The sequence below is a fragment of the Neofelis nebulosa genome, chromosome 17 (genome assembly GCF_028018385.1).
Source record: "Neofelis nebulosa isolate mNeoNeb1 chromosome 17, mNeoNeb1.pri, whole genome shotgun sequence".
Lineage (NCBI taxonomy): Eukaryota > Metazoa > Chordata > Mammalia > Carnivora > Felidae > Neofelis > Neofelis nebulosa.
The window spans coordinates 12,148,926-12,434,879 of record NC_080798.1 but is presented as its reverse complement, the minus strand read 5'-3'; the positions used below and the strand labels follow the sequence as shown (position 1 = coordinate 12,434,879).

General features: G+C 47.0%; 8 protein-coding genes and 4 long non-coding RNA genes across 28 annotated transcripts; 4 read left to right on the top strand and 8 right to left on the bottom strand.

Moving 5' to 3' along the window:
- Positions 1 to 101: 101 nt before the first annotated feature.
- On the bottom strand, positions 102 to 33,604 carry ZNF112 (zinc finger protein 112). Of its 4 annotated transcripts, XM_058709058.1 has the most exons (5): positions 33,531 to 33,604; positions 18,607 to 18,654; positions 15,323 to 15,449; positions 10,233 to 10,328; positions 102 to 3,512 (listed from the first exon to the last, which is right to left on the bottom strand). In XM_058709058.1, the coding sequence occupies exons 2-5, from the start codon at positions 18,619 to 18,621 to the stop codon at positions 1,012 to 1,014; spliced, it is 2,739 nt and encodes a 912-aa protein (XP_058565041.1). In that variant the 5' UTR covers positions 18,622 to 18,654; positions 33,531 to 33,604; the 3' UTR covers positions 102 to 1,011. The 4 variants fall into 4 exon arrangements, with proteins under 4 accessions (XP_058565041.1, XP_058565042.1, XP_058565043.1 ...); XM_058709059.1 differs by lacking the exons at positions 18,607 to 18,654; positions 33,531 to 33,604 and adding an exon at positions 18,485 to 18,600; XM_058709060.1 differs by lacking the exons at positions 18,607 to 18,654; positions 33,531 to 33,604 and adding an exon at positions 18,485 to 18,600 and having other exon boundaries at positions 15,327 to 15,449.
- Positions 33,605 to 33,727: 123 nt separating this feature from the next.
- On the top strand, positions 33,728 to 34,850 carry LOC131499788 (uncharacterized). The gene is made up of 2 exons (XR_009256062.1): positions 33,728 to 33,835; positions 34,369 to 34,850. It is a non-coding gene; the product is annotated as an uncharacterized LOC131499788 (long non-coding RNA).
- Positions 34,522 to 45,568, bottom strand: LOC131499786 (uncharacterized). The gene is made up of 2 exons (XR_009256060.1): positions 45,314 to 45,568; positions 34,522 to 34,770 (listed from the first exon to the last, which is right to left on the bottom strand). It is a non-coding gene; the product is annotated as an uncharacterized LOC131499786 (long non-coding RNA).
- A 1,369-nt stretch (positions 45,569 to 46,937) lies between these two features.
- Positions 46,938 to 58,298, top strand: LOC131499787 (uncharacterized). Its single transcript, XR_009256061.1, has 3 exons — positions 46,938 to 47,113; positions 54,799 to 54,852; positions 56,027 to 58,298. It is a non-coding gene; the product is annotated as an uncharacterized LOC131499787 (long non-coding RNA).
- A 6,252-nt stretch (positions 58,299 to 64,550) lies between these two features.
- ZNF285 (zinc finger protein 285) lies at positions 64,551 to 66,664 on the bottom strand. The gene is made up of 2 exons (XM_058708936.1): positions 66,425 to 66,664; positions 64,551 to 66,372 (listed from the first exon to the last, which is right to left on the bottom strand). Exons 1-2 carry the CDS (start codon positions 66,662 to 66,664, stop codon positions 65,341 to 65,343), a joined length of 1,272 nt encoding a protein of 423 aa, XP_058564919.1. The 3' UTR covers positions 64,551 to 65,340.
- Positions 66,665 to 66,877: 213 nt separating this feature from the next.
- On the bottom strand, positions 66,878 to 89,946 carry LOC131499785 (zinc finger protein 806-like). Of its 4 annotated transcripts, none has more exons than XR_009256058.1 (3): positions 87,960 to 89,946; positions 76,620 to 76,677; positions 66,878 to 66,990 (listed from the first exon to the last, which is right to left on the bottom strand). XR_009256058.1 is itself a non-coding variant. In XM_058708136.1 (3 exons), exons 1-3 carry the CDS (start codon positions 88,112 to 88,114, stop codon positions 69,138 to 69,140), a joined length of 363 nt encoding a protein of 120 aa, XP_058564119.1. In that variant the 5' UTR covers positions 88,115 to 89,946; the 3' UTR covers positions 69,021 to 69,137. The 4 variants fall into 4 exon arrangements, 2 of the variants coding, with proteins under 2 accessions (XP_058564119.1, XP_058564120.1); XR_009256059.1 differs by lacking the exons at positions 66,878 to 66,990; positions 87,960 to 89,946 and adding exons at positions 69,021 to 69,287; positions 77,231 to 79,079; XM_058708136.1 differs by lacking the exon at positions 66,878 to 66,990 and adding an exon at positions 69,021 to 69,287.
- A 2,514-nt stretch (positions 89,947 to 92,460) lies between these two features.
- ZNF229 (zinc finger protein 229) lies at positions 92,461 to 115,847 on the bottom strand. Of its 4 annotated transcripts, none has more exons than XM_058708125.1 (4): positions 115,488 to 115,847; positions 112,296 to 112,560; positions 96,894 to 97,020; positions 92,461 to 95,454 (listed from the first exon to the last, which is right to left on the bottom strand). In XM_058708125.1, the coding sequence occupies exons 2-4, from the start codon at positions 112,296 to 112,298 to the stop codon at positions 93,182 to 93,184; spliced, it is 2,403 nt and encodes an 800-aa protein (XP_058564108.1). In that variant the 5' UTR covers positions 112,299 to 112,560; positions 115,488 to 115,847; the 3' UTR covers positions 92,461 to 93,181. The 4 variants fall into 4 exon arrangements, with proteins under 4 accessions (XP_058564108.1, XP_058564109.1, XP_058564107.1 ...); XM_058708126.1 differs by lacking the exons at positions 112,296 to 112,560; positions 115,488 to 115,847 and adding exons at positions 102,938 to 103,954; positions 104,636 to 104,692; XM_058708124.1 differs by lacking the exons at positions 112,296 to 112,560; positions 115,488 to 115,847 and adding an exon at positions 104,636 to 104,892.
- A 7,893-nt stretch (positions 115,848 to 123,740) lies between these two features.
- On the bottom strand, positions 123,741 to 169,768 carry ZNF180 (zinc finger protein 180). 7 transcript variants are annotated; one of them, XM_058708129.1, is made up of 5 exons: positions 169,464 to 169,548; positions 166,466 to 166,555; positions 158,965 to 159,039; positions 154,283 to 154,409; positions 150,683 to 152,942 (listed from the first exon to the last, which is right to left on the bottom strand). In XM_058708129.1, the coding sequence occupies exons 1-5, from the start codon at positions 169,494 to 169,496 to the stop codon at positions 151,207 to 151,209; spliced, it is 2,061 nt and encodes a 686-aa protein (XP_058564112.1). In that variant the 5' UTR covers positions 169,497 to 169,548; the 3' UTR covers positions 150,683 to 151,206. The 7 variants fall into 7 exon arrangements, with proteins under 7 accessions (XP_058564118.1, XP_058564112.1, XP_058564113.1 ...); XM_058708130.1 differs by having other exon boundaries at positions 169,281 to 169,538; XM_058708131.1 differs by lacking the exon at positions 169,464 to 169,548 and adding an exon at positions 169,058 to 169,220.
- A 6,144-nt stretch (positions 169,769 to 175,912) lies between these two features.
- CEACAM20 (CEA cell adhesion molecule 20) lies at positions 175,913 to 195,325 on the bottom strand. The gene is given in 13 exon segments (XM_058706363.1): positions 175,913 to 176,034; positions 183,202 to 183,324; positions 183,825 to 183,860; positions 184,224 to 184,285; positions 185,020 to 185,105; positions 185,314 to 185,428; positions 190,295 to 190,368; positions 190,370 to 190,562; positions 191,425 to 191,628; positions 191,631 to 191,705; positions 192,145 to 192,423; positions 193,029 to 193,106; positions 195,136 to 195,325. Coding segments are annotated over 13 exon segments (1,431 nt in total). The 5' UTR covers positions 195,188 to 195,325; the 3' UTR covers positions 175,913 to 175,980.
- Positions 195,326 to 248,350: 53,025 nt separating this feature from the next.
- On the top strand, positions 248,351 to 259,017 carry IGSF23 (immunoglobulin superfamily member 23; the record flags this gene model as incomplete). The annotated part of the gene is made up of 6 exons (XM_058706362.1): positions 248,351 to 248,481; positions 248,583 to 248,704; positions 252,495 to 252,824; positions 254,312 to 254,584; positions 256,676 to 256,829; positions 258,663 to 259,017. Coding segments are annotated over 6 exons (1,044 nt in total), but the record flags the coding sequence as incomplete, so codon positions are not given.
- A 3,798-nt stretch (positions 259,018 to 262,815) lies between these two features.
- Positions 262,816 to 265,695, bottom strand: LOC131499543 (uncharacterized). Its single transcript, XR_009255944.1, has 2 exons — positions 265,244 to 265,695; positions 262,816 to 264,419 (listed from the first exon to the last, which is right to left on the bottom strand). It is a non-coding gene; the product is annotated as an uncharacterized LOC131499543 (long non-coding RNA).
- A 3,259-nt stretch (positions 265,696 to 268,954) lies between these two features.
- PVR (PVR cell adhesion molecule) lies at positions 268,955 to 285,151 on the top strand. Of its 2 annotated transcripts, none has more exons than XM_058706949.1 (8): positions 268,955 to 269,197; positions 272,373 to 272,732; positions 274,869 to 275,171; positions 276,203 to 276,320; positions 280,073 to 280,221; positions 281,119 to 281,235; positions 283,961 to 283,992; positions 284,484 to 285,151. In XM_058706949.1, the coding sequence occupies exons 1-8, from the start codon at positions 269,134 to 269,136 to the stop codon at positions 284,553 to 284,555; spliced, it is 1,215 nt and encodes a 404-aa protein (XP_058562932.1). In that variant the 5' UTR covers positions 268,955 to 269,133; the 3' UTR covers positions 284,556 to 285,151. The 2 variants fall into 2 exon arrangements, with proteins under 2 accessions (XP_058562932.1, XP_058562931.1); XM_058706948.1 differs by having other exon boundaries at positions 281,116 to 281,235.
- Positions 285,152 to 285,954: the final 803 nt, after the last annotated feature.

Genomic DNA, 285,954 nt, shown 5'->3' with positions numbered 1-285,954 from the left:
TTTAAATTAAAAAAAAAAAAGTTTCCAATAAAAATTTTGACTAAAAACAAAAATCAAATCAAAAGAACTTTGACAGAAACGTGAAGACTAAAAAAGCGAAGTATTGTAATTTTGACATTTATTAAGAAAGTACTTTTCATTAGCAACCATTTCTGACACTTTGCAAATATTACAGGAAAACTCTGCCTTAACACACACGGCAGGAGTAAAAAGTCAATTATGTAAAATGCAGTGCAACCAGAAACATTGTTTATCAATTTGTACTGTCATTTAAAGTGCACATATGGGTACACACACACACACACACACACACAGCGCTAAACTTAAACTGATGGAATACTGTATAGAAAGAGACCAAATGATAAGAATTCAGCTCATCCCTGTTTAAGACAAGACAAAGGATGGGAACCAATCCCAACAGGGTTACAACCCAATTCGTGTAATTTCAGATGACAATATTGCTTGATATTCTACATTTCAAATATTTTCCCACTTGAAGTGCTTATGTTAAGGTTACTTGCAGGATTCCTCCTCCAAATACATTTTTAAATGATCTTTTTGGGGTACATAAGCTTAATAAAATTTTCAAACATGATACTTTTATACATTTTTAGCCATTTAGTAAAAAGTACTGAGCACCTACACTGAGTTATGCAATGTCATGGTTTTAAAAACTCAGTAAATGAGTGAAGCCCCTTTTCTCATTAAGCTTACATTAGAGTAAACATAGATTTAGGCACGCTCTTCACTGTACTTTCGTTCCTCTGGTCTTTTATAAGCCCTAGTACAATGATAGTTAAAGTCACGTGCAATGAATCTTAAAATTGTGAGAAAACCCCTTACGGAGACTCTCTTGTTAGATGTCTCCATAGTGTGGTCTCCTGACTATCGTGAATGTTGAGGCTGGGCAGAAACATTATTTTCATGAAAGGAATTTTGTCTACTATAAGAACTCTAGGGAGTGGAAAATTTCAGTTCCCATTTGAGGACTTCAAAACAAATATAACGGTTTTATAGATCTTCACTTCTGTATGGATTCTCTGATGAAGGATAATCCTTACCATACTCTTCGCTTTTATAGAATTTGTCACCACTATGGACTCTCTGATGAATAAGTAGACCTGAGCTCCAACGGAAACCCTTACCACACGCATCACATTTGTATGGTTTCTCTCCTGTGTGGACTCTCTGATGAGCCTGAAGGTTTGATCTCTGACTGAAGCCCTTTCCACACACCTCACATTTGTATGGTTTTTCCCCAGTGTGGACTCTGTGATGAGCTTGAAGACTTGAAAACCCACTGAAACCTTTACCACACTGTTCACATTTATAGGGCCTCCCTTCTGTGTGGACCCTCTGATGCGCTTGAAGACGTGAACTCTCACTGAAGCCCTTTGTGCATACCTCACATTTGTATGGTTTCCCTCCTGTGTGGACCCTCCGATGTGCTTCAAGACGTGAACTCTGACTAAAACCCTTCCCACACATCTCACATTTATATGGTTTCACTCTAGTGTGAACTCTTTGATGACCTTGAAGATATGCTCTCTGACTGAAGCCCTTCCCACATACCTCACATATATATGGTCTCTCTCCAGTGTGGACACTCTGATGGCTTTGAAGATAAGATCTCTGACTGAAGCTCTTACCACACTCATCACATTGGTATGGCTTCTCTCCTGTGTGGACTCTCTGGTGGGCCAGGAGGGTTGAGGCCTTACTGAAGCCCTTACCACATTCTCCACATTTATAGGGTTTCTCTCCTGTATGAACCCTCTGATGAATTTGAAGATTAAAGCTCCAACTGAATCCCTTCCCACACTCCTCACATTTGAATGGTTTTTCTCCAGTGTGAACTCTCTGGTGGCCTTGAAGGTGTGAACTCCGACTGAAGCCCTTCCCACACTCCTCGCACTTGTATGGTTTTTCTCCAGTGTGAACTCTCTGGTGGCCTTGAAGGTATGAATTGCGACTGAAGCCCTTCCCACACTCTTCACATTTGTATGGTTTTTCTCCAGTGTGGACTCTCTGATGGGCTTGAAGGTATGAACTCCGACTGAATCCCTTATCACACTCCTCACATTTATAAGGTTTCTCTCCTGTGTGGACTCTCTGGTGAACATTAAGAACTGATCTATGACTGAAGCCTTTACCACATGCATTGCATTTGTACGGTTTCTCTCCAGTGTGGACTCTCTGATGATCTTTAAGTTTTGAACTCCAACTGAAGCCATTCCCACAGTCCTTGTAAGCTTTCTCTCCGATGTGAATTTTCTGATGGCCTTGAAGATATGAATTTTGGCTGAAGCTGTTACCACATGCATAATGTTTATATGGTTGTTCCCTAGTATGGACTATCTGAAGGTCCTGCAAATGTGAGTCCAGACTGAAGTTATTACCACATTCCTCAGAACTATAAGGAATCTCTTCCATGTGAACTCTATGCTGAATGTTAAGATTTGAGCTACAAAGAAAACCCTTCTCATATTCTACATCTGTGTATAGTTTCTCTCCAGTGTGGATTTTCTGGTAGACTTGGAGACAAGAACTCTGATTAAAGACATCCCCATTCTCCTCATATTCATGGGGTTTCTCCTTAGTATGGATCCTAAAAATACTATTAAGGTCTAAGCTATGATTGAAGGCTTTCTCATAAATATTGCATCTATAGGACGTCTGTCCCGTGTGAATAAGTCCACAAGTGTTGAGAGAGGAGGGCTGACTGAAGTTCTCACCATATCCACATTTATATGGCTTCTCTTCTGTATGTACTCTCTGATGGGATTGCAGAGGTGAACTCTCAAAAACACAATCATCTCTTCTATGAACACTTGGATGAATATGAAGAACTGAACTATAACTACAGCCCTTTCCACATGGACTGTAGGTATGGGTTTTCCCTTCTAAGTGTAACTGCTGATAAACTTCAGAGTTGGAGTCGTCACTGAAGGCTTTTCTGTACTCATTACAGGAGTAGGGCTTTTGCCCCATTTTGATTAAGTCTTGATTAAGCAGTGAAACCTTCATGAGGTTTTCTCCACAGTCATGGCAGCTGTAAACTTTTTCTGATCTGTGTACTCCCAGATTATCATTGTGTGGCGTGATCCAACTGGTGCTGTCACACTTACGGAAATTATTTTTCATCAAAATTTGCTGACACCTACACTGATAATTATGTGACTCTGCCAGATACATTTTCCTCCAAGAATGCTGGGCTCTCCAAGATGGAAATTCTTGACTTTTTACGCAACTGGAAACATCCTCTATATGAGTCAATATATAGTTCTCATCTTCGGGAACATGAACTGGCACTCCTGCCCAAACCTGGCAGGGGAAATCACCTCGGTTTTGCAACTGAGAAATATTCCTTTGAAAATTTTTCATGGCATCTTGACACCTGGTTAACCCGCCTGTACTCTGTTGCCAGGTCTTCCGGGAAGAAGGCTCTTTGGGGGAAATGTAGCCTAATCCCACTGCTTGACTACTCTCCATATTATGTTGACTCTTGGCTCCTATAATGATAAAGAGAATTTAGATATGTGCAGAAGTGGAAGTTTTTATTCAGAGACTTTAAGATTTTGCACTTAGATCACGACATGAAATTACAGGAAAATTCATGTTACTATGTCTAAGAATACTTAGAAAATGGCTCTGGTTCTTCTTCAGTTGTATCAGGAATATAAGTAAGGCCCACATAATTCAAGCTATCTGTATGCCTCAAAATCAGGGATTTGCAACGCAACCTGGAAATATCAAACACGGTGGCCCTGTTCAAGAGGTCTAGTAAAACCATATACATATTATTTATGGGTTTATCATGGATTGCCTGGAGATCCCAAGAAGGGGGAATTCTCAAATTGGGAAGAATGGAGACTCAAGTGGACAAAAACCTTTTTTTCTCTCTGGCATGTGGGTATGGCAATGTTTTCGTCTGTATGTGTGTCAGGAGACAGTGTTAAATACCGTGCAAAGGTAAACACAGACCTTTATGCATGAGGCATCATATGGCCCCTATAAACTCTTTATCTTCATGAGAATAATAAATTCTTCTAAGTCACTGTAAGCCATATCACTTTCACCTCTTTTCAAAAGATATTTCACAATCAGCAAGGGCCATCATATAGGTCAGAATGTGAAACACTGTGACAGAATTCAACTCCAAAGACATCAGGGGAAAAAAGGAGGTTGAGGGAGGCGAGCACAGCCAAGTTCCCTGGCACCTGGAGGTGTACTTTGAGGCAAATCACCAAAAACCAAAAGCTCAATGAACACTGAGTTTGGCTTGTGTCCTTTTAGTGGAAAAATACTTTAATGTTCAGAAAATTTGAAGCACCAGAAGAGTTGAAGACAGGGACATTTGAGTATAAATGGTTTGTCGCTTAGTTATTAACACTCAGCTTCCTAGCAGACAGCGGATCCTCAAATCCAAGAGTACCTCCCTACTGACACCGGATTCAGCAGGGCTGACATCATAACATGTACCTTCCTAACACCCGGCAGCACATTAATTCTCTATAGCATCCAGAAAAGAAAGCAGTAAAACAGAACTAAGAGGGCATGAAGATGTGTTGTTTTTCATGGGAAGGTGGTGATGGCAATTTTGCTACAAGGCTGAAAAGCTGTATGAGAGGCAGGGCTACACTTAGGGTAGCACCTGCTGATGAGAAAAGCAAAGGTCGCAGGAATCTCTTCTGGATTGAGTCTTTTTAACTTTTAAACTAACTCAAAACAGTGTATTTCTTCTTGTATAAAATCTTACCAGTAAACCCATACTATCTCCAACTTTATTTTTTTTAGTTCTGCATTTTATTTTTTTTTCCAATTAAAATTTTTATTTTACTGCAAATGTTTTATTAAGGTTAATTTTCTTCCATAAATATTTTTTTTAATTTAAATTCAAATTAGTTAACATAGCGTGTAGTCTTGGCTTTAGGAGCAGAACCCAGTGATTCATCTCTTACGTATGACAACCTAGGGCTCATCCCGAAAAGTGCCCTGCTTAATGCCCATCACCCATTTAACTCAGCCCCCCACCCACTTTGTCTACTATCCCCAACTTTAAAAAAGAAAAGAAAAGAAAGAAAAGAAGAGAATAGAAGAGAAGAGAAAATAAAAGATAAGAAAAGAAAAGAAACAAAATGCCACACTGATGACTAGGGTGGCACTAGGCTGTGGGACACTGCGGTAACTGCAGGGTAATACTTTATGGCACATCCATACATAATGCCTCTCAATACTTCAAAAAAGCCAAACACTTAGTGATGTCTCTGGCTTCTCAAAAGCAAAGTTTCCAGTTATTACACTAATATTTTATCACTTAAACATGAAACGAAGGGACATCCTACGGGAGGCAGACAAAGTTAATAGCTTATATGTGAGAAGTTTGGTGTCCAGCTGGAGTTCATCATAATCCTTATAGTTTTGCTTGGTATCATCAAAAACACTCAGTATACACCCATAAAGATACAGTTTAAATACTTTATATCTTTTGGGACTGACATGGTGGCTTGAGGACATGAAAAGAGGCTTGCCGGTCAAAACCCAGTTTTTTACAAAGCAGCTCTTTCAACAGAAATTTGTACATAATTTTTGATATGACTGTCTCAAATATTTCAGAGATTAAAGTTTCGTCTTGACCAATGGCTTCACAATGTGAAAGCGTTACAGGAAGGGGAAAAAAGGTCATTTTACTTAGTTTCAGGCTCTATGGAAAAGATCACACATTTAATGACATTAATTTCCTTTAGCCAGTGGGGTGTACCAAAACACCTTGTCATTTCCTTTCCCTCTCTCAACATTTAGGTTCTCTCTTAGTATCAATGGCAGGGTGCTGATAAGAAATTGTGTTAAATCAAATTCATAAATGAACTGAATAAATGAATTTGATGGAGAAAATATGCACTGCAAAAGAAACACTAAAAGGTCTTGTTAAGGTGCACCTGGGTGGCTCAGTAGGTTGAGCATCTGACTCTTGATTTTGGCTCAGGTTATGATCCCAGTCAGGTTATGATCCCAGGATTGTGGGATCGATCCCTGCATCAGGCTCTGTGCTGTGGAGCCTGCTTAAGATTCTCTCTCTCCCTCCCCCCCTCCCAAGCTCGCTCTCTCTCTCTCTCACTGTCTCTCTCAAAAAAAAATCTCATTTGAAGAAAGCTGAGAATTTATTTCATCTTCTTAGTAGTCCTTTAGCTTTAGAGGTTGAGAAAGTCAATCATCCCAACATCCTCTATGAACGAATTAAATAACAAAAATTTTATATGTGTTGTAAATACCAAATAATCCCTTTAAACAGTTAGCTATAATGAATTAAGAAAAAAAAAATCTCAGTTTAGATTTTCTTTTTCTCTTCTCCTTTAATATAAATTAGTCAAGAATATCAACTCAGGCAATCCAGGCTGAGATGAGCCTGCATTCTTACTGAGCTTTTTATTTTTAAAAAAAAATTTTTTTTAACGTTTTTATTCATTTTTGAGACAGAGAGAGACAGAGCATGAATGGGGGAGGGTCAGAGAGAGGGAGACACAGAATCTGAAACAGGCTCCGGGCTCTGAGCTGTCAGCACAGGGGCCCGATGCGGGGCTCGAACTCACGGACCGCGAGATCGTGACCTGAGCTGAAGTCGGCCGCTTAACCGACTGAGCCACCCAGGCGCCCCTGAGCTTTTTAAATAGTAAGAGAAACCAAGGCATTTTGCAGGCAGTAGAGGATAAAGTAACAATAATGTTTTGATTACAAATATTTACAAAGCTGGCTACTCTCCTAACCACATCTGAGACTTAGCTCTATCAGAGTATATTTAACCTTTGAGGATTTCTTGTCTGTCTCCACTGCTTTACCCCACGATTAAATGAGTTCTTTGTTTTTGGAAGGTTCTTAATTATCATTTCTTCAACAGATACAGGCTTATTCAGATCGTCTATTTCTTCTTGCGTAAGTTTTGGCAAATTACGTCTTTCAAAGAATTGGTCCATTTCATCGAGGCTATCATATTTGCATAGAGTTTGTCCACAGTATTCCTTTATTATTCTTTTAATGCCCACAAGACCTGGGTGATGTCCCCTCCTTCATGTCTGATATTAGTAATTTGTATCCTCTCTCTTTTTTTCTTAGTTTGCCTGGCTAGAAGCTTACTGGTTTTAATGATTTTTCAAAGAGCCAGTCTTTGTTTTCATTTTTTTCTCCACTGGATTCCTGTTTTCTACTTGATTTCTGCTCTAATTCTTATTATTTCTTCTCTTCTGCTTATTTGGGATTTAATTTGCTCTCCTTTTTCTAGTTTACTACAGTAGGACCTTAGACAATTGATTTTAGATCTTCTCTTCCAACATATGCCTTCAGGGCTTTAAGTGTCCCTCCTAGTACTGCTTCCACTGCGTCCTACAAATTTTTATGAGCTGTGTTTTCATTTTCATTTAGCTCAAAACATTTTTAAATTTCTCTTGAGATTCTACTTTGACCCATGTATTATTTACAAGTGTGCTGTTGAGTCTCTATGCATTTCGGGATTTTCCAGTTACTTAGTTTATTGATTTCTAGTATAATTCAATTGTGATCTGAGAGCACAATTGTATGATTTCTATTTTTTAAATTTGTTAAGATGTGTCTTATGGCCCAGAATGTGGTCTATCTTGGTGGATGTCCCACATGAGCTTGAGAAGAATTCTCTCTCTAGTCATCCATGTGAAAAGTGGCTCCAGCACCCAACTTGCCACAAAGCTATAATTTTAGAATCGCAGTTTTAATTCAGTCCACAGGGGAAGCATATAATGTATGAAAACAAGAACAGTTTATGTAGAGTGGGAGCAGAGGGGGTGAGATGCAGAAAACAAAGACTGCCCTTTATATTAGAGCATAAAATTGGCCAGCCTATCACAGTGTGAGATCTGATATCAGAACCACTATTAATGATCAAAAGTTACTAAGCATATGTGTAACTTAAAACATGGATTTGTTGGGGCGCCTGGGTGGCACAGTCGGTTAAGCGTCCGACTTCAGCCAGGTCACGATCTCGCGGTCCGTGAGTTCGAGCCCCGCGTCAGGCTCTGGGCTGATGGCTCAGAGCCTGGAGCCTGTTTCCGATTCTGTGTCTCCCTCTCTCTCTGCCCCTCCCCCGTTCATGCTCTGTCTCTCTCTGTCCCAAAAATAAATAAAAAACGTTGAAAAAAAATTAAAAAAAAAATAAAATAAAACATGGATTTGTCTTCTTTTATTAGCAACGTGCCTTTTTACCCACATTTTCTTTATGTCTGAAGTTAGTTCAGGCAAATGTGGTAAGTTTTCTATTAAAAAGTAAGTTGTGGCAAGGAATTGTAATTCTGGATAAACATGTCTGGCACATGTAAGACATCACCAAATATTTATGAAAGGTTGTGTTAAAACTTAAGGTGTAGTTAAGGTTAAGTTGACATATAAAGTTAAGTCACAATTGCAGCAATTACTAACACAGTGACGTCTGGTATCCCAATGAAGCCATAACAGAATTAAAATTATCGAAGGAAACAGAGAGACCAGCTGTCTGAGACCCACGGATAGGCATGGGAAGTTTCTCTGTTCAGTGCCAGATAAATACATAACATATGCAATAAATTTACATAATAAAATATATAAAAAATAAAATGGAATATGATTCAGCCATAAAGAAGAAAAGCATCTTGCCATTTGTGACAACATGGATGGACCTTGAGGCATTATGCTGGATGAAGTAAGTCAGACAGAGAAAGACAAACACCATAGGATCTCTCTTATATGAAGAATTTTAAAAACAACAACAACAAAACACCAAGCTTGCAGATATAGAGAAGAGATGGTGGTTTTGAGAGGGCAGGGATAGGGGTGGGAGAAATAGGTGAACTGATGGTTTTGTGGGCTTAAGTTTAAACAAATTGAATACGAATTTTAAGGGGCGTCTGGATGGCTTAGTTGGTTAAGCATCCAACTTCGGCTCAGGTTATGATCTCACGGTTCATGGGTTCGAGCCCCACATGGGCTCTGTGCTGACAGCTCAGAGCCTGGAGCCCGCTTCAGATTCTGTGTGTGTCTCTCTCTCTCACAAAAATAAATATTCATTTAAAAAATTAAAAAAAAAAAAAGAATTTTAAGATAACTGGGGCACCTGGGTGGCTCAGCTGGTTAAGCGGCCAACTCTTGAGCCGGCTAAGGCCATGATCTCACAGTTTGTGGGATGGAGCCCCATGTCCACGCTATCAGTGTGGAGACTGCTTCGGATTCTCTCTCTCCTCTCCCCTGCTGACACACTCTCTCTCTCTCTCTCTCTCAAAATAAATACAGTTTAAAAAATTAAAAAAGAAAACAAAAAACAAAAAACAACGGGGCGCCTGGGTGGCGCAGTCGGTTAAGCGTCCGACTTCAGCCAGGTCACGATCTCGCGGTCCGTGAGTTCGAGCCCCGCGTCAGGCTCTGGGCTGATGGCTCAGAGCCTGGAGCCTGTTTCCGATTCTGTGTCTCCCTCTCTCTCTGCCCCTCCCCCGTTCATGCTCTGTCTCTCTCTGTCCCAAAAATAAATAAAAAACGTTGAAAAAAAAATTTAAAAAATAAAAAAATAAATAAATAAAAAAGAATCTTAAGAAAACTGTAGCTAGGTCAAGAGACTGTTCAGATGCTAGAGGACGAAAAGAGAGGACAGAACAGAAAGATAAAGAGCTGGGCATTTGAATAGGAAGTAAGTGCAAGAGTGTCTCAGTTGAAACCGCTGCGTGGGAAGAATCAGCTGTGATGTTGGCATCGATCACTTTTGATCCTGACTTTGGTTGACTGGCTAGCCTCAATCTTCTAAGAATAATGGCTACGTGTCTATAGATACTCAAGGACACCTAAATGATTAGAATCAGGACAGGCATTCATCAGAAAACAAACAACGCTCTGGAGTATCCCTCGATTGTGTGGATTTATTTTACGCCTACCAGCTGTCTCAAGGGGGCACTGAAGACAGCGAGGACCATGCCTCTATTAACCAAGCCTGGAGCCTGCCTCAGATTCTTCAAGGCGAAGAGAAAAGCAAGTCAAGTGAGCTGAAGCAGAAGTGTGACCATGACGGGTCTCCTGGGCAGCAGTGGGGCAGTGCGGAACAGAATGAGTGAGCGGAAATAAACACAGGGAAATATGTGAAAAGCCAGAGGAAGCTGAGGGGACAGACGCCTTAGGGCCTGACCTGTTCTGACTCATGTCTTAGGAGAGGCTCTCTAGCTGCTGTGTTACTGCAGGGCGGCTCTTACCTAAACACCCATCTCTCTGGGTTTCTGTCTCCATCATCAACAGCTTTTCTTCTCTCTCCAACTGGGATATAAGCTCCGGTTTGAAGGGCTGATTCCCTGTAGAAAGGCAAGGACAGCAGAAGTTTTAAGTTTTGACAAAATCCAAGTGATTTTTTTTTTTTTTTTTTTTTTTTCTGAATCATGCTTTTGGTGTCTAAGAACTCCCTGCCTAATGCAAGGTCATGAAGAATTTCTCCTGCGCTTCCTTCTAGAAGTTTCACACTTTTACATTTTCCATTCAGTCTCTTAACCATTTTGAGTTAATTTTTTGGTGAGGTGCGAGGCATGGATATAGGCGCATACAGAAGTCCAAATGTTTCAGCACCCTCTGTTGAGAAGACTATACTTTCGAGGCGCCTGGGTGGCTCAGTCGGTTAAGAGTCCAACTTCGGCTCAAGTCATGATCTCGCAGTTTGTGAGTTCGAGCCCTGGATCGGGTTCTGTGCTGACAGCTCGGAGCCTGGAGCCTGCTTCAGATTCTGTGTCTCCCTCTCTCTCTGCCCCTCTCCTGCTCATGCTCTGTCTCTCAAAAATAAATATACATTAAAAAAGTAAAAAAAAAAAAATTTTTTTTAAAGACTATACATTCTCCATTAAATTGCTGTGGCACCTGTAATGCATCTAAAATAGTTTCAGAGGGGCGCCTGGGTGGCTCAGTCGGTTAAGCATCGGACTTCAGCTCAGGTGCGTGATCTCGTGGTCTGTGGGTTCAAGCCCCGCGTCGGGCTCTGTGCTGACAGCCCAGAGCCTGGAGCCTGTTTCAGATTCTGTGTCTCCGTCTCTCTGACCCTCCCCCGTTCATGCTCTGTCTCTGTCTATCTCAAAAATAAATAAAGGTTAAAAAAAAAAAGTTTCAGAATGGCTTGTTCTGTATCACTACAATAAGCAAATCCACTAAAAATTGTTCAGGATCCTGGTTTCATTCCTCTACCCCCCCCCCCCCATTGTACCTAATGCTAAGGTGATATGATATAGTTACGTGCTATGTTCCTTAGCTATTTCCATAAGTTCTTTTCTCTCTTCTCTCTTCAGTGGCTATGGTATTAGTTTCAAATATAATTTAACTTTTCTTTCAGCTTTAGACTGTCCCGCCTTCGCATTCTTCATTTTTTACTGTTTTTTTCTTATTTAACTTTTATCATGTGGTGAACTAGCATATTTTCAAGAGTCCAGACCAGACAGAAAGGCACACTCAAATGAATGTGACACACCTCTTCCACACTCTTACCTCCCACCCACCGTAAGAGACTAACTTCACGATTTTCTGATTAATCCTTCTTGGGTTTCTTCTTATAAAGACAAGCAGATATACATAGATTTCCTTATTTCCCCTTCGTTCTTACACGAGTTGTGGTATACTATTAATGCTCTTTTGCACTTTACTATCTTTATGTTTATTTACTTACTTACTTATTTGTTCATTTTGAGGGAGAGCAAGCCAGGGAGGGGCAGAGAGAGAAGGAGAGAGAAATCCCCAACAGGCTCTGTGTTGTCAGTGCAGAGCCTGACGCGGGGCTCGAACTCATGAACTGTGAGATCATGACCTGAGCCAAAACCGAGAGTCAGATGCTTAACTGACTGAGCCACCCGGGCACCACTGCACTTTGCTATCTTTAGGGAAAATTTCTAGAAGCGAATTGCTGGGACCATTGCTGAATAACTGTCATCTTGCGTTCCTACTTTCTTTTTTTTTTTAATTTTTTTTTCAACGTTTTTTATTTATTTTTGGGACAGAGAGAGACAGAGCATGAACGGGGGAGGGGCAGAGAGAGAGGGAGACACAGAATCGGAAACAGGCTCCAGGCTCCGAGCCATCAGCCCAGAGCCTGACGCGGGGCTCGAACTCACGGACCGCGAGATCGTGACCTGGGTGAAGTCGGACGCTTAACCGACTGCGCCACCCAGGCGCCCCGCGTTCCTACTTTCAATGCATGAGAGTGCTCTATGTCCCGCCACTTTGCCCAAAAAAGTATAGTGTTTGAATTTTTGCTAATCTCATGGGTGAGAAATGGTATTTCAGTATAATTTTATGTAACATTTCTCTTATTTTTAATGAAAGTGAAATATCTACTCCTATGTATGCATGTACTTACATGTATGTGAGTGAATGTATGCGTGTGTGCGTGTGTGCGCACACACACACACACACACACACACTCCTACCTGCTAGTTCTATCCCCTGAGGCCAAGAAACAAACCCACCACAGTGTCAGTGACACTGGATGCTAGGTATCCAGACCTTGTTGTTAAATATCACGCTCCAAGAAATGGATGATTCCAGAGCTAGGGTAAAGTAAAAGAGGGACAAAGAACAGCATGCTATGCCATCAAGTAAAGAAGTGCTCAAAACAAGGATGGGGGGATACTACAAAAGTCCAAATCTGGAGCAATTTTAGCACCCAAATAATTACAGTAATATTACAATCCATTAAAAAAAAAAAAAGTCGCAAGTCCCTACAAATAAACAAATGGTTAAGGCGTAGGGGGCTCTTGCTTACTGTAGAATGCCAAGGGCTGACTGCTAACTGTGAAGGAGGTACTAAGGCAGAAAATCATTTTGTGGGCGCCTGGGTGGCGCAGTCGGTTAAGCGTCCGACTTCAGCCAGGTCACGATCTCACGGTCCGTGAGTTCGAGCCCCGCGTCGGGCTCTGGGCTGATGGCTCGGAGCCTGGAGCCTGTTTCCGATTCTGTGTCTCCCTCTCTCTCTGCCCCTCCCCCGTTCATGCTCTGTCTCTCTCTGTCCCAAAAATAAATAAAAAATAAAAAAAAAATAAAAAAAAAAAAAAAACGTTGAAAAAAAAAAAGAAAATCATTTTGTAATGACCATGGTAAGGACTGGAAAAGGCAAGAATCATCACTGGATGCTAAATCTATAGGGAAATATTTGTGTAGTCTTAAAAAGTGTCGCCCTATGATTGCAAGAGAAACAAAGCAGTGATTTTATAGTGGAGAAACGGAATACCTTGACTGGGTGGTCAAAATTAGCACAACCGGGGCGCCTGGGTGGCTCAGGCAGTTGAGCGTCCGACTTCGGCTCAGGTCATGATCTCACGGTTCATGGGTTCAAGCCCTGCGTCAGGCTTTGTGCTGACAGCTGGGAATCTGGAGCCTGTTTTGGATTCTGTGTCTCCCTCTCTCTCTCTGCCCCTCCCCTGCTCACGTTCTGTTTCTCTCTCTCTCAAAAATAAATAAACATTTTTAAAAAAATTAACACCACCCATGGGGGACAGACTGTGTGCCTCTATATGTGATATTCTCAAAAGGACTACCAATATAGGGTTCCAGCCAGAATGGATCATCTGAACCTAATTACAAGGGAAGTCTCGGGAATATTATATGCAAAATGGGGGAAAGGGAATTATAGCGTTCTTCCAAAATGTCACGGTCATGAAAGACAAAGAAACTGTGTGGAAATGTTCCAAATTAAAGAAGATTAAAGAGACATGGCAGCTAGACTAGACTCAAGACTAGGCCTTGCTCTGGGGAGAGAAAAATCGGCTTTAAGGAATGTAAGTTGCTCTACTGTTACAATCAGAGCACAAATGAAAGATGATGTAAAAGTATTATACCTGCACGGGGAATACGTAAGAGAATATTGCTATTTCTACAAAATGGACCGTTTCGTGAAGAATTAACCATGCCCAAAGAGACACCCGGTCTCTGTCCTCAGCTCTTGGGAAGTGATCTCTAAGTCCTGGGGATTTCCTGTCTGGTGCGAGTGTCTTTCTCACCTGGAGGCCCTGGGCTACAATGTGACTTCTGGTGGGGCCTGTGGCCCACCTGCCATCGGCTTGATTTCCAGAGGGGCTGGAAACAAAGGTCAGCCTCACAGGTGTCCAACCACATGGCCAAACGGCAATAAAAGCTCTGGGCACCTTGGCTTGTGTGAGCCTCCCTGGCTGGCGACACTCCACGTGCAGGATGATCCGCCACCGCCGGGCACAGTTAGTGCTGCGCACGACCCCTCTGGGAGAGACCGCTAGGAGCTGGTGCCCGACACCCCCTGGGTTCTGCCCCAGGTGCCTCTTCCCGTGGCTGATTTTAACCTGTATCCTTTCCAGGTAATAGAGCGGAACCGTGGGGATAACAGCTTTCAGTGCATTCTGAGAGTCCCTCTACCGAATTATTGAGGCCGAGGGTTATCTGAGGGACCCCTGAGCTTGCGACCGGTGTCAGACTGAGAGTAGCCTTGGGGACTCCCAAACTCTGCATACACACTGAAGTATTCAGAGATAAAGGGCCATGTCATATGCAATTTACCCTCCAGTAGCTCAGAAAAAATTATCATACATATACATATGTTTTCATATATACACACAAATATATTTGGAGAGAGAAAAAATATTTTATTTTACAAAAATAAATAGGGTATAATGTTACTATAGGTGAATCTAGGTAGAAGCTATAGGGGTGTTCTTGTTCTTTACTTTTACTTTACCTTGGCAAATGTTCTGTACATTTGAAGTTATTTACAAAAACATTTTTTAAAAATTTTGTTAATGTTTATTTATTTTTGAGATAGGGCAAGCAGGGGAGTGGCAGAGAGAGAGAGAGAGAGACACAGAATCCGAAGCGGGCTCCAGGCCATGAGCACACAGAGCCAGATGCAGGGCTCAAACCCACCAAACTGTGAGATCATGATCCGAACCAAAGTCATATACTTAACCGACTGAGCCACGCAGGCACCCCTACAAATACATTGTTAAAGCAAAAAACAAAAACCAAAAAATAAAAAACCTCTGAAACATCAAGTTAATAAACAGTTACCATTACTGGCACCCTGGGGGGGGGGGAGGGGAGCTGAGCAACTCACTAAATTGATTTCACAACAAACCATGTTGCAGAACCATAATTTGCCCATTTACATAGTTGGAAGGACGGATTTTTGCCTAGACAGAGACATCTTGTCTGTGTTGTACAGGGATTATTAGGACTCTTATTTGGCCAAGCTCAGAGGATGGTTTCAAGAGTCCCAGAGCTTGAAACACCTGAGCACATTTAAAGACACCCCAAGGCGGCTGGCATTCAGTCACCGCATGCCTGTCCTCACCCACAGAGACCAGGTTCCGGAAGTTCTCCAGCATCACGTCTCGGTACAGCTTCCTCTGGGTGGGGCCCAGCAGCCCCAGCTCCTCCTCACTGAAGACCACGGCCACATCCTTGAACATCACCGGCTCCTACAAACACCAAGCACACGCAGACCATGCTTATGGAAGGGGGCAGCATGAAGTGTGTGTCAAGGATGGGGAGCTGTTCTAGAATCTGGGGACCCAATCGAAGTAGCTGCCTTCTGTTTGCCTTCTACACCACTCATTCCAGCCACCAAAAGGGCTCCAAGAAAAGAACTCCTTGCACACCAAGCTGCTGCCACACAAACAAATAAATTGCTCCCTTTTGTTGGCACTCTTACAGGTAAGTCCCTGGAACTGTGGCATCATGGGCTACCGATATTTTAAAGTCACCCTTACTGTTGAAGCGTCTAGTTCGTCCTCTGTACCCCCTCTGGAGTGTGCAGCGTTTATAATGTTGTGATGTGGGCAAGGCTTCACGCGGGAAGGCTCTGCCTCATGCTAGCTATGTGACCTTGGAAAAGTTCTTGATTCTCTCACCTGCATGCTGATACGCGCAGCATGGGGTACTGATAATAAAACGAGTGACCTAAGTACCCGATAGATGTTAACTGTTATCATAATCACTCTTACGACCAGCTTTCGTCCCATTGCGGGGCTATATAGTAAGTCGAGGAATTGATGGCCTAGGATACAATGCACTGATCCAAACGATGCATGCTGGCTTAGTTTCAGCTTATCTATTATAAACAAGGCTGAAAAAAAAAAAATTCCTTTCACAGAGACCCTGGCTCATCCCCTTAAAATAAATTCTGAAAAGTAGAAATGGTAATGCTGAAGGCCAGCTTTTAGTGTTTTGAGCTCTTAACGACAGGTGTTTCCTCCAAAAAGATTTTTCTTGCTTCTTCTTCTTCCAAGTATAAATTCTTAAACCTCTATACCCTGGCCAACACTAGACATGAATAGCTAAAAAAAAAAACAAAAACAAAACCTCTGATAATCTCAGAAGTAGACATGGAAAGTAAACACCAGCTATTTAGCAAAATGTTTACAAATGTCCTAGCAATGAAAACCATTCCCTTTTCACTTATTATTTCTTGTTGCATTCCAAATATTCGTTTGGGGGACATTCAGTCCTTTTCTTCCAAATACGCTGTAAATACTTCGCATTCTACTTTGCTGTTTGTCTTCTAACTTTTTACTGCAGGGGGTTTAAATCTTTTGTATGAAGACCGGGTCAACACTGCATTTGTTCTGGCTGGAGCTCTAAATATCACGACCCGAGGCCTTCAGTCTCTGCGTGAGAACACTGCTTTGGTTTTGGATTTTGTTTTGTTTTGTTTTGTTTTGCCTCTCTTTCCTCCCAAACGATGCGCCTGATACTCTTGATCCAGGAGGGAAAGGCTTTGGAGTTGGCCAGACACTGGTCTGCTGTAGGAACTTGAGCAGGACTTGAACCTCCAGGGCCGTCTTACCTTCATGTTAATGCTGCAGATTATTCTAAATTCCCCTCGGGGCAGTGAATAAAGTAACAGGTGCAAAGTGCCTGCCTGTCCTATAGTCTGACTAAAATTTTTTTTAATGAAGTCTATCGGTCTAACAAAATGAGTTAATATACAAGGAGTGAAACACAAGGACACATCCACAGACACACACAAAGAAAGTTTCAGGTCTTGGGAAGAAAAACAAAATCTAGCTCTTTTTGTCTGAAAACATCTCACACAATTTTTTTCTGCGTTCAGCTTCAGTAGGATTTGGTTAGACAGAACCACCTTTTAGGTATTCTTTTTATAAAGTAGCCAAGGCATTAGGAAAAAAAAAAATTTTTTTTTTTAGTTTTGAGTCCCTACAACAGAAGGATAAATTGTATCAGAATTCTCTCAGAATTGCTTTTTTTTGGAAAGATTGTTGGTAGTAAAACCGATACTGTTGCCTTAAACTGCGAGAATTCCCAAGAACTTAACTTGTGAATGGGGCATAGTTGAAAAGGGGGCAGGGACGGCAGTTCATTGAAATTAATAAAAGATGACACATGTTAGGTGAAATAATTTTAAGTGAAAAAAATTCAAAATTATAGCTATTATTGCATATCATAATGCATATGAAGTGACTGTGGAAAAAGGTAATTTATAAGCAGAATAATGTGTGGCCTTTTCATTTTAAAACTTTTTGTTTTGTTTTGTTTTGTTTTGTTTTGTTTTGTTTTGGCAGGGGCACCTGGGTGGCTCAGTCAGTTAAGTGTCTGACTCGATTTCAGCTCAGGTCATGATCTCATAGTCATGACATTGAGCCCCACATCGAATTGGGTGCCATGCCCAGCATGGAGCCTGCTTAAGATTCTCTCTCCCTGTTTCTCTGCCCCTCCCCTGCTCACACACTCTCTCTTTCTCTCAAATAAATAAAGTTTTTTTTTAAATTATTTTTTGGGGCGCCTGGGTGGCTCAGTCGATTAAGCGTCCGACTTCAGCTCAGGTCACGATCTCCAGGTCCGTGAGTTCAAGCCCTGCGTCGGGCTCTGGGCTGACGGCTCAGAGCCTGGAGCCTGCTTCCGATTCTGTGTCTCCCTCTCTCTCTGCCCCTCCCCCGTTCATGCTCTGTCTCTCTCTGTCTCAAAAATAAATAAACACTAAAAAAAAAATTTTTTTTTTAAATTTTTTTAAAGATTTTATTTTTTAGTAATCTCTATACCCGATGTGGGGCTCAAACCCACAACCCTGAGATCAAGAGTCACACACTCCTTGGGGCGCCTGGGTGGCGCAGTCGGTTAAGCGTCCGACTTCAGCCAGGTCACGATCTCGCGGTCCGTGAGTTCGAGCCCCGCGTCAGGCTCTGGGCTGATGGCTCGGAGCCTGGAGCCTGTTTCCGATTCTGTGTCTCCCTCTCTCTCTGCCCCTCCCCCGTTCATGCTCTGTCTCTCTCTGTCCCAAAAATAAAAAATAAAAATAAAAAATAAAAAGTTGAAAAAAAAAATTTAAAAAAAAAAAAAAAAAAAAAAGAGTCACACACTCCACCGACTGAGCCGGTCAGGTGCCTCCCATTTTTTAAAATGTCTATTTCTCTTGCACACTATTGTTTGTGCAATAAGAAGAACATAAAACAGAAACTGAAAGGAAAACGTGTTTTAAAAAGAAACTGCGTGGCACCTAGATGGTCTTAAACATCTGCTGTAGTTCTTCCTTCTTGGCAAGGAAGAGAAAAGAGCGTGTCCTCCTCAGTGAGAAGTGAAATAATGTGCTCAGTGACGGAAGTGAAAACCCCAGCTCACCTGGAACTTGATCATTTTCTCCTCCTTTTCCCAGGCAAAGGCGGATACCTGAGAAGGCAAAACAAGGCACTGAGAAAGGAACCAGGCAAGGGAGGGAAACGCAGCTTGGTGCGAAAGAGAAAAAGGCGGCCCAGTGTCGGCCGGATTCCAGCCGCCGGTGAGGTTTCTCCTGGCAGGACGCCCGCAAGCACGGGACAGGCTGCACAGTGACCCTCAGCCCTCCCTCCTCACGTTGCCTTTCTGCTCCTAAGGAACTCGCCCCGATCCCGAGACACGTGGGCAAGGAGAGGCCCTGGGATGTACTGGTTAGAAGCGGACTCGGGCACAAAATTCTGTTTCAAAACCTGGCACCGTTGTGTGTTTGCTGTATATCTGCTGTATGTTGGCAATGCCACAGCATACGCATGCATAATATAGAACATATAACATAATATGTATCGTAAATATTATATACAATATATGACGTATGACAATATATAACACATGTATTATACACAATATATAACATATATATTATATACAATATGTAACAATATATAACATATTGTATACAATAAATAATACATAATGTAATATATATTATAGTGCCTATAATATACGATATATGCATCCATTTAACCACGGTTAATTAATAACCTCTCCATGTTTCATTTCTGTAACCTAAAGCAGGAGGATCATAATGGAACCGACATTATCCGATTGCTATTAGGATTACGCGTGAATAGCAGAAAACTATTGCAATTATACCAGTTTCTATTATGAGAAAACCAGATACTAATCTTCATCATAAAACCATCCTTGTAAACGTGTCTTGTAAGGCACGTTTGGGTGGCAAAGAGGACTTGCTTCATACTTACACACTGAGACCACCTTTCTGAAAAGTTTAATGATGGATGGGTATTTTAAAACTTAGAAATCTTATTTCATTATTCATCTTTAAAATTAAAAGAAAACTTTTTTTAACATTCATTTATTTTTGAGAGAAAGACACAGAGCATGAGGGGGAGAGGGACAGAGAGAGAGGCAGACACAGAATCGGAAGCAGGCTCCAGGCTCTGAGCTGTCAGCACAGAGCCTGACACAGGCTGGAACCCACAAACCGTGAGATCGTGACCTGAGCTGAAGTCAGACGCTTAACCAACTGAGCCACCCAGGCGCCCCTGGCTTTTACCATTCTTAGTGATGGACTCACACTGATTTTTTTAATGGTTGAAAAAAAAAATTTTAAAGACGATTATCTTATGACATATGAAAAAATCAGATTTCATAGATACTAATTCACAAATTCTATAAGGCATTGCTAGAACAGAGCCATGCTCACGGTTTAAGTATTGTTTCTGGCTGCTTTCATACCACAGTAGAATCGTGTAGTTGCAACAACTGCATTGTATATGTGCAATTTACTACGTTGCACTGTTACAAAGCACAATCCAAATCACCGTGGCTCGGTTATAAATCACAAGCATTTCGTGTAGCACATGCATTGCTATACCACAACGTTTTAACTTGTATTACAGGTACATCCTAATTACATCAAAACAAGAAGATAAAAATAGACTTTCAAAGTCTTACTTTTAAGGCACAATGGAGTGAAGTATTTTGTTAGTGAATTAGAAGGCAAAGATATATATATATATATATATATATATATATATATATATATACACACACACACACATATACACATATATATATACATATACACACACATATATATCTATATCTATCTATCTATCTATATATATACACACACACACATCAATACATATATATACACACACATCAACATTATCAGACCAAGCCCTCATCACAAATATCCTCAATTCACAGTAAAGGAGTGGTCAGAAAAATTAGAAAACAAATTCCAAAGGTTGTCTTTTAGTCTTGTTGACTGTTTCCTTCGCTGTGCAGAAGCTTCTTATTTTGATGAAGTCCCAACAGTGCATGTTTGCTTTTATTGCCCTTGCCTCAGGAGAGATATTTAGTAAGTTGCTACAGCCAATGTCAAAGAGATTCCTGCCTGTAACCCTCTAGGATTTTGATGGTTTTCTGTCTCACATTTAGGGAGAACGTATTTGCAAATGACATAGCTGATAAAGGGTTAGTATCCACCATCTATAAAGAACTTATCAAACTCAACACCCAAAAAAGAAGTAATCCAGTGAAGAAATGGGCAGAAGACATGAATGGACATTTCCCCCAAAACATACAGATGACCGACAGACACAGGAAAAGATGGTCAAACTCACTCCTCAGCAGGGAAATACAAATCAAAACTACGAGGGATCACCTCACACCTGTCAGAAGAGCTAACATTAACCACACAGGAAACAACAGATGTTGGCGAGGATGTCGAGAAAAGTCAGAATGCAAACTAGTGCAGCCACTCTGGAAAACAGTATGCAGGGTCTTCAAAAAGTAAAAAATGGAACTATCCTACAATCCAACAATTTGCACTAGATATCTACCCAAAGGATACAAAAATACTGATTCAAAGGGATACATGCACCCCAATGTTTATAGTAGCATTACCAACAATAGCCAAATTATGGAAATAGCTCAAATGTCCACTGACTGATGAATGGATGAAGAAGTTGTGGCCTGGAATATTACTCGGACATCAAAAAGAATGAAATCTTGCCATTTGCAACAACATGGATGGAGTTAGAGTGTACTATGCTAAGCGAAAAAAGTCCATCAAAGACAGACAAATACTATATGATTTCACACCTATGTGGAATTTAAGAAATGAAACAGATGAGCATAGGAGGAAAAATGAGAGAGGCAAATCATAAAACAGATTCTTAACTATAGAGAACAAACTGAGGGTTGCTGGAGGGGAGGGGAGGGGAGGGGAGGGGAGCTGGGGGGATGGGTTAAATGGATGATCGGTACTAAGGAGGGCACATGTGATGAGCACTGGGTTTTATACGTAAATAATGAATCACTAAATTCTGCTCCTGAAACGAATATTACAATATATGTTAACTAACTGGAATTTAAATCAAAACTTGAAACTACCAAAAAAAAAAAAAAAAAAAAAAAAAAAAAAAAAAGAAAGAAAGAAAGAAAAATTCAAAAATTTAAAATGAAATGTCTCATTGGGGCGCCTGGATGGCTCAGTTGGTTAAGCATCCGACTCTTGATTTTGGCTCAGGTCATGATCTCGTGGTTCATGGAATGAAGCCCCACATCGGGTTCTGTGCTGACAGCACTGAGTCTGCTTGGGATCCTCTTTCTCTCCCTCTCCCTCTGCCCCTCCTCAGCTCATGCTTGCCCTCTCTCTCTCTCTCTTTCTCTAAAAATGAGTAAACTTTAAAGACAAAATGAAGCGTCTCATTAGAGCAGAATTTCTTCACCAAAACATAAACGCTTCAGCCAAGAAGATACGAGGATGGGAAATAAGCGCAAGACGTATCTGCTGAACATCACTAGTCACTAGGGAAATGTAAGTTAAAGTCACAATGAGATTGTAATGCACGTTCATTAGAATGGCTAAAATTAAAAATAAAATACAGACAATGCTAAATGACGAGCAAGGTGGGGATGCAGGATGGCAGACAGCCCAGAGAACAGTTTGGTAGTTTCTTATAATGTTAAACATACAATCCCCATAGGACCCAACATTCCTATTCCTGGCTATATACACTAGAGAAATAGGCACACAAATCTGTACACAAATGTTTATAGCAGCTTATTCATAACAGCCAAGAACCGGAAACAACCCAAATACCCTTCAGTGGATGGATGAGCGGATAAACTATAATATATATTATATTATTACATATATTTTATTAATTAATGGAGTATTAACCAGCAATAATGGCTAATACTTAGCCAGATGAAGCCGTGATACTTACAGTGTGGATGAATGCCAAAAGCATTATGCTGAGTGAAAGAAGCCAGCCTCAAAAGTTTACATATGGTATGAGTTCATTTATATGACACTCTCAAAAAGACAAGCCTATAGGGGTCTAGTGGTTGCCGGTAGTTACAGATGTGGTGAAGGATGATTATGAAGAGAAAACAGGAGGGGAATTTGGGGAGCTGATGGGACTGCTCTGCATCGGATGATGGTGGTGATTATATACATTTATACCTGCATTAAAATGAATAAAACTGTACCCCCAAAAGAAAAAGATAGTGAACTTTACAAGAATTGTTTTTTAAAAGTCCATTTCCTTATCTGTAATATAAGGGTATTAGGTTTGTTATGAGAAATAAGGTTTTTTCCTTCATTTATTTTATTTTTTGGAGAGAGAAAGCATGTATGTGAGCTGGGGAGGGGCAGAGGAAGAGGGAGAGAATATTAAGCAGGCTCCATGCAGCGCATGACCTCACGACTGTGAAATCATGACCTCAGCCAAAACCAAGAGTCGGACACTTCACAGACTGAGCCACCCAGATGCCCTGAGAAAGAAGTCGATCTATGTAAACTATTGGAAACACTGCCTCCTCGTCATAACAGTCTGCAAATATTTGCTATTATGATTTCTACCAATGTATTTCTTAGGAAAAAATATAGTTGATTCTTAGGAAATATGTTTTAGATCATCAAAAGAATTTCCCATCCACTTTTCAACACTCTGAAATAGTTGGCGGATTATGTAGCTCACTAATATTAACTGAGATTAAGGAATATCGCCATCGACCATTTTGCTACCTCATTCCAATTTCAGAAATTCTGCCCTGCCAACGTTTCATGCCAGCTGTCTGTTGAGTAGTTATTCTAACCAGAAACCCTGGCCCATCTTATACTGAGTGCTGAACACACAGAGAAAAATATGACATGGTCCCAGCAACACAAGAACTGCAGGTGTATGGAAAGAGAGGGATAAGAAACAAAAAAACCAGACGCAGGTAAGCCAAATTCTATATACGGAAACAAAATCCATCACCATCCCTCTCCAAAGTGCCATGTTCTTGTGGAGCCTTCTCAACTAACATTCTCCAAGCATCAAAGATGCTTGAAGTGAAAACCTTAGAGTAGCTGCTAACATCTCCCTTTCTTGGTCTTGGATATAAAAAATAAATGATAATCAATTTCTGGCAATTATGACAACCAACGAACCACTATCATGCTGACTCAATGTTGCGGATTTGCTTTAAGAGGCCGAAACAAAAAGACTGGGGGCGGTGGGGGTACAAGGCTGACAAATGGTAACAAGGATTAAATACGGGTGATGGTTCCACTGGGGCTCATTATGGTTACTCTTATTACATTTGGCTATATTTATACATTTCCACAGTAAAAACTTATGGGAGAAATAAAACCTATATCTACTTTGTAAATCTTTAGTAAAAAAAGCCAAAACTATATATATGGACCAGGAAAACATTAAAATATTAATATTGTTATCTCTACAACCTGTGGTTACTGGCAATTAAACTTTTCTCTTGTGGAACCTGGGTGGCTCGGTCGGTTGAGCGTCCAACGTCAGCTCAGGTCATGATCTCATGGTTGAGCGTCCAACTTCAGCTCAGGTCATGATCTCATGGTTTGTGAGTTTGAGCCTCATATCGAGCTCGCTGCTATTAGCCCACTTCTGATCCTCTGTCCCCCTCCGTGTCCCTTCCTCACTGGTGCTCTCTCTCTCAAAAATAAATAAACCTTAAAAAAAAAAAAAAAAAAAGGAAAAATCCCTTTAATAGAGAACAGAACCTTAAAAAAAAAAACAACTTTTCTCCTTATACCTCAGGTATTTTCTTAATTCTCTACAATATGCCATCGTTATTTCTATAATCAGAATATGAACTATAAATTTCTAGGATTGAAGTTTTAAATATTTATTTATTTATTTATTTATTTATTTTGAGAGAGAGAGAGAGAGTGAGCAGGGGAGCAGCAGAGAGGGAGAGAGAATCCCAAGCAGGCTCCACGCTGTCAGCACGAGTCTGATGTGGGACTCGATCTCCTGAACTGTAAGCTCATGACCTGAGCCGAAATCAAGAGTTGGATGCTTGACCAACTGAGCCACTCAGGCACCCCCCCTAAGATTTAGTCTTTTTAAATTAAAGTATAGTTGACATATTATGTTTCAGGTATACAACACAATGATTTGATAATTCTACACATTATGCAATGCTCCCCACAATAAGTGTAATTATCATTTGTTACCATACAAAATTAATACAGTATTATGGACTCTATTCTGTACTTTTTATCCTTGTGACTTATTCTATAACTGGAAGTTTGTACCTCTTAACTCTCTTCACCTATCTCACCCATCACCCCCAGCCCTCTCTCCTTTGGCCACCACCAGTTTGTTCTATTTATCGGTCTGTTAGTGTCGTGTTTGGTTTTTAGATTCTAATATAAGTGAAATCATATGATATTTGTCTCTCTCTGGCTTATTTCATTTAGAAGTACAAATATTATTTCAAATAAAATGCCATTAAATTACAGATGACTGAAAATATCTTGTCAAAAACTCAAAGTTCATTGACATAGCTTTCGTGGCCCTCTACAAAAATCCAAAACATGCCTTCTCAACATGATACTAAGCATAGTAAGAACTAAGGCAACAGGTTGAAACCTAACTCAAATCTCAGCTCAGCCTTCCTCGGTGTGTGACCTAGGACAAACAACTTACGCTCTCTGTGTCTCCCTTTTCTCATCTATAACATGGGAATAACAGTATCCATGGGACCCCATAGGGCTCTTGTTGGGATTGCATATGTTAATTCACATACAATTTCTAGGATGATGTTTAACCTTAAGTGTTTAAGTAGAATCGTTAGGAGACAGGAAGATGGTGGCAGAGCAGGAGGACACTAGGCTTGCCTGGTCCCACAAATGCAACTAGGTAACTATTAGATCAAGCTAAATACCCTGGAAATCAACCTGAAGACTGACGGAACTAACTCTACAACTAAACAGAGAGAAGGGGCTACATCCAAGAAGGTCAGAAATGCAGAGATGTAGTTCAGGGGAGAAACAGATCCTGGCTGCTGTCGAGGGAAGGGTGCCGCGATCATGGAGAAGGGAGCGAGAAAGAGAGGAGCACACCAGGGACACCCGAGGAGAACGTTTCTCCATTGTCAATGGCTTGGAAAGTGAGAGGGGCTGAATTTTGTGCATTCTTACAATTGTGCGGGGCTTAAAGCCTAGAGGTTTTTTGGGGTTTTTTTGCTTTTTGTTTTTTGGGTTTTTTCCCTGCATGGCATTTTTTAATTGCGCAGCCAGTTTTAAATAAATGGAGAAAGCACCTCCCAAAAATTACACTAGCAAGGAAATATTCTGTCAAGCATTTACATAGTAAATTTCCACAGTTTTACATAAGATTCTTGATATCTACTTTCACTGTACACGAGGGAAAGGAGCCCCCTCAGGTAGGTGTTCTCTCTGCTTTCAGAAACAAACTAAAGGACCTGAAATTGGAGGCAAGCCTGGGATGCCAAGAAGGGGGAAAAGAAATGATAATGGGCCGTTCATAAATTCCATGTCCAAGCCACTTGTTCAATGGCCCTTACATAATTTTAGGGCAAACTACTGCCCTTATGATAAAGTTGCGATCTGAAAAGCTGTAATTCTGGATTGTAGTGATATATCTCAGTACCTTGCTAGATGATAAAGACAATACTTAGGCTCACCTATAAGGTTTGAATAGACAAATACTTTAGAGGAATTCCCTAGGACTTTACAGTCTCTACTTTGAAAGCCTGGAGCTTTAAAAGTCAGTGGGCTTGGCTGAGATAGAGCCCAGAAGGCTCTTGAAGAGAAGCTGTTCTTGAAGAGAAAGACAGGCAAACAACCGAGGGGAATGCAGCACGAAAACAGCAATCTGAAGAGCAGCTGGGGCACACAGTTGGGAGATTATATGCTGTTCTCAGAGCATGTCCCTGAGAGGCAGCATCCACAGAGACACCTCCCCAGGATAAAGGAGGTGGCCCGGCACCATTTCCCTCTCCCATCCCTCAGCATAAGCACAGAGCCACCTGCAGAAAGCAGTACAGCACAGATACTGGCTGCCTAACCTGCTTGCACCAAGCCCCACCCTGCTGTGCTCCAGTGGAACTGCCTTTTCAGTCTCGGTACAGTGGGCCCCTCCCCCAGAAGACCAACACAACCCCCTGCCCTCACCATGTCTCCAGACCAGAGAGTTTTGCAGGGCCTCAGTTCCAGTGGAGATGGTGAAGAGACTCATTTCACAAGCAGACCAGAGCACACCTATTTAAAACTCACCAAATTTAGGCCAGGGACCAATCACTGCCCACAGTAGGCAAAGAGAGCCTCTGCAGGCAAGGAGAACCTCTGCAGACAACTGGCCTGAAGGACAGAGCAACCAGAACACAACAGCAGAGTGCATGCAGCACACACTGTAGACACCCTGAAGTGCCAGGCCCTGGGAAATACATGGCTTCTTTTTCACAAGGTCATTACTTTCAAGAGCAAAGACACAACTAGCTGTTCTAACACAGAGAGGCAGGCAGAGACTTAGACAAAATGAGAAGACAGAAGAATGTATCCCAAATGAAAGAAGAGACAAGTTCACGGCTAGAGATCTAAGTGAAACAGGTATCACTAACATACCTGATAGAGAATTTAAAGCAACAATCATAAGGATGCTCAGCGGACTAGAGAAAGAATGGAGAGGTTAGTGGAACCCTTAACACAGTGATAAAAGAGTTAAAAAAGAGATGAAGAGTGCAATAAATAAGATTAGAAACACGCTTGATGCAATGACCAACAGGCTGGAAGAAGTATAAGAACAAATTAATAACCCAGAAGACAAAGTAATGGAAAACAATAAAGCTATATAAAACAGAGAAAGAATTATGCAAAAGAAAACTTAGGGAACTCAGTGATTCTATCAAACGTAAGATTTGTATCACTGGAGTCCCAGAAGAAGAAGATAGTGAAGGGAGCAGAAAACTTATTTGAAGAAATAATAGCTGGAACTTCCCAAATCTGGGAAAGGAAACAGACATCCAGATCCAGGAGGCACAAGAACCCCCAACAAAATCAACAAAAGCAGGCCAACACCAAGACATATTGTAGTTAAATTTATAAAATGCAGTGACAAAGAAAAAAATCTTAAAACAGCAACACAAAAGAAGTCAGTAACTTACAAGGGAAAACCCATAAGGCTAGCAGGAGATTTCTCAATAGAAACTACAGGCCAGAGGGGGTGGCATGATATTTTCAAAATGCTCAATTCAAAAATTCTGCTGCCAAATATACTCTATCTAGCAAGGCTATCATTCAGAATAGAATGAGAAAGAAAGAGTTTCCCAGACAAACCAAAGGAGTTCACGAGGACTAAACCAATCCTGCAAGAAATATTAAAGGGGACTCTGAATGGAAAGCAGAGACCAAAAGTGAAAGTATGAGGGCAAGAAAAACAAAAGCAGTAAAAATGAATATTTATGTAAAAACTCAGTCAAGGAACTCTCTCTCTCTTTCACACACACACAAATATAAAAATGTGGGGAGGAAAGGAGAAAATAGGTTCAAACTTAAACGACCATCAAGTTAATATAGATTGCTATATGCAGAAGAGGTTATATACCAACCTAATAGTGACCATATTATCAAAAGCCACTGATAAACATGCAAAGAATACAGAGAAAGAAATCCAAATATATCACTACGGAAAATAAGCAAAACATGAAAGAGAAAAAGACAAGAAAGTATCAGAGAAAACATAAAACAAGTAATAAAATGGGAATAAATACATATCTATTGTAATTACTTTGAATGAATGGACTAAACGCTCCAATCAAAAAACACAGGGTGTCAGAATAGGGGGGAAAAGAAGACCCCCTACACATGCTGCCTACAAGAGATTCATTTTAGACCTAACGACACCTGTAGATTGAAAGTGAGGGGACGGAGAAACATTTACCATGCAAATAGATGTCAAAAGAAAGCCAAAGTAGCAATACGTACATCAGACAAACTGACTTTAAAACAAAGACTGTAACAAGAGACAAAGAAGGGCCCTATAATAAAGGGGATAATCCAGTAAGAAGATATAACAATTGTAAATATTTATGCCCCAACATGGAAGCTCCCAAATATATAAACCAATTAATAACAAACATAAAGGAATTAATTGATAATAATACAATAGTTGGGGACTTTAACAGCCCACTTACATCAATGCACAGATCATCTAAGCAAAAATCAACAAGGAAACAATGGCTTTGAATGACACACTGGACCAGATGGGCTTAACGGATATTTTCCAAACATTCCATCCTAAAACAGCAGAATACACATTCTTTACAAGTGCACACAGAATGTTCTCCTGACTAGATCACATATTAGGTCACAAATCAGCCCTCAACAAATATAAAAAGACTGAGATCATACCACGCATATTTTCTGACACAACACTATGAAACTTGAAGTCAATCACAAGAAAAAAATCTGGAAAGACCACAAGTACATATAGGTTAAATAACATGCTACTTAACAATGAAAGGGTCAAAAAGGAAATGAAGAAGTTAAAAAAAAAAAATCCACGGAAACAAATGAAAATGAAAACACGACAGTTCAAAACCTCTGGGATGCAACAAAAGTGGTCGTAAGGGGGAAGTATATAGCAATAGAGGCCTACATCAAGAAGAAAGGAAAAAAAAAAAGAGAAAAATCTCAAATAAACAATCTAACCTTACATCTAAAGGAGCTAGAAAAAGAACAACAAACGAAGCCTAAAGCTAGCAGAAAGAACAAAGATTAAAGCAGAAATAAATGATATAGAAACTAAAAACTAAAAGCAAAACAAAACAAAAAAATCAATAGAACAAATCAATGAAACCAGGAGCTAGTTCTTTGAAAAAATAAAATTGAATAAACCTCCAGCCAGACTTATCAAAAAGGAAAGGGAAAGGACCCAAATAAATAAAATCACAAATGAGAGAGGAGAAATATCAACCAATACCACAGAAATACAAACAATTATAAGAGAATATTATGACAAAGTATATGCCAAAAAACTGGACAATCGGGAAGAAATGGATAAATTCCTAGAAACATATAAACTACCAAAACTGAAACAGGAAGAAATAGAAACTTGAACACACGAATAACCAGCAAAGAAATTAAATCAGCAATCAAAAATCTCCCCACAAACAAAAGTCCAGGGCCAGATGGCTTCACAGGGGAATCCTACCATACATTTAAAGAAGAGGTAATATCTATTCTTCTCAAACTATTTCAAAAAATTAAAAAGGAAGGAAAACTTCCAAATTCATTCTATGAGGACAGCATTACCCTCATACCAAAACCAGACAAAAGACTCCACTAAAAAAGAAAACTATACCCCTGATGAACATGGATGTGAAAATTCTCAATAAAACACTAGCAAATCGGATCCAATAGTACATTAAAAGAATCATTCACCATAATCAAGTGGAATTTATTCCTGGGCTCCAAGCGTGATTCAATAGTCACAGATCAATGTGATATACCGCATTAATACAAGAAAAGATAAGAACCATACAACCCTTTCAATAGATGCAGAAAAAGCATTTGACAAAGTACAATATCCATTCTTAATTAAAAAAAAAAACCTGAAAAAAATAGGTTTAGAGGGAACACCTCAATATAATAAAGGGCATATACAAAAAACCCACAGCTAATATCATCCTCAATGAGGAAAAGTTGAGAGCTTTCCCCCTATGGTCAGGAACAAGACAGGGATGTCCACTCTCACCATTGTTATTTAACATAGTACTGGAAGTCCTAACCTCAACAATCAGACAACAAAAAGAAATAAAAGGCATCCAAATCAGCAAGGAAGAAGTCAAACTTTCACTATTTGCAGATGACATGATACTCTATATAGGAAATCCAAAAAAAAAAATCCACCAAAAAACTGCTACAACTGATAAACAAATTCAGTAAAGTCACCAGATTCAAAAAAACAGAATCTGCTGCATTCTATACGCCAATAATGAAGCAGCGGGAATCAATCTCATTTACAAGTGCACCAAAAATAATAAGATACCTAGGGATAAACATAACCAAAGAGGTGAAAGACCTGTACTCTGAAAACTAGAAAACACTGATGAAAGAAATTGATGAGGACACAAAGAAATGGAAAGACTTTCCATGCTCATAGGTTGGAAAAACAAATACTGTTAAAATGTCAATACTACCCAAAGCAATCTACACATTTAATGCAATCCCTAGTAAAACACCACCAACATTTTTCACAGAGCTAGAGAAAACAATCCTAAAATGTATATGAAACCACAAAAGACGCTGAGTAGACAAAGCAACCTTGAAAAAGAAAAGCAAAGATGGAAGCATCAAAATTCCAGACTTCAAGTTAAATTACAAAGCTGCAGTAATCAAAACAGTATGGTACTGGCACAAAAACAGACACCAAGATCAATGGAACAGAACAGAAAACCCAAAAATGGACCCACAATTATAGGGTCAATTAACCTTAGGCAAAGCAGGAAAGCATATCCAATGGGAAAAAGACGATCTTTTCAACAAATCGCGTTGGGAAAACTGGACAGCAACATGCAAAAGAATGAAACTGAACCACTTTCTTACATCATACACAAAAACAAATCCAAAATGGATGAAAGACCTAAATGGGAGAGAGGAAAGCATCAAAATCCTAGAGGAGAACACAGGCAGTAACCTCTTTGACAGTGGCTGTAGCGACTTCTTTCTAGACACATCTCCTAAGGTAAAGGAAACAAAAGCAAAAAATAAACTACTGGGATTACATCAAAATAAAAAGCTCTGAGCAGCAAAGAAAACAATCAACAAAACTAAAAGGCAACCTATAGAATGGTAGAAGATATTTGCAAATTACATATCTGATAAAGGGTTAATATCCAAAATAAATGAAGAACTTCTACAAATCAACACCCAACAACAAAGAATGCAGTTAAGAGATGGGTAGAAGACATGAGCATACAAGTCACCAAATAAGGCAGTCAGATGGCCAACAGACACACGGAAAGAGGCTCAACAACACTTATCATCAGGGAAATGCAAATCAAAACCACAATGAGATACCACCTCCCATCTATCAAAATGGCTAAAATCAACAGCAGAAGCAACAATTGTTGGCGAAGATACGAAGAAAAGGGAATCCCCCTTACACTGTTGGCGGGAATACAGACTGGTGCATCCAAGGTACAAAATGAAAGGAGGTTCCTCAGAAAGTTCTAAATAGAACTACCCCACGGTCCAGCAATTGCGCTTCTACGTATTTACCCAGAGGATATAAAAATACTGATTCGAAGGGATACATGCACCCCGATGTTTACAGTACCATTATCTACAACAACCAAATCATGGAAACCCCTCGACTGATGAATGGATAAGGAAGATGCAGTATATGTATACATGATGGAATATTACTCAACCATAAAAAAGGAATAAAATCTTGCCATTTGCAACGACATGAGTGCAGTTAGAGTCTTACGCTAAGTGAAGCAAGTTAGTCACAGAAAGGCAAATACCATGTTATTGCACTCCTGTGTGGAGTTTAAGACACAAGCAAAGGAAAAGAGAGAGGCAAACCAAGAAACAGACTCTCAACTATAGAGAACAAACTGATGGTTACTAGAATGGAGGTAGTGGAGGGATGGGTAATAAGAGGTGGGGATTAAGGAGGGCACTTGTATTTTTTTAACCCTTCCTTCCTTCCTTCCTTTTTTTTTTTTTTTTTTTTTTTTTGGTGGTGGGGGGGAGCAGAGAGACAGAGAGAGAGAGACAGAGAGACAGAGAGAGTGAGAATCTCAAGCAGGCTCCAAGCACAGCTCAGAGCCCGAGACAGGCTGGATCCCACCACCCTGGGATCAGGACCTGAGCGGCAACCAAGAGTCAGATGCTCAACGGACAGAACCACCAAGCCGCCCCCAAGGAGGGCACTTGTGATGACCATCAGGTGTTGGATGTCAAATCACTATACTGTACATCTGAAACTAGTATTACACTGTATGTTAACGAACTGGAATATAAATAAAAACTTTTTAAAAAGTAAGTGCAATCCTTATGACTCGTGCCCAAGTACTCCCCCATCCCTTCCTGTATTTAAACAAAAGTCAGGGCGTGTTCCTGGTAGAATTTGCAGATGCGTAAAGGAAGTATCTTCTCCCCTGAGAGGAGATAACCTAAGAGGAAGAAAGATGCTAAGTCCTACTCAGGTGAGGCTCTTCTTCCAGGAGGCAAAGCGTCATTTCCCCCCTCCCAGCAGCCTTTTTCAACGATGTCCAGGCTGCGGAAGGAAAGGAGGCTCAGAGAAATCACAACTTCATCATAACTCCCATGTACATTACAGTGGACAGTGCAGACAACATCCGGGAATAACCCCTACAAAAACCTACATTTAGATTGAAAAAACAACAACAACAACAACAACAATTAGGAATCTGGGTGCAGCTTCGCTTTCTTCAGGGATCTGAGAAAGGCCAGGAGCCAGAGCTCTGACCCCATCCCAGGTTCACAGAAGCTTTCAGGGGACTGAGAAATTAAAAGGTACTGCTAACAGGGGACTTTTTTTTTTTTTTTTTTTTTAAACCCCAAGCCAGGCTCTAAGTCCTTCACTTCTCCGTCCTCCCTTAACTCGCAAAATAACTCTATTAGGTAGACGCTAATATCCACTTAAAGAAGAGGAAAGAGAGGCAGAGACGCACAGAAATTCTCCGAATATTCCACCGCGGGGATGCGGCAGCATTGGCTGGTGGTCGGGGAAAGGGCGGGGAGGCGCAGAGCCAGGAGGAGACCCTCACCCCCGGCGAGGTGGGAGCCTGGCCCGGCCCCGAGCCGGGGATGCGCCCACCGCCCCGCAGTCCACAGAGCTCATTCAAAGGCAACACCAACCCCGCCCTTGGCCGCAGGCGGCTTCTCTTCCCCAGCGTCCAGAGCCTGGTCACCGTGGGCCAAGGCAATGGGAAGCCAGGTCAGTGCGGCCGCGGGGAGGGCCCCCGAGGAGGCAGGGGCTCACCTTTCGCGGAGGAACGAAGGCCGCGGCCTCGCGTACCTGGAGCGGAAGCGACTCTGCCTACAGAACCCCCCCCCACCCTGGACTACGCTTCCCAGAATTCCCGGCGGGAGCAGGGACGCCGCCTTGGCCGCCTGCGGCGGAAGTTATCCAGCCTCACTGAGTTCCGGGACTACACTTCCCAGAATTCCCAGGCCACCTCGTCGCCTTCCTAGGGTGGAAGTATCGGCTGTCCCAGCGAGAGGCTGGATTGTATTTCGGAGCCTGCGGGTCGGAGCGAACGCCGTAACCCCGAAATGCTGCCACAGGTACAGAACTCCTTGATGTACTTCTGTATTATCTCCAGCCAACCATGCAAGCGAGGCGTCTTTCGGGAGCGTAATACGTCTGGCCTTGTGCATCGGTGGACTGCAAATCCCGGAACCTCCTGCGGAGTGGCCTTTCCTCAAGGCTCTCCTCTCTCTTTGGGATAGTCAGTATTTGGACAGGCGGTATTCTCTTTTGGGTAGTCAGTACGAATTAATTCTATACCGTTAGTGGAGCTTGGCCACCCCCTCCCCCGTCGTTTTCTTGAAAAATTTTTTTTCTTCCAAACTAAGTGACAAAAACTAAGAAAAAACTCAACCAAAGCAAACTATAGAGCTATTCTAAGAAGCTACCTCCTAGAGACCAGTGAACTGGAGAAAGAGTAGAGGGGAGGGGATTATGGAAAGGAAGGGATGGCGGGGTGGGGGTGGGGAGCGGAATGCAGATACTAAAAGGACATTGTGCTGACCTATACAGAGTATTGAATTTGACAAATAGAGTCTCAACCTTACTTTGACTGGATTGCCTTTTTTAGTCTATATGGGCGTGCATGCGTCTAGAACCGACAGTACTACCTACCCTGAAGTGTTCATCGCAAGATCCACAAGAATGGACGTGGATGCCAAGAATCCACAAGAAGCAGATGCAACCATTGATTGATCAGGCCTTAAAGCAGAAGCAACAAATGTTTTCCACATTTCCTTGGCTTTAATTGCTGATTATGAAACGTGAGTCATAAGGCAAATGGGAGGAGCTATACTGACAGAGACAAACGTTGGAAACCTTTATAAAATCTTGAAGTATTTTTCTTCTTTAAGCTTCTGGCATCACATCACTGATCTTCTCCCTGCTCTAGACATAAAAACTTTCAAGTTGTCTTATGGAGGACGTGATTCAGGGAGGACAGGAGATGAAATAATGGCTTAATCCAGAAAATCTGCAAAGAGAGAAAAGAGAAGAAAAAGTTTAGTTGCTCAGGTTTCTCCTGGGGAATAAATATATTATCGTTTTCCTTTATGCTGGAATATTAATTGTATTCAATGCTATGTCACTTGAGCCTCTTATAATCTAGAACAGCTCCCCTTCTTTTTTGTGTGCCCTTGACCTGCTGAAATAGTAACTCGGTTGGCATGTAGGATTGCTCACATTCTGGATTTGTCTAATGACTCTTCTGGCATGTGTTGTCCTGATGCCAACGTTTTCTGTAAAGTATAAGTTAAGGCCTAGATTTTTGGCAATAATAAGTACAGTGTGGTGCTGAAAAACAGCTGAATGAGGTCAAATACAATGTCCACCTGAAACTATCTCAAATGTTGGGCGAGTACTGTCACTGAGGAGTGAAGGAAAAATGACAGGACAGGTGTAAATACCAAATGAAGACACCTTTTACAATCTGTATAAGCAAGAAAGAGAGTTTTGTTTAAGCCCAAGTTAGGACAGCTGCCCGGGAAACACTCTTCACAGGGAAGAATGTGTTCTGGAGAATGAACAGTTTTCAAAGGAGTGTATACCTTTTTTTACATCTTATAAAAGCTCAACAGGTTATAGATTAACATGTATGCAGGAGTCACAAGTCTTAACATCAAGGATTGCAGGGAGAAGGAGCACTGCTGGCTATCTTAAGGACAAGATGGTTTTCTGTTAGGCTACTCATTTACAGAGCAGGTGCACAATGTATGCTTGGTGGGCCATAAATCAGGCTTTTGGTTTAGACAAAGTTTATGTACGATCAGGCTGGCTTAGATAGAAATCTAAAATGGCTTCCCTTATATCTCAGGCCTTTAGAGAGTTGTTTTTTTTTTTTTCTCTCATCACATCCGTTATGTGAAAATGGTCCGTGGTTCAAAAGGACCAGAATCGATGTAAGAAATCATGCGGGGTACCGAACTAACAACACAGGAAACAACAGGTGTTGGTGAGGATGCGGAGAGAGGAACCCTCTTACAATGTGGGTGGGAATATAAACTGGTGCAGCCACTCTGGAAAACAGTATGGAGGTTCCTAAAAAAAAGTTAGAAATAGAACTACCCTGTAATCCAGCAATTGCCCTACTAGGTGTTTACCCAAAGGATACAAAAATACCGATTCAAAGGAAATGCGTACACCCCAATATTTATAGCAGCACTATCAACAACAGACAAATTATGCAAAGAGCTCAAATGTCCATCAGCTGTTGAGTGGATAAAGAAGTTGTGGCATATACATACGATGGAATATAACTCAGCCATCAAAAAGAATGAAATCTTGCCATTTGTAATGGCGTGGAGCTAGAGTGTATTATGCTAAGCGAAATAAGCCAGTCAGAGAAAGACAGATACTATATGGTTTCACTCATACGTGGAATTTAAGAAACAGAACAGATGAACATGGGAAAGAGAAAGGCAAACCATAAAACAGATTCTTAACCATAGACAACAAACTGATGGCTACTAAAGGGGAGGTAGGTGGGGGATGGGTTAAATGGGTGATGGGTATTAAGGAGGGCACTTGTGATGAGCACTGGGTGTTGTATGTAAGTGATTAATCACTAAATCCTATACCTGAAGCTAATATTACACTGTATGTTAACTAACTGGTGTTTTGTTTTTTTTTTAAACATTTATTTTTGAGACAGAGAGAGACAGAGCATGAATGGGGGAGGGTCAGAGAGGGAGACACAGAATCTGAAACAGGCTCCAGGCTCCGAGCTGTCAGGACAGAGCCTGACGCGGGGCTCAAACTCACAGACCGCGAGATCATGACCTGAGCCAAAGTCAGACACTTAACCGACTGAGCCACCCAGGCGCCCCAACTAACTGGCGTTTAAATAAAAACTTGGAAGATTAAAAAAAGAAATAATACCATGTAATTCCTAATTTAACAACCCCTCCCAAAAGACAATGTTTTAAAAAATACCTAATAGTTTGTATATTAAGGAGGATCAATCTGATAATAGGTGAATTTTCTGGATAAAATGACAAGGAAATTTTAAAATGCAATGGATAAATTTTTAATATACTTCCACCCCCTGTAATAATAAAACAGGTCATTTGAATAAACTTCTGGCAGATGATGGGTAGATAACACTTTTTTATTGAAATTTTTTTAACGTTTATTTATTATTGAGAGACAGACACAGAGCGTGAGCAGGGGAGGGGCAGAGAGAGGGGGAGACAGACTCTGGAGCAGGGTCCAGGCTCTCTGAGCTGTCAGCACAGAGCCCAACGTGGGGCTCGAACCCACGGACCGTGAGATCATGACCCGAGCTGAAGTCGGGCACTCAACCGACTGAGCCACCCAGGTGCCCCTAGATACATTTTTAAAGCTGTCAAGAGGCATCGAAAGACAAGATGATGGAGAATTTGTGGGCTAAAATTCAGAGAAAGTGAGGGAGTCATGCGCTTGTGGTGACTTTTCTCGTGGGGTGATAGCTGAAAAGCCTGGAAGGTCCGCAGCATTTTTGACACCCATTTGAGGGTAAGGGGAACAAAAGGTTCTGGCAAACACTCCGAAATACACATCTTTTCAGGCACACATAAAATATTTACAAAAAGGGATCACATGACGGGCCCTAAAGGAATAGCAACAAATTTCACAATGCTGAGATAATACCGGATGTGCTTTCTGAATGTAATGAATTTCAGCCAGAACTCAATAACAAAAAAAGATGATTTTAAAACTCCCGTGTGTGTTCTAATACAGTACTGTCCCTCAGCTCCCAAACCACCCTTCTTTACCCTGTTTTATGGCGCTGGGATGGAGGCTTTGCAGCCTATCCTTCTGCTTTGACATCTGATTCCGTGTTAGTCTCTGCCGACAGAAGGAGACTGCAAGGCTGGAGAAGGAACAGACTTGCTACTTCCTCTCGGCTTCCAGGAACAGCACTGCCTTCTAGCAGCAGCTGCTCACTCTAATTTGCACCTTTCCCAACACCTGACAACCAGTTTCATGGCTCCTCGCAGACACTATCAAACAGCCTCTCACATCCTGCTCCTCAGATGTCTAAGTCCTAGAACTGCAGCACTCTTCCTCTGACTGAGCTCGGGAACCAGGGCCAGCTGAACACTCCTCCCACCTTGGCGGTTTGAGTTTCAAGATATCAGGACCTTCCTCCAAGCTTGTCAGTTTTAATAATCCCTGTCTCTTCACTTTGTTACCCCAGACCTGGGGGTCGTTGCTGATTGTTGTGCTTGTTACCCGCACCACGCCTTAGAATCCTCTGTTCTTGGGGCGCCCGGGTGGCGCAGTCGGTTGAGCGTCCGACTTTGGCTCAGGTCATGATCTCGCGGTCCGTGAGTTCGAGCCCTGCGTCGGGCTCTATGCTGACAGCTCAGAGCCTGGAGCCTGTTTCGGATTCTGTGTCTCCCTCTCTCTCTGACCCTCCCCCGTTCATGCTCTCTCTGTCTCAAAAGTAAATAAACTTTTTTTTTTTTAAATTTTTTTTTAACGTTTATTTAATTTTGAGACAGAGAGAGACAGAGCATGAACGGGGGAGGGGCAGAGAGAGAGGGAGACACAGAATCGGAAACAGGCTCCAGGCTCTGAGCCATCAACCCAGAGCCTGACGCGGGGCTCGAACTCACGGACCGCGAGATCGTGACCTGAGCCGAAGTCGGACGCTTAACCGACTGAGCCACCCAGGCGCCCCGTAAATAAACTTTTTAAAAAAATCCTCTGTTCTCCCTTTCAGTAATCTAGTCATCAACTCCCTACATATACCAATTCTCTCTTTTCAAATAACTGGTGTGGTCTGTCTTTTCAGTGGACTCTAAGTTATATACCATGTTTGGAAATAAACCAAATCCATATAAATCAAAGAAATACTGCGTACAAAACTAAAATGTATTTTAACTGAGTGATAATAAAAATACTTCCTATCAAAGCACATAGGATGCACCCAATACATCAAATTAAAGGAAAGCTTTAAGTATAGGCATAAAGGAAGTAAAAAAAAAAAAAAGGATGGAAATTAAGAAATGAAACATCCATCTCAGTAAGTTAGAAAAAGAGCAAATTGGGGCGCCTGGGTGGCGCAGTCGGTTAAGCGTCCGACTTCAGCCAGGTCACGATCTCGCGGTCCGTGAGTTCAAGCCCCGCGTCAGGCTCTGGGCTGATGGCTCGGAGCCTGGAGCCTGTTTCCGATTCTGTGTCTCCCTCTCTCTCTGCCCCTCCCCCGTTCATGCTCTGTCTCTCTCTGTCCCAAAAATAAATTAAAAACGTTGAAAAAAAATATTAAAAAAAAGAAAAAGAAAAAGAGCAAATTACTTCTCCCAATGTACAGGTACAATAAAAATGAGAACAGATGGGGCACCTGGGTGGCTCAGTCAGTTGAGCGTCCAACTTCGGCTCAGGTCATGACCTCACGGTCTGTGGGTTAAAGCCCTGTGTTGGGCTCTGTGCTGACAGCTCGGAGCCTGGAACCTGCTTCAGATTCTGTGTCTCCCTCTCTCTCTGCCCCTAACCCACTTGCATTCTGTCTCTGCCTCTCTCAAAAATAAACATCTAAAAAAATTTTTTTAAATGAGAACAGATACATAAAATAGAAGACAAACATAGTACAAGAGGACTAAAAAGGTTATTCTTTGAAATGAGAACAAAAACATTGACAAATCCATGTGAAGACTTATTATTAAAACAGTTAGAAATCACAAATTACCAAGGAAATGAATGAAAAAGGAAACATCACTATACATTCTTATGGACATGAAGGGATACTCTGGGGAACTTAATGCCAATGAAACTGAGAACTTAAGTGAATAAATTTCTAGAGAATTTAAAACACACACCAAAACAGACACAAGAAGTTATCACAACTCTGAATAGAACTAGTACTTGAAATGGAATTTATTAAAAATCCACAAAGGAATTCTCTAGTCTGAGACAGTGTCATCAGTGAACTCTATCAAACATTTAAGGAAGAACCCATGCTTATCTTAGAATACAATGGAATATTACTCAGCAATCAAAAAGAATGAAATCTTTTTTTTTTTTTTTGCAACAATGTGGATGGAATTTTGCCATTTGCAACAATGTGGACGGAACTAGACTGTATTATGCTCAGTGAAATAAGTCAATCGGAGAAAGACAAATATCATATGATTTCATTCATATGTGGAATTTAAGAAGCAAAACAGATGAACATAGGGAAAGAGAAGGAAAAATAAGATGAAAACAGAGAGGGCGGCAAAGCACAAGAGACTCATATATAGACAACAAACTGAGGGTTAATGGAGGGGTGGGATGGGCTAAATGGGTGATGGGCATTAAGGAAGGCACTTGGGATGAGCACTGGGTGTTACATGTAAGTGATGAATCACTAATTTCTACTTCTGAAACCAATACTACACTGTATGTTAACGAACTTGGGTCTAAATTTAAAAAGAAAAAAGAAAAAAAAAGAATTCTTCCTGAGAGTAACAAAATAGGAAACACTTTCAACTAATTTCCAACCAACACTGATCAAAATCTGTTGCAGTCTTTATTAGAATGGAAAACGGTAGGCCTATCTCATTGGAAACACACATGTAAAAATTCTATGCCATAACTTATTCAACAGTTTATAAAAAGATAACACATCATGCCTAGCAGACTTACCAGGAATGCAAAAAACAGAGAGGTTGATAAATTAATCCTCCATTCATGATGAGAAAATTTAGGAAACTGGCAATAAATTACAGCGAACATGGAAAGCAATGTGAAGAGTTGAAAACATTTGCTATGAGACTGGCAATAAGATAATGATTCTTACCCTAACCACTTCTACTAAATGTTGCTTTTGCCCCTTTATTCTTCAATCTTGCCAGCTTGTCTGATTAACTTTGATAATTTATACTAGATCCCTTGGATTTTCTAGGCACAAGAGCACATGTTGACTTCAGGCTTGCAACAAAGGTGGCACTGCAGAGCTGGGGTAATGAGGAAGGTATTCCATACATGGTGCTGAGTTAAACTGGGTGGTGTCGAGGGGGGAATAATGATCTCTACCTCAAGCAATAAGCAAAAAATCTCATGCTGGTGGACTATAGAGCCAAATTTGAAGTATTTCTTATGAAACTTCCAATCTACTCAAGATATATACCCATAAGTACTGTGTGTGTGTGTTTACCAAAAAGACATGTATACGAATTTTCATTGCAGTATCATCCATAATAGGGATGTGCTAGAAATACTCCAAATGTTTATCCATGATGGAATGAATAAATTTTTTCACAACGGAGCCGGACACAGGAAGGATATTGAACAAACTTTAGCTATATGCGACACCATGGGTGAATCTCATAAATATGATGTTGAACAAAAAGAGCTAGGCAGAAAACAGGAGGTGTGGTATGATTCCGTTTATACAAAATTCATAAGACAGTCAAAATTGAACTGTACTATTCAGGGTGGACACTTTTGTAGTAAAAACATAAAGAAAATCAAAGGAGTCTATAAAAATTAGGGTAATTGGTTACTTATGATAGAGAAGGAAGCATCACGGTGCTGTGGGTAAGAGTGGAGCTTCTTCTGGGGTGCTTCATTTCTTGGTGTGAGTGGTGATTATGTAGCTGTCCATTTTCTGTTGATACTTTCACATGCATATTTATGATTGGGGCATTATTCTGAATATGAGTGATTTTTTGCATGCATAAAAATTAATGATATACGGATGTATGGTACATCCGTACAATGGAGCATTATTCAGCAATAAAAAAATTAACTATCAAGTTATAAAAAGACATGGGATAACATTAAATGCACATTGCTAAGTGAAAGAAGCCAGTTTGAAAGAACTATATACCATAGAATTCCAACTGTATAGACAGTAAAAATACCAGTAGTTGCCAGGGGCTTAGGGTAAGGGAGGGCTAATCGGTTGAACAGAGTGCTATTTTTGAGGCAATGAAACTATTCTGTATGATACTGTATGGTGGACACAGGACATAATGCATTTTAAAAAAATTTTTTAAACACGTATTTATTTTTGAGAGACAGCGAGACGGAGCATGAGCGGGAGAAGGGCAGAGAGAGAGGGAGACACGGAATCCAAAGCAGGCTCAAAGCTCTGAGCTGTCGGCACAGAGCCCAAGGTGGGGCTCGAATTCACAAACCGTGAGATCATGACCTGAGACGAAGTTGGACGCTTCACCAACTGAGCTACCCAGGCGCCTCTGACATTATGCAATTTTCAAACCCACAGAACTGTACAACACGAAGAGTGAACTCTAAAGTAAACCGCGAACTTTAGTTAATAATAATATATCAATATTGGCTCATCAACTGTAACAAACATGCCACACTAATGCAAGATGTCAATAATAGGAAAAGCTGTGTTTGAGGGGGGAGGGAGGTATATGGTAAATCTCTGTACTTTCTCCAAAATTTTTCTGTAAACCTAAAATTGCTCTAAAAAATAAAGTATTTTTTTAATCAGATCGGCTTCAAAGGAAAATGAATATATGGCAGAAAAGAACGTTTCATAAACTTGTTTTCAGAACTCAAAGGAAAAGCCTGAAGATAATGAGAATGTCTATAATGAATACAAACACATCAGTTAGGTGTATCTTAGAAACTAATTAGAAAAAAAGAGGATTACAGAAGGAAGCAGATTGTAGTAAGTAAACAATCAAGAGAGGATGAACAAAATTTCTCAATGTGAGCAATATTAAATAGTGTAACGAACAGAAATAGGAGAAGGGGAGGAGGGAGAGGAAGAGGGAGAAGAGGGGGAGGGGAGTGTGGAGAAGCGCTTGTCAACATTTGAGATATTTTTGAAATACAAGGTAAAGCTAAAAATCAAGTCAGTTTCAAAGGAATGAAACATAAGCCATGCATTTGAATTCTTTTCTGCAACATTAAAAGCACTCAGAAAATATAATGATATCTACAGGATTTTGACATGAAAAGATTGTGTTCTTTCTATGGTCAGAAAATGTACTGTCCATGTGCAATATACTTGGTACACAAAATTCAGGTGTGATTCACTTCCAGACTCTGCCTGGAAAATTATAGGTCTCTGGCAACAATGTGGACAGAATTTCCACAGACCCTATTCCTATTCTAATTACATAGAAATGCTGAACAAAATGTAAAACTAAAAATAACATTTACTTATTCAATTATATCCCCTACCACTCACATTCTCATTCTCTCCTGCCCCACAGGTAGTCATGCTGTGATCAATGTGCTCCTTTTATGTGTATGTGTTTCTGTCAAATTGTGTGGGATTGTGTGTGTGTGTGTGTGTGTGTGTGAGTGTATATATATATATGTGTGTGTGTGTGTGTGTGTGTGTGTGTGTGTTATATATATAAAACAAAAATTACTCATAACTTTTCTTTCAAAAAAATTGTTTTAATGTTTATTTTTGAGAGAGAGAGAGAGAGACAGAGACAGAGCATGAGCAGGGGAAGGGCAGAGAGAGAGAGGGAGACACAGAATCTGAAGCAGGCTCCAGGCTCTGAGCTGTCAGCACAGAGCCCGCTGCGAGGCTTGAACTCACAAACTGCGAGGTCATGACCTGAACCCAAGTTGGACACTTAACCAACTGAGCCACCCAGGCGCCCCATACTCATAACTTTTCAAAGCTATGTTCCCCCAATATTTTTACATGAAAAAAATTTTTAATGTTTATGCATTTTGAGAGAGAGAGAGAGAGAGAAAGAGAGAGAGCAGGGGAGGGGCACAGAGAAAGGGAGAGAAAGAATGCCAAGCAGGTTCCTCGCTGTCAGTGTAGAGCACAACACAGGGCTCTAACTCACCAGCTGTGAGCTGAGATCAAGAGTCAGATGCTTAACCAACTGAGCCACCCTGGTGCCCCTTTAATGTGGAGATGAGTTGGAAGAATTATAGTGTTCGCCCATATACTCACAGCCTAGGTTCTAAAATCAGCAATATTTATTTCTTAGCTCTCCACCCAGATATCCTACCTATCACTTATGTATCCAATTCAGAGTCCTATTAAGATACAAGACATTAACATCACCCCAGAAAATTCCCTCGAGAGACTTCCCAGTCAATGTCTACCCCTTTCCCCAGTAGCAACCACTGTTTTGATATTTTTTTCACCGTAGATTCATTTTAGAATGTCAATTATACGGAATCATACGGTAGTACTCTTTTGCATTACAGTTATTTGAGCATGGTGTTTTTCAAATCCATTCGTGGTGATGCACGTATCAGTCATTCGATCCTTTTATTAGAGTGATGTTCTATTGCATGAATACATCACAGTGGGTGGATATCTGTTAATATTTTTTTTTAGCTATTATGAATAAGGCTTTCACAGTTTCTCTCCGTTATAAGATACTCCTGAAACTCAAGATAAACAAAAATCCAGGAGTGCCTGGGTAGTGTTTGAGTTCAGCTCAGGTCATGATCTCCCAGTTTCCGGGTTTGAGCCCTTTGTTGGGCTCTGTGTTGACAGCTCAGAGCCTGAAGCCTGCTTTGGAGTCTGTGTTTCCCTCTCTCTCTCTCTCTCTCTCTCTCTCTGCCCCTCCCTGATCATGCTCTCTCTCTCTCTCTCTCTCTCAAAAATAAATAAACATTAAAAAAAGATTTAAAAGAGAAAAAAATCCAGAGAACGATTTGTAAATGTCTCTGCAAGCACACTTAGCCAGGGAAAGGGCAGTTTAGACTTACCAGATTAGTTTTTTAAAACAACAAAGTCCATTGTAATATCTCCTTCCCCCCTGGAGATTTCTGAATTCAAATGATAATCAAATCTGTGTCAATTAGGTGTTTAACAATGGTGATCATAAAGATCATCCAAACATTTCAGGTATATAAAAGAACTAAATTTTAAAAAAGAAAAGTAGGGGGTGGGGAGGAAGCGAGTACTTTAAGATCACAATTCACATACTTGGTCTCAGAATCACCCAAAGAGCTAAGAAAGAAGAGAGGTCCAGTCTCCTGAAACTATTACAGGGTTTGGATTTTTTTTTTCTACTTCTACCAAATTTCCCAGGTAATTCTAACACCTAATTTTGAGAACTACTGCCTTAAAAATATTATGATATTCTCTAGTTTCCTAATATAACTGATTGAATTTCCCACACACTACAATTATACTGTACTCTGTAACATAGAAGGCACATAGGGTGTGCTAGGAACGATTCCAAGCACTTTTCATATAATCTCATTTAAGCCTCATGACCGCTTAATGTGATATGGAAGCAGAGTATCGCCCAAGATCATAAGGAATCATGGAATCGTGCTTCGGAGGTTTAACCCTGGCCCAGCCACTTATTGGCCTATTATCACCCATCTGTAAAATGAGGATAATCATAGGGTTGTTCTGAGAAAGAAGTAAGTTAACACAAGAAAATTGGAAATACTGTCTGAGTCCTCAGGGACTCTCCATAAATATTGGCTGTTATCAGCCCCAACATCATCACGGTGGGATAAATAGAGAACTCAAGGAGGTGGCAGAGTTGCAGAGAAAACAGAATACAGGAGATCCGCTACTCGCTGAGCAATCTCTATAAACCTGGAAAGCTCACTCAAATGGGGGCCAAACCCACCTTCTGCTTACTGCCTACAGATTTCTCTTCCAGAAGGGCAAAGACGTGTTTGTCGCAGCTGACCTCCGGCCAAGAGAAAAGGCATCGCCGCCAATGCGGGCTCAGCTCCCTCAGAGGAGACCTTACCAGAGCCGCACTTCCCTGGAACGGAAGCGACTGCCCACAGCGCTCCCAGAATTCCCAAGGAGACTCTGGTTACAGCCACGCCCTTCTGTAAACGGAAGTTCCCGACTGCCTCGCGCTCTTAACACTGGCCTTTCCAGAACCGTGGGAAGAACTTTGGCTTCCTGGGGAGGAAGGTTGGCCACGTCTTAGAACGTGGCTTATGTTTCACATGATTCCGGAGCAGTATGCGAGCTTCTTAGTCCTGTCCTTGAACAAAATGCCTTTTATAATGAATTTGGAAGAGTTCCCTTATCTTCTATTTCTTTTTGTGCAAGTCTGAGTAGGATAAGTATGAATGCTTTAAATATTTGGTATACTTCACCAGTGAAGCCATCTACTCCTGGATTTTTGTTTGCTGGGAGAGTTTTGATTCCCAATTCAATCTCCTTTACTAGCAATTGGGCTGTTCATATTTTCTATTTCCTCATGATTTAGTCTTGGTAGGTTATGTGTTTCTAGAGATTTATCTATTTCTTCTAAGTTGTCAAATTTGTTGGCATATAATTGTTCATAGTAGTTTCTTATGATCCTTCATATGTCTGTGGTATCAGTTATAACCTCTCCTCTTTCATTTCTGATTTTATTTCAGTCCTCCCTCTTTCTTTCTTGGTGAATCTAGCTAAAGGTTTGTTGGTTTTGTTTATCCCTTTCCAAAGAACCAGCTCTTAGTTTCATTGATTTTCCCCCCATGTGTCTTTTTAGTATCCATTTCATTTATTTCTGCTCTGATGTTTGTTATTTCCTTCCTGTTACTAACTTTGGGCTTTGTCCTTCTTTTTACAGTTCCTTGAGGTGTAAAATTAGGTTATTTATTTGAGATTTTTCTTGTCTCTTGATGTGGGCACTTACTGCTATGAAATTCCCTTTTAGAACTTCCTTTGCTGTGTCCCATAAGTTTTGGTATGTTGTACTCCCATTTTGACTTTTCTCAAGGTATTTTTTAAATTTTATTTTCTAAATTTACATCCAAATTAGTTGGCATATAGTGCAACAATGATTTCAGGAGTAGATTCCTTAATGCCCCTTACCCATTTAGCCCATCCCTTCTTCCACAACCCTTCCAGTAACCCTCTGTTTTTTCTCCATATTTAAGAGTCTCTTATGTTTTGTCCTTCTCCCTGTTTTTATATTATTTTTGCTTCCATTCCCTTATGTTCATCTGTTCTGTGTCTTAAAGTCATCATATGAGTGAAGTCACATGATATTTGTCTTTCTCTGACTAATTTCGCTTAGCATAATATCCTCTAGTTCCATCCATGAAGTTGCAAATGGCAAGATTTCATTCTTTCTGATTGCCAAGTAATACTCCACTGTATATATAGACCACATCTTCTTTATCCATTCATCCATCAATGGACATTGGGCTCTTTCCATACTTTGGCTATTGTTGATAGTGCAGCTATAAACATTGGGTTGTGTGTGCCCCTTCAAAACAGCATACCTTTATCCGTTGGATAAATACCTAGTAGTGCAATTGCGGGGTCATAGGGTAGTTCTATTTTTAATTTTTTGAGGAACCCCCATACTGTTTTCCAGAGTGGCTGCACCAGTTTGCATTCCCACCAGCAATGAAAAAGAGATCCTCTTTCTCCACATCCTCGCCAACATCCGTTGTTGCCTGAGTTGTTAATCAAGGTATTTCCTTATTTCTTCTTTGAGCCATTGGTTCAACATTTTACACCTTTTAAACATATAAGATCTGTACATTTCAGTCCTTTACTAACAAACACATATATCCTTCAATACCAAAGTAAGAAGTAGCCATTTTACCTCATGCCCAAACTTTGAGGAATTCTAATTTGTGTGCCACTGGCCTTAAGAACAATTACATTTTTTCATGTAATAAACAAATGTTATTAGAAGAATACAAGCATTTTACAAAATCCAAGAAACTAAATCAACAAACATACTTTAAAGGCAAAGAAATGAGAGATGGTCAGGAAAACATAACAGGCGGTCTGTTAGATACATTATCTGCAAATACATACATACGTACATACATACATGGACTTAAGGAGACTTAGCAGAAAATCACTCAGTTCCATGGTTTATTTTCAAAATCCAAAATTAGTAGGACAAAAACTGTGAGTGGCTCAACCAGGGTAAGGTGAAAAGTACGAAACCAAGTAGCTATGGGCCAGAGGACTCAGTCACAAACACAAGATCTCAGAAAACAAGTGCCTGCCAGACAGACCAATCAGCCTGAAACTACTACCTTCTACCCTGTAGTATGCAAATACTATAGTACATATGTTTTGACATATCGTCATAGGTAAAATTTCAGAATCCTTATGTAACCACAAATGCACATACTGTACACAAAGTAAACAACCCAAAATCCAAGCCAAAACCAGTCCCGAAACCAGTCCCCAAAGAACAAATTCCTTCATATCAATAAATTACTGATGTCATAGGGCTGTTTGTCGAGTTAAAATCAACCAGGTGAAATTAATGTCTCCTATAAAACTGCTGTGATTCTTTGAGATTCAGAAACCTATAGACTAAAGGTTAAACAGTGCAAATATAAAACATTATATGCAAATTAAAGAATCAAGAAAAATCCATTTCCCTATTAGAAACATTCTTCACTTTGAGTTTTAAAATCTAAAAGCATATGAGGACAGTAATCTCAGAATAGAGAACTTCCTCAGCTTGAAAGAGTATCTACAAAAAACCCTACAGCTAACATCATACTTCATGTGGAGAATCTAGAAATTTTCTCACTAAGATCAGGAACGGGGCAAAGGTGTTACCATTCAACACTCTTTTCAACATCATACTAGAAGTTCTAGTTAATGCGTTAAGATAAGAAAAGGAAATTAAAGGTATACAGATTGGGAAGGAAGAAATAAAACTGTCATTTTTCACAGATGACATGATCATCTATGTAGAAAGTCAAAAAGAATGGACAAAAACATTCCCAGAACTAATAAGTCACTATTGCAACGTTGCAGGATACAAAGTTAATACAAAGGTCAATCACTTTCCTATATACTAACAATGAAGAAGTAGAATTTGAAATTAAAACATAATACCATTAGCAATCCCCAAGGTGAAATACATAGTTATAAATCTTAGTTATAACTACAGTTATAACAAAATGTTTATAAGATCTATATGAAGAAAACTACTCTGATGAACGAAATTAAATAATAACTAAATGAACGGAAAGATATTCCATGTTCATCGATAGGAAGACTCAATATTGTCAAGATGTCAGTTACTCCCTATTTCATCTATAGATACAATGCAGTCACAATAAAACTCCCAGCAAGTTATTTTGTGAATGTTGAAAAACTGATTGTAAAGTTTATATGGAGAGGAATAGACCCAGAATAGCCAACACAATACTGAAGAATAAAAAAGTTGTAGTATTGACACCATTTGACTTCAAGACTTACTATGCCACAGTATAGTTACAGTGATAAAGACAGTGGAGGTGTTGATGAAAGAATAGACAAACAGATCAATATAACAGGAGAGAGAGCCAGAAATACACTAAAATAAAAACAACCAACTGACCTTTGACAGAGAAGCAAAGGCATAACAGTGCATCAGAGATAGGCTTTTCAACAGATGGTTCTGGAACTAGATGTCCTACTGCAAAAGAACGAGAAGGAGAAGGAGGAAGAGGAGGAGGGGGAGGGGATGCAGGGGAGGAGGAGGAGGAGGAGGAGGAGGAGGAGGAGAAAACAAAAAGAAAAAGGAGTCTAGATCCAGACCTTAGATCCTTCATATAAATTAACTCAAAATGTATCAAAGACTTAAGTGTAAAATTCAAATGTAAAACTCCTAGAAAATAATATAGAGGAAAATCTAGATGATCTTGAAGATGGCTGTGGCTTTGTAGATCAACATGAAAGAAATAGTTGATAAACTGGACTTTGTTAAAATTAAAAACTTCTGCTTTGTGAAAGACAATCTCAAGACAATGGGAAGATAAGCCACAGACTGGGAGAAAATATTTGCAAAAGACAGATAAAGGACCTTTATCCAAAATACACAAAGAACTCTCAACACTCAACAAGAAAACAAACAATCCAATTTAAAAATAGGTCAAAGACTTTGACACCTCACCAAAGAAGATATACAGATGGCAAATAAGCATATGAATAGATACTCTACATAATATCTCACCAGGGGAATTTAAAGCAAAAGATTATCTTCTCGTTTTTCCTAATCAAAATCCCATCAATAACTTTAAAAAAACAAAAAACAAAAAAACTGTGGTATATCCACAGTACTAGTCAACATTAAAAAGAAATAAACTAGAAGAAATTACTAGATGTATGCAATAAGGATTAATTTCACAAGTATTATGCTAAGTGTAAGAATTAAGACAAAAATATACATTTTATGATTATACTTATATGGCATACTGCAAAAGAAAAAAAAAACTATAGGGAAAAAAATTGGATCTATGGTTGCCAAGGGCTGGGGGTGGGTTAAGTGGACTGATGATATTGTGGCACCAGGGGTCTGTTTCTGTTGGACAAAGGTTGTCTTTCTAAATAGGACAATTAACTGTCTGGATTTGAATTTGTCTTATCAGTCCACTGTGCTTACTCCAATTATACGATATATAGACTACTGACTGCTGCCAGGCAGTCCATCTAATAACTCATACTTGGGTTGTCCTTGCATTTTTTATTCATATGCAAATCTATTGTACTGCTTCTTAATAAACTTGAGAAAAGAAAATGTGTTCAGTGAACCCTAATGAGATCCAGGGATTTTCCCAGTCTCCCCGTCATTCAGACACAGGGATCTTAAAGAAAGCTGAAAAGGCCTGTTGTAGATTCCACTCTAGTATCAGCTTGGAGACCACAGGTTGTGCAGTCAATGTGTTGAACTACAAGTTGTGAAAGATGGTTTAAGCCAGGAAAAAAAGTATCTATTCTTCTCCTCTAGGGCCCTGAATAGATGAATCTGGGAATTTTGGGTTAGAGATAAGCATGGAACCTCCCATGCTTACAGATGAGTGCTCCTCATTCATGTGTTTTTATTAAAAGATTTTATTATTTAGAACAACAAAATTAAGGAACATATAGGCATTTATCACATAGCCCCTATCCCAACACGTGCATAGCCTCTGTCATTATCAACATTCCACACCAAAGTGGTACATTTATAACAACTGATGAACCTACACTGACACATAATCACCCAAAGGCCATAGTTTACAATAGGGTTTACCCTTGGTGCTGCATATTCTATAGGTTTGGACAAATGTATAAAAACATGTATCTATCATTACAGTATCACACAGAGTATTTTCACTGCCCTAAATCCTCTGTGTTCTGCCAATTCATCCCTCCCCTCACCGACCCCTGGCAACCACAGAACTTACTACTGTGTCCATGGTTAGGCCTTTTCCAGAATGTACAATTGGAATCATAGTATACTGTAGCCTTTTCAGCTTGGCTTCTTTCACTTAGTTTTTAAGTTTCCTTAGCATTTAAGTTTCCTCTATGTATTTTCATGACTTTACAGCTCATTTCTTTTTATTGCTGAATCATACCCCATCATCTAGATGCATCACAGTTTATTTATCCATTTACCTACTAAAAAACATCTTGGTTGCTTCCAAGCTTTGGCTATTATGAATAAAACTGCTACAACCATCTGTGTGCAGGTTTTTATGTGGATATAAGTTCAACCCATTGAGTAAATATCAAGGAACACAACTGCTAGATCATTTGGTAAAAGTATATTTGATTTTGTAAGAAACTACCAAACTGTCTTCCAAGGTAGCTGTATGGTTTTGCATTCCCCCCAGCAATGAATGAGAGTTGCTGTTGCTCTATATCCTCCCTAGCATCTGGTGTTGTCCTTGTAGATTTTGGCCATTCTAATAGGTGAGTAGTAGCATTTCATTGTTTTAATTTTCATTTTTCTGATCACAATGATCTGGAGCCTATTTTCATATACACATACATTCAAAATACATTTGTCCAAAAACGCATAGCATGTATAATACCAAGAGTAAACTCTATTGTAAATTATGGACTTTAGGTGATTATGATGTGTCAGTGTAGTTCATTTAGGTCAGTGGTCCATCTTCAGTTAATTTTTGTGAAGGGCATAGAAACTAACCTTTTAAAAGAGACACAGAGTTTGGGGAAAGGGAAAAAAGACATAATGCAAATTCTTTAAGCTACCCATGAGAAGGGGGAGGTATATTCTGCCTTTAAAAATTCTCCTCCCAGGTAGTTTTACCTTAATCTTTCACATCTCTCAGGGCTCTGCTCAAATGTCACCTCATCAGTGACAGCATACCACTCAATATAATTTAGCAAATCTCTTCCAGCCCACCCTCAACCCTGGCAATCTTCATCCCCTTACCTTGATTAGTTTTTCTACATAGGCTTTACTACTACCTGACTTACTATATGTACATATATACATATACATGTATATATACATATGTTTTTAATCTTTATTTATTTTGAGATAGAGCATGAGTGGGGGAGGGGCACAGAATCCAAAACAGGCTCCAGACTCTGAACTGTCAGCACAGAGCCTGACACGGGGCTCAAACCCATGAGCCATGAGATCATGACCTGAGCCAAAGTTGAATGCTTAACTGACTGAGTCACCCAGGCACCCCTACATTTTTGTTTTCATAGGTCTTTTCCAACTGAAATGGAATATTCCTAAGTACAAGTACTCATATTCCCTTTTCCCAGAAAAGCACTTGTCAGATAGCAGGTGCTTTGTAATGAGGTGTTAAATAAATGTGTCCACTTATTTTTTCTGTGAGAACTTGGACTAAGTCACAGAAATCAAAAAGATCTTTTCAAGTAATGTATTCATAAAAGGAAAAATTTCATGTCAGTTCTTCTAGAGTTAAAGGCTATCAGGCAAAGCTACACTAAGGTGGAATGTGGTAATGAAAAATAAAAGCTGAGGTAAAAAGAAGGTATAAGACACAAGTTCAGCAGTGGCACTGATAGGTTGGTTCTTTCTGTAGTTCTTTTTTTTTTTTTAATTTTTTTTCAACGTTTTTTATTTATTTTTGGGACAGAGAGAGACAGAGCATGAACGGGGGAGGGGCAGAGAGAGAGGGAGACACAGAATCGGAAACAGGCTCCAGGCTCCGAGCCATCAGCCCAGAGCCCGACGCGGGGCTCGAACTCACGGACCGCGAGATCGTGACCTGGCTGAAGTCGGACGCTTAACCAACGGCGCCACCCAGGCACCCCATCTGTAGTTCTTATACAGCCTCCCTGGATGTATTAAAATATTCATTTTCCAAGAAGCTCATTTGAGCCCCAGTGTCTAGAGTTTTTATTGGAGTTTCATTTTGTGGGCATGACTCATCAAATCATTAGCCATGTGATGGGGCTGGTATCACCTGCTTCTAAACCCCAACCGTCGAATGGTTAGTTTTTCTGGTGACCAGCCCCCATCCTGATTCATCTCGTTAGAATAAACTCGGGTGTGATCCAACTGGCTCACCCTGAGTAACAGGATACTCCTATCAGTTGGGAAAATCCAAGAATTTAGAAATTACCCCTCCGGAATCCAGAAAAAACACCAGACAAATTATTTACAGATAGGCATTCATCAGAAGATTAAAAAAAAAAAAACCCTACCACAATTCTACAACATACATCAAAACGGTTTTCTGAAAGGGCCAGATAGTATTTCAGACTTGAAGACTATATAAAACTACTCTGTTCTGCCACCACCGTGCAAAAATAAATAATATGTAAACAGATGGGTGTGGCTGTGTTACAACAACAGATAATATGTAAACAGATGGGTGTGGCTATGTTACAACAACAGAAATTTATTTACAAAAAACAGGACCATAGTTTGCCAACACTGGTAGAATATCTATTAATCACATTGGCTTATTCATAATCTCAAAGTCTAAGGGATGCCTATCCACTACTTTATTCACACTCAACAATCATTGGCTGAACACTTCCATGTGCCAGGCCTGTCCTAGTCACCAGAGATACAGTAATAAACAAGACACAAACTTCCTCCTCACATGAAAATTACATTAAAGCAGAGAGAGAGGTGATAAAACAAATTTATGGTCATGGTTTTGAATACTCAACAGTGGTAGGATACTCATATTCCCCAAAATGATCTACAGGTTCAATGCAATCCCAATCAAAGTCCTAATAGGCTTTTTCATAAAAATTAACAAGCTAATTCTAAAATTCACAATCTTAAAAAAATAAAATCCACAATCTTAAAAAGAACCAACTTGGGATACTTATATGATCTGATCTCAAGATTTACTATTAAACTACAATAATCATGAGAATGTGGAATTGACAAAGGATAGATATAGGCCAAAGGAGTAAAACAGTCCATGTATGTATGTCAACTAAGGTTTTTCTGCAAATGTGCTAAGGTAATTCAATTGGGAAAGGATAGTCTTCAGCAAAAGGAATTTGAACAGCTGGATATCCAGGTGGGAACAAAAGAAGAAACTTGATCCTTAGTGCAAGCTATATACAAAAATTAACTCAAAATATATCATAGACTCAAACTTAAAAAGCTGAAATTACATAACTTCTAGAGGAAAACACAGGAGAAAATTTTGTGATGTTAGGATGGGCCAAGATTCTTAGGTAACATACAAAAAGCATGAGCCATAAATTAAAATATTGATATATTGGATTTCTTCAAAATTAAAATATTCTTCCCTCCAAAAGAAATCCTTAAGAATGTAAGAAAAAAAAAGCCACACACACACACACACACACACACACACACACGAGGAAATATTTAAATACATAGATATGATAAAGGACTTGTATTCATAATACTTGAACTACAACTCAGTAATAAGAAATCCAACAACAAAAAGGGCAAAAAACTCTAAAGATACTTAAAAATGGAAGATACATAAATTGCCAATGAGTACATAAAAACTGTTCAACATCATTTGTCTTCAGGAAAATGCAAATTAACAGTACAAATGCATTTTGATTGATATTGCCAAGTGCCCCATAAAAGTTCTTATTAATTTCATCCCAAAAGTGTTTGGTAATTGTCACTCCTGTATTGCACATGCTAACTCTGGATAATATACCTTTTTTTTTTTTTTTTAAATTTTTTTTTTCAACATTTTTAATTTATTTTGGGACAGAGAGAGACAGAGCATGAACGGGGGAGGGGCAGAGAGAGAGGGAGACACAGAATCGGAAACAGGCTCCAGGCTCCGAGCCATCGGCCCAGAGCCTGACGCGGGGCTCGAACTCACGGACCGTGAGATCGTGACCTGGCTGAAGTCGGACGCTTAACCGACTGCGCCACCCAGGCGCCCCGATAATATACCTTTTTTATTGCAACAGGCCATCAGTCATTCTTTAAGGACAGTCATGAAGTTTGTTCTCTGTGTTCTCAAGGTACATGGCACATTCATCTACTCTGCTTCAAGATTAAGAGCATGGTCTCTGGAACCAGACAGCCTCATTAGAATCCTAAGTTTGTATATCTTATTAGCTTATTAGCTTGCTCAGACAAATTCCTTCACCATTCAATATTCAATCTCCTCATCTGTAAATGGTCCCTATATCATAGTTACAGAAGGAATCTTCAAAAAAGATACATGATAAGAATTCAAAACAGGGTCTGGAACCTACTGTGTGCTTAGTAAATGTTAGCTTTTATTATTATTTTCATCATCAATTTTATTCCATTCCATGGCTCATGGTAGTCCATGGAATTAATAATTAAAATATAGGTAATGCGCGCACACACACACACACACACACACTCCAAGTAATGCACAATGAACTTTAGATTCTTTCCTATTAAAAATGCTACAAAAAACTTCTCTTTCCTAGATCTTAGCCTACTTGTCCAATTGCTTCTCTTGGATGAATTTCAGAAAATGAAAACTGAAACACCAAAGTATATACATTTAAAATTTTTGATAGTGAAGTAGCATATTTTCTTACCAAAAGTTTTTCCTATGTTTCCCTTCTCCCAAGAAAGTATAAGTATCCCTGATTCTCCATACCATGATTAATATTAGGTATCACCAATTTTTAAAAACCTTGAGTGAGGGCTGCCTGGGTGGCTCAGTCGGTTAAGCGGCTGACTTCGGCTCAGGTCATGATCTCGCGGTCTGTGAGTTCGAGCCGCGCCGCGCGTTCGAGCCGCGCGTCGGGCTCTGTGCTGACAGCTCAGAGCCTGGAGCCTGTTTCAGATTCTGTGTCTCCCTCTCTCTGACCCTCTCCCGTTCATGCTCTGTCTCTCTCTGTCTCAAAAATAAATAAATGTTAAAACAAACAAACAAAAAAAAAACCTTGAGTGACATAATCAGTGGAAAACAACATTAAGAATGTTTATTTACGAATAATATTCTCATATCTTTACTTGCTATATCTATTCCTTCTTCCTAAAATTTGTCTATTCACATTTTTGTATTCATATCCATTATTTCTATCGGGGTTTCACTACCTTATGAATCTCTAAGATTATTAAGCCACTTTCTAGCATATATGTTGTTGACATTTTCAGCTCAGTTTACCGTACATCTTCTACACATGTATGTATGGTGCCTTTTTCACACAGGGAAATCTAAAATTTTCATACAGACTTGCTCATTGTTATATTTACTTTGGCTAGAGCCCTGCGCACCCGTAACCAGAAGCAACCTTTTGTGTGTGTCAACACCGTTCTGCAGCGTTTTAGAAGTATTAACCCCATTTAACTCTCACAAGCTCATTGGGTAAGTACTATAATTACACCTCGGAAACTCATTCACGGAGAGCAACTTGCCCAATGTGATGGCGCTAGGAAGCGGCACGGCTGATTGGCGAGTCAAGGAAAGGGCTGCGGGAAGTGGTAATGCTGAGTGTGGAGTCCAAGAGAGGGCTGGGGGCGCTCAGTACCTAGGAAACTGTCAATCCCGGATGAGCGACCGTAGCCCGCCTCCAAGCTGGGACTCGCGATCCGCCCCCAAACGCCAGGAAGCTCTGCCCAGCCAGAGGGAAACGCAAATGCCTCTACCCCTTGTCCTCCATCCACCATCACTTTTCGCCCTTCACACATAGGGCTGGGACACCACTGGTCCCTCGCCTAGGCTAAGGAGGCCTAGAGTCGCTGCCAGAACTCAAGTCTCACCACTATCTGGGGAATAATGGCCGCAACCTCCCCTGGAGCGGAAGTTCCTGCGACTCACTTCCCAGAACCCAGAACCACACGTGAGACACACCACCCGCACTGCTGAAGAGGAAGTGTTGTCCACGGCACGGAACTTCTGGACTACACTTCCCAGAATGCCAAAGCGGTCTAGGGCTACAGCCCCACCTGCCTGGAGTGGAAGTGCTTCCGACTACACCTCCCAGAATCCTCTGCGGGATCATGCTTCCTCCCTACCCTCTCTATTTCTTTTGGTTAATTAAATATTACCTGAGACACTTTTCCAGCGCTATTAGCGTTTGGCTTTTTTATATTTGTAAAAAAAAAAATTTTTTTTTTTTTGTCAAGAAAGCTCTAGTACCTGGGGGGAAAAAAAAACACAAGCAAAGCTTTCCATACGAAAAGAAATTTAACATGTTTTTTAGCAGAAAGAGAAGATTTTACAAGGGACTTGGTCTGGGCTGCATTGTACATCAGACTTAAGGAAGATGGGATGCCAGACTTGGTTTGACTTGATTGCCTCTTTACTTGTGCCTGTATTCATCTATCTCTGACTGCTATCTGGCACGAAGTATTTATTTCAAGATGCCAAGAATCCATAAGAAATTCCAAGCACAAATCAGGCCGTAAAACAGAAACAGCAGTGTTATTCCTGACAAATGAAAGGAACTGCACTGGCAAGGAGTTGGAGAAAAGATTGTAATAGGGAAAATGGCTCTTTCCTTTAAAAAATTTTTTTAAGGTTTATTTATTTTTAGAGAGAGAGAGCGGGACAGGCACAGAGAGAGGGAGACAGAGAATCTCAAGCAGGCTCCACACTGTCAGTGCAGAGCCCAATATGGGGCTCAAATTCAGGAACTGCAAGATTATGACCTGAGCTGAAGTTGGAAACAACCGACTGAGCCATCCAGGCACCCCTTTCCTTTAAATTTTTTAGTGCAAACTCAGGCTTCCTTTTGACTACTCCTGTGTTGGTCTTCAATATTATATATTTGCTGAGTATTTCTTTTATTCAGGAGGGGAGGTAGGTTGAGGTAGGAGATGGAATGCAGGTAACCATGACCAGTGAAACCATAGGAAGTGGTACTTACCGCTTTACTTCTGGGCAGAAAAAAATTTTTTTAATGAAACAATAATGCCAAAGTATTGAGAATAGTACATGAAACACCAAATGCATATACCTTAAATTCCACGCTTAAAAATTTTTTTGCCACACTGGCTTCATTTACCATTTTCTGAAATATTGTATAGCTACTTCTTGATATTGTTATTTCCTTCCAAATACTACCTATATCACTTAAAAAATAACGATATTATATATCCACAAAATCATTACCTTATGGGACAAAATTAATAATTCTTAGTATTATCTAATTTGTATCCCAGTATGAGTTCCTGTTTATTGAAAAATACTTTTTTTTTGAAAAATACTTTTTACAACTAGTTTATTCCAATCAGTATCCAAACGGATTAACCATATTTGATCATCTCATCTGAAGTTCATTTATTCTGAAACTACCCTCCCCAACACACATCATCACCATCATTTTTCATTTCTTCAAATGTTGTAGAATCGAGATGTCAAATTACGTATCCAAATCTGCATTTTCTATTGGCCTCCTCATACTTTTTCCTGCAAATTTCTAAATTTTCTGTAAAGTAGAATTTTGATTTAAAGGCTAGGTAGGATACAGGGTCATGGGGGGGGGCAAGAATACTTCATAGAAGGGACTGGGAATATTTGAATAAGAAACCATATTCCCTTAAACCAATTCAAGTCCTAGAAACACCTGGGTGGCTCATTCGGTTAAGCAGCCGACTTCAGCTCAGGTCATGAGCTCATGGTTCATAAGTTTGAGCCCTGCATTGGGCTCTGTGCTGACAGCTCAGAGCCTGGAGCCTGCTTCAGATTCTGTGTTTCTGTTTCTCTCTCTGCCCCTCCCCTGCTCATGCGCTCTCTCTTTGTCAAAAATAAATTTTAAAAAAATATTAAAAAATGAAAAACATTGTCAGGTCTATTGTAGCTACAATAGAGCAAAACCTCATTAATTCAAACTACTCTGATGCACAATTGGGATAATTATATATAATTAATATTGAGTTAAAAGTTCAAATATTTCAACATAATTTAAGACTTTTTGATTTAGGTTTTGATGATCTATTGCCTATAAATTGCATTTGCATGTTGAATAAAACTGGCAAAACAACATAATGTATAGAACATTTTGAAAAGTGCCATAGAAATAAAACTACTGTAATTCACCATCTTTCATGCTTTTTTTTTTCAGATTTAAAAATTGAGATGTAATTGACATAAAATTATATTAATTTCAGGCGCACAACATAACGGTTCAATATATGTACATATTGTTAAAGTATTACCATAATAAATCAGTTAAAATCCATTACCACACATAGTTACACTTTTTTTCTGGCGATTGGAACTGTTAAGATCTACTCTCTTAGCACGTTTCAAATATACAATTCAGTATTATTAACTATAGTCACCATGCCGTACATTACATCCCCAGGACTCAATTTATAACTTGATGCTTTAATTTTGCACTACTCCACCCATTTCAACCATTCCTCATCCCTTGCCTCTGGCGACAAGTCTTTCCTTTGTGTCTATGAGTTGGTTTTTTGTTTTGGATTCCACATATAAGTGAGAGCATATGATCTATTTCACCTCAGGCTGGATAATTTCAAATGACTAGTCTTCAGGTTCACAGGTTCTTTGCTCTGCTTGATCAAGTCCATTTGATGTTCTCTATTGTGTTTTTCCCCCATCTCATCCATTGTATTCTTGAGCTCCAGACTGTGTTCAAATCTTTTGTGATTTCTTTTTTAACGTTGATTTATTTTTGAGACAGAGAGAGACAGAACACGAACGGGGGAGGGTCAGAGAGAGAGGGAGACTCAGAATCCAAAGCAGGCTCCAGGTTCTGAGCTGTCAGCACAGAGCCTGATGACCCTGGGGGAGGAGTGTTGTGGGTAAAGTGAAACTGTCCTTACCCTCTTCAATGTGTCTATTTTTTGCCCCAAAGTTGTGCTGGAACTTTGCTGGACTCCTGGACTTCCAGAAGGGTACTCTTGTTCATGGGTGGTTGTCAAAATCAATGTTCTTTGGGGGGAATGAATGTAGAAAACTCCTGTTCTACTATGTTGCTGATGTTGCTCTCTTTCAGAATTTTATTTACAAAGCTAAATGTAAAAATGGCAGGATCTTCTTCTTTTCAAGGCTGAATAATATTCCAGTGTATGTATATGCCATATTTTCTTTATCCATGTATCTGTTGAGAGACATTTGAGTTGTTTCTTAACTTGGCTATTGGGAATAGTGCTGCAATAAACATGGGACTGCAGATATCTCATCCTGTTTTCAATTGTTTGGTGGTATATATCCATAAATGGGATCATATTGTAGTTACATTTTTAATTTTGGGGAGGGGGGAATTTCCACTGCTATTTCCCATATAGGCTGCACCATTTTAATTCCCACAAACAGTGCAGAAGAGTTCAATTTCTCCAAATGTTCAACACTTGTTATCTATTTTTTTTTTTTAATAATAGCCATCCTACTGGTGTGAGTTGATATCTTATTGTGGTTTTGATTTGCATTTCACTGATTAGTGATGTTGAGCATATTTTCATATACCTTTTGGACACTTGTACATCTTCTTTGAGAAGGGTCTATTCAAGTCTTATATCCATTTTAAAATCCGGTTATGTTCGTTTTTGCTATTGAATTGTAGGAGTTCATTTTATATTTTATACATTAACCCCTTATCAGATATGTGCTTTGCATGTATTTTCTCCCATTCCATAGATTGCCTTTTCATTCTTTTGTTTCCTTTGCTATGCAGAAGGTTTTTAGTTTGATGTAGTCCCACTTGTCTACTTTCACTTTTGTTAATTGTGCTTTTGGTGTCATATCCAAGAAATCACTGCCAAGACCAACGGGAAGAAGTTTTTCCCTTATGTTTTCTTCTAGGAGTTTTATGGTTTCAGGTTTTATATTTAAGTCTTGAATCCATTTGTATTTATTTTTGTGAATGGTGTAAGACAGCATCCAATTTCATTCTTTAGCATGCTCAGGACTTTATGCTTAGTGAAATCAGCGAGTCACAGGTCAGAAGTGGCATGATTCTACTTAAATGAGGTTCCTAACTAGTCAAATTCACAGAAGCAGAGATTAGAATGGTGATTACCAGGGGCCAGGGGAAGGGGTAAATGGAGAGTTGTTCAATGGGGCTACAGTTTCATTTATGCAAGGTAAATTAGTCCTAGAGATCTGCTGTACAGCATAGTGCCTAAAATCAACAATACCGTATTATATACCTAAAAGTTTGCTAAGAGGGTAGATCTCATGATACCACACGCACGTGAGTGCACGCACGCGCGCGCGCGCACACACACACACACACACACACACAAATCATAATAAAATAAACAAGAGAGAAGGAAACTTTTGGAGGTGGCAGATATCATGCCTCCCAGTTTGCCAACAGATGTCAAGGCCAGTCTTCCAAACCCTTTATGTTTGCAACTCTCAAGGCTGACAGTCAAAGAGTATATTTCATATATTTTCTCCCTCACCACTGTTGAATTACCCCAAACTCACTGTACTCTTTGGCCTTAAAACTCCCATTGAAACAGAAATTACACTTGTCACCTGATCAGTCTGGGTCCAATAAGGAGACAGAAACCACACGGTGCTTTCAATGGACATTTAATTTACAAATGATTAAACTTTAAAAAAAGTAACTATACAATATTTTTAAACTTTATGTGGTACAATACTGAGGGTATCGAAGGAAAAACAAACTTCAGCAAACCTCAGACTTTGTGAAGAAAAAAGGTAACTGTAGCCCACTGGGTGGCAGAGAATTTTCTGTTTTGCCTGGGTCAGTGGTGCTCCCTGGTTGCTGGTCAAGTTGGAAGCAACATTCTAGGGTGTGGGTGGTTTGTGGGCGAGTCGCAACTGGTGGTTGAGTGCATGGGCGTGCAGAATGAGGAAGGGTACAGATGGCATCCATTTGGGGAACAGATGAGTCATAGCCAGTGGCCACGTTCATGGATGGACATAGGGAGTGGGTGTGCCTGTTTCGGTAGAAGGCCTGGAATGTGCAGGGTCCACATCCGGAGGTCCACGGGAATGTGATCAATGGCCTAGAGTTGCAAGATCAGCAAGGGACTGTACCTTCTGAGTGTGTGGACAGTGCAGAGTACGAGCAGATGTCCTCACACCCACACTGCTGACTGACCATGCAGCTGCTACAAAAGCAGAAGACCCCTTCCTCCTGCAGTCTCCTTCCAACGCCCTCTGCGGAGAACACTTAACATTGTGTTCACTGCAAAGGAGAGATGCTCAAAGAAATTTCTTTCATTATCACAGAGGGTGTGTTAAAGGGTGAGTTTGGAGCTGAAAGTCAATAAACTGGCACAGTGTCCCTAGACTGAACTGCAATCATTGCCCTTTCAAAGTCCCAGCTACTGGTCTGTAAGTGTTGGGTTACATGGGAAGACATACAGGATAAGGGTCAGGAAATCAAGGATTGGCCTAAAACAGCACAGAGACACAAAGGAAGACCACACAGTGGGAAGACAGCTGGCTTTCCTACTGGTCCATTTGCAGTAATTACTAATTCAAGGAGCGATATACTACAGCAACCACCTAGCGATAGGTCAAGTCCATCGCCTTCCGTCTCTGGCAGCATCTTTCTTTCTTTTTTTTAAAAAAAAAAAAATTTTTTTTAACATTTATTTATTTTTGAGACAGAGAGAGACAGAGCATGAACGGGGGAGGGGCAGAGAGAGAGGGAGACACAGAATCGGAAGCAGGCTCCAGGCTCTGAGCCATCAGCCCAGAGCCCGACGCGGGGCTTGAACTCACGGACCACGAGATCGTGACCTGAGTTGAAGTCGGACGCTTAACCGACTGAGCCACCCAGGCGCCCCAACTGGCAGCATCTTTCTAAAGCAAATGTCACAACCTTTCATCAGACTCACTTTCTCCAAACAGAGCATTTCCTATGTTATACATACACCCACCTGGGCTAAACAGTCCAAACAACCCTTGAAACAACACTGAAAAGTGAAGTGTAGAGTAGTGGAGGGGACTACTCCCAGTGCTACTCACGCTCTCAAACTTGTCAGTCAAGGGTCATCCTGTAATGGTCTCTAACAACTTGATTTTTTTTTCTTCAAAAAGTATGTGGAAATTTTTATAGATCTATATCATTTTTAATGGTGATATTTTGTTTCATTTTTTGGGGTACCATAATTTACTCAATCTCTTATTCGTGTATCTTCGGGTTGTTTACAATTTTTTTTTTATTATTGTAAATATTCTGGGAACATGTTCCCTTCTGAAATCATCTTTTCCCTCTTGTACAATTACACCCTAAAGATAAATTTTGTGAGGTGGAATTATTAGCTCAAGACAATGTACATTATACCCTTTGATACATGTAGATAAAACCCTCTCCAGAAATGTTGCACCTGTATTTTTTCCCCGCTAATTGCTAGTTTTTCCACTCCATTATTGGCATTGAGTTATATTGATCTTTCACTGTTGCTTGCCTGAATTGGTAAGAAAGCAACCCTTCAGGAATGGTTTTATTTGCATTTGAATGGCTGTTCCATGTACAAACCATAACTAGTAGGAAATTCTAATGTAAGAAAAAGTAGAAATAAAACACGGTACAAATAAGTTTCCATTATTTCTTATGGGGAAATTCGCTTTGATATACAAGTGCTTTGGAACACAAACCTGTTTCCAGAACAAATTATGCTCACAAACCAAGGTTTTACTGTATCCCTCCTCCTCCCAAACCCATCTATAGTCCCAAACTAAACCACAATTGTGGAAGGGACTTGACCAAACTAGCACCTTCTAAAACCCCATTATTAAACAAGACTATTGAGAAGTGCTGGGGCCAGCTTCTGACAATAAACAGCCTTGCCCTTCTGTAAGTTGTTAGTCACGTCAGTAAATATTAGTTTTACTGAATTAACTTTATTAAGACTATTTGTAGGACACCTGGTCTATTTCTTACTGCACTTAAGTGGTAAGCTGACAAACTTTTCTCATCGTTACACATTACAGAGTTTCCCTACTGCACGGGATTTCTGATGTCTATAGATTGCACTTTTGGAAGGCTTTACCACATGCATGTTATCTGGGCCACTTCTTTTTTTCTATTTAAAAAATTTTTTTAATGTTTATTTATTCTTGAGAGAGAGAGAGGGTGGGGGAGGGGCAGAGAGTGAGGGAGACACAGAACCGAAGCAGGCTCCAGACTCTGAGCTGTCAGCACAGAGCCTGATGCGAGGCTCAAACCCATGAACCATGAGATCATGACCTGAGCCCAAGATGGACGCTCAACTGACTGAGCCACCGAGGCACCCCTGGAACATTTCTTTTTTACGTACGTACCAATGAATGAAGATTCTCACTGAAGCCCTATCCACACCATTTTAGATGGCTGCACTGCCACATATGGCCATAAAGATTTAAAAGTTTCAAACTCTAAATTATGAAGTTGCTTTCTTACGCGAACTCCAATGACTATAAAATATGTTGCTGTTAAATCTCCCTGTCATAGTCAGTATAGCCTGGGCAAAACTAGCAACAAAGAAACTGTCAAAATGTCAGTACTATAACACAATGAATGTCTATTTATGGGGCGCCTGGGTGGCTCAGTAGGTTAAGCGTCTGACTTCGGCTTAGGTCACGATCTTGCAGTCTGTGAGCACGAGCCCCACGTCAGGCTCTGTGCTGACAGCTCGGAGCCTGGAGCCTGCTTCGGATTCTGTGTCTCCCTCTCTCTCTGCCCCTCCCCCACTCACGCTCTGTCTGTCTATCTCTCTCTCAAAAATAATCATTAAAAAATTTTAAATAAAAGAAAAATGTCTATTTATTTAAAAAAAAAAAAAAAAAAAGGTCTAACACAGATCAGATAGCCACCTTCCACCAATCCAGCCTGGAACAGCCTCTAGGAAACATTTCTAGGAAAGATGCCTGGAGGACATCACAAGATGTCTGTAAGGGTCAGGCCTGGAAGTAGCTTACATCACTTTTGCTCGTACTCTGTTGCTTGGAACTGTATCACATGGACGAGCTCTCAACTGCAAGGGTTTCTGGGAAATGAAGTCTCTTTACGTGACCAAGAAATGGAGCCAGCAAGGTGAACACACAGCCATGCCCATAAAATATCACTTCTAGAGAGCCCCTCTCTGTGTAGAAAACCTTATGGGTTTGGAAACCTGAGAATATGGACTAATATTCTCACCACACGAATAACAATAACATGGGTTTCATTTCTGAGCACTCATTTTGAGTATCTTTCTAGCAGGTACACTCTTTAAAAAAATCTACAGATTTTGGCTGGCCTGAAAGCCGCAGTGTACTCATCTCAATTGTAATTTCCTTCCTGGGCATATCCACTCGTGGAAATCTGATCTCTAATTATTGTCATTGCCACAAACCGTCCGTCTGTCAGTTATCACTTACTTTGCCACTGCAGCGTGCGACAGTTGATGGGAGTCTTGCAGACATTGTTGAGATCCAGAGTAGTTCTCTGGAATGCTCTTGTGAACCCCTGCTTCCGTGCCTCAGAACGACATCATGGGTGACAGTGTCCTTGCCCTTTGCTGCCCCAGCGCTCCCAATGGCCGAGTGAGCCTCTATCACCTTCAGTGCATGGACTTTCTTGGTTTCCTGATTGAACCCTGACTAACTACGTTGAGAATGTTTCCGTCCTCTTGTGCAGTCTTTGATGAGTAAGAAGGTCCAAGCTGTAACGAAAGCCCTGGCCATCCTCACGATACACACAGTGTATCTCATCCGTATGCAGTCTCTGGTGAGCAAGAAGGTATGAGTTACGACTGAAGCCCTTACCACATTCCTTACACTTATAGGGCCTCTCTCCTGTGTGGACTCTGAGATGCACTTGAAGATCTGAATTCCGACTGAAGCCCTTACCACACTCATCACATCTATACGGTTTCTCTCTGGTATGATCTCTTTGATGTAAGTGAAAATATGAGCTGTAACTGAAGCCCTTACCGCACACGTCACATGTATAAGGCTTTTCTCCTGTGTGAACTCTCTGATGAGTGTGAAGAACTAAACTGTAGGCAAAAGCCTTTCTGCACACGCTGCATGTGTAGGGCTTCTCCCCTGTGTGGACTCTCTGGTGAATGTGAAGGTGTGTGCTTTGGCTGAAGCCCTTTCCACACTCGCCACACCGGTAAGGCTTCCCCCCCGTGTGCAGCCTCCGGTGGACTTGAAGAACAGAGCTTGAACTGAAGCATTTGCCACACTCACTGCATTTGTAGGGCTTCTCGCCAGTGTGGACCCTCTGGTGGACAAGAAGATTGGAGCTCTGATCAAAGCCCTTCCCACACTCCTCACATTTGTAGGGCTTTTCCCCTGTGTGCACTCCCTGATGAATACAAAGAAGGGACCTAAATCCGAACCCCTTCCCACACACATCACATCTGTAGGGCATCTCCCCCGTGTGGACTCGGTGATGGTTGAGAAGAGAGGAGTTGCGCCTGAACACCTTGCCGCATTCGGGACATTTATAGGGTTTGTCTCCCGAGGGGCCCTTCTGGTATCTGGGAGGGTCTGCACTCTGCTTGCAGCCCTCAGCCCACTTTTGATATTCATAAGCTTTGTCCTCTGAATGAGTTTTATAATGAACAGTAAGATCTGAGCTCTGACTGAAGTCCTTTTCCACACTGGTCCCATCTACAAGACTGTTCTCCTACGTGAGTGCTGGGATGGACAAGAGGGTCTGCAACATCTATGTGTCCCACCTCATAGTGATTACATTCGACAGGTTGGGGTACCACAGGGACTACATTATGGACTGTTGGCTTCACTGCCAAGTGCTTCCCACAGTCAGTGTATCTACAGGGATCTTCTTTACATTCCTGGGAATCACCATGACCCCGTGATGTCTGACTGATGTGGTCATCACCCTGAGGGCATCCATACAGTTTCCGTTCCACGTGAATTCTCTCATATTGTCCTTGAGAATTCTGGCGCTCAGTCATGCGGGCTTCCTTCCAAGACTTGGGTGTAAGGACTTGTGTCAGGCTTTTCCACACTGTGCCATCTTGATTTTCTAAATTAATGGCCTTTATTACATAGTTCTCACTTCCAGAAATCTGAAGAGACACTCCCGCCCATTCTTCAGAGAGGAAAACATCTCCTTCTAAATACTGGGGACAATTTCCTTGAACAGTCATGATACACTCCTGACTCCCAGTTAATTCACTGATCCTTTGTTTCCAAATCGGCCAGCGGTAGAGCCCTTCTGGCGAGAGATAACTCAACCCTTTTCTCTGAAGATGTGAAATGTTGTCTCTAATCCTGTCTCCTATGAGGAGAAAAGAGAATTTGGTGAAGAGAACAAGTAAGTCATCCCTCCAGAGGTTTTCAGAAATGAAGTAGGATGGGGTGGGAAGTTGTCACTGGATTCTATTCATAGAGGAAACAGAACCACAGTAAGTCTAATCTGTGAACTGCCAGTTAAAAATCAGATGTTGCAGGGAAACCAAAAGAAATCTTGGGAACAATTTATAGAGAAAGAAATTCACCTCCCTGCTATAAGAGCAGCTGATAAGACACCTTTAATCACTTGGCTACAAAAGGTACGGGGGAGTCTCCCCATATGATTCATGTTCTTTGTGTGTGTATGCGTGTACGTCATAATAATGGAGTGCTACACATGGTGACAGACATAAACGATCACAAAGACCTTCCAAGATACTATATAAAGTTGAAGAAACAAACAAGTCCTGTCTCCTGCTAATGTCCCCTCCTTCACATCATTGTCACAGGAGGTGGGATTATCATGTATGTTTCTATACCACCTGCACAACTGTATGTGGTGGATTTAAAACAGCAATAGGGATTGAGATGGGGATAATATTATGAAATAAAGTTCTTGGGGGAGGTGGGGGAGGTACATGTACACCTTTGAGGCAGGCTTAAAGAGACAACAGTTTCTCTGAGATTCTCTAGATTCCATGAAGAGATAAAGTCCACCAAGATCCTATAATCCAGCCAGTGATATATTTTTTCTTTTCTTTTCTTTTTCTTCTCTTTTCTCTTCTCTTCTCTTCTCTTCTCTTCTCTTCTCTTCTCTTCTCTTCTCTTCTTTTCTTTTCTGGTAACTAATCTCTATTCCCAATGTGGGGCTTGAATTTATGACCTTGAGATCAAGAGTCACATGCTCTAAGATCCTGTCATCCACTTCCTTAATATCTCCTCTTTACATTATCTAAACTGCAGAAAATCAAATAGCCATCACTATGAGAATGGACAATTGGAACTGTCAATGGTCTGGCCCCCAGGGAAGCAAGATTGTACTAAAGGGCCATACAACGAAGGGAGATGAGGTAGAAAAGGGTGGTCATACCCTTGGCACCCTAAAATGGGCTTCAGAATGGCATGAACACCATGATCAAGACCATCTGGACACTGCTTCTGGTTCGATGTCATTTCTGAGTCATTTTACTGAGTGACTTTAATTTGGAAGGTGGTGTCAGAGAAAGGGGGACTTTGAGCTGCCCACCACAAGCTTACAGCAGCAGTCTGCCAGTTTTGACTGTATCCACATTAAGAAACGCATTTACACTGCGACCTAGTACACACAAATAGACACAGACCGTTAACTAAAACAGCTTTATCACCTGATACGTACCTCACTAGGTGCAATGTACTCTGATAAATTCTGTTGTGTTCTAGTCCATTAATCTGTCTTGCTTTTTAAAAACTGCTGATTATGATAGAGTAACTTGATGTCAGACTTACCGACAGTGCTGAATCCTGCACATTGGGCCTACGTCTATAATCTACAGACACAGTGGTACCTCGTTTCATGTGGTTATTAAAAACACAGGGTCTAAAACCAGATTAGGAGGGTTCAAATCATAGCTCTTACAAACTGTGTGATCATGGGCAAGTTATTTAACTACTCCATGCCTCAGTTGTTGCTTTGGTAAAAGGAGGCAAGAACAGCAACTATCTCATAAACTAAACCAAGGTAATATGTGAGCCTCTGAGAAATTAAAAGTAGATATTCATCAACAAGAAAGCAAATAAGCTGACCCTTATATCGCACTCACTACATACCAGATCCTGGTTTAGTTCCTTTCACACTCCTTTGCCCAAAATACTGCAAGGGACCGAGGCCCGTGGTAGTGTGTGAACTTCATCAACCTCACTTTAAGAAACAGGAGAAAAGAATGACAGCCTCCAACGAGTGGAGGTCAGGGTGGGCTCGCTAACTGTATAGGATGCCCACGGGCCAGCGGGTGCAGGCCTTGAGAGCTTCCTCACCAACACTTCCACAAGGGGCCACCCACTCACATCTATCTGCTAACACTCAGGTGTCTTGTCTGCACATCCCTCAGGTTTTCTCTCCAGTGGCCAAAGCTTCCCTTTATGCTCCAACTGGAATATTCTCTCTGCTGCAAAGCTGATTATTTGAGGAAACAGGACCAGTGGTTTGCTGCTTGGTTACAGAGGGTTGTTGTCCTCACCCACTGAGACAATGTTCCTAAAGTTCTCCAGCGTCACGTCCTGGTACAGGTGTATCTGTGCCTTGTCCAATAGCACCAACTCTTCCTCAGTGAAGACCACAGCCACATCCTTGAAGGTCACAGTTTCCTAAAACATCAAGCACACACCATATTGATGATCCACAAATGACCACTGGCAGAAGAGCACAACCGGAAGCTGTGCCAGTCCTTAGGTTATTGTCTTTCTGCTCCAAACTCTGGTGTTGAAACCACACACTTTGTAATGCTGGAGCTGAGATTCTGCAAATCACACTTTGAATTTGGCAAGTGGCTCCATGTGAGGCTCAGACACTAGGGGGCGCAAGAGGGATTTTGTAAGGCTCAGAGAGAAAGGGACTTCACTTGCTCCTGCCTGTTTGCTTCCTGTTCCGGTATCACCTCTCTCACGCTCCTCCGTTCTGCTGGTGACAGCAGTTCCTTTCCGCAGGGATGGCTGAAGCCACTTTGCAGTTTTCCCAACACTTACAGAACCAGTTTCATTGTTCCCCACGTCACAGACACCAGTCCAGCCAGCCGGTGTCCCCTCATCAGAAATCTGGGTCCGTGACCGGTGGGCTTCTTCTCTGAGCTCAGAGATACCAGCCAGTCAGCACCGCCTCCTCACAATTTTGTGTTTCAGTGCCACAAGGCCCCTCCTCCGAGTTTCTAAATTCCAATAATTCAATCTCTCCCTTGCGTCCCCTCAGCCTGGTTGGCAGTTTTTATGTAGCTGTTACTTCTGTGATACTGTAGAGTTCTCTCTTCACCCCTTCAGTTACCTGGTTAACAACTCCCATACCTAGTGAACAATTCTTTCTATTAAATTCTTCCTGTTCCAATAGCTAGTGTCCCTGAACAGGCCCCTCCTAGTACAAAAGAAATGAGAAACACAGAAGAAATTCAAAGTTTTAGGTAGGCCAAGTGTCGCTTCCATCCTCCACATTGCCTGTGTCCCCCTGTTACCCATCCAGGGTCACACAAAGAATGTTAAACATCCACGAACATCTGTCTTTGAGTGCTTATACGAGCGTTTCTATAACAAATTCCTAGACAAGAGACCACTGAATTACTTGGGCAAGCATACTTTACAGTTTGATATTATCCAAAATGTCCTCCAAAAAGGTTGTGCTGATACACTGGCCTAGCAGTATCTAGGTGTTCATTCCCCCTCATAAACCAAGACTTGGCATTTTATTTTTTCTGCCATGGCAGATAAATCTATTTCGAATGGACTAAGCAGACAAGGCAACCAAAAGCATTGGCTGCCAGATTAAGGGGGAAAAAAAAAACATAAAAAGGAAATTATTGGGACAATTGGGAGCATTTGGGTATCAGCTAACTACTAAAAAATAATAGAATCAGTAATGGAATTACTGGATCATATGGTGGTTCTATTTTTAATTTTATGAGGAAACTCCATAATGTTTTCCACAGTGGATGCACCATTTTTCATTCCCACCAACGGTACGCAAGGGTTCCTTTTTCTCCACATCCTGGTCAACACTTGTAATTTCTTGTTTTTTATTTTAGCCATTCTGACACGTGTGGGGTGATATCTCATCGTAGTTTTGATTTGCATTTCCCTGATGATGAACGGTGCTGAGCATCTTTTCACATGTCTGTTCGCCGCCTGTATATCTTCTTTGGAAAAACGTCTATTCCTAGGGTGCCTGGTTGGCTCGGTTGGTCAGGTGTCCAACTTCAGCTCAGGTCATGATCTCACTGTTTATGAGCCTGAGCCCCACATTGGACTCGGTGCCAACATTGCAGAGCCTGGAGCCTACTTCAGATTCTGTGTGTGTCTCTCCCTGCCTCTCCCTGCTCTCTCTCTCTCTCAAAAATAATAAATAAACATTTTTTAAAAATGTCTATTCCTATCTGCTACCAATTTTTCAATTGGATTATTTGGGTCTTTTTGATCTTTTTGGTCTAAGTTCTTTATATATTTCGGATATTAACCGCTTATCAGATATATCATTTGCAAATATCTTTTCCCATTCATTAGGTTGCCTTTTTTATTTTGTTGATGGTTTCCTTCTCTGTGCGAAAGATTTTTATTTTGGTGTAGTCCAAACAGTTTAATTTTGCTTTTGTTTTCCTTCCCAGAGGAGACATATCCAGAAAAATGTTTCTATGGCCAATGTCAAAGAAATCACTGCTTATGTTTTCTTCTAAGAATTTTATGGCTTCAGGTCTCACATTTAGGTCTTTAATCCATTTTGAGTTTATTTTTATGCACAGTATTTACCCAAAGGAAACAAAAACACTAATTCAAAAAGACATACACACTCCTATGTTCATTGCAATATTATCTGCAACAGCCAAGATAAGGAAGCAGCCCAAGTGCCCATCAATAGATGAATGGATAAAGATGTGGTATACACACACAGAGATACACACACACACACTGCACAATGGTATATTACTCAGCCATAAAAAGGATTGAACTCTTGATCTCTGTAACAACATGGATGGGCCTAGAGGGTATAATGCTAACTAAAATAAGTCAATCAGAGAAAGACAAATACCACATGATATCACTCACATGTGGAATTTAAGAAACAAAACAAATGATTAGAGGGGGGAAAAAAGAGGATCGCCTGAGTGGCTCAGTCGGTTGGGCGTCCGACTTCAGCTCAGGTCACGATCTCGCGGTCCGTGAGTTCGAGCCCCGTGTCGGGCTCTGGGCTGATGGCTCAGAGCCTGGAGCCTGCTTCCGATTCTGTGTCTCCCTCTCTCTCTGCCCCTCCCCCGTTCATGCTCTGTCTCTCTCTGTCTCAAAAATAAATAAACGTTAAAAAAAATTTTTTTTTAAAAAGGGAAAAAAAGAAAAAACAGATTCTTAAATACAGAGAACTGGTGGTCGCCAGAGAGGAGGTGAGTGGGGGGGTGGGGGAAACAGAGGGGATTAAAGAGTACATTTATCAGGAAACCTGGGTTGCTCATTGGTTGCACATGTGACACTTGATTTCAGCTCTGGTCATGATCCCAGGGTCATGGGATCGAGCCCCACATTGGGCTCCATGCTCAGCTTAAGGTTCTCTCTTTCCCTCTACCCCTCTCCCTCACTCACGTGCTCTCTCTTTAAAATAAATAAAATGGGGGGCGCCTGGGTGGCTCAGTTGGTTAAGCGTCCGACTTCAGCCCAGGTCACGATCTCGCGGTCCGTGAGTTCGAGCCCCGCGTCGGGCTCTGCGCTGATGGCTCAGAGCCTGGAGCCTGCTTCCGATTCTGTCTCCCTCTCTCTCTGCCCCTCCCCGGTTCATGCTCTGTCTCTCTCTGTCTCAAAAATAAATAAACGTTAAAAAAAATTTTTTTTTAATAAAATAAAATAAATAAAATGGAAGAAATTTACAAAAAAAAGAGGACACTTATCATGATGAGCACTGAGAAATATATAGAATTATTGAATCATCATGTTGTACACCTGAAACTATATAACACTGTATGTTAATTATACTTGAATAAAAAAATAAATTTCCTTAAAAAAATTTTTTTAACATTTATTCATTTTTGAGAGGCAGAGCACAAGCCGGGGAGGGGCAGAGAGAGAGGGAGACACAGAATCCGAAGCAGGCTCCAGGCTTTGAGCTGTCAGCACAGAGCCTGACGTGGCACTTGAACCCACAAACCGTGAGATCACGGCCTAAGTGGAAGCAGGTCATTCAACTGACCGAGCCACCCAGGTGCCCCCAAAAATAAATTTCTTGAGTGTGATGACAGTAATGTGGAGATGTAGGAAAACGACCTTATTCTTAGGAGATACATGCTGAAGCATCTAGGGATGAATAATGATGCCTGCAATTCGTTCTCGACTGGGTCAGCAAAATGAAATATAGATAGGGGCTCCTGGGTGGCTCAGTTGGTTAAGCGTCTGACTTTGGCTCAGGTCATGATCTCACAGTTAGTGAGTTTGAGCCCTGCATCGGGCTCTGTGCTGACCCCTCAGAGTCTGGAGCCTGCTTCAGATTCTGTGTCTCCCTCTCTCTCTCTGCCCCTCCCATGCTCACACACTCTCTCTCTCTCTCTCTCAAAAATAAATAAACATTAAAAAAAGTTTTAAGGAAGATGAAATATAGATAAGTATGTGTGTATATATGCGTATTATATATATGTGTACAAGTTAACAACTATGAATCTAGTTAAAGATCATATACTATACTGTTTTTTCCACTTTTCCATGAATTAAAAAATTTGAAAATAAAAAGTTGAGGGGAAAAATAATCTAGTATTAATAGCCATCCCCTGAGCAAGAAAACAAATGTTTAAATAAAATGTTATCATTGCAGGGCCGCCTGGGTGGCTCAGTCGGTTAAATGTCTGACTTCGGCTCAGGTCATGATCTCACAGTTCGTGGGTTCGAGCCCTGTTGGGCTCTGTGCTGACAGCTTGGAGCCTGGAGCCTGCTTTGGATTCTGTGTCTCCTCTCTCTCCTCCTACCCCACTCGTGCTCTGTCTCACTCTGTCTCTCAAAAATAAATAAATGTAATTTTTAAAGATGTTTCATAAAAATAAAATAAAATAAAATAAAATAAAATAAAATAAAATAAAATAAAATAAAATAAAATGTTATCAGTGTACTTATCACACTGCTCAACCACGTGGTCACAGACATGTGACTCTCATTAGACTCTGCACCTCAAAAATGCTTCCAACCAAAGCTGTGAGAAGTTAAAATGTATTCCATGGAGCATTTGTGCAATTAGCATTCAGCATTTAGCAACTGTTCAATTCACCAACACATGGCCATTATTAAAAACAAAAAGTAGGTGGAGAGGCATTATGGACTGGATGTTTGTCTCCCACCCCCCCCCCAAATTCACATATTGAAATCTTAATCCCCCAAGGTGATGGTCTTAAAAGGTGAAACCTTCTGGAGGTAATTAGGTCATCAGAGTAGGGCCTCATGAATAGGACTGATGCCCTTCTAAAAGATCTCCCAGAGAGCTCACCCTTTCTGCCATATGAGGACTCAGCAAGAAGATGGCCGTCCATTGATGACAAAGCGGGCCCTCACCAAACACCAAATCTGCCAGCTACCTGATTTGGGACTTCTTAGTCTCCAGAGCTGTGCAAATAAGTTTCAGCTCATTAACCACCCAGGATATCTTAGCAGCACTTCTCTCCTCGGTAGGAGGCAACAAAAAGGAGTTGGAGCGAGCAGGCCAGGAACCAGAGATACTGGACAGCCCAGTGGGATAACTCTAGGGAGAAGGGGTTAGGAATGCAGGCTCACCCAGCCTAACCCCCTTCTCCCTTCTTCGTCTCAACACTCTGGGAAAACAAAACACCCAATCCCCACCACCCTTCGCAGCCGAGTGGATTCTTTGCTGGGATCCTATGCAGAGACTGCCATATAATGCCGGTACAAGGACTGTCCAAAAATATTAATGACCCAAATTTATAAACCAATACAGATACAGTCAATGACTTAAAAAGTCTTTTTCTCAGCACACAGCACCATTTATGAAGTACTCTTGTAAAACCTGGGACCTGAATTTATTCAAGTGTTTCGTGCTTCCATTTATAGGAAAGATTATAGCTGGAGGAACCCACTGAATGACAGCAAACAGAAGCATTTTTGAGATAATCGGGGAAAATTGATTATTGCCTGGGTATTCGATGATACCAAAGAACAACTTGATAGTCTCAGTCATTTTTTTTTCTAGCGTCAGTAGAAATACATACTGAAGTATATAGAGGAGAATGGTAACTTAGATTGCTATTTAACAAAATTCTCTCACACTCCCCAATGCCACTACAAGACCAGAGTGCATTTCATTGCCCCGTGACTTTGGATTTGGCTCCACGACTTGTTCCAGCTCTGAGCCTAGGCCTTTAAGAGGTCTCGAATGTTTCCACTTGCTTCCTTACTCCTCTGCCACCACCCAACACATCCAAGCTAACCGATAAAACTGCTACCACAAGCAGAACGCTACCAAATAAATATCTCTGGCACTGACTTTGGGACCGGGCAGTACTGGTTGAGGAAACTGTTAGCAGAGGCTGGAAAAATGGTCGCCTGGGTGACACAGTGTGAAACACTTGGCAAAACAGTTGCCGGCAATAATTTAGAAGCTAGAAAATGTCCCTAAGGAGAAGGGGTGGGCTCAGGCAAGATGGTGTCCAGGCAGAGGAAAGGAGCGGGAGCGCATTTATGTTAGCTCGCACCCGAGCTGCTCTAAGAAAGTAATGGGCTCAGAACAAAACCAGTATAAAACAAAATAACGTGCTATAGGGATCTTCTTTTAAAATGCTTTGGGAAAGAAAAAAGGCAAGTGAAAACGAGATTGATGAAGCAGATGTGGCAAGACGTTGAGCCTGCGCTCTACATCGGCATTCATAGTACTCTTTTCCCTTTTTGTATACTTTCATAATTAAAACATTTTTCATGATTTAAAAAAAAATCACGGCTGCACCCTCTGATGGCCTTTTTGATGCATCAACTTGGCTAGACTACGGTCCCATTATTGAAGCAAAAATTAATCTAGGTGTTGCTGTGAAGATGTTTTGTAGAGGTGATTAAAGTCCTTAATCAGATGACTTTGAAGGAGATTATTTTAAATAATCTGGGTGGGCCTGACTCAATCAGTTGAAGGGCCTTCAGACCAGAACTGAGGCTTCCCTAAGAGAAAAAATTCTACCTGTAGACAGCAGTCCCAGTCTGTATCTAAGAGTTCCAGCCCGCCCTGGGATTTCCAATTTGCCCTGCACCCCGCCCCCACCCCCAGTCACATAAAAGAAATCTCATCCAAATCTCTTCTTACTATATATCTCATGTTGTTCCTACTTCATTGGTTGAACCCTGATGGACATATACCCATTCAAATCTTGCTACTTATGTGGACTGGACCCCGCACTACTCAGAGTGTGGTCATGTATGTACTGACCACGCACTCGAATGTTGTGGCAATGCTGCATTGCTATAGAAGTTTCTGGGGCGCCTGGGTGGCTCAGTCGGTTAAGCGTCTGACTTCGGTTCAGGTCACGATCTCACGGTCCATGAGTTGGAGCCCTGCATTGGGCTCTGCACTGACAGCTCAGAGCCTGGAGCCTGCTTCCGATTCTGTGTCTCCCTCTCTCTCTCTGCCCCTCCCCGGCTCGTGCTCGCTCTCTCTCTCTCTCTCAAAAACAAACATTAAAAGCTTCTGGATTCTTCCTTTTGATTGCTGTATTGATCTCTCTGTGACAAGGAGCTCATGGACTGGCACTTGTGTGAGAGCCACACTTGGAATAGCCTGAACTAGGCATCCTGACATCTCTGAGCCTGTTCCTTCCTTTCTGCAAAGGGCGTTAACACCACCTCTCTCACACAGCTGTTAGGAGCAAGGTGAAGTGTCTAAGACACAGCCGCCACTCAAAACTTGGCCATTTCCTTTCAGAAAATAGCTCCCCAGAAGGGACGTGGTATTTAAGAGAGAGAAAGGAAACCTTGACTTACCCGGAACTTAACCATACTGTCTTCCTCTTGGAAAGAGTGGGATCCTGAGAACGCAGAACTGCAAAGAAAGAATCCATGAGAGTGTGGGTTTAACAAATTCCGAGTAAATCCTGGTTTCTTCTTTTTTTTTTTTTAAACTTTTTTTTAAATGTTTATTTATTTTTGAGAGAGAGAGAGAAAGAGAGAGAGAGAGAGACAGAGAGAGAGATACAGAGAGTGTGAGCAGGGGAGGGGCAGAGAGAGACAGAGACACAGAATCTGAAGCAGGCTCCAGGCTCTGAGCTGTCAGCACAGGGCCCAACGTGGGGCTCGAACTCACATGCAGTGAGTTCATGACCTGAGCCAAAGTCTGACATTTAACCAACTGAGCCACCCAGGTGCCCCTGTCCTGGTTTCTTCTTATCTGTGCAATTTTTTCACACATTCTTCCCTCCCAAGGTATCTTTACCTCTCTTCTCATTCGCAACGGACTGAATCTCACCTCCTCAAGCCTTCTCCCCTGCCCGCATTCCGCCCAGGCTCTCCTGTCACTCCTGTCTTGCTCCTCAAACTTTTCAGTCAAAACTGCCATGCTTTTCCTTTTCTCAGACTTGCCAATGTGTTGACGTCACCTGCATCCCAGTCATTCCGGAAAACAGGCTCCAGAATTTCTGACTTGGAGGGTGATCTCAGCATGACGGGGGAACCTTCTTTTGCTCCCACTTTCACATGCAAGTTACTCCTGTGTAACCAGGACCTGGAAGCTGAAGAACTTTCAGTTAGCTAAGATCTTACAAAACAACCTCTCTCCAGCACCCATTCTACGCTCTGGGACCCTGTGACTTTTGCAAATACTGATGACACAGCTACAACATGGAAGGCACACTCTGCTCTGGAAAAGCTCACAGGATGGAGCGAGGAACTCTCTAGATCTGCTGGTGGACAGAAGCAGGTAGAAGGAGGCCCTGGGAACTTGGCACTCTACATCCACTCAACTCCTTTCCCTGTCCTGCCTGTAGCAGGAGACCCCCTTGCCCTCCAGCTTCCAGTTGAACTTAGCCAATAGGGCAAGTCAGCAGGAGATCCAGCGAAAGGACATAAGTGAAGTGAGAGTACTTCCCCAGCTCTTTCCTGGAGTTGCTTTGGACTGGCTGTTTCATACCCCTTGACCAAAGCTCACAGCACCTATCAGTGGCCCTCCTCTCAGATCTCTTTCCCCAGGTCTGGTAACTGGCTCCTCCCTCAGCCCTTCCACCCTAGGGACGACAGTCAGTTACCCTGCTATGAGCAGATCTGGGATATTGCAAGATCCTTTCTTGATTACCACACCCTGCCCACACTTTAGTAAACTGCCCCTTTATTTTAAGCTCGTCTCAACTTATCATTCTGACTCTGGTGTTTATTTCCTATCTGAAAAACTCTGTAAACATCTGTAAAAACTCTGTAGCCTCTGGCCTTCCAGGAGAAACTGAGTGTGTAAAATTTCTGCTTTAGGTACTGTGGGAACCCCAAAGATTAAAGGATAAAAAACAAAGACCATGTCTCTGTCTTCTCAGATAGTGCTTCTCAAAACTACCTGGGGGCGCCTGGGGGGCTCAGTCAGTTAAGAGTCCGACTTCAGCTCAGGTCATGATCTCATGGTTTATGGGTTCGAGCCCCATGTCGGGCTGTGTGCTGACAGCTCAGAGCCTGGAGCCTGCTTCAGATTCTTTGTCTCCCCCACCGCCTCTCTCTCTGCCCCTCCCTGGCTCTCATTGTCTCTCTCTCAAAAATAAATAAACATTAAAAAAAAATTTTTTTTAAACTACCTGTTGTGAGAGGTGTGTGGGTAGCTCAGTTGGTTAAGCATACAACTCCTGATTTCAGCTCATGTCAGCATCTCAGTTTGTGAGATTGAGCCCCGCATCAGGCTCTGTGCTAAGCATGGAGCCTGCTTGTGATTCTCTCTCTCTCCCTCTCTCTCTCTGCCTTTCCCCTGCTCACACTTGCTCTCTCTCTCTTTCAAAATAAATAAATAAACATTAAAAAAAAAAAAACTACCTGTGGTGAAGGACCAGTTTCATGTTATTTTCACTGTTATTTTCATCTGTCACTGACCAATATTTTGGTAAAATACAGTTAAAAAGAAATTTCTAACTGGACAGTAACATGCAGAAAAATTAAACTGGACCACTTTCTTACACCATACACAAAAATAAAATCAAAATGGATATAAGACCTAAATGTGAGACAAGAAACCATCAAAACCCTAGAGGGGTAAACGGGCAACAACCTCTTTGACCTTGGCTGCAACAACTTCTTATTCGACATGTCTCTGAAGGCAAGGGAGATAAAAGCCAAAATGAACTACTAGGACCTCATCAAGATAAAAAGCTTCTGCACTGCAAAGGAAACAATCAACAAAACTAAAAGGCGACTGACAGAATGGGAGAAGATATTTGCAAATGACATATCAGATAAAGGGTTAGTATCCAAACGATATACAGACCTTACCGAACTCAACACCTGAAAAAAAAATAATCCAATGAAGAAATGGGCAGAAGACATGAACTGACACTTTTACAAAGAAGACATCCAGATGGCCTACTGGCCACACTGACACATGAAAAGATTCTCAGCGTCACTCATCATCAGGGAAATACAAATCAAAGCCACATTGAGATACCACCTCACACCTGTCAGAATGGCTAACATTAACAATTCAGGAAACAATAGATGTTGGCGAGGATGTGGAGAAAGGGGAACCCTCTTGCACTGTTGGTGGGAATGCAAACTGGCGCATCCACTCTGAAAAACAGCATGGAGGTTCCTTGAAAAATTAAAAATAGAGCTACCCTGTGACCCAGAAATAGCACTGCTAGGAATTTACCCAAGGGATACAGGAGTGCTGATGCATAGGGGCACATGTACCCCCAATGTTCATAGCAGCGCTTTCAACAATAGCCAAACTATGGAAAGAGCCCAAATGCCCATCAACTGACGAATGGATAAAGAAGATGTGGTTTATATATACAATGGAACACTACTTGGCAACGAGAAAGAATGAAAGCCTGCCATTTGCAGCCATGTGGATGGAACTGGAGGATATTATGTTAAGTGAAATAAGTCAGGGAGAGAAAGACAGATATTATGTTTTCACTCATATGTGGAACTTGAGAAACTTAACAGAAGACCATGGGGGAAGGGAAGGGGAAAAAGTGGTTTCGGAGAGGGAGGAAAACCCATAAGAGGCTCTTAAATACAGAGAACAAACTGAGGGTTGATGGAGGGGGAGCGGGGGGAGAGGGAAAAATGGGTGATGGGCATTGAGGAGGGCACTTGTTGGATGAGCAACGGGTGTTGTATGTAAGCAATGAATCACGGGAATCTACCCACAAAACCAAGAGCACACTGTATACACTGTATGATAGCTAACTTGACAATAAATTATATTTAAAAATAAATAAATAAAATAAAAATACGGAAAAAAGTAAAAAGAAATTTCTAGAAAAAGTACATACTTAGGCATACAAATTACAAGCCCATTTTTAAATCATCAGATTGATCAGTTATCATACAATTGCTAGAACTGATACACAAATTTTTCAAGGTTTACACTCAATTTCTGAAATTATCTGGTCACAGACCAATAACATTTAGCTCTCCGACTGGCCCCAGTCTGCTGGCCACCCCGCGAGCAGCTTGCAGGGTTACAGGGTCAGGTTAATAGAATACAAAATGACTTTTTGGCAAATCTTCACCCTTTCCCCCCACTCCTTTACTACCTCTTGTAGAAAGCATGAATCACCTTATTCCGGGCTCCCACAAAGATTTGTTAAACCCCTAAGTACAGTGCTAATCGCATTCTGATCTGAGTCCTGAAGCAGGACAGAGACCAGGTCCCCACGGCAACCTCTGGAGGGGAAGAGGAGCTGCAGGGAAAGCAACAATTGAATCTGGAACTTCAGGTGCCAAGAAACACAATCAGAAAGAGAAGCCCCGGGGCTCCTGGGTGGCTCAGTCAGTTGAGCACCTGACTTCAGCTCAGGTCACATGATCTCACAGTTTGTGAGTTTGAGCCCACATGGGCTCTCTGTGGTCAGCACAGAGCCCGCTTCAGATCCTCTGTCCCTCCCTCCCTCTGCCCCTACCCCTTGTTCTCTCTCTTTCTCTCTAAAAAATAAACATTAAAAAAAAAAAGAAATATAAGCCCCGAGTTTTCCCCAAAACCCTGCTTCCAGATTCCTGACTCTTCTTAGAAGTTCCAGAGGATTCAAAACTGAGAGAGATGTGCCTAGCAATCCTGTGTAATCATCTCAGGAACGGGACAAAGACCATTGCTTCTGTGTGCATGAGGGTGAATGTCATGTGATAATGCCAAAGTGGTTCGTCTGTAATCTGTAAGTATCTGAGCCGGAGGGCTCTACGAGAGCTGGCTTCAGCCCTCAGCCCTCAGGGCTTGTGGCAGGATGGCAGGCAGGGCTGTCTCTAGCCCATGCCAATATGCCTTTGAGCATATTAGAAAATGTATCCCTTCTTCAAGATACTTTTCTTCCACCTGTTGGAAAATTCTTATCACATACTGAGTTTTGTTGGAATAAAGCAATGGAGTACTTTTATTGTTACTTGCTGAAAATTGCACGTGTGTCCTATGTGAATAGTATGGCTTTGATGTGGTCTCCTTGTGCAGTACGCAGCCTGCACAGATGTGCATAGCCGCCCTACCCCCAGAAAGCCTGTCCAAAAACTTAAAGGCTAGTGAGACATGGCTGTGTGCACATGACAAAGCCTGTCACTGGCCAGTTCAAGTGACTATGAAGTATAGGACTATGGGAGGGCTTTTCTAGTGACCTTCCCGTATCCCCTGCCCATGGGGATCAGTCTTCTATGGTCAGACCACAGGATCTGGTACTGACGTCCACTACAACACTTTTCATATCCTACTTCAATTTTCCTGGTTACTTTTTGCTTTCTCTCCTGTAACATGTGCTCCTAATGACTAGAAGTTGTATCATTTGTGTACATATGGCAAGTTTAGCATGCAGTAGGTGCCAAATGAATGAATGAATGAATGAATGAATGGAGAAGTCTGGGCCTTTGCCTGACTCAATTCTCAGACTGAAAAGATCAGATCCTGAGATCAAAGGTGCAAGGAAAACCCATGCATTGGGTATATGACCCATGCAGTGAACACTGACTAGGAGAAAACGCAGTAGAGCCTGGCTGTTTAAAAAAAAAAAAAAAAAAAAAATTAGGGGCGCCTGGGTGGCTCGGTCGGTTAAGCGTCCGACTTCCGCTCAGGTCACGATCTCACGGTCCGTGAGTTCGAGCCCCATGTCGGGCTCTGGGCTGACAGCTCAGAGCCTGGAGCCTGTTTCCGATTCTGTGTCTCCCTCTCTCTCTGTCCCTCCCCTGTTCATGCTCTGTCTCTCTCTGTCTCAAAAATAAATAAACGTTAAAAAAAAAAAAATTAAAAAAAAAATTAAGACTCTGAAACCAGACTCCCTGGGTTCAAGGCGTGGCTTTGTCATCCACTGGCTGTGTGCCCTTGGTCGAACCAGCTCCTGGTGCCTTGGTTCCTTCCTCTGTACAAGACAGGATATCGAGAGAACCTATTTCTAAGTGTCATTGTGGGAACTCAGTAAGTTATGACGTGCAAGGTGCTCAGAGTGGCGCCTAGCACACAATAAGGAGTAAGTGTTGTGTACTGGGCTGTATGCTAAGTGCTCCCGATAAAAATGTAAGATTCAGTCCCTGATCAGGGTGCCTGGGTGACTCAGCCCGTTAAGCCTCTGATTTCGGCTCAGGTCATGATCTCGCGGTTTCTGAGTTCAAGCTCCTCATCGGGCTCTGTGCCAATAGCTCGGAGCCTGGAGCCTGCTTGGGATTCTGTGTCTCCCTCTCTCTCTCTGCTCCTCCCCTGCTCACTCTGTCTCTCTCACTCTCAAAAATAAACATACATTTAAAAAAAAACCCTAAAATTAAATAAATAAATAAAAATAAAAGACATCCCTTTGGGGCACCTGGGTGGCTCAGTTGGTTGGTGTCCAATTGGCTCAGGTCATGATCTTCTCGCGGTTTGTGGCTTTGATCCTCATGTCTGGTTCTGTGCTGACAGCTCAGAACCTGGAGCCTGCTTGGGATTCTGTGTCCCCCTCTCTCTCTGCCCCTCCCCAGCTCGCGCTCTGTGTCTCTGGCTCTGAAAAATAAACATTAAAAAAAAAAAAAATCAGTCCCTGATCTAAAGGAGAGGCAAACTAGGGGGCAGAGAGGTGAGCCAGTAAATTCACTGGAACGTGAGAGGGGCTGCAGCAGATGTGGCTGCACAAAACCGAACAAAGACACAGGGAACAGAAACCCGACACAGCCCAAGAGGGCTCCAGGCTGTCAGGGAAGGCTTTCGACAGATGATAATTGAACTGTAGCTGATGCCCAAAGAAACAGAAGGCATTTGCCCAACTGACAAGGAAGGAGAAGGCTAATGAACAAGTGGCAATGTGGGCGAAAACACACACGCGGGCAATGCTGCGGTCCCACCAAAGGCCAGGAAGCACACGGGTATAGACTAGAACAGAGAGTCACAGGGCCAAGTCCGCCTAAGACAATGCCGGAGACATTACCGGGGGCCGATCCTGAAGAATCCTGAAGAGTTTCAACACTGTGTTACTATTATTATCATTATTATTATTATTATTATTATTATTATTATTATTATTATTAACCTTCAAGTACCAGTTTGGGTGTTACTCCCACAGGAAGCCCTCCTTGATTATCTCCACCTTATCACGTACCGTCTTCATCCGTTCAAGCCCCTATAACAAAACTACCACATACCGCGTAGTTTATAAAGAACAGAAATTTATTTGTCACAGTTCTGGAGGCCAGAAGCCCAAGATCACCATTAGGTGAGGGCCCTCTTCTGGATCACAGACTTCCACCTCTCCTCACAGGGTGGACCAGGCAAGGGAGCCCTCTAGGCCCTCCTTTATAAGGGCATTGATCTCACTCACGAGGGCTCTGCCCTCAGGCCATAACCACCTTCAAAGCCCTGCCTCTTTTTTTTGTTTTTTTTAACATTTATTTATTTTTGAGACAGAGAGAGACAGAGCATGAACGGGGGAGGGTCACAGAGAGAGGGAGACACAGAATCGGAAACAGGCTCCAGGCTCTGAGCTGTCGGCACAGAGCCCGACGCGGGGCTCGAACCCACGGACCGTGAGATCGTGACCTGAACCGAAGTCGGACGCTTAACCGACCGAGCCACCCAGGCACCCCAAAGCCCTGCCTCTTAATACCATCACGCTGGGCCTTGGGATTTCAAACATGTGAATTTCAGGGGATCCAAACATTCGCACCACGGCAGAGGCCGACTGTGGCTGGCATTTCTCCTATCGTAGCACTATACTGTGGTTGTTTCATTATCTTCCACCCTTGGCCATAAGCTCAGAGAGAGCAAGGGTGGCATTGCCTCGTCCAACACATATTTATTAAGTGCCTACTGTATGCCAGGCAGGGATCTAGAAACTGAAGATATAGGGGCACCTGGGTGGCTCAGTCGGTTGGGTGTCCGACTTCGGCTCAGGTCACGATCTCGCGGTCCGTGAGTTCGAGCCCCGCGTCGGGCTCTGGGCAGATGGCTCAGAGCCTGGAGCCTGTTTCCGATTCTGTGTCTCCCTCTCTCTCTGCCCCTCCCCCGTTCATGCTCTGTCTCTCTCTGTCTCAAAAATAAATAAACGTTAAAAAAAAAAAAAAAAAAAAAAGAAACTGAAGATATAGCAATAAGGGTTATGGAGGGAAAAAAAAAATGGGGCAGGGGGATAGGGAATGAAATGGGGTGGTCAGGAGAAGCCTCACGGGGGTGATCTGTGAGTAAAGACCTAACTGAGTAAAGGAGTGACCAACACAAATATCTGTACAGAGAACATTCTAGACAGAGCGTACAGCAAGGGTCAACACCCAGAGGTGGCAGCATGCACGGCATGTGGCTAAAGTGGAGCGAGTGAGGGAAAGAATAATCAGAGACGAAAGAAAGGTAAACGCGAGCCAGATGCCATGCGGACTTCTAGGCCGTTTTAAGGCTTTTGGCTGTTATCCTCATTAGGTGGGAATAAAGGCAGGGCTTTTGAACAGAGGAGTGACATGATCCAACTTAGGTTATCAACAGGGTTATTCTGGCTGCTGTTAAGAATGGACTAACAGGGGCGCCTGGGTGGCGCAGTCGGTTAAGCGTCCGACTTCAGCCAGGTCACGATCTCGCGGTCCGTGAGTTCGAGCCCCGCGTCAGGCTCTGGGCTGATGGCTCGGAGCCTGGAGCCTGTTTCCGATTCTGTGTCTCCCTCTCTCTCTGCCCCTCCCCCGTTCATGCTCTGTCTCTCTCTGTCCCAAAAATAAATAAAAAACGTTGAAAAAAAATTAAAAAAAAAAAAAAAAAAGAATGGACTAACAGTGGCAAGATGGGAAGCAGAAGACCAGATGGTCGGTTATCACGACAATCCCAGCAAGGGATGATGGCGTCTTGGGTCAGGGACGCGGAGGTGGAGGCAGTGAGAAGTTGCTGGGGTCTGCGTTTATAATGAAGACACGGTCACTAGGCTCCGTTGATGGCTTCCATCCAGGGTGGAAGGCAGGGGGTGGAGGCTTTGGCCTTGTTCACTGGAAGGATGGAGAAGGTTTTGGAGAGCCAGGTTTTGCAGCCGATTAGGAGCTCAGTTTTGGAAATAGTGGGTTTGAGGTGTTGAAAAACACACCCATAGCATGAGAAGTAAGGCAGAGGATTCATTTTCAGAAATACGAAACAAAAGCTGGGCAGTCTAGTTAACAGTAGGTTTACAAAGTACTGGAAATATGTATAAAACCCCACCCTGCCCGGACCCACAGCGGAGTCCCAAACCCTTAGAAACTTCACTTCCTGGTCCTCCTTCCCCTCTCTGTTTCGCAGGCTTATTTTCACGGGCTTATTTTCGTGGACTTTGCAATGAGCATGTGCCAAGGAATAAAGGGAGGAGGGACTGAAAGTCTCTGGTCATCTCAGGGAATGTACATTTGTTCTAATCAGACTGCTTTATGGCATAGGCATATGGGCATAGGCAACGCCTGGGTAAGGCTGTGACCTCTGTAGTGCTCAGCCAATGAGGAATCAGGGGAGGGGCTTCACACTAGGAGATAAATTGTCTGCTGTAACTGTCCCTCAGACACCAGCTCTTGCAAGAACGTTGATTAAAGCCTCACTTCACTGTGTTCCCAGTCTCCTTGTCCCTCCTTTGATTGGGTCGGTGGGCTGATTTCTCACTCATATTTACAGAGATAGAAGAAAAAAATTATCCCCTTCACAAGAGGCCAAAGACATAAAATGCCTATGAATCAATTTCATTAAGAATACGGGGGCCTGGGTGGCTCAATCGGTTAAGTGGCCCACTTTGGCTCAGGTCATGATCTCGTGAGTTTCAGCCCCGCATCAGGCTCTGTGCTGACAGCTCAGGGCCTGGAGCCTGCTTCGGATTCTGTGTCTCCCTCCTTCTCTGCCCCTCCCTCTCTCTCTCTCTCTCTCTCTCTCTCTCTCTCTCTCTCTCCCCCTCAAAAATAAATAAACATTAAAAAAATGTTTTTAAAGAACAGACGAAAACCTCAGAATTTTATTGAGACGCTGGAAGCTCTGACCACACCTCTGAGCTCACAGTGGCTCACGGGGCCCAAGGGTCTGGTCTGAGAGGGAATTTGCGATGTCTGGCTCCCACATACTATATGCGGCTAGGAGCAAAATTCAACCTTTCTATGCTTCCTCAGAGCACTTCCTAGCTAGTTCATTGTAAAGCTGTTTCAAAACCGTTTTATTATAAACATTTCAAACACATGCAGAGGGAGACAGACTAGCAGAATGAACCCCCGGGTACCAATCATGCAGCTGAAGCAATTATCAACGCGTGGCCACTCTTATTTCAACCATACGGCTCCCTAGTCCCAACGTACGCACTTAGTATTTCGAAACATTCCCCTGACACCATATTCATCATATTGTCTAATCCAAACATACGTCATCACGATGTGAAAGAGTTTTAAAAGTGCTAACATTACACCTCAAATAGCTAACAGCAATTCTCTAATTTTATCAAACGGAGAGGCAGTTTGACTGCAACCGAACAATTTGCCATTTGCTCTTTATGTCTAATCAGCCTCAAAGTTTGCATTCGCTGCCTCTCGGCGTGCAAGGTGAGGATGGGGCTAATAATTTGGGGCAGTTCTTTTCAAACTGTATTCAGAGACTACTCTAGATGTCTAACTAGAGGGAGGAGAAAAGCCAAGAGGTAAGCAGAGTTAGGGCTCCCCGGAAAAAGACAGAAGAGACATGGCTGGGTTTTTTTGTTTTGTTTGTTTGGTTGGTTTTGGTGGTGGGGGGTGGTTGACATAGCTTCTCGACATAAGAAAAGTCATTTTTATGTCCTGGCCCTCTCATGATCTAAGCCTGACTGGCACCTGACACTACTTGCCGGAAGCACTTTTCTTGCAGAACTCCCTGCGATATGTTGAAATTGCAGAATAGACCTCGGTAGTTAACGGTTTTAAGGGAACAAAAAAGAATGTAAGAATACACAGCCACTTTCAGGCCACGAGATAGCCTAATCATATTTGGGACAATAAACCGATGGTAAAACTCCCAGGGCTGACCCCAAAGTGAAGCGTGGCCTGAAGCACATTCTTGAGTAATCTTTGCAGGATCTAAACCCCTTTGAGCACCCAGATCCCAGACCAAGTGAGGCCAAGAGAATTGATGATGCTGACCCTTGCCGGACCTCATGACTTCAACCAACGAAGACCCGGACTCGCCCACTTTAAGATGACTTTTGCCCCACTGCGCAAGACCCTTCATGAATATGTATGCACCCTTAGCTTAAAACTTCCCCAGTTTTATTGTTCCAGGAGACACTGCTTTGGGAAATATCCCGGGTGTTCCCCTTTACTCGTTGCAAGTAAAATCCTTCCTTTTCCTTTTCTTTTTTTTTTTTTTTTTTTTTTTGGCTTGGTTGTGTCCTTTAGCTCAACACTTACCAAGAGGTGAACCCAGTTTGGGGTAACAAGATACCCCCCTGGAGACAGAGCTACCAGATGCCAAGCCCAGCATTCAGAAGCCAAGATTCCAGAAACCTTGGGGTGCTGAGCTCGAACCGCCCCCCTGCCAACCCCAGGGATGAACAGACCAAGCCGTCCCCCATACTCGGAGATGAACTACTGGGCCCGTCCCTCTCCCCAGTCGGGGACACCTGGCCCCGACCATTATCCCCCAAACATGAGCCAACGCCCTCCGGCCCCCCCCCCACCCCGCCTGGATGTGGAGATGAACATTCCAAGACTGACACCAATCCCGACGCGGGGATGCACAGCTCCTACCTCCAAAACCTGCAGAGGCACTGCCGCAGTCCCCCCAAATCCAGCTCAAGCTCGCCCACCTCTTCCCAAGGAATGCAGGGCCAGCACCTCAACACTCCGCCCCGCCAAGAAGGCTCTTTCATTGGCCACCAGTCCCCGCTTCCAACTCCTCCCATCTAGCAACAGGGCGCGATCACGACTATACACCCTCCACCCCTAGCGCTTCCGACCGGGGCGCAGTCCGGGCTGGACTCACCTCAGCGCCCCAGACAAGGTCGCCCACGGCGCCCGCCGGAGCCCATAACACATGCGCAGGAAAGTCTGCGGACTACAATCCTCAGAAGCCCCTGCGCCGCAGCAGCCAGGAGGCCCGTGCCCCTGCTGGGGTCACCCGCACGCCAGTCATTTACCTAAAACGAAAATAACAACAATCGCAAGAGTGGTAAAATAACAGTGAAATGCTAGCAATAATGAAAACAAATCATTCTCCCCCCGTGATAATAAAGGAGAGGCAAGATTCTCTTACCACCTGGAAATGAGCACTTGTTCCCATTTTAGTGAAAATCCTTTACAGGTTCTTAACTCTGCAGACATACCCTTTGATTTTATAAACACGCAATTTTTCAATTAAAATGTATTTAAATACCCCTTTCAAGGCTTGTTTCCATTGAAGGGGGACTCTGGAAGATCTTCCACACTTCAGAGCTGACATAGTCCTGTAATAGGTTTCCCCTTCTCTGAAGCAGAAAGAATTAACAACCAGTGCCTTCTGTTTTTAATCAGGGGATAGCAGGAGTCTGGGTGGGTGGTGGGTGAAGGTCTTATAAGAGGCCTATTTCTACAAATCACAAAGACACGGGAAGTTTTCAGATTCCCTTTGAGAAGTCTCCGCTCTTGGGACTTACTTTTTGCATTTTAAGATTCCTGTTAGAGAAAGTGTCTTTCTTTTTGTGCCATCATGGGGTAAGAAAATAGTAGGATTTCCCTAGAGGCCCACAATTCTCGCCTGGAGGAAAGCACCAAAACAAAACAAAACAAAACAAACAAAAACAAACCCCAAAACAAAACACAAAAACAAAAAACGGGTGAGAACATATTCTCTCTTTGCTAGCTCTGGTCCTAGACATGGGAGATAATTGAAGACCCCCATCGCCATGCCTTGGCAGGAGCTGGAGAAATAATATCCAACTATCAACTGGCATTGCAACTTAGGCACATGAAGAGAACAGCAAAATTCTTTTGGCCTATCCCTGTCTATTGATATCTTGACATTAGTTTCCTCATGATGGGAAAAAAAAAAAAAAGTGCAATCTTCCAGGGCTGGGAGTCATCCTTAATTTTGGCAGATACTAAGTCTTTTTACTAGATAGAGGGGGATGTTTTCTTTAACGTGCTTCAGTAATATCTGCCATAAATACGTCAATTCTCCACGTTTGCATTAATTTATTCTGTAGCCTCTTTTTCTTTTAACATATATATTTTAACATTTATTTATTTTTGGGAGACAGAGAGTGAGAGGGGAAGGGGCAGAGAGAGAGGGAGACACAGAATCGGAAGCAGGCTCCAGGCTCTGAGCTGTCAGCAGAGAGCCCAACGCGGGGCTGGAACTCACGGACCGCGAGATCGTGACCAGAGCTGAAGTCGGACGCTCAACCGACTGAGCCACCCAGGCGCCCCTTAGCCTCTCCTTTTTGACCTCTCTCCTGTTACTTTCTCGCTTGCCCACTCTGCTCCAACCACAGCGGGCTTAATGGTTGTATCCCCAGTGCTTAGACCCACAGTGCCTGACACGCAGTACCTCTCGATTCATCAAATTTCAGTCAGAAGTAACAATGCAAGAGATAAAGATGCTATGCATGTACTCCTGATGGCCAGATTGCATGACACCGTGTTACACCGGGACCCTGGGGTCCAAGGCGACAACAGGCTTATTAGGTGTTTTCAGTGCTGTGAGCAACACAGCTGGATGCAGATCTCCCAAGTGTGTGAATAACTCCACTTTAATCTCTGACCTAGTGGGTGCTGGTAGATTACCTCACCAAACTGGCACGCTTTCTTCTCCATCTGGTGATGGAATAACACTAGGCTGGGTTTTATACCTGAAATATTTACATTCAGGCTAACGACTGTTCTGAGGAACAGTTACGCCTCGTCCGGACCCACAAAAGCTGCTTGCAGACGGGTAGCTTAAATCTCTGGCTCTACCTTATAAAATGACCACATGTCAACCTTTTGCTAGGACACAGCCTTACTGCCACAATACACTTTATACCAGACTCGTCTCCCCAACCAACCCACTTCCGTTAGAGCCAACTCGTTCAACATCATTCTTGGTATGCTACCGATCATTCCATCGCTGACTCCGCTCTGCAGATGGTGTTCTTACAACTCTCCAAACGCCCTGAAACTCGTATGAACCTTTCTACCATATGACATGCAAAGAATGACAACAGAGTAACACCTCACTTCACTTGCTGCTGCTGATTTTGCACGGGAAGCACCGCGCATTTACACCCAACGCAAACCGATCCATAGCGGTTACGGCACTGCCCTTGACTCTCTTGTAGCCCTTGCTGCCACTGAAATACTAGCAGCCGACTGGCAGCTGGGTCAGCTGTAGGCAACCCAGGGGCACGTCAAGGCCAGCCTCCAGCAGGTAGAATGATCAGGGCACATCTACAAAAGTTGACTGTTGCCACAACCATTCCAACCGTGTGATTCTCCCACGCTTGTTAGTAGGTATGGAGTTTTAAGACACATCCACGAATTCTCTGGTCCTCCTTCCAGGAGGCCTACTGCCCCTTCCCATAAACTAGTGGCTCCGACGGAACAGAAGCAAGCAGAAGTGATGGCGATTTCAGGGTCAAAAAAGGCACTGTGGCTTCTTGCTGGCTCTCTCCCCTCTGCTCACTTGCTCTGAGGGAAGTCAGTTGCCCTGTCATGAAGGCTCTCGGGCAGTCCTGTACAGAAGCCCACGTGGTGAGGATCTTAGACCTTTTTCAACAGCCACTGAGGAACTGAGGCCTCCTGTTCAAGGCTCTTTTGTGCCCAGAGCCATCTTGGAAGCAGATCCTTTAAGCCCTGGTCAGGCATTCAGAAGACTGTAGCTGCAGGCAGCATCTGACAGCCAGTTCCAGAACACTGGGGATGTGCTGCCCAATTTTAAGAATCTGAGGTCCTCCTTTGGAAAGCCAGTAAGCGAGTTGAACTTTCCGACCACAAACCTTGAAGGTCTGAGGTGTAGGAATGGCGTCTACACTGGCTCTTTGGCTCTAAAACCCACCCCACGATTGGAAGGAATCACCCTGCTGCTGTTCCATAAAATACTGGAGATTTTCTTCAAGCCCCCTTCCGAAAGCTAACCATCGCACTCTGCTCGACTCCCAGACATGCTAACTATTCGCTTAGATAGAAGGTGCCCCTTGCCCACCTCCCTGACGTTCTTTGTCTAGTAGCCCAGGCAGCAGAGAGGAGCTCAGCCTGGACTGTGCCCCAGGTCTCGAGCCTCCCGGATGAAGAAGTCAGACTACTGGGAATGCCCTCTGTGAAGCCAGGCTTGGGGGCTCACTGGTCCCAGAGGGTCAGGATGCAGACTGGAGCACCACAGCTCCTCCCGGTTCTCCAGATCACCTCGTTTCTGCCCAAGCCAAAAAAAAAAATTATGCAGCCTCTGAAAGTATCTGAATCACAAATTTCTCAGTTCATTTGTATACCTTATATTTGGTACTAGGTGCTAAGTAAACAGTAGAAAAAGCCAAAAAAAAAAGGAAAAAAAAGTACAGAGGTTGTAACAGGGATCTTTGACCATAAGGCACTGTTCCACCAGACTCATTTTTTTAAAAAATAGCTTTACTATCGTTATAAAACTGATATATACTCTTCGTGAAAAAGTAAAATGCATAAAAGTACATGAATGTATTACATGCCCCGCATCCCACTTGCTAGAGATATGCAGTTATCATACTAACCTTTCACACTTTTTTTTTTCTTTTCTCTCTCTCTAAACATACACACACAAAAACATACCAACAAAATGGAGTCATACTAAAATTGTTCCACAACTCTCCTGACTCACAAAATAATTTGTGGGCAACCTTCAATGCCACTGTAGGCACTGAATATTTTTAGTGGTTTTCGCTCATTTACATGTGCCTTTATTTGTTACACTTGGGAGGTTTTTTTTGTTTTTGTTTTTTTTTTGCTATAGTAAGAAAACTCTAAGAAACTCAGCTGGAGGCATACATCTTCTTCCACATGTGCAACTATCTCCCAACTATCAATGACTACACACTCATTGCCACTTCAAACGTTATACAAATCGGACTCGATACACTGACAAATTCTTTCCAAAAAAAGACTACTTCTTTTCACTCCTACCAGTATATTCACGAGTGCCTATTTCCACAGGTCCACCGATGGTGGCTTTGGTGACTGTATGTTCTGTTCTGACAAGTTAAAGGGGTAATTCTGGGTTTTTTAAATGCTCTAATATGTATCTTTAAAAACACGAGGAAATGAAACGAACGGGGCAGAAATATTCATGATAGCAATAAATTAACCAATAAATTCAATGCAGTGCCAGTCGGACTGTGTTTTTAAAACTTGATAAAATGCGATGGTCCTGCCATACAGCACAGCCTGTCTAGAAGAGCGGTGTATCTCTAGGAGATAAAACACATTCACCGCAGCATGATAAAAACATGATGGCGATACATCACGTGGAGATACACCTGCCAAGAGGCGGACTCTCCAACTGTTCCCAGCCTTCTGAAAGTGACTTGCCCTAACCAATGTGCGCATCATCTCTCCATTTTTGTAGAAACCATCTTCTAAAAGGTACGCACGATGTTGGTTTTAGTAAGGTGACGACTTTTTCCTACATTTGTCCCATGTGTAGGTATTCCCCACCTCTCCCCCCCCCACCCCCCCCCAGCAAGGAATCCACGTTCACAGTCTGCTCCTCGGACACACTCCTATGTCATTCGTAAGAAGCTCCCTCCTGGGCCGACTCTGATGAGAGCGGCGATTTTTACCGAGGCCCCGCCGTACTTCAAGGACGGCCCTCTGGGGGACAGACCCTTGGAGAGCAAAGTTTGCGACGCAAGTGCTTTTCTCATCTATCAACCTTCCGGATCGTCCCTTCCTGGGCAGGCCAACTGCTGTGACGGGTCACCCTCCACCGGAGCCCTCCCTGCGCATCCCGTTGGCAAAGCCTTCCTCCTGCGTCGGCGCTCAGACGGGCGTCAAGTTCTGAGTTCTGCCTCGGCGCGTGTCTGCTTCTCCGGTTTCTCGCCAGCGTGCGCTCGCTGATGATTCCGCAGCCCTGAGCTGTAACTGAAGCCCTTCCCGCACTCCCCGCACTTGTAGGGCTTCTCGCCGGTGTGGACCCTCTGGTGGACGTGAAGACAGGAGCTTCGCCCAAAGCCCTTCCCGCACTCCTCGCACCTGTAGGGCTTCTCGCCAGTGTGGACCCTCTGGTGGCCTTGAAGATGTGAGCTCTGACTGTAGCCCTTCCCACACACGTCGCATCTGTAGGGCTTCTCTCCCGTGTGCACCCTCTTGTGACTGAGGAGACCAGAGCCGTACCTGAAGCCCTTGCCACATTCGTAACACGTGTAGGGTTTCTCCCCCGTGTGCAGTCTCTGGTGGGTGCGAAGATTTGAGCCGTAACTGAAGCCCTTGCCACACTCCTCACACGTGTACGGCTTCTTCCCCGTGTGGATCCGCTGATGTTTGTAGAGGCTCGACGTGCACCGGAAACCCTTCCCGCACGCTTCGCACTTGTAGGGCTTCTCGCCGGTGTGGACCCTCTGGTGGATGAGGAGCCCCGAGCTGTAACTGAAGCCTTTGCCGCACTCGGCACACTTGTAGGGCTTCTCGCCGGTGTGGGTCCTCTGGTGGATGAGGAGGTCGGAGCTGTAAATGAAGCCCTTCCCACACGCGTCGCACACGAACGGCCTCTCCCCCGTGTGGACCCTCTGGTGACTGTGGAGGTCCGAATTGCGCCGGAAGCCCTTCCCGCACTCGCCGCACCTGTAGGGCTTCTCCCCGGTGTGGACCCTCTGGTGGACGTGGAGGTCCGAGCTTCGGCCGAAGCCCTTCCCGCACTCGCACTTGTAGGGCTTCTCCCCCGTGTGCAGCCTCTGGTGCCGGAGCAGCCCCGAGCTGTAGCTGAAGCTCTTCCCGCACACGTCGCAGTCGAAGAGGCGCTGCCCCGTGTGAACCCGCTGGTGGGCCCGGAGGTACGAGTTGTAGCTGAAACCCTTGTCGCACTGGTCGCACCGGTAGGGCTTCTGCCCCACGTGCGCCTTCTGGCGGCTGCTCGGGTGGGAGCCGCACGAGAGGCCCTTCCCGCACTCGGCGGCGCCGCAGCCCAAGGGCTTCTCCCCCGGGTGCACGTGCCGGTGCTTGTGGAGCGCGGACTTGGCGTAGAAGCCCTTGCCACACTCGCCGCACGCGTAGGGCTTCTCGCCCGTGTGCAGCCGCCGGTGCACCTGCAGCACCGAGCTGTAGCTGAAGCCCTTCCCGCACTCGCCGCACTTGTAGGGCTTCTCCCCGGTGTGGACCCGCTGGTGGACGAGCAGGTTGGAGCTTCGACCGAAGGCCTTCCCACACTCCTCACACGCGTAGGGCTTCTTTCCCGTGTGCACGCCCTGGTGGATGAGCAGAATCGACTGATACCGGAAGCCCTTCCCGCACACGTCGCATCGGTAGGGCATCTCCCCGGCGGGGGCCCGGGGCCGGCTGGGACCACGCGCGTTCTGCCGGAGGCCCCGGGCGCGCCCGTTACCCTTGGAGGGTTTCTCGTCCGTGGGGGCCCTCTGGGGCCCCTCCAGGTGGGCGGTCTGCCTCAAGCCCGTACCACCCTCGGGATATCTACGGGCTTTCTCTTTCCAGGGCGCTCTGGGCTGGGCGGGAAGGTGCGAGGCGCCCCTGAGGCCATCTCCGCGTTCGCTGCTTCTCAGGTCATCCTCTTCCGGGGCAGGGTGACAGAGGGTTGACTTTTTCAGGCGGTCTCTTCCACAGCGCTCGTGATCACACGGTCTCTCTCTTTCGGGTAACCTGTGGTCATCGTGACAACGTGACACCCAGCGGAAGCTGAAACCGTCCCACTCAGGTTTATCCGTTGTACCCTGCGTGTCAAGTTTTTTACACCTTTCCAGAACATTCCACGACTCGTTCACAAAGGCTTTCATCCAAGATTCTTGAACGGATACCGGTCTTACAGCTTTCCAGGGTGGAAACGCTTGATTTTCCGAACTGATGGGTCCTTGAAGACCGCCGGCCAAATTGCCAATTTGCGAACCCCGAGGAGATGCTCCTTCCCACCCCTGGCAGGGAGAAGCGTCCTCCGAGAACTGGAAATCCTTCCCTTGAAGATTCACTTTACAGTCTTGACTCCCAGTTAATTCACCAGCCGCCTGTTCCCCGATTTTCCAGTAGGACAGCTCTCTGTAGGAAAGGCACTTAAGTTCCCTTTCTTGAATATACTCCAGATCCTTTTCATTCTTGTCTCCTGTGGGGTGAAAGACAGTTCAGAGATGAGAACAAGTACAAGAATGGCTCAGGGATCTCAAGTCAAGTCAGGCTTTCAGGCCCGGACCAGTAACGGCCTGGAGCAAAATCCACCCGTGTGTATCATAACTACCAAGGCACTTCTTTTATATCTGGAAAAGAAAAAAAAAAAAAAAGAAGAGGTTCCTATTAATAAGCTTCGTAGCCAGACATTAAATGACCCTACCAGTAATGAACTGCATCTCATCTAGTTGCCCAAGCGAGAAAGAAATTCCAAACAGATTCCTACAGAGAAGATTCACTTCTCCGCTTAATGTTGTTGTTCATAACAATAATATCCAACATTATTATGATGCTTCCTACGGTGCTGACGATATACACCGATTAACTCACTTAACCCTCAGAGTAACACTGAGGTGGGAACCCTTACCATTTTTGTTTAACAGATGAGGGATCCAGGGCACAGAGAGGGTGAGTGACCCAGTGAAGTCACTCCACCATGCGGTGCCGAAGGGGTGGGCAGGGAGTCAATCAGGGAAGTCCGGTTTCAGAGCCATACTGAGCACTGCCTCCCAGAGTGAATCTGTGAGCACGTGTGAGCTGAACTTGGGCGAGAAACAAAGCACCAAATCCTCCAAAGTGCACCAGCTGTGTCCCGGCTTCCAGAAGCGTATCGAATAGGAATCCACATGATACTGACAGGGCACAGAGGCATAAACATGTTCAGCTTCTCTCTGTCACTAACTGCAAGCCATCAAACCATCAAGTTTACCACGTAGTTCAAGGTTAAAGAAATCTGCCCATGCTTTCTGATATTCCTTATTGGCGATTCTTATCATCATGGGCCAGAATAACACAAATCTGTTCATACCCGAGGACTTGTAGGATATTGGAGACAAATGAGAAATCCATCAGTGGACTCTCAATATGCTGGAAGAGTCTCTCTGCCACTGGCTTATCTTAATGCTGACCGGCTGTTTCTAGCAAAGGGAGGAAAGTCCAGGGACCCCTCAGTCACTCTGGATACGTTACTCTCTGAAAAGCATGAAGAATCCATGTGAAGGTGGGGACCGAGGAGCGGAAATGAGGTCGGAGAACAATCACCTACCATAGTACAAGTGTCCACAGGCAAGATCAAGGTCAGAAGGGGCCTCTGCATGACAAGTTCACCCCACCCCTGCCTGCGTCAGACCCCAGGCTGCATGGTTCTTGCCCGGGCGTGCATCTCTCGGGAGTTTCTCTGTTACCCAAGTCTCTCTACCTTGTTCCATGGAGGTGCCTTATCAGGTTTGAAGGGTTGTTGCCCTGAAAATCCAAGGCTTAGGCTCATTTGTGAGGTGCAAAAAATGATCAAAAAATGTAGTCCTGATCTTTCAAGTTCCCCGGGAACAAGAACATTCCAATCAAGGTAAGTGTGGATTACCCAGACATTCCCCTTACCCAGAGACAGCAGGTTCTGGAAGTTCTCCAGCATCACATCTCGGTACAGCTTCCTCTGGGTGGGGTCTAGAAGCCTCAGCTCCTCCTCGGTGAAGACCACAGCCACGTCCTTGAAGGTCAATGGCTCCTAAAATGTGAAACACCATTAACACAAACACGTACCAGATGAAAGGCAAACTTGGCGTCACTAAGAAGGGTAGACAAGCACACAGGCAGTTGCTCAGTCTGACGAGTCAAATCAAGTTTTGTTAATGTCTGATGCCAACAATGTCGGTTCTTACCAACTGATCTTCCGTGGTTATCCACAGAGCAAAGCAACAAACATTCTTCGCTCAGTGTGAGCACTTCAGAGGGCAATTCCATAGAGCTACAATGCTTCCATCGTGCAGTCTGTCCATTTTACAATTTTTTAATAAGTTTTTAAAAAAAATTTTTTAACATTTATTTCTGAGAGAGAGAGAGAGAGAGAGAGAGAGAAAGACACAGCACAAGTAGAGGAAGGGCAGAAAGACAGGGAGACACAGACTCTGAAGCAGACTCGAGGCTCTGAGCTGTCAGCACAGAGCCCAACGTGGGGCTCGAACCCGCAAACTGCGAGATCATGACGTGAGCCGAAGTTGGGACGCCCAACTGACTGAGCCACCCAGGTGCCCCTCAAGTTTTTTTTTTTAAGTGTATTTATTCATTTTGAGAGAGACGGAGACAGCACAAGTGGGGGAGGGGCAGAGCGCGAGGGAGAGAGAGAATCCCAAGCGGGTTCCATGCTGCTGGCGCAGAGCCTAACGAGGGGCTTGAACTCATGAAACCGTGAGACCCCGACCGGAGCCGAAACCAAGAGCTGGATGCTTAACTGACTGAGACACCCAGGGGTGCCTTGACTCTCACTTACAGAATACCAACTTTTCCTCCAAAATGACTATTTCAGCAGTGCCTGATGTTAAGAGTGCCCACGTCCACACACACCTCCAGATCACCTCCTCGATTCTTCACCAACCAGCCCCTCGCCCCTCCATCAGCAGTGGGGCAAATCCTGCTCTTTGCCGCCCCTGCCCCCCACCCCCTCCACACACACACGCCTTTTACGGGTTTCCATGTCAGCACCTGTCAGAAGCAACCAACGGGTGTTTATGCGACCATGTCCCCAGCCAGAGGAGGCCTCTGAAGCAGCAGTGGAGTTTCACGTCATGCTGTGTCATCCTCAGTTATGAACTGTGGCCCACGGCCTTCAAGCAAATTGCTCTAGTCCACGGAGGAAGACAGCGGCAGTTGTAAACACAGTGAAACACAGCGATCAACTGTATCGTGACACTGGCCGTCCTTCTCGACAGGGAGACAATTGCGTATGAGGGACTTCAAATTCCACTTGGCCTGCAGCCTGTCCCAGGAATACCTGTAACAAGGTCTTACGAAGTACAACTTGAGCTGTGATTCTATACATAATTTAAAAAAGAAATTTTTTTTTACTATTTTTGAGAGACAGACAGACAGACAGAGTGCAAGTGGGGGAGAGCAGAGAGAGAGGGAGACACAGAATCCGAGGCAGGCTCCGATTTCTGAGCTGTCAGCACAGAGCCCAATGTGGGGCTTGAACTCACGAACTGTGAGATCATGACCTGAGCCAAAGTCAGAGGCTTAATTGACTCAGCCAGGCACCCAGGTGCCCGTATACATATTTAACTTAAAAAAAAAAAAAATCCATGGGTACGTTTTTAAGAAGGAAGGCAAAGTAGCTTTAGTAGTAAGGTTTCCTTTTTTTTTTTTTTTTTTTAAGTTTATTAATTTATTTTGAGAAAAAGAGAAAGAGAGAGAACAGGGGAAGGGCAGAGAGAGGTGGGGCGGGGGGAAAGAGAATCCCAAGCAGGTTCCATGCCATCAGTATGGAGCCCGATGGGGGCTCGAACCCACGAAACCATGACATCATGACCTGAGCCGAAGTCAGACACTTAAGTGAGCCATCCAGGTGCCCCCATAGTAAGGTTTAATGCATGCATGTCTATATATGACTCATTCCATAAATGTTCAGTACCTATAAAACAGTATTAGACACAGGAATTCCAGAGATAACGAAGAAAATAACAGCCCTGCCCCTGTGGGGCTTGTGCCCACAGTCCCCGAGATCCCTTCCAAGTTCTATGATTCGCTAGAAGGACTCACAAGACTCAGTACATAGTCATACTCACAGCTTGCACTTAGTATGGTTAAAAAACAAAGCAAGGGGCGCCTGGGTGGCTCAGTCGGTTGAGTGCCGACTTCGGCTCAGGTCACGATCTCGCGGTCCGTGAGTTCGAGCCCCGCATCGGGCCCCTGTGCTGACAGCTCAGAGCCTGGAGCCTGTTTCAGTTCTGTGTCTCCCTCTCTCTGACCCTCCCCCATTCATGCTCTGTCTCTCTCTGTCTCAAAAATAAATAAACGTTAAAAAAAAAAATTAAAAAAAAAAACAAAAAACAAAGCAAAATCATGGGGCACGTGGGTGGCTCAGTGGGCTAAGCATCCAGCTCGGCTCAGGTCACGATCTCACAGTCTGTGGGTTCGAGCCCCATGCCGGGCTCTGTGCTGATGGCTCAGAGCCCGGAGCTGGCTTCAGATTCTTGTCTTCTTCTCTCTTTGCCCCTGCCCCCACTTGTTCGTTTTCTTTCTCTCTCTCTCTCTCTCTCTCTCTCTCTCTCTCTCTCTCTCAAAAATAAATAAATAAATAAATAAATAAATAAATCACTTAAAAAAAAATCAGCTGAGGGAAAGGGCATGTGGGGTGAAGTTTGGAGGAAGCAGGGTGCAAACGGGTGTGTTTCTGTGACAAATCTCAGCCATGCCTAGAACTACACACTGGACCCCATGGGTCCTGGCAGATCTCTGAACATGGGTGTGGTCTCGGGGAGCCCTGAACCAGGCGGTGAAGGAACTTGGCCATGGTTACACAGCCAGTAAGAGACAGGGTTCGAGTTCAAACTACAACATGAGCACACAGAGTCTAGTTCCAGAGCCACTGTACTTTAACAACTGTCCTATACGGGCCAACCTGTGTTACCAGGGGGCCAGAAATGCATGTATAAAGCAGATAATTTGCAGAAAAATCACTCTAAGGCAGGCTCTAGCCTACGTATCTTTACGTGGTTTATCTCACTGAACCCTCACAAAACTCACAGAAAGCGAGAACTTTCTGGAGCACCAGGAATGCTCTCTTGTCTGCTCTCTTAATGGTAACTTCTCACAAGGTAGTTATTGTTGCTATCTCCATTTGACCGACGAGAAAACGGGTCTCAGAAAGCGAATGCTACGTGTCGAACAACATAACGCTTCGGAAGCCTGAGTCGGGACTGGACTCGGGCAGCCCGAGTAACGACGCTGAAACCACCCAGCCCTACCGCGGCCCAAATGAGATTGGAGGCGCCAGACCAGAGGAACCCACCTCCCCACTCGGGAGGGCGAGCGCCACCAACACAGCACATTTCCGAGCAGAATCCCAGATCGATCCCAAGACCAGAGGCAGCGTCACAGGGGAGAAACGTCGGGCCAGAGGCAGCCGATGTGACAATTACACAGTTGTGGCCCTGCCGCTAACTCCCGGATCTTTACAACCAGCCCTGCCTTCTGCACTGAGCCCTGCCTACTCCGCCTGCCGCCTGGACGTCTAAAAGGTATCGCGAAGCAAAAACAGCCCAACCGGAAGGGTGTCTTTCCTCCCAAATAGTTCCCTTCTCATCCCTCTGACGTGGGCAAACGCCAAGTACCATCTGCCTTAAAGGCATCGCCTGGATTCTTTCCTTTTCTTCATTTCTTACATCTAATTCATTAAAAAAAAAAAAAAACTCATGGGGCGCCTGGGTGGCTCAGTCAGTTAAGTGTCTGACTCTTGATTTCAGCTCAGGTCACAACAGCACGGTTCGTGAGTCCGAGCCCCGCGTCAGCTTCTGTGCTGGCGACGCGAAGCCGGCTTGGGATTCTCTCTCTCTCTCCTCTCTTTCTCTCTCAAAATAAATAAAAATAAACTTAAAAAAAAATTCTGCCACTTATTATTCCAAAGTGCACTTCAAGCTTCTCCCTGTAACTACTTCTACCTCTCTAATGTGACTCGTCATCGTCCTCCGCTTGGATGATCGCACAGACCTCCTCCCAGTTCATCCTGCCTGCGTCCCTGTGTTTAACCCGTTACTACCGGTCTCCGCCTTCTAGAAGGCCAGCCCCATGAAGGCAGGGGTGTCATCTGGTTTGCTCTCTGATGTATCACCAGGGCTTAGAATAATGTTTGGCCCATAGTAGCTGTGCAACAAACGTTTGCTGAGAGAAGAGAGAAAGACTAACTTTTGAACCTCAGAGGTACATGCTCAATATAAATAGTAAAACAACACAGGGACATACAACTCAGTAGACCAGAGTACAGTATACAGGAATGGTCACGTCCTATGAAAGCTAAGTCAACTGTCATTTTTCTTTCTCCACATATATAAAGCACACACCTATTTTTTTTTTTTAACTTTTTTACTGTTTATTTATTTTGAGAGAGAGAGAAAGCACACGAGCAGGGGAGAAAGAGAGAGCACACAAGCAGGCAGAGAGAAAGGGAGAGAGAAAGAATCTGAAGCAGGGCAGAGCCTGACATGGGGTTCAAACTCACAAACTGTGAGATAATGACCTCAACGGAAATCAAGAGTCAGACGCTTAACCAACTGAGCCACCCAGGCATCCCCATACACACCTATCAAATATATACATGTTTATATACATATATACATATACGTATACGTAAACATATACAAAAATACATAAATGATTAAGTCAGCATTTCAGTTGGCCTACAGATGAATGATTAATAAATGGCACTGTCCTGACTGGCTATCCATCTGGAAGAAAATGACATTAAATGTCAACCTTAGGCCACTTACAAAAACCAGTTATAATCATTTTAGAGATTAAAACGTTTTTAATCTAAATAAAAACCCATTTAGGTGCCTTTTTTTTTTTTAATTAAAAAAATTGTTTTCTTAATGTTTAATTTTGAGAGAGAGAGACAGGGTGTGAGCTGGGGAAGCGGCAGAGAGAGGGAGACACAGAATCTAGAGCAGGCTCCAGGCTCCGAGCTGCCAGCACAGAGCCTGACATGGGGTTCGAACCTACAAGCCACAAGATCATGACCTTAGCTGAAGTCAGACGCTTAACCAACTGAGCCACCCAGACGCCCCCATTTAGGTGCCTTTCTGATTAAGCTTAGAATGGGTAAGGCCTTTTGCAGCTAGGTATGGAGCCATATTTTCAAAAGGGAACTAACAAATCCTTTAACTGTGTACAAATTTTACACTTCTTTATGGTCAACTCACCATTCAGAAAGTAAAAATTGAGAGAAAGTAACTTTAACACTTTTGATGGGCATGAGTTAACAACCCTACTCTTGAAAGAGCTCCTGTCATTAATGAAAAATGGACAAAAGCGTTTCATAAGCAATTTATAGGTGAGAAAATATAACAGCAAATATATATATGAAAGATGCTTATCATGCACCTACTGTGTGAGGAACTACAAAATACATAGGTCTTGGCCACATACCCTCCTCCACCAGATTAGCAAAAATGTTTAGTACTGATATATAGCCTGGGGGGGAGAACTTGCCAAAAAGAAAATTAATCAGAATTTTTAGAAGCGTGACCAAAAAAACCCACTCCTACGATTCGGGGAAAATAAAACCTCAAGAGACGAGCCAACCAGCAGAATGAACATCACTGAAGCACAAGCCGGTGAACTGGAAAACAGAGCAGCCTCCTGGAAGGTGACAGAAAATTCCGAAGAAGAGAAGTTTAAGAACAGGGAAGATAGATCTGGAAGTTACACCTTCAATAATGGGAGTTCCGGCAGGACCACATGAATAAAATGATAGTAACGGCAGACAGACATCCAGGCAGAAAGAGAATTAACGCCACAAGATCGCAGAGCAAAGGCAATAAACGTGTGATCCTTGAAAATGACGCTCAGCCAAGATGCCATGTATAAACACAACAGACCTTTCTGAGAAAAAGTGCTAAGCTAACTAATAAATAAGCATAAGCTTTGCTCACCAGAAGGTGAATGGAGAAGGGAGAGAAAGACCAGCATGAGACTTAATGCCAGTTCCGAAAGTATGAATGAAGACTCTTCAGCTTCGGCAATGTGCCATCCGCAAATTCCGTTCGCCTAAAGGCACAGACATTGTTCAGCACAGAAACGGTCAGCGGAGACAGCATCCGCAAGTCTTCTTTGGGAAAAGCAAATCGTGGAATGACGCTGAGCCAGCCAACAGGCAAGTCAGTGAAGCCAGGACTACAGAAACCAGAGACGGGTGGCGGACAAGGACCACTACGGAGAGAACTGACACAAGCTCACTGTGGGAATCGGTGGTGACAACCGTCAGAAGGTGATGACGGTAACGACAGTATCATACCAGGAACTGGTGGGAAGTAGAACCGTGTTAATTTCTTCAGCCCTCGTGGCAGGAAGTTCCCCAATAACATTTACAATTAAGGCGTACAGTAAGGAAGTAACTCAAACCTTCTGAATTTTTCCATAACGTCTTTTCGTAAAAAAAGGAAGCTTTGTAAAATAATTTTGCACGCGCCGAAAAGAGCACGTACTTAAAATTTTGCAAACTGCTTTGATTTCTTTTTCTTGCAACCTAAAGGAAAAATGAGTTAACACGTATGCACAGATCTACGGTGTGTGTGTATGTGAGAGAGAGAGCGAGCGCATCTTTTCATGTCCTGATATTTTCATCCGCTTGTGACCACATTTGACAGCGGCACAGGACCTGGACGTGAGAAGAAACAAAATGATAACAGTCCATCAATCCAACATCAATCCAATGGACGGACATGGAGTCCACCCCACGGTTTTTTCTTTTTTTTTGCTGTTACGAACAACGTTGCAATGATCAGTCTTTGAATACTCGCTCTGATTTGGAATGAATTCTTAAGAGTAGGAAATATTGGAGCAGACGTGTGCAGAACTTCCAAGAAGACTAAAAATGCCCCTTTCAATGGTGTGAACGCACCATCTCTCCATCTGGCTAACAGTGAGAGCTGACCTTTCAAATCTTTGATCTGCTAGAAAAGAAAAAAAAATCAGTATCTCATTTCAACCTGTATCACTTTATTTTTTTTGTTAATGTTTTGATTTATTTTTGAGAGACAGAGCATGAGTGGGGGAGGGGCAGAGAGAGAGAGAGAGAGAGAGAGAGAATTTGAAGCAGGCTCCAGGTTTTGAGCCATCAGCACAGAGTCGGATGTGGGGCTCGAACTCATGAACCGTGAGATCATGACCTGAGCCAAAGTCAGACACTCAACTGACGAAGCCACCCAGGCACCCCTGTATTACTTTAATAGAAGCTGATCGGACTTTTCATATAATTGTTGGCCATTTGTACTTCAGCTTTTCTCCCTTCCTGAGCAAGAATGCTTGGGTCTTTGAACCCCTCTGTCAAAAATAAAGACATTAGAATTTATAATTTTGTCGTAGACGAAATGTTTTTTCCCCTAATATGCTCTTTTAGCCTTGTTCACGGGGTACTTTTTGTAGGGTGTATTCACCTGGACAAAAGGACACCTGGAAAGGAATCAGAGAAATGTCCCACGGAGGAGATAAACTCGGGCAGAGAAGGATTCATTTGTAATTATTCACCCAATACACTGTTTCCTCGACTCCCTTTTACCAAGGGAGGGAGACATTTTTACACTCCGATGCCTGATGTGTGATTTCTGGAAAGAAAAGCGATCTCAACCCACCTGAAACTGTCCTGTCCTCCCCATCCTGGGAAAGGGCTGAGGCTTGAGAATGGAGAGCTGCGGGAGGAGAAGGAAGGCCATGAGAAGATGTGGCTCCTGCCTGTAGACTCTCTACCTGGACCTCAGCAACGTCTGCTGCGTCACAAACTGGTTTCTTCCCTCTCCACACCCGGCTCGATTCTCCCCCACCGCACCCCCTCCATGAACTCTCAACCTCTCTCCCTAGGCCTTGAGGTCAAAGTCTCCATGGTTACCTCTCCCAGGTTTTCCCAGAGCAGCAGCAACTTTATGTATCCTCTGATCTTCTTTTTTTTTAATTTATTTTTGGGACAGAGACAGAGCATGAACGGGGGAGGGGCAGAGAGAGAGGGAGACACAGAATCGGAAACAGGCTCCAGGCTCCGAGCCATCAGCCCAGAGCCTGACGCGGGGCTCGAACTCACGGACCGCGAGATCGTGACCTGGCTGAAGTTGGACGCTTAACCGACCGCGCCACCCAGGCGCCCCTATCCTCTGATCTTCTGAAGCCAGAGAAGCAGAAGATCTGGGCTTTCTTCATTCTTGAGGTTCTCCAAGCTCTGACAAGGAATGTCAGATGGCTACCTGGGCTCAGAAGGACCTGCCTTCCCCTGCATGCTCCCCAGCCTGGGTGGTTCCCTCACTCCGGGGACCCGTGAGCTCAAGAGGGAACTTGACTTTATGGAGTCCTTTCTTCTGGGCCCCAAAGCTCTGGGTCTCCAGAACGGTTCACACCCTGTAGACATCATTCATTCAGCGGACACTGACTGAGTCACTGTATGCATAGTCCCTGCTCTGGAGAGACTCACCGTCCACAGAGCCAAGGATGCTGCAGGTGGCTGGGGACAATCTGAGAGGTTTCTGTGGGGAGGGCTGAGCAGAAGTGTCACAGGGAGACACAGGGCCCTACAGAAGGGTGCAAACGCCACAAACACAGGACACCTGTGTTCTGTGAAAGAAAATCTGGAGTGTGAAAGCTTTACTGATGCAACACTGTAGGCCACACAGAAGAAATGATGAAAAATCCCTGTCGTCGGGGCGCCTGGCTGGCTCAGTCGAAGAGCATGAGACTCTTGATCTCAGGGTTGTGAGTTTGAGCCCCACACTAGGTGGAGAGATGACAAAAAAAAAAGAAAGAAAGAAAGAAAAGAAAAAAAGAAAAAGAAAAAGAAGAAGAAAAAATCCCTGTCCTCGAGGGTCCTATCACTCAAGATACAGGTTAGCAAAGATCTTCTAAATCAGAGTTTGTAACCTTTTCTGTTCAATGGCCTCCTGTGTCAGTCTGGTGATACTTATGGGTTCTTACTCAGAATGATGTTGTGAAAGCATAAAATAAAACACACAGGGTTACTTTAAAGGCTAATTATACCGGAATACAATGTTCAAAAATAATAAAACACCAAGGATGTGCTTCTTTTTACACATTAAATATCCAGAATGAATCAACTACTGGAATTTCCAAAAAGTAATGAGCGTAAGTGATATTCTGAAACATCTACACCAACTACAATATAAAAACATCTATGATTTACCTGAATAACAGAGTCACGGGTTCTGATGATACTACTGTGTGTGGTCTGTCACCTGCATTCATAATCAAAGGAAATACTAATTTCCAGTATGACTGGTGCACATTTTTTTTTCCCCACTCGGGTTCATGATCACCCTGCATTACGCCCACGGACTTCCGTTCAAGAACCCCTTCCGTAAGGGAGTCCTTCTGCCGCCACCAGATTGAATCAGTCACCCCGGGACCCCAGAACCATTTTGTAGAAACTGCTGGCTTGCCACCTTTCACACAGCCGCCCTGTTGAGATCTCTAAGTCATCAAGAGAATGGGGTCCTCTACCTTCATTCGTGGTCTCCATTTTGCACGGGGTTGGCACACTGGACACGCTTAGCAAATTTCATCAGTGGGGTGTGGAGCACAGAGATGAACAGAACTCTCGGCACAGGCCCGGAGCTAGTCAGTAGGCAGCAGAAACACACTGACCATAAGCTCCTTCCTTTTGCCTCTTTGCCTGATCTTTCTCCTGAGACTCGAGCCACAGGGCAGGTTCATAGGAACGTACACACCCTTAGGGTGCCTGCTCTAAGATACTCCCTGTACTGTACTGAGTCGGGAGCTCATGTCTCCACCTTGCCTCTAGCCATCGGTCCCAGGCCTCTGCACAGCCCGCTCTGGCAAGCGCCTCCCTGTCTCCCACCGTTTGTGCACTGCCCTGCCCCAGGGATTGTCCTCTAAAGCAAGTGTGGAGAGGTGCCTGGGTGGCTCGGTCGGTTAAGCGTCAGACTTCAGCTCAGGTCATGATCTCACGGTTCATGGGTTCGAGTCCCACGTCGGGCTCTGTGCTGACAGCTCAGAGCCTGGGGCCTGCTTCAGATTCTGTGTCTCCCTCTCTCTCTGCCCCTCCTCCACTCATACTCTGTCTCTCTCGCTCCCCAAAACAATAAAATACCAATACAAATACAAATAAAGTTAGGTCACTCCTCCGGCCAAGAACTTCACCTCACTCAAAACCTCCGCCAAAGGCCTTTCAAAAGGCTTAAAGACCCTACGCTATCTGACCTCCCAATACCCAATTTCCTACCGATCCTTCCTCTTTCTCACTCTGCTCACCCTCTCTGGCCTCCACACTTCTTCAAATGGACCCTGCCTTCAATGCTGTTCCCTTTCCCCAGCGTCCACAGGCCTCTCTCTTCCTTTGGATCCCTACTCACCTACTCACCACCTTGTCAGTGAAATCATCCCTAGTTATCCTACACAATTGCAAGTCCCTCTGCCAGTCCTCCCAAAGCATCTTCCCTGCTTCATTGTCCTCCATGAAGCTTAGCTAACCTACCATCTATTTTTCTTGTTTACTATCTTCCTGTACCCATGAGACTATGAACTCTGTGAGGGCTGGGATTTTAGTCAGCTCCAAGAAACAGGGTAAGCACTCAACACATATTTAAATGGGAGAATGGGGGGTGGGGGGAGCCTGGGTGGCTCAGCCGGTTAAGCGTCAGATGTCAGCTCAGGTCATGATATCACGGTTTGAGTTCGAGCCCCGTGTTGGGCTCTGTGCTGACAGCTCAGAGCCTGGAGCCTGCTTCGGATTCTGTGTCTCCCTCTCTCTCTGCCCCTCCCCTGCCCACGCTCTGTCTCTCTCTCTCTCTCTCTCGCTCTCTCAAAAATAAACAAACATTAAAAAAATTTTTTTTTAAATGAAATCAATGGGAGAATGGGACTAATGTGAACTCAACCTGCTGATACTTAGATCCTGGGTCTTTTGAGACCAGCTACAGAGCGGGATGGTTTTGTTCTGCAGTTTGTTCGCTTAATCAATTACATGCAAAGGACCATGCAGGGCATGCTGGGACACGATGGTGATCAGGGCAGGCAAGGACTCTGCGCGCGAACAGCTAACATTCTAGCCGGGAAGACAGCACACATTCACTGGAGTTCTACTTTTATGTCAGGTGCTTAGGTTTAAGGAAAGATACACTCCTTTACCATATGGAGCTCACACTGGACAAAGAGGACGACCAGTACAACTGACACCAAAGGCACTGGGATCAAGGGGTAATGGGACTAAGGGATACCGCAAAGGTAGAAAGGACAGGACTAGACGAATAATTACACGTGAGGGTGAAAAGGAGAAGTCAAATACGAGTCTGGAGTTGAAGTTTAAAGAAAACAGGTAAATTATGGTGTTTTAATCCAGCCAGCAAGATGAGAGGCAGGGGTGGGAAGTTGCTGGTCTTGACTCTTAACACCGAGGTTGTCACACGGCCTGGGTCTAAGTTCTGGCTCAGCCATTCTGTAGCTGCGTTAACACCAGAAGAGAGAGAAATCTCTGAATGAACCTGTTCTTTCTGCTGTTAAGTGAAGACAGTACTTCTCACTCACAGAGTTGACAGAATTAAGTCTCTCTCTGTGACACACGTACACGGGCATACCTATTTGAATGAAGTTCAGAGTCTAGTATGTGGTACACGGAAAATCCTCAGCCAACTACTGTCACTGCTGTCATTCGCTCACCCCACCACCAACCCGGGAATACAGGCACCCATTCGTTTAACAAAGACACGTTCAGTGTCCCACTCTGTCTCCGACGCTGTAACAAACCCTGGGGACACAGGACCAAGTAAGATGGGCAAGGTGCTCGTTCTTACGGTGCTTGCATTCTGGCGGGTCAACAGGTCTTACAGATAAGGTGACCTCTGATTACAAAAGGGGCAAGGACGAAAATAAGTTGAACGTGACAGATTCTCGTTCTGGGTCAGAACACAGGGGGCAGGTGTGGGAGACGCAACATGAATCAGGTTGTCGTGGACAGTCTCCAAGACCTGCATGAAAATAAATCAGCCACGCAAAGATCTGGGATGGGAAGAGAACGGAGGGACACGCATAGGGCAAAGGCCCTGACTTCTGGTTGTAACACCTCAGCGTTCTTATCTGTGACACGGGACTAACGATAAGTTACTGAGAAAATTAACTATCAATTCTTACTGACAGGCTAGTACACGCCAGGCACTGTCCCAGGTATCAGGGATACTCAACCAAAGCTGTCCGCATCACTGGCATGTAATAAGCACTTAATAAATGCAAACCATTACAGTCACTGTAATTATTTCTTCCCTGTAGGTAGCACAGCCCTGAAGCAGTGTAAGCCTAAGTGATTTACCGGCTACACGAACCAATACTACAGGCCAGGGAGAGAATACACTAAATAGAGTCGCTGGGAAATTCCCCCACCCTTAGGAAAAAAACATCTCTGGGGGAAAGCAGCCACGGCTGAGGGGCCGGAATGGGCATTTGTCAACACCGTGGTATGACGAGTAAGGAAGATCAGGAAAGCAGGCCTTTGGGAAGGGAGCTGGCATTGCCATAAAACAAGAAACCAAACTTTTATTCACCTGGAGCTCTGACGTCAAGAGACCAGGGGTTACTCCTTTCTCTTCTACACAGATCTCTCTGAGAAAGGCACAGTCCCAAGAAGGCAAGGCCATGAAATAAAAACGAGCCAGGAGATGACATGATTGTATCACAATTCCCAGCTACACAACAAGGAGAAAGTTCTGAGCACCAGCTGAATGTAATCTAGCCTTCCTGGAATCTACTCCTACCCCCAGGAAAGAGACCTCCCTCCCTGTACAGGGCTCAGAGGGTCCACACCATTCTTACTGTGGGCCTTGTCTACAAGCCTGCATTCACTGTAGCTCCTAGGAGACCATCAGATGGCCAACAGATACCTGAAACGATGCTCAACATCACAAAACATCAGGAAAACGCACATCAAGATGGAGAGACCACCTTACCCTTGTCAGAAGGGCTAGAATCAAAAAGACAAGAAATAACAAGTGTTGGTGAAGACGTGAAGAAAAAGGAACCTTGGGACACCGTTGGTGGGAATGCAAACTGGTTCAGCCACTGCGAAAACAGCATGGAGGTTCCTCAAAAAATTAAAATTAGAAATGCCATATGATCCAGTAATTATCCAGTAAAATATCCAGTAATACTACTGGGTATTTACTCCAATAAAACAAAAACACTAATTTGAAAAGATCTACGCACCCCTGTGTTTACTGCAGCCAAATTATGGAAGCCACCCAAGTGTCCATCAAGAGATGAATGAATAAAGAAGATGTGATACATATATATACAATGGAGTATTACTCAGCCATAAAAAAGGATGGTATGTTGCCATGTGCAACAACACAGATGGACCTAGAGGGTGTGAAATGAATCAGAGAAAGACAAATACCATACGATTTCCCTCAGATGTGGAATGAAAGGGGGGGAAAATGAACAGAGAAAAAAAGAGACCAAAAACCAGACTCAAACACAGAGAACAAACTGGTGGTTGCCAGAGAGAAGGTGGGTGGGATAAGAGTTCTCTTATCATTTTCTTAAATGCTTATTTATTTATTTTGAGAGACAGTGCGTGAGAGGAGGGGCAGAGAGACAGACAGAGAGAGAATCCCAGGCAGGCTCCACGCTGTCAGCGCAGAGCTCAATGCAGGGCCCCACCCCATGAACGGTGAGATCACGACCTGAGCCAAAACCAAGAGTCAGACGCTTAGCCACCAAGGCACCCCAAGACCACTCTTGTCTCGATGAGCACTGAGCAATGTACAGTATTGTTGAATCATTACATTATCTACCTGAAACTAACATAGCACTGTATGTAAAAAAATATTTTTAGGGGGGCACCTGGGTGGCTCAGTCGGTTAGGCGTCCGACTTCGGCTCAGGTCATGATCTCACGGTCCGTGAGTTTGAGCCCCGCGTCGGGCTCTGTGCTGACAGCTCAGAGCCTGGAGCCCGTTTCAGATTCTGTGTCTCCCTCTCTCTCTGCCCCTCCCCTGTTCATGCTCTGTCTCTCTCTGTCTCAAAAATAAATAAACGTTAAAAAAAATTTAAAAAAATATTTTTAGGGGCGCCTGGGTGGCTCTGTCGGTTAAGCATCCGACTTCGGCTCGGCTCATGATCTCGTGGTTTGTGAGTTCAAGCCCTGCATCGGGCTCTGTGATGGAAGCTGGGAGCCTGGAGCCTGCTTTGGATTCTGTGTCTCCCTCTCTGCCCCTCCCCCGCTCACACTCTGTCTCTCTCTCTCTCTCTCTCTCTCAAAAATAAACAAACATTAAAAAAAAATTAAAAAAATATTTTTAAATGCCTAAAGATATACCATGTTCATGCAATTAAAGACTTAAGGTTGCCTGTTCTCTCCAATGCAATTTCAATCAAAATCTCAACAGACTTCTTGCAAGATTTGACACCCTGATTCTAAAATATGCGTTGTAATGAAGAAAATCTAGAATAGCCAAAAAAAGAATCCTACCAAAGAAGGAAAAATTGGGACTCATTCTTTCTGACTTCAAGATTTATTCTAAAGCCACAGTAATCAAGAAACAGTGATACTGACTTAACGAACACACAGATCAATGAGAAGAGTCCTTTCAATGTATGGAGTTGGAACAACTGGAGTCTTATGTACCCCTCCTTAAATCATACACAAAAATTAATGCAATATGGATTAAAAGTCGACTATTAAAAGCAAAAGGTTTGAAATAAGAGCTGCGACTCTCATACGCTGTGTGACAGAACAGAATTCAAACCATGTGGCTCGGACGCTGCAAAAAAACAGAGCTAGCATCACTACACCAGCAAAATGATTTCTTAAAGCTTGTACGGCGCTTAATAATTCTCAAAGGAATACATACAGACCGTGAAGAATCAACTTCTGCAGCTCTTTATAGAAATGACTTCACAGAAAAGTCAAATTCACACAGAAGTAGGTGTGCGGCTACCGTGAAAGAATTCCAGATATCACCAATCCAAAACTACTTGGATTGGAGTCTCCCAAACCGAGAGATGCCCGTCTCAAAACCATAGCTGCCGACTTCCAACTGCTCCTTCCAAGCCTGGGGGCGCCCAGCGCTGCCGGCCCGAGCCCGGCCCCCCATCCCAACCCGGGATGCTCTCTCTGTGCGTCCGCCTCCTCAAACCTCTCCTTCGCCAGGCGGAGCTGCCGAAATCTCCCGGCTCTGACCCCCCGCCACACGCCCCCTCCCCCCAAATCCTAGAGCCCAGGCCCCTTGTCCCTGCGGCGGGAACGAAGACCTCCAAAAAGCCCCACGTCCCGTAACCTACTCACCATCGCAGAAGAAATTATGGCAGTGCTGCGGTGACCGGAAGCGGAAGTGGGCGCCTCGGCAGGGCCCGGACTACACTTCCCAGGACCCCCTGCGGTGCGCGTTCTTACTTAAGGGAGCCGGCGGTGTCGTAAAGAAGCGTACACCTGGAGCCCCGCCCAAGGCCAGGTGGAAGGCGGAGTGCCCCGCGGGGCTACTCTGGTTGGTGAGACGACACACGCTGTTCCGGCGCTGAGCTTTGGAGCTCCGCGACAGCTTTTTTCTTTCCTTAAAAAAAAGGTTATTACTCGGTACTAACACGTTCACGTTGTAGAAAATCTGACAATACTCTCAAACAAAAAATCCATAATCCCATCACCAGGGAATATAAAGCATTGATGTTTTTGATTACACACACACACACACACACACACACATATAATTTACACCATACATATATAATTTACACCATATATGTATATAATTTACACTATATATTTATTTATGTATTTTTTTTTTACAAAAGCAGTGCATGATCAATGTTAAAGGACAAAAGTAAAAACAATGTTAAGAAAAGTAAGGGAAAAAAGTAAGAGAAAGAACGAAAGCCCCCCATAATCCTAGCACCCAGAAACAAGTATCATTAAGATCTTGGCCTATGTATTTCCGGATTTCCTCTTTGAGTAAATATATACTTAAAATTTTTTGTCCCTACAGAATTTGCATCATAATATCTTAGAGCCGATTTTTTTCTCTCGCCTCATGCATGTCACTAAATAATAAATTCATTTAAAGTGGTTGTTTAGGATTCTTTAGTTTTAGGTCCGTTACCACCTTATCCACTAAAGAAGTTAGACTTCCAATCTCATGCGTCAAGAGTAGGAATAATCGTTTTCTTTAATTTCTTCCAATTTGATAGCCCAAATATGCTGTCTCCTTATTGACTGCGTTTCTTTATTCATGGAGATGTGGAATAAATGTCGATATGTCAGCGGTGGGTAAATTGCCTGTTTATATCCTTTGCCCATTTTTATCTTTTGCTGATTGATTTATAAATTCTCTTTGTATACAAATGGTATTGACGCTGTCCTGTATGATGATTTTTCCCCCCAGTTTGGACTTTTATAAGGCAGTATTTAAAAACCACCGACCTTTATTTGATCAAATTGATCAGTCCTTTCATTTTGGATTCTGTATTTTTCCACACAATTATAAAGACTTCCTTCCTCTGATATCCAATAAGGACATCTATATTCACTTCTGTTCTAAAATTGTACCTGAGATTTGTCTTAATCGGGTATGGTAAGACACACAAATACAGAAATGGTAGTCATGAGGAAAGAAGTTTATACTCACAGATTTCTAGAAACAAAGTGTGTGGCATGCCACACAGGGCTTCACAGGGAAGGACCAGGGCTGGTCAGGAGGCCGTAGAGAGGACACGGTCCAAAGCCTTTATTGGGTTTTGATGGGAAGGGATGAGTGAATCAAGGTAAATAAGATGAATAAGTTTAGGATAATATTTTGGTGGGCTCTGGGTGGTCCCTTGGTGTCCAGTGCCTAGTCCTGGGTTGATTCAGGGCAGGGGAATATTGCCTTGGTGTATGAGTTCGATAAAGGACACAGTTGGGTGTCTGGGCTCTGGATCGGTTTATTTGTATATCAAAGGCAGCTAACAGGGAAGTAATTTGCTATCTAGGAATTCAGGTAGCCTTGGGAGGGGCGTCTCTCTGGGATCAAGGCCTCAAATGCCAGATCATAAAAATAAATAAATAAAAATAAAACACAGGGGGAAAAAAAAAAAGAAGATATAGTCAATTCAACTTTTCATGGTTTTATTGGTCTGTTTTATTCTGTGTCACTTATTTTAGTATATGGTGTGAAGACAGATCTACTTTTCTTTTTCACCAAATGCTTGAGTATTCACAACAAAATTTCCTGAAAAATTCATCGTTTATCTACTGATATAAAATATCATCCCTACTCATTTACTAGGTTATTGTACATACTTGTATATTTTCTGGGATACAACTGTTCCAATGACAGAGATGTTTTTTTCTGTGCTAAAAGATCTCAATTAGAGTTATCACTGTTGTATAATATATATATTTCTCTCTCCCTCCCTATTCTGTTTTTTTTTTTTTATTTCATCCTATAAATTCTGGCACTCTTTTCCAGATGAACTGTTGAATTGTTTTGACAAATTCTCAAGACTTGTCAAGGGTTTCTGTTGATTAGAAAAATAACCCAATCACAGCAGTTTCAGTTCCCAGCCAAAGTCCTGCCATTTTGACCACTCTGTCTGCTATTGTTGATCCCTCTTAAAATGCCTATCTCGGGGCGCCTGGGTGGCGCAGTCGGTTAAGCGTCCGACTTCAGCCAGGTCACGATCTCGCGGTCTGTGAGTTCGAGCCCCGCGTCAGGCTCTGGGTTGATGGCTCGGAGCCTGGAGCCTGTTTCCGATTCTGTGTCTCCCTCTCTCTGCCCCTCCCCCGTTCATGCTCTGTCTCTCTCTGTCCCAAAAATAAATAAAAAACGTTGAAAAAAAAATTAAAAAAAAATAAAATAAAATGCCTATCTCCTTGTTCACTTTTGAAACATTACCCAATTTTTTTTAAAGTAGGCTCCATGCCCAAGCCCAATGTATGGCTTGAACTCACAACTGAGCCTAAGAACTCAGCTGAGATCAAGAGTGGGACTCATGATCAACTGAGCCACTCAGGTGCCCCAACCTTACCCGATTTTTAAGACTTAAATTGAAGACCACTCCATGGAAACTGTATGAGTGCTATCACAAATGAACAGAGCAGCCTCTGGTTCAGGAGAGTTCCATGTGAATATAGTTAATGTGATCTCATTTTTGGAACATTCTCATTTCCCCAGGAAATCAATAAATTGGGGTGTTTTTACCTGCAGAACTGAGGAAGAACTCCTAGATGTGGGCAGATGAATCTCTCCCAAGGCTCTAGGAGTTATATGCTAATTATATGTTAAAATGAAAGATGATGAAAAACATTTGTTTATGTTAAAGCAAAAAAAAAGTATTTATCAAAAGGTGCATAGTGCTTACTAATCTCCAGCTACCTAAATGTTTTACAAAATGAATGTTTTCTAAATGTTTTACAAAAATGAACTCACTAGGAACTGTTAATGGCCCTTTTGTTATCATTTCCCTTTGATAAGGAAACTGAGGCACAGAAGACATAATCACTTACCCAAGGTCTCAGGTACTGTGTGTCAAGATCCAATGGGCACCTGGTTGCAGGATCTCTACTCCCTCTGCACTGTGGTGCTTCCCATAACATATATGTAGACATGCTCACGGGTGCACAGAAACTTAGGGAAGGTCACACGGAGACTGGGGATGATGGTTTGGTGGGGAGATCTTCCCTAAGGAAGGACATGGGTTAAGAAGGAGGAAATGAATCTTGCTTCTAATTTTATTTCTCTCTGTGGAAAATTTAGATTACATCCATGGTCTGTCTTAGTATATTTGTGAAAAAAACAACAATCGTAAATAAAATATCTAATGTAAGTGTAAAAATTCATGAATAAAGTAAATTATAAATAAAACAAAGTATTAATAATGATAAAAATCGCCAGTCTACGAGAACACGTAGTGACCGTAAATATGTGCGTACCAAACAAAACATGTAAACCCAAAACTGACAGCGCTGAAAGAAGAAATCGACGTGCAGTTATAGTTGGGGACTTCAGCACCCCACTTCCTGCAGCTGATATAATTACCAGACAGAAAATTAGCAAAAATATAAACTAAGTGAACAACACCATTAATGAAGACAATCTAATTGATGCTTATAGAATGCTCCACAGGAGAATACGCATTTGTTTCAAATGTCCCTGGAACACTCACCAAGACAGACCATATCATGAGTCATTTTTCAGTCACCTATGTAATCAAGACAGTGGTATTGGTGGAGGGATGGACACGTAGGTCAATGGAACACAGTTAAAGAACCCAGAAATATGCCTACACAAATATGTTCAACTAATTTTTGACGAAGGTGCAAAAGACATTCTATAGAGATACTGCCTTTTTGACAAATGGTACCGTAACACTGGAAATCCATAGGCACAAAAAAGTGGGCATTGGCATAAACTACAAGCCTTATGCAAAAAAAAATGAGTTCAAAATGGACAGTTGGATTAAATACAAAACAAAGAACTATAAAACGTTCAGGGAAAAGGCAAAGAAACTCTCGAGAATCTAGGGCAAAGCTGAGTTTTTATTATTATTTTTATTTATTTTTTTTCTTTAATATAATTTATCATCAAATTGGTTTCCATACAACACCCAGTGTTCATCCCAACAAGTGCCCTCCTCCCTGCCCATCACCCACTTTCCCTCTCCCCAACCCCCCCCATCTACTCTTAGTTTGTTCTCAGTCCCTAAGAGTCTCTTATGGTATGCCTCCCTCCCTCTCTGTAACTTCCCCCCCCTTCCCCTCCCCCATGGTCTTCTGTTATGTTTCTCAAGATCATATGAGTGAAAGCATATGGTATCTGTCTTTCTCTGCCTGGCTTATCTCACTTAGCATAATACCCCCCAGTTCCATCCATGTTGCTGCGAATGGCCAGATTTCATTCTTTAAAGCTGAGTTTTTAGACTCGACACCAGTAACAGGAACAAAAGAGGAAAAATTGATAAACTGGACTTCATCAAAATTCAAATCTTTTGCTCTGAGAAAAACCCTGTTAAGTGGGTAAAAAACAAGCTAAAGACTGGGAATAAATATTTGCAAACCACAGGTTGGTTCGCACCCCTCTTGGTAGCCTCCCTGGCGTAATCTGAAGTCAGCCCCAGTACTCAGAGGGCAGGGAGAGACTGAAGAATGAGGCAGGCCACTCCAGGTTGGCAGGCAGCAGTTTCAATAAGCAAAGGAAACTTACATATGAGGCGTGTCTTGGGCGCCAGCAAGGTGAATGAATCCCCGTACCTGCTCTCCAAATGTTAAGCCCTAACTGGGCAGTCATGTATACCGTTCTCAACACCACCTCATTATTTCAGGACGGTGTCCTTGGAGCAGCCTGGGGGAGCAGGAAAGGCAAGCAGAACCCACATTTCCAGGACAGGGAAGGGGTGAGGAGATTCCGAGTGCCCCTATCCAGCTCGTGGGTCAACTGGAAATCATGTACTTTTGTGTTCCCCAACACTTCAACCCTCGTGATCAGCTTAGAATCTCATCTTCCCCCTCTTCCATAATAAGCCCTGAGTGGTCAACAAGGGGTTTCATTAGTGTGGAGGTGGCTCTTTTGGTGGCTATCTGGCCACATTGGAGGCAGATTAAGACTATAATATCCAAACTCAGTGACGTTTCTATCGAGAGCCCCAGGATCCAAACCATTGATTTATTAAATCCCCTAGAATGGGGGTTGTATCACTCAGGGCGATTACTTGTGTCCCTGTGTCATTTGGTAAAGATAATACATTAGCAGACTTATCAGATAGGAACACATGTATTCTGTTTGGATAATGGCACAGGTGTCTCTTTGCAAGGCAGAAATAATGTCCAAGGCCATCCTATCTGGGAGGACAACTTTTCTATTAGAGTCATTCAGTGCTCAGTAATGGTAGGTTTCACTGGCTATCATTCAGGGCTTGCTGAGTGAACTTAGTAAAGGCTTCTGTGTGTGCTATAACACCTTCCAGGCCTATGGAAGGAACAAAGACAAGAACCAGATGATCCTACCAGTGCAAAATACAAGGTGTCTCCCTGGCCTGAAGGAGATTGGCAGCCATTGTTACCAAAGGCTGGATTTTCCCCTTTGCCTAGGGAAAGCCCAGGGCATAATGGCCCAAACATCCAGGTGGAAGCTGTGGCCAAAGATCTGTGTCATATAACCCATATAACCATTGTGTTTTATTTGGTGCTACCCAACAAATACTGGACATTGCAACCAATCAGTGCCAAACCCATCACTACCCCTTAATATGACAGAATGACTACACAGCTCTCCTGGTATCCATCCAATGTATCTAATATGATTGGGTTGATTTTGTTTAGAGTGATTTTTTTTTTTTTGCTCCCAACACAGGGGTGCCCGGGTGTTCAAATGCCCATAATCTGGAGTAAAACATATAAACCCATCCCAAATGTGAGCATAACCATCCATTGCTCTGATGGTAGTATTTCCAAGACCTTTTTGGTAAGCAATTTGACTCTTACAGTTTGCTTTCCAGAAGAATACCCACATCCAGGGTCATTAGTGTGTGTCACGCCATGTTTCTGGGTTAGTATTGGTAATACCAGATGGACTAAGAATACTAGCCTTAGATTGTTGTTGTTGTTGCTTTATTGCTTTAGGGCTTACTGATCACATCCCTGAAGGAGTGATATGCATTTTGGCAATTCTGACAAGCTAGAGAGGGGCAACCGCCCACATATTCAATAATTGGATTGATTTCTTTGTCAGGCACACAAGTGGGCCCCTAGTAGAAAGATATGTTTATCAGGTGCCCCTCCTGTGACTAGACGCCACAGGAGCATGTCTAAAGGCCAAAAAGATATTTTGTGAAAAATTGTATGGCGACGTCTCCCCCTTCACAAGAATTACATCTGTGGCCCGATCCTTAGATGGTCATGCAGACTTAGGAATTTGACCTGCTGTGCATACCCAACATGTTGGTCAGGGCAGACAGCATAAGGAGGTGGGGTGGGGGCAGGATATGCCAGACCAGGACCCCCACCTTCTCCTGTTTTCAATACTGCGTGTTCCCTTCCATGTAGATGTGTTCCCACAGGTTCAGCAGCTCATAGCAGGACGATGGGATCCCAGTGGGGACTGAGAAGTTCCCCTTCACCCAAAGGTTCAAAGTAACTCACTCATCCCAGCAGCGCATCCCATTGCAAATTCTGGTAAATAATTCCTCTTCCAGATGTGAGGGGGACTGCTGTTCTCAGCAGCAAAGCACGGAACTGATCTGCTGTGAGGATGGAAGCAGTGGCTGTTTCCTGCCACTTCCGCACCCCTACAGTACCAGGTGCCTTGGCAGGGGTCCCCAGTCTGGCATATGGGGCAATAGGTTCTACTGGTTGATCATTCAAAGGTATTAAAGCCTGGGACAATACTTTGGTCCATCCAGCCAAGATGGTTTAACCTATTAACAAGTTAATCTGTCGCTTTAATATTCCATTTTTTTCCTTTCTATTAACCCTGCTACTCATGGGTTATAAGGGAGATGAAGCTTCTTTTTAGTGGCATGTTTTTTGCCCAGTCTGGGATATCATGACTTTTGAAATGGGATGCCCAATTACCATCTATTCAATGAGGGTATCCATATCAAGGAGGATATAAGCAATTTGCCAATCCCTTGCCTGTTGGGAACTCCAGTGAATGGTTCCAGACTCTTTTGGCAGTTGCTTTGGGTGTTGTTTAGAACATACAGGACAGGTTGTTGCTTCATTAACCAAGTCACCGTATTTCAAGGGCAATCCAGCACCCCTGGCAATAGGCCATCCCACCCAGGCATTGTTAAGGTCACTCTATGCACCGGATCTGCTGTACCTAGTGGAGGGTCAGTAGCTAAAACTTGTACCTGAGGGGCACCTGGGTGGCTCAGTTGGTTAAGTGTCTGACTTCAGCTCAGGTCACGATCTTGTGGTTTGTCAGTTTGAGCCCAGCGTCGGGCTCTGTGCTGACAGCTTGGAGTCTGGAGCCTGCTTTGGATTCTGTGTCTCCCCCTCTCTGCCACCCCCCGCCCATTCACATTCTGTCTTTCTCTCTCTCTCTCTCTCTCTCTCTCAAAAATAAACATTAAAAAAAATAAAACTTGTGCCTGAGCTAGGACATCAGCTTTCTGTTTGCAAGGGGATGTCAGTGCCTTGTGAGACAGGACGTGAAAAACAGTGAGGGCCACCTTAGGCGCTTGTAGATGGACCCAAAAGTCTTTCCATGTATCTTGACCCCACTAGGGTTTATTCATACTCCATCCACCCCTCAGCTTCCCATTGTCGGAACCATAGGGCTTATCCCTTCAGAACAGCCCAGCTGTTAGTGCAGAGAGTTAATGGCCAGGACTCAGGACCATCACCAGCCAGACTACTCTGAGCTCAGCCCACTGGCCACTAAGGTTTGTTTCTGTTTCCATCCAGATGGTGTCCGTGTTGGGCTGAATAGCAACTACAGTCCATGTGGGCGGGGTTCGCCTAGACTAGACCGATCTGTATAGGCAGCATCAGCGGGAATCTCCCCTGCCCCCCTCTTTACAGGGATACCATAGGAATAGGGGTGGGAGCATCTGGAGGATGTATATATACTCCATGGGGCCTAGCAGCCCTAGAGACAGTGAACTTGTGCATAGGGCCGTCCTCTACTGTAAATAGACCTGCCACTTAGTCAAAATGCGGGTTTGAGTCATAGCAAAGGTGGGTTGACGGAACATATACTTAACTCACCCCTTGACTGGGAAGTTCTCATGACAATGTGTTGTTCCTTAGAGGCTCCACCTGGAAGAGTACTGTGTGCTCCATGGGGGTGTATCAGCTTTCTGTCTCCTTCATTTAGACCAAAGTCTTGGCGGTATTGTCTCCTTCTCTTGTTTTTGTCGCAGTGCCCAATCGACACCGTCTGGAGTCACGGACACATTTAACTCAAATGGGACCCCTGCTTGATATATGCCAAGGGCTTTAGTCTGCTTTGTGAGCATTTTTGCCTTCCCAAAGGCAGCCTGCTGCTCTCATCCCCGGTCCCACACCTACCCTTTCATTATCAGGTAATATAAGGGACAGAGGCACTGTGCCATGTGGGGAATAAAAGTCCTCTGGAGACCTTAACATTCTTACAAAGGCCTGCACCTCTTTCATATTCTTGGGGGTTGGGCAAGCTTGCATCTATCTTATCAATCACAGCTTCAGGGACAACATGGGTCTAACCCAACAAGACAACTCCCAGAAACTTCACAGCGGTGTCTGGGCCTTGAATTTTCTGTCGGTCCGTTGCCTACCCTCTCCCTCACAGATGCTCCAGCAAAGCCTGCAAGATGTCCTGGCAGGAGAGGCAGATCTTCCTATGTTAATATTACAACATCAATATCATGGGCCCATCTCATTGATGTGGGGAAGGACAACAAGGACAGGTCTCGGGCTTCCATCCCATGACACACAGTGGGGCTATGCAGGTAACCTTGGAGGAGCGCTTCGAAGGTCTATTGTTGCCCCTCTTATGTGACAGTAAATTGATCTTGTGACTCAGGGGCCAGGGGTATACTGAAAAAGGTATTTGCTAAGTCTAGCACAGCACGATACCTTCCTAGGACTGTGGCTAAGGTGTTTAAGATGATGGCAATGTTGGGCACTATCTTATTTAGTTTCCAGTCGTCCATCATCAACTGCCATGAGCCATCTGGCTTTTTTACTGGTCATACAGGGCTGTTGAAACTACTATGGGCAGTAGTGTAGCTCTAGATGGTTTCCCTATAATCCCAGGAAATTTATATTTATGTTTGACATTTACCATCCTATGTGAGGACAGCAGGCTTACTGGTTCCCAGTTGGTGCTTCTCCTCAGCATGGGTTTGATTCCTCTAACCTGGAGGTATCAGAGGTTTGCAGTCTGATCTTGTAGGATGGATATCAATGCCCAATATGTTCTCTGGTATTGGAGAGATAAAAACCCCCATAGTCACAGGGAGGGCAGAGAAGATGTCCAAGAGGACCTTTCTGACCATAACTGTCTGTCCTCCATGACTACTGATGGCACTGAAAGGGGCAGAAAACCTCTGAGAGTTACCATATATTAGAGTACATTTAGCTTCAGTATCCACCCGTGCTGTCGCCTTTTATGGATTTCTGGAAGACCAATGAACATAGGGCCTCTGATCACCTCCAGTGGCCCTCACCTGGAGGCAATCTTGGCCTGCATCTTATACCCAGGGTGAGGGACACATCCATCCCAAACAGGCATGTATCCCTGAGGCCTCTGGTGGAACAGGGGGTACATCAGGGATGACAGGAGTGGATGAGACAGATCTAAACTGTTACTCAGGTTCTAAGGCTTTCCATAGGCCAACCCAGTCTATCTGTTTAGGCAGGGTCCCCACAGCAATGAGGTCACACTATATTTGCTTCCAGGTTATTCTGACTGGATCCTTGAGAGCAGGTTGGGATAGCCTTTTAGCTTTCCTGGCTCCCCTCTATCTCTAGCCCATGTCTGTTCCCAGGATCTGTCAGTTTCCTCCAGTTGAACAATGGATTGCCCAACATGGTAAACATCTCATACATGGGCTCGGCATGGATATCAGTGTTGGGGACAGACTGGAGAATCTTGGCTTTGGTCCATGCAGTGAACGTGGTCTGAAAAGGGCCTGAAAAGACAGAAGCATTGATCACCTGTCTCATTCCCAGATTCCTGAAAATTTGCTGTACCTCCTCTATCGATTTCCAGATTCCTACATGCCCAGGGAGATACCCCTAATCGGGCCAAGCCTCCTCTACAGGATAAAATAATCCAATCTATAAGGAAGTGAGTACTTTGCATCTCTTGGGCACCATACAGGTGCTGCCAGAGGGCAAGGTGTGTGGTGATGTTGCTCATTTTCTCTGCCTCCTGCTGGGTCAGAGAAACACCACCACCCCTGTATCCTATATCCACACTAACCATGCCAGGATATCTTCCCTGGCCTTTTGCTGAAACTGACATCTATATCAATAAGCACAGTTGGAGTGTATTCTCTCATCATCAATGTTTCCTGAACTGGGGGCTGTCCCGCTGCTTAGGGTTGCTGTTGCTGTGCTTTTGTTTTTTGTTGTGTTAGGGGTGCAACAGCATGGGGCATTCCATCCACTTCCCTGTCAATCACCACAATCTCTTCCTCCTCATTCCCATCATTCTCCCAGGGATTGAATGTCTTAGCTTGCCAATTGGATTTAGTCACAAGCACTGCCTTTGTCTGAAGCTCCTTGCACCCTCCCAGCTTTGCAAAAGGGCATGAGAAGGTCTCTAACTTATTGTCCTTCAACTCCCATCATGTCTGCCAGCCCCAGAGCCATCAGCCTAGTGGACATTCTCATGTCCTTTTCTAATCTTAGCTTGTCTTCTAACTTCCTGACATGAGCCTCAGCCTCCAGTTGGGCATCGATGGCCAGTCGAACTGCCCATTAGTATAGGCCAGCCCACTGCGGCCACCACATGCCTCACTTCCTTGCTGCAGAGCACAACGCACAATTACTCCAACAAGCACACCAGCCGGCATTTTCAGGGCATCCCTGCACTCAGAGGATGGTCCACAAGTATCTAAAATACAGACCACTCCTCCCCACAAAGAGGTCGATGGCCAACACTGGATTTCCCCCATGGATGCTTCTTTTCCAAGGCCCATCTCTTCTGTCTTCTGGCTCTCTTGCCAATTGGTTCGCAACCCTCCTGGGAGCTTCCCTGGTGTGATCTAAAATCATCTACAGTACTTGGAGGGCAGGGAGAGACCAAAGAAAAAGATAGGCCACTCCTGGTTAGTGGGTTGCAATTTTATGAAGCAAAGGGAACTTACAAATGAGGCTTGTCGTGGGCAACTGAAAGATGAGTGGATCCCCAGACTCACCCTCCAAATCTTCAGTTTATAAAGAGGACTTAACTGTGCTTAGTCACATATAGCATGCAGGTGTTTTCAAACACCACATCACCATTTCAAGACTACATCCTTGGAGCAGCCTCTGGGAAGAGGAAAGGCAAGCAGAACCTACATTCCGAGGACAGGGGAGGGGGTGAGGAGCCTCCAAGTGTCTGTGTCCAGGTCGCGGGTCAATCAGCAATCATGTCTTTTTGATGATGTTCCCCAATACCACATATCTGACAAAAGATTAGTGTACGGAATATGTAAAGAAACTCAATAGTATAAAACTAAACAATATAATAAGTAATTAGAAAAATGGGCAAGAGGGGTGCCTGGGTGGTTCAGTCAGTTGAGTATCCAACTCTTGATTTTGGCTCAAGTCATGATCTCATGGTTCATGGGATCAAGCCCTCCATCGAGCTCTGCGCTGACACCATGGAGCCTGATTGGGATTCTCTTTCCCTCTCTCACTGCCCCTCCCTCCCTCAAAATAAGTAAACAAAGATTTTTTTCAAAAAGAAAATGGGCAAGAGATGAACAGGCATTTCTCCAAAGTATACACAATGGCAAATAAGCACATATAAACACGTTCAACTTCATTAATCATTAGTGGAATGCAAATTAAAAGCACAATGAGATATCCCTCTGTATCTATCAGAATTGACAAAGTAAAAAAAGTAAAAAATAGTGACTCCACCAAGTGCTGGCAAGGATGGAGAGAAATGGGATCACATCCCTCATGATGCTATGACTACTTTGTAACAGTTTGGAAGTTACTCTAAAACTAAGTATGAAACCACCTTACACAACTACACTCTTGGGACTTATCCCAAAACAATGGAACCTTTTGTTCATACAAACACTTGTACACAAGTGTTCATAGTAGCTTTTTTTTTTATTTGAGAGAGAGAGAGAGAGAGAGAGAGCAAGCAGGGAAGGGAAAGAGAGAGGGGACAGAATCCCAAGCAGGCTCCACAGTGTAAGCACAGAGCCCAATGTGGGTCCTGAACCCACAAACCGTGAGATCATGACCTGAGCTGAACTCAAGAGTCAGACGCTTAACTGACTGAGCCACCCAGGCACCCCATTTTTTTTAAATAGCTAAAAACTAAAAATAACCCAGATGTCCTTCAATGGGTGAACAGTTAAACAAACTGTGGTATGTCCAAATCATAGGACACCACTTAGCAATAAAAATAAATGATACAAGAAACAAGTTGGATGAATCTCCAGAGAATTATTCTGAGAGAAAAGAAGCCAATCCCAAAAGACTACATACCTTTTGTATTCCATTTATAAAAATTCTTGAAATGCTAAAATTATAGAAGTGGAGAAGAGTTTAGGGGTTGCCAAGGTGCTAACTGGGGGAGAGGGTGTGGCCGTAAAAGGGTATTTTGGTGGAGATAGAACTAGTCTGTATCTTGAGTGTGGTGATGGTGGACACGTGAGCCTAGAAGGTGATAAAATTGCATAGAACTAAACACACACAGCCAAGCACAAATGATTACAAGTGAAATTGGGGATTCTGCACATGATCACAGGATTCTATCAACGTCTATAGACACTGACTGTGATTCTGTATTGTAGTTCTGCAAGATGCTAAGTGAGAAAAACTGGGTAAAGGGTCCAGGAGATGTCTCTATTGTTTCTTACAGCTACATGTGAATCTCCAAGTATCTCAAGATAAAGTTTTGTTTGTTTCTTTTTTTAATGTTTATTTATTTTTGAAAGAGAGACAGAGTACGAGCAGGGAAGGGGCAGAGAGAGAGGGAGACACAGAATCCAAAGCAGGCTCCAGGCTCTGAGCTGTCAGCACAGAGCCCGATGCAGGGCTTGAACCCACAAAACATGAGATCATGACAGGAACCAAAGTCAGACGCTTAACTGACTGAGCCACCCAGGGGCCCCTGTTTTGTTTCTTAAAAATTCATTAACCAAGGGGCGCCTGGGTGGCTCAGTTGGTTGAGTGTCCGACTTTGGCTCAGGTCGTGATCTCACAGTCCGTGAGTTTGAGCCCCGCGTCGGGCTCTGTGCTGACAGCTCAGAGCCTGGAGCCTGTTTCAGATTCTGTGTCTCCTTCTCTCTCTGACCCTCCCCCACTCATGCTCTCTCTACCTCAAAAATAAATAAACGTTAAAAAGTTAAAAAAAAAAAAAAACATTAACCAAGACTTAAAAAGAAATCTTTTGAACCAACTCTTTCCAAACATCAGTTGGACAAAAACTTTATACACTAAGAATAATAACATGGCAGATATACCCTAATTATTCACTAAAACGGTTATGAAAAGCATAGTCTATTTTATTTGAAGGATTAAAAAAAGCATAATTGATTTATGAAACTAAGGAAACTAAGTTTTCTTAGGAAACTAAGGGAACTAAGTTTTTAGGAAACTAAGTTTTTTCAGTCCTTACCTTAGGAAATGCACTATAAAAAATAAGAAATATAAAAAGCTGAAATACAGTGATGGTTGCACAACAGCGTGAATGTACTTAATGCCACGGACCTGTACACTTAAAAAAAACGTTAAGGGGCACCTGGGGGGCTCAGTTGGTTAAGCATCCAACTTCGGCTTAGGGCCCATGGGTTCCAGCCCCAGCTCTCAACGCAGAGCTGGCTTCAGATTCTGACTCTCTCTCTCTCTCTCTCTCTCTCTCTCTCTCTCTGCCCCTCCCCAACTAGCTGTCTCTCGCAAAAATAAACATTTGAAAGAAATTGTTAAGATGGTAAATTTTGTATTATGTATATTTTACTACAATGTTTTAAAAATGGAAACATAAAATCCCCTGTAATACCATGACGTAAAGACTACTGGTGGGTACACACACACACACACACACACACACACACACAAATATTGTGTGTTCTTCCCAACTTTTCCCCATGTATACAACATATAGATGTGTTCAAAGGAAAAGGTGCGATCATACACTAAATGGTACCTTTAATCTGCTTTACTCCTAACACAGGCCAGCCTCACCCCTGCCCATCAGCAAACCTGCGCTCCCAGCGTCACCATCTCCCTGCATCCCCGCACCTTCCTGCTACAGTCGCGGCTCCCAGGGACGTTTGCAATTATCCACGTTCATGAGGCCGCGATGGAAACACCTTTCCGCGCTCCTGATTTCATCCCAGTGACCAGACACACGAAGGGCATCGCAGGTGGAATTTCCCCCTAGGAGGACCCGGGCTGGGAAAAGAAACTGGGGACGGCCCTGAAACGTGTCACGCGGGGTCACGAGGCCAGCAGCTCAGACGCCCTGGACTGACAGCGGGGAACCCCCTGCCCTGAAGGATCGAACCAGGGGTGCCATTAGGGGAAGTCCCGAGTGATGAAGCTCCAGGTAGGAAGACCTGTTCAACTGCCCCACTACGGTACACCTGCCCCACTTCCGGTATACCTGCCCAGCTTCCGGTATGTCTAGGTCCGCCAAGAGCCTCCCATCCATTGCCGCGCATGCGCGATGGCAAATCGAGGCCACACCCCCACACCCGGATGGCGCCCTCTTTCCGCTTCCGGGAGAGCCGTGCTACTAGAGATTCCCACCCAGAGTCCGCCCAACGCATGCGCATGCGCCCCAACGAGTGGCGCCGCGACCCTGCCCCTCCCAGGCTCTGATCTGCCACTTCAGCTGGTTCTTAAACGGCCTTGGGCCTCAGGACACCTGTCCCTAAGCTCGCCTCCTGCGGAAACATCCAGGCTTGGTCTCCGAACACACTCCCGTTGGAAACCAAAATCTGCAGCAACCAACCGCCACCTCCACCAACCCAGGGTCTTCAGCTCAAGCATGACGCAGCCTCACACTGGATTCAGGGACTCCTGGTCTAAACACTCACGGAGCAGCCCTCCACCCATAACAGGTCCCTGAATCCAGCAGCCCAAACCACCATGCCTAATAAACACAGAAGTATACTAAGGCAGACTCAGCGGGACACTCTGACTCTATCTTCAAGCTTGTTCTAACCTAGAGCCACACCTCATAGGTCCTACCTGCTTCCCCGCCCCCATCTCTTCACCACCAGATTCCACCTAAGTACGGGATTCCATCTCAGACATACAAAACCTACACCCAAGAGCTGGGGCCTCCACCAATCTGGGTCTGTAGGCCAGTTACTTAGAAAAAGACATCACAGATGCCTGCCAGGAACATATTTTGTGCCCACAAACTACCACTCCTCCCACCCCCTTACTTCCACCCACCTGAACATCCTGTGGGCTCTCCCACAGCAGAAGGTGCATCTGCACTGAGGTCATTTCCCCTGGACAACCGCAGTCTGCCCCTGGACCCACCCTGCCAAGAATGGTGCCCCCCATGCCATTCCCTCCCAAATGCATTCACATCTGAGCACACAAACAGCCCCAGCCCACCAAGAACTTACATCTCTAACCCGGGCTTCCATCAACCCCAGTTTCACATCCTCACCCACCACCATTTGTTCCCATGTCTCAGGTTTGGCCCACAGAGTCTAACAAAACCTCTCTGCCTGCATCTCTGAATGGAAAAGGGGGCCTGTCTAGCTGTTTTTCTCTCTGACCTCAGTCTGCAGTCCTTAATGGATTCTGGACTCTCCATCCCAACCCAGATAGACAACTCGGGGTGGGTTTCCCACCTCCCCATATTGAGGGAAACTGTGTCTTGTCCACATAGCCATCCAGGTACTAAAGATGTGCCTAATGCACGCACCAGGGTCCCAAGTCATTGGGTGGGGAAATCAATTTAGAACCATAGGTTAGGAATAGCGTTTTAAAAACATATTAGAGAAGCACCTGGGTGGCTCAGTCGGTTAAGCATCAGACTTCAGCTCAGGTCATGATCTCACAGTCTGTGAGTTAGAGCCCCTGCCTCGGGCTCTGTGCTGACAGCTCAGAGCCTGGAGCCTGCTTCTGATTCTGTGTCTCCCTCTTTCTCTGCCCCTCCCCTGCTCACGCTTTGTCTCTCTGTCTCTCTCTCAAAAATAAGTAAACATTAAAAAATTAAAAACATATTAGAACACGGTAGGAACAAAGATCAAAGATTATACTCAATGGATCAAGATTAAATCACAAAGAAAATTAGAAAGTATTGGTAATGATGAAAATGAAAGCACAACATTGGATTATTTGTTTTTTGGGTGTTGAGTTTGATAAGTGCTTTATGGATTTTGGATACTAATCCTTTATCATATACATCATTTGCAAATATCTCCTCCCATTCAGTAAGCTGCCTTTTAGTTTTCTTAACTGTTTCCTTTGCTGTGCAGAAGCTTTTTATCTTGATGAAGTCCAAATAGTTTATTTTTGCTTTTGTTTTATTTTTGACATGTCGAGTAAGAAGCCGCTCTAGTTGAGGTCAAAGAGGTTGCTGCCTGTGTACTCCTCTAGGATCTTGATGTTTTCCTGTCTCACATTTAGGTTTTTCACCCATTTTGAATTTATTTTTGTGTACGGTGTAAGAAAGTGGTCCAGGTTCATGCTTTTGCATGTGGCTGTCCAGTTTTTCCCAACACATTTATTGAAGAGACTGTCTTTTTTCCAATGGATATTCTTTCCTGCTTTGTCAAAGATTCATTGACCATGCAGTTCTGGGTCCATTTGAGTTTGCTATTCTTTTTTATTAAAAAAAAAATTTTTTTTAGAGAGATGGGGGGATGGGGCAGAGGGAGAGGGAGAGGGAGAGATAGGATTAGGCAGGCTCCACACCCAATGTGGAGCCCAATGCAGGCCTCGATCTCATAACATGAGATCATGACCTGAGCAGAAATGAAGAGTCAGATGCTTGACTGAACCATCCAGGCCTCTCTCTGGGTTTTCTATTCTGCTCCATTGATCTGTGTGTCGGTTATTGCACCAGTTTGGTCACTACAGCTTTGTAATAGAACTTGAAGTCAGGAAGTCTGATGCCTCCAGCTGTGCTTTTCTTCTTGAAGATCACTTTGACCATTCGGGGTCTTTTGTGGTTCCATACAAATGTTAGGGTTGTCTGTTCTAGCTCTGTGAAAAATGCTGGCGGTATTTTGATAGGGATTGCATTAAATGTGTAGATTGCTTCGGGTAGTATAGACATGTTAACAATACCTGTTCTTCCAATCATAGTGAAAGTTTGACTTCTTCCCTGCTGATATAGATGCCTTTTATTGCTTTTTGTTGTCGGATTACTGAGGACCGGACTTCCAGTACTATATTAAATAACAGTGGTGAAAGTCTTATTCCTGATTGTAGATGAAAAGCTCTCTGTTTTCCCCCATTGAGGATGATATTAGCTGTGGGTCTTTCATATATGGCCCTTATGATGTTGAAGTATGTTCTCTGCATTCCTACTTTGTTGAGGGTTTTTATAAGAATGGATGCCATACTTTGTCAAATGATTTTTCTGCATCTTTTGAGAGGATCATATGGCTCTTATCCTCTCTTCTATTAATGTGGTGTAACATGTTGATTGATTTGTGAATACTTAACCACACTTGCAGCCCAGGAATAAATCCCATTTGAGCATGGTGAATGATTCGTTTAATGCACTGTTTGATTTGATTTGCTAGTATTTTGTTGAGAATTTTTACATCCGTGTTCATCATGGATATTGGGCTGTAATTCTTTTTTAGTGGGGTCTTTGTCTGGTTTTGGCATCAAGGTAATGCTGGCCTTGAGGAATGATTTTGGAAGTTTTCCTTCCATTTCTATATTTTAGAAAATATTTGCAAATGACATATATGATTAAGGGTTAGTATCCAAAATTTATAAAGAACTTATCAAACTCAATACCCAAAAAATAAATAATCCAGTTAAAAAATGGGCAGAAGCCATGAATGGACACTTTTCCAAAGAAAATATCCAGATGGATAACAGACACATGAAAAGATGTTCAACATCACTCATCATCATGGAAAAAGAAATAAAAACTACAATGAGATATCACCTCACACCTGTCAGAATGACTAAAGTTAACAACATGGGAAACAACAGATGTTGGCAAGGATGTGGAGAAAGGGGAACATTCTTGCACAGTTGGTAGGAATGCAAACTGGTGCAGCCACTATGGAAAACAGTATGTAAGTTCCCCCAAAAAGTTAAAAATAGAACTACCTTATACTACTGGGTATTTATCCAAGGCATACAAAAACGGATTCAAATAGGCACATGCACTCCAATATTTATAACAGCATTACTAACAATAGCCAAATTATGGAAACAGCCCAAGTGTCTATCAATTGATGGATGGATAAAGAAGATGTAGTATATATATATATATATATATATATATATATATATATATATATAACGGAATATTAGCCATATAAAAGAATGAAATCTTGCCATTTACAATGATGTTTATGGAGCTAGAGTGTGTTACGATAAGTGAAATAAATCAGTCAGAGAAAGACATACCATACCATATGATTTCACTCATAGGTGGAATTTAAGAAAGTAAACAAATGAACAAGGGGGGGAAAGAGAGAAGCAAACCAGAAAACAGACTCTTAACTAGAGAGAACACACTGAGGGGTGGTGGAGGGGTGATGGGTGGGGGATGCGTTAAATGAGTGATGGGTATTAAGGAGGGCACTTGTTGTGTTGAGCACTGGGTGTTGCATGTAAGTGATGAATCACTAAATTCTACTTCTGAAACTAACATTACACTATATGTTAACTAACTAGAATTTAAATAAAAACTTGAAACAAAAAAAGAAAAGAAAATGAAGACACAACATGCCAAACTTACAGGGTGCAGCTGAAGCGTACTTATAGGGAAATTTATGGTTGCAATGCCTGTATTAAAGCAAAAAAAAATCTCAAATTAATAACCTAATCTTTTTCTTAAAGGCACAGAAATAAGAACAAATTAAAGCAATTAGGAGGAAATAAGAGATTAGAGCAAATAGTACGGAACTATAGACTAGAGTAACATCAGAGGAAAATGAATTAAACCAAAAGTAGGTTCTTTGCAAAGATCAGCAAAATGTACAAATCTTTAGCTAGACCAAATAAGAAAAAAAAAAAAAAGACACGACTTCAATACTAAAGTAGAAAAGAGGGGATATTACTACTGATCTTACTGATACAAAAGGGATATAAGAGAATGCTATGAACAACTGTATGCCAACTAATTATATAAAGGACAAATTCCTAGAGAGACACAAATTATCAAAACTGACTCAAGAATAAAAAGAAAATCAGGGGCGCCTGGGCGGCTCAGTTGGTTAAGTGTCTGACTTCGGCTCAGGTCACTATCTCACAGTTGGTGGGTTTGAGCCCCACGTCGAGCCCTGTGCTGACAGCTCAGCGCCTGGAGACTGTTTCCGATTCTGTGTCTCCCCCTCTCTCTCTCTGTCCCTCTCCTCCTCGCCCTCATTCTCACTCTGTCTCTCAAAACTAAAAATATCATATTTTTATGATAACATAAAAAAACATAAAATTAAAAATGTCATGTGTTGGGGCGCCTGGGTGGCTCAGTCGGTTAAGCGTCCGACTTCAGCTCAGGTCACGATCTCACGGTCCGTGAGTTCGAGCCCCGCGTCGGGCTCTGGGCTGATGGCTCAGAGCCTGGAGCCTGCTTCCGATTCTGTGTCTCCCTCTCTCTCTGCCCCTCCACCGTTCATGCTCTGTCTCTCTCTGTCTCAAAAATAAATAAAAAAATAAAAATAAAAATAAATTTAAAAAAATGTCATGTGTAAACCATACATCTAATAAAGAGCTGTATCTAGAATACTGAAAAAAAAGTGCTCACAACTCAATATTAAAGACAACCCAATTTTATATATATATATATAATATATATATATATATATATATATATATATATATATTATATATATATATAATATATATATTCTAATTTTATTTTATTATTTTTTAAAAATTTACATCCAAATTAGCCTATAGTGCAACGATTTCAGGAATAGATTCCTTAGTGCTCCTTCCCCATTTAGCCCATCCGCCCTCCCACACCCCCTCCAGTAACCCTCTGTTTGTTCTCCATATTTATGAGTCTCTTATGTTTTGTCCCCCTTCCTGCTTTTATATTATTTTTGTTTCCCTTCCCTTATGTTCATCTGTTCTGTGTCTTAAAGTCCTCATATGAGTGAAGTCATATGATATTTGTCTTTCTCTGACTAATTTCACTTAGCATAATACCCTCCAGTTCCATCCATGTAGTTGCAAATGGCAAGATTTCATTCTTTTTGATTGCCGAGTAATACTCCATTGTATATATAGACCACATCTTCTTTATCCATTCATGCATTGATGGACATTTGGGCTCTTTCCATACTTTGGCTATTGTTAACAGCGCTGCTATAAATATGGGGGTGCGTGTGTCCCTTTGAAACAGCACACCTGTATCCCTTGGATAAATGCCTAGTCGTGCAATTGCTGGGTCTTAGGGTAGTTCTATTTTTAGTTTTTTGAGGAACCTCCGTACTGTTTTCCAGAGTGGCTGCACCAGCTTGCATTCCCAATTTATATTTGTAATCTTTTAATGTTTATTTATGGGGGTGGGAGGCAGAAAGACACAGAGACAGAATCTGAAGCAGGCTCTAGGCTCTGAGCTGTCAGCGCAGAGCCCGATGCGAGGCTCAAACCCACGAACCGTGCAATCATGACCTGATCAAAGTCAGATGCTTAACTTACTGAGCCACCCAGGCACCCCAAGACAACCCAATTTTAAAATGGGCAAAGGATCTGAATAGACATTTCTCCAAAGAGGGCATACACATAGACAATAAGCACATGAAACGCTGCTCTGCTCGGTGTCATTAGCCCTCAGGGAAATGCAAGTCAAAAGCACAATGAGACACCACTTCACCCTCACTAGAATGGCTATAATCACAAATACAGATAATAACAAATGTTGTCGAAGATGTAGAGAAATTGCATGCTGCTGCTGGAAACGTAAAATGGGACAGCCACTTTGGGAAACACTCTGGCTGTGCCTCAAACATTTAAACATAAAGTTCCCATGCCCCCAGAAATTCCACTCTTAGGTAGGTACCCGGGAGAAAACATATGTTCACGCAAACTCTCGCACATGAATGTTCATTCATAGCAGCATTGTTTGTAATAGGCAAAACATAAAAATAACCCAACATCCATCAACTGATGAATGTATGGAGAAAATGTGATACATTCATACAATGGATTATTATTCAGCAATAAAAAGGAACGGAGTTGTGGTAGGCTCTACAATGTGGATTAGCCTTGAAAACGTTACGCTAAGTTGAAAAAATTTAATAATGGAAGTTCACATATTGTACGAGATCATTTATATGAAATGTCCAGAATAGGCAGAGCCTCAGAGAGATTAGTGGTGGGGGTGGGGGTGAATGTTGGAGACAACAGGGTTTACAGTGCTTACGGGGTTTCTTTTGGGGATGAAACAAATGTTCTAAACTTGATTACTGTGATGGCTGCCCGACCATGTGAATACGCAAAATGTCGCTGAATTGTGCACTTTAAATGGATGAATTGTTTGGAGGGCCATCAGCACGGAGACGGGAGCGGACAAAATGCGAGGGGAAAGATGGGTCAAAATAGGAAATCAGGGCGAAATAAAGAACGAATGCACCGTGAATAGAAGAAAAAGAGTGAAGGCAAAATGATCATATGTATAAATGGGGAGTCTCGAGCTGGGGGTCCACAGTGTCACTTCCAGGCAGGGGTGCCACACCGCAGCTGTCACCTGCAGGGATGAAGGCAGGAGGTCATGCTGGCATCATTGCCTACAACGACCACGTTGACAGGCAGGAGCCTCAGGCTGCACGGCCAAGGACAGCCAACAGCTAATATGGTAAAGTTTCCCAGTAGAAGTGGCTCTTCTATGAGCAAGCGTGTGACAGCAGCCAGCTGAAGGCCAAGACTGTGTGGGAGAGCAGGATGCAGATTTTCTTCTGCCACTGGCTGTGTGATGCTGAGGAGGCCTTGGAGATACGGGCAAGGAAGCACATCGTGCTGGTCAGTGGTCTGGCCACATCTTGGAGTAAAAGGACAATGACGACGAGCGGCTGTGAGGCCATGCCTATGTCCAAGTGAGACGTGATTTGAGCGTGGGGTCCCTGGGGGATATCTGAGAGCCACTGCTGTGAGGAGGGGAGACTTTGGGAGACAACCTAGCAAGGTCTGTGGGTTAGTGTTTCCTGTGGGTGATAAGCTGATTCTCCCAGAAACCCGGGGATGGTTGGAGCGTAGCTGGGTGACACGGGAGATACTCTGAGTGCTGGGGATTGACGGGCTTGGTGATGAAAGTAAGAAGATATGGTTACACTGTTGACGAGTGTGGGTGACTCCGAAGAAACCCCAGGATACAGGGAAGAGCCCAGTGGTTTGGGTGATTGTCTGGCATGGTTTGGTGAGGGAAATGTTAAGCTGTGGAATGTTAATAATGATGGAGGTGCATCTGGTGAACTTCTAGGGGAGGATGGCACATAGACCGGCGATCCCAGTGAGGAGGTCCCCATCCTGGTTGTGTTGCTGGGAGAGGGGAATGAGAAGCGGTGTGAGGTTGGTCCCTAGTTTGTAGCGCCAGGGCTGGGGGGCCCTTCAAAGGAGCCAGACGCACTCTCCTCAGAGGGGATCCCAGAGGCTCCTTCTCTGACCTCCCAAAAATGAGGAGTAGTGGTGTGTGTGTGTGTGTGTGTGTGTGTGTGTGTGTTGAGCGGGGAGAGGGGTGCCCTCTAAACAAATGCGGAAATAAACAAATGAAACAGACACACAGAGACTTACCAAGTGTTGGGTCCTTTGTCCTCTGAATTCAATTCCACGTGGGTAGAACTCTGGAAGCAATAAATGCATGGGGCTCACGCCAACCGCTCTGAACGCCGCTCTCCCCAGAGAAGATCTGAGCAGAGAGAGGTCAGGGCGAGTTTTTATACCGGTGGGCGGGGCCTGGGCGGAGCCTGGGCGGGGCTTTACACCTGCTTCCCAAGCGTCTCTTCCAGCGGCCAGACTCTGCCCAGCAGAAACAGGATTTCATGTTTAAAGTTTGGAACGGTTTAAGGCAAGAACTTACAACTTTTGTGAGCCAAAAATAAATTAACCCCATTTAAACACTTAAAACTCTTCTAGCGCTCGGGCCTGGACCAGCGGCATTGTTGCAAAGCCTCAACCCCCAGCCAAGACCTACTGACCAAGACCCGACCCGGCGGTTGGGTTTCTGGGGACTCAGGAATCTGTGTTATAAGAAAGCCTCCCTCTGCCTCTGATGCATGGCAAAGTTGGAGAACCATCTGTGTAAATGAAAGGAGGTGTTTTGTTTTAAGTTGAGATGCATGTTGCATAAATAAAATTCTCTTCTTATGGCGGGGGGGGGGGGGAGTCGGGGCAAGCTGGGTGGGGACTGACTGCATATTGGTGGTTAGGTTAGGAATTTGAAGGCGTGGTTCCAGGTAATTAGATCGTTTCTCATTCACTGTTTAAAGTACACTGAATTGTTTGGTTAAATTACGTTTGTGTAAATTACTCGGGAATTACTGAGAATTGCAATGCTGAATTGAGACAGATAAGTGATTTCATGGAAATATTTCCATCAGAACATAAATCTTATTTTCCACCCTCATTTGTTTGTGGGTTCATTTAGGGTCAGCCCCTTCTTGTTCTTTGGGTTTGTGTCTCAATTCCAGAGAGTTCCAGAGACGGGAAGCGGGAGTAGGAGGGATGTCTGACACCCTCCAGCAGTCCAGCACCTTGTTGCGGAAATACCACCCGTTTTATTCTTTCTTTTTTAAAAAAAAAAATATTTAGTTTAGTTTTTATTTATTTTGAGAGAGAGAGAGAGCAAGTGGGGGAGGGGCAGAGAGAGAGGGGGAGACAGAATCCCAAGCAGGCTCCACCCTGTCAGCACAGAGCTGGATGTGGGGCTTGACTCACGAAGGGTGAGATCATGACCTGAGCCACAGTCAAGAATCAGATGCTCAAGCAACTGAGCCACCCAGGTGCCCCTCATCTGTTTTATTCTCTCATTACAATTCTTTCCCAAGCTTCCTGAAACGAATTAAAAGACTTTAATTTCTGCTTCTCTTTTTCTAAACAATCTAAGATTAATGTTGGTGACATCCCATGATCTGCCGTCCTTCCATTTTAAATGTGAGGAATTTTTCTCATTTCTTTTATCCCTAGAGCACAGTAGACATTTTTAATCTTTATTTATTGTGTCAAATCCAGTTTACGAACCATGAAGTTTTAAATTAAGATATTGGAAACATTCTTCTTGCTTAGTAAATGATTAACTTGACATTACATCGATAGGCATTTATAAACATGTCCGTGTCTAATATTCAACCACATCATTCCTTCCTTTACATGATACATACAATGAGTACAAAGTCAGTTAGAATCCCCGCCTGAGCATATGTTTCTCTTAATCCCCTTTGTGCTTCCTGGAAAGGGGGCAAAATGAGCTGGACAGACTTGGAACTTTGTTCAGCCCAGTTCCATCTCTATAATGTGGCAGAAATTGCTCAAAGCTAATTTCCAAACATGACCTTCTTTTATGTTTTCCAGTACTAATAACAATATTTTCATCTTTTCCTACTTTGAATATTTTTCTGTGATGTGGGGGTGCAGGGGGATTATTGAAGTGCTTGGGCATAATGGGATTAAAACCATAGATTATACTGTGTGTTTATGAAAGATAGTCCTGGGCCTGTGATTGGGGAAAGAGTTGGCCCTGCCCCTGACTGCAACCAGACCATTATTTCAGAACCCAGCAACCCTGACTCTACTCACTCAGACTTCTACTTTGAAGTGGTGTTGATCTCTGCCTAATCGTGCCAGGTGGTATGTGGGCTCCAAATTCTGAACTGCATATTTAGATGGTTCCTCCAGGGACCCCGATGCATCTTCCTGGGAGAACATTCTCTTCTGATTAGAACTACTAGACCACAGGGGCACCTGGGTGACTTAGTCAGTTGAGCGTCCAACTTCGGCTCAGGTCATGATCTTGTAGTGCTGAGTTCCAGCCCCACATTGGGCTCATGACTGTCAGCCTGTGACGGCAAAGCCCACTTTGGATCCTCTGTCCCCCTCTCTCTGCCCCTCCCCCACTTGCACTCCTCCTCCCCCCCAAAAAACCTACTAGGCCACAGAGAATAGGGTAAAACAGGGATGGAGATAAAACCTGGGAATTATAATTGAATGTGGTGGACATGAGGCCATTAGGGTCCTGTTCCAGAAGCAGAAGGAAATTGTTGGCCAAAAGGAAAACAACAGCCCCACGCAGGGAATTTTTTTGTTTCTCTGTTAAGCTGAGTGACATACATTTTTACCCTATAAACATATAGGATCCAGTGTCAGTTGTTGGTCAATGTCATTATACACTCTTTGTAAAACATCTTAAATGTCTGCATAATATTCCATTATAGATAAGCCAAAAGTTTCTATCCATTTTGCTATTGTTGGCATTTCCTTTTTTTCTTAACCAATTTTTCATTATTATATTGCAGTGATGCTCCAGGGGCAAGGGAAGTGATTGGAGCAAAGCATCTAAGAATTTGGGTGGCTCTTGATATATATTGTTAAATTACATTCTAGAAAGGCTATCTCAGTTTATGCTGTCTTAGCAGTATGAGCGGAAGTGTGGGTTTTACTTACCAAATCATGCTTTCTGTACCCCTATCTCTCAACTTGGATTGTACAAATTTAAAAAAAAAATTTTTTTTTAGTTGAGACCGCAAATGAGGTTAAACCTTATTTTCATACATCTTAATCACTGAACACCAATTCAGTTTTTCCGTTTTGCATGTGTATATGTGCGAGAGGAAGATGGATGGGGGACATTTTCACTGTAGAAAACGGTGTCAAGAAAAGACTTTTGGGTTCATCTCTGAAACAACATTTTACTGGAGAGTCATCTTTGGTGATCATACAAGACAGGTCCTGGACCCACCTGTTGAATCCTCAAAGGTGCTGATTTTTCTCACCAGTTCCTGGGCTGCTGGCTACGAGATGCCCTCACTTACTCTACCCAGTAGATTTTAAGGACAAAAATCATGAAGCAAGCAGACCTTAAGACGGGAAATGAAATTCTTTTTTTTTTAATTTTTAAAAAATGTTTATTTATTTTTTGAGAGACAGAGAGAGACGGACCATGAGCAGGGGAGGGGCAGAGAGAGAGAGGGAGTCACAGGATCTATATACTATATATAATTAGTATATATAATTTACATAAATTTATATATTTAATACAACTATATAAAATAATACCTGCAAAGTGTTTAAAATACCATACTATAAAATCTATATACTATACTACATAGTATATATACTATTTTTTTACTGTTTGCTGATCCAGTAAGTTACATGCATTGATTATTAAATGTTAAACCAAACTTGTTATTCCTTTATACATCCTTGTTGTTACTAACATGTTACCTTTTTTTTTTTTTTTTTTTTACAAATTTCTGGATTTGATTTACTACAAATAATTTTATTTACTACAAAGCATTTACTGCTGAGAATTCTTGTATCTTCGTTGCCCAGGGATTTTAGTATTTGGTTTTCTTGTAATGTCTTTGTTGGGTTTTGATAAAAGGTTTATACTGATAGCAGGTAAAAGGAGTTGGGATATGTCCTCTTCATGTCTATTTCCTGGAAAAGTATGTGTAGGATTGGTATTAATTCTCCCTTAAATGTTTGAGAGAATTAATCAGGGAAGTCATCTGGACCTGGAGGTTCTTTTGTAAGAACTTCAATTTGTTTCATAGATTAATAGAACTATTCATGTTACGTGTTTCTTCTTCAGTGAGCTTTAATAGTTTATATCTTCCAAGGAATTTATGCATTTCATCTAAGTTGTTGAATTTATTGGAAAATAGTCATTCATAATATTTTTTATCATCCTTCTAATGTATATGAGACCTGTTGTGTCATATCCTCTTTCATTTCTAAAATTGGGAATTTGTATCTTCTCTCTTTTTATTCTGGCTACAAGCTTACCAATTTTATTGATCTTAAGAACAGAGTTTTTTATTCCATTGGCTATCCCTGTTATTTTTGTATTTCACTGATTTCTGCTCACTGGGCATAATTTTTCTAGTTTCTTGAAGGGGAAGTTTTATTTGAGACCTTCTTTTCTATTTTTTTAAGTTTATTTATTTATTTTGAGAGAGAGAAAGAGAGAGGTAGGGGCAGACAAGAAGGAGAGAGAGAATGCTAGCAGCCTCCACACTGTCAGTGCAGAGCCCAGTGCAGGGCTTGAACTCAAGAACCGTGAGATCATGACCTGAGTTGTAACCAACGGAGCTACCCATATGCCCCAAGACCTTTCTTCTTTTCTAAGGCCAGAATTTAATGCTATAAACCTTTCTGTAATTACTGCATTAACTACATCCCACAAATATTGGTATGTTGCATTTTCAGTTTTGTTCAGTCTAAAACATTTTCTACTTTTTCTTGTGACTTCTTCTTTGATGCATGGGTTATTTGCAGGCGTGTTATTTGATTTCCAAATATTTGGGCCCGTTCTCAAAAACTCAAAAGACACTTCTGCATATCTCTGAAGGCACAAATTCTAGCCTCTTTGGTCTCTCTGCACTTTTTATCGCAACTGAGAGAGACTGTTGGGCTCTCTTGGGGCATGAACTGCCTGCTCTGTGGTCTAGAAACTGCCTCCAGACTGTCAACGAGGGAAGTCACGGGGCTTGCCTCACTTATCATTCCTCTTAAGGATCAAAGGCCTGCTCCGTTTATTATCTAGTGTCTGAAAATTGTTATTCCCTTTGGTCTGGTTTTATGGTTTTTAAAAGGGTAAATCTAGGCCCTGTTTTTCCATCAGGCACCGATTCTGAAAAGATGGGAATAAAAATTGCTACCTGTGTTTTACCACCCCAACCGAGCCTGTTTTGGAATTTGCTCAAATTACAGTGCCACCACTTCTCTAGACAGGACTACCCTCCAAACTGGAAACGCTTGGCTACTAAGGCAGAGCCCTGTTGATGGGCTTTGCCCTCCTCGGCTCTGTCAAGTACAAGGTCCAATGTGTGAATATTACCTGCCCTGCTGACTCCAGCACTCACTGAAGGCAAATTGTCAATGATCCCAATCACTGTAAACTCTGGAATTGGTATTGTTTGCTCAGTGATGGTGCGCGTGTGGGTTTGAAAATGGAAGAGTTTTATACACTCCATGTAAATGGAGGAGTGCACTAACCACTCCTCTCCTTTTCATGAATTCTTTCAGTAAGAAGAGATCCAGAGCTCATGGAGAAAGTTCCTGAAAATCTTTGCCTAGACAGTAATCTCAAAAGACCTTTTCCCATGACAAATCCAATTTCACTTTCTTTTATTTGGGAAACAATAGGGTGTATTTCTCCATGAATAGATTAGGAAGAAACACACATAAAAAGAAGCAAATAGGTTAACTCAAATAGAAGAGGCAGGCAGGGGAGGACACGGGGCCATTTTCTGGTACATTCTGATTAAGAACAACGGCTGTACTTATCAGTGGCTTCTGTTGCTTTGAGAAGTAAGGTGATTAGAGCAGTCATATTTCTATCTTGTGCTGTCTCAAATCACCTACCTTCCATAATCAGGGCTGAAAATATCAGGTGCTCATTTTCTTCATCCCCTTTGTGGCAAGCGGTGGCTACATTACCTATTTAGGTCGAATGTTCTGGGGTGATCCTGGGGAAAGATCTCTCTTCCTGACAAAAACAAAGCCTCTCCCATCCTTCCTGCTTAGGATGTTCGTTGTACGAAGGATGTTCGTGTGATGTCGGAGGCAGCAATCTTGTGCCCATGAAGAACAGGTGAGGAGAACAGTAGAAAAGTAAATCTGTTTGCTCATTGTCATCCTAAGAAAATCCTGGAAACACCTACCTTCACAATACTTGTAAGAAAAACGCCTACAAAATCGAGAAACTCTATTAATGGTAGCTGATTATGGCCCACTTGGCGAACAAGTATCAGATGGGACTTTCCTTGAGGATCCTCCATAGCACCCATTCCTTGAATTTTTCCATAAAATCAAAATAGGATAGTCTTTGAGGCAGAGAACGTATTCGCAATTGGCCTCTCCTCAGGCTAAAGTTAAGGGGAAGAACGGTCTCCCACCTCCTTTGACAACCTTTTAAGAATAAATTGGTAAGACCCGGTAATTATTATCACACTCGTGTGAAGACCCCCTCTCATAAGTCATCACTAACTTGGGAATGTATTTGTTCTTGGTTGATTAATTTCCAATTCTCACAGCTCTCACCATATTCCAGACTTTGATTTAGTTCAGAACAATACGGTTTAACCAGTTTAACACAAATTAACCTAATAATTGATAAATATCTTAGTTTACCCCAGTCCGGTAGGCCTAAAAATAAGTATTTGTGGCTTGAATAAGTCCCAGTCTTAATTCAATATACTTAACTACATCAAGGTCCCTTCATTATTGAATTGCTTTCATTAGTAAGAGATTCAGCATCATGGTTTACAGTGGCTGTTGGAGACATTGCAAATAGCATTATTGATTTACTTAAACACATACAATTCTTTAAACAATGCCCAGTCTTTCCCCCTCTCTGGTAATGATAACTGGGATCTTTTAGGGTAAATTCAATGTCTTTTTGAATGCTGTGATGACCTGGATTCAAGGTGGGGCGGCAAACTTAGCTAGTAAAATTACATCCACTGAGGGCCGGTTGGCTGTACTGGGAAGGGATGTTAACCACATATACTCCAACCCAGGACGGGGTATAGGAAGCCAATTATAGTCTAATTTGTTCCAACTGTGTGGTACATGGGGAACTGTTTTCCACAGGAGGAAGTAAACCCATATTTCAGTCAGGTTCTTGCACATCTGGCTGGGTGATATGAGGTCCTCCAATGCTGAACAATGGCAGCCAACTGTTAGAAGCAGGGTGATTAAGGAAACCATTCTGGAAAAAGAAGTATCAACTGGAATCCTATTTGGATATTTGGTTCCTAAGTCCATGTTTCATGTTGCTTTAGAGTTGGCATTTGTATTTCTCCCCTTTATAGCTTGCCTCCAGGATAATCTACACATAGTCTTCCCCACTCCCTATCACCATGTGATGAGATGGGCCATATTAGCAAAAACCTTTTTTCTTGTTTTCTTCCTAAGTTTTAACGAAGAACAAATAAGGGCTCTCACTGAAGGTGAATTGCCAATAATCTCAATCACTTAAAAAAAATTTTTTTTTTTTCCCTTCAGGGCGCCTGGGTGGCTCAGTTGGTTAAGCATCTGACTCTTGATTTTGGCTCAGGTCATGATCTCATGGTTGAGATCAAGACCCACATCAGACCCTGGGCTGACAGCGTGGAGCCTGCTTTGGATTCTTTGTCTCCCTCTCTCTCTGCCCCTTCTCCACTTGTGCTCTCTCTCTCTCAAAATAAATAAACAATAAAAAAATTCTTGTCCTGGGTCGCCTAGGTGGCTCCGTCGGTTGAGCGTCCAACTCTTGATTTCAGCTCAGGTCATGATCTCACAGCTTGTGAGTTCGAGGCCCACATCAAGGTCCGCACTGACAGTGCGGAGCCTGCTTGAGATTCTCAGTCTCCCTCTCTTTCTGCCCCTCCCCCGTTCGTTCTCTATCACTTTCAAAATAAATAAGCATTAAAAAAAAATCTTGTCCCTTCAGTGATAAGTAAGGCCAAATACACTGAGGTTGAGTCAGTTTATTAATGGTATCTTTCTATAATCTCACACAGTCCTTAGGCTTATCCACCAGAGAGGCAAGTTATAAAAAGGCCAACATCTGAGTGTCAGTGATAGGCCTGAGCTGGAATGTTAGATGCCCCTTTCAGTGTGAGATGAAACCGTTTCCAGGTCATCAGCGAGTGAAGGTTCTGTTTCCTGTATGGACCTACATTAAGCCAATTTTGTCATTTGTCAAAAATGTTGATGCTGAACAACATATGCCTGCAGACAATTTAGACTGTATCAACATAAGGCAGCTTTTGTGAAGACTGTTATAAGTCAACTTTGAGCCTGTCATGGACTGAATGCTTATGCCCACCCCCACCCCTCCCCCCCACTCAAATTCATGTTGAAATCCTAATCTCCAATGTGATGGTTTTAGGAGATGGGGACCTTTGGGAGGTGATTAGTTCATGAGGGTGAATTCTCCATGAATGGGATTAGCGCCCTTATAAAAGAGGCTCGAGAGACATCTTTTGTCCTTCTGCCATGTGAGGACACAGCAAGAAAATGGCCGCCTATGAACCAGGAAGTGAGTCCTCACCAGACACCGAATCTGCTGGTAGGTTACTCTTGCTCATTGTGTAAGCCATCCAGTCTGCAGTGTTGTTGTTATAGCAGCCTGAACATACAAAGATGGTGCCTTTCTTAGGCACTTTCGATACTGCATCTCACAATGGATCCAGGGATCCATATAGATCTACCTTGGTCCAGCTCTTCACGGCTAATGGTTTCTTAGTGCTCACGATGTTCCTGCCTGGCTGGTAGGAATTCCACTTGGGTTCGTGGCCCCCTATGGGCTCTGTAACACCACCAAAGCGTCTCTGAACGTTTTTTTTTTTTAACCTAAATATGCCAAAAAATTTTTTTAACCAAAATATATTATAAGTTCGTTTCTATTTTCCTGCCTCAAGATAAGTTACTCACCTAAGAGTCCTGGTTCTACATCACTGCTGCATAACTGATGGTTCCCCAGGGTAATGCTGCAACCCAAGAGAACTAATGCTACTGATTCCAGTTTAACTCGTTTTAACCTAGTCTCCATCACCTAAACATTTTTATTTTAATTTAGCGTCTTCTGACTAATTTGAATGTCTCATGAACACAAGCCCACATTCTTAGTTTCATTTAAAGCCAGAAACTTTAGTTTTCCTTTTTTAAAAAAATACACCTGGAGTCGATCCAGGAAAAACAGAAAACAATATCCCCTAAACAGTAGTCCTCCCAACTTCCCATGTGGACAGAGAAGCCATAACCGGGACACTCGTGCACAGGTAGAAGCTGCACCAAATGGGGAAGCTGTGGTGACTGGGTGTCCAATTTCTTGGGAACACATCTTAGAATTGGCTGTACTATACACAGGTCTAGATGATACGGGCTATCAGCAACATCTGACATCTATCCACCCGATTATGAAAAGAGATTTCAACTCCTTCTATTGCAGTGCAACATGAATACGAAAGCAGAGTGTGCACCTAGTATTGATGGTGGAATCCCTATGCAATTAGCAGAGAATAGTAGTATCAGAGAGTACAGATAAACAGCTTTGGTATTTCATCAGAACGATATCCTTTGGTTTTTCTATAGGTTTCTTTTTTTTTTTTTAAAGCAATTTTTTTTTCAACATTTTTTAATTTATTTTTGGGACAGAGAGAGACAGAGCATGAACGGGGGAGGGGCAGAGAGAGAGGGAGACACAGAATCGGAAACAGGCTCCAGGCTCCGAGCCATCAGCCCAGAGCCTGACGCGGGGCTCGAACTCACGGACCGCGAGATCGTGACCTGGCTGAAGCCGGACGCTTAACCGACTGCGCCACCCAGGCGCCCCTATAGGTTTCTTTTTTAACCGAATCCTCATCACCAAAATTTCAGCATATTCCACTTATGATCACATTGACATATTATTATTTTACATTGTATGGTGACAGGTGGCGACTACGCTTATACTTACGATGAGTACTGGGTGATGTATATAATTGTCTAATCAGTATGCTGTACACGTGAAATACCGTAACACTGTATGTTAATTGCTATGCTTCAATTTTAAAAATTATCAATTTACACTACTGGCATGTCCCTAAGGTTTTTAAAAAGTACAGAAAAATCAAGTACTTATACCCATAGAAAGTTCCAGCCTGACACGAAATGTTCCATAGGAATAGTGTGGTCTCTGTCTGTTATGGTGGAGAAAGACAAGAATAAGAGCTTATGGTCAGAAGATTCACCAACCTTGTCCAATCTGCAGCGAACCAAAGGCATAGATATCAACAATCCAGACCTGAGCAAACACTCGTAGAACACCAAGCAAGAAAAAGGAACAACATCCAAGCAAATATCCAAGTTTCAAGAAGCTGACACAACATCTAAATTCGAGGTATTCTCCCTGAAGAAGAGAGGAAGTGAACGTGAAGGCTGTCATGATCTCAGAATGAACATTCAGTAGAAAATAAAAAAAGATGTTAGTTAAAGAGACCAGACAGGTGACATTAGTACAGAAAGGTTTATCAATTGCTAACCTATTTCCACGTGATCTATTTCAATAGATCACAAATAATTACCACATTGGCCAAAAGACAGAAAATCCAACTTTACTGTTCCAACACGAAGATCCATTTTGGCAAATGCCCAAAATGATATTTTAAAATGTAACAATACTATTTACTGCAAAGTCTATACAATTCACTGATTTACTTACACCTCAAATTAATCCAAAGGATTGAATTATCCTACATAGGAAAAACTGCTTATGACACCAACTCGTTTCTCCTTTCACAAAAACAGTTTTAGAGAGCTTTTGAATATCTACTGGCAGCAACCAAAGTTACTTAATATTAGCTTGGTTTCATAAACTCTCGCCTTTTTTCATGACCAGCATCTGAACCCTCTTTTTTTATGTGACAAAGTTTTCACTGGAAAATGATCATCACCCAGAGATCCCAGACTTGGAATTGGATGTAATGACGTGAAGCTCTAGGTTATCCCTATATGGGGAAGAGAGTGAGCATGTTTTTGATTTTAAGAGAGATAGTTGTATTATGTTACATAAGAGGCTATATATACATATTCAAGTCAAAGTACAGAAAGTGAAGAAAATGTTGCCTTATGGGCTACGTAGAAGAGAGGTCTATACAGGAAACTTTTCCAGCTGCTGCTTAGCAAATGAATAAAATTCTATGAATGACAAATTGGCTACTTAGTTCTTATAAGTGGAATGTCGAGCCCACCCACCATTACAGACTCTCCAGGAAACATGAGACCTAGTGACCTTGACCTCTCAACCTACCACATAGCTCAGATGCAGGCACAGCTTGGGATCCACCAGACCGAGGCACTTGCCTCAGATTTGGAATTAGAACAAATCAATGTAGTTATATTAAGAAAAATTAATATCTCTTAAGGAACTTCAGGAACAGCAAGGAAATCTCATAGACCCTACAGCATCATTCTGCCAATCATTTCCGTGTATAAAGCCCTGAACACGGGGCGCCTGGGTGGCTCAGTAGGTTAAGCATCCGACTTCGGCTCAGGTCATGATCTCACAGTCCGTGAGTTCGAGCCCCGCGTCGGGCTCTCTGCTGACAGCTCAGAGCCTGGAGCCTGTTTCCGATTCTGTGTCTCCCTCTCTCTCTGACCCTCCCCTGTTCATGCTCTGTCTCTCTGTCTCAAAAATAAACATTAAAAAAAAAAAAAAAAAAAGCCCTGAACGCAATCTTACTGCTTCTTGCCAATTCTTGGACACACCTCATATCCTTTTCTCAATCAATTAGCTAGAGTTAGCTCATGTGCTTCCCAACTAAGAACCCAGGCTGCTATAATTTGTAAAGAGTAATGCGCTAATTCCTGATATGATCCACTGAGTCTCCAACAGTGAAACAGTCCATGTGCAACCTCCATCAACAAACTGGAAAAATACTAATTTTTCAAGAGAAAGCTCTGAAGGCATAGGTAAGGTTAACTGGTCAAGTAGGTTAAGTAAGACATACAGAATAGACAATATTGATGGAGTGCGAAATCCAGACGAAATTTAAAAATACAAAAGTGTATCTGAAAACAGTACTTAAAAATCTGGATTTCCCCTCTCCTGGCTGAAATCTCTCAAAAAACCATCAATAAAACACATTTATCTTTTCGAGCCTAGGAGTAAGCTGAAACATCAAACTACAAAATAAGATGGGAAACGTGCAAAAGCAGCAAAGACGGAGGAGGAGGAGTGTGGGAGGACACATGATTATAGTTAACACTGCTATAGGGTATATTTGAAAGTTGTTAGAGAAGTCAATCTTAAGAGTTCTCATCAGCAGGAACAAAACAAAACAAAACATGGTTTTGTATCTATATGAGATGATGAACGTTAACTGTGATAATCATTTCACAATATATGGAAATCAAGTTATGCTGTACCCCTTAAACTTACACAGTGCTATATGTCAATTATATCTCAATAACGCTGGGGAAAAGTGAAAAACTGGTTCTAGGAGAGTATTTCCTAACATCTAGGTAGTTAAAAAACATTTTGGTCACTTTTCATTTATTTCTAATTTTACTGGAGTATGGTGAAAGATACGTGGCGTGTAAAGTCTCTATAAATTCTTCTCCGGCAAAGTACAGCTTCATCTTTGTGAATTTTATGCCCAACTCTATGCATACATCATTATACATGTGACATATGCATATATATACGACACACATCATTATATATATAAATGCCACACATATGCCATTAAAATCAAGCTACTGGGGGCGCCTGGGTGGCGCAGTCGGTTAAGCGTCCGACTTCAGCCAGGTCACGATCTCGCGGTCCGTGAGTTCGAGCCCCGCGTCAGGCTCTGGGCTGATGGCTCGGAGCCTGGAGCCTGTTTCCGATTCTGTGTCTCCCTCTCTCTCTGCCCCTCCCCCGTTCATGCTCTGTCTCTCTCTGTCCCAAAAATAAATTAAAAAAAAAAAAAAGAAATGTTGAAAAAAAAATAAATAAAATTAAAAAAATAAAATAAAATCAAGCTACTGAATCCCTTTTAACCAGAATTTTTAGGTTCAGAAGTTTAATTACATATTTTTGGCCTGTTGTCACATGCAGTTAACTTATTTTTGGTTGACTACCTTTAAATTAAAAGAATACCTTTCCTACAAAGGAAAGTATTGAGTAAATTATATAAATTAATGTTTTTATTTATTAATTGACTATCTTACTTCAGTGTACTTGGCAAATGTAAGTCACCACCCAGGAACTGATATAACCTTATGACTTGGTGCACAAAGACGACTCACATATTCAAACTGGCCCAAAATACACACACACACACACACACACACACACACACACACACACACACTCTCTCTCTCTCTCTCTCTCTCCCCAAAATTTTTGCAGTTTTAAAAATTTCACTTTCAATGAATTATTTTCAATGTTTACTGAAGAGATTAATTTCCAGTAAATCACCTTCCAAACTTGAAATATTCAGAGCCCTCCTTCTGAGACGCACTGGCTTTACTCATTTGTACAATCATGGCTTCTTGCCTTCAAAGGAAGATTCACCATGCCCAATGAAAACCATCCTTGGGGCGCCTGGCTGGCTCAATCGGTAGAGCATACAACTCTTGATGTCAGGGTCATGAGTTTGAGCCCCACGTTGGGTGTAAAAATTACTTTAAATGTATGTATATTTTTTAAAAAGAAAGAAAATTATCCTAGCACAGGCATTAGTTTCATCTATAATTTGGGAGGAAGCCTATTCAGGTCCTGTTGCTAAATTAGGGAATTTCACAATTTTATATTGTCCCCAAAAGGCAATGGGCGGAAAACACCTGCTATTCCTCTGTGCATTCATTGACTGAAGATCTTTCAGTGTGTGCGTGAAGCCAGTTTTCTAGCCATCAACAACCATTCCCCAGAACTTGTCATTGCTATGTGTGCTGTACTCTGGCTTAATCTTCACAGAGATGGCTCCACTTAGCATCATCGCATGGGGACAGAATTTTATTAAGGGCAACCACTACCAGATGTCACTTATGGTTTCTCCTTTTTCCTCCAGGGCATTCACATCTATGCTCTGGTCTCCCATTTCAACTCTCAGCTTCCTTTTTTTTTTTTTTTTTTTTACTGTTTATTTATTGAGAGAGACAGAACAAGCAGGGGAAGGGCAGAGAGGGAAACAGCATCTCAAGCAGGCACAACGCTCAGCACAGAGCCTGAAGTGGGGCTTGATCTCACAAATAGGAGATCATGACCCGGCCAAAGTCAAGAGATGCTTAACTGAGCACTCAGGTGCCCCTCTCTGCTTACTTTTTATTAACTCTCTAGGATCAGAGGTGTCAGGTCCATGATAATCCATAGGATTAGAATTCAAGATTTAGGGGCAAAGGCCAGAAAGACATGTGAACCACATCTTACAATCCAACCAATAGCTACAAATCTTGCCTAAAATCACTCTTGCAAACATAATTTAGGTGATGAGCACTTAGCCGTGATAGTGCCCTCCCACTCATAAGATTTTCATATTAGGGAATACATCCCAGAGGAAAGAAGACAAGACTGCATGGCACGGGGAGAGGGGAGAGGTAGGACCCTTAAAATAGAGCTCCTTTATACTGCTTTGGAAATATTTTTTAAAATGCCCTTTGCACAGCCTGTGTATTCTCCATCGCTCATACAGGACCCCTTCTGGCCTAAATTTCCAGTATCCCATTGCCAGGGAAACATTTAATTTTCAATGAGGAAAATCTCTGGGAATCTAAGTTCTAAGGAGTGACCTGCTCAAGCTAATCCAAATGGAAATCTCAGAACCCTGTGGGATCTCTATTTAGCCACCTAGTCTTTCCTAAATGGTCAAAGATGGAAATCTTTGGTTTACTTTTTGTTTTCAATTTTTACTCCTCATATTATTTAGTATAGTAAAATAGCACACATTCCAAAAAAGAAGAAAACCAGGCATAAACCTAAAAATCAGATACACCCAGAATCCCTTTCAATTCTGATCCATACACAAATATCACAATGGTTCTAGAAATTAATGTTCGATTCTCTTGGCCTGCATTTTTTTCACTTCATATCATAGCCATACCCTATTTTTAAAGAAATCTTCACATATAATAGAAAGCACTGCATAAAATAGATTACAAAGTAGCTACCGGGGAAATCGTGTCATAAAATGATACTGAAATATCGTTTTCCAGCCTAGCTTCTAATACTATAGCATTTTTCCAATCTACTCAACAACAAGCCCACCAGTGTGTGCATTCTCATTTACTCTTTATTGCTAAAGAGCTCTACTTCACTCACAATCACTCCATAGCAAGTGGTAATTTTCTCAGATTCAAGTTGGAGTGCTTTCTGCAAGGAAAAGTGCCAATATTTGTTACTTATGTGACAATGTGTCATAAATGCCAAGTTTGAGTTTTTAATATGGAATTGCTAAGTAAAATATATGACTCATTGTTCTTTCTTCTCTAGAATGAATTTCCAGATACATGACAGAAGGCTGACTGCAAGCTAAGAAGGAAGGAAGGAAGGAAGGAAGGAAGGAAGGAAGGAAGGAAGGAAGGAAGGAAGGAAAGAAAGAAAGAAAGAAAGAAAGAAAGAAAGAAAGAAAGAAAGAAAGAAAGAAAGAAAGAAAGAAAAAGAAAGAAAGAAATTGAAGAGAAAGAGGAAAAAGAAAGAGAGGAAGAGAAAGAGGGAGGGAGGAAGAAATGCAAGAAAAAGGAAAAGGAAAGGAAAAAGAAATATACTCAGGCTAAAAGATTTCCAAACTCGTTACATTCATTCATAGGGTTTCTCCTCAGTATGAGTTGCCTGATGCCTAATAAGTTTAGAACTATTAATGAAAGCTTTCCCACACTGATTACACGTAAAGGGCTTTTCTCCAGTATGAGTTCTTTGATGTACAATGAGTCGAGCACTCAAGCTGAATGTTTTTCCACACTGATTACATTCGTAGGGTTTCTCCCCAGTATGAGTTCTTTGATGTTGAGTAAGGCATGAACTCTGCCTGAAGGACTTCCCACACTGATTGCATTCATAGGGCTTTTCTCCAGTATGAGTTCTCTGATGTACAACAAGAACGTAACTCTGACTAAAAGACTTCCCACACTGATTACATTCGTAGGGTTTTTCTCCAGTATGAGTTCTCTGATGCATGACAAGGTGAGAGCTGCGGTTGAAAGACTTTCCACACTCATTACATTCATAGGGTTTCTCCCCAGTGTGAGTTCTTTGATGTGCAACAAGCTGAGAGCTCCAGCTGAAGGATTTCCCACACTGATTACATTCAAAGGGTTTTTCCCCTGTGTGAGTTCTCTGATGGGCAACAAGTTTGTAACTCTGACTAAAGGACTTTCCACATTGATTGCATTCATAGGGTTTCTCGCCCGTATGAATTCTCTGATGTGCAATAAGTTTATAGCTCTGGATGAACGACTTCCCACACTGACTGCATTCATAGGGCTTCTCTCCAGTGTGAGTTCTTTGATGTGCAATAAGTTTGTAGCTCTGCCTGAAGGACTTTCCACATTGATTGCATTCATAAGGCTTCTCTCCAGTATGAGTTCTCTGATGCACGACAAGAACATAGCTCTGGCTAAAAGACTTCCCACACTGATTACATCTGTAAGGTTTCTCTCCAGTATGAGTTCTCTGGTGGGAAACAAGGTGAGAGCTCCGGCTAAAGGATTTCCCACACTCGTTACATTCATAAGGTTTCTCCCCTGTATGAGTTCTCTGATGTGCAACAAGATGAGAGCTCCAGCTGAAGGATTTCCCACACTGATTACATTCAAAGGGTTTCTCTTCAGAATTTCTCATGTTTTGAGCAATGGATGAACTCTGGGAGGTTTTACTACAGTTATATTGACTCTCTTCAACAGGGATTCTCTGTTGTTCATTATGGGATATACCGTGGTTCAAAACTTGCCCACATTCCTCAAAGTCAAAGGATCTTCCTCTGGCATGTATTTTCTCATGTATATTTAAGGGTACATCATTGCTAAAAGATTGAATACTGTCACTAAATCCACAGGATTTAGCCTCTGTTTGAGTTCTTGCAAACTGAATAAGGTGAATGTTCTGGTGGGGGTTTCCACATTCATTACTGTCACAGAGTTTCTCACTGTCATGAATCATCTGATGACTGTTAACAATAGGATTATAATGCAATTTTTTTACATGTGAGGCATTTTTATGAAAATGGTTTCTTATGGATATCATCTGGGGTGAAAGAAGACTGGGATTCAGACCACTCTTCTCCTCAAGTTCATCATTTTTACAGACTCTCTCATAAGTAATAGCTTTCCTGTGAGTAAAGGCCATTTCCTTCAAGAGTCTCTCTTGTTTTTCCTGTTGCTTCTCCAACTGGTCCTTACAATCCCGAACTTCTTCACATGAAGCTAACCAAGGATCATCTCTTGTCAACCTTTCTAACTTCACTCCGTGGAATGGTTCGTCATCAAAAATGTTCTGCTTTGATGTTGATTCTCTTCTTCCAAGTGCAGTTGCCAAGTCTAGAAGAGAGCAAAATAAAACATCCTAGCCAAACAATGTTAGAGTTGGAATATTGGGAAAAAGCTGACAAGAAAGTATGCAAACTATAGGTAGATTTGTTTTCAGCTATGGACCTATAACCTGGATTAAGACAAGAGACAAGAGAAGGGTGGGAAGAAGCAGCAAGCAAAGAACCACCACAGCCCATTGAGAACTACCAGTAACCCAATAAAACTACTGGGGCGCCTGGGTGGCCCAGTTGGTTAAGCGTCTGACTTTGGCTCAGGTCATAATCACACAGTTCATGAGTTTGAGCCCTGCTCCGGGCTCTGTGCAGACAGTTTGGAGTCTGGAGCCTGCTTCAGATTCTATGCCTCCTCTCTCCACCCTTCTGCCTGTGCTATGTCTCAAACATAAATAAACATTAAAAAAACACCCCAAAAACTATTTAATCCCAGTGTTGCTGAATAAAAAATATTTTAAATGCCAAATATCTCCATATTCCAAAGTAAGATCACCCATATAGAACCTACAAAATAACAAACAATTGTGCAAACGTTAGCAAAAAAACAGAGTCCTTTCTACCCTGTTTAGTGCTAGACACATGCTCACTGAAGTACAGGATAGTATCTATGCTGCTGGAGGCATGAAACGTGCTAGAATAGTCTGTGTCAGTAGGACATGGGCAAACTACTTTGTGAATCAGGAAAAAGAGTGAGAGCACTGTTATCCCAGGTTCCCTAAATGCTTTAGAAGCAATTATTATGGCCTGATGGATTCCTGGGGTTCCAAGTGAGAGAGAATGGAGATCAGCCCAGAAGCAGAAGCCCGTGTGGTTACTAGGTCAAGCAAGAGAGAGTACCTCTGGAAAAAGTGGCAATGTATACAGTCTAATAGGAGTGGGAAATGGAGACACATGTGGCATGCCCGATGGGGATTTTTGAAACAAATCTTCAATATATGTACTGACTCCTAAGTGTCGGCTTCTCACCTGGATATGTATGTTAGGAAATGTTTGTATTCATCTCCTGGCTCCCATGAGGAGACCGCATCTGGTTTGAAAAGCAGATGGGGAACTACACAGGATTTGGGGTGTTTGGGGCTGGGGACAAAAGAAAATCACTGCAGAATTTGGTCCCAGTCTTTGGCCTTTAGGAACCATGAAGACTGAACAAGCTCAAACCTGAGAAGCTGTACCTTTGCTACCCTATGCATTAAAATTGAATCTTCACTGGGGAATAAAAAGCACAAACACAGTCTATGTGTGGTCAAAATCATTCTGGCCTCTGAACTCCATAGTTCTCAATCAATGCAAATCATTTCAATACACAAACTTCGTTAAAGGGGACTGTGTTCTTACCCCAAGAGACCAGGTCCCTGTGGTTCTCTAGGATCACATCTCTGTCCAGGGTCCTCTGAACAGGGTTCAAAGTGCCTTCTTCCTTCTGAGTGAAGTCCACAGTCACAATTTTGAAGTTCTCTCCTTCCTAAAACAGGACACACATTCCTGCTCAGTTGGGCATCACTTCCTTCCAATGTTCATAAAGGAGGAAAAGACTGACAAAGGGAAGAAGGAAAACTTGATGGCCTGGAAATTGTCCTGAGGCTGTCAGTGTCCAAAGGATTCTGGTCAAGGTGTACAGGTGCCTTTTAGGGAAACCCCTTTGGGTTTTGGATGCTGGATCTGTTGATACAACCCCAAAGAGGAACAACGGATAAAAACAGATATAAATTGTTTTCTCTCTTGTTCACCTTGAACAAAATGCTCATTCTGATTTTTGCACTGGTGAATATAGAATTGCCAGTAACGAATTCTCTCCAAATTCCCCAAATGGAACAAAACAGAGTCAGCATACTTTTTCTGTCAAAGGTGAGAGAGTAAACATTTTAGGCTTTGTAAGCCATACAGTCTTTATCACAACCACTCAGCCCTCCTCCAGCAAGAAAGCAGGCACAAAAAATATATAAACAAACGGGCGTGACTGTATTATAATAAAGTTTTACTTACAAAAGCAGGCGGTGGGCCAGATTTGGAAGAAATGGGTTTTCTCATCTATCAAGAGCACAGGTCTGCATTTTAAAAATATATATCTAATCTGACCATCTGCCTTCTAAGCTGAGTTTATCCCATTTTTTTAAAGTTTATTTATTTATTTTGGGGGGGGGGGATGGGCAGAGGGAGAAGGACAGAGAGAACCTCAAGCTGTGTACTGTCAGAACGGAGCCTGAAGCAGGGCTGGATCCCATGACCTTGGGATCATGACCTGAGCCAAAATCAAGAGTCGGACCCTTGACTGACTGACCCACCCACGTGCCCCATCCCACTTCTATTTATTAGGCTTAATCATTCCCAACTCATAGGGTTGTTCAGTAAATTAACTGTGACGATATATGAAAAGCTATTGGCAGTTTCCCGAACAAAAAAGAAAACGGCTGGAAAATTATTAAGGTTATCAGGTTTGAGAACTCTAAAAAAATTAAGTGACAGCCAATGTGACTGTTACCCTGAGCTCTCAGTCCTCCGACGACAGTTCTATTTTGTCCACACTCAGAGCTGCAACGTAGAGCCTTTAAGAGACAGACGTGCTGTGGTTACTGCCATGGAGAGCGGGGCTTGGACTGCCTCCTCTAAGCAAGAAAGGACCCGTTTCCAAGCCTACTGGGAAGGAATTTTGATCCAATAAAGTGCTGAGGGTGATCTATATTTAGCCAAAGGCAGCAAAACCCAGGGAAGCGGAACGCCACTTGCCGCTAAAGGACTTTCTAGATAGACCTGGTATCCTTAAGCTATGTTCGTGAATAGGACACACGGTCCCCGGAAGCCCGTGAAACTCCACGCAAAATGCTGCCGCACCTGCATTTTTCTAAGTCAGGACCTGTAAGTTTCACCAAAATCTCAGAGGGGTTCATAATTAACCCAAAACGGCGTTCAGAAATTTCATTCGCACACTGCCACCCGTGTTGAACGTGGCTCTCTAGGTACTGGTTTCCAAGCTCCAATCCACACTTCCTTTTTATAAACACTCCCCTTCACTCTTCAATGTAGGTCCCTTTAATATCAAGCTTGTTCACATGTCAAATAAATAATGCCGGATTAGGGGCGCCTGGGTGGCGCAGTCGGTTGGGCGTCCGACTTCAGCCAGGTCACGATCTCGCGGTCCGTGAGTTCGAGCCCCGCGTCAGGCTCTGGGCTGATGGCTCGGAGCCTGGAGCCTGTTTCCAATTCTGTGTCTCCCTCTCTCTCTGCCCCTCCCCCGTTCGTGCTCTGTCTCTCTCTGTCCCAAAAATAAATACATGTTGAAAAAAAAAAAAAAATTAAAAAAAAAATAATGCCGGATTAGATTAGCACCGCTACCCCCACTCCAGCCCCGGCTATATGTTCCGAAGGTCCCACGGGTTTCTCTCCTAAGACTCCCCACACCGTTGAGTCTGCTCATTTGTGCAACGGCCATCTACGTCACTAGGCTGCAATCCGTGAGGGCAGGGGCGGGGTATTGATAGTTTGCAACTGTAACTCCAGCGGCTCAGCATATTGGTGTACTGTAGATAAGAAACACATACTCGGCAAATGATTTCAATGAGTGAATCTGTAGTCTCAACAGACTTCACCATCGATCAAAATAATCTGACTTTGGGGCCAAATTCTGGTTTAGGTTCTCTCTCACACCTGGATCTCATCAGGCCTATTGCACACCCATTTGAATTTTTTTTTCTTAACGTTTATTTATTTCTGAGAGAGAGAGACACAGAGCACGAGTGGGGCAGGAGCTGAGAGTGAGGGAGACCCAGAATCCGAAGCAGGCCCCAGGCTCTGAGCTGTCAGCACAGAGCCCGACGCGGGGCTCGAACTCACGAACCGTGAGATCGTGACCTGAGCCGGAGTAAAACGCTCAACCAACTAAGTCAAGTGGGTATCCCTTATCACACACCCATTTGAAAAGCTTTTCGATGTGTGGATACTGGCTTTATCCCCACTTATTCTGTCCTTCCTCTCAGCTGCCTCAAACCTCCCACTCCTCAAAATTCCTTCCCGAGCCCTTCAACCGTGCCCCTGGGAACTCTACTTCTGTAGTAACGAAATCCTACAGCTTCAACATCGTTACCAAACATTCCCTCTACATCCCTGTGTTAATGGAAACCTACACTTACCCCCTCCCCCGCAAAGACCCCTCCTCTGCAAACCTCACAGGCTCCGGTTCGCTCAGCATCAAAGGGGGAGGGTGCGTGTCCTCTCAGCTACACTGAAACTCACGCCATTTACCTTACTTCTTGGACCTTTGTCCTACCAACCCCTTGAACACCAAGCCCCACCCACCGAAGACTTACAATACCTGGGATTTACCCTCTACTTCAAGAACTTGTATGGTCTCAGCCTGCCCTGTCTCTAGCATCCGGTTGTAGAGGTCCCTGACAATCATATGAAACTGAGTGACGTCAACGACGCACTTCCCGGGCGGCATCAGGCTGTGAACTGTTCTCACAAGGCCCCTGTGAGAAAATGCCAGCAGCGGCACCATTTTTACAGACGAAGAGCTAGAAGGATAGAGAAACGAACATGTACGCTTGAAGTCGGTGGCTGGGATGCAGCCTCAACTCTGCCTAACACGTGCCCTCAGGCATCGATGCCTCGCGCTGGCCCAACTCCCGGCCCTGAGAATCGCTCTTCGGCACCCCACTCTCAGCGTGAGCCCCCAGACCTTGAGATCCCCAGATCCCTTGAGACACTTGAGAGGAATCCCCCTCTTAAGTCACACCCATGGAACTGCCCACCTCTGATTACAACACTCCGCATAATCTCTCCCTCTCTCTTCTCGTGCTTTGACAGTCTGGGGCCCTTCCTCGATTCGAGTATGCCCTATTACTGTCTGCTGGTCTATATTCTTTTCCTTTCCATTCGGTGCCCCTGTTATCTTTTCCATCATAATTATTCAGTGTAGAGTCCATGGGGCATTCCTTTTAATCTTTCTACTGGATATGTTCAAAAATCCCCCTTCAAATAGTATCTTGCCTTATGGGACTTTCGCTGAAGGTACCCTGGCTGCAAAAATGAATCTGAATGTCAACGTATGACCAATGGAAAGAAGGTTCTGGAATGCCACTGGGAAAGAGAACTCACAAAAGCAGCTGGATGGGACACTATTAATGGTCTCTACCTCATAATGATCCTTTCAGACTGGCCAGCAACCCTGTTATACCTCCTGGAGCTGCCTGTCTCTCATAATACAACACTACTGTTTTCAGCCTTCTCCACTCACGTCAGGCACCTACCTCTCCATTCCAAGTGCCACCCTCAGGCCCCACTGATAACGACCAGATTGCTCACAGAGAAAAACCCAAGCCTTCGAAGAATTCCCTCAGCCCCATTCTTCCTGAACGGGTCCTTCCTCCTCTGTAGAGCCAACAAGTTCACACACGCCCTGAATGAATTTCTCTGGTGCTAATCAGGGACTCTGCTTTTTAGTTTGTATCTCCTCCCTCTCTTGATTAACTTATTTTTCTCCACTTAATCCTTCCCTGAAACCACGTAAACAGAGTCAAATCTTTTTAATCCTTTAAAGAAAAAAGGGTGACATCAAACTGGACTCTTTCTGGTAGATCCAGAAATGAAGGGAGAGGGGCCCCTGGGGGGCTCAGTCGATTAAGCGTCCGACTTTGGCTCAGGTCACGATCTTGCGGTTTGTTAGTCTGAGTCCCGCATCGGGCTCTGTGCTGACAGCTCAGAGCCTAGAACCTGCTTCGGATTCTGTGTCTCCCTCTCTCTCTGCCCTTCCCCTGCTCTGTCTCTCTCTCTCTCAAAAATAAACATTTAAAAAATTTTTTCTAAATAAAAATAATAAAAAAAGAGCCCCTCCGCCTCAAACTTGTAGCTATCACTCTCTGCAATCTTTTACATGGTAACTAACCAAGTTTTCGTAAACGATGTCTACTTGCATACCTGTTTCCTCCCTTTCTGCTCACCTCCCGGGTCACTTCAGCCTGGCCCCTGCCCCCCAGCAGACACGCACATTTCTACATTTCCCAGGGTAAAGAGGGCCAACTCACCGGGGATGGAAGGGCCAGTGACCCGGCATCTTCTTTCTCAACCTTGACGATACTCTCTGGAGGAAGGAGAGAGTCCTGAGCAGGAAACAGATGAGAAAAAGGAAAATATCCAGGAAACTAAGTCATGGCTCGAAACCGTCACAGCGAGGAGGCTAGAATTCGACAAACCGCCTGTGTTCACACATCCCACCTACAAAACGTCTGCTCCCTCCCGTTGGGAAGCTCGAGAGAGAGAGAGACAGGGGACAGCTGGAGGGGCAATGAGACACCAGACACGGGCGTGAGATCTCTGTCGGTCTTCCAGGCCAGCCCAGCTACCAGCGCAACAGAGCTGAGTGATTCCAGGCACCGTGTGCGAGAAAAGAACTGTTCAACCAGGTGGTCGGAACTCCTGGATCGCGGAGTTGTAAGCAAATAAAACAGACTACAGTGCGACCAAAGAATCATAAAGATTCCAAAATTAACTTCAGAAAATGTTTGGCAAAAAGTGCCACCAACAAGGCACCATCAGTAAGAATCTATACTATTAAGATTTGTTCTAGGGGTGCCTGGGTGGCTCAGTCGGTTAAGCATCTGACTCTTGATCTCAGGGTTGTGAGTTCAAGCCCCACGGAGGGCTCTACGCTGGGCGTGAAACCTACTTTAAAAAAAGTATTTTGGGGGCGGGGGGCACATGGGTGGCTCAGTCAGTTAAGCATCTGACTTTGGCTCAGGTCATGATCTCACAGTCTGTGAGTTCAAGCCCCACGTCGGGCCCTGTGCTGACAGCTCAGAGCCTGGAGCCTGCTTCGGATTCTGGCTCTCCCTCCCTCTCGGCCCCGCCCCTGCTCATGCTCTGGTTGTCTCTCTCTCTCTCTCTCTCTCTCCCCAAAATAAATAAACATTAAAAAATTTTTTTGACTTTTTTTTTTAAGCCCTATTCTAGATCAGTAAGAAAAAGGGACCTTCAACACTACAAGGGACAAAGGAAAATGCACGTGCAACTCAACTATGAAGAAATAAAATGGCCAGTAAATATACAAAAAGATGCTCACCTCTTTTTTTTTTTTTATTTAAACATTTTTTTTTTAACATTTATTTATTTTTGAGACAGAGAGAGGACAGAGTATGAACGGGGGAGGGTCAGAGAGAGGGAGACACAGAATCCGAAACAGGCTCCAGGCTCTGAGCTGTCAGCACAGAGCCTGACGCGGGGCTCGAACTCACGGACCGCGAGATCGTGACCTGAGCCAAAGTCGGCCGCTCAACCGACTGAGCCACCCAGGCGCCCCAGATGCTCACCTCTTTAAATCAGAGAAGATCAAGTCTCTATTTCTATAACTACCTATCTCTATATATTAGAGGCTATAAATTCACACTGATGCCCCTCATTACAATGCAGGAACACATGTGATTCTAGCCTTCCTGCTTTCCATTTTTGTACCTTCTCTGGCTCCCATTATCCATACCTCTATATCTGCTTGTTTGCTCAGACCGCTGTATGGAACCAAAATCCTGACCACACAGGGCATTTCTTCTGCCTGTTGTAAGGACTCCCACCCCGGTGGCCCACTAGTCAAGAGTGTCATATACCATCGGTGGGAGTTTAAGTTGCTAGAACATTCCTGCAGCACTGCACCCATATGCCCGTGCTCTCTCTCTCCCTGCCTCCCCTCCTCCCCCTCTCTCCTTCCCTCCTCTAAGTGCTGGAGCCACATCCATGTAAAGAAGGCCCCATGAGAACGCTCGGCTGCTAAGTCGCCTGCACAAGTACCCAGGACAAACACCAGGATGGTTAGGCTGCCTTACAACGGCTGCGTGGGCATTACTGAAGAGCTCCAGGGGCCAAGGAACAAAAACAAACAAGCCACACTCAAAAAGCCAAAATGACAACGGCCCACGGGAGTCACAAGTTTTGACGCATGCAGCATGGAAACGTGGCTGCAGAGAGAAACCGCCTTCCTAATGGGCGGCAACGCACGGGGAGGCTCGAACCCACGAACCGTGAGATCATGACCTGAGCCGAAGTCGGCCGCTCAACCGACTGAGCCACCCAGGTGCCCACGATCAAGCTGATTAACACATCCAGCGTCTCGCACTTATGGGTTTTTTTTGTTTTGTTTTGGATGATAACACTTAAGATCCACTCTGAATGTTGAGGATGACGGGATAGGTAAGGCTCTGCCACCCTCTTGGCAGGGTTTTGGTCTCAGCCGCTGAAGGCAGGCAGGATCTTCCCTGGCCCGGCCGCTTCCAACGCGTAAGTCGTTGAAATCTCCCAGGTGATGGCCGACAGGGTGGCCCGCGGGACTCACGTACCGAGACTTGGGCTCCCTTGATGGCTCTCTCTGCCAAGGCTCTCATGGACATCCGTCAGGCCCAACAGCTCTTGTGCGTCTTCTGATCATGATTAAAATGTACTAAAGGAAGGGCGCCTGGGGGAGGCCTCGGCTCAGGTCACGATCTCACGGTCCCTGAGTTCCAGCCCCGCGTTGGGCTCTGTGCTGACAGCTCAGAGCCTGGAGCCTGCTTCGGATTCTGTCTCCCTCTCTCTCTCTGTTCCACCCCTGCTCACGCTCTGTCTGTCTCTCTCTCTCAAAAATAAGTAAACGTTAAAAAAAAATTTTTTTTTAATTTACTAAAGGACATTCAGAGTTGAGAAGTGTGCTAGCCAGCGTCCAACATGGCCCTCGATGACCCTGACCTCCAGGAATTCACACCCTGTGCAGCCCTTGCACACGGTACCAGGGTGGGTCTGCATGACCGAGGAGTCACAGAAGTGACGGTGTGTCCCTTCTGAGATGACATAAGACACACCGTGGCTTCCACCTTGGTTGTGTGCAATTAAGTGCTCTCCCTCTGCCCTCCCTTTCTTAGATCCTTTGCTCCACGAGAAACCAGCTGCTGTGTTGTGTGCGGCCCTGGAGAGAGGTCTGTGTAGCGGGGAACTGAGGCCTCTCGTCGACGGCCACGGGAGCGAGCGAGCTGGCAAGGGGGTCCTCCTACCCAGTCAAGCCTTCACATCAGCCTGGGCCCACAATTTACTGCAACCCTGTCGGAGACCCTGAGCACCAGAAACATCCAGACCAGCTGCCCCCGGATCGCTGACCCCAGAGACTATGTGCGGTAATAAACACTGGTTGTTGTTCTAAGCTGCGAAGTTTTGGGGTATGACGTCACGGATGGCTAACACGAGAAGGAAGATGGTTTTGCTTCTCCTAGGCAGCCTTGGAATATACAAGAAGCGTATTTCCGTCTGTGAGAACTAGGTCATCTTTGTCCCTAGCACCTCACGCGGGGCCTTCCACTGGTTGGGCAATCAATAAATATGTGATGAAAGTGAAAATTATAATGAGCAGCTTGCTACTTCCGTTGTATGTTATAGAAGAAAAGAGCGAAAGGGCCATTAAGATTCTCAGAAAAACACCCAAAGTCGCTAGCTCCGCGTAGAACACCAGTGGTCACAATCAAAGCACGCTTTACCTGTAGTTTTGATAACGTATGAATGTATGTATATAAATTTAAATGCATAACTCCCTCTAAAACTCTTGCCCATGGGTACACCTGACCCTTAAGCAACACCAGTTTGAATTGCCCAGGTCCATAAACATGTTGATCTTTTTAATAAATACAGCACAGTACCGTAAATGCGTTTTTTCTCCCTTATGATTTTCTTAACAACATTTTCTTTAATCTATTCTATTTTATTGTAAGAATATAGTGCACAGGGGCGCCTGGGTGGCTCAGTCGGTCGAGCGTCCGACTTTGGCTCATGTCATGATCTCGCCATTCACGAGTTTGAGCCCCGCGTCAGGCTCTGTGCTGACAGCCCAGAGCCCGGAGCCTGCTTTGGATTCTTTGTCTCCCATTCTCTCTCCGCCCCTCCCCCGCTTACGCTCTGTCTCTGCCTCTCAAAAATGAATAAACGTTGGGAATGCAAGCTGGTGCAGCCACTCTGGAAAACAGTATGGAGGTTCCTCAAAAAACTAAAAATAGAACTACCCTACGACCCAGCAATTGCACGACTAGGCATTTATCCACAGGATACAGGTGTGCTGTTTCGAAGGGACACATGCACCCCCATGTGTATAGCAGCACTATCGACAATAGCCAAACTATGGAAAGAGCCCAAATGTCCATTGATGGATGAATGGATAAAGATGTGGTATATATATACAATGGAGTGTTACCCGGCAATCAAAAAGAATGAAATCTTGCCGTTTACAACTATGTGGATGGAACTCAAGGGTATCCTGCTAAGCGAAATCAGTCAGAGAAAGACAACTATCATGACTTCACTCATATGAGGACTTCAAGAGACAAAACAGATGAACATAAGGGAAGAGAAGCAAAAAGAATTTAAAACAGGGAGGGGGACAAAACATAAGAGACTCTTAAATATGGAGAACAGAGGGTTACTGGAAGGGGTGTGGGAGGGGGGATGGGCTAAATGGGGAAGGGGCACTAAGGAACCTACTCCCGCAATCATTGTTGCACTAGATGCTAACTAACTTGGATGTAAATTTTAAAATGAAATTAAAAAAAATTTAAAAAATGAAATAAAAAAAAAAAGAAACAAAATGCACAAAGATAAAAAGAGAAAGAAAAAAACAGACTCTTAACTGTAGAGAACAGACAGTTACCAGACGGGATGTGTGTGGGGGGATGGGTAAAATAGGTGATGGGAATTTATTTATTTATTCAGATATATTTATTCAGATGAGCACTGAGTAATGTATAAAATTATTGAATCACTATATTGTACACCTGAAACTAATATAACACTCTACGTTAGCTATACTGGAATTAATAAATGAAATAAAAATTGAAAAAAAAATGAATAAACGTGAAAAAAAAAAAAAGAATACAGTGCAGGGGGCGCCTGGGTGGCTCAGTCGGTTGAGCGTCCGACTTCGGCTTAGGTCATGATCTCACAGTTTGTGGGTTCGAGCCCCACGTGGGGCTCTGTGCTGACAGCTCAGAGCCTGGAGCCTGCTTCGGATTCTGTGTCTCTTTCTCTCTCTTCCCCTCCCCCACTTGTGCTCTGTCTCTCTCTGTCTCTCAAAAATAAATAAATGTAAAAAACAAATTGTTTTTTAAAGAATACAATGCACATAATACATATACAAAATATGCATTGACTGTTGATGTTGTCAGGCTTCTGATCAACAGCAGGCTATTAGCAGTTAAGTTTGTTTTGTTTTTTGTAAGTTTTATTTCTTTATTTTGAGAGAGAGAGAGAGAAACCCAAGCAGGCTCCGCACCGTCAGTGTGGAACCCAACACGGGACTCGATCTCTCGAACCGTGAGATCATGACCTGAGCCAAGATCAAGGGTCAGACGCTTAACTGACTGAGCCCCCCACCCCCCACCCCGCGTCCCAGCAGTTAAGTTTGGGGAAGTCAAACTTAACTATGGATTCTCGACTCTGCAGGGGGTTGGTGTCCCTAAACCCTGCATCGTTCGAGGTCAACTGTACAGGGAACCAGATCCAAAGACATTTACAGCAGTGCTATTCGTAACAGCAAAACATGGAACATTAAATATCTGTGAACAGTAAACCCGTAAGTTCTGGGGCATGGGGTGGAAATCTGGGCACCAGATGTGCAAACTGGTATCAGACTGTCACTGCTCCCGGGCCCTCACAGTGGACAGAAATAGGAAAACACATGTGTATGTCTCTCTCCACACACACACACACACACACACACACACACACACACCATTGAGACATCCATACGTCTCCACGTACTTCTACACCTACATATACTGAAAACCCCGAGTCACGTCGCTACCTACAACTCCCACCGATCACTAAGGTTTACTCCAGGGCTCTCTCTCTTACCACATCTGATTGTGAGAACACTGGCTCCCATGAGCCTTATTAGGCTTACTCATCTGATCAGCGCCCCCGTGGGTGACTAATCTCCCATTTCCACAGCCGCTCCTTCTCCCGCACGGACACTCCTTGGCCCTCCTGGACTCTGACACGGGGGCTCTCTCGACCCTCCTTGGGCTCAGACTCTGCAGGTGGCCTCATCCCACTTGGACTTGGACTCCATGTAGATGCCCTTGACTTCCTGCCTTCGCTCTGATACCCCACCCTGGGCTCCCCACTCCCCGCCGTGCACGGAGAACCTCAATCTTCTCAGGCTGTGACACACCACACTGGGATGTGTCCCCAACCCCAACACGGGTGCACTTCTCACCCTGCCTTGGCTGACACCCCATCCATGCTGGACCACCCTTGGCATGGATGCCCTCACTGCACTCGGGTTGTCCACACTGAGGCAACCCCTCTACGGAGGCCCTTCTCACCTGCCCTGGGCCCGTCACTACAAATATCTTCCTCCCCCAGATGGACACGTACCTCACCCCACTTGGGCTCTGATTCTCCATGCCACCTTTTTCACCCTGTCTGGTCACGATGTCCCCACACGTGGACACCCTCCTCACCCCAATCAGGCTGTGACACCTCACAGGAGGGAGCCCTCCCTCCCTCCACCACAGACATCTACCCAGCTCGGCCCCATCTCTTGGCTTCAGGAATGAACCGTTTAGGAAGGGGGAAGCGAAATTCTAACACTTTTCAAGAAATTAAACGTTTTCAAAGAACGTTTACTGTAGGAAAATGTTTTCGATCGTTGATTTCCTAACTTTAAAATTCGCTGCACAAAAGTAGAAAAATATAGGTAAGTAAATGAATACATAAGGTCCCTCGGAGTGTAACTGACACTCTCTGTTAACTGACGTGTTTATAACCTTCTAACACATTTCCTATAATACACACTGTATCTTTTTTAAAAAAGACAATCATTTCTAAATGCCATTTACTGAACACAGATCCCACATACCTTTGTATGTTGGGACGCGTGTATCGTCCCATCAACGGCCACAGTATATTCCGTTTCACGGCTTTACCGTAACTTTAATGCTCCCCTTGCCTGGCCACTTCTCACACATTCTTCCCAATTTTTCATTCCCAAGCAAACGGTGCGCTGCTGGCCAAGGGGGAACGAACCAGTACTCTAAAGGCCTTTGATATCAGGATGCCAAATTCCTCCCAGAAAGAGTTCTCTGGGTTCAAATAGCGAGGAGGTGGGGGCGCCCAGGTGGCTCAGTTGCTTAAGCGTCCGATTTCAGCTCAGGCTGTGATCTCACGGTTGGTGGGTTCGAGCCCCGCGTCGGGCTCTGTGCTGGCAGCTCGGAGCCTGGAGCCCGCTTCGGATCCTGGGTCTCCCTCTCTCTCTGCCCCTCCTCCCCCTCGTTCGCGCTCCATCTCCGTCTCTCTCTCTCAAAAATGAATTAAAAATTTAAAAAAAAAATTTTTTTTTTTTTTTTAATAGGGAGGAAATGCAGGGAGCCTCCAAGAACGTATCGAGGTTAAGGTCAGGGGAGATCAAGAGCTCCCAGGACACCGCAAAGGGAACGAGGACAGCCTCCGGAGCCTAGAGGGTCGGGCTGTGGGGCCTGGGTGCGAGCAAGCTGTGGGTCTCCTGGAGGAAGGGGAAGTCCCACTCACCTGCGCACCGGTCTTCAGGGGCCCTGGGGGCTTCTCATCCCGCTCTTCCATGCTCTCTTTCAGGCACAGGCAGGGGCCCGAGGGCCTGAGCTGCAATGGTGCAAGAGCCCTGAGCAGAGCATCCTTCCGTAGGTCCCCTCCCTCCCCCCGCCCCGCCCCCCCAGGATTAGCCTCCGCTGCCAGGACGCCTTCCCCACGACAAGCGCGCCTCTAGAGGTTTCTGCCTGAAAAGCTGCGCACGCCTCTCCCAGGCCAAGACTCTGCAGCTCCAACCTGATCAGGCCTCCGGACCTCCTGCCTGTGAGTCAGGCCCCAACACGGCCTCCCGCCCACCACCAACGTCTGCAGTTACAGATCGGTCCCTCCCTGCCCCACTGGGTTTCTGGGAGCCTCACAGATGCCCAGCACGTCGAGGACCGGCTAGTGAGCACTCCCTCCCCCCGAGACGTGAATCTGCAGCCCTAAACCAGCAGCATCTCTTCCTGGAGCAAGGAGTAGGGCTTCTGGGATTGATGACCCGGAACCACACTCCCAACTAAATGTCCCACCCCTCCCAGAATCCTCCCCTTCCTTAACTAGGCCTGACCCTCCAGCAACCTGTCGTGCCCTGCCTCCCACTTTCTGCTCAAATAGCCAAGCACAGGCGCAGAGCTGGGCTGCACCGAGGACTCGGTGCCTCCACCGTTCTGGGTCCACTGGCTGCTACCAGAATAGCGCCTGCCCGATTCCCAGCCCCAAACCCTCCTGAGCCCTGAACGGGTAGCTCAGACTTGGTCCCTCCATCAACGTGGGTACCCTCGGCCTGAATCAGCAACAGAGCCAGGCCTGGGAGCTTCCTGACAAACACCAGCTCGTGCCAACCCCCCCGAGGCCCAGAATGTGGACTTCAGCCGTCTTTCTGCCAACTCGATTGTTTCTGGGTGTGAGACTAGAACAGCCCCCTGGCAAATCCCACCCCCACATACCATCTCGCCAACCCTACCCCCCATCTCTCCCTCTTACCCACACCCTTGACCCCCAGGATTCTCACTCAGTGTAATGCGGGTTCACCATGCAGCCATATCCTGAATTTGCCCACACACCGTCTCCTCCACTAACATCCACAGGCCCCTGCTTGAGCCACACCTGCCCAGATTCCTGTCTGAATATCTTCCCGGTCACCTGCAGCCTAGGGAGATCCTGTCCTCCCGCCAACCTGGGCACCACCACGGGTGACTGGGGCGCCATCTGCACAAAGACCCCAGCACCCTCTAATACCCACCTCCAGGCTCCCGTTTCCCGTCCAAATACCCACGTGTATGCGCAGGGGGCCATGGCGCAGCCCTAATCCTCTGCAGCCGGGAATCTGCAGCTGCTCCCTCCACCCCCCTGGGCATCCTCAGGCAATACCAGGGTCCTAGGACTGCCACGCCTCCCGGTTCTGCCCAAGACCAGAGGCTGCGGCTCCAGCAGCGACTGGGCGGGGCCGCGCACCTAGGTTCCCTCCTCCTGCTGGCATCCCCGCGGATACACACGGAATCCACATCCCGGACCCGGGCCCTCCCCCAGCCTGTGCGTTTGTGCAATCCCTGCTCCTGAAAGGAGAAGACGCATCTCGCACTCTGCACCTCAATACCCGGGCTACCTCAAGCACCCACAAGCCTCTGTGAGGATCTTAGGGGCACCTGCGCCACGGCCCGCTTGCCACCAAAACATCAGAACACCCAAACCGTAGCTTGAGCAAAGAATTCCAGAGTCCGCCCCAGGGCCTGGGCGCTCACCAGTCTGGAGGGTTCTCCAGCTCATAAAAGAGCAGCTCCCATGGGAAGCAAGCCTTTTGGCTTCCTCCAGCCCAAATGTGGATCCCTAGATGCCACAGAGTACAGCCCCTTCCAGGTCCAAACCTACAGCCCAGACTCTGTCCCTCTACCAATCTGGGCATTCTCGTGCCCGCAAGTGGAGTTGCCCCCAAGCAAAGGCCCTGGGGCTGTCTACTTCCCAATCGTGCCGGCAGCATCCGGGGTCCTTCCCCAACAGCTGTCAATTTCACCGCAGCTGTTGCAGCTCTGACCCTCCCAGACCCCACTTCTGTACCTCCAACCCAAAGTCTGCACCCAACTTGAATGTCCTAAGGCCCTGCACTACCCTACGGGGGTCCCAGGATCACCAGTCCAAATTCCTGCTTCCCAATCAACACGCCCAGCCTGAGCAGGGAGCGCCCTGCCTAGAAACTGCCTCCAGGCCCTGGCTCCTCTTGCAACCTAGGAATCTGTAGTCCAACCGGGATTCTCAGAGAGTTCGCTCAGGTAGCACTGGTTCTTCTGGGGCAAGAATCTGCAACTCAAACCTGGTCTCTCCACTACCAGGGGCGCCCCAGGTCCCCAAGCCAACTGCCCAGAACCTCACCTCCCACGTCCTGCTTCCTATTCAAACGCCTGCTGAAAATACAGGAATAGGGGCAGAGCCCCTCTCCTCCAAATCTGCAATTGAGTACTCTCTCAACCCAGTCTTCAGTCCTCAGATCCTGCACTAAACCAGCCTAGCACTGGAGGAGGGGAAGCGGGGTTCTCAGGATCGCCCCACATCCCCGCATATGGCCTTGTCTTCACCAACCTGGGCGTTCTCAGCCTTGGGACAAGAGCACCACCCTATCAAGCACTCGCGCACTCCCGAATCTGCAGCTGCACCAGGATCCCCACCTACTTCGGGACCCCGCAGAAGCGCCGCACGCTCAGGTCCTAGGTCGCCCACCTACACCCCCAAACCCACCTTCCCGCCGCCTACACCCTGCGCATGCGCGCACGGGACCTCCAGCGCTGCCCCGCCCCTCACCAACCTGGGCGTCCACGGGCTCGCGGCCCAGGACCGGCCTGTCCCAGCTTCAGGGCCCGGCACGGCTCTGCAGCGGGACGGAGTCGGGTTAAGCAGCCCCCTGCGCCGATTCTGCAACACGACAGACTCGGGTTCAGTTAGTTCGGCCCCCTCCCCTACTCGGCATCCGCAGGGCCACTCGGCTGACCTCCGAGCCCAGGTGCGTGGCGACAGCAGGCATCCGCGCGCGGGACAATGGCTGCGTTTCTGGCCAAACCCGGAAGTGCGTTGGGGCTCGGCGGGCCGGGACTACAATTCCCAGAAGCCCCAGCGGCACGGGCGGCGCTTAGGCGGGGCTCCAGCTCCACCCGGAGGCGAGCTTGGGGATTGCCGCGAGCCGTGTCAGGTTGGGGTACCCGCGGGGGGCCGCGACTGTCTGTGTCCCCGTTTCTGCGCGGCGCCGAGACGGGGAGCGGGACCCGCACGGCCAGGTCAGGGCTGCGATACGTGGGCAGTGGCCGACTTGGGAAAAGCTGGCCTGGGACGTCCCCTCCTGGGACGGCTGCCTAGTCAGATGCTTGGTGCGCACCGTCTCTTCTTGGTCCTCAAGCCCAAAGATGGTGGCTACAAACCCGTTCGTTACACAGTCCGGGGAGCTCCTGGCGAGTCCTTCAAGAATCTGATATGTTGATATGTTCTTGTAGTTCATTCTAGTAAAACAGCAAGAGTCCTTTTGTTTTTTAAATGGAGGTCTTTCCCTGCCTGTGAGACTTTTAAGGATCGTACTCTCCCCCTCCTGATCTGTTTTGGCCTTCATCTTCTGGCCATTTTTCTCTCTCAGCTCCAGCCACGCTGGCCTTTCCATCTTCACCAGCAGCTCTGGCAGGCTCCCACCCCAGGACTTTTGCATATGCTGTTCATGCTGGCTGGCAGGCTCTTCCTTTGCCCATTCCACTGGATTCTTGCCATCTGGTCTTTAGGCAGATGTCACCTCCTCAAGAAGCATCCCCCCACCAACCATTGCAAACTTACAAACCCTTCACTCCCCCACGCACTCCCTGCCTCCCTTCTCATCATTTTTCTGTAGAGAATGCTGGAGTCCAGCTCCAGCAGGTCCAGGGGTTCCCGAAGGATGAACGGCGTCGGCGAAAAAGTGAAAATAAAACAAGACTAAAATAAAAAACATAAAAACAAATAAAAATGGACACAGACAACAACAGTGTGTTGAACTGGCCGATTTATTGTAGCAAACTTGGCATTATATTTGCTGGTGATCTTGTAGCATACGTCATCTACGTTTTCTGGCATTACCCAATTCTCAATTGTTCGTTTGTGTCATCACCCAATAAGGAATACCATGATTGTTTTCTCATAACTTCCCCTCCTGCCCTTTGCTTGATTAATTTCTTTCATTGTTTTTATTATGTATCTTTGCTTATCTATAAAGTATTTGCTTTGCTGCTTTCATGGAAGGTCATTTATCTCTCAACACCTCCAGTGGAACAGTTACAGGGACATGACCTCTTGGTTGTTTCCCTGAACCATTCGTGGTTTTGAAGAACAAAAGTGTTCGCCTCGGTCCGAGGTGCCAGGAGGGGGCCGAGAGGGCCTTCGAAACCCACGCCTTATACATTCTCAGAGAGGCAATGCACCTAGGAACCAATGAACCATTCTGTCCCTTAACCGACTAGGTTCAAGCATCATCTGGAATGCCTCCTTGGGGCCAGGTGGGCCCAGGGGCTAGAGTGACCTGAGTCCAAAGATACACTCCTTAGTTACCGGAGTGGGGCTTTCGGATCCATACGTCTCTCCTTTAAAGGCCCTCTTTGCTGGCAAATGCATGAGGCTATCCTTCCTGTAAGTAGAGAATCTCCATAGGGGGTGGCAAGGGCTAAACGTAAGGCCGCACAATTTCTTGGAGCCTTATCTTCTTCCCTAATGGTTCTTTTCCCAGGGGGCCTGCCGAGGGCAATTCCCCAACAGACAATACCCCAGGTACTTTAATAAGGCCAAATTACCCAAAAGCGGGAGGACAAGAAGCTTCACTGTCGGGCCGCCCTGCAGTCACCAATCTGTCCACAGCCCGGGCCTTGCCACTCAGGCTGGGACAGCTCAGCTTCCAGCAAGAGAATTTTATATATATATATATATATATATATATATATATATATATATATATATATATATTTTGTTTTTCATATCTATTTTTTTCATATATGTATATGAATATATTTTTCATATATATGAAAATATATTCATATATATGAATATATTTTTTCATATATATGAATATATTTTCATATATATATACTATATATATATATATATAGTATATATATATATGGTACGTATTTATTTGGTCGGTTATCTGCTCTCACCACTGGCCTGTCAACTCCGTAAGGGAAAGGATTTGTATCTACTTTGATTAGTGCTGTAGCCCCAGCATCCTAAGGTACCTGCAATATAATAGATGCTCAATAAATATTTATTTTGAATAAATAAAGGCTCCTGGCCCTTTGTTAAATGCCTTAACATCTCATTAACTGCCTGTGGAAAACAGTGATGTTTATTCCCACCCCACCAGGAAGGAAGGAAGCTGATAGTTGGAGCCCTGCTGCGTGACAATATGGCATTTAAAATGGTTTTTTTAATTATTAGTATTGTTGTCAAAGTACTCCTGTAGTTTTCTTCACATAACTTCTAACCTTTAACCACAAATTATTGCTATTTGAAATGTAATCTCTACCCCGCCCCCCGCTTAAATTTCTTATAATTGGTTATTGTGGTTGATTTTTTTGAAGACTTATGTTGGGGGCACCAGCATATTACTTAAATAAACTTTGGGGGCGCCTGAGAGGCTCTGTTAAGGGTCTGACTCTTGATTTCAACTCAGGTCCTGATTTCATGGTTCATGAGATGGAGTCCCATGTGAGCTCATGTGGAGCCTGCTTGGGATTCTCTCTGCCCCTCCCCTGTGCTCGCTCGCTCTCTCTCTCTCAAAATAAACATTTAAAATAAAAATAAAAACTTTTAAAAAATTAAAAATAAATACTTATTTTGGATCTGGTTAGCCCACTGAAATGTCAGGAATTCTTACAGTATTTCGTTTGATCCTCTTGGCTTTTCTGGTGAGACAATCAGCTATAGATAATTAGTTCATCTCTTCCTTACTTCCTTAAAAGTATTTAAAATATTTCTTTTCAGCGTTTACTTATTATTGAGAGACAGAGAAAGAGCATGAGCATGGGAGGGGCAGAGAAAGGGGGAGACACAGACTCTGAAGCAGGCTCCAGGCTCTGAGCTGTCTGCACAGAGCCCGATGTGGGGCTCGAACTCACAAACTGCGAGATCATGACCTGAGCCGAAGTTGGATGCGCCCCACTTTAACTTCTTATTGCATACATTTCAGACACAAAAGTAGTGGGACTAGCTAAATGGGTCACAACCATTGGGTACGGAGAATGCAAAGTTACTATTATTAGCAGGTATCATTACAAACCACAAGACCCACGAGAATTAACGAAAAGAAATTAACCACAGGCAGAGGCTAGAAAGGCATCAAATATGAAAGAATAAACATTTACGCACCATTCTGTGCCAGGCACTGCCATAAGGTCCTTATAAATGTTTCTCACTTAGTCCTCATGGCAATTCTTACCAGGTTGGACTGTTTACTTCCATTTCACAGAAGATGAAGTTGAGGCCCAGAAATGTTAAGCAACTCACCCTGGACTGTGTTGTAAGGGCAGGGCTGGGATTGAGTCCAAGAAGTCTAATGCTAGAGTTCATGCTCTTAACTTTTACATTATATTGCCCTTGACCTACGTATCAACATCTTTCCTCTACACGAGCAATACTAAGTTTGCAAACAAGACAGAAAAGCTTATATTTATTCATCATACAAGCGAAACATAGGAAGCATAAGAAATCTTTAAAACCCTAATGACAGACGTGAAAGGCACAGAACTGCCATGCTCCTGGCTGTGTCGTAAAGATGTCACACGTTGCGGGGGCGCCTGGGTGGCTCAGTCGGTTGAGCATCTGACTGCAGCTCAGGTCATGATCTCACGGCTCTTGAGTTTGAGCCCCGCGTCGGGCTCTGTGCCGACAGCTCAGAGCCTGGAGCCTGCTTCGGATTCTGTGTCTCCCTCTCCCTCTGCCCTTCCCTTGCTTGTGCTCTCTCTCTCAAAAATAAACATTAAAAAATTTTTTAAAAGATGTCAAATCTTGCATTATGATGTACAGATTCAGTACAAATGTGACAATCATAATGGGATGCTTTGACATTTCGCTTATCTTCCTTTTTTTCTGTATTTTTTTCAGTATTTTTTTTACCTTAAGATATTCACACATTAAAGCATTAGTGATATGTAATTTAAAACTGACTTTGTTTTTGGGGCGCCTGGGTGGCGCAGTCGGTTGGGCATCCGACTTCAGCCGGGTCACGATCTCGCGGTCCGTGAGTTCGAGCCCCGCGTCGGGCTCTGGGCTGATGGCTCGGAGCCTGGAGCCTGCTTCCGATTCTGTGTCTCCCTCTCTCTCTGCCCCTCCCCCGTTCATGCTCTGTCTCTCTGTCCCAAAAATAAATTAAAATAAATAAATAAATAAAACTTTGTTTTTTGTTTGGTCTTTTCTTCTTCTTCTTCTTTCATAATGAACAAGGGGGCGAGTTTTACTTCCAGGAGCTCCCGAATCCTGATGACCTAACCCGAATGTTACGGGGACTTCAGAATGGCTATTACTGAGGAACAGGAACTCGTTCTAGGAAGATGCCCTTCAAACTCAGAGGTTTCTCGATCAACTACTTGGGGATTGGCTGCGACCCAAGTTTCATATTGAGGGTTCTGTCGGCCAGGATCTGGGTGTGGCCTTAGCAATCTACTGAGGAACAAGGAGGTCATGAACCCACTTGCTCTAAAGGCTGGAAGATAAAGCTATGAGTCACTAGAGGGGCAATATGACCCACACCTGGGATCCTGGGGGTGGGGGGATGTGGGGGGAAGTAGGGGTGGTGGGTTCTTGGAAGCAGGGGGTGGGAAGAGACAGTCTTTTCCCTTTGCTCAATCCTCTTCTCGGACTCTACACAGTGGAGGGACCCAGAGCTTCGTGATCAGCCCCTACTCTTCTCTGTCTTTACCCACTTTCTTTGCAATCTGTAGGGGAATGGGTTAACTCAACAGGCCTGGAGTGTTCAAACCCAAGAAAGGCCTATTTCCATGACTAGGTCTCGGGTGGCTTCTAGGAACTGAGCTCTTGCAATGTTCTGATGAAAGGGTTTTTGCAGGCAGGCTTGTGGCCTTGGACCACGCTGTATCAGCTTGTCCGGATGGTTTATACAAACAATGTGATCTGTGGTGAACACCTGCCTTCCTTCTGGGGATCTGGAGCTGCCCATGTGATTGACCCCCTATAAAAACCCTGGACCCTCAGGTTCAGGGCAAGCCCCACCCCCACCCCCACTCCGGCTGGCAACACTTCACAAGTATCGTCACACATCACTGCTGGGGGAATTCCCATGTGACTCTACTGAGACAGGACACGTGGAAGCTTGTGCCCGGTGTCGTCCATGCTTCACTCCCGGAACCTTTTCTTTTCCCTTTGCTGATTTTATTCTCTTTTTGCTGCACTAAACCGTAACCATGAGCGTAACAATTTCTGGGTCCTGTGAATCCTTCTAGCAAATCGTTGAGCCTGAGTGCGGTCTTGGAGACCCCCCGACACAAGACCTACATTCCCGTAACTTTAAACCCCACTAACAACTCCCACGTGTGTATCTCCAGCCCTGCTTTATCTAGACCGTTACGAACAATTGCCTGTTTCATTCTCCAGTTGATTTCTGACACGCCTAAAGCAAATTCTTGATTTTCCTTCTGTATTCCAAATGTATATCCTCCCTCACTGTTGCCTCAGAAAGTGGCCTGCCAGTGACCCAGGTGCTTTGGCCAGAAACCTGGGAGTCAGCCTTTGACTCCTCACTCTGTCTTCATCAAATCGGATTCTCCCCACCCTCACCCCCCAAATTCTTGAGATTCTAAGCATCTCGTGCCTGCTCTCTCCCTTCGTTCTGCTTTTTTTTTTTTCCTGTCATCATCTCTTAATAACTCCTTGTGTCTTATCCTCTACCATGATTTGAAAAGACACATTCCACCCTGCCTTAATGCCCCTGGGGGCGGGGGGGATGCTGTGTCTATCACTGGTGTTTGCCCATCTCCATGATACAGCTATGGCAGCCCCAGATTCTGAGTCTCAAACCTTGGCCCTCTAATTCTGGGTCACTTCCTCCCTGTTTTTATTGCTTGTAAAGAAACATGAGTCAAAGCCCAAGATTTGGTGGGAGCTGGGGTCCAGTGCTTGAACAACACATTAAAACAGAATGTCACAGGGCACCTGGGTGGCTCTGTCAGTTAAGTGTCCGACTTCGGCTCAGGTCATGATCTCGCGGTTCGTGAGTTCAAGCCTCACGTCTGGCTCTGTGCTGACAGCTCAGCCTGGAGCCTGCTTTGGATTCTCTCTCTCTCTCTCTCTCTCTCTCTCTCTCTGCCCCTCCCCTGCTCATGCTCTGTCTCTCTTTGTCTCAAAAATAAACATTAAAAAAAATTTTTTTTTAAATGTCACAAGGCCTATGAAGACAATGGCTGGAATAAAACAAGCACCCAATAAATTTCATTAATATGTGATTGAGCGTGATTTCTCTAGGATTTCTGGAGAAGGGAAATCTGCCTCCATTAGACTGAGGGGTTGATTTGGCCGTAGATGTTGCGATCTGGATTCACAAGCACCTGTTACACAAAGAGAAGAGATGAGTTCCATTTTCTATGTAGGCCTTCCTGGTCTACTTGCTGTATTTAGTACAAGGCCCAGATCCTCGCGCATTGTTCTCCGTCCTGGGAAATTCCAATGAACTTCCTCCTATCTGACTGCACTTCAATCACAGCAGCACCTCTGTGTTTCTACAATGGCCCCTATAGTTCCCTACCTTGGAGGAGAGACTCTAAAATAATCCCCACGTCCTGGCATTCATGCCCGTATGTTATCCCCTTCCTTTGAGGGCAAAACCTGTGACTTGCACCTAACCAAAAGAATATGGCAAAATGACAGAATATGCGTGAATGCATGTACGTGGTTTCTGTTTTATAAGATCTGTTATATAAGATTCTGTTATATCAGACTTCTGTCTTGGCTTTAAAAAAGTGAGATGCAATGTTGTGAGCTGCCTATGGAGAGGGCCACATAGCAAAGGACTTAGGGCAGCCTCCAGCTGACAGCCAGTAAGAAACTGAGGTCCTCGTTTGACAGCCTGCAAGGAACTAAAGGCTGAGCTTGGAAGTGGATCCTTCTCCAGTCAAGCCTCAAATGGGACCTGAGCCTTGGCCAACACTATGATGACAGCATTGCAGAAGACCCATCTAAGCAGTGCTTAAACACAAACTTTGCGATAATGGCATATGCTGTTAAGTTTGTTGTCATTTGTCATGCAGCAACAGATGACTAATACACTCCACTCCAGATCCTTTGAATGGATTGCTCCTTCTCATCCCTCCAGAATATAGCAGACGTTGAGTTGACTGACCTGACACTCTTCCTCATATCTCATCCCTTGCCTGCTTCTATTGACAAGAACTGGGAAGCATAACACCTCATTCTCTCAGCCTTCCTGGCAACAAGCAATACCATGTGACACAATTCTGGTCCAGGAGATATGAGTAATTTCACAGGCTGGCACTTCTAGGAAGAGCTTTTGCTCTACTGATAGAAAGAAGCAAATGTGGCTTTCCTTCTCTGGACGAGGGGGACCTAAAAGTCCACGTGTGCCAGTTCATACCTGACTGGAGAGCTCACAAACCTAAATACAACCCATACTGGCCTGAGCCAGTCTGATTCTCCTCTGTAGAATTTGAACCTAGAAACTCTTAACTAGTAATAGAGGATGTTGTTACATGTAATCTGAAGTTATAGAGGCGTGGTGACTGGGAGGCTTGCATAGGAATTCAATCTGGACTGAGAACAATGGAACAGATTCATTGCTCAACAAATATGAGCAACCACATAAGAGAAAAGCTTCCTGACAACATTCCAGTCCTCGTAGGCCCACCAGTAATTTCTGAAATTGGGTTATCTGAGATTCCCCAGTGTTCTCTCAATTACTTTTAGGGGGTTTGTCTTTCTTATTAAAAGCCCTGACTATGGGGCCACCTGGCTGGCTTAGTTGATAGAGCACGTGACCCTTGATCTCAGGGTCGTGAGTTCAAGCCCCACATTGGGTGTGGAGCCTACTTTAAAAAAATGTTTAAAATCCCTATGATATATAAGACATTCACATCCTTTGAGAATAGTTCATCTGTAAATTACACTAAAGCCTGCCGCCCTCCAATCTATTCTCCATAGTAACTGGCCTGCCCTCTAGAGTAACAACGAATACATTTGTCCCTTTAGTGCAAGACAGCACTTCGGACACTAAAATACTGGAATTCTGTGGCCCTAAAGTTTCTCTTTTCCAAATCTGTTCTGGCCTCCCTCTTTTGCTTCCTGAAATCTGATTGGTCACTGACTCCTTCAGAGGATACTGTCTAAAATCCATCCCTGGACATTGAGTAATCTGGCTAGCCCTGAACATGGATGCTATTGCTTGAATCCTCTGAAATAATCTCACTAGTCCTTAGAACCAGGAAGCAATCACCTGAGTTATCGGAACTTCCAATGGGAAGGTCTGCTTCCCATCTGCCTGGATGAGCTAATAGTTTTCTTCCTTTTGGGTGATAAAACTGATTTTTTTTTTTTTTTTGGCCACCAGGAAACTCAAGACAAATGATAAATACAGGAACAGGTACTACATAGGTCCAGCATATTTACCTTCTTATCCATACCTTGATTTCCTGCCTATTTTTAGAAGCATTTTCCTAATTGTGATTCCTATTTCTAATTTAGCACCATTTTATGGTGTGATATATAAGCTTGCTGTGAATTGCCTCAAATCTCCCATGGGAGGAATGTAGAGAGGTGAGTATCATGAACAAAAAGAAAAGATTGGAAAGAAAAGAAAACAAATTAAAGGAGATAGATGGTTATCATTGTACTTAAAGGGATGGGAAAGGAATGAATGGAATGGAGAGAAATGCAATGGAGTGGAAAGGGATGGGATGGGATGGGATGGGATGGGATGGGATGGGATGGGATGGGACGGGACGGGATGGAATGGAATGGAATGGGTGGGGTGGAATTGAATGGAGTGTAGTGGGGTGGGGTGGGGTGGGGTGGGATTGGATGGGATAGGATGGGATGGGATGGGATGGAATGGGTGGGGTGGAACTGAATGGAGTAGAGTGGGGTGGGGTGGGGTGGGGTAGGGTGGGATGGGATGGGACGGGATGGGACAGAATGGAATGGGTGGGGTGGAATTGAATGGAGTGGAGTAGAGTGGGGTGGGGTGGGGTGGGATGGGATGGGATGGGATGGAATGGCAGGGGTGGAGTAGAAGTGAATGGAATGGAGTGGGGTGGGGTGGGGTGGGATAGGATGGGATGGGTGGGGTGGAGTAGAATTGAATGGAGTGGAGTGGAGTGGAGTGGAGTGGGGTGGGGTGGGGTGGAGTAGAAGTGAATGGAATGGAATGGAATGGAATGGAATGGAGTGGGGTGGGGTGGGGTGGGGTGGGGTGGGGTGGGATAGGATGGGATGGGTGGGGTGGAGTAGAATTGAATGGAGTGGAGTGGAGTGGGGTGGGGTGGAGTAGAAGTGAATGGAATGGAATGGAATGGAGTGGGGTGGGGTGGGGTGGGATGGGATGGGATGGGTGGGGTGGAGTAGAATTGAATGGAGTGGAGTAGACTGGGGGGGCTGGGGTGGGGTGGAGTGGGATGGGATGGGATGGAATGGGTAGGGTGGAATTGAATGGAGTGGAGTAGACTGGGGGGGCTGGGGTGGGGTGGGGTGGGATGGGATGGGATGGAATGGGTGGGGTGGGATGGGTGGGGTGACGTAGAAGTGAATGGAATGGAGTGGGGTGGGGTGGGGTGGGGTGGGATGGGGTGGGGTGGGATGGGATGGGATGGGATGGGTGGGGTGACATAGAAGTGAATGGAATGGAGTGGGGTGGGGTGGGGTGGGATGGGATGGGATGGGATGGGATGGGATGGGTGGGGTGGAATTGAATGGAGTGGAGTAGACTGGGGGGGCTGGGGTGGGGTGGAGTGGGATGGGATGGAATGGGTAGGGTGGAATTGAATGGAGTGGAGTAGACTGGGGGGGCTGGGGTGGGGTGGGGTGGGATGGGATGGGATGGGATGGGATGGAATGGGTGGGGTGGAATTGAATGGAGTGGAGTAGAGTGGGGTGGAGTGGAGTAGAGTGAGGTGGAGTGGAGTAGAGTGAGGTGGAGTGGGGTGGGATGGGATGGGATGGGATGGGACGGGATGGGACAGAATGGAATGGGTGGGGTGGAACTGAATGGAGTGGAGTAGAGTGGGGTGGGGTGCGGTGGGGTGGGGTGGGGTGGGGTGGGGTGGGGTGGGATGAGATGGGATGGGATGGAATGGAATTGAATGGGTGGGGTGGAATTGAATGGAGTGGAGTGGAGTGGGGTGGGGTGAGGAGGGGTGAGACGGGATGGGATGGAATGGAATGGGTGGGGTGGAATTGAATGGAGTGGAGTAGAGTGGGGTGGGGTGGGGTTGGGAGTAGAGTGGGGTGGGGTGAGTAGAGTTGGAGTAGAGTGCAGTGGGGTGAGGTGGCATTGGATGGGATGGGATGGGTGGGGTGGAGTAAAAGTGAATGGAATGGAATGGAGTGGAGTGGGGTGGGGTGGGGTGGGGCGGGGTGAGGTTGGATGGAAACTGCAATCAGGGAATGGAGTGGAATAAATGGCATAGCATCCAAAAAATGTAAATGAAGAAATGGAATAAATAGAAAAATCATAATAGAAAGGAATGAAGAGGAAAAGAAGAGAATAAAATAAACTGGCATGGAAAGGAGACTGACGACACGGAGTGCAGGATTAGAACTGAATGGACAAGAGTGGGAAGGGAAGGCATTTGAGGAAAGGAAAGGAATGGAGAACAAGTGACAAAAAAGCAATATGACAAAGGGTAATTGGGAGTTCAAGAATGGCAATGCAGGCACAAAACTGGAATGCTGCAGAATCTAGAATGAGGAAATGGGAGTTAAATGGAGTTCATACGATGGTGTGGAGGGTAAGGAAATGTTGGGAGAGGACTTGAAAGCACGAAGTTAAATGGTTGGGAAAGTAACACGGGCGGCTGGAAGGGAGGGCCACGGAAAAGAATGACAGGAGCGGGTGGGAATAAAAAGAACAGAATGGGATCCAACGTGGAGGAATGGAAAAGGGATAAAAGAGGACAGAGTGAAAAAATTGGAAACAGTAACATGGATTTAATGGAAGAGGGAGGCATGGGGGGAAAGGAAATACAGGGAGAAGAAGGAAATAAGTGAAAAGAAAGGGAATGCCGTGGAATGAACTGAAAGCCAGGCAAGGGTTAGTATCCAAGTCAGTTAAGCGTCCAACTTCGGCTCAGGTCATGATCTCACGGTTCATGGGTTTGAGCCCCACATCAGGCTCTGTGCTGACAGCTCAGAGCCTGGAGCCTGCTTCGGATTCTGTGTCTCCCTCTCTTTCTGCCCCTCCCCAACTTGCACACTCTCTCACTCTCTCAAAAATAAATAAAAACATTAAAAAAAAATTTTTAAGTCTATAAAGAACTTACCGGACTCAACACCTGAAAAACAAATAATCCAGTGAAGAAATGGGCAGAAGACATGAATAGACATTTTTCCAAAGAAGACATCCAAATGGCTAAGAGACACATGAAAACATGCTGAACCTCACTCATCATCAGGAAAATACAAATCAAAACCACAATGAGATACCAACTCACACTGGTCAGAGTGGCTAAAATTAACAACTCAGAAAACAGCAGATGTTGTCAAGGATGTGGAGAAAGGGGATCCCTATTACATGGTTGGTGGGAATGCAAACTGGTGCAGACGCTCTGGAAAGCAGTGTGAAGGTTTCTCAAAAAATTAAAAATAGAGCTACCCTAAAACTCAGCAATCGCACTACTAAGAATTTATCTGAAGGACACAGGAGTGCTGATTCATAGGGGTGCATGTACCCCAACGTTTACAGCAGCGCTATCAACAATAGCCAAATTATGGAAAGAGCCCAAATGTCCATCAGCTGATGAATGGATAAAGAAATTGTGGTATATTTATACAATGGAATACTACTCAGAGATGAAAAAGAATGAAACCTTGTCATTTGCAACAACGTGGATGGAATTGAAGGGCATTAAGCTAAGCGAAATAAGTCAGTCAGAGAAAGACAGATATCGTATGTTTTTACTCACATGTGGAAGTTGAGAAACTTAACAGAAGACCGTGGGGGAAGGGAAAGAAAAAAATAGTTATGAACAGAGAAAGAGGCAAACCATAAGAGACTTTTAAATACAGAGGGTACAAGGGGGTGGGAGAAATGGGTGATGGGCATTGAGGAGGGCACTTGGGATAAGCACTGGGTGTTGGATGTAAGTGATGAATCACGGGAATCTACTCCCAAAGCCAAGGGCACACTGTATGTTAGCTAACTTGACAATTAATCAATTAAAATTTAAAAACTAAAATGTTTAAATTCATAAAAAAAAAAAAAAAACAACCAGAGCTGAGTGTACACAGGGATACTGAACAGGAAGGAACGGGGTGATGGAAGCCAGAATGCATAGAACGGATTACATGTATGAATGGGGAAGAGCAGGAATGACATGGGATGAGAAGGAAAAGAATGGAAGTGAGCCCAAGGGATGGGACGGAAGCGGGGTGGACAGGAATAGAGTAGAAGGTAGCAGAACGTGGAAGAAATGAATCAAGTGGAATTAGAAGGGGAAAGTGAACAAAACGTAAGAGAAAGTAGTGGGAAAGAATGGGAGGGAAAGAAGATGAGGGCGATTTGGAAAGGGGTACAATGGGATCACACAGTAGAGTGGGATGGAATCCACAGAGCGCGATGGAGTCCAGTGAGTGGGAAGAGAGGAAAAGGAATGGAATCGAATGAGTAAGAGAAACAGAAGGAATTTTGCGGAAAGAATCAAGGGGCGCCTGGGGGGGCTCGATCAACTCTTGATTTCAGCTCAGGTCGTGATCTCACGGTTCGTGAGACTGAGCCCCGCACCGGGCTCCGCGTGGCCTGCCGCTCTCTCAGTAAACAAATAAATGGATAGAAAAGAAACACGCGGTGTCGGAGTGTCCCCGGGACTGACCCCATCTTGTTCACATCTGCAAGATGACCTCCCCGGGGGGCTTACGTGTTCCGTGCACCTTGGAAGTTAGCGTATCCCCCAAGCGAATGTGGGAAGGCTTGTTCTGGCATTCCGTGTGGCTGTTTAGATAACTCGTAGAGATGACATGGTTTCTTCCCCACCCCGACGCCTCCCGGCACACAGGTGCACCGGTGGCAGCAAGAGGTCTGTTAAGCCTTAGACCCTCTGACGTCACTCTACAAAATCTGTGGATGAAGATCGGGACTTTTTGGAGAACTGCTGTGCAGGTGCCTGGATTATCATCCACCCGATCTCCCCTTCTCAGTAGGTTACTCTGAATGAAAATCTGTGTAAACTGTATGGAGTCACCTGCTTTGTTTTCTGGTCGCAGAGTGCCTCCTCAGTTTGGGGATACATTCCTGCCCCCTCTCCACCTTCTGACAGGTGGCGTGAAAACAAATGTGACAGAAACCTGGAATGGAGTAAGACCAAGTCGACCGGAAAAGAAGAGAACGAAGTGAACTAGAACACGATAGGACGGAAATGGGTGGAATGGAACTGAAAAGCGATTAAGGGAAAATTCTCTTGATAGTTTATCCCCCGGACTTTCCATCAAGGAGGAAGCGGCAGATTGGTGACAGCTCTTGACCTATCCAAAGATTCAGGGTGGCATAAAAGTACCTCATAGTGTGATTCTGTGTTTCCTTTCGGTAGAGTGGGGACCAATGGATCCAATGTAACTTCGGGCGATGGTTTTCTGGGGCCATGAGAATCGTTCCCGGGGGTTACTGATGGTGGCTCCTTCTGTGAGTGAAGGGAGAGATCAGTTAGGGACCACGGGCACAGACTGCCTTAAAATCACAGTGTCTACAAGGTGTCAACTTGCATTCTTCAGTGACCCAAGAGAGGAACAGGTTTCACCAGGATCTTACAAAGAATCAGAAGTGAATGTAAGTCTAGGACCCAAGGCCCTGCCCCTGATCTAGAACGCTCTCTTTCCACCTGGCGACCTCTGCAACCTCTACTCCAAGATTTCCTTTGCACCCCAGCATGTGCCTGGCTGGTGGCACCTCATTTGCAATACAATTCAGAGCCCCGGAGGTGAAAGGAACACAGTAGGGGCCAGAGACCTGGAATCTGACCCAGCTGCCTCTAAAGCCTTGGGCTACTTTCTCCCCATCCCGGCCCTGCAACGCACAATTGCTATTTACACAGGATGATTTCTCAGACTTGTCAAATACAAAGTTCTCAGATTGTATTCCCTCTGCAGATTTTTCATATCAAGCCCAGCAGGGCCAACATACCTCATAAAACTGCTCTGGGGGATCTGGTGGCAGCATCTAGGGGAAAAGAAAGTGGTGAAGAGGTCATGGGGCTTGGGATGGGGACCACCCCCAGAAATTTCCAGAAACAGCTTTGGCCTCGGAGGCATTTACATCCCTCCTGATTCCCAGAGGAGCTCAAAGCTGCACATTGTCATGTTGAAGAGCTAGAAGACAAAAGGAAAGAGAGTCAGGGAGGATCTTGGGATCCCCAGAGAAGGCAGGGGAGGAGATGCAGAGACCCAAGCTAGCACTGGGTATCCTCAAGAGAACGTGCCTCACTCCCCAACGCAAGAGGTGGGACTGACACAGCCCTACTGGGCTGGGGATGAGCCAGGTAGTCAGGGGAGCAGGGAGGGGGACCTCTGGAGCATTGCTCACCTTTTCGACTCCAACCTGTCCTTGAGGTTTGGGTAAATTGGCATACATGGGGCTCAGCCAATCTAGAGAAAGGGAATACCAGCCCAGGGCTGGGATTAGGAAGAGATGTGGGGGAAGGGGCTGTTTTCCTAGGTCACTCCCATCCCCAGAAAGGTGGTGCAAGAAACCTTCCTTCCTTTCTTCCCAGGACTACCTACCCATCACATCTTTGGTGAGCTTGACCTGGAAAAGTCCTGGACATCTAGCTCTGGGTTAGAGTAGACCGTTTGATGAGATGGATAAGGACAGAAATCTAAGACCTAGCCCTAACTGTGCCAGGGGGTCCTCTGTAGCACGGGTTTATCCTTTATCCTTCCTGGACATGAATCTCCTTTCTGTAAAACCGAGCTGAACTAGACAGTGTCTAGGACTTCCATCCCATGGGGCCCATCCTTCCAGAATCCTAGGCCGGAGACGTCAAAGATGTTTCGTTTTGCCTTTGGTCAGCTCCCACCCATCAGTAGAGGGTGTGGGAAGCACGGTGCTGAGGTGGATCGTGAGGCTGACTTTGGGTTCAGCAGGGATCAGCAATCCATCAGCAGAGTTTTCCAAGAGTGAGGAAGGAGACGATGGCAACTAATGCCCCATTTTTGCTGTGGTTGGTGGAACAGACATAACCGCTCAGAGTTCTTGGCTCCAATCTCACTCGTGATCGTCACACTAGTGGCAAAGCTGGGAGCAGAGACCCAGGCTCCCAATACTAGCTTCTTTCCCAGCCCCCACTGCTGCCCCGGGCATCAGCTATGAAGTCACTTACTGGAACAGGACTCTGCATGGGGCTCCTCCTCAGTGGTGGGTGTTGCTGCCTCCTGGGTGGGGTCCTCTGCTTTTTCCCTTGAGAGCCTGAAACCCCAAGTCCCTCACTCTTGTGTGCCTCCAGTCCTTGCCACCTTCACAGGCCCTACCCATATCCCACGTCCATTCTTGGGCAATGTCCCAAACCCCCCGAGTTCCCCACTTGCTACAGACACAGCTCAGCACCACGGTCAGCCACACTTCTGCCAGGCAGGCCCCCTGCAGGCCACACCTCCTACCCCATTCCCAGCTTTACCGTCTGGCATTTCTGATGTAGAGGAAACAGCCCAGCCCTGCGGACAGGGCAATGACAGCCAGGATCCCGATAGCAATGCCACCAATGGCTCCTGCAGACAGGGATGACTGGGGACCTGGGCAAGGAGAAAGAATCAGGACACTGCTCCTAAGAAGGAAGGGGCTCTGCTCTGGAGGCACAGGAGGGGGGCTTCCAGGATGCGATGGGGGTTCTTGGTTTCATTCTCTGAGCTTTCATTTCTTCCTGCGCCAAATGAGCATGGCCACTCATAACCCTATAGGCTTCTGCCGGGATTAAGTGAGATCCCACTTGGAAGAACCAGGGCCATGCCTGACACAGAGTAAGCACTTGGTGAAAGGCGATGATACGATCCGGTGATGATGATGCCAGACGCTGCCTTCCCCCAGGCTCTAAGCTCCGAGAGCCCTTCATACGTGATCTCGTTCAAACCCTACAACATCCCCATGACCATCAACCGGACTCACTGCTTCCTCCCCTGAGCCTCTGTTTCTCCATTCATCAAGAGGTCTTGGGGACAGCTGGGTGGCTCAGTCGGTTGAGCGTCCGACTTCGGCTCAGGTCATGATCTCACAGCTCGTGGGTTCGAGCCCCACGTCGGGCTCCGTGCTGACAGCTCGGAGCCTGGGGCCTGCTTCGGATTCTGCGTCTCCCTCGCTCTCTGCCTCTCCCCTACTCATGCTCTCTCTCTCAAAAATTAAATAAGCATGAAAAAAAATAGAAAAAAAAAAAAGGTCTTAACAAGACCAGAGGGTCGTTCTGAAGATTACATATGGTGCACTGGGTCCTCTGGGAAGGTACATTGGGTCCTCTGCTCAGCGACGACTAAAAACGTCGCTCCTGGCTTCAGACCCTAGGACAGGGCTCAGTCTCTCCTACCCAACAGAGATGCCAGCAGGCCCACCTCAGAGCCGGCTGGCTGGGGAGCTACCCAAGAAGTGTTTGCTGATACGGCATATGGAAAGGCTTGTTTCAAGCATGTGGTACAGGCTCAGCAAAGAATAATTCTATTTGTTTAATAAACACAATATGCCAGGCACTGCCATAAACGCTTTACGAATGTCGATTCATTTTCAACAACCCTAGGATATAAGCGCGGTTATCATGTCTGTTTTACCTACAAGTAATCAGAGGACCAGAGATGTTAAGCAGCATGCCCAGGGTCACACAGCTATCAAGCGCCGGAGCTGGGATAGGAACCCTGGCTAAGAGCCACACCGTGTTGTCCCCTCGAGAACTCAAGACAGAAATACGGGGACCCGCTGCCAGTCACACCCAGTTGTGATTCATGTAATTCCTATCATTAATAGAATTCCTACCTCACTCCTCCACCCAGGGGCTGTCTCCCGACTCTCTGTACTGCTAAACAACTCTGGAAGGGAAGGCATCACAACCCCCGTTTACAGGTAAGGAAGCTGAGGCTCAGAGCAGCCCGGAGGGTTTCCCGGGGGGCGCACGGCTAGGAAGCAGAGGTTCTAGGCTGGGATCGAACAGCTCCACACTGAGAACCTGCCCACGCAGCACACTCCCTGCCACGCGAGAAGCCCAGATAGCTTCGGCCGGCATCAGGAAAAGCCACTTGGACCCCAGGGGAAGGGGCGCCGGGGGACTCCCCTACCACTCTGACCCGGACCGAGGCAGAGCGGGCCAGGTGGGTCAGCGGGTTGGAGGCCGTGCACTTGTAGATCCCCTGGTGCTCCCAGGTCAGGGCCCAGATGATCAGCACCTGCCCCGCATGCACAGCGGTGGACTGTTCAAGGGTCCAGTGAAACTCAGCGCCCGGCTGGGACTCCGCCCGGCACTGTAGGGTCAGGCTGGAGTTGAGCTCGGCCTCCACGGTGCCGACCACCCCGGGCGCAGACCCGCTGGCGATGTCCACTCGGTCAGGGCCGTCTGTGTGCAAAGCCAAACATCACGCCTCCACCCTCCACCGGTGAGTCTTCCTGTCCTGCCCCGTTCTGCTTCCGCGTTGGAAGTGTCACCCCTTTCCCCACCCCCTTCTCGACTCTAGGAGCATTGCAGGTGGTAGCCCGGAGAAGCCAGGCTTTCCCAGCCGCCCTTGAAGGGAGCCCCAGCAAGATGTTCCCTCTTCCTCCTTGGTTCCCAAGCGGGTGGATTATAGTCCACACCGTGGAGGGGAGGAACCCAAAGCCAAATGGCAGCAAAACGAAACGAACAAAACCCCCGGCCCTTGCAAAAGCGAACTCTCCCCAAGGGGCCTCGTGAACACATCCAGGCTTCACAGATTGCTGCCGCGTCCCACAAACATGAGCCCTAAACTTCCAGAACCGTCACCATTCTGAGGGACTTTCTAACCGAACAGCAAATAGCCCTGTTGCAATATTTGAATTTACACCCGTGTATCCCCAAAGGTAGAGAGAGATGCTTGTGGCTTTGCCCCGTGAAGCCAGGAGAGCCTGGGACAGGTCCCTGGTACGGGAAGGAAAGGAAACAAAAGGAAAGGGAAGGAAACAAACGCAACGGCTGTTGAATTTCTCACGCAAACTAAGAGTTGAGTCTTTGTCTTATTTAAACGACAGCCTACCGACCGGGCCACCCGGGTGCCCTGAGTCTTTTACCTTATTTACATTAATGTGACAGGTGCCTGGGTGTGGCCCAGTTGGTTAAGCAGTTAAGCGTCCGACTTCTACTCAGGTCACGATCTCATGGTTTGTGGGTTCGAGGCCTGCGTGGGGCTCTGTTGTGCCGACAGCTCAGCCTAGATCCTGCTTCAGATTCCGTGCCTCTCTCTCTCTCTCTCTCTCTCTCTCTGCCCCTCCTCCCCTCATCTCTTTCTCTCTTTCAAAAATAAAATCACGTAAAAAAATTTTTTTTAAATAAATTAATGATGAACTACTGGAAGGAAGGATGCAAAGAGTTTTGAGTCGTTACGCTCCTAGAAAAGAGGACAATCCTGCCCTCACCCCCGCCCAGGAATCCTTTGATATCTACCCCCCCATCTGAACCTCCTGGTTACCAGGATCCCTCACGGTTTTCCAATCCTGGCATCAGATCCTCCCCAAGGCAACCAGAGGGGACCTCCTAAGTGCAAATTGGACACTATCCCTCCCCCACTCAGAACCCTCCATGGCTCCCCAGTGTCCTTAGGGCAAAGGCCATGGCTGAGGAGCTCATTCACAATCTCGCCCTTGCAGACCCCTCCAGCCCCACTGCCCACCTCTCCACACCTTCCACTCCCAATCCGGAAATAACATCCTGCTTGGATCTTCCGTCTCTGTCCTGTTCCGTCTTGCCTCAGAGCCTTCACACATTCTCTTCCTTCTCTGGAATGCTCTTCCCGGAGCCTGCTCTTCCTAGATAACTTGCTCGTCCCTTGGATCACATCTCACCACGAGCCTTCCCACACGACCCCCCCCCCACCCCGGCCAGACTTTGGGGGCTTCCCTCGGTTTCCCCAAACACCGTCGCCCCACGGCAGCACTTTTCACGCTGTATTGTCTTTGCCTGATGATCGACCTCCCCATCCCAAGCAGGCCGTGAGCTCAAGAGGTCATTGTCATCACTCATCAAGCACCCGACATGTTGCTCGGCAGAGAGGGCGAACCAAATAGCAATTTCGGGTTTCGTGACGGCAGCGGGAAGGGAAGAAGACGACAGCAGTGTGTGTGACCTCTGTCCCCCCCACCCCGTGTCCCCCGAATAAACGTGGACCCTACTTTCTCTCCCTGCAGGAACCTCTTCTCCACCTCAGCTCAGGGCTGCTACACCATGCGAGTAGCTCGGGCAAAAAAAACAAAAAACAAAAAACCGCGAGGTCAGGCCCTTTGTCTTTCACTCGGTGCCGACAGCGGCAAATCCCGTGAGTTCGATATTCAAAATGCATCCACGGTCGCACCGCTTCTCACCCCCACAGCTGCCCCCTGGCCCAGGTCCGTCACCTCCTGACGGACAGCCGTGGCCACCGGGAGGAGGCGCCTCGCCCTCCCCACGGGCTGCCCCCTACTTATACCTGAGTGTGTTGGGGAAACTGAGGCAGACCCCTTCCTGGGACACATGGGACTCTCCCTACTGCCTTGACAATGTTCCTTAGGCTGCACGGTGGTCTCTGTACTTCTACCCAACCCTCTCTACCCCACCCCTGCCCTCCCCTCCTCTGCTTGCTCAGGGTCAAACACCTCACTCACTGGCTCCCCCAGCCCTCACAGCTCCCTCCCTTCTTTTGTGCACAGGAGCACTCATCCTACCAGAATCCTCGCCCGTGTCACCCCTTTCGTCCTACCTTGGGGTCTGCCTCTCCAAGGACCCGAACTTTCTAAACCTCCTCCTCCCCTGCTTCACCCCCGCCCCCCATAGACAAGGGCCCAGGACACTCCGGGAAAACCTAGGTCTAATCCTCTCCTCCCTCCACTCAGAGCCTTCTGTGGCTCCCAGTGTCCTCACCACGGCTCATGGGGCCCTGCATGATCTGCCCCCAGCCTTACAACCTCCTGACCTCTTCCATTCCATCCGCCCCAGTTCACCTGTCTGCTCACCTTGGCCTGCTCGGGTTCCTCTGCCCACTTGTCACCACCCACCCCGCACGCTGCTCCCTCCGCCCGGCGCTCTCTTCCCTTAGCTGCCGACAAGCTTCTGCAGGAATGCCACCTCCTCAGGGAAGCCTGCCCTGACTACCCCAGCTAAGACTGCAAGGCCTTCCCCTCCCAGCCTTCCCTGCCCCTCTCGCTGCCTCCTGGTTCTCCTTAGCCCCACGGCGGTGACACAACATATCTGTCCCCTGCTTAGCTGTTTAAGGTTTGTCTCCCCACTAGAATATAAGCCCCACCAGGGCTGGTGCTGCGTGCTGTCGGGTGCCGAGACAGGGCTGGCACACAGCAGGTATTCGGTGATTATGGAATAAATGGCTAGAAGGAAGAACGGAAAGGGAGGGAGGGAAGGAGGGAGGGAAGGAGGGAGGAAGGGAAGGAGGGAGGGAGAAGGACAAGGCCCAGCCCAGGTGACTCACAGCTCATGGCGAGCCTGAAGGGCTCGCTTCGTGCCCGGCTGCCCCAGTTCCAGACCTCACACTCATAGGGTCCGCCGGAGGCCGTGGATGACCAGGCTCCTGTTGTCAGCCGACAGCACCAGGTGATCGCTGGGCAGGAGAGCCTGGCCCCTCAGGAGCCACAGGACTCCAGCCCCCTCATGGGGGGTCTGGCAGTTCAGGGCCACGGAGCTGGCATTTTCCACGAGATTCAGGCTTGGGGGCACAATGTGAGGCTTGGTCAGCGTTTCTGGAAACACAAAGAGACACGGGTAGGGGTCGGGGACCCCTTCCCTAGTCTGCAGCCCAGGCGGGGGGCCCTTGGGGGCTTTCCAGGGATACATGTGTATGTCTTGTGTGTGTGTGTGTGTGTGTGTGTGTGTGTGTGTGTGAGTGACTGCGTGATACGGGTGCTGCGGGTGTCGTGTAACAATCGCGAGGACGTGATGGGTTTGGTACGTTTGGTGAGGGTGTGGTCTACGGACGCGTCTCGTGTGCACGTCTGTGTCTGCTGCATGTGTGTGTCGTATTTGTTGTGTGACTGTGAGGCATTGTGAGTTTGTATCGTGTACGTGGGCCTTCTGCATGTGAATGTACGCGGCGCGTGTCATTGTGTGGTGTGGACACGCTTTGTGTATGGCTGTCGTGTGTGCCTGTAGCTACTGAGTCTGTATATCGTGTGTCAGTTGTGTGCACGTCATATGTTTCGTGTGTAGGTTATACGTTGGTTGCATTGTGTGTTATGGGTGTCGTATGTAAATTGCGTGTATCGTGCACAGCTGTGCATATGTGGTTATTATTTACGTATGTGAGACTCTGTGTGTGTGAGGTGTGTGAATATTGTGTGTTTGTATGGACAGAGCATCAACGCCCGCCCCTCCCCCCCAACTTTCAGAGAGGATCCAATAATGGACAACCCATAGACAGCCAGCGAGGTCTTGGGGAGGACGGGTCAAGCCAGGAGCCAGGACCTTCCCTGTGGTCAGAGCCCTATTCTGCCGCCAGCCACACGAGAAATCCCCGCTCCTCTGGATCCTTCTCAGCCTCCGGGATACTGGTATAGCTCTGATTCTCAGAGGAACAAAGGAGAGGAACAGGAAGAAGGAACTCACCAAGGGCTCGAACTTTAAGAGCACCCAGGCGAAGCAGGTGGGTAGCACCGCTGGATACCAAGCACCTGTACGTCCCTTCATGTTCCCGGGACACAGCTTGGATGGTGAACGAACTCATGGTGGGAGGTGGGATGGAGTCATAGGGGAGAAACCAGGTATAGGCAGGGGGAGGATGAGACTGTGTTTCCACGGAGAAGGTCACAGTGAGCCCTCTATCACTTCAACCACCTCCCCTCTGGATACACCAGACTCCAACTTGATTTCAAAGGGGTCAGGACCATCTGGAAGGACAAGAACAATCATAGCAGCAACGGCTTTCTGAGAGAGACAGAGCTCAGAGGTCAATAAATATTAATATTTCTCTTCTCCCCCACCCAAGCTCTGGATCAATTACAAAGGAGATACAGGAACCCAGTGGAAACTAAACGTCAGCCTTAACCCTGGGTAAAGCAGGATTGTAAGACGTGTCTAAATGCTCTTTCCTTGCCCCTACCCAGACAAGCTTTTGTAGCACACATCTGAAGGTTAAAGAACTTAGTTTTAGCTATGTTAACTTGGAAGTTTCCAGTAGAACCAAGTAGAGACATCACATGGTTATACGTCTGGAGTCCAAGGGTAGACGAGTCCACATTTGGCTGGTATCTGAAGCGGTGAGACTGAATGAGATCACCAAGGAAGGGGGTGTCGATGAGGGGCTGGGGAGAATGGAAAGGGACTTACAGTTCACAGTCAGGAAGGTGGGAGCACTGCTCCGGACCTGGTGGAAAGCCTGGGCTTCACATTTGTAAGTCCCAGAGTCTTCCCGCTGTACAGTGAGGATGGTGAGGGTCTTGCCATCTGTGGACAGCTGCACGCGCTCGCGGAACACCAGGGGGAGATCGTTGAAGACCCAGTGGATGGTAACGTCAGCATCCTGGGTGCTACAGCAGAAGGTCACGTTTTCCCTCTGTTCTGTGGCAGTGTCCTGGCTGATTGCAATGGTGGGTCTGGCCAGCAGTTCTGCGCGGGAAGAGAAGGAGGGAGGCAGGAGCAGAGACACAGAGGAGGGCCAAGCAAAATGTAGCCACAGAGGGACCCAGAGAGACAAGGGTGGTTCGGAATTGCCTCAAGACACATGAGCTCAGTGCCTGGGCTCAAATGCTAGATCCACTGCTCATTTGGAGTGTGATTGTGGACAACCTACTTCCAATCTAAGCCTCATTAAATGGGATCAAGATAAAGCAGAAGGATCTGGGGCTTGACGATGGGTCAGTTAACATCAGCTGTAAGGAGAATCGGGCTGGTAACGGATGCCTGCCAGATCCCACTACCCGCTTCTTAGCCAACCTTTCCCACCCCCAGCCACGACAGCTACAATCCACCCCTTTACCCCATCCCCCAAATCAGCTGATCTGACAGGTTGTTGCCAGACCCTGGCTGGCCAATCAGATTTGTTCTATTAGGACTTTGGGCGTGGAATCTTGATGGGTGTTTTAGGTATGAAGGCAGGGATCAGAATGAGAGCCTTGTTTTCTGTGCTCGCATCTCTGAATCTACGATGAGTCTGGGGTCCCCGGCGGGGGGGGGGGGGGTCCCTAACATAGACAGAACGACATCCTTCTCACTTTGGATGGTGGTAAGTGGGTTGGCATCAAAGGTGAGCTGGACTGCAGCTGGCAGACTCCACGTGGTCAAAAGTGAGGCTGGTGGGAAAGAGAGAAGAGGCATTCAGGGAGGGAGAGGTGGGTTGGCAGAATCCAGTTATGGTCGCCATAAATGGAGGGAGGTCAGGGTCATGGACATGACACTTCATCCCTAGAGGCTTGACTCCTCTCCACTACTTATTGACCATGTGACTTGTGGCATGAGTTTAATCTTCTCGAGACTCAATTTGTCCAGCTGTACAACGGGCATCCTATCACCTGCATCCTAAGGTTGTCGTGAAGTGGTAATGAATACCGGTAACCTTTAATTCGGCCCCCTGAGGGTCACTGTGCTCTTTCCGATGATGCTCATTCTGACGGAGGCACGTGACCAGTCTCCTCATTCCACACTCCAGAAGGAAAGAGATGCTCGGGGAGGTGGAGTCACGTTCCAAGACCGTTATAGTGAGCGGCAGAAGACAAGACTGAACGTGGCCTGCCAGGCCCTAAACTGTGTTCTCAACACCGCGTAACTCCTGTCAGCCCAGGGATGGGCACAGAGCCTATCCCCTCACAAACCGGAACCTCTATCACCTCTGATGGGGGAAACTAACCTCTGGTACCTGCACAGACTTGCCCTCAGGGAGAGATTTCCCTAGCAAGGGGAGGCAAGGGGAACCAGGAGTTGTCCGATTTCCATTTGGCCATTCGACACAGTTTCAAGACTGGAAGAGACTGTGGGGATGAGTGGGGACCCCCCTCCCCCACCCCAGCAGCCATGCTTAGGTACAGCTGACCTTGACGTCCCACGCCCCACCCCTCTCATCTGCCCAATCAACAGAGGCTGGCAGCCATGTTTCTCTCCAGCCCTCAATGGACCCCAGTCTGGCTCAGGCACTGCCCCATTCCCTGCTGAGTCAGCGGTGAAGGGCAGGAGCTCTTAGGATATCTGGAAGCAAATGCTGATTCTGATGCGTCCTGGCTCCACGATCACGGGCACGGGGCTCTCTTTGCGAGCCCCAGTTTCTCCAACAGCAAAATGGGGAGGATAGAACCTAGTCCGTCGGGTTGTTGTGAGGTTCGATATCAGATGTCACGTGCCTAAAACGGTTCATAGGAAGTGTTCAGTCACTATTATTATTTCCTAAGTTTGCATTTTCTGCCTGTGGATCCAGAGCCTGACTGCCTTCCCTTGAATCCCAGCTTTGCCATTGCTTTGTTTGGCGAGTGATGTCCTCTGAGTCTCAGTTTCCCCATCTGTAAAATGGAGTAATAATAGTTCCCACTTCATAGAACTGTCATAAAAGAAATCCTGAGCGTGCAGTCATCGACGGTGGGCCTCATCATACCCATTTGAGATCAACCTCCCTCTGCAGACAGCCTTTACCTGGCCCCTTCCCTCCTGCCTCCTCCCTACAGGGTCTTGCCTTCTGCACACAGGGGGGAAGCAAACTTTGCAGAGAAGCTGGTGACTCTCAGCCCCTCATGGGACCCCGGAGCCCCTTGCACCCTGCCAGGGTCAGCCAGAGGAAAGAGCCGGCCTCAGGGCCACACGGCAAAGCCGGGCTGAGTTTTGCACACCACCCATTGAAAAGTCATTCCTTTGCCTCCAAAATGCTTATCAAAATATTCTAGCTCAGAGACCCTTTAAGCATAAATTTCATATCCGTCCCCTGGTGTGACCTGTCTGTCTGCTGTGTTCCTACCTCTCTTTTGCTGGGTCTCTCTCTCCACGACTCCCCAAGTCTATTTCTCTGTGTGTTTGTACACTTTCCTTCCTGTCTCTTTGTCCTCTGTCTCCCTCTCTCCTATCTGTCCCTCCCTGTTTTCCCCTCTGCTACAGTTTCTACTGTTATTTTCACTCTTTGCCTCTCTGTCCTTCTATTTCTCTCTGGGTCTCTGGTCCTGTGGTCCCAACTCCATTCCTTTCTGTATGTATGTCATTATCTCTGGTCTCTCTCTACCTTTGTCAATCTCTTTTGTATTTATTTCTGTGTGCCTATCTCTCCTTGTATCTCTCTTTTTTGTACACACACACACACACACACACACCAGCCCCATCCACATCTGAATGGAACAGTACACTCACCTATAAGCAGGATTTCTGCCCAGTGGTGGCCCCATAAGTCAGCGAGTCCCATGGGTTCTGGCACCTGATCGACGTGCCCCAACTTGCACACACAGACACCGTCTTCACTCCAGCTCCCCCCTCCAGCTCCCTCTTCCTCCCCCTCTGCCCTGCTGCAAACTCACAGGCACTATGATGGTGACAGCAGCTCCCAGGACAGACAGGGGTGGTGGCAGGAAGGAACTTTGGACCCACCTCCACCCTCCGCCCCAGGGCTCTCTTTCCTTCCTCTGCACAGCACAGACAGCAAGAGCCCCAGAAATCCTGGGGTTTCTCCCAAGGTGGAAGAGGGGAAAGAAATCCCTACCCTTTGGCCCTGAGTCCTTTGAGAATCATGTCTCCCTCCTCCTGAGACGACCCCCCCCCCCGCCCCCCTCTTTGCCAGGACGGGGAAGCAATCCAGGGAGAAGGGGTACCAGGGAGGGACAATAAGAGAGTGTTAAGAGTTAAGGGAAACAGGAGCCAAGATAATGATAGTCAATTGTAATGATAACAAAAACAATCATGGTGGCTTCTGTTTGTGAAGACCTTAGGACAATCAGGCTCAGTGCCAAGCTCGCCACGAGCAGCCTGGAAATATTCAATGAGCTGAAATGATACTGGTCATAAATAAAAAGCTGGGAGCACAGAATGAACTGGGTTGGGAGGGCCCCAGGGGGTGTCTGACCCAGCCTGGGGGGGGGGGGGAGGAGGCAAGGAGGGCTTCCTGGAAGAGGAGACATCTGAGCTGAGAACTGGGGACACAGTCAAGGTTCAACGTAGGGGAGTTACTTTTTTTTTTACTTCCCTGTGGGCAAGACAAGCTGTTGGTCTTTGAGAGCACGTAGACCAAGATTTAGTGTCACTGGGTTAGGGAATAACCATTAACGAGCATCAACTCATGTATCCATTCATTCACTTCCTTATTCATCAACAAACATGCCTTAGACTCTTCTGTGATGATCCCTGTGCTTAGTAGCGTTGGGGACACAGTAGTGGCCAAGGCATCCCCAGCCCTGCCCACATGGGCTCACGGTCCGGCAGAATAGATGAACTTGTTCCCCATCTGTACCAACCCAGCACGGGCGGGGCTGGGTTGGGGGAGCCCGGAGGAGGCACGTGACCCGGTCTGGAGGTCAGGGAGGGCTTCCTGGAAGAGAGACCATCAAACCTGAGACCTGGAAGATGCAGGGGTGGGTCAGGGGAGAGTCTGGCAGGCGGAGGGGCGGCATGTGGGAGGCTGCTGAGTTGGCGGCAAGGAAGGAAGTTCAGGCGGCTCCAGAAAAGAGGAAGTGAGAGGGTGGGCGGTGTAGGTGGTGGTTAAGAAAACTCTAAAGCCACGACTTAGGGCACGAGAGGCACCTTGGCATCACGGAAGATCTCAGTCACCCGGCTACCTCCGCTTGCTGCCCGCCTGGGTCTCATTCATGCCACAGGCAGTCACCAAGCATCTGCTTCAGGGAAGCACGAGGCTTAGCAAACTGGCTCTGGAGGTTCGAAACCTGGCCCCTCCACCGGCCACGTGTTCAGCCCTGAGCGCGTCGATCCCCCGCCCTCGTGACCCCTGTCCTCCGCCGTAAGACGGGGCGGGGAGGGTTTAGCCTCTCCGCCCTCCGCCCTCCACGCCGCAGCTGCGCCTTGCCCGGAAGGGGATGTCACCTCTGTGAGCTTCCGTATCCCAGCTGCAGACGGAGACAATGACTTAAGGCCGGGCAAGGGCTTGGAGCAGAGCCTGGCACAGAGCAAGCCCTCGGTGGGCGTGGGTCTCCACTGGGCGTCGGGACAGCAGCCCCTCTGTGGAAGTGCGCACCCACTCCGTCACTCGACGCCCGCACCCCGAGCCTCGGGACAAAATGCACAGACAGAGACCATAAGCGACAAGCATACGAAACAGGTACGTCATGCGGCATATCAGGAAGTGATTCGGCGACGGAGACAGGAAGAGTCAAGCAGGTTAGGGGATATTATTATCCCATCTCGTCGCCCACCACACCGACGCTCACGGAGGGGAGGTGACTTAGCTCTCGCCTAAAGTCACAGGGCCTATCAGGCCACAGGCTCTGATCCACCTGGCTCATCACCTCCACGTGTCCTGCCTTCCAAGGTCCGAAAGTGGCTTCTGGCCACCTCCAGCCCCGTCATCTCTGTACACGCAGATGGACGCCGGTGGCCGCATCACCCTACCGCACCCCCGGTGCCTGGGGCTCCCTGTGCTGAGCACACCTGGTGCACCTGAGTCGGCATTCAAGGCCTCCGTCTACCCATCCTGTTCTGACCTGCAATCCACTCCTCAGCCAGGCTTCCCTCCGGATTCCGCTGCCCAGTGCCCCCCACCGCCCCGGGCCTGAGACCCTCGCCTCTCCCTCCCCTCCGCCCCACCCTAGAGGACAGAGCCACCACTGGAGTGGACTTTCCCAAATCTGCCCCTTCACACAGGACTGGGGTTTTCTCTCCCAAAATCCCCCACCCCCCCTTCCCCATGGCAGGTTCTGTGTTTTCCTGCTCCAACAAGAGAGAGGAACTTCCTGGGCCCCTCCCTGGAACACAACTTCTACTTGGTCTCTGACAGGTGCAAATAAACCCAGGGCCCTGCTGCCCCCACACCCTCACCTGCCAGACTCACGCAGGCTGGCCCCAGGCTGTGTCTTCCCAAGCATGACCTCGACTGACCTCCCAGCCCGGACTGCCTCTCTATGGCTCGCGCCCACCTTCCCTCAGCAAACATTTATTTGGGCCTACTATGTGCCAGGCACTTTTTTTTTAGGTGCTTGGAGCACAGACCAGCAAATGAAACAAATACAGACCTCTGCCCTTAAAGAAATCACTTTTATGCAAGGATGGGGAGGGGCAGAGGGAGGCAGACAACGAGCAGAACACCAACGGGGCGTCTGGGTAGCTCAGTCGGTTGAGCATCTGACTTTGATTCCAGCTCAGGTCATGATCCCAGGGTCGTGGAACCGAGCCCTGCATCAGGCTCCATACTGAGCATGGAACCTGCTTAGGATTCTCTCTCTCTCTCTCTCTCTCTCTCTCTCCCTCTCCCTCTCCCTCTCTCTGCCCCTCTCCCCTGCTTGCACTCTCTAAAATAAAAATGTATAAAAAATACATAAATTTAGTTAGAGGGCGCCTGAGTGGCTCAGTCGTTAAGCATTCAACTTCGGCTCAGGTCATAATCTAGCTCATGGTTCATGAGTTCCAGCCCCCGTCAGGCTCTGTGCTGACACCTCAGAGCCTGGAGCCTCCCTCGGATTCTGTGTCTCCCTCCCTCTCTGCCCCTCCCCGCTCACACTGTCTCCCCCTCAAGAATAAACATTAAAAAAAAAAATTTAAATACTTAAAAAAAAAAAAAAAGAGCGACCCCTACAGGTAAGAGTCAGTTTGCTAGTTTAAGAACAAACTTATTTTGCATAACACGGGTTAGAAAAATCTTGCTGAGTATACAGAGGCCTGGAAGAGCCAAGAAAAGAATCCCAAGAAGAAAACAAAACCAAACTCCAACAATAAAGTCCCAGGGACTTTATTTATTGGAATGATCTTTTTCTCTTGATCTCTTTTTCTTTCTTAAATTTTGGACATTTCACCTCCAACCAATAAGCCTCAACCCTAGCTGTACATCCGTCTTGGTCTGTTTGAGCTGCTATAGCAAAACACATACCGGGAAGATTATAAACAACAGAAATTTATATCTCATGGTTCTGGCGGGTGCAGCGTGGTCAGGTTCTAGTGAGGGCCCTCTTCCTGGTTCTCACCGTGTCCTCACAAGGTGGAAGGAGCTCGGGATCCCTCTGGAGCCTCTGATCCCATTCAGGAGGCTCTGTCCTCGTGACCTCATCACCTCCCGAAAGGCCCCACCTCCCAACACCATCACTCTGGGAGTTGGGATTTCAACCTATGAATTTGTGGGGGACACAAACATTCAGCCCACAGAGCAATACCTGAGACAGTGATGTCGGCGTCCACGCTGCTGTGCAAGCTGGAAATGGAGTTTGAGGCCCTGCAGGTATAGATCTCCGAGCGTGCCCTGGAGAGACTGGAAATGAACAGGGTCTGGCCATCAGGCCCGGGGATCCCACTGATGCTCCGTATGTACCGGGCAGGGGGCTGGGAGTCAGCCAAGCAGAGTAGGGGCACGTTGGAACCAATCACTAGGGTGAAGTTGGGTCTGGTGAGGTCATGGTGGAGTGTCAGGGCCACCTGGACCGAGAGAAAAACATCCTAGTTGGGAAAAGTATGGAAAACAAGGACCACGATTCCCACCAGACTGGGCATTTAGTTCAGGGCTGAAAGTTCCACACATTGAGGGCGGCGTGCAGTCACATAACCTGGGAGTTTGCCCCATGAATGAATGAATGAATGAATGAATGAATGAATGAATGAGTGAACTATTGCAGCCACCCCTTCACTGTGGTGTCTGGGTCCCTCACTGCCCCTAGCGAGACTTCAGCTCCGTGAGAACAGATGCTTGCCTGTTATGTCTGCCGCATTGCCTGGGCTAACGTTCAGCATAGAGCGGGAGCTCGTATCGTTCAAGAGAGAAGGAGGGGAAGGAGGGGGAGAAACCTGGGTTCAAGTTCCTGCCTTTACTCCTAACACTGTGAGATCTCGGCTGAGCCCCTCCCCGTTCTCGACCTCGGCTTTGTTGTTTGTAGAAGGAAGGGTGTCTTCGAGTCCTTTCAGTTCTGCAAATATTTGTGTTCTAAGGACTGGAATTTCTGCGAGATTGGAATCCTGTGGTCTACATCTGACCTCGAACTTGAGGTAGGACGAGTCTGAAAGTCCCTAATTTGTCACATAATAAAGGTTCCGTAAGTGCCTCTTAAATAACTAGATGGTGAACGAACTTGTGAGAGAATATGAGTACTTACGTGCCCGGCTTTGTTCTAAGTTCTTACGTGACCCGACTCTGCTCCTCACAAGGACCCATGGAGGTAGACGCTACTGTGACTTCCACCTTTCTGATGAGGAAACTGAGGCACGGAAAGGTGACGTAGCTTGCCCAAGGTCACCAGCTCAGAAAGAGCAGAGCCTGGACTTGAGTCCAGCCAGTCTGTAGAGCCCTTGCTCTATTTACACGGCCCCTGTTCTTGGCTATAAATGGTGGATGGACCAGTGGGCGGTAGAGAGGGGGGTACCCTGTGTTGCAGAGGTGGGTCTGTTATGGGGCGGGGAAACCCATACATCGGCACAAGGCCCTCGTGGGGTCTGGCTCCCAGGTGCCTCCTGGTCTCCCAGTGGCGGGTGCCAGAGTCATGGTGTGTGACTGTGGGAACGCGAGGCCCCTCCGTCCGCTGACATCACCGGCCCCTCCCCTCCCCGAATCACCTCGACATTCAGAAACCACCAGATCATCACCTCCCTGTTTTGGGGAGACACATGTCAAATTCAAGGAGGCCATGTGCTCCACGGGAGACAGGGCTGCCACCGGGGTTGGTGGCCTTTTCTGGGGAGGAGAAAAGAGAAACTGAGGGTGATAGGGCTGAAAGGGATCTGGAGCCCCAGGAATTATCAGTGGCAGGAAATGCCTCCCTGGGGCCTTGGAAACACCCACTGCTGGCTTTGCTGGTTCCAAAGTGAGCGCATCTGGCACCAGCCTCAACTATAATGGGAACACACACACGCACACTCACACACATACCCAACAAGCCCTCACCCACTCCCCTGAAGAGTGGATCCCAGATCCTCTCCCCAGAAAACACACACATGCACACATTTGCATCTAATTTCAGGTAATCATGGGCTACTCTAAGGACCGACTGCAGAGGCCGGGTGAAGACTAGATTATAAATTAGTAAAGATCTTCTTTGAAGAGAGTTTGGCAATACAGATCAAAAGCTGTGAAACAGGTATGCCTTTTGCCCTAGTGGTTCCACTTTTTATAATTATTCCTAATGAAATTATCATCACCATGTGCAAAGAAATTAGCTATAAAGATATCTGGTGCCACACAGCTTATAAAAGGGTAAACTGGAAAGGGTCTTGATTTACAATGAAGACTGTATTTTTTTTAACGTTTATTTATTTATTTTTGAGAGAGACAGTGTGCATGCAAGTGGGGGAGGGGCTGAGAGAGAGGGAGACACAGAATCCGAAGCAGGCTCCAGGCTCCGAGCTGTCGGCACAGAGCCCGACGTGGGGCTCAAACTCACAAACCGTGAGATCATGGCCTGAGCCGAAGTCGGACGCTTAACCGACTGAGCCACCCAGGCGCCCCGTACATTCTTTTCAACCATTCATGGAACATATACCAAGATAAGCCATATCCTGGGCCATTAAACAGAACTCAACAAACTTTTTAAAAAATGGAAATCATACGGTGTGACCACAATAGACTCAAACTGGAAATAACTAACAGAAAGATAATAGCAGACTCTCCAAACATTTGGAGACTGAACAGCACATTATAAATAAGCCACGGGTCAAAGAGGGAGTCTCGGAGAAAAAACAAGAAATACGTTGAACTGCATGAGAATGAAAATACTGCACGTCAAAGTTGTGGGAGCAGTGCTGGGAGGGAAACTGATAGCACCAAAAGGCCGACTTTAGGCGAGAGGGAAAGTCTTCAACAATCTAAGTTCCCGCCTCAAGAAATTAGAAAAAGAATAAATTAGGGCGCCTGGGTGGCTCAGTCGGTTAAGCGGCCAACTTCGGCTCAGGTCACGATCTCGCGGTCCGTGGGTTCGAGTCCCGCGTCGGGCTCTGTGCTGACAGCTCGGAGCCTGGAGCCTGTTTCCGATTCTGTGTCTCCCTCTCTCTGACCCTCCCCCGTTCATGCTCTGTCTCTCTCTGTCTCAAAAATAAATAAAAACGTTTAAAAAAATTTTTTAAAAAGAAAAAGAATAAATTAAACCCAAATCAAGCAGAAGAAAGAAAATAATAAAGAGCACAAATCAATGAAACTGAACCACAGAGAAGGTCATTGAAACAAAAAGCTGGTCCTATCAAATGATCAATAAAATTGATTAACCTCTACCATTACTAAGAAAATAAAGAGGGAACCTTCGGATTACTAATTTATCAATGTTGGGGAAGAAACAGTAAACATCATTAGGCCCTGCTACCAACAGTGGGGTGATAAGGGAACAGGACAAACAGGCCTACACCCATAAATTTAACCATGTAGAGAAAATGAACCAGTTCCTTGAAGATCACAAAGTACCATCACTAACCCAATGTGAAACAGATTATTTGAATAGCCCTATAACAGTTAAGGAAGTGGATTTTATAATTAAAAAAAAACTTTTTAAATGTCTCTTTATTTTTGAGAGAGAGAGAGAGAGACACACACACACACACACACACACACACACACACACACACACACACACACACAGCATGAGCAGGGGAGGCGCAGAGTGTGAGGGAGACCCAGAATCCAAAGCAGGCTCCAGGCTCTGAGCTGTCAACACAGAGCCCAACGCGGGGCTCTAAGTCACAAACCGCTAGATCATGACCTGAACCGAAGTCAGACACTTAACCGACTGAGCCATCCAGGCGTCCCTGATTTTGTAATTTAAAATCCAGGAAAAAAGAAATGTCCAGGCCCAGAGGGTTTTGCATGAGGGTTCTACCAACTCTTTAAAGAATCAGCACCAATTTTATGCAATCTCTTCCAGAATATAGAAAAAGGAGAAATACTTCTGTATCCATTTTACGAGGCCAATATTACCCTGTTACCAAAACCAAACAAAGACAGTACAAAGAAAGGAAGTTACAGACCATATCTCCACAGGAATACAGACACAAGAATTCTTAACAAAATAGTCACAAATAGACTTTAGAAATACGTAGAAAGAATTGTACCCCAGCACCAAGTGGGGTTTATTCCAGGGATCCGAGACGGGTTTCATATTTGAAAACCAACTGATGTCATCCACCATATTAACAAGCTAATAAAGAAAAAAAATCACATGGTCATATAAATTGATGCAGAAAGCATTTGAGAGGGGCGCCCAGGTGGCTCAGTGGGTTAAGTGTCCGACTTCAGCTCAAGTCACGATCTCATGGTTCGTGAGCTCAAGCCCCACGTTGGGCTCTGTGCTGACAGCTCACAGATTCTGTGACTCCCTCTCTCTCTGCCCCTCCCCTGCTCGTGCTCTCTCTCTCTCTCTCTCTCTCCCTCCGTCCCTCTCAAAAATAAAGAAAAGAAAAAGAAAAGAGTATTTGAGAAATTTCAATATTTGTTCATGATTAAAACCCTCAGAAAACTAGGAATGGAGGGGAATTTCCTCAGCTTGAAAAAGAGTACACACACACACACACACACACACACACACACACACACACTACAGCTAACATTATATTTGATGGTAGAAGAATGAATTCTTTGCTCCTAAAATTAGAAACAAGTCAGGATGTCCGGGCTCACTACTCTTATTCAACAGAGTACTGAAAGTTCTAGCCAGTGAAATAGGCAAGAAAAGGCATACATATCAACAAAGAAGGCATAAAACCGTCTCAGTCTGTGGGTGTCACAATGGTCTATGAAGAGAATCCTAAATGATAACCAAAAACCAAAACCAAAATATTCCTACAACCAACAAGTGAGTTCAGTAAGGTCTCCAGATACAAGATCAACACACAGAATTCAACTGCATTCCTATGTACCAGCAGCAAAAACACGCAAACAGAAATTTTAAATGCAACATAGCTTACACGTTTCCTTTACTCATTTATCCGTCAAAGGACACTGAGGTTTGTTTCCGTGTCTTGGGCACCGTAAATAACGCTGCAATGCACCTGAGAGGTGCCGGTATCTTTCTCGGTTCGTGTTTTTGTTTCCTTTGGATAAACACCCAGAAGTCGAGCAGGATATGTACAACACGAGCCTGGGATATCCTATGCCAGAAAGGAAGGAAGTGCTTTTGAAAAATGGGCATGTGGGGCGCCTGGGTGGCGCAGTCGGTTAAGCGTCCGACTTCAGCCAGGTCACGATCTCGCGGTCCGTGAGTTCGAGCCCCGCGTCAGGCTCTGGGCTGATGGCTCGGAGCCTGGAGCCTGTTTCCGATTCTGTGTCTCCCTCTCTCTCTGCCCCTCCCCCGTTCATGCTCTGTCTCTCTCTGTCCCAAAAAAATAAATAAATAAATAAAAAATGTTGAAAATAAATAAATAAATAAATAAATAAATAAATAAAAGAAAAAAAAAAGAAAAATGGGCATGTCACAAGGAAGATCAAAGAGGCTCTCACTGGCCACATCTGGAAGAATTTAAGCACCAAAATATTAAGTACAGTGATGAGTTTTAAACCATTGAAAAAGAAATTTATGAGCACATAGTGAGGAGAGATAGACAGATGGTTGATAGATAATGGGCGGATGGATAATAGAAAGATGGGTGGATAGACAGTAGGTAGATGACAGAGTGATACCTGAGTAGATGATAGAGGGCATACCGGTAGATGGCAGATAATAGACGACAGATGCGAGAGAGAGAGAGAGAGACAGAGAGAGACAGAGAGAGACAGAGAGACAGAGAGAGAGGAAGGGAAGGAAGGCGGGAGGGAGGAAGTGTGGAAGAAGGAAAGGAGGAAAGGAAGAAAGAAAATAGAGGACAGGAACGAGAGGTGGAGGAGGGATCTTGCTTACGGAAGAATCCCATTTCTGACTGCTCAGTGCTGAGAGTGTTGGACTCAGGAAATTGTCATTTGCAAGACCTCCAAAGCAAGAACCATCAGTGGACGCTCAGCCTCAGAGGAAGTTTTGGTGAGTAGGATACGGCCTTCATGTGTCTGTCCACACAATGCTTATTTATTCCAAGGGAGGAAAGAGAAAACAGTAACCATTTTGACTCGGTGGTCAAAATGACATCGCCCACGGTGGACAGATGGGACACTGTGCCCTGTCCCCAGATGCCACGCCCCACAGAAGGACACAACCTCACACATGCAGTATGCTGGCCAGGAGTGCCTAATTACGAGGAAACATCAGACAAACACAAAATGAGAAATGTTCTCTTTTGTAAAGGGGGAGGTATAGTCCTTTAAAAAGTCACTGTTGTTGAAGATAAAGAGAGGCTGTGGGAAAGTCCCAGGTTATAGGAGGCTAAAGAGACAGGACACAAAACAGCTCCTGACTATAGACTGGGTCCTGAACTGGATGGGGGGGGAGGGGGGGGATATATGTTATAAAGGACTTTCTATCGCAGTGACTGAGAGTTGGAACGTGGACAATTTGCTAAAAGCAATGCATCACTGTGTATTCACGAAGTCCACAGTCGTTTATGTAAGAGCGTCCCTGTTCTCAGGGAATGCACACTCCAGGTATCTGGGAGTAGAGAGTCGTGATGTTTGTGTCTTACTCTCACATGGGGGCTGGGGATGGGGAGAGACAGAGAGCACAGAATGATAAAGAGTCAATAGTGACAAAAGACGAATCTGGTTAAGGGGGACGTGATGGTTCTTTGTACCCTTTTGACGATTTTTGCCACAATTCGAAATCTGAAATTATGCCCAAAGAAAGCCTTTAAAAAATTCCGTGCCAGAAAAGACCCAAGCGCTTTCAGAACAAGGCTTCTCCCTACACCCTCCACAGCCGTGCCTGGGAGTGTTCACTTCCCACATCCCTGACAACACTAAGTGGCATCACACTTTTATAAAACGTAACAGGGGCGCCTGGGTGGCTCGGTCGGTTGAGCGTCCGACTTTGGCTCAAGTCATGATTCAAAGTTCATGAGTTTGAGCCCCACGTTGGGTTCTCTGCTGACAGTGCAGAGCCTGCTTCAAATCCTTGGTCTCCCTTTCTCTCTCTCTGCCCCATTCATTCATTCATCCATTCATTCATTCTCTCTCTAAAATGACCAAACATTTAAAAAATAAAAATAAATGAAATAAAATTAAGGATCTGGGTAACCTGGGTGGTGGCTGTTCCTCAGAACCACTTGTAGGAGATGAGATTCTGAGGGAGCCCCTGGACAGACAGGCTGATGTCCTTCCCCTCGGTGGCCCAGGGAGGAATGGAGGCCACGGCCAGCTGGGCAGACACCTGCTTGCTGCAGGAGCCCATGAAGCAGGCAGAGGGAGGAGGCAAGGGGCACTACCACAGGGGCCACTTGGCAGCATTCCAACACTGGAATTAGCCCCTTTTAGGTTCTCGCTCATGGGAGCTCAACAAGGGGAGAGGAAAGGGCAGGTGCAAAGGCCCTGAGGCAGGAGTGAGAGTGTTGGTTTAAGGGAACAGTAGAAAGATCGGTGTGGCTGGAGTTGAGTGAGTGAAAAGGAGAGAGGTAGGAGATAAGGTCAGAGGTAAGGCAGGCACACCACACAGGTGCTATTGGCATTTTTGGGAAGGGGAAGGAGAAGGAGGGGAAGAAGGGGAAGGAGAGGGAGGAGGAGAATTATGTACAGGTATATAAAATACATAAATGTATATATAAAAATCATATGATGATGATGATTATTATTATTATTAACAGTTATTTGTCCTGTGGGGCTCTCCTAGGCATTGCAAGTAGTTTAGCAAGTCTGACCCTCCACTACCCTAGAAGGTCCCTCTAGGCTTTGTGACGAGAACATCCCCACATTGCCAATTACCCCACACACTGCCCCCCACTAGGGGGCAGTATTGGCCGTGGTTGGGACCAATTCACGGCCGCTCTCGTAGGCCATTTTAAGGATTGTGTTAAGAGAGTTCTGGAACCACTGGAGGCTTTGGGGCGAAGGGATGACGTTAAATGATCATTCTGGCTGCACAGCGAATGGGTTTTGCAGTCCAAGGACAGAGTGGCCACACTGCTCAGCTCGGAGGAGCGGGCTGCGATGCGCATACAGGTAACACCCACAGGGTCCCCGCTACACGCACAGTTACACGCGGCAAACCCGGGGCAAAGCAGAAGCAAGGCGGTCCGGAGGTGGCCGCAACAGTCCAGGCGCGAGAGGGCGGTGACTTGAACCGAAGTGGTTGCAATAACGAAACCGACAAATGGGGACATTGGCCATCCTGAAGCCGAGAGTATTTGCTGGCGGATCAGATCGGGGGTGGGGGGCGCAAGCGAGCGAGAGAGAAGTCAGAGGAGGCTCTGGGTTCGGGGGCAGGAGCACCTGAACCGACGGGGGTGCCATTCCCTACGATGTGAAGGTGTGTGTTGGGGGGGGGGGGGGCACACAGGGCCGGGGAAGAAAATCAGGAAACGTGAGCACGTAGCTGTTACCCGCACGCCGGAGCCATTCCAGAAGTTCCGTCCGCAGGGACCCTCTAAGGGACCAGCCATGTTTTCCTGAGGCCCCCATGGCCTTTCTGCCTCCTCCCAGTTGGAGTCTAGACCTAGAGGAAAAGCAGGAGCGTCTGAGAAGCGCCCACACACACCGCTGCAGGGTCCTTGGTTTCTCATCACCCCCAAAGAGAGCCCATCAGTCCTGTCCCTCTGTGTCCCGCCCCCCGTTCAGCCCAGACTGCCCAGTGAGGGACAGAAGTGCCCCCAGGGTCTTGGAGGTGAGCCTGGGAAGAGGGCCCGAGGCTTAGGGCGGGGTCCACCGGCACCAGGCTGGGGTCTCACCAATTCCGCAGGTTCCTCCGGACGCTGCAGTGACCCAGCTACCCGGCCAGAAAGAACAGCCCGGCCCTGCTTTTGTTGATGAGGAGCGTGGCCTTGGGCCCCTCGGCAGGGGCGGGGGCAGCCTCCATGTGCCCCGGAGGTCCTCCGTGCCACCCGAGGTGCCGGGCACACAGCGTTGGCCCCAAGTGGAGTCACGGGCTACGGACCCGAGCCTGGGCTCTGGGCTAGTTTTTGCTAGGCACCTGCAGCCTGGTATGAAGGTGTTGACATCAGCCTCGAAGGCCACGGGTGGGAGTTTAGCAGAACAAGCGATAGAGAACAAGAGGAAAAGTAAAGGCGGCTTCTTCTCCGCCTCAGATTCTGCCTGGCAGGCAGTTTCCAAAGGCCAGCTGGGGTCCAAAGGGTTAGGGGTGGACGAGGAAGCCACGAGGACACTCAAGTCACCTCGATGCTTGGTTTCTGACGCCGGCGGGCTGCTTGGCAAATGGATGGACGGGCAGAGAGGGTCAACAAAGACGTGTCACCGGGTCAGCATGGGAGAAAACAAAGTGTGAGAAACAGTGGTCTAGAATTTTTGTGTTTTTGTTGGTTTGTTTTTTTATTTTTGAGAGAGAGTACAAGTGAGGGAGGGGCAGAGGGAGGGGGAGAGAGAGAGAATCCCAAAGTGGGGCCCAAGCTCACCCGATAAGGGGCTCGAACTCACAAACCGTGAGACTATGACCTGAGCCTAAGTCAGCTGCTTAACCAACTGAGCTACCCGGGCGCCCCAGCCGAATTTTTAAATGACAGCAGCTAGCACCGGCAAGGGCGAGTGCACGCCAGTGCAAGCTTTCTAAGCAGGATGTGTCAAAGGACATAAAAATGTGCCTTCTCTTTGACCTCACAATTCCTCTTGTATTTATCTTAAGACAATCATTATTGATACATGAGGATATTTACCTCGGGGCAAATCGTGCAAGTGTTGTTCATGGGATCGTTTGGTCTGGGATCAAAAAGACAGGTCAGAATTACCTAAGTCAAGAGACTAACAGTGCAACGGCTGGAGCGCCAGCAGCCACTTTGAGCAACGAGGAGACCTATGGAAGGAGGCCATGCCTGGTACAATGAAAGACGTACACAGAAGGTGCTTGGATCTCTGGGGACCATGAAGCCGCAAGACCAGACTGTGATTTCTTTACCAGTTAGCTGTCGCTGTGTCACAAACCCCCCTAAAGCTTAGCGGCTTCAAGAGAGAGACATAGGTAGTACACAAGTTCTCTTGAGACCTGGGCTCAGGGTTAGCACTTTATTATTTCTACCTCATTCTGTTAACCAAAGCAAGTCAGGAGGCCAGCCCAGACTCAGGAAGGGGGGGCAGGAAAATGATTCTACCTCTTGATGGAAGAAGCTGTAAGTCATGGTACAGGGGGTGTGGATACAGCGAATGGAGAAGTGGGGTCACTGCTGCCATGAAACTACCACAAATTACATTCCATGAGAGAGAACTACATGCTCTATTAATAAAAGCACTGCTATTTTGAATTTCTGTTTCATGCCCTGGAACCAAATCCCTACTTGGTATAAAGAGCATGGCAGACAGAAGAGTATAAGCAAAGGCCCTGTGGTGGGAGGAGCATGAAAACTTCAAACAACCGAAGTAAGTGAGGCTGGGGGTGCCAGGGGCAAGAGGATCCAGTCAGGGAGCCACTTCCCACCAGCACCGCGTTTCCCCGTCCTCCTGTGGCCTACCCACACATCTGGCGACAGTCACACTCTCCTGGGGCAGGTTCTGGCTCAGCCCACTTTGTCAGGCACATGCTGAGGGCTGGATTTGATTCCGTGGGCATTAAGGATGAAGACAGGGTCGCGAGCTTTCAGAATTCCCATCTACCCTCTCTCTCTGAAATCTTCGCGAGAGCAGGTAGGAACAGGGGCACGGGAGACTTAACCTGGGGCTTCTTTTAAAAAAAAAAATTTTTTTTAATGGTGATTTAATTTTGAGAGAAAGAGAAAGAGGCAGAGAGAGAGAGAGGGAGACACAGAATCCGAAGCAGGCTCCAGGCTCCGAGCTGTCAGCACAGGGCCCGACGTGGGGCTAGAACCCACGAACCGTGAGATGGTGACCTGAGCCGAAGTTGGACCCTCAACCGACTGAGCCACCCAGGCGCCCCTACAATGCGCATCTTTATGTTCCTTTGGGCTGCGAGAACGTTCCTGTGGGAGTATATACCCGAGAGGATAATTGCTGGGTCCTGGGGGCTGCACATGCTTGGTCTGCCCAAGTCATACCACGTTGTCCTACAGAATCGCTGTTGCCGTCCACATTCCCGCCAACGCTGTCTGAGGCTCCCCCGACTCTGTCCCCACGGACGCTTGGCATCATCCGGCCCGCTCGCTTTTCCAGGCTGACGGGTGTCCGATACCATCCTGCTGTCTTGAACTTCACTTCCCTGAGAAGTTCTGACTTGGAGCATCTCTTCACGTGCTTGTTGGCATCTGGGTGTCCTTTTTGTTCGACGGCAGAAAACTCCAAGTGGTGACTATCAGGGTGGCGCTGGCCTTCGGGATCACGACTCCAAGCCGAAATGTCTGAGTCCGCAAAGGACAAAAGCAGAACCAGCGCCTGGCCCCAGGGAGCGGGGCCTGAAGTTCAGCCGCGTGTGCGAGATGAAGATAACCCCTCCCCGCATCTCCGCTTCGCCGAGTGAACCCAGAAGCCCAAAGACAAGAGGCCCAGGCAGCCAGGAAGAGGGCCGGGAGGCCAGGAAGAGCCCTCAATTCTGGATGGCGGCACACTGACCCGGTCGACGGCTTTTGCTGTGAACGTCTGGGCGCTGGTCCTCACTGTAGTCCCAGAGGGTATCTATCCGCTCATTCCGCCGGTCAACTCACATACACTGGGCAGCTACCACGGGCCGGGCGCTGTTCCAGGTACTGCGGCCACGACGGCAGACAAAGCAGACCAGGCCCTGCTCCCAGGGCGCTGACGCTGCAATGGGGCTCCGTTCACACCGCCCAGGATGTGCATTCTAAGCAGAAAATGGCAGGACCGGGACAGGCTGAAAAGGAGCTGCCTCGAGTTCCCCTGACTTCCCGCAGTGACCCCTTCAAGCTCTCACTCGTCATTTATCTTTTGAGGGTGCTAAAGAGAAGCGGGGCTGCAGGAAACAGGGGTCCTGGGACCGGCCACTGGGCCCCTTCCTCATGCCCCCGGGAGCCCCTGGGTCCTCCAGCCCAGCATCAGCCTCCCGTGCAGGACAGAGGAGAGGAAGGTACAGAGGTTCACCCACAGAGACACTTCCACAGCTTTCAAGCTCCCTCCCCTGGATGCCGCACCCCTCCCCAAGCCCCGCTGGCTGTGCACCTGCTGACCCTGTCGGCAATAATCGGCACCGGACTCACCTGCTCAGGTGAGAAAACACAGCGGCCCTGAGCCGGAGGGGAAGTCAGAGGAGAGAGGATTTTAATTCTGCCCAGGGGAAGGGGGTGCAGAATACGCGGCTTCCCGCGACAAGGGGCTAAAATCCCAAATCTCTGCTCTAGTGTTGAAGGCCTCCGTGATATGACCCACACCAGCCTTTCCCCATTAATGTCCATCCTCCCACCGCCTCCCTGCCACACACACACGCACACACACACACAGGGAGCCCCATTCTCTTGCTCCTCACTCAACCTTACCACCTCCTTGCCCCAGATCTACATGCAATGAGGGGGGGGCGGCTGAAGATGGCACTCGCTGACCCCCCACGGGAGAAGTCTTGAGCTTGGCATTCAAGGTCTCTACAAACAGGCCTCTGCCTCCCTTCTCACCACTAGCTTCCACGCACCCAGAAAAGACTTCTGAGCTCTTGTCCCCCACATGCTACCCCAGCCAGCCATTCTGCCAGGCCCAGAGCGGTGGAGGGCTGGCCTGTGGAGCAGGGAAAGCTCTTTGGTTCCCCCCCACACACCCAGACGAGTAAGCTCTAAAGCCTTCAGCTTGGCATTCAAGGCTTCTATGATCGGGTCTCTGCTGACCTGTCCGCCCTTAGTCTCCACCAGCATAAAGAGAACTCAGAAATCTGGTTCACCCATTTCTATCCTCATCCTGTCCAGGGATTCCCCCAGCCTCCCCGCGGAGATGAGAGCCCAGCCCTCGTTTCGGGAAACGGAAGCCATGGCTACCTGGCCCCTCGTGAAGCCCAGGAAATAGCCCACGGTGGTGACCAGAACCACACCAACCATCACTCCAAGTACAATGCCAGCAATGCCCCCTCCCCAGGGATGGGTGGTCCGTAGAATGCCCTGGCCACTCTCCGCCGAGGCTTCTGTGGAGACGGGGGGGGGGGGGGGGGGGGGGGGGGGGGAGAGTGCCCAAAGATTTCCCAGTCCTAATCCCCGGGAACCTGTGACTGTTCCTTTACGTGGTAAAAAGACAATTTGCAGCTACGACGAAGTTAAGGGGTCTTGAGATGGGGCGATTGGCCTGGGTTACCCAGCTGGACCCTAAAGGCGAGTGTGCTTAGAAGGAGGCAACAGAAGAGAACAGGGCCACGTGGTAGGAGCAGACAGATGCAGAGGGAAACGGGGTCAGAGATGGTGCCATGATGCTGGCTTTGAAGACGAAGAACCAAGGAATGCAGTTCTAGAGGCTGGGAAAGATGAGGGAACACATTCTCCCCTACAGCTTCCCAGGGGAGCAAAGTCCCGCCAATATCTTGACTTCTGCCCCTGACAGACTGATTTTGGACTCCTAACCTCCGGAAGTATATAAGGATACATTTGTGCTGTTGTAAGTCACCACATTTGTGGCACTTGTTTACAGGAGCCACAGGATAACAATCCAGAGGCCCAACACCTCCATGAACCACCCATTCACCCTGGATTTCAACTGCCGTGTCAACCGAGCATCATTAATCTAGAGTGCCCCCCACCCCCACCCCCGGGGCCCAGGAAGAGTGAGCTCATTGATTACAGCACACTCGTGGAATTGAAGTTAGTCTGTCCGAACTGAGGCCAGAACCGTGTGTGATCAGCACCTGGCCAGACCCCGCTAGGACGGACTGAATAAAGGAAGCGAGAGATGTCAGCAGTCTGGCTTCTGGAAACAGGGGGCTCTGAACACGCTGGGTTCAAAGAACACATTGGAAATACTTCAAAGTAAGGACCCTGGGCGTAAATTCCGGCTCAGCCACTTTCTAGCTGAGTGATCTTTAGCAAATTACTAGACGTCTCTGAGCCTCCTCCTCATCTAATAATTGGAGATAACAGCAAAGGTTGATCACGAGCTTGTTAGGGTATTAAAATGGCTGCAAATTCTTTGTCACTCCTTCCACGGAGAGGATGAGACTGAGACCCCTGCCTGGAATCTGGGCTGGCTTGGGGCTGCTTTGGCAATAGCGTAAGACAGTGACTCATGACCTTCCTGGTGAGGTCATGAGAGGTCACGTGGCTGCCAAATGCCTTCATTTCCTGTAGCTGCCGTAACGAATTTCCACAAACTTAGCAGCTTAAGAGGACACAAATGTATTATCTGACGGCTCTGCAAATCAGAAATCTAACATGACTTAACACAGCCACATTCCTCTGGGCTCCAGGGGAGAATCCATGCCCTTGCTTTTTCCAGCTTCTAGAGGCACCTGCGTTCCTTAGATTAGCTCACGCCCCCGCCCCCCCCCCCCCCACCACCACTGTGCTCCAACCTCCCTTCCATCACCATATCTCCTCCTCTGACTCTGGTCCTCCCGCTTCCCTCTTATAAGAACTCCTAGGATTACTAAAGGCCCATCCAAATAATCCAGGTGGATCACTCCATCTCAAGATCCTTAACTCAATTACGTCGGCAAAGTCCCTCTTGCCATGGGAGCTAACATATTCACCAGTTCGAGGGATTAGGATGTGGACATCTCTGGCAGGACACTACTCGGCCTGCCACAGTTGGATAGACATCCCCTCTCTGTGCCTCGGTCTCCTCATCCTTAAAATGGGGATTAACAGTAGTACTCATCTCTGAGGTTCTTGTGCGGATTAAGTAAAATCACGGGCCTGGCGATAGGAAGGGCTCAAAAGCATTAGCTGTTGTCTTAGTTTAGAATCTCCCAGAAGAGGACTCTTGAGACTTCCTAGTTAATTTCGGAAGCTTAAGGAACAGTGATTGGGGGGGGGGGGGGGGGTGACACAGAGCAGGGAGGACGGATTATAAGGGGGGGCCACTATGCCAACTGCCGCAGCTAGTAACCAGAGCTCAAGCCTATAGGAAAGCAGGGCAGGTGCACACCCAAGGTGCAAGGGCACTGGGTTATTTTTGCTCCAATTTCTCTCAGTCATTGCCTGAGTGCTGTTCCCACAGGGTATTAGTCCTGAGGCACTCCCAATTTGGCCCATGCAGGGAGAGCGGCCTTCAGAGTGGCCAGAAAATAGCCCACAGGCACCAAGATGCATGCTGGAAGTCTACTAGAACACCATGGAACATCCAAGGGATGTGGGCAGGGCTCTGAGAGCGCCCCCTGCAGCTCTTTTTATTATTATACCCAGCTACATGGGACAAGAATTCACATAAGCTGTGTGGAGTGATCCTGCGGTCATGGAGGAGAGGGGTCACATCCACCTGGGGTTGCTAAGGGCACAGCCCCCCAACTCTTAGTGCCTGCCAAGGCCACTGAGCCTCCAGAGGTATGGGATCCCCAAAGAGAGCTGCGAGCTTTTGTGCCACGGGTCATCCCCGCCTCATCCCCTTGACCATAACGCATGAATTACGCATCAGCAGGCAGTGGCCAAAGCAAGTCGGGGCCCCCAAGGAGGCAGAACCGCCAATGCCTCCCTAGCCTCAAGAGGCCGGAAACTCTGATGTCAGATTGTTCAAGTGGAAAGGGATTTATTGTCAGAAGACCAAAAGGCGACTCCAAATCAAAGGGAGGACAAGGCTGGATCTCATGGACCTGAGCAGCCAGGGCCCCCCTACCCTCAGGGCAGCTTCTGTCCCTTCCCTGAAGTCAGACGAACCCCTTCACACCCCACACACCGCATGGCCTCCCTCACCCTATTTCCTCATCTTGTTCTCACACACAAGAGCAATAATACTGTCTCCTTCCCATGGAAACGCTGCCGGGTCCACAGCCGGGCTTTGTGTGTGCTGTTCCATGCATGGTTTATGTATTACATATGGACAGACTATGTATTACATACGTCATATATAACGCTTATCACAATCATCTTCTCCCTGGCAAACTCTCTCCACCAAGGCAAGAAAATGGCTACCGTAGGCCCCTGACTTCATGCTTCCAAGTGAGCTACCTGCCAGATGGCCCCTGACTCTCTTGTTTCAAATCCCAGTGACCGGGCCTCCCAGTTGAAGCCTGCTGGTGCCAGTCTTGGACATCCCAAGGCCTTTTTTCTAGAAAGTTCATGGAAATGGAATCAGACGTTATGTGGCCTTTTGTGTTCAGCTTCTGATACTCAGCCTCGTGAGTCTGAGACTCATCCCAGCTGCCGTGTGGATCGAGAGTTCATCCTTTTTTATTGCCAAATGGTGTTCCACTGCGGGGATGTGCCACAATTTGCTTCTCCATTCACCTTTTAATGGACAATAGGATTATTTCTAGCTGGGGCTGTGATAGGGTCCCCTCCCTGAGGAAAGGAAAAAAAAACCTCAAGGCAACCTGGCTATATGTGTACTGACAACGTCCCTCATGACCTTGTAACATGAGACCACTTACTTAATCAGGCTGCATGTTTGTGCGTTACCACATGTGGGAGACAAAGAAGTAAAAAATGTATAAAAAACTATGCCACGTGGTGTTTGGGGCTCAGCTCTTTGGATACGAACCCAACTGAGCAGTGCCGGCAGGAATAAAGTTGCTTCCTGGAAAGAAAAGCCTCCGTGTCACAACTCTCTGTGCAAGAATCCTGCTACATTACTTGGGGGCTCATCCGGGATTCGGAGACGGTGCGCTTGATCCGCAGGAGACTAGCCCTCCCGGTGCACCGGGGCGAGGACCCCGTGTGCACCAATGGAACCCGTGAGGCCCAGGAACCAGTTCAGAGACTGGTAAGAACCCAGGTTCGTTTAGGCAGACCTGCCCATAAGAGTCAGAAAGGGAGCCTGATCACCTCCCAGTCCTAATTCCACAAGGAACGAGGAACAAAGCTACAACTCTAAGGTGTTGGGCACGGGGTGCTGGGCAGCAGGTTGGAGTTGCCGTGTGACTGTGTATGGGGATTTGTCTCTCATTCATTTCCTGGGTCAACGACTAGGATAATCAGAGCCAACTGTCTCTGGTTACCCTACCTCAGAACGGGGACTTTAAGGAATATTCCCAAGCAGGTGCTGAAACTCCTTTGTTTCGGGGAAATTCCCTGTCTTCTCTGGACTGACATGGACTGCCTAATTCCACTAGAGGAGAACAAAACAAAACAAAACAACAACAACAACAACAACAAAAGCCTGGAGTCTGCTCCTCTGTCTGAGCTGACAAGATTTAAAACTGGGAATTCTCTTTCGCTGCCTTCTGCTGGCACTGCGCCCCTTCTGCCTGCCCTTCCCCGCCTCCTGTTTCTGCCCCCACTTGGCAGGGGGGGGGGGCTTGCATAACTGGCTCCCTGATGCCTCAGGCACCACAGCTCCTCGTCCCACCCTAGATTTTGAGGACCGAAGGCTGCCCACTTCAGATTTCCCAACCAACGTCCCAAGTGAAAAACAACCATGGGGAACAAATTGCCTTACATGGACCCAAGTAAAACATTCTCAGTGTTTAAGCTAATTTTAAGTTTGCTGGTTTGAGATAGACAATGTTTATCAACATTAAAAACAAAAACAAAACCAAACTTTTATTCTACCTAGATTTACGAAAGGTCAAATAAGTGGTTATCTCTGTTCCAATCTGTGATGGCTGATTTTGTCTGTCTCACAATTTTCATGAGTAATTGTGAAGATAGCTTTCAAAGTCTTTGGTAACCTAAAATGTTCAAGTTTTGCTTGCACGATAAATTGAGATTGAATTCATGGGATGTCTAACGAGGTAAGAGGCTAAAGCACTAATTACTAGATGCAGGGTTGTGCTTCTGACTTGTTCCAAAAAAACTAAGGATATTTGGAACAGTTGGAAAACATGCTTCGTGCTTAGTGGATTCATAAGTCTGCCATCTAAAAACAAAATTCTGATGGCACATAGAGTTCACAACTGGTCACTACTTCGTTTTCACTGGAGACTAAAGTTTCTAAGAGTTAAAATTCTACTAAATGTAGTTAAAACGGATTTAAAAAAAAAAAAGCAACGCTGTATGTAGAAAAGTAGGAGACACGAAAGAAAGATATACAAAACGGAAATATATTTTTGCTGCAGGTAAAAGCAGTAATTTTGTCCTAAATGAGACTGGCTATTTGGAGAGAAATGGCTTGGGACAAAATCTAAATGCAAAGAAAAGTTGTAGAAGTTTCATGAGGGAAAATCTTTAAAAAGAAAGTGTATGTGTGGTCAGGACAGTAAGGTTAAAATAAATGGATTTTAGAAGTACACAGGGTTAAGATTCAAATTCCTCCTTTCATCCAAAGGCTGGGAAAATGATGGCAATACCCTTGGTGCCGGCCTCCAAATCCTTCCCTTTTGTGTTGTTCCTGTTCAGCCGAGAAATGGATGCCTCTGCCGTAGGAGGGAGGGATGATCTATGAAGGGCTTTTACCGAGATACATGGGAGCCATTTTACTAAACTTAGCTCACTGTGTGCCAAAAATGGATATCCACATGGCTGAAACTTATTTAGTAGGCATTGTTGAAAAAGGCAGGAGAATAGACCTCGACTTTGGCCCTTGAATGCCCTCCCTCAACGGCCATGACCAATATGGAAGTTACTGTTGGGCCAAAATAAAATTAGTACATACTACAACAACCAAGAAAGTCTGGCCTGGTCACAGTGCATATCCCCAAGGTCCTACAGGTGGGAAGCAGAGGGGTAAAAAAAAAAAAAAAAAAAAAACAAACACAGGAAATGTCACAGAAACTGGTTTGGATCACCCAGCAGAAGAACCAAGCGATACTTGGAGGTCTTGGGAGGCAGGAGGTCTCTTTTACACCGGCGGGCTCAGAGGAGATCATTCTCCAGAGGTCTGAGCCCGGAGCATATAGTCTGTTACCTCCACATTCCTCATTAGTAGTAATCTGGCACATGGAAAGCAGGGTGGGAAGAAGAACCCGGAAGGGGAGTCTTAGGTCAGGGACAGGAATTTCCCTATCAGTCCTGTCAGCCATCTTATAACAGATTTGTCCCTACCAGAAAGACCAGGTCAGCTGTCGGAGGTGAGGTCGAGCCTGGGCAAGAATGACTTTTGGCACACAGCCAGCCAAAATGCGGGGCCAGGAGATGAGGTTTCTCCTGGCCAGCTCCAGGAAATTGAGATAAGGGACAACTTTCTTTCTTTTTCCTATAGATGGGTAATTCCCCCAACTGAGGCCATTACTCCTCTGGAATGCATATGACTCATTTCCTTTTGCCCAAAGGCTTGGCCCCATTACAAATTGGAAGAGGGAACCTGACCGCCAGAAGGGAAATATCAATGACTATAGTACCCTACAATTGGACTTGTTTTGCAAATGTGAAGGAAAATGGGGGGAATTCCCCAATGTGCATTCTTTTGGGGCCTTAAGAAAAAAATCGAGATATTTGTAAGCAAGGTAAGATGGATCCTGATTTAATGGCAACCCTTTCTAGAGCCCAACAATCAGGAGGGGACACAATTAAGGGCCCCTTACCTGTACCCAAAACAGACGTAGAGAAGGAGGAAGGGAAGTCTCCCACCTCAACCTCCTCCTCCTCGGGTCCTCAATCTGTATTTAAAAAAAAAAAAAGAAATACAATTCTGCTCCCTGCTACCCACCTTATCCAGGCCCTTTCTGTAATGTAACAGGCATGTTTCCCTTACAAGAAGCTAGAGTGCCAGAAGAAAAAACCTTTACAGTACAAGGTTTAAGACAGATGAAAGGAGATCAAGGTAAATTTTTCTGATCCGATAAGTATATAAAGGCTTTTCAGAACATTATGTATGTTTTTGAGTTGACCTAGAAAGATATGCTTTTGTTAAGTCAGACCCTTAATGAGACAGATATTTAAAAAAAAATTAAGGAAATCTAAGATTTAGCCCTTCAATTATGCTAAATTAGCCACTATTTTACAAGCACAAAATGAGAGCCCAATGGCCTTCCTGGAAAGGTTGAGGAAGGTTCTCGTTAAATATATGGCTATTCCCCCCGCCCCCCACACCCCTAAGGCTGAGATGATTTTAAAGGACAAATCTGTCACTCAATCAGCCCTAGATAATCAGAGAAAATGCAAAAATTGGCTGTTGGCCTCGAAGGGACCTGCTCTTACCAGCTGCCAATTGGGTAGATTACAAACAAAATAGAAAAGGAGGCTTTAAAAAAAAAATCTGAGGCCTTAGTTGTGGCCTTACGTACCTTGTCAGACCGGACTTCCTGAGGTCCTGGCACCAAGTGCCATTTCTATGGCTGTGAATGCAGAGGACTAAAATGAGCGTCCTCAGAGGGGACAACCAAAATGAAAACCCCAAATGGCCCAAAGGATGCTTACTGGGAAACAAAAAAATTGTCAAGGACAGTTGTGCAAATGGTATCAGCCTGTGAAGTAGGTCTTAGAAACAATCCTTTCAACCACAAACTTGCTGTCCCAGGCAATCAGCGACCTGGAGGCTATCCAGAAAAGACTTGACAATTAGGTTTCACTCCTATGCCAAGGTCAAAGAAATTCCAACATTTGTTGGTATGGGTTAATACTTTTACTAATTGGGTAAAGGCCTTCCCCTACAAGACAAAAAAAGGCACAAAAGGTAATAAAAATGCTGCTTTATAAAATAATACCCAGGTTTGGCCTACCTAAAAATTTACAAATTAATAATGGTAAATAGCTCCCTTGCCTCTTTCTCTAGAAATCCTGGCTCTTGGAAAAGTTTTACAAATCAAAAGAAAGCAAACTGTCTGCTTATACTCAGCAAAACTCTAACACCTCACAAGCATTAGATGCTTAAACAAAATTTTTTTTAATATTTTTTTTAACGTTTATTTATTTTTGAGACAGAGAGAAACGCAGCATGAACGGGGGAGGGGCAGAGAGAGGAGGAGACACAGAATCGGAAGCAGGCTCCAGGCTCCGGGCCATCAGCCCAGAGCCCGACGCGGGGCTCGAACTCGCGAACCGCGAGATCGTGACCTGAGCTGAAGTCGGACGCCCAACCGACTGAGCCACCCAGGCGCCCCAAACAAAATTTTTTTTTTTTAACTAAGTTAGGGCCAAACTCTTGGAAATAGAGCCACCATTGATTTCTTACTGCTCGGGCTTCTCCATCACCTGGGTTATGAGAGATTCCCTGACATATGTTGTTTACAAGGTCAGGGTCTCTCCTAGCTTATTCCACAGGTTTGGAAACTGTAGACGCCATCTTAGGATGCCATCTTGTTGGTCAGTATAATCTTTGTGTTTTTCTCTTCGTGTCTGCTGATGTTTACGCCGCCTCATGCCTGCCAGTCTTCCTGTAAAACCATACTCTGGCCCTTCAACCAACCCTTGGGTAGACTCTAACTGTTGTACCCCTACCCCATCCCTTACCAGCTTGAAGAAGCCAGAACGGTCACCGTCCCTGTTCCCTAACAGCAGTTTTAGGCCCTATTCCAGGGGAAGGATGAGTAGGGAAAGGGGTAACATTAGGCAGGGAAAGATCAGGGACGTTCAGGGAGGCCGACCGCAGCCGCAGGTGGGAGGCTGAAGAAACATCTGGGGTTCTCCCCTTTTGAAATCCTGTATGGGTGCCCTCCCCCCATTATCAAGGGCATAAGGGGGCATCTAAATGAGATAGACAATCTAACCCGAAGACAACAGATGTGGACCACTGGCTCTACCCTGACCACCTTATACCATTGGGTCACGGAGCGATTATCTGTGAGTCTGACCACAGACGCTCACCCCCTTTAAACCAGGAGATGCCATATGGATAAAGGAGTGGACTGTCCAACCTCTAAAACCCCTCTGGAGGGGACTGTTTGCTGTCATCTTGTCCACCCCCACTACAGTAAAGGTAGCCAGAGTAGGTCCCTGGATTCACCACAGCAGAGTGAAGCCGGCATCTCGAAACTGGGAGTGCATCCCTGATTCATCAGCGCTGTGCAAGCCGACCACACGGAAGAAGCAATCCGCAACCCCAGGGGCTCCGGGAGACTGCAGCCCTGCTTTAGTCACTGCTTTAAACACTTCTACGCACGGCAGAAGCCTGAGGAATCGACGGTCTGGTGAAACAAAAGACTGCCCTTATTTTCTTTCTTTTTTAAAAAAATTTTTACAATGTTTGTTCATTATTGAGAGACAGAGAGAGACAGAGCATGAGCAGGGGAGGGGCAGAGAGGGGGAGACACAGAATCGGAAGCAGGCTCCAGGCCCTGAGCTGTCAGCACAGAGCCTGACGCGGGGCTCGAACTCACCAACCACGAGATCATGACCTGAGCCGAGGTCGGATGCTTCACCGACTGAGCCACCCAGGCGCCCCGAGTTTCTATGTGTTTCCTTACTGTGAGGCAGTGTCACGCCTTGTTTCTCACTATTACTATGATTCTCGCTCTACTCTTTGCCACAGGATTGGCTGAGGCCACCCTGGCCGCCTAGAAATGTGCTGAGGGGTTTCTGTTAACGCTCACCTTCCTTTTGTGCATAGGATAGATACTTCATTTGGTACCAACAAGGGGAAACAATGGCCATAAGAGACTAAAAAAAATTAGATCCCCACAAACCTTATACGAAAACAAAATACCCCAGTCCTACTGCCAGGATTTGGCTTCTCAAAAGCTCAATTATTGGGAGAAACTGTCTTGCCCCGTGGGGAAAAAGTTCATCGTCATCTCTGTTAAAAACTTAACTTGCCCAGGCCAAAGATTTTCTAACTCAATGGCCTGAAAAACCCAATGGTGGGGGACCCCAGATCACCTTGAGCCAGACCCCCACCCTTTGTCTAACTTCTCTCCTCTCCAAGAGGCCTGGGACAAAGTCAACGCAACTATTAAATGGCGGCCCCCAGGTGGACTATACCAGATACGTGGAAGGACAGCCTATATAAACTTCTAAACCAAGATAGGCTGTTTGACCCTAAAGAGTGGGGCCCGAGTATCAAAGGGGGGAATTTGGTAGGGTCCCTCCCTAAGAAAAAAAAAAACCCTCCAGGCCACCTGGCTATACATGTATGTGACAGCATCCCTCATGAGCCTTTTAATGTTTATTCATTTTTGAAAGAGAGAGAGAGAGAGAGAGAGAGAAAGAGCGCGCGCACACAAATGGGGGAGGGGCAGAGAGAGAATGGGAGACAAAGAATCCGAAGCAGAATTCAGGCTCTGAGCTACCAGCACAGGGCCCGAAGCGGGGCTCGAACTCATCAACTGCAAGATCATGACCTGAGCTGAAGTCAGACCCTTAACCGACTAAGCCACCCAGGCGCCCCTGCCTTTATCTTTTCATGGCGTTCTCCCTGTGTGCGTGTCCGTGTCCAAATTTCCCCCTTTTTATAAGGATACCAGTCATACTGGGTTAGGGATGTACCCTGCTCCAATATGACCTCATCTTAGCGAATTATATCTGCAATGACCCTATTGCCTAACAAAGTCGCCTTCTGAGGCACTAGAGAGTTAGGACGTCCACATACGAATTGGGGGCAGGGGACGGGACACAATTCAACCCTCAACAGATAGTAAGAGACTATGAAGCACTGAATAAAGTGGAAGCCACAAATCCATACTGATATAGGGGCGCCTGGGTGGCTTGGTCGGTTAAGCGTCCGACTTCAGCTCAGGTCATGATCTCACGGTCTGTGAGTTCGAGCCCCGCGTCGGGCTCTGTGCTGACGGCTCAGAGCCTGGAGCCTGTTTCCGATTCTGTGTCTCCCTCTCTCTCTGCTCCTCCCCTGTTCATGCTCTGTCTCTCTCTGTCTCAAAAATAAAATAAAAAACGTTAAAAAAAATTAAAAAAAAATCCATACTGATATATAAATACTGATTTACATAAATTAATAAAGTGTGATAATGAAGAGGATATTTACATAGTCTCAGAATAGCTCCCCACAAATTATTAATTAATTACAACGTGGGACACAAGAGCCTTTATTTTTTTTTTAATTTTTTTTTTTAACATTCATTTATTTTTGAGACAGAGAGAGAGAGAGAGCATGAACAGGGGAGGGTCAGAGAAAGAGGGAGACACAGAATCCGAAACAGGCTCCAGGTTCTGAGCTGTCAGCACAGGGCCCGACACAGGGCTCGAACCCACTGACCGCGAGATCGTGACCTGAGCCGAAGTCGGACGCTTAACCGACTGAGCCACCCAGGTGCCCCCACAAGAGCCTTTAAAGAGGCCCATCTCCAAATACAGTCACATTGAGGTTTAGGGCTTCAACATAGGAAATGGGCGGGGCATGATTTGGGCCACAACAGCCCCCTTGTCCCTGAGGACAGGAGCTCAGAGGCAATGCTTTCCCCAGCAGGACCCCCCAGCCCCCACCCACAGAAGTGCCCTGCTCACGAGCACCCCCCAGGTTTCCTCCCTCCCTCTCACTCCACCCCCCAACCAAGGGTGCCTCCCGGGCTTATGCGACCAACTCAGCCACGTGCATCCAAAGCTTGGTCACTGGAGCTGCTTCTGGGAGCCCCAAACACACCCAGCACCCCAACTCCAGCCCCGGCCTGGGTGCCCAATCTGGCAGGCAGAGGAGGGGCCCGATGTCAGAGTCTCTTGAGGCCAAGGGTGGGCACTGCCTGTGCAACCTCAGAACCCCTAGTGTGGACACCAGAGTCTCTTTCTGTGGGAATTTGGGATTGAAACCAACAGACTGTAGCTCAGCCTCCTGAATAAAGGCTATGAAAACGGGCACTTGGGGCAGCCCCCTTTCCCCATGCTGGGCACTGAGACACAGGGTAAGCTGATTAGGAGGAGGAAGGTGAACGGTTCCCCATGCTGGGCACTGAGACACAGGGGAAGCTGATTAGGAGGAGAAAGGTGAACGGTTCCCCATGCTGGGCACTGAGACACAGGGTAAGCTGATTAGGAGGAGGAAGGTGAACGGTTCCCCATGCTGGGCACTGAGACACAGGGGAAGCTGATTAGGAGGAGAAAAGTGAACGGTTCCCCATGCTGGGCACTGAGACACAGGGAAAGCTGATTAGGAGGAGAAAGGTGAGCGGAGAGAGACAGAGGTAAGGTACTCGGGGCTTTCATGAGGCTCTGACTTGGCTTGCTTTCTCTTCTGAGCCCTCTCAAAGTACACACTGTGTCCTAGGACGTTCTTTTGGCTTTAAAGTGTCCTGGGTTGGTGTCCCGGTCACTACCAGTGCGTAACGAATGACCCCAACACTGAGCCACTCGGAGCAACTTTGTTATTGTCTCTCCCAATCTCTACGGGTGAGGAATTCAGGAAGAGCCCAGTGGGGTTGCTCTGGCTCAGGGTCCTGTGGGCGGGTGAGATGATGCTCTGTTGTTTAAGCCACTGCACTTGGGGACAACTTGTTACACAGCGATAGGTAACATACACAACCTGGAAAGCGGCAGAGCTGGGACTTGGATTGAGCTGAGTCTACGATTGGTGTTTTCTTCCTTAGAGTACGTGGAAGCTCCAGCCCCGGGGAAGGGCTGGGAAGACTTTGAGGGGGTGGGTGTTATAGGAGGCGAGGGTTGTAGGGAGGCAGATTTCATGATTTCCCAAGAGAGGAGGATGACAGGTTTGGGAACAAGCCTGAGACACAGAAACACGACAGACGGACAACATGCAAGGGTGTAGAAGGTAGTCTGACTCCCACCTACTTCTTTGGGAAAGCTTTTTAGTTTAGTATTAATATGCGCACGTGCGCGCGCGCGCGCGTGTGTGTGTGTGTGTGTGTGGTTTCTTTGTAATTCTACCCAACTTTAAATTACGAAAAATCTCAAACCTACTGACGAGAATAGCAAAACTAACATCTATATCCCTTTACTTTGTAAATTCCCAAATGATAACATTGTGCCACATTTGCTTTACCACACTCCCAAATTTTCCTAATGCGTTTAGAGAAAAAGGGGCGCCTGGGTGGCTCAGTTGGTTAAGTATCTGACTTCGGCTGAGGTCATGATCTCACGGTTCGTGGGCTCGAGCCCCGCGTCGGGCTCTGTGCTGACAGCTCGGAGCCTGGAGCCCTGGAGCCTGCTTCGGACTCTGCGTCTCCCTCTCTCTCTGCCCCTCCCCTCCTCACAAAAATAAACAGTAAAAAAAAAATTTTAGAGAAAAGTATGCAAGACCCAAATATGCAGCTCAAATTCTAGCAAACACCCACAGGAGTACGAGCTAGAACCCTGCCAGCGACAGAGGCTGCCTGTGTCCCTCCCAGTCACCACCCCATCCTCCTCCCCTAAGGCAGTTATCGGTGCAATCACACCATATAGATGACGCAAGTTAGGGATGAGATTGCTCATCTTTGGGGAAGAGTCAAAGATTCCCTGGAGAGCCGGGACAGAAACCTTCAGGCCTCTCTCCAAGACGAAAATGCAGGCACACACCACATTTGGCACTCAGTTTGAAGGGACTGCCAGCCCTGAAGTTCATCTGGGTAAGGGCAGAAGCGGGTTGGAGGTGGGGGGAGGGGGTTGCCGGGAGACTCCGGGCTCAGGCAGCTCTGCATGTGGGCCCCGGGGACGAGGAAGGGCCAGACTCGACCGGGATCCAGCTGCTTTCTGCAAGCCCCCACGGGAGCTTGCATGAATGCCGGCTTTGTCTCCAGGGCTTTCAGGGTGAGCAAGCCGTAGACCGTGCGCTGACAGATGAGACTGTGAGCCCTCGTGGGACGTTTTAAAACACAGATTTAATTTTCATTCAGGCAGGGCGTGGCCAACAGATCAGGAGCTTGCCACCGAAGACATACAGTTCCCATGATGAGGGAGTACACCCCGCCACGAAGGGCCATCGGAGAGAACACTAAAGTTGGTCTCCGGGGGAGGGAAGGGGAGAGAGAGAGTATACGCACTGTGCTTTTTGCAGGGGGAAATGGACAAAGTAGGGTATAAACTGCCATTTACAACTGGCTGCCTTGAGTAATTTCAGCAGGCTTTGGGGGGCAGGGTCTGTCCCTAGTTGCCAGGTATCTGGCCCTGGGACGGTTCACAGGGAGAATGACCCAAAACAGGAGACCCCACCTCATAAAGAAACTGGTCAGGGACCTGAGCCCTGGGTTGATTAGTCTGCACAGGAGAGGGGAGGCTTTCGCCACCTCTAGCAATCGGTTAACCCCGGGAGACAGACCCCTCCAGGATCAGCAAGGCCCCGGATGCTTCATGATACTGAAAAACAAAACATGTGGCTCATACAGTTCGTGAGCCAAAGACCCTCCTATGCACCTACTATGGACTAGCCCCTTCAGTCCCCATGACCAAATTTGGAGGTGTGATAAAGCTTATCTGATATAAGTGGGGAATGCTTCCTGCAGACTGACATGTGAGGCTTACTGATGGGCTCGGATCGCCCATGGGCGATCTCCTCCAAAGGAGAGACACAGGGTTCTAGGAGATGTGAGGACGGGCACAGAGCAGATGATGTTGAAAGGACACCGTGTTGCGATCGGCACAGGGAAAAAAGCAGGGCTGCGAGGAAGGGGGTTCGTAAGGCCCGGCCCGTGAAGCCCCATTTTCTCAGAAGCTATGAAATTAGGCTGAGCGCACAAGATTGAGTCCAGAAGTGCCTTAGAGGAAGCTCTGAACCTGGGCTGGAAATCGAGGCTGTCTCCCCATTGACGGGTTCAGGATGTGCCACCCCAAAATGGAGCACCTTGGCATATGAAAGATCTCAAAGCGAAGGAATTTTAAGAAATGGCAGAAAGAGAAGGTCACTCTCGCCCTTCTTCCCTGAAACAGCTCGTAAAACTCCGACATGTAAGATTCACTCCCTGTACCAGGAAGAAAGACCTTCTCGTCACCAGAGTCAGGGAATTTGGGGCTGAGAATTCTGTACAAAACAAAGTTGTTTTGTCAGTAGGGTATAAACGCTTCCCGCTCAGGGCACCTGGGTGGTTCAGTCAGTTGAGCGTCCGACTTCGGCTCAGGTCACGATCTCGCGGTTCGTGAGTTCAAGCCCCGCATTGGGCTCTCTGTTGTCAGCATGGAGCCCGCTTTGGATTCTCTGTCCCCCTCTCTCTCTGCCCTTCCCCCAGCTCACACACTCTGTCTCAAAAATAAATAAAACATTATGGGGCGCCTGGGTGGCTCAGTCGGTTAAGCGTCCGACTTCAGCTCAGGTCACGATCTCACGGTCTGTGAGTTCGAGCCCCGCGTCGGGCTCTGTGCTGATGGCTCAGAGCCTGGAGCCTGTTTCGGATTCTGTGTCTCCCTCTCTCTCTGACCCTCCCCCGTTCATGCTCTGTCTCTCTCTGTCTCAAAAATAAATAAACGTTAAAAAAAAATTAAAAAATAAATAAATAAATAAATAAATAAATAAATAAATAAATAAAACATTAAAAAAAAAAAAAAGCTTCCGGGCTCCTGGGTGGCTCAGTCGGTTAAGCGTCCAACTCTTGATTTCGGCTCAGGTCATGATCTCCCTGTTCGTGGGTCTGAGTCCCCCGTTGGGCTCTACGCAGCCTGCTTGGGATCCTGTCTCCCTCTCTCTCTGTTCCTCCCTGCTTGCTATCTCTCTCATAATAAATAAAAATAAAAACTTAAAAAAAAAAAGCTTCCTGTTCTGGGCACTTCTTTGGGTCATTTGGGCAGAGGCTTTAATCAGAGATAACAAGCAGTGTCTGAGAAACAAACCACAGACCATTGATGCTGAGGCGGTGGGATTGATGAGAGCCAGTCTCTGCCTAGGCCCTGACCGCTCCTACCCAGTTGGGTCCCCCAGTGGGGGGTGTGCGAGGCAGAAGGGGCCCCTCTGGCAGGGGTTCATACATTTCTCCAGGGGGCAGAGACACGAAACACACACTGGTCATGTTTCAATTGCAGGCACTTCTGTTTCTCAGAGGCGAGTGAGGGTGGGACAGATTGGCTGATCCCAGGGGTCTAGAATTTGACAGTCATCCATCTGGGGCCCGGACTAAAGTCAAGCAGCCCACAGCTGCTGGGGAATGTGGCTAAAGCCAAAGCCTACCAGATGGGGTAACCAAAAATCCACCCCCTATCCCTGCACAGCTTACCTCAAACTCACCCCATCATGAAAGGGATTTTTCGGGGCGCCTGGGTGGCGCAGTCGGTTAAGCGTCCGACTTCGGCCAGGTCACGATCTTGCGGTCTGTGAGTTCGAGCCCCGCGTCAGGCTCTGGGCTGATGGCTCGGAGCCTGTTTCTGATTCTGTGTCTCCCTCTCTCTCTGACCCTCCCCCGCTCATGCTCTGTCTCTCTCTGTCCCAAAAATAAATAAAAAACGTTGAAAAAAAAAATTTAAAAAAAAAAAAAAAAGGGATTTTTCATTCTTTAATTTTTGTGTTTTTCTAAGTATTTTAAAGACTTAAAAAAAAAAAACAAACAGCATGATAAGGTTTGTCCTGAATTAGGAGTATTGTCCCAACATCCACTTCCTGATTTTGACAAAGTAATATAGTTATATAAAATATAATCACTGGGCAAAGCTGGATGTGATACGATAAAAACTAAATACGGGTCTTTGTTCTGGGTTCCTGGTGCACAGTCCTAAAACCTTTGGGGATCTCCAGAGTTTAGAGTGTCTTCTGTATGCCAATAATGTGACTGGGGGCCCCTAGATGGCTTCAGGATGCCGGGGCGGGGGGTGGGGGAAGGGGGGACTGGTCACCAAAGAGACCAAGATGTGGTTAGTGGGTTGGGACTTTCAGCCTCCGCCGTGCCCCTCCCCGGACACCTGAGGAGGAGACGGGGGCTGGAGACTGAGTTACTCATCAGCGTCCAGTGGCTTAATCAATTGCACCTACATAGTGAAACCTACGTAAAAACTCTGAACACAGGGGCTCAGAGAGCTTCCAGGCTGAAGAGCACACGGAGGGCTAGACGGGCGGTGCCCTCAGGGGTTACGCAAGCTCTGTGTACCACCCGCCCCCGTCCCTTGTCCTTTGCATCTCTCTTGCATCTGGCTGTTCCTGAGTCGTATCCCTCATAACCACCCAGAAAATGCAAGTTAGGTGCTTCCCTGAGTTTTGTGGGCAGCTCTAGCAAACTATTGAAGCTGTAAGGGAGGAGGGTGGTGAAAACCCCCCAACTTCGTAGCCAAGTCAGACACAAGCGTGGGTAACCTGGGGACCCGACGCTTGGGACTGGCATCCGACGTGAGGGCAGTCTGGTGGGGCTGAGCCCTTCACCTGTGGGGTCTGACGCTAACTCTGGGTGGTTCGTGCCAGAACTGAATGGCAGGACAGTCCGTTAGATTGTCCGTCAGAGAATTGGTTGTTGATGTGAGGAAAGACACCCACACATTTGGTGTCAGAAGTGCTGGGAGTAAAAACATCACACTGAGTATACACGGGAACTCCCAGTCCTACTTATGTGACTTCTTTTGGGTGTTAAACTCAAAATGGAAAAATTGTAATTTTGTTTAAAAAAAAAAAAGGGACACCTGGGTGTCTTGGTTAAGCATCCAACTCTGGATTTCAGCCCAGGTCCTGATCTCACAGTTCGTGGGATCAAGTCCCCTGTCAGGCTCTGTGCTGACAGCATGGAGCCTGCTTAGGATCCTCCCTCCCTCTCTGTCTCTGCCCCTGCCCCACTCAAGTGCTCTCTCTCTTGCTCGCTCTCTCTCTCTCTCTCTCTCTCTCTCTCTCTCTCTCACACACACACACACACACACACACACACACACACACACACACAAATAAGCTTAAAAAAAAAAGATAAATTTAAAAAACAACGTGAAGGGCACTTGGATTTAATTCTGCATTTAAAATAAACATTTGTTTCTTCAAAATTTGCAGAGTCTTTCAAAGGAAAGGATTATTGTGTATTCCTTGTTCTAATTTATCAACGGTGGCAAGACTCTGTGGACTTTTGAGGCAATTTAGGTGCTTAGGCACCTTTTCTTTCTAAAACAAAAATTCGCTTTCACAGTCAACTCGACGTGATTGGAATTTTATGACACTTGGACAGATGCAAAACACACCCCCAGAGGGGACGCACGGAGCATAAATTGGTCATTAGGAGAAGTCACGTCAGATCTGGAAGCAGAAATTCAGGAGCCAGAAGCCTACTTTGGGAGTCTGGAGGCACTGTCTGCAGACCAGCTCAACCTAAACCTGGGATAATGAAAGTGAGCATTTATGGAGTGCTTACTGTGTGCCAGGCACAGTTATGAGAGCTTTATCGGATGAGCTCTTAGTCTTCCCATCAACCTTAGAAAGAAGGTATTATGGGGCGCCTGGGTGGCACAGTCGGTTAAGCGTCCGACTTCAGCCAGGTCACGATCTCGCAGTCCGTGAGTTCGAGCCCCGCGTCAGGCTCTGGGCCGATGGCTCGGAGCCTGGAGCCTGTTTCCGATTCTGTGTCTCCCTCTCTCTCTGCCCCTCCCCCGTTCATGCTCTGTCTCTCTCTGTCCCAAAAATAAATAAAAAACGTTGAAAAAAAAATTTTTTTTTAAAAAAAAGAAAGAAGGTATTATTAGTATTATCCCCATTAGACGTGAAGAAACTGAAGCCCAGAGAGGGTCAGTAATCTCACAAGATCACACAGCCCGGGTGTGGCAAGATGGGAATCTGAGCCCCGGCCATCCAGCATGAGGTCTTCACCTCCTGCTACAGAAGCAGAGCGTGACATAGGCCTGTCCTCGGGTGATGGTCACAACGGGCGGGCCTTATGAAAATTAATATCGGAAAATCACTAAAATGTCGTCGGGAAGGTTGGGCAGAGGGGAGCTCTCGCGAGCTTCCACCTGGAGTCCATTGCAGACCCAACAGGAAGAGACGGACTTGACCTTACACAGACGTGACCTTGTACATGGATACTACTGCAGCCTGAGGGAGGAAGTCTTTCCTCCTCTCCCCCACCCCGCCAGCGACAGCTCAGCCAGTGAGAAGCCACCACACTTCCAACTCGCAGTATATGGCGATGAACTTTAGCTCAGAACAGCCTTCCCCACGGACTCCTGCCCTCTTTTAAAAAGTGTGCCTTCCCTTTGCTCCTGGGGCTTCCGAACGGTTTTGCCACAGCGCGTTTGTCCGAGATTGCGATTCTCTTTCAGTCCCGGCTAAGCCTATCTTTTGCTGGTAACATAACTGGCAGGATTTTTACCTTTGAGATCGACAGCCCTTCAGAGGACGTCACCAGCCTTCGCTGCGAGCCAAGCCGATTCTGGCAGTTTCCGTGTCCCTGCGCCTGCCCCAAACAAGCAGGGAAACAGGGAGCTGCGGCAGGAGTTGGCCTGGGAAGGCTCCTGGGTGCAGGCCTGTGAGGTGGTGAGGAAGGCAGGCCTGGTGGGGAGGAAGTTGATCTGCCGAGGGACAGGAAGTGAGGCCCCTGGCCGCTCTGAGCCCATCCCCTGAGGAGTCCTGCACGTTGGGCTGGCCCAAACTGAGGCAAAGGGGTTACTAGGAGTTCAAATGTGGCCCCCCAAAAAGATGAAGTTCGAACTCCCAGGACCTGCAAACCTGACATTATTTTTTGGGAATACAGTCTTTGCGGATGATCAAGTGCACATGAGGTCAGTAAGGGCAAGGCCTGATCCGATATGACCGTGCCCTTCCAAAAAGGGGAAATTTAGGCACAGGCCCCAGACACGCCAAGAGGGAAGATGAAGCGGAGACACAGGGGGAGCGGCACTTACCAGGAACTCCTGAGGTCACCAGAAGCCCAGACACGGGCCTGGAACAGACTGTCCCCCACCCCCTCAGCCCGGAGCCTGCTTCAGACTCTGTGTCTCCCTCTCTCCCTGCCCCTCCCCCCGCGCTCGCTCTCTCTCTCTCTCTCTCTCTCTCTCGAAAATAAACATTAAAAAAAAAAAAAAAAAAAGCACTCAAAGGTCAGAGAAGCAGAGGTCGCAAATCCTCTGTCCAAACCAAGGATGTTCGTCAAGGGGTTCGACGACACGATTCAGGCAACCGTGGGCGTGAGCGTTGCCAACACGCTGTTGGGCTGAAGGGGTGAGACGCGGGGTGCCCGACGGGTGACTCCGCCTCTATATGAAGTGTGATCGCAGGCAGGCAAACCTGCCCCAGAAACCGGGACGGACGGTGGTTGCCTTTGGGGGGTAATGACGGGGAGGGGACCCAGGGGGCTGGGAGCGGGGCCGATGTTCTGACTTTGAGGCGGGGCCGGGTTAAACGGGCGCGTGCAGTTTGCAAAAATTCGCTTTCGCAAGTATAAGCTTTACACTTAACGATGGGCTCGCATTTTTTTTTTTTTTTTTTAGTTTTTTAATGTTTATTCGTTTTTTTGAGAGAGACAGAGCAGGGGAGGGGCAGGGTAGGAGGGAGACGCAGAATCCGCGGCAGGCTCCAGGCTCTGGAGTGGGGGCGATTTGGCACGCCAAGCACAGGGGAACAAGAGAGGGTGGTGGGAGGTCGCAGAGCCCACGCAGTGACAGACAGACCTACTTCTGATTCCGTAGCACAGATGGGCCACTGACGGATTTTAATGAGAAAAACGGGACAAGGGGTTCTGCGCTGTGGCAGTGAGGGAGCCAGGCCTCCTCGTGGAGACCCACCTGATACTATCCCTCCCGAAATGGCTCTGACGCTGGCCCTGAGCCCACCCTGCTCCTCCCCTAGGAGGCCTCTCCCTCCCAACTCCACTCCCCGCCCACACCTGCCAGTTGGAATTTAGCTGACACTTCATGGTTGAATGGGGAGGGAGGGAGGGAGGGAGGGAGGGAGGGGGGGAGGGAGGGGGGGAGGGAGGGAGGGAGGGAGGGAGGGAGGGAGGGAAGGAAGGAAGGAAGGAAGGAAGGAAGGAAGGAAGGAAGGAAGGAACGAACAAACGAACGAACGGAGACCCACCTTTCCACACCAAGCAGGAGGCACCCACGTCCGGAGTCCCAGAACACTGTCTCCCGTCCCTTATGGCCCTGACAGCACTGACCTTATCTCCCTGATTGGACCATAAACTCCCCCAAACACAACCACCAGGCCTGACACATCCCCCAGCACAGAGGGAATGGACGGACTTTTATTAAATTTCTTCCCCGTGCCAGGGACTTTATGTGCCTTGAATCATCTTACAACGTGGCGAGGAAGGAGGCATCACCACGGCTCCCCGGAGGAAGCAGCCAGCGCATTCGCACGAAGCGACCTGCCCACAGCTGGGACGGCGAGAGCGCGCCGGTGGAGGGGTGAAGCCAGGGTGTGGAAGTCTGTGCACCTTCTAGACCCTGGGTTACCTGGGAAGGCAGCTTCGCCACCCGCCTCTTGACAGTGTGAAAAATATGGGGGCGCCCGGGTGGCTCCGTCAGTTGAGCGTCCGACTTCGGCTCAGGTCATGATCTCGCGGTTCGTGGGTTCGAGGCCCGCGTCGGGCTCCGTGCTGACGGCTCAGAGCCTGGAGCCTGCTTTGGATTCTCTCTGTCTCTCTGTCTCTCTCTGCCCCTCCCCCACTCACACGTTCTCTCAAAAATAAACATTAAAAATATAAAAAAATATACCCCTTGGGGCGCCTGGGTGGCGCAGTCGGTTAAGCATCCGACTTCAGCCAGGTCACGATCTCGCGGTCCTGGGCTGATGGCTCGGAGCCTGGAGGCTGTTTCCGATTCTGTGTCTCCCTCTCTCTCTGCCCCTCCCCCGTTCATGCTCTGTCTCTCTGTCCCAAAAAAAAATTAAAAAAAAAAAAAAAAGTTGAAAAAAAAAAAAATTAAAAAAAAAAAATATATATACCCCTTGATGGGAGTATTAACAAAACGACGTGGAGCGCCAGCAACCGTGTGCTCAGGAGTGCTTTTAGGAGAGGTCGCTGGAGTGGGGTGGTGACAGGCGAAGCAGTGATCACCAGGGGAAGGGCGGGTGGACTGCCACTGGGGTAGGCCAGGAAGATCTGGACGGGGCTTTGGGCAGCATGGAAGGACTGGGATGCCAGACGGACCCGGGCAGCCGACAGCTACTAGGTGAAGCACCGACTGTGTGCAGGGCACTGCACTGGGTCCCGGTGAACAAATAAAAGCCCCCACCTACGGGGTGGTGACCTGGGGGGGGGGGGGAGGCAGCCAAGGAACACAGCAAGGTAGTAAACGATGCGGTCCTCAGCGAAGGGAGATGAGAAGTGTCGGGCGGGGGGGGGGGGGGCGGCTCTCTCAGGAGGCGACACTCACACAACGACCCAAAAGAAGTGAGCCTGTGGGAGGGGCGTCCGGACAGAGTAAGCAGCCAGGCGGGAGCTGGGCTCGCCCCTCTGCCCAAGCAGGGGCCATGGGGTAGGTGTGGGGGACCAAAGAGTAGGGGAGGTGTGCCCGGAGGAGGCCAGTGAGGAGAGAGGAGGTGAGGGCCGAAAGTAAACGCGGAGGGGACGGCACTTGGGAGTGGCGAGGACCCGGGTGGTGCCCTGCTTGCCACAGAGCAAAAAAGGGCTAAGAGGTGACTTTGGGGTTTCACGGAATCCCTGTGGCTAAGAGTGGGGAAAAGAGGAGGGGGAACGAGGGCAGGAGCGAGCGGAGAGACGGGAGGCTTGACGGCCGTGACCCGGACCACAGATGAGAGTGCTCGGACCAGGGCACTCCTCATTTCTCGAAACTGGAACAGCCCAGATGGCCATCCGTGGGGGGACGGATATGCAAGCTGCAGGGTATCCTTGCAAAGGATTAGCACACAGCAATGGAAAGGAACAAGCAGTTGGTAACGACATGGAGAGGTCTCACCGGTAATCATGCCACACAAAGGAAGCCAGACAAAAGCAACGAGGACCTGATGCGTGATTCTATTCACATACGAGACGGGAAAATGCAATCTAACCTCCAGAGACGCAAAGCTGACCAGTGGCAGCCTGGGGATGGGGTGGGGAGCAGGGAAAACAACGGGAGGTTCTGGAGAAAATGTGGAGCTAATGGCAACTTTGACAGACTGCATGGGGGTGTGGGGAGAGCGACAGGTGACCCTGTAGGGGTCCAGGGCAGGTGGCCCCAAAACGTGCCACTATGGCATATTGATTTGAAATGAAAGTTACTTAGGAGACGGCCCGTGCAGGAAGGACACTCAGACCCTCCTCTGTTCCCCTGAAAGCAGGAAATAAATGTCCCATGTGAAAAGTGCCCTTCCCTGTACCAGGAGGTAAAGAGATACCCTTATCATCAGGTATAAGAAATTCAGGGGCGAGGCGGCTGTATAAACAACCCTTGTCACTTTTCATTAATTTACCACCCCTAAATTCTAAGGAATTTAGAATTCCTTACTAAACTGAAGTTCCCAAAGTTAAGCTTTCTTTTTTAAAAAAAATTTTCTTTTTAATTTTATTCAAGAGAAAGAGACAGAGAATGAGCGGGAGGGGGCAGAGGGAGAGAGAGAACGCCGGGCAGGCTCTATGCGCAGCACGGAGCCTGAGGCAGGGCTCGATCCAAGGACCCTGGGAATGTGACCTGAGCTGAAATCAAGAGTCGGATACTCGGGGCGCCTGGGTGGCTCAGTTGGTTGAGCTGAGCGTCCAATTTCAGCGCAGGTCATCATCTCACAGTTCGTAGGTTCGAGCCCCGCGTCGCGCTCTGTGAGGACAGCTCAGAGCCTGGATCCTGCTTCGGATTGGGTGTCTCCCTCTCTCTCTGCCCCTCCCCCACTCACACTCTGTCTCTCTCTTTCTCTAAAAAAATAAACATTTAAAAAAAAAAGTCTGATACTCAACCAACTGAGCCACCCAGGCACCACCCCCCCTCCCAAAGTTAAGCTTTATTTATCCTGCCAATTCCTTACAGATTGATTGCCTCTTTGTCTAAAAAGTATAACAACTGTCTGCCTTGGTCATTTCTTCAGGTCTCAACTTCATCACGGTGAAGTCGGGTGAGCCTCAGGGAGTTCATCTCCGTCCGAGCGGCCAAAACTGTAAGCAGACAACCTGAGGGCTTTGAGCAGCCATGCTCTGGCCTCTGTGGAGACAGCTAGTCTAAGAGACAAGAATGAATCGAGGCAGAGAGGAAAAAAAAATTCCTGCGAGGCTGGAGCCTCTGGTGCTGGGTGCCCCCGAGCCACAGCCCACTGCTATCTTGGAATCAGAACAAATTTCTCTGTTTCCTTAAACTACTTCAAGTTGGCTTCCCGCCCTGTGGACCCAAGAGAATCTCCAGAGACCTGCCTTGACAGGATGCACCCTGGACTGCCCCTCCTGAAAGAGTGCTTTGTCATGCCTAGACTCAGCTGTAAATACCAGAAAACCCCCAAGTCAAATAGCCTAGACCAGACAGAAATTTAATTTGCTTTTACATAAATGGGGTCTGGAGATAGGGTGCCCAGGGCTAATGTGACACTTCATAATCGCGGGGACCCAGCCTCCTTTCATACTATTGCTATCATCTTCAGTATATAACTTGTGGCCCAAGATGGCTGCTGGACCTCCAGCCATCATATCTACATTCCAGTCAGTGGTGAAAAGGAAGAAGGGGTTAGGAAAACTGTTTTTTAAGGGCAACGCCTGGAAGTCCCATACACCACTTTTACTTCTATTGGTCAAAATGTAATCACAGGGCCACAGCTCAGCAGAACACAGACAACGTCCTTCTTGCTGGGCTCCAAACGTGTCCAGTTACAATTTGTATTACTGAGGAAGGAAGGGGCACGAATATCAGAGGACTCTCTTCCAAAACCGTATTCCTTCTGCAGAGGTGGAGGGCATCCGGAACCTTCAGCCCCTGAGGCCCTCTAAATTGAGAAGTTTCCCGACAGATGTTTGGAGAACGGATTCCACCAAAAAGAAACCGCCAGCAGTGGGCCAGTGGATGTAGCTCACCTGGGGCAGGTGGCAGCTGGGGAGCTCGCACAAGGCCAAGGATCCCCTGCTAGGTCCTTCTCTCCTGTCTTGTTAATCTTCCACTAGAGGCCAGCCTTGTCAGTTCCTCGAGAGAGAGAAACCACCCCAGTCCCACCCAGGGGCAAAGTCCCTTCCTGGCCGGCCGGGAGCCTGCAACTAATCTATAATCCATGTGGCAGCCACGGTGAGGGTTTACCCGTGATCGCCAGGAGCTGTACGTGAGGTGGGGCCCTGATCTCCAGCACCCCCCCAGAGATGGAAGGCCCAGCCCCCAACCTGCGTGGGTTAGCGCCCATGCCCTCACCCACAACGTACAGCACTCACGCAGAGCACATCCAATGGAGCTCTGCAAGGCAGGGCCATCCTGGTCCACCCCTTCACGGGGTGAGAAGAGAGGGGGTGTAAGAACTAGATTGAGAACGTGTGTCTCCGCATCAGCTTCCGGAGAAGAGCGCGGTGAGGTGGCACAGGATGGGGTGGCATCATAACAAAAGCTGGACACGTCGCAGCCACAGTAACAGGGTCACGGCCAAGCGACAGGAAGAATCTGGTGGCAATGGGAAGATGGCCTGGAGACGCAGGGATAGGAAGACGCGCTGGGGGCCTGAGCTTCTGGGAGAAGAACAGAGGGTGTCCTGACCCGTGGGGCACTCCCGGGACCGTGAGCACTAACCAGTCCCTTGGCCACATTTGTTAGTGTTCTGACCAGTTCTCTACGGAAGAGGAATTGGGGGTGGGGGGGGTGGGTAGAGAGTGGAAATCATCAGGTAGCTTTCGGACACCCAGAGAAAAGGGGAAGGGTGTTCCAGGCCAAGGGAACAGCAGGGGCAAAGGCAGGGCTGTACCCCTCTCGTGGTGTCCCTAAACCATCAGGCAGGCGCACGGCTAGAACTGCCTTTTGGAAGGCATCTTTGTAAAAGATTATGAAAGAGAGATCTCTCTCTCTCTCTCTCCCTCTCTTCTCTCTGCCCCTCTCCTACTTGCACTCTCTTCCTCAATCAATCAACAAACTTAAAAAGAAAGTAAAGCATCTCAGTAATTTTTTACGTTGACTATATATTGAAAGGACAATGTTTGGGATACAGCGCGTTAAATAAAATAGATTATTAAAATTAAGTCTGCCTGTTTCTTTTGTGGTTTTGATCCCAAATTTATTTAACTATGGAACCGTTTCTTTTTTTCAAGGGGGGGACTCGTACTCTACGGAATTCCACTTCAGCACAGAGGATCAAGATGTATTTTTAGTTGTAAAAACTCCATGATTCAATTCGTAAATTTCTGAGGCAAGACCTTCATGGAAATAGTTTCTTACCAACGAGGCCTTCCTCGTTCTTTTTCAGAAGCAAGCTTCCCTCTTTCTGAGCACACACTTGCCATGACAACGTGATTTGGCGATGTGCCCGTCTCTAAGACTGTCGGGCTCTGCTGACTGCCCAAGTGTGTGCAGATTTTCAAAGTCCCCATAATCAGGGCCTGTTCTTTTCAAAAAACTGGTCTCCATACTGTCATCTTTACGTTTATGTCTGTACTTCAGCTCTGTTTTTGTTTTGTTTTGAATTTTATCTATCTTTCCCCGAACTTCAAAGTTTGGTACGTGGCCCTTCTACCAACTTTCCCTGGCAGTTCTGGTCTGCTCTGATCTTTTTACAAACTCCATTGTTCCCACTTCATGATTTTTTTTTTTAATTTATTTACTTTTGAGAGATAGAGTGTGAGCAGAGGAGGGGCAGAGAGAGAGGGAGACACAGAATCCCAAGCAGGCTCCAGGCTCTGAGCTGTCAGCACAGAGCCCGAGGTGGGGCTCGGACCCATGAACCGTGAGATCATGATCTGAGCCAAAGTTGGATGCTTAACCGACTGAGCCACCCAGGTGCCCCAATTATTACCACTTTAGAATCATCAGTGGAGGGGCACCTAGGTGGCTGAGCCAGTTGGGACATCTGACTTCGGCTCAGGTCATGATCTCGCAGTTCGTGAGTTCGAGCCCCGCGTCGGGCTCTGTGCTGACAGCTCAGCGCCTGGAGCCTGTTTCCGATTCTGTGTCTCCCTCTCTCTCTGCCCCTCCCCCGCTCATTCTGTCTCTTTCAAAAATAAACATTATGGGGCGCCTGGGTGGCGCAGTCGGTTAAGCGTCCGACTTCAGCCAGGTCACGATCTCGCGGTCTGTGAGTTCGAGCCCCGCGTCAGGCTCTGGGCTGATGGCTCGGAGCCTGGAGCCTGTTTCCGATTCTGTGTCTCCCTCTCTCTCTCTGCCCCTCCCCTGTTCATGCTCTGTCTCTCTCTGTCCCAAAAATAAATAAAAAACGTTGAAAAAAAAAATAAAAATAAACCAAAAATAAACATTAAAAAAAAATCATCCTTGGGGCTTCTGCCCCCCAAATGCACAAACCTTAGACCCACCCTTGAAAGATGATTTAGTGGGTCTAGTATGGAGCCCAGCTACCTGTACGTTCACAAAGCTCTGATGATTCTGATACCCGGGAGTGAAAATTAGCTCTCTGACGTATAATACACTGCTTATACCAATCAATTAGATATGTGCTCAGGGCTTCCTGTGGGTCCCTGCCTGGGGCTTTGGGATTCATGGCTGAACACAGCAGTACCCTTACTCTTGGTAGTCCAGAGTAGCTGCGGAGGCATTCCCTCAGCTAAACATGATGGGCACCACGAAAGCAGAAATACAGCGCCAGGGGCGGGGTGGGGGGGCGTCAGTGGAGCCTTATCAAAGGGGCTGTAGAGGAAGTTGAGGTAGATTTTGCCTGCTAAATAATTGGGGGGTTGTGGGCGTGGCCACATATGGAGCACACGCCTCCACGTACCCTGGCAGAAAGTCACCATGGAAAGGTCAACAAAAGTCAGAATACAAAGGACTTCAAATACCAGGCAAAAGATGTCACCCGTTTCCTCTGGACAATAGAAAATAATTCAAGGAAGAAGCGGTCAATGGAGTTGTTGTTTTCTAGCATTGACTCATAGGCTAGAAGTCTCTAGGAGTATGAATCTCTGTGAGCACCCGTACATTTTTCTGAAGTGTGTCACATACCCTAACGGTAACCCCAATCTATCCCCTAAGCCCTAAACCCTAACCCTCTGGAGAGGTCTTTGAACTGTACTATATCAAGCACATACCAGTCACCCTAACCCTCACCCTAGATCTGAGAAAGTGGGTTCCTAAACACACGATAAAAAATACACACACACACACACACACACACACACACACACACACACGAGAAGCCTGGTTATTCTGAAAACCCCAAATATTTGAAAACTGGTAATATTTCTGGGGCACCTGGGTGGCTCAGTCGGTTAAGTGGCCGACACGTGGTTTCGGCTCAGGTCATGATCTTGCGGTTGATGAGGTCAAGCCCTGGATCCGGCTCCACACTGACAACTCAGAGCCTGCTTCGCATTCGCTGTCTCTGCCCCTCCCGCACTCCCCTCTCTCAGAATAAACTTGAAAACAAAAAAAAAAAGGAATTGGTAATAGTTCTGAAAATGGTGTGAGAGTAGAGATAAAAACACAAGAACCAATTGAATATCTATTTTAAAAGCATTTAGAGCCCCCAATCCCCTCCTTACTTCATCTTGGTGGATGCCTGCCAGGCCCGGGCTCACCCCAGCAGAAGTCTGAGGTTGTGTACATCAGAGCACGGGAGAGGGCTCAAACTGCAGATGCCAGGCAAATACCCTTCTTTTAACCCTAACTCTAACCCTGGAAAAGACGGGGGAAGATGATGTGGTGTGTGTGTGTGTTTGTATATATATACACATATATATAAATATAAAAAAAAGAGAGGGAGGGAGGCAAACCATAAGAGACTCTTAAAAACTGAGAATAAACTGAGGGTTGATGGGGGGTGGAAGGGAGGGGAGGGTGGCTGATGGGCACTGAGGAGGGCACCTGTTGGGATGAGCACTGGGTGTTGTATGGAAACCAATTTCACAATAAATTCCAAGTTAAAAAAATAAAAAGTATATATACACTCATATTTATATATTTATATATATGTATATATACACATATATATATGGAAATCAATTTCACAATAAATTCCAAGTTAAAAAAATAAAAATAAATATATATACACTCGTATTTATATATTTATATACATATGTACATATACACATATATATGGAAACCAATTTCACAATAAATTTCACAATATACACGTGTATATATATGGAAACCAATTTCACAATAAATTCCAAGTTAAAAAAATAAAAATAAATATACTCATATTTATATATATGTGTATATATATACACATATATATGTGTATATATATAAATATAAGTATGTATATATGCAGGGTAAGCCAGACATAAAAAAGAATGAAATCTTGCCATTTGCGACCACGTGGACAGAGCTAGAGAGTATTATGCTAAGTCAGAAAAAGACAAATACCATATTATTTCACTCCGATGTGGAACTTAAGAAAGAGAACAACTAGCAAAGAGAAATAAAAAGAAAGAGACAAAACAAGAAACAGACTCAACTATAGAAAACCGATGGTTACCAGAAGGGAGGTGGGGGGGGGTGGGGGGTGGGGGATGGGTGAGATAGGTGATGGAGATTAAGGAGGGCACTTGTCACGATCAGTGCCAGGTGATGTATGGAATGGTTGAATCCCTATATTGCACACCTGAAACTAATATGCCACTGTATGGTAACTAACGGGAACTTAAGTAAAAACTTAAAAAGTGTGTCAAGGCAATCCACTTTTGGTAAGGAACACTAAAATCAGTGACTCTCCAGATATATGAAGATATTATATTCTCGCCTAGTTTCTCTTTAGTGAATAGCTCATAATACCCAAGTTTCAAGGAACAATTTTCAAGGATTCTCACAACTCAATATATATTGGTTACATCTGGTTTCAATACAGCTACTAATCCAAAGCCACCAAATGACGGCCACCTGAAATCAGTATTAAGTCAGCGGTGCCAAACAGGTGAAAATAACCTGTTATCCTGTCTTTCTGCTTTTTAACGTCACTGCTAGCAAATTTTAAAACACGTAGAGCTCACATTACGTTTCCATTTGGGTGTTGTTTCCCACCCCCCAAGGACCGGCGCGTGGCTCTCAGTTCAGCCTAAGCGCACGTGTAAGGGACTGACTTTAAATCTCTGCGGGGGAGGGGGGACGGAGTATGATAAACCATAGTAAAAATTTAATTAGTAACGGGCAGCATTGAAATTAGGTGTGCCCCCTACTCCAATACGTCCATACCACCTCGTTGCATCTGCCTGGTGTCCTCGTATCGGGGTGCATCGACCGCTGGGTAACAAACCGCTCGGAAAATCCGTGGCTTGCAAAGTTACGAGGACGCCTGTGTGTCAGCAGTTGGGGGGCCGCTTACCTGGACAGCGCTGACTCGGGGCCTCTCGTGAGTTTTCGTGAGGATGAGGGGCGAAGCTGCAGCTAACTCAACCGAAGGCGTGTTTGGGGGTAAAAGACCCACTTTCAGGAGGGCTCATCCCCGTGGCTGTGGGCGGGAGGCGCCAGTCCCCGCCTCCCCAGCTAGATGTCTCCATGAGGCTGCTTTTCGGGGTTCGGGAAGGCGGCCAGAAGAGCATGAGGCTGGGGAGAGAGGCTGTGAACTGGGCTTGGGGGGCCGGAGGCCCCCCTCAGATGCTGCAAGGTTGGGAGACTGGCGGAGGCAGTTGGGGAGCCTCGGCGGCACCCACCACCCCGCGCCCTGGTTGCCAAACGAGCCCCAGCGCGGCGGGAAGGCTCCTTTCCTCCTCCTCTGGGCCGGAGCTTCAAGACCGAAGCCGGCTCAGAAGGGACAAATCCTGATTGGCCAAAGGCTGAGCCAATCAGATGCTCCCATTCCCAGGACCGGTCATGTGACCTGGTTCTGGCCAATGCCGAGTGAGAGGAAGTCTGTGGGGGGTGCTGATGGGAAATATCTTACTGGCTCTTGAAGACACCTGGGAACGGTCTTCCGCTGGTGTGGTTGGTGCACGTGGCGGCTATCTTGGTCTGCGTGGGGAGTTGGCCTTGTGGTTCAGTTCGCTGAGAGCCCGGAAGGGAGACGCAGAACCCGGGGTTTCAGGGCCATCGCTGACCCACCGTGTTAACCAGCCCGGGAACTGCGCCGCCATTGGAATGCCCGCTACATCCAGTAGTGCGTGTCCGAGTTTCCAACCGTTTTGGGTTGGGGCACCCAACTTCTGCGGCCAGAAGCATCCAAACTGATGTTTTTGAAGGCTGGTTTTCTCACATGATCGTAGCCCAGGCTCGGTTGAGCAGGGGACAGCGCGAGGAGCAGGGGCACAGGTGGCAAGATGGAATGTCCATGGAAATGTTTTTTTTTTTTTTTTAATTTTTTTTAATGTTTTTTATTTATTTTTGGGACAGAGAGAGACAGAGCATGAACGGGCAGGAGAGGGGCAGAGAGAGAGGGAGAGAGAGAGGGAGACACAGAATCGGAAACAGGCTCCAGGCTCCGAGCCATCAGCCCAGAGCCTGACGTGGGGCTCGAACTCACGGACTGCGAGATCGTGACCTGGCTGAAGTCGGACGCTTAACCGACTGCGCCACCCAGGCGCCCCCATGGAAATGTTTTAAAATACAAGATGGACATTTAAGGGGAAGAAGCCCACCCCCCACCCCCAGTAAGGTTTGAACACTGGAGTTGTCGTCATTGTAGACTCCTCAACTTTGCAAGAAGACAAGAATTTTTCAAACGCAGCTCCCAGAGAGGGGAGGCAGTTGTGAAGATGTAGATATTTTCCAAAATTTGGGCTTGTGGAATATCACCATTAACCTCCAAACGGGATATAAAGTGACAGGCTAGCAAGTCCAAAAGATGGCCCAGGTTCAAAGCCGGCCTGGAACAACTCAAGCCAAAATTTTTATTTTTCTGTCCTGCTTTGTTTCTTTACCTTGGTGGGTGAAAAACGTTGCACGCCTTGTGTGTATTTATTAACAGTCCTATTATTCACAACTTTCCACAGTGGCAGTAACCTAGCCAACGGTGTATCTGAAGCACGATTATTGCTAATGGAAAACTTTCCCCCTAAATCCTAGCACTCACACTTCCTTTGCATCGTGAAAGTTTGAGACCTTGCCTGGAAACTCTTGACTGTTCTGACTGCGGGTAACAAAGACCTCAGGAATGCGAGAAAGAGAAAATATTCCGACTTCTCCTGCACCTTCAGAAAAGCAGAGCCTCCCTCCCTCCCTCATGAAACCGTCCTTGTGAATGTATTTCTGACAAAGGAGTCTTATTTATAAGACCCCTAGACTTCAGAGACTAGTGTGGCTTCATCCTCCGACAGCCACCTGTCACCTCCCGTATTAGTTTGCTAGAGCTCCCACAACACAATATTACCGGATATACTTGGTACATCAGAAATCTTTTTTCTCAGGCTGGAAGTCCAAGATCAGTACTGGCAGCGTTGGTCTCTCCTGAAGCCCCTCTTTGGCTGGTGGATAGGCAACATCTCGCTGTGTCCTCACACGGCCTTTGCCCCGTGTGCACATATCCCTGGTGTTGTCTGGTCTTCTTACGAGGGCTCCAATCCTATCGGATTAGGGCTCCACCCTCACGACCCCAGTGAAAATTAATCGCCTCTTTCAAGGTCCTGTCTTCCATATGGTCGCATTGGAATTTGGGGGTTCAACATAGGAATGGGGGGCAGGGACCACAAGTTGGTCCCTAACACCTCCCAAATCTGGACCGGTTGTCTTAACTAATGACCTGCTGCCCTTGCTAGTACGACCTACGCCGACGCTCTCTTTTCCTGAAAGGTGCAAAGACTTGGGAATTTTCATTGTCACGTCTCTCTTCCGCCACCCTCGTGGAGCTAAAAAAAAAAAAAAAAAAAAAAAAAGGAACATCATAACGCTGCTTGCCCTGTTTATTGAAACAAACAGTGTTGTGTCACTTGAATTCGTGTTTCCCTCCTACCCTTCTGTGGGCTGTGATGGAAACGGGAACGTGAGAAAATTGCTTTCACGTGGGAAAGGCTAATGCATCTTATTTTCTTTTTCTTTTATTTTAGAGAGAGAAAGAGCGAGCAGAGGAGGAGCAGGGGGAGGAGGGAGAGCACCCTGAGCAGGCTCCACACGCACCTCAGATCCCACAACCCCCAGATCACGATGTGAGCCGAAATCAAGAGTCAGATGCTCGACCGACTGAGCCCCGCCCCCAGATGCCCCCGCAACCTGTACTTTCTAAACGTTGGGAGACTGGGTCTGGTGCTGAGACATTCTTGTGCATCTGATTTCAGATTGGGTTGGTTCCCACTCTGAGAGGCTCAAGGAGACAGACCCACCCCAGGGGAAGACAGCTGGGTGCTCTCTGATGGGAAGGAAAAGGAAGCCGATTCCATCAGCGGCCCCCCCCCCAGCTCCCCCCAGTTCTGAAGCCACAGAACTGACCCGCTGGAGGAGCTGCTACCTCCCCCAGCATAGAAATGTGGGAACTCACATTTCTGCTCTGCTACCGGAGTTGTCGGCTCCAGAACCAGACCACGCTTGCTAGATGCACACAGATAAGAGCCCCTCCAAATGCACGAAGCCAGTTGCCGCTGATGCCCCAGAAAAAGACACAGCCTCTACCTGACGGTGCTTGTCAAAATCCGTGGCAGAAACATAAGCATGGCCACCAGTTCACTTCCCCTTTCCGGATCTCATGCAGTGGGTCAGACTGGCAGAGCCCTGGCTTCGAGGGAAGCGAGGCAGCGTGGTTTTAGCTTCCCAGCCTCGGTAGCACGGAAAGGCAGATCGGAAGAAGGAAGGCTTGAGCGAATGAATCCACAATCTAAAACCCCTGGGACATTTTGTCTGCAGCCTCCGACATCCAGGGGGAAACCCGTATCTGGTCTTTCCTGCCTGCTTTGCAGGAAAAGCTCCAGATACTCTCCGGTGTCTTTGCATCCTCTTTTCTACTGGCAACTGGAGGGGAGACTTAAAATCAGTTAAGCGTCCGACTTCGGCTCAGGTCATGATCTCACGGCTCGTGGGTTCAAGCCCCGCGTCGGGCTCTGTGCCGACAGCTCAGAGCCTGGAGCCTGCTTCGGATTCTGTGTGTGTCTCTCTCTGTCCCTCCCCTGTTTGTGCTCTCTCTCTCAAAAATAAATAACCATTTAAAAATAAAATCAAATAAAAAACGGAGGGATTGGGTCCAAACCACACAAAGCTCCGTTTCCTCTCCCAGGCTCATCAGCCTAACAGGGACGGGAGGACAAAAGCCGGAGCCTTATTCCAACTCCAGGTTTCTAACTGGGGCTCTACTGGCATTTTAGGCGACACGAGTCTCTGCCATAAAGGACAGTGCCGCATATTCTTGCAGGCTGTTTAGTCCAGTACGCGTCAACACCCTTCTGTCCTCAGGCCCTGTGACAACCCAAAGGTAGGCAGATATTTCCAAACCCCCTGGAGGGAGCTCGGGTTGCCTCTGAACAGTCCTTCCATGGAAACACAAAACATGTGGAGTAAGACGTCCCCCCACCATCCAGCCCTAGCCCCTGGCAGGACGGGGGTGGGGGGGGCCTCTTGGTACACACAACACAGAACACACAACAGGAGAGGCGAATGATGTCACAAGGGCTCAAGAAGCCGGGAAAACAGGACCTTTGTGTCTCAGGGAACTCACTGTCCAAGGATGGGAGGAAGTGAGACCGGCTTGGGGTGAGTGTGACTTAGGAGAGTCTGGCCTTGGACAACGTATTTAACCACATCAGTTGTATCTCTGTTTCGGAAAGAAACGGAAAGAATATCTAACACCTATGGATGTTAGGAGGCCCAAAGGTGTATATAAGGTTTAAGATCATGGGCTCCAGAGTCCGGAGCCTGGGTCTGCCCAGCCATCTACGAGCTGCGCGGCCCCGGATAAGTCGGCTACGCTCTCTGTGCCTCGCTTTCCTCCTCTGTACCGGGAGAGTGGCGACACCTGTCCGTACTGTGCCCCACTCAGAGTCAAGTTCTCGGTAAATGCTGGAAATTGTCGTGACCGTCTCCTCCGAGTGGAACTTGTTTTTTTGTTTGTTTTTTTTTAACTCTAGACATTATTCAGATTTCACCAACGTTTCCACTAATGTCCTTCTTCTGTTCCCGGGATCCGATCCCAGATCCCACACTGCATTTAGTTCTCACATCTCCTGAGTCTCCTTTGCGAACAAGTTCTCGGCTGTGGCCACTGGAAGGAATGCAGGCTGTTTTGTAGAATGTCCCTCAATTTAGGTTTGGCTAAGTGTTTCTCCTACTTAGACTGGGGCGCTGGGTTTTGGGGAGAGAAATTCCATAAAGGTGAATTGCCACCTTCTCCTTCTTCTCGTCCTCCTCCTCTGACAACGGCCGTTGTCGTTGTCGTCTTCTCCTTCTCCTTGTCGGTTACACTTCAGTCACGTGTCCAGCCCTCCCCCAGTCACTGTGGTTGGAGGATGAAGTGCTCTGATTGACGACACCCGGGCTTCCTCTCCCCGGAACCAGGAGAAGGCTGGTTTTCAAAGGAAACTCCAGGCGCTATTACCCTGAAAGCTGGACAAGCTGAAACCACAGACTCCTCATCCACAGATGGCTATTAACTGTGTTGCAAATATTTGCTCATCACACATTGGTAGTCCCCTGGCCTGGCTAATCACCCCAGCAGGCCTTCACAAAAACCATGAAAAAAAGGCAGTATGGCCAATGCCCATAAAGATATAACCAAGTCACCTGATAATGACTCTTTTTAAAGACCTGGGAGTGAAACTTTGCCCCAGCGTAGAATCTGGACCTCTCGGGGAGGGAAAGGCATGAGCTGCTGAGTCAGATCTGAGTTCAAATTCCAACACACCCGTTACACTCATTCACTCAAAAAAGAAAAAATTAGTGAGCACCCATGATATGCCAGGCACGGTTCTAGACGCTGTGGACACAGCCAGGCACAATTCAGACAAAATCCCTACCCTCCTGACATTCTAGACCGGAAGGCGTGGGAGAGGAGAGACGGGAGATAAACGAGTGGGCAAATGCTGGAAAGAAAATAAAACAGGGCGCCTTGCTGGCAAGAAGCGGAGGCCAGACTTGCAGCAGGCATGTGGGAGGGTCCTTTTGAGGGGTTCATATTTGATTTGAGACGGGAACAATAAGATACAGTCAGACATGAACTGATCTGTGTAAGGCGCTAAGAAAAGGAAGCGTCTAGTGCTAAGGCCCTGAGGTGGCCCCGTCCGAGAACCGACAGACGCCATGTTGCATAGCTGTGTCAGGCTGGGTGGGTTACTTAGCCTCTGTGCGCCCCTGGAAAGTGAGGATGCTCACACTGAGCCCTCGAGGTTGCTAATGAGGATTCAGGCAGACAAGAAGCCTTAAAGGGCAAGTGCTGTGCCCACCATATGGTACGTGTTCAGTAAACACCAGCTATTAGTTTGAGTGATACAAGTATTAAGGAGAAAAGAATGGGTCAAAAACTTGAGAGAAAGGAGCTTTTGTGGCTTATCCTTCCAGAAGCCAAAATTCCGGATGTAGTATGAGCAAGGCCCTGAGAAAGGGCTTCCCAGCATGCCGCCAGGACATCCTGGATACCAACAGCAATACTTAGCATTATTATAACAGCTACTGCCGATTCGATTCATTGAACACCTACTATATGCCAGGCACTCTGTGGGGTATCTGATGTCCATTGGCCCCACCGACTCTGAGGCCCCTCGATGATCAACATCCCCATTTCAGAGAGGAGAAAAGTGGAGGCTCGGGGCTGATGGTCCCGGAGGCTGGAGCAAAGTCAGGAGGCAAGCAAGAGCCCCCCCTCCTCCTCCCCACTACCTCTTACCTGATGACCTTTAGCCATTTCTCTCCTCTGATGTGAAGTAACAGAGGCGGGACAATCCTGCCCCACCCTTCATCTTCATCATTCTCCCAGGGTTGGGGGGGGGGGGGGGAGGGTGCGCAGAGAGGGAGGGGAACAAAGCCCCAGAGCCCCTTCTCCCAGAATCCTGCCCCTGCGTGCTCCCCACCCACCACCACCACCACTAACCCAGTGCTAGCGAAGGGCACAGGGCACGGATCTGGGAGGTGAATTTCCAGCCCAACGCGGGAGCCCGGGGAAGGGGGCGGGGCTGTGGCCAGGACGGGGGCGGGACCAAGGCTGAGAACTTAACCGCCTGTCTGTCTAGGGAGGCCGCACTCCAGACGGGGCGACCTCCCCTCTGCGGCCGCCAGACAGAACGCGGCATGAGGTGTCTTCTGGAGGGAGGCCCCAGCCACAGCCCTGCCTGGAAGAGGCTGCTTCTAACAGGTGCGAAAGAGACGGTGGCTTCACCCAAGGGTTGGGGACAGGGAGAGGACACTCCCAGGGAGAGTCTCCAAAGACGAGGGCCCAGGCCTGAAGCTGGGGAGGGGGTGGCCAGGGAAGGACCTCCCAAAGCTGTCAGAATCAAAATGAGAGCTCAGAAAAAAATGTGGCACCTGTTATGCAAATCGCATCCCTGTGCCATGTGATTCGTAAAAGGAGAAGAATGCAAATTGTTTCCCTAGAGATAGAAAAGCACCCTGAGGGGCCTGGGTGGCTCCTTAGGTTAAGCATCTGACTTTGGCCCAGGTCATGATCTCAAGGTTCCTGGGTTCGAGCACCCATCAGGCTCCACACCGATTGTCTCTCTCTCCCTCTCTCTGCCCCTCCCCCACTTGTGCTATCTTTCTCTCTCAAAAATAACAGGAAGGAAGGAAGGAAGGAAGGAAGGAAGGAAGGAAGGAAGGAAGGAAGGAAGGAAGAAAGAAAGAAAGAAAGAAAGAAAGAAAGAAAGAAAGAAAGAAAGAAAGAAAGAAAGAAAGAAGGCGACACCTAGGTCCTTAAGTAGAACACTTTATTCCTGTCACTTTGCAGCAAAGAGCAAGGCCTCACTCCATCTATTGAGGTCCCTGCCCAGACACTGTAGTATCTATTACCGAGCTTGCCTGAGGGTCAGGGAAGGCTCCAGAAGAGGGGTACCTGAGCAGAAACTGGAATCACCGCTAGATAAAGAGTTAGGGGGAACAGCATTCTAGGAAGGGAGACCAGCACGTGCAAAGGCCCGGAGGCCCGAGCCACTGCCCGGAGTTCAGTCTCTCCGATGCAGAGAATGAGGGAAGATGGTGAGAGGGGCACGGAGGTGTAGGAGGGTGCCAGGCGAGGGTATCAGCACTGTGTCCTGAGGGCGCTGGGGAGCCATGGAAGGCTTGCGAGCAGGGGAACAGAAAAGTCCTACCAGCAGCCGACTCAGACATAAAATCAGTGGAGGTACAAAGCGGGCAGTAGGCCCATCACCCACCCAGAAGGCGCTATAGTGGGACAACTCCCGGCTGGCCACTTACGACCTTGGGTCTGAGACCGAAGCTCACAGTGTCTCAGTTTCCCTGCCAGTAAAACAGACTAGTGCTGACCTCAGAGCTGTTGAGGGGACCGGTGAGGAAATGGCTGGGAGAATCTGGCCCGGGCCCTGGCACTGTGGGCCCGGGCCCTGGCTGACCTCTCACAGACGCTTACGGAGCACAGCATTGTGTTTCCCATGATGCTGCCAGAGGAGTTGTTCCAACCCTTGCCATCACTTCTCATTCAGGAAGAGAGCTGATGCTTTCACCTGTGTTCTGTAAGGGGGCATTTCGGATCCTTAAAAGGTTCCCACTCATTATACTGCTTTTTAAAATTGTGTTTAACATTTATTTATTTTTGAGAGACAGAGAGAGACAGAATGTGAGCAGGGGAGGGACAGAGAGAGAGGGAGACACAATTCAAAGCGGCTTCAGGCTCTGAGCCGTCAGCACACAGCCCGACGTGAGGCTCGAACTCATGAAACATGAGATCATAACCTGAGCCAAAGTCAGTCACTTAACCAACTGAGCCACCCAGGTGCCCCATGCTGGCAGTCCAGTCCTGGAGCCTGCATTCTGGGGTGTGTGTGTGTGTGTGTGTGTGTGTGTGTGTAAGACTACTGAGAACATAGTTTATGCTCTCTTATTTCCTTTATTCAAATTTTACTTAATTTTGTTGAATGGGTTATACATTCCCATGGTTCAAATCTCAAAGATATATAAAAGGGATATAAAAGGTCCCCCTCCCCCCTGCCAGCACACACAGGTGGCCACTGTCTTTGTGCATCCTTCCAGAGTTTCTTTATATGTTTATAAGAAATGCAAATATTACAGATTTACTTTTCTCCCGTTTTTACACCAAAGTTAGCGTACCGTAAGAACCGTCCAGCCGCCTGCCTTTCTATCTTAACTGCTTACTGTGGCGATCTCTCCCTCTTAGTTCACGGCGTTCCGGAGACCTTCCTCACCTTTTCGTACAGCTGTCTTGTTCCACTGTGTGAATGGAGCATAATTTATTAAATCGGTTCCCTATGGACGGCCACTTGGATATTTCCAATCTTTAGCCATTAAAACTAAGATGTGGCAAATGACCCTGCCCAGAAGTCATTTTATACTGGGAAAGGTTAATCCATAGAACACATTCCCTGATCTTTAATCTCAGGGTCAAAGGATGGGAATTTTCAATCTGAAAAGCCCATGTCCTCCGCACGGGGTTGTATGAGCCACACAGAAGATGTTCTTTCCCATTGCCCTCAGCCTCATCAACATGACACATCATCGACCTTTTGGATCTTTGCCAACCTGATCGGTGAAAAGTGTTACCTCCGTGTGTTTTAATTTGCGTTTCTCTTACTATGAGCACGGCTGAACGTTTTCCCTAGGTCAAGAGACATTTGAATTTTCTTTCCTATGGATTTGCCTGCCCACATCCTTTGTATATGCTTCTGTTGGGTTGCTGATATTTTCGCTTATTGAGATCTCGGAGCTTTTTATATATTAGTGAAATGAGCTCTTGGTCTGTGAGACCCGTTGCAAATAATTTTTCCCGGTATGTCTCCCTCTCTCTCTCACCCTACCCCCCCCCCTTTTTCCTCTCTCTCTCTCTCTCTCTCTCTCAAAAATAAATGAACATTAAAAAGAAGAACGTTGAGGGGCACCTGGGTGGCTCAGTCGGTTAAGCGTCCATCTTCGACTCAGGTTGTGAGCTCAGGTTGTAAGCGTCCGACTTCAGCTCAGGTCATGATCTCGCGGTCTGTGAGTTTGAGCCCCGCATCAGGCTCTGGGCTGTCAGCTCGGAGCCTGGAGCCTGCTTCAGATCCTGCGTCTCCCTCTCTCTCTGCCTCTCCCCCGCTCATGCTCTGTCTCTCTTTGTCTCAAAAATAAAGATAAACATTAAAAAAATTTTTTTTTCTTTAAAAAGAAGATTGTCGACTGCCTGTGGATCACAGCCCTGCTGTGTACCACCTAGGACATCCTGGACAATGGTCTCCAGTTCTCTGAGCTTCCATTTCCTCACTCCTACTGGGGGTGTGGCAGTTGTGTTACTCAGGGTTGAGGCGGGAAGATGGTCTTCTCAAAAGGAGTAATGGGCGAGGAGGTTAGTAAAGGGAGGATCTGCGGAGGTAGAAGCAGGGTAAAGGCAACCCCTCCTGGGATCGTGCAGCACCCTGAGGCTGGCCACAGCAGAAGCTGTTACCTCCCGTGTGCTAGGAGCCGCGAGAAGCCCAGCAGACCCCAAGACCCAAAGAGAGTGGCGCATAGACAGGGCCACACGACGGCAGCCTTAGTGGAGGGACACAGCCGCCCCACGTCCACGGAGCAGGGAGGGAGCCGTCACTCGCACCAGCAGAGGCCAACCGGAAGCAAAAGACAAGGGGACCCGACGAGGCAGCTCAGGGGAGTCAGCCTCTCGGGGAGCAGAGCAGGGCAGAGAAGGGGAGACAGCAGATCTGCACGGTTACCCTGGGTGATGTGCGCTTTGCAGGGGTCGACGGAAGGAGTAAGTGAGATAGTACGTGTTCGGCGCTCAGAACAGTATCTGGCTTATAGGAGGTGCTCAGCGAACGTTCCCTTCCGTTCCGACATCGTCCCTATCATCATCACAGTTATCAGCTCTCAGCGTGCCACACTCACTGTCGCCAGCTCAGGAAGGGTTACCCGCTGGGGCAGCATCTCACCCTTGGTCCCATTTGCCCCCTCTGCTCTCTCCTCTCTCTTCCCCCCCCCCCTCCTCCAAGGTATCCTGATCGCATCCTGCACCTGCTCTGTCTCCTTGGAGCCGCCCTCCTCTGCGTCTCCAGAGCCCTTGACCGCAGGAGCCCGTGCCCCCCTGCCCGTCTCCGCAAGCCTCAATGGAGCTCTCTCCACTTCTTGGTTCCGAGAGCACAAGACCCGGCCGGAAACCACGCTCTTCCCCCGCGAGGGCCTCCCGGGGCCCGGCCACACCAGCGGCCAGGAGACGCGGGACACCCAAGGCGACCTGATCATCAGACACGTGACAGCTGAGGACACAGTGCTGGAAGCCGGCAGAGGACACAGGCGTGCGACAGAGCAGCTTCTAGGCAAGGGTGAGTGGGCCCCGAGAGGGACCGAGTTCTCAGGCAGCGAGAACAGCCTGGGCAAGGCTGGAGGGGTAAAGAGAGATCTGGAAAGCCTGTGGAATCGTGAGCCGAGCCGCGTAGAGGGCATGGGCCCTGTGAGGCCGCTGGCTTTTCCGTGCGGCTAGGGGGGAGGCAGAGAGAACGGGAGGTCCACGGGGCTGACCATGCAGGGCCCTGTAAGGCCTCACACAGAAGCTCGGACTTCCTTCCACTCAGCAAAACACTTAACCAATGCTGATTGTTACGCACACGTCCGATCCTTTTTTAGTGCCTTCTCTGTCCTGGGTGATGCTGGGCACCAGCAATGGCATAACGGCAGGGGCGCCCGGGTGGCTCAGTCGGTTGGTTAAGCGTCCGACTTCGGCTCAGGTCACGATCTCACGGCTCGTGAGTTCGAGCCCCGCGTCAGGCTCTGTGCTGAGAGCTCAGAGCCTGGAGCCTGTGTCTCCCTCTCTCTCGGCCCCTCCCCTGCTCAGCCTCCGTGTGTCTCTCTCTCTCTCAAAAAGTGAATAAACATTAAACAATTAAAAAAAAAAAAAAAAAAAGAATGGTGCTTGGCTCCTGGTAAGAGCCACACCCAGGCGGCTGTTAACATTGATTCTTGTCTCTTACACCCGATGGGCTCTTTCTCCTCCTGCAAGGCTTAGCTCAGACACCACCTCCTCCAGGAAGCCTTCCATGAGTTCTTTGGTTGAGCTGACGTTCTTTTCACTTTACCATATCGCACTGATATTGGAAAGCAGCTCAGCGTGGAGGCTCCCAGTACTCACCACGACATCAGACTTCCCGGGTTCAGACACTAGCTGTGCCTCTCTCTCTCTGACCGTGAAGCCTGGGCCTAAGAACCCCTGGACCTCGAGTCTTTGACCTGGAAAAAATACGGAAAGAAAACTATTGTGAAGATCACATGCGCCCCATCTCTGCAAAGAGCAATTCGCGGCAGCCAGTGGCACAGACCCCAGGCCTTGGAGGCCTCCTCGACTCCTCACTCTCTCTCTCTCCAAGGCATCAGCAAATCCTGTGGGCTCTGCTTTCAAACGAATCCAGAATCCAGCCACTCCTCCCAGCTCCTTGGCCTCACCCCGGTCCAGCTGAGGGCGGGGGAGCTGGGATATTTATATACCGGCTGCCCCCGGGTATGTCCATTTCCCAACACTTTGGCCTGCTTTCTCCTCGGGCACAGCGGGCCCTGGCAGCCACAGGGAAAGTGCTCGGGCAACAGGTGCCTTACTGTCAGTGGGAAGTGGTGAGGGCGAGGGGCTGGGGGGTGGGGACCCACAGGTCTGCTACTCCCTATGTCTGGAGCGATGCTGGGCACAGATCAGGAACTCCAAACACATTTATTGATGGATGAATGAATGAATGGATGGATGGATGCCTCTGTGTGGACAAAAGAAATGCTCAGCCTCTCTGAGGGGTCTCCACCCATGTGGCCTTGCTCTCTGTTTGCACAGCCAGCTCCAGAGGGGTGATGCTGTTGACCTTCCCCAGTGCCGTCCAGGGCGTTATCCAGAGTGACCTCAACTACTCAGTGATCCTGGAGTGTTTGGCCTCTCACATCACCCCCACACCCGTGCTGCACTGGACCCTCGACGGGGAGCCCTATGACACTGGGAATATGCTGATCATCCGGAGGCTGTCCTGGGGGCATCTGGGCACCTATGTGTGCACAGCCAAGAACAGCCAGGGAGAGTATCCCTCCAATCCTGTGACGATCTCGCTGCCACGTGAGTCCCCCCCCCCCGTCCCATCCCCACCCCAGACTTCTGCACCCTTGCTGGTCTGTGGCCAGCTGTCCTGGCTCCCTGGAGCCAACCACAGAGCAGTCCACTCGGAGACCCTTCGTAGCCAAGGTGTCATCCTGTCCCCCCATCTTGCCCGGCAGAGTGGGGATCATTAGCCCATTTTACAGAAGAAAGAGATGAGCTCTTAGCAAAAGCTCAGCTCAGGATCTGGAGCCAGCCGTCTGGGTCCCGACTCCGACTGTTTGCTGGCTGTGTGAGCCTGACCTCTCGGAGTCTGAGCCCACACCCGTGACAAAATGCAGGTGACGATGAGTGGTCCCGAGCGGGGGCTTTGGCATTTGGATTCTGGCTCCCCCTCTTCCAGCTGTGTGACTCTGGACCAGTGCCTTGACTTCTCTGGGCCTCAGGGTCCTCGTCTGCAAATTGAGAAAACGCCAGTGCCCGCCCCAAAGCGTACTTGTGAGCTTTCAGCGAGGACGCAGGTGAACAGCCCAAAATAACAGCGGGCGCTCAGTAAACACGAGCTAATATCATTGCTACAACTAGCGTTGCCCATGTTATTAATTTCGTGACTGTTACCGTACGTGGACCCCCACCCCCGGGCAGGTCTCCCTTTGCTCCTGTGTATGACGGGGTGACTTGTAAATGTCTGCAAGACTGTTTTCAGGGCCAGAAATAACATGTGAATGAGACCAGCAGAACATCTGTTAGAGACAGGTGGTTTAGCGCCTGGCCGGCTCAGTCGGCTCAGTCGGTGGAGCATGTGACTCCTGATCGTAAGAGTCAGGAGTTCAAGCCCCAAGCTGGGGGCGGAGCCCACTTCAAAAAGAAAAAAAAAAAAAAAAAAAAGCAGGTGCTTTAAATAGCCTCGATCCTCATGAACATTCTTTTTCATGTATTTATGCACGGAGGACATGTGGCTCCGGGTGAGCGAGAATGAAACAGAGGACCTGGTCAGCAGAGGAGCAGGGAAGGTACTTAGGCATCAGGATCCGCATGAGCAAAGGTCCAGAGCACGAAAAGGGCGGGGGCTGGAAAGCCTGGCTTGGTGGGGTCCCAGCCACCTCTTCTTTCCCAGCTTCCCAGGGTCCAGTAGGAGCTTCAGGATTTGGTTTTGGGGTGATTCGTTGGGAGAAAAAAAGTTTAAATCTTAGAGCAGCCGGTGACTCTGCTATGCTCACTGAGAATGATGACACTTCCAAGACCCCCTTAGTCATTCATCAGCTTTTCAGGAGATGTTTATTGGCCCGCCTACTATGTGACTGGCCCGTGCTGGGTGGTGCTGGGGACATTCTGGTGATGGAGACAGCCCTGGCCCTTTCCCCAGACAGTAATGTTTGAGCGCGGGGAGGTGGGGGGGGAGGAGGGGACAGACCAGTGGGAGGCAGCCCTGTCCACAGACAGTAGTGACCAGAGTGGGCAAGGCTGGGGTGGGGGAGCCAAGGGATGTGGGACCCAAGGGGGCACCTGATCCAGCAAGGGGGTCAGGGAGGGCTTCCTGGAGGAGGGGACAACTGAGCTGGTATCCAGGCCAAGGTGGGGGGAAGGGATGTGGGACCCAAGGGGGCACCTGATCCAGCAAGGGGGTCAGGGAGGGCTTCCCGGAGGAGGGGACAACTGAGCTGGTACTAGGATACATAGGAATCATCCAGGCCAAGGTGGTGGGTGGGTGGACTAGCATTCTAGGGTCACAAAGGCCTGGAAGTAGGAGAGAGAGGTGAGCTCGGAAAATTGGGCAGAGTCCAATGAGACCGGGTTATAAAGGTGGAGGGGAGAGAGAGATGAAGTTCGCCAGCTGCCTCGAAGGCCAAAATGAGAGACGCTTGCTCCCTGGGAAGCCACAGCAAGGTTCTGAGCAGGGGAGGAACAGGGTCACATTTGAGCTTTCCACAGACCCTCTGGCCCCCGTGTGGCCGGGAGGTCGGGGGGAGGGGAGAGACAGAGGCAGAAGAGCCAGAGGGAGGCCGGGGTGGAGACCGGAGGGTGGGAAGGAGGGGGCAGACTGAAGACACACTCAGGGGGTGACATGGTGGGAGGCAGGGGTGTGCAGTCTCACCCCTTCTTGGTCCCCAGAAGACAACGTGGAACCCACAGAGGCTGAGCCCATCGAGCCAGACCCCGTTCTGTCTGTGTCAGGGGGAGCTGCCGTCGCCCTCCTGGTGGCTGCAAATGTGGGGGCCATGATGCTGATAGGAGGTGTGGGCTTCACCATCGTCCAGAGCCTAAGGTATGTCCTGTCCTCACCCCCGTCTGCCTCCTGATGTCCACTCGGCCCCCCACGAGACACAGAGCTCACTCTGCAGCCAGACAGAAGCCCCAACCGGTAGCCTCATCCCAAGAAGCTTTAGACTCAGGATTCTGAGCCCTGATGCACCCGCCCGAGGTGACCCCCAGGGAACAAAGAGACAGAAGACGATTCTGGAGCTGGTCTGCCTTGATAAGGCCAGGAAGCGAGGCCAGGGTGGGGAGGCGGCGCAATTGAACTAAGTGAAGGCCTCCCTGAGAAACTGACATCTGAGCAAAGACACTGAGCAAGGGAGGGATGGCTCAGCGGATGTCTGGCAGAAGGGCATACGGCCGCCTGTGCAAAGGCCCTGAGGCAGGACTTGCCTGGCAGGTTCCAGCAACAGCAAAGAGGCCAGCATGGCTGGAGTGGTGTGAGAAAGGAGAAGTAGGGAAGAGAGGGGAAGAAGAGAGGGGAGAAGAGAGGGGAGAAGAGAGGGGAAGGGGGGTGGAGGTGGACAGGCGGTATGAGGTCTTGTGGGCCATGCAAGGACTTGGCTTTTGTCCTTAGTGACCTGAGAGCAATGGAGGGTTTCGAGCAAAGAGGGACAGGATCTGACTTACGTCTGACTCGCATTCTAATCCTAGATGTGTTAGCTATGATCCCAATACTGTAATATCTTACGGTTATGTGCTTGCTAAACATGATTCTATCTCGTTTCCACAAGAGCTCGGCGGATGGGGTTGGGGGTCACGGATAGGAAAGAAGATCTTGTGTGTGTCAAAGAGGAAACCCAGGCTCGGGGAGGAGTGGCTGGGCCCAGACCCCGCAGCCGGAGAGGAGGGGTTCGAACCCAGAACCCTGCCTCACTCCTAGTTCTCGCCCTACCCTACCCCGCCTCTTTTCCCGCCACAACAGTACAAGCCTCCGTTGCTTGTGCACTGCGAGCTGACGTGGTTTGCAAAGGCCTTGTGGATCAGCTGGGAGAGGCTGGGGCCAGGTCTCCAGTCCGCGAGTCCCAGGCAGGGGTGGGGGAGGGCCAGGCTGCTCCCTGAACCCCTGCATCATGCTCATCCGTCAGCTCATCCTGCGTAAGCCCCGGGAGCCTTCAAGTCCCAGCTACTCTGAGGGATGGGTACAATCTTGGCCTCGTTTTCCAAATGAGTAAACCAAAGCCCAGAGAAACTCCTCAGCTGGCCCAAGGATGCACAGCTGACAGATGGCTGACTCTGAACCAAACCCAGATCCAAATCCAGAACCACGTTCTTAGAGGATGAGAGATCCAGTCCCTGCTCCCCCGTGAGTGGGCGGGAGGAGTCACTTCCCGTCCCCCTACCATTTTGGCCCAGACCTATGATGGCAAAACACTGCTGACGTCAGCCAGAAGGAACCAGCCTTTTCCAAAACAGCTTCAGCCTTAGAGATGAGGTCGTGAGGACAAGCATGGCTGTCCTGACCCTCTCGGTGGGGAGGGGCAGTCCTCGGAAAAGAGGGGTATGGACCGAGGGGAAGCCCCACACCCGTCGACCGCACCCACCCAGGGCAAGAGAGACCCCTGCCGCTTGTCGCTAAGGCCGCGGGCCCCAAAGCCAGGCTACTTGGGTGCATCCCAGCTCTGCCATTCGTCCGCTAGCTTGCGGAACTTTGAGCGGGTCCTTTAACCACCTCTGTAAAACAAGGACAGTGGTAATAGCCACCTCAGAGGGGAAGTGTGTGGATTACGCGAGGCAGGAGGACCAAAGCACTGCAGATCGTGCCTGGTGCGTGGTAAACCTTCAATAAACGTCAGCCACGTTGATGGCGATGACGGTGACGACTTCTCGCTCTCCGTCGTAGGATTCACCGGCGAAGACTGCGGATGTGCTGCTAAAGTGGGCACCTGTCTGTCAGCCTAAGGGGTGATGCCAGGAAGGCGGCAAGAGTATCCCGGGGCTAGGGAAAAGAGGAAGTTACCGGGGGCTCCAGTCGAGACCCCCTCCCTCCTGACCATTTGCCCGTGGGATGTTCTCGTCTCGTTGAGAGTCCCGGGGACCGCTTTTCTCCCCTCTCTCCAATTACCAGCCTCCCATCTGCCCAGCTCACCAACCCCCGGGAAGCCACCTACACAAGTAGCCTGTATTTCCTAAAATTCGTGGGCTGTCAGTGAAAGATCCTCACTTAAGTGGCTCAATAAAAACAAAAGGACGAGGGGCGCCTGGGTGGCTCAGTCGGTTAAGCGGCCGACTTCGGCTCAGGTTACGATCTCGCAGCCCATGAGTTCGAGCCCCGCGTCGGGCTCTGTGCTGACAGCTCAGAGCCTGGAGCCTGTTTCAGATTCTGTGTCTCCCTCTCTCTCTGACCCTCCCCCGTTCGTGCTCTGTCTCTCTCTGTCTCAAAAATAAATAAACGTTAAAAAAAAAAAAGGACGAATTTACTATAAGGATCCAAGATTTCCACACACACACGCACACACAAAAAAAATCCAAAGGTGTATCAGTTAGCACTTGCTGTGTAACAAACTACTCCCCGCCCCCCCCCCCCCCCGCTAAAATTTAATGGCTTGAAACAACAGCCATGGGTTTAGCTTACAATGTTGAGGGTTATCAGTTTGGGCTGGGCTCAGCTGGGTGGGTCTTCTGGTCTCTGCTGGGCCCACTCCCACTTCTGTGGTGAGGTGGCAGTTACCCAGGGGCTATCTGGACTAGGACAGTCGTCTGGGACAACTAACCTGTCCTCCACATCATCTATCATCCTATAGCAGGCAGACCCAAGCTTGTTCACATGCCAGAGGCAGGATTCCAGGAGGGAGACAGAGGCGCAATGCCCCTTAGGCCCGGAATGAAGAATGGCACATCCTTGGGGCACCGGGGTGGCTCGGTCGTTAACCGCTCAGGTCATGATCTCGCGGTTTGTGAGTTCAAGCCCCGTGTTGGGCTCTGTGCTGACAGCTCGGAGCCTGCTTCGGATTCTGTGTGTGTGTGTGTGTGTGTGTGTGTGTGTGTGTGTGTGTCTCTGCCCCTCCCCCACTCATTCTCTGCTTCTCTCTCTCAAAAATAAATAAACATTGGGGCGCCTGGATGGCTCAGTCGGTTAAGCATCCAACTTCAGCTCCGGTCATGATCTCAAGGCTTGTGGGTTCGAGCCCCACGTCAGGCTCTGCGCTGACAGCTCAGAGCCTGGAGCCTGCTTCGGAGTCTGTGTCTCCCTCTCTCTCTGCCCCTCCCCTGCTTATGCTCTGTCTCTCTCTGTCTCAAAAATAAATGAAAACATTACAAAAATTTTATAAATAAATAAATAAACATTAAAAAAAAGAGAGAGAGAGAAAGCAGGAATGTTGCTGGAACCTTCTCGGCCCCCAGCCCTCACCCCTTGTAACCCTCTTCTCCGGGTACATTAGATTCCTACTTCTCTCTCTGTGTCTGCAGATGGGTTCTCAATGCTTCCGCATCCACATGGGGGAAGACACAATCCCATAGCTTCCAAATCCACAGAATCCCTTCGCCTTGTTCCTGAAGCCCCTGGAGAAGGCATCTGATTGGCTCACTCGGGTCACGTGTCAACCTTGCGCCCCTTCCTGTGGCGGGGAGGGGGGAGGGGCCCTGGATGCTTCATACAAGCAGAGCTCTAGGGGCCCAGCCGAGTCTGTGGGGGCTCGTTCCAAGAACGGGTGGGGGGGGGGGAGGTTTGGCCTTGTAAGCTAGGTAGGCACCCCAAAACGTCTACACACGGAGCTGATTTTTTGCACCTTTTCATAAAAGAAAAACATCTGAAATGCAGCGAAGTGGGGGCGGTGGCCACAGCCCCCCGGGGAATCCGTGGCTGAATTATAAACAAGATCGACCCTTTGATTTTGAGCTGTTGGAGGACGCTGATGTGCGGATGCATCTAACACCTGAGGCGCATTAGTGCGTCTGTGACCGGCACAAAGCCACCTACCGCATCGTGATGCTTAGCAAGAAGAGGAACGGACGTGAGTTCGAATACTGTCTGTGGAGGGTTGTCTGTGTAGCCGTCACTACACTCTGTGCCGTAGGTGACTCATGAGCCATGTCATCCTCGCCGTGTCCACAGGAAAGGAGAGCCCACCTCCGTTTTCCTGAAAGAGCAGGGAGGCTCGGAGAGATGGTGAGTGACTTGCCCAGGGCCACAAGGGCAGCACAGGGTAGAGGTGTTGCCCACGCCAGGCTGGCTGCCTGGCTCTGAGACCCCTGTTTCCAAGCACCCCCCTTTCCTGTCGCTCCCTCCTCGGGGCCAGAGCCCCCTCCCCCTTCTTTCATAAGCCCCGTCCCGTCCTGTGTCAGGCAGTCGTCACTGTGCTTGGGTACAGAGGATAAGAGCAAGGCTCAGAGAGGGCGAGTAACTTGCCCCAGGTTCCACAGCCATGCCTGATGCCGACTCAAGTCTACTCCATTCCCAAACCCACGCCCCTATTTGTTAAAAATAAATAAATCCCGGGGTGCCTGGGTGGCTCAGTCGGTTAAGTGTCCAACTTGGGCTCAGGTCACGATCTCACGGTGGGTGAGTTCGAGCCCCACATCGGGCTCTGGGCTGATGGCTCAGAGCCTGGAGCCTGTTTCAGATTCCGTGTCTCCCTCTCTCTGACCCTCCCCCGTTCATGCTCTGTCTCTCTCTGTCTCAAAAATAAATAAACGTTAAAAAAAAAATTTTTTTTAAATAAAAAATAAATCCCCCAACACCCCTATGTGTAGATCACTGCCTCTGGGGTCCCCACCCTGGTCTGTGCAAGGGCTCAGATTTGCTGAGAAACCTAGAAACCCCTGATATCTAAACAGCTCCTTTCCTGCCTGAATCATCCTGCTCTGTCCCTTCTCTCCTCCCTGTTCCCTCCTATCAAAGGAGAAATGAGTTATTTTTCCGGCCTGGGTGGTGACGGGGAGGAAGCTGGTTCCTGCAACTCCCAATTTGGCGAGGTCTCAGCGGTGACACCACAGCCACCGCCTTCGCTGGCCAGGGGCCAGCTGTCCTCTGGCCAAGGCTGTGGCAAGGCTGCTCCCTCGCCCTTCGGGACAGCTGAGAATTACCGTCATGGCCCTCCCCACCCACAAAAATAAACGGGGCACATGTCCTCAAAGAGACCTCCTGACCACCCCTGTTACAAATTCAGTCCCCTGGTTGAACGCGGTCCTGGCACTGTTCTACTTTATACCATGTAACCGCATCGTGTCATTAAATAGTGACCAGTGTGAATATTTACTATTTATCTCATCCACGATGGCGAGGTCTGTGGCCATTACAAGTGTGTGCTCGGTGAGCCTGGCCATGGCACGCTCACCATGGAAACTGGAAAACAGCACAAACCAGAGATCTCCGGGTGACCGACACGCCACTGAAAAGTGGGTGCCTGGAGACTGCGGGAAGCCATTCCAACTGGCCCTGTCTGAAACATGTCTGGATTCTCTGTGCACCAAGGAAAAAACACACCTTCGTCTTACTCACGCCACTGTTGTTTTAGCTCTGTTTTTCCTGGCAGCCGGTCTAATACCAATGGATACATCTAACCCTAAGCTTTAAACCATAAGGTCAAAGATTTAGACGACATTTGGCGAAACAAAGCTTGCACGACGAGGAGGGAGCCTGTGACCACACGGAGGGGTGGACGAGTTGGGCCACCGTGAAAAGTACGAGCCAAGAACAAGCAAAATCCTCTCCCCACATCCCCCCCTCCCTGTCCCTGGGTGGGGGCACAAGTGGAGAGTGTTGTCAAAAGTAGGAAATGCTAGATAACAAAACTGAGCATCCTGGGGCGCCCGGGTGGCTCAGTCAGTTGACCGTCCAACTTCGGCTCAGGTCATGATCTCGCGGTCCGTGAGTTCGAGCCCCGCGTCGGGCTCTGTGCTGACAGCTCGGAGCCTGGAGCCTGCTTCGGATCCTGGGTCTCCCTCTCTCTCTGTCCCTCCCCGACTTGCGCTCGCTCTCTCTCTCTCTCTCTCTCTCTCAAAAAAATGAATGTTAAAAAAAATTTCTTTTTAAAAAGAAAGAGAGCTGAGAATCCTGAACCCGTTCTGCTTTATTCTGTGACTGTGTGGGCATCACACGTTTTGTATCCAGGTGGAAGACAAAAACAAAAACGAAAACGAAACAAAACTCAACAACGAAGAAACCCTGGGATTTACCTCCTCCATCCAGGCATCCCAGACATCCGGGCAGCCATCTCTGCTGCCCCATGCTCGAGGACCACAGGCAAGAGCACAAGAAGGATGAAGCGGTCCAGGGGAGATGGGATTTCCAGCTGTAACCTCTGGCCCCAGTTCCTCTCCACAACTCATGTTTTTCACCTCCCTTCCACCAGCATCCACTTCTCCTTGACCCCCACGTTTGCCAGACCAGCAGCAGCTACTGTAAGTGGTGAGCCGAGAGTTCCGAGGACCCACCCAAGCTCTCCAGGGTGAAGGACCTGTAGGGAGTATTGATGTCTCTGGGAGCCTGGAATAGAGGGGTGACCACAGTCCCATATTGGCTTCCCATGCTTATCAGAAGTGAGTCAGACTCTCCTCCCTGAAGGGGACCGGAAGAACTTACTTCTGGTTCCACACCGGCCCCGGATACACTGCGATCCGCAATGACAGAGGCACACGAGATTCCCAGGCGACTTGAACAACACCTGGTTCCTTCGTTCGCCCAACGAATATTCACTGGGCACCTCCTGCGTGGCGGGCTCTGTGCTAGAGGCAGGAACAGGACAGACGTGGCCTCTGCCCTCACAGAGTTCACGGACTCCATCTCCAAAATCCAAACCTCCAGCCCACTCCTTGTGTGCGTCTTCAGCCCTCCCCGCCTCCCACAACCCCCCCCCCCAGCTCTTTCCTCAGACTCTCTTCAAGCTCTCAAGCTCGCTCGCTCTCTGTCTCTCTCACACAGATAGAGACACACACAGAACTTAATGAGTAATTTTCCTCTAAATTCCAGTATCGACAGAAAACAGAAGTGTATGTGCTGCCGTCGGAAAGGGGCCTAACAGACGATAATCGGAGATCAACTCATTGCCAAAGCCATTCATTCGTGCACTCCTGTATTCATTCGTTCAACATGCCTCCCTCTGGCCCCCCGTCTGTGTAGAGCTCTCTGCTGGGCGATACTGGGGACCCAGGGCTGAGCACAGCAGCCACAGCCCTGCCCTCCCGGGGCTCGCCGTCCAGTGGGGGAAACAGAACCCTCCCCAAGTAGTGACAACCCAGAGTGGGCGGGGCCGGGCCGGGGAAGCCTAGGGAGGGCTCAGGGACACCAGAGGGGGGACTGCCCGGCATGGGGAACCAAGAAGGCTTTCGGGAGGAGGGGGGAGCTGGGCTGGCTCGGCCGGTGAACTGAAGTGTGAATGACCACCGCCAGGGTCACAGGGAAGAGGTGTCCCAGCGCGAACGTGAGCAAACACGGTTTGATTCGAAGGACTGCAAGGGTTTCTGCTGGCTGATGTGTAAAGCAGGAGAGGAAGTGACCTCAAGCTGTCGTCAGAGGCCGGGTCATGTACAGTCTGGACTTTGTCCTTCATGACACAGACCTGCCTGCCACAGGGTCGGGCTCTGATGAGTCACCAGTGGTAGAAGGAGGCAGGCCGGAGAGGGTAGGTTTCATTTCCTTCTTTGGGCCGTGAGAGGGCTGCAGGATATGGAAGGGGGGAGACAGGGAACAACCGTGGAGAGGCACCACTACGCCCCTACACCTCAGTGGATGTGGGGGCGAGGCCTGGCGGGAGAAGATAAAGAGGAAATGCCCTCTCCGGTAGCCAGCCCGTTCTTGGGGAAGGATGGGCCTGTGGCGGTTGCCTGGGGGTTTCTTTCCAGCGTTTTCCTGCCTAGCCTCAGAGTACAGAAGGTGAAGCAGGGACAGCAATAATAGCTTCTGCCATTTGCGAGGCCGCTAAATAAATTGCTTTTTTTTTTTTTTTTAATTTTTTTTCAACGTTTTTTATTTATTTTTGGGACAGAGAGACAGAGCATGAACGGGGGAGGGGCAGAGAGAGAGGGAGACACAGAATCGGAAACAGGCTCCAGGCTCCGAGCCATCAGCCCAGAGCCCGACGCGGGGCTCGAACTCACGGACCGCGAGATCGTGACCTGGCTGAAGTCGGACGCTTAACCGACTGCGCCACCCAGGCGCCCCAATAAATTGCTTTTTTTAACCGTCTAACTTATTTTCACATAACTTATTTTAACCATCACCCCAGGGGTTTCTTTGATCCCCTGTTTTAGGGATGAGAAAAAGGAGGCAAGAGAACTGAGCCAGGTGTACCATCACCAGCTATTCGTTGGTGAAACCAAAATCTGAACCAAGAGTCACGTTCCGGAGCCCCTCCTCCCTCCTCCCCTGCCTTCCCTCTCCTCGCTTTCTCTCTCCCTCACCCCTCCTCCCTCCCCTCATCCTTCTCTCCCCTCCCCACCCTTTCTGCCCCCCTCCCTCCCACCCAGCCTCCTGGTTCCTACATCAGACCCTTCAGGACAAGGCTTCACATCAGAAAGTTTAGAAGCTCCAGTTCACCGCCAGGGGGGTCCCTGGATAGTAAGCATTTCACTGCCAGGCTCTCCTTCACTGGCAAGATTTTCACTGGTAATGATTTGGGCTGCATCTCCCAAAACCACAAATGCGCATGCCCTTTGACCAAACAAACTCGCTTCTAGGAAAGCAAGGAACTGACTCCACCACGCAGGCAGGAAATGGCGTGGACTGGGTTGCCCAGGACAGCACCCTCGGCTTGGGCAAAGCACTAGAAACACCCACAAGGCCCGGGCGCTGAGGACAGGTTCAAAACTGATGGTGTCTTCACACAAGGGCAGGACCCAAGGAGAGGGGTTCCAAGGAGACCCCAGACCACCTTCAGGGCTCAGAGGTGGGGAGGGGTCATGGGAGGGGCTGTCTCTTGTCTCAACGCACCCATTCCAAGTGGCAACAATCTCCCCCCATCACATCCTCACCTGGGTTCATCCAGACCTGAAATTTTTTTATTTTATTTTTTTAAAAAAATTAAATTTTATTTAATTCGGCGATTTTGACAGCATGGCGCTTTGGGCCTTCCCAACTATTTATTGACCCTTTTTTTTTTTTTTTTTTGGCAGGGGGAGGGACAGGAAAACCAGCCCCCGAAGGCCCTCCCCCTCCCACTGACCCCATCCCTGAGACCCTTCCCCTTCTTGACCTCGTCTCTGACTCCATCCCTAACCTTCACCTCATCCCGAACTCTCAGCTCCGCCTTGACCCCACTTTTAAGCTTCAGTGACTGAGTATCATTCTCTTTACATGACATGGTTTAGGATCAGGGCTCTTACGGCTTATTTTGAGACAGAGGCTCCATGCCTGTCAAAGAGAAGTCAGATGTCCTGCGGCGGGGAAGAAGGAAGGTATGGGATGAGGCGGACCCCAAATCTGAACCTCCCATCCGCAGAGGTGGGGGCAGCCTCTGACCAGCCAGACCTCTGAGAGGGGCGGCTGCTGGAGCCACAGTGGCCGGGGGAGCCCTGGAGGAGGGGGAACCCCAGAGGGTGACAGCATGGTCCGGAGGAGGAATGTAGCAGCAACCACAGGTTCCAGGTTCAGAGATAACTCAGCACCCCCGAACAAGGGTGCCAGAAAATTCAGAGATTTCCCAGAGACTAGCCTCCATGTTCCCATTCAGAAATTCACCTACAAGCCAGGGTAAGAGACACCAGAGCCGGAGGTACCCGCCCACATCCACGTGTCATGGGTGGGCACCGGGTCCAAGCCAAAGAGGTCAGTGGGAGACAAAACCCTCCAAACTGGCCAAAGCCCAAAAGGGGAATTGTCTAGAAAGATAGAAGGGTGTCACAAAACAAGAGTCAGAGCTGCTAGGGGGCCTGGGGGGGACCAGAGCCAGGATGGACACAGCTGGGGACCAGGCGGTCTCCCAAGCTCTGTGCCTGAGTATATGGCTCTCTGGGTCTCTCTGTCAACTCTCAACTCTCTCTCATCTTGCCCTGTCTGTGCTTGTGTTGGCCTCTCATCTCCCTTCATATCTCATCTTCTGTCTCTTGGTATCTGTTTCTCCCTTTGTCTCTCCCTACCTCCCAGTCCCTGAGTGTCTCTATTTCTCTCACCTCTGCCTCTGTCTCTCTTGGTGTCTCTCTCTCTCTCTTTCTCATCCTTTCCCCTGTTGTATGTTGCTCCATAACCATCATCACCAGCGGATGTGATGGTGTCCTATGTGTTAATCTGTTAACATCTGTTTCCCTCCAGTAGAAGGTGGGCTTCACGAAGGCAGAGATATTTGTCTGTATTATTTCCTCCTGCATCTCCTATGCCAGGAATATTGCCTGATTCAATAAATACATGTGGGGGGGAGGCAGCTGGGTGGCTCAGTCAATTAAGCATCCGACTCTTGATTTCAGCTCAGGTCACAATCTCATAGTCCATGAGATCGAGCCCGGATCTGGCTCTCGGTGCGGCTGGTACACAGCCTGCTTGGAATTCTCTCCCTCCCTCTCTCTACCCCTCCCCTGCTCACGCATACACACAGACATGCTCTCTCTCTCTCTCTCTCTCTCTCTCTCAAAATAAATAAACTTTTAAAAATTATAAAATAAATCTAGGTTGAATGAAGAATGGGTGAATCATGGGGCACCTGGGTGGCGCAGTCGGTTAAGCGTCCGACTTCAGCCAGGTCACGATCTCGCGGTCCGTGAGTTCGAGCCCCGCGTCAGGCTCTGGGCTGATGGCTCGGAGCCTGGAGCCTGTTTCCGATTCTGTGTCTCCCTCTGTCTCTGCCCCTCCCCCGTTCATGCTCTGTCTCTCTCTGTCCCAAAAATAAATAAAAAACGTTGAAAAAAAAAATTAAAAAAAAAAAAAAAAAAAAAAGAATGGGTGAATCATTATTCTCACCAACATTATTATTTCATGGCAAGCATAAAACAACAATAATAGTTGTTATAGCTGCTGTTTATTGAGTACAAACTATAATACCAGGAATCGGGCTAAATAGTTGCTTGTTTAAACCTTACCAACCCTCCTGTGAGGGGAGTACTGTTATGTCCATTTTTCAGATGAGGAAACTGAGGCCCCAGGAGGAGAAGCAGCTGGCCCAATATGAGCCCAGGCCTTGTCTGGCTCCAAAGTCCAGAGGGTTTGGGAAGGGACGGGGGAGGGGGGGGGGCGTTAAGAATTTGGCATCTGTGCCAATTTCAGGTTGGAATCTCAGCTCTGGCACAAGGCAACCTCAACCTTTAAAAAATGAAATAAATCAGGGGCGCCTGGGTGGTTCAGTTAAATGTCCAACCCCAGCTCAGGTTGTGATCTTGTGGTTTGTGGGTTTGAGCCCTGCATCAGGCTCTGTGCTGACAGCTCAGAGCCTGGAGCCTGTTTCATATTCTGTGTCTCCCTCTCTCTCTCTCTCTCTCTCTCTCTCTCTCTCTGTCCCTCCCACACTGGTGCTCCGTCTCTCCCTTTCTCTCAAAAATAAATAAACATTAAAAATTTTAAAAATAAATAAACATTAAAAATTTTTTTTTATTTTTTTTTAATTTTAAAAAAAAATTTTTTTTCAACGTTTTTTATTTATTTTTGGGACAGAGAGAGACAGAGCATGAACGGGGGAGGGGCGGAGAGAGAGGGAGACACAGAATTGGAAACAGGCTCCAGGCTCCGAGCCATCAGCCCAGAGCCTGACGCGGGGCTCAAACTCACGGACCGCGAGATCGTGACCTGGCTGAAGTCGGACGCTTAACCGACTGCGCCACCCAGGCGCCCCCAAAAAATTTTTTTTAAATGAAATAAGTCAGAGAAAGACAAACATCAACTTCACTTAGGTGGAATTTAAGAATCAGAACACAGGGAGGAGAGACGTACCAAAAAAAGACTGCTACAAACAGAGAAGGAGCTGGCAGCTGCCAGAGGGGAGGTAGGGAGGTGGGGGGTGGGGGGGTGGGGGTGGAGGTGGAGGGAGTAGGTACAGGGGATTAAAAAGTACACTTGTTATGATGAGCGTGGAGAAGTGTAGAGAATTGTTGAATCACTATACTGAACTCCCGAAATTAACACCACGCCGTGTGTTAATTACACTGGAATGAAAGAGAACAAAGCAACCGCTGAATCTCTGCCCGCAGCCCGGGGAGATGCCACTCCTCTCACCCATACCCAGTCCTCCGGTAGTCCCCGCGCGCAGGCGCAGAGGAGCACCACCCGCAGGGCAGCCCCGCCCCTCCCAGCCCGGGCTGCACACCCGTGCGGAACTTCCACTCCACACCCAGGCTCCGCGCGAGCGCCGGTGCAGTCCCGGGGATTCCTGGGTAGCAGTTCCAAGCCCGGGCGGTGGCCCAGCAAACCCGGGAGGAGGCTCGGCCCCAGCGGCGACCCGGAGGAACCCAGGATGGTGTGGCCGCCGCCGCTGCTGCTGTCGCTGCTGTGCCTGCTCTGGGCGCCCACGAGAGCAGGTGAGTAACCGCGTTCGACCTGGCGGCCACTGCTTATTCCCCCACCCTCCCCCGTCCCCCTCTGCACCAGCGGGGTGCTCGGCCTCCCGGGTTCCCCGCCGCCCCGGGTCTGGAGGAATTTGGGTCCCGGGAAGGGCTCAGGCCAGACTTCGATACACCGATACACCACCGTAGGGCCATCAGTCAATGGGAGAATCTCAGCGGAGGATGACTCCTCCATGCCCAGCCATTCACCGTGGCCGGATGTGCTTCCCTGACTCCTGCGGCCCACCGATCGGGGACAGAGAATCTTGATGGGGAACAGGAAGGCGGTGGCACAAAACTCCCCCGAATCGCTTCTGACCCCTATTGTATGGCTCTAAGGGCATTAGTATTTTCATCCCCGCTGGACAGAGAAGGCAAGTGCATTCCAGAGAAGCCAAGTCACTTGCCTAGGCTAGCCAGCAAGTGGCAGAGCCGGGGGCTGGCCCCGGGGCTGGTCTACCCTGCGGCCGGCCCTTCCAGGCTCGTGTCCAATATGAAAGCATGGGTGCATTCATTCCCCACACGCGTTTATGGAGCGCTTACTGTGTGTCAGGCAGTGTGCCAAGCCCTGGGGATACAGCCTTGAAGTCAGACGGCCCTGAGCTCAGGAGCGTTTCCTAAGCTCTCTGTTTCCATAAAACATGTTGAGGGTGGGGAGGGATTCTTACCTATCTCGTAAGACTGTGTCTTGGGAGGTTGCTGACCAGTGTTGCACTTGGTAAGAACAATAAGCATAATTCGTGTGAACAATATTAATACCGAATACAGACTTGGGAAGTGTGGGAACTGTTGAATCACGATACTGGGGAAGCCACAGTCCCTCATCTCGGCATTTCCCAAAAGGTGATTCCCAGAACACAGGGCACTTCTCCTGAGGCTTGAGGAGTTCGTGTAGAGCTACCAACCTAAACCGTTTAAGGAGATCCCCAATATGTGGTCCTACTGTGACCTCCAGTTACAGATGAGGAGACTGAGGCACAGAGAGAGGAAATAACTTGCCCAAGGCACCAGCAAGAAGCAGCAGACCCATGGGGCGCCTGAGTGGCTCAGTCAGTTAAGCGTCCAACTTCGGCTCAGGCCATGATCTCACGGCCCGTGAGTTCGAGCCCCGCCTCAGGCTCTGTGCTGACAGCTCAGAGCCTGGAGCCTGCTTCGGATTCTGTGTCTCCCTCTCTCTCTGACCCTCCCCCACTCGTGCTCTCCATCTCTCTCTCTCTCACACAAATAAACATGTAAAAAATTAAAAAAAAAAAAAAAAAGTAACAGACCCAATGAGTGAACCAAAATTGGACAGGCCCCCCCTCCACCAGGGCAGCAGGAGAGACCAGCCCCGGGGCTAGGCAAGTGACTTGACCCTCAGGAACGCACTTGCCCTCTCTGTCCAGTCCAGTGGGGATGAAAATACTAATCATGCACATCTCGTGGGGCATTAGGACGGGGTTGCAGGAGGCCACCTGTAAGGAAGCGGCTCAATGCCTGGCACAGAGTAGGCAGGTCCTGGCACAGAGTAGGCACCCACGTGTGGTTAGTACACTCTACTCAGTGTGGAGGAGACCTGCCCTCTGGTGGAGGAAAGCACCAGAGCGGGAGACTCACTTGCTCATTGGACCCCACATTAGCGTCCTGTGTTCCAGCTGTGCCCTCCTCCACGCTCCCAGCTCCCAACGCCTCTGCGTGCTACCTTCCAGCTCCCTCTTCCTCACAACACAGTACTATTCACCTTGATAGAGTCATTGGCAGGTGCTAATCCCTTTACATAGATTTCATCACCTCATCTGCCCGGCAACGCTACTCTGCTATAATCACGCCCGTTTCACAGATGAGAAAACTGAGGCTCAGAGCAGTGAAACCACCCACGCGTAGGCCCACAGCTAATGAGTAGCAGTGCTGGGGTTCAAAGAACTTAACTCTTTCCCACCTTCTCCATTATCTGTATTAATAATAAGAATGCATAGGAAAAAAAAAAAGAATGCGTAGGATTTTATTTATTAAAATCAGTAAGAAACCAATTTGACAATAAATTTCATATTAAAAAATAATAAAACAAAATCAATAAGAGTCAGTACCTATATTGAGGGCCTACTGTGTGCTGGGGCCCTAGGCCGAAAGATTTTTAGTTTGTTTTTTTTTTTTAAGTATTTACTTTTGAGAGAGCAGAGTGAGAGAGAGCTGGGGGGGGGGGGGGAGGGGGGGCGGGGTTGAATGCAGAGAGACAGAGGGACAGAGGATCTGAAGCAGGGACCCCACACTGACAGCAGCAAGCTGGATGCAGGGCTTGAAGCCGTGAACGCACGAGATCATGACCTGAGCCAAAGTCTCACGCTCAACCGTCAACCCCAACCGACCGAGGCTCCCAGGCGCCCCTAGGCTGAAAGACTTTAATACAGAGCCTTGTGGGTTAGAGGTCAGACCCCAGGGTTCAAAGCCCTTCAGCCATTTACCCTCTCCGTGACCTGGAGCAAACGACTCTGCCTTGGTTTCCCCATCTATAAAGTGGGGCTGACAGCCGTGCTGGCCTCAAGGAGCTGTTTAGGGACTCAATGCTGAGAGATATATGAAGCACTCGGAACACACCCCGCGTTACAAATTAGGGGAAAGAATCAGAGGGTTTAAGTAACCTGCCTGAAGCCTTACAGCACAGATTGGAAGGGATCCAAAATCCTTGGATTATAATCACCAGCCTTCTTGTGCCAGGATCTCCTACAAACCTTCTCCCGATCGGGGGTCCATGCCCAATAAAAGTAATAATAATACCGTTATTTCATGGATTCTAAGACTCAAGAGTTTCTGCCCCTTTTCCCACCCCTCAGTGAGTCATGCTGTAAGTGATAGTGTCACAGCGGGACTGATGATACAGAGCTGACAGAAACCTTCTGGAACTAGTTATTGGTGATAGTTAATGCACGGCCTCGTGCCCTTTGAAATGGGTTCAATGGCAGGTTTAAGTTTTTAACTACAATTAAACACATCGATGATGCTGAGATCGGGGAAATACGGTAATAACAGCCCAGTGAAGTGGCCCGGACGGGTTGGAGACCCAGAGCGAGCGGCCTCCCGGATGCCCCTCGCGTGGAGCGTCCAGACCACAGGCGCCGGGTCTGACCCCCGCCTCTCCCCCAACCCCCCTCCCCCGCCCCGCCTTTCCCCGCAGGGACCGGGACGGTTGATGTGCAGGCGCCCGCGCAGGTGCGCGGCTTCCTGGGCGACACGGTGGAGCTGCTGTGCAAACTGCCGCCCCTGGAGCACAAAGTGCAGGTGACGCAGGCCACGTGGACGCGGCGGACGGCGGCGGGGGACGACCTCAACGTGGCGGTCTTCCACCCCACACAGGGCTCCAGCTTCCCCGAGCCCGGGCGGCTGGAGTTTGTGGCCGCCAGGCCGGGCGAGGAGCTGCGGGACGCGTCGCTGGCCCTGCGAGGGTTGCGCGCCGAGGACGAGGCCAATTACACCTGCCGGTTCGCCATGTTCCCCGACGGCAGCAAGAGCGCGCGCACCTGGCTCCGCGTGCTGGGTGAGGCGAGGAGCCGGGAGGGGATGATGGGGGGCTACCTGATCTCAAAGGAATACAAACGAGTGATTTTTTTTTTTAAGTTTATTTATTTTGAAAGAGAGCACACGAGTGGGGGAGAGGCAAAGAGAGAGAGGGAGAGGGAGAATCTCAAGAAGGCTCCACGCTGTCAGCACAGAGCCGGATGCGGGGCTCAAACCCACCAACCGTGAGACCATGAGCTGAGCGGAAACCAAGAGTCGGACACCTAACTGACCGAGCCAACCAGACACCCCTGTTTAGTTTTGAGAGAGAGAGACACAGAGCGTGAGCAGGGGAGGGACAGAGAGAGAGGAAGACACAGAATCCGAAGCAGGTCCCAGGCTGTGAGATGTCGAGCCTGTCGAGCTCAGACTCACCAACAGTGAGATCACGACCTGAGCGGAAGTCAGATGCTTAACTGACCGAGCCACCCAGGCGCCCACCAAAAAAGTGATCTTAATGCTGTGGTCATAGGCTTGGCATCAGAATATTTTCATTATCAAATTCTGAATTGAGCCCTCCGGTTCCTCCTGGATGGGGTGTGCCCCTGATAGCAATCCCAAAGCCAAGTATTCCAAGAGGAAGGATGGTCTGTCCCTGCGCCCCAGACCGGCCGTGACTGCTTTAGAATGGACCGCAGACACCAAAGCCACTGTCGTGGGAAAACCTGAGAAAATGTCCTTTTTGGAAGCCTCCGGGAGGTGCTGGCCGTGAACCCGAGGAGGCCGTCCTGATAGGAGATGATCGCAGGGACCATGTTGGTAGGGCTCACAATACCGAGCAGCAGATCAAGAAAAAATTAATCCACCTCCTAACTTCAGTATCCTTCAGGCCGTGGACCCCATTCTGCAGCATGTACTATGATTCTTTATGTGAATCAGAAACAACCGGAAGCCCGGCCTTTTATGCCTGCAATGGGTCCCTCTGGAACTCCATGCCGGCAGAGATAGAAACTAGTTTTAATTTAAAGTAATATTTCCGTTAATAATTTACTCGTTGCAGATACCTAGCAGACCGGGTAACGGTTGTTTTGGAAATTTTATGTATTTTACATAAAATTCTCAGTATTTTACAAAAAAAAAAAAAAAAAAAACCCAACCAGTGAGTCAAGTTCAAGAGAAATCTCCAGTCCATAATAACACTACAGCAATAGGCAATAATGAGGAAGGAACCAAGTGAAACCCCAGGTTTGGGAATCACCAGAATGACGATAAAGAGATGGTCAAGGGGCGTCTGGGTGGCTCAGTCGGTTAAGAGTCCAGCTTCAGCTCAGGTCACGATCTCACGGTTCGTGGGTTCGAGCCCCGCGTCGGGCTCTGTGCCGACAGCTCAGAGCCTGGAGCCTGCTTCGGATTCTGTGTCTCCCTCTCTCTCTCTGACCCTCCCCCGTTCATGCTCTGTCTCTCTCTGTCTCAAAAAAAATAAATAAACGTTAAAAAAAATTTTTTTTAATAAATAAATAAATAAATGTTTAAAAAATTATAAATAAATAAAGGAGAGAGAGAGAGAGATGGTCAAGATGGGTTTGGAGTCAGAACTGTGTGAAAGTCTAGCTCTGTCCATTACAACTGTGTAACCTTGAGCCCATCACTTCCCATCTCGACCTCCAGGATGCTACTACCAGCCCTCCTCTCCTCCATGAAGCCCTCCTTCACTGCTACCCCAGACTGGGGCACTCCCTCTGGGCTCCCCCATCCCAGCCTGGCCCACTCTGGGTTGCCACTACGTGGGGAATTCTGTCTTCCCCCTGGACTGTATACCCCATGAAGGCAGGGCTGGGGCTGTCCCAGTCATGCCTGGGTCCCCAACACTGCCCGTCATATTGCCAGGCAAGGTATTCACGTCCCAATTACAATATTGTTTATCAAGCAGTTATTATGTGCCCACTACCATTTTAGGAGCCTTCTCTGCATAATCTCATTGCCTGTGAGCCTATCATTATCTCCCATTGACAGGCAAGGAAACTGAGGCACAGATGTGCCCAAAGCCACCCGGTGGCTCGGGGACAGAGTTGGGATTTGAACCTGGCCCTCAGCTAGCTTCCCCCATCTGCTGCTGAGATGTCTGTTGAACGACCGCGGGCGAGGACTGACTGGTCCCTTTTGCTTCCCTCCACAGCCCGGCCGGAGAACGCGGCTGAGACGGAGGAGGTCCCGCCCGGCCCGCTCAGCCTGGAGCCTGTGCCCGTGGCCCGCTGCGTCTCCCGGGGGGGCCGCCCGCCCGCCCGGATCTCCTGGTCATACCCGGACGGGAAGGCCAATGACAGCCTGGTGCCAGGACACCTGCCTGGCACGTTCGACGTCATCAGCCTCTTAACCTTAACACCCTCCAGCCAGGCAGATGGCCAGAACGTCACCTGCAAAGTGGAGCATGAGAGCTTCAAGGAGGCCGTCCTGCTGTCTGTGACTCTCGCTGTGCCTTGTGAGTGTACCCAAATGTGAGCAGAGGCAGGGACCGCCACGCAAAGGCCTCTGTCTCTCCTGGCTCCCTTGAGCACAGTCTACACACGCTGCCTCCACCCGCTTCCCGAGCCGACTGTCTACACTGACCTTGCCTATTGCTACAGGGTTTCCCGCGTTGTCTATGCCAACCCCCTTGTCCGCTTTCTACACTGTTTCGCCATCATCTCTGCCGGACATGCGGGCTGCGGACCCGACTGCCCCCATTGTCTACACCCGTCACTTGGCCGCCAGCTCTGGGAAGCTGTCACTGTTTCCCGGGTTGTCTAGCCTGGCTCCTGTGACGTCTGTCTGCATTGACATTTTGACCTTACATTTTCTATGCTGCTTCTCCTGGGTACTCTCTCACACTGGCCCCCGACGGTGTCTACACTGGCTCATCTAAGGGGCTGTGTCCTCCCTTCACTGTCTATACTGAATACTCCCTCCAAGAAGTTGCCACACTGATTCCCTCGGGCACTGTCTACACGGGGCACCCTCAACATTGCCACTGGGTCCGAGGGAGGAGGGGATCGACACGGGCTCCGCCCCACACAAAAAAACACTGTCTCGCTGGCCTTCCCCCTGGGGACTTTGAAACGTCTTCCTGGTCCATCACATTTAGGATGGAAAAACAGCAGCTGAAGCAGGGTCATCCAGGATGCTTTCCAGCAGGACTTGTCAGAGCCTTGAATATGCTCCTGTGTGTTATGAGTGTCTAAGAGGCCTTTTCTCACAGGACACCCGAGGCACACAAGGACCTGGCTTGTCCGGAAAAACGAGTAGAGAGCAGCAGGTCCCGAAAAGCCTTCTCAGCACCCTGCTGTCTCCCATGCTGCCGAGGACTTCTGGTCTTTTATTCTGAGGGAATCCATGCCCCAGACTCCTGACAGGCCTATCTTGAGCTGAGCCTGAAACCCACTGAGGCCTTTCCTCATTATGACACGATCCCACATGTCCCTAGGCTGCTCTGAAGAGTCCCTGTCTCTGAGCCCGTGTGTCTGTTTCCCTCAGACCCCCCTGAGGTCTCCATTTCGGGCTATGATGACAACTGGTACCTCGGCCGCAGCGAGGCCACCCTGAACTGTGATGTCCGCAGCAAACCAGAGCCCACAGGCTACGACTGGAGCACGTGAGTCCTGGGTGGGTCTGGGCCCGTGGGTCTGAGGGAGGAGGGGGCTGGGGGCTGGGCCCATGGGTCTGAGGGAGGAGGGGCTCGGGGCTGGAATCCTATGTCTGAGGGAGGAGGGGCTGGGGGCTGGATTCCTGGGTCTGAGGGAGGAGGGGGCTGGGGGCTGGACTCCTATGTCTGAGGGAGGAGGGAGCTGGGGGCTGGACTTCTGGGTCTGAGGGAAGAGGGGCTGGGGGTCTGGACTCCTATGTCTGAGGGAGGAGGGAGCTGGGGGCTGGACTTCTGGGTCTGAGGGAAGAGGGGCTGGGGGTCTGGACTCCTGGGTCTGAGGGAGGAGGGGCTGGGGACAGGACTCCTGGGTGTGAGGGAGGAGGGGCTGGAGGCCTAAACTCCTGGGTGTGAGGGAGGAGGGGCTGGGGGTCTGGACTCCTGGGTCTGAGGGAGGAGGGGCTGGGGGTCTGGACTCCTGGGTCTGAGGGAGGAGGGGCTGGGGGCCTAGACTCCTGGGTCTGAGGGAAGAGGGGCTGGGGGTCTGGACTCCTGGGTCTGAGGGAGGAGGGGCTGGGGGTCTGGATTCCTGGGTCTGAGGGAGGAGGGGCTGGGGGCCTAGACTCCTGGGTCTGAGGGAGGAGGGGCTGAGGGCTGGATTCCTGGGTCTGAGGGAGGAGGGGCTGGGGGCTGGATTCCTGGGTCTGAGGGAGGAGGGGCTGGGGGCAGGACTCCTGGGTCTGAGGGAGGAGGGGGCTGGGGACAGGACTCCTGGGTCTGAGGGAGGAGGGGCTGGGGGCCTAGACTCCTAGGTGTGAGGGAGGAGGGGCTGGGGGCTGGATTCCTGGGTCTGAGGGAGGAGGGGCTGGGGGCTGGATTCCTGGGTCTGAGGGAGGAGGGGCTGGGGGTCTGGACTCCTGGGTCTGAGGGAGGAGGGGCTGGGGGTCTGGATTCCTGGGTCTGAGGGAGGAGGGGCTGGGGGCCTAGACTCCTGGGTCTGAGGGAGGAGGGGCTGGGGGCTGGACTCCTGGATCTGAGGGAGGAGGGGCTGGGGGCTAGATTCCTGGGTCTGAGGGAGGAGGGGCTGGGGGCAGGACTCCTGGGTCTGAGGGAGGAGGGGGCTGGGGACAGGACTCCTGGGTCTGAGGGAAGAGGGGCTGGGGGCAGAACTCCTGAGTCTGAATGAGGAGGGAAGCGCAAGAAAGTAAAAAGAGAAAGTTGACTTTAGGCCCCAGTAAAATTTCTGTCTGGTGTGCACAGCGTATGAGGGGGTTTAGTTCAGGTTCACCATTATACCTGCTCTTTTCTGTTGTCTGCTGTGCACTGGTGGTCATGGACCCCATGTGACATCTACACTCTGGGCCTAGGAAGCACTATTACCAGGGTTAAAGATAAGCTGGGGCCCGGGGCGCCTCAGTCGGTGAAGCCTCCGACTTCCACTCAGGTCACCATCTCACGGGTCGTGAGTTCGAGCCCCACGTCGGGGTCGGTGCTGACAGCTCAGAGCCTGGAGCCTGCTTTGGACTCTGTGTCCCCCTCTCTCTCTGCCCCTCCCCTGCTTGCACTCTGTCTCTCTCTCTTCTCAAAAATAATAAACATTTTTTTTTTAATTAAAGAAAAAAGTTAAGTTGGGCCCCAATAGGCGCAGTCCTTTGCAGGGGGACCCACAGCCACAAGGGGACAGAAGTTCCTCCAAACCCGACCCTCTTAACCTCTGGGTTGTGCCACCTCCCCACCCCCACCCTGTCATGGGTCACCTCATATAATCTGCTCAAGTCAGTTTGACGGAGCAGGTGCTGTCCCCATTACAGAGCAATCAGATTTCTTCAAGTTCATGCCAAGGTCAGGGTTAAGAGTGAGGAAAGAAAAAGGCAGAGGGACGGATAGCCTTTCATAATCTGTATTGGGCTTTCGTGCTTGTTACAAAATAACTTACGACCATTATGGAAACTTGAGACAATCCAGTTATGAGCAAGAAGAAAATGGCACCCGTAGTCAAGTGGACACAGCCACCTCCAGAAATATCCACCGTTACCCTTTGTTATACATCCTTGCCGCTTCTAATACTTCGAACCCATCATTCTACACTTCTAAACAAAAACTGTGCTATAGGTCCAGTTTTGAAACTTTCCCCTTGGGGCGCCTGGGTGGCGCAGTCGGTTAAGCCTCCGACTTCAGCCAGGTCACGATCTCGTGGTCCGTGAGTTCGAGCCCCGCGTCAGGCTCTGGGCTGATGGCTTGGAGCCTGGAGCCTGTTTCCGATTCTGTGTCTCCCTCTCTCTCTGCCCCTCCCCCGTTCATGCTTTGTCTCTCTCTGTCCCAAAAATAAATAAAAAACGTTGAAAAAAAAAATTAAAAAAAAAAAAAAAAGAAAGAAACTTTCCCCTTATTGCATGAATGCCTTTCTGGGTCCCAGCACATAGATCCACATCCCCTTTCCCCCCAACGTTTCCTTAGGGGAAGTTATAGACGTACTCAAAAGATGTTAAGAATTTTCCAGCGAACGCTCAAAACCCCACCACGTGGATTCTCCCGCTGACATTCTGCTGGACCTGCTCTATCACGTTTCTGTCCATCGGTCCACCCCTCCCTCCACCCACCAATCTTTTACCTTTCCTGCATTTCAAAGCATCCACGGTCCCCTTTGCAGTGCTGCTGGGGTTCCGTCCTAGATGCATGCCATCACTGATTTAACCAGTCCTGAACGTGGGCTCACTTCCCGTTTGCACCACGCAGATGCAGCGGTGGGACCGTCCCTGCCTGTCCGTGTCTGTGCAGAGCCACAGTCGAGTCCCTACCGCCAGTCAAAGGAGTCTCGGTCAAAGCTTTTCCGATGGTGTTGGCAGACGCCCTTACTGTCCTGCCTCAAACCACAAGCCGCGATTCAGGCTCATGAGCCCCATGGCCGGGTTTCCGTCCCAGCTCTGCTGGCGTCTTCATTCATTAAACCAAAGCTTTTTGACTGTTTACGGTGTGCCAGATCCCATTGGCCAACATACCTTGGCAAGTAAGACAGGCCAAATCCCCTCCCCTCCTGGCACTTCCATTCTAGTGGGGAGGGAAAGGATAAACAGAATAACACTGTAAAGCGCGCTGTGTCAGATGAGGATAAGTGCTGTGAAAGAGGGAAAGCAGGGGAGGGGGGCGCTACAGTTGAAACAGGGTGGCCAGCGAAGGTGTCACTGAGGTGACATCGGAGCAGAGGCCTGAAGGAAGGGGACGATGAGCCGTGCTGGCATCCAGGGGATGAGCACTCCCGGCAGAGGGAACAGCATTCCCGGCAGAGGGAACAGCACATGCAAAGCCCCCGAGGTGGCGGCTAACTGGAGCCTTTGAAGATAAGGAGGCCACTGTGGATGCAGAGCCAAGGGGAGAGGAACAGACAGTGGGGTCAGTGGTATTGCAGCCAGCTCATGGGGTCTGTGGCCGGGTAAGCACTTGGGGTTTACGCCGAGTGACGCAGCAGCCACAGGAGGGCTCTGAACAGCGGAGGGTGGTTCTAACGAGATGTCTCCGGCCACTGCAGCCCAGAGCAGGGGGTCAGCCCCGGCGGGGGTGGCCGGGGAGGGCGGCGGAGTGGTCAGAGTCTGGAGAGGTTTTGCAGGTGGGGCGGTCGGCACCTGCTGATAGGCTGGGGGTGGGCACGAGAGGAAGAGTCGGGGAACTTTCGGGGCTTCTGTCGGCTTCGCTCAGAAACGGGGGCGTGAGCTTCATACAGTCAGGGCTCACACCTCCCGCTTCCTCACCCGTCCTTGTCTCCCCAGGACCAGGGGTCCCCTGCCACCCTCCGCTGAGGCCCAGGGCTCGCACCTCCTGATCCGTACCGTGGACAAGTCAATCAACACGACTTTCATCTGCCACGTCACCAACGCCCTAGGGACTGGCCAGGCAGAAATGACCGTCCTGGTCAGAGGTGAGGAGCCCCCCCCCCAACCCTGCCCCGGGTGGAGAGAACAGAGGGATGGAAGGAGGAGGTGACAGCAGGATCCCTTCTGAGGGAGAAGTGTGGAAGCGGTCCCCTGGCTAGGGAGTCTTCAGCCACAAGACCGCTCTCTGATTCCCATTCTACCCCTCATCCCCCTCCCGAAAGGACCAGTGGAGCCCTCTTTACTCTGTTAACTCACCACCTGTACCATTGCAACAATCATCGTCCAGACTCCTGGCTACACCACTCTGCAAACCGAGGCCGGGGCGGTTGCATGAGGCTTGTCCCCAGGGACTGGGAAGGGCCTTCCCAAGCAAATTAGGCAGGGCTCTGTCAATTGCAGTTCATAGAAGCCCAACCCCGAATTGTCTAAGCAAGAAAAACGGGACTTGATTGAAAAATGCACCTTCAGGTATGGTCCGACCCACACGCTCCAGCTGTGTAACCCCAGAACTTTCCTATACGTCTCTCTCGTCTCTGCTGGCTGTGTGTGCGCTCAGAGAGGCGAGATGTCCCCCAGCAGCTATAGCCTCGCGTCTCCCCTAGTTCAGTAGCCCCAGGGGAGAGAATACGCCACTTTCGATAACTCCAGCCCAAGTCCCAGGGCTGCCGGTCATTGGCACAGCCAGGGTCCCAGCCCCCTCCCCTGCCCGGAGAATCAGTCACAACAGCCATGGAGAATGGAATGCTCTGATCAGCCTGGCCCGGGTCAAAGTCTCGGCCTAAGAACCACAGGGTGGGGTCAAGTCCTGCTGAACGGTATAGACCAAGGGAGGGGCAGTGGTAGCTTCCTAAAGGGTACCGAGTAACGTGGGGGGCGGGGAGACAGGTGAAGACCCCTGAAATCTGGGAACCCAACCCTGGCTCCTGCTTCTCTTCTAGCAGAACCTCACGAGGAAGAGACACAACCAGTCCTGTCCATCCCCATCATCGTGGTGATCGTGGTGACCGTGTTCTTAGTGGCCCTGTTGCTGATTTATTTCTGCTGGTTCAGACGCTCCCGTGAGTCCTTTCTCTTTGGCACATCCCCTGCCCATCAGCCACGAATGAATGTCACCACAGCTGCCGTGCTTGGGCGCCTACTTAAGCCCCGCACGTGGCCGCCTCCCGCTGAATCCTCAGTCCCTTGGGGTTCCCCCATTTTACACATGAGGACACCAGGTTCAGGGAGTCTGGCTCCTGGATCACTGATTCCGCGTACAAATGTCTAGGGAACAGGGCGGCCCTGAAGGATGCCTGATGCTCTCTAAAGGGCCCTATGCTGTTTTGTTTGTTTGTTTGTTTTTTGTTTTTGTTTTTTTTTAATTTTTTTTTCAACGTTTTTTATTTATTTTGGGGACAGAGAGAGACAGAGCATGAACGGGGAAGGGGCAGAGAGAGAGGGAGACACACAGAATTGGAAACAGGCTCCAGGCTCCGAGCCATCAGCCCAGAGCCCGACGCGGGGCTCGAACTCACGGACCGTGAGATCGTGACCTGGCTGAAGTCGGACGCTCAACCGACTGCGCCACCCAGGCGCCCCTGTTTGTTTTTTTTTAATGTTTATTTCTTTTTGAGAGAGAGAGGGAACGAGGGAGGGGCAGAGAAGGGTACAGAGGATCCAAGGTGGGCTCCATGCGGACAGCAGCGATGGCGACCTGAGCAGAAGTCGGTTGCTCAACCGACTGAGCCACCCCGGCGGCCCCAAAGGGCCTGATGCTCTTAACTCCCGGGGCTTCACGCAGGCTGTTGCCCTGCCTGGAGCGCCCTCACCATGGCCCCTTCTGGTGAAGTCCTCCGGCTTCAGGAGAAGAGCCTGCAGAGTGCCTCGTGCTGTGAGCCCCATTTTACAGATGAGGAAATGTTTGCTGGGAGAGCTGAAGTCTTCCAACAGCCACACAGCTGGAAAGTCGGGAGTAGAGAGCAGTTCTCCTAACTATGAAGGTTGTTCGCGCGACCACTAAACAAAACTGCCTCCTCACATCCCAGCTGGAGGCGGCCTGCTCCCCCTCCTCCTCCCCCTCCTCCTCCCCCTCCTCCTCCCCCTCCTCCTCCCCCCCTCCTCCTCCCCCTCCTCCTCCCCCTCCTCCTCCTCCTCCTCCTCCTGCTCCTCCTCCTCCTCCTGCTCCTCCTCCTCCTTGCCCTTGCCCTCACTGATCTCCCAGAATGAGCCAAGCACCTGTGCTGGGCTCCCCCACCCCAGCCCTCGCCCACTTTGGGACACCACTGCGTGGGGACTTGTCGGTCTCTCCAGTGACCTGTGATCCCCAGGAGGGCAGAGCTAGAACTGTCATTCATGGTCACGGCTGTGTCCCCAGCACCACCTGCCGCTCACTCTACTGCTTTATTAATTGTGTCGGCGTGGGCAAACGACCTGCTCTCTTTGCCTCGGTTTCCTCATCTGTGAAACGGGACTAAGTGTACCTGCTCATACGGGTAACACACTTAGCACAGTACTTGGCACACGGTAAGCCACACGCTGGGTGTATATAAGCTATGATCATTATTGCGGTCATGCTATTTCTCTGATTAACATAAGCTCCATGAGAGCAGAAACTTTTGTCTCTTTTGTTCACGGCTATATCTCCAGAGCCTAGAATGCGCCTGGCATAAAATAGACATTTCTTTTCTTTTAATATTTATTTATTTTTCAGAGAGAGAGAGCATGTGCGCTCAAGTGGGGGAGGGGCAGAGAAAGAAAGAGAGAATCTCAAGCAGGCTCCTCACTGCCAACACAGAGCCCAATGAGGGCCTTGAACCCACGAACCATGAGATTATGACCTGAAGAAAGGAAGGAAGAAGAGAAAAGGAAGGAAGGAAGGAAGGAAGGAAGGAAGGAAGGAAGGAAGGAAGGAAGGAAGGAGAGAGAGAGAGAGAGAGAGAGAGAGAGAAAGAAAGAAAGAAAGAAAGAAAGAAAGAAAGAAAGAAAGAAAGAAAGAAAGAAGAAAGAAAGAAAGAAAGAAAGAAAGAAAGAAAGAAAGAAAGAGAAAGAAAGAAAAAGAAAGAAAGAGAAAGAAAGAAACAAAGAAAGAAAGAAAGAAAGAAAAAGGAAGGAAGGAAGGAAGGAAGGAAGGAAGGAAGGAAGGAAGGAAGAAAATCAAAATCAAGAGTCAGACACTTAGCCAAGTGAGCCACCCAAACATCCCCAAAGTAGACATTTCTTATTTGCTGAGTAAACCCGTTTGATGGTTGAGGAAACTTGAAGCACAGAGAGGTTCAGTTAATTACCCAAGGTTGCACAGCTCCTAAAGGACAGAGCTAGGATGTGGAACCTCCTATCAGGTTCCAGAACCCATGCTCAATAAATATTCATTTACGGGGTGCCTGGGTGGCTCAGTCGGTTAGGCATCCGACTTTGGCCTCACGGTCCGTGAGTTCGAGCCCCGCGTCAGGCTCTGTGCCGACAGCTCAGAGCCTGGGGCCTGCTTCGGATTCTGTGTCTTCCTCTCTCTCTGCCCCTCCCCTGCTCGCACTCTGCCTCGCTTGCTCTCAAAACTAAACATTAAAGAGAAAAAATTGTTTTAATAAAGAAATACTCGTTTATACTTAACAACGGAATGCATAACTGGGGGAGGCACAAACCCCCAGGTTTTATAAATGTATAAACCTCCGTGGGGAGTGGCCGCCACATGTCAAAGGCAGAGCTGGGACTGAGAACTCAGGGGGCACTGCCACCCACGTGTATCCTCGTCCCAGGGCTTCCGGCATTGTCGTCCGTTCCTGACGACCTCTCCTCCTCTTTCCCCAGGTCGGACCCCAAACAGCTCCTCTGCCAATGGCGTAAGTGTGGTGGTGGCACCGGGGAGGGTGTGGGGGTTCCGCGTGAACCGCAGCCCAGCCGCGCTGGCTTTCCCAAGCAGGGGACGGGTGTCTCCGGGCACCTGCAGCGCTTAACCAAAAGCCAGCATGATGTCAGGAGCCAGGCTTCCTCCAGAAGCCTCAAGCAGCGGTTCCCAACCTTTCCTGCCGGGCAGACTCCGCATGCACGCTCCCGGGCCCTCACCCCCTGAGCGTCCCCGTCTGGCGGGTCTGCGCTGGGGATCTGCATTCCCACGGGCGCCCCTTCCCTCCCCACTCATGACGGCACCTTCAGAAGGGCTGCCTCGGTCGCCTGTTGGCCTTTGGGCTAAGACCAAGCGAGGAAGCACTGGGCCTTCAGGGGGAGGGGCGGGGACAGGCCCGCCGCTCTGTGCCAGTTGCAAGTTGGGCTTCAGCGGGAGGGTTTCGTCTGGAAGGGCCCGGAGGCTAAAGTTTGACTGTCCGCTTTCCAGTGTATCTCTTACACGGCGGTGGACCTTAATGCCAGCTCTTCCCAGGACCCGCCCGCGGAGAACACCAGGTGACTGCGTGGGGACTGCTGGAGAGAGAGACTGGGGCCACCCTGCCCAGTGGAGGAAGGCTCCCTCCAAAGAGAATGGCCACCTCCCTTGTGCCAGGCCGACCTCAAGAATGACCCCTGTGCCTCACCGTGCCGCAGCCGGTGCACGTTCGGGTGTTCCCCACAACCACTCTCTGGTTCAGGCATTCACTGGAAGGACTCGCGGAGCCCAAGAACATGGTTACGCTCACGCTTCGGGTGATCACAGTGAGAGCATGAGACTCAGGTCAGCAGCGTGGATGCAGAGCCCCTGGGGGGCACCGGGCTGGACCGACCAGGCACCAGGTCCCAGTCGTCCCGCACGGGCAGCCCCGATTTCTCCCAGCCGTGACGTGTGACGGCACAACAGAGTCCCGCCATCCTCCCTGGACCTTGGGCTGCCAGAGTTTTGGTTGCAGTATTTATTCCGGGGCTCCGTCGTGGTAGGGACGGCTGACCGCCCACGGAGCTGACCGTCCTCTCCAGCACCTCTGTAGCTCAAAGCCCCACTGTGTTACTATTCTTAATTATTTATTATTATTATTATTATTATTATTATTAATTTACATCCAAGTAAGTTAACACAGAGTGTGATAATGATTTCAGGGATAGATTTTAGTGATTCGCCACTTGCACATAATGCCCGGCGCTCGTCCCAACAGGTGTCCTCCTTAATGCCCCTCACCTCGTTAGCCCATCCCCCCCCCGCCCCTCAACCCCCCCCCCCGCCCCACCATCAACCCTCAGTTTGTTCACCATATTACAGAGTCTCTGATGGTTTGTCTCCCTCCCTGTTTTTAGGTCATTTTTGCTTCCCTTCCCGCTATGTTATTTTTCAAAGTTTATTTTGAGGGCGAGTGCAAGCGGGGGAGGGGCAGAGAGAGAAGTAGAGGGAGAGAATCCCACGAAGGCTCAGTGCTGTCAGCGCAGAGCCCGAGGCGGGGTTTGAACTCAAGAAACGTGAGATCATGACCTGAGTAGAAGTGGGACGCCTAATGGACCGTGCCACCCAGGCACCCCGTCTTAAGGCCCCACTGTAAATCACACTGTTAGCATAGACTGTTTGGTGTAGCCCACAGCCCCAGGCAAACTAAGAGGACTATCGGCCAAGACACTCCAACACCTTAGAGGTTTACCTCCCAGAGTCAGGGGCAAAGGGCCAAAGCTTTCCTTGGGCAAGGTTAACCCTTTCCTACATCGTGGGGCCACACAGACTGTTCCAGCTGCCAGAGAATTTTTGTAAGAATTTGACCTCTGGCCTTGAACTTCTAAATCCCTGGATCGGTGGAATCCCTGTGGTGACAAGAAATACCTCCAACCCTCAATCCATAAGAGAACCCGAGGCTGGAACTCAGCTGCCCGGGGCCATCCGAGGACTGAGAAGA

What these genes read in the sequence shown, in the direction of transcription:
- ZNF112 (XM_058709058.1), bottom strand. An exon ending in CCGGAACCTGGTCTCTGTGG is followed by an intron (nt 10,329 to 15,322) that starts GTGAGGACAGGC and finishes GCCTTTCTACAG; the next exon opens with GGAATCAGCCCTTCAAACCG. An exon ending in CCAGAGAGATGGGTGTTTAG is followed by an intron (nt 3,513 to 10,232) that starts GTAAGAGCCGCC and finishes TTATCATTATAG; the next exon opens with GAGCCAAGAGTCAACATAAT.
- ZNF285 (XM_058708936.1), bottom strand. Translation starts at nt 66,664, where the DNA reads ATGACTGAGCGCCAGAATTCTCAAGGACAATATGAGAGAATTCACGTG. An exon ending in TCGAATGTAATCACTATGAG is followed by an intron (nt 66,373 to 66,424) that starts GTGGGACACATA and finishes GCACTCACGTAG; the next exon opens with GAGAACAGTCTTGTAGATGG.
- LOC131499785 (XM_058708136.1), bottom strand. Translation starts at nt 88,114, where the DNA reads ATGGGAGGAGTTGGAAGCGGGGACTGGTGGCCAATGAAAGAGCCTTCT. An exon ending in TGCCTCTGCAGGTTTTGGAG is followed by an intron (nt 76,678 to 87,959) that starts GTAGGAGCTGTG and finishes CTTTCTTTGCAG; the next exon opens with TTCTGCGTTCTCAGGATCCC. An exon ending in ACAGTATGGTTAAGTTCCGG is followed by an intron (nt 69,288 to 76,619) that starts GTAAGTCAAGGT and finishes TTGATGTTTTAG; the next exon opens with GAAACTGTGACCTTCAAGGA.
- ZNF229 (XM_058708124.1), bottom strand. Translation starts at nt 104,716, where the DNA reads ATGGCCTTCCTTCTCCTCCCGCAGCTCTCCATTCTCAAGCCTCAGCCC. An exon ending in GGAGGACAGGACAGTTTCAG is followed by an intron (nt 97,021 to 104,635) that starts GTGGGTTGAGAT and finishes TTCACATTTTAG; the next exon opens with GAGCCATTGACCTTCAAGGA. An exon ending in CCAGAACCTGCTGTCTCTGG is followed by an intron (nt 95,455 to 96,893) that starts GTAAGGGGAATG and finishes TTCACCCCACAG; the next exon opens with GAGACAAGAATGAAAAGGAT.
- ZNF180 (XM_058708129.1), bottom strand. Translation starts at nt 169,496, where the DNA reads ATGCCTGCTGTCGCCACGCACCTGGGCTCGGAG. An exon ending in CCACGCACCTGGGCTCGGAG is followed by an intron (nt 166,556 to 169,463) that starts GTCAGCCGAGTG and finishes GCACCATTGCAG; the next exon opens with CTCAGGCCCTCGGGCCCCTG. An exon ending in CCCTGAAGACCGGTGCGCAG is followed by an intron (nt 159,040 to 166,465) that starts GTGAGTGGGACT and finishes TTTCCTGCTCAG; the next exon opens with GACTCTCTCCTTCCTCCAGA.
- PVR (XM_058706948.1), top strand. Translation starts at nt 269,134, where the DNA reads ATGGTGTGGCCGCCGCCGCTGCTGCTGTCGCTGCTGTGCCTGCTCTGG. An exon ending in ACAGGCTACGACTGGAGCAC is followed by an intron (nt 276,321 to 280,072) that starts GTGAGTCCTGGG and finishes TTGTCTCCCCAG; the next exon opens with GACCAGGGGTCCCCTGCCAC. An exon ending in CTGCTGGTTCAGACGCTCCC is followed by an intron (nt 281,236 to 283,960) that starts GTGAGTCCTTTC and finishes CTCTTTCCCCAG; the next exon opens with GTCGGACCCCAAACAGCTCC.